Source organism: Globicephala melas, chromosome 6, assembly GCF_963455315.2.
Source record: "Globicephala melas chromosome 6, mGloMel1.2, whole genome shotgun sequence".
Taxonomy (NCBI): Eukaryota; Metazoa; Chordata; class Mammalia; order Artiodactyla; family Delphinidae; genus Globicephala; species Globicephala melas.
The window spans coordinates 23,066,140-23,338,054 of record NC_083319.1 but is presented as its reverse complement, the minus strand read 5'-3'; the positions used below and the strand labels follow the sequence as shown (position 1 = coordinate 23,338,054).

Genomic DNA, 271,915 nt, shown 5'->3' with positions numbered 1-271,915 from the left:
TTCCTCAGACCTTCCTCAGAGCAACACCACCAGCCATCACCACAAAGTAAGAAACTGCAGAATTCTACAATAAAACAAAACCAGCAAAATCATTCTTTCGGTTTTTTCCACTCCTCCATTCAGGTCTCTCAGGAACGAATTATCTGCCTTTCTTTTTAGTGTGTGTTAGATGAAGAGCTATGAATATTTCTTGTACAGCCTCGGCCAAGTTGTTTTTTGTTGCTTCCCAGCACCCATTTCTTCCACTTTCTACCAAAAATACACGGATTTTTCTGTGGGTGAATTTATCCCTCCTCCATTTTACAGCAGCTATGCGGTTTGTATGGGATTCATCTAAGTCCAGGGCTCCACCCTGATGATCTTAATCCAACCAACAATCCTATCTTTAGGCCAAGGGTTAAGCACGAGAGAACGAGAAAGCAAGAGAAAGCAATTCCTAGCCCTTGTGACAGTTACTGAAATTTCCTCTTTCTTCATCTGAATGTAAACAAGATGCTGGCTGGCAGCTGTTATAAAACACACAGGAACCCAGTCTTTAAGACCAATGTTTCAGAAAGCAGTGAGGCGACAGAGAGGAAACCTGGGTTTTTGGTTTGGTCCACTGGATGAAATGTTGCTGGAAGTGCTATCTAAGCCTGACATTTGTTTCCACAGACAGCAAATTCCTTTACAGCTGAAACTGAATTAAGCTGGAATTTCTAATACTTACCTGGTAAACACTCAGATACAGTATTACAGAAATTTCTCCACTTGGGTCAAACCGCAAGAACTATGACTCAACATGGTCACTGGTGTTTAAAAATCTCTCAAACAAGGCACACAATAGTAGAGCAAAATCTAACTTCAGGATTGAGGAATCTAATTTCTGGCCTGCAATGTGTCCAGACTCAAAATACTCATTAATGCTCTGAAATAACTATTTACCAACTGGCATTCCAGTCATCTAAGTTCCTTTCTGAGCCTCCCTAACTGCTTAATATTTATCAAGGGAGAAGGTGGAAGGAAAATGAGCTTTAGACTCAGACAAATGTTATTATGCCACTTTACGGTATATGAGAGGCACTAAACTTGGATAAAACAACTTGGTGTCAAACCTGAGTGCTGCTACTGTGAGCTCTTGAGCAAATTACTGCTTATCTAATCTTCTATTTCCTCATCTGTGAAATGGAGACAGCGCTCACCTCTTAGGGATATGATGATAATTAACAGATATAAAGAAGTCTAGTGAAGTGTGTACAGCTCCTAGCTGAAGCCAGTAAAGGCATGCACCATTCTGGCTTCCCAAGTTTCTACTTCTGAAAGGGTTTTCTTACCTCTTAGCGAACAGAAAGCAAACCGCAACCCAATGTGCTCCCTTCTGAGCTGACAGAGCTCTAAAAAGGAGAAGCAACATAGGTTGTAACCTAATGTCCACAAGCCTCTGATGGCCCACTATGTTGATCGTACCATAGGGTTGGCCAACATTGGTAAAATGGAATATTTTAGGAATCAACAGAGCCTCTTACTTATCTTGCAAAGAGTCCTAAGATTTGGCAATGCTGGGCCTTTCATTTTGTGTCACATGATGACTGTCAGGTGGAGAGCAGTGGCTGCCCCTCTGCAGGGGGCATTGCCCTTTCCAGCTGAGTCCCGTCCCCATCATCTTCCATTGCTTCAAGAACCCAAGGTGGAGTGGCAAGAAGCCATTTTTCTTGTGGGTGTGCAGCTATTTGTCTTCTACCACGATAATAGATATTTGAAGCATTTCTATTGTCTTGCCACTGTCTGTTGTATTCTTTTTTCTTTGTCCCTGGGGTGCTTTGCTTATTAATATTACTTGCCCGGCTTCTACTGGCATTTGAGTTTGAGCCTGCTGATTTTGATGCTTCTACCATCACAGCCAGGAATTTTATTCATGGTTATCCACTGAAGATCCTATCATTGCCTCTCCTTCTTCTTTTCTGTCTTTTTCATTCAAGAAGGAAAGGCAGATGTTGATGCATATTGAACATCTTCCAAGCCCTAGGTTGAGAACCAGTTTTGAAGTGTGGGCTCCATTCTTGGCATCAATGTCATTTATGTTATTTTGCAAATACCCTGTTAGTTAAGGTGATTGTGTTCACTCTACAGATGAGATAATCGAGGTGCAGCCAGCTTAGATAACTTATCCTAGCCGGAATCAATTTAGAATTCAAGTCTGGGTCACCTGTCAGATAAGGAGGAACACAGGGTCAGCTGGAATCTGCAGGTCCCTTAGAAAGCTACTTAGTACTGGATGAACTGAATGCAGTGCATTCCTTTTTTTCCTCTGCATCAGAAGCTATCCATCATCTCTACTATTCTTTTCCTTATGGAATATAGATCTTCTTGAACGTCTCTCCACTGCATTTGGAAAGGAGATGGTACAGAATTAACTCTCAGGCACAGCTACTTAACCAACAAACTCCTGCCATGTCCCTGGGTTCCCAGAAGTGGAGCAAGCCTGGGCCAGGATTTCTGCCTTCCGGCACTAGGGCTTGTAGACTTTTCCACAGAATTAGCTGCTAAGCAGCTTGCCCAGCCCATGGGCAGGGAGGGTACAAGCCGATGGATCACAGAAGTCTGTTTATATCCAACTGGAATCAAGTGCTATTGAAGTCCAGGAAAAGCGTTATTAAAGTCCAGGAAATGACCAAGTTCATAAAAACAGACATCTTTTTTATGTTTTGCAGAGAAAGTGCTTAGTTGGTAAGCAGGGCAATTTCTAGTCCTGGATAAAAGCTCCTAGTCAAGTATTTTCTAGAAAAGCGCACTCGAGCCTTTCCTTTTACACTTGACTGCTTTCTTTGTTTCCCCGACACGCACTCACACGTAATTTTCCTAGACTCATTTCTGATCTCATTGTTGGAATCATGAAGCTCCAAAACAGTCTGGGTGGAGTCTCTTTTTGAGAAGTCAGGGTTGCATTAAAAAAAAAATTATTCAGGGGTGGAATCCGGAGAGTGGGTTGGGAATTTGAAATCTTGAAGACACTGGCAAGAAAAAAACAGAGAGTGGGAAGAAAAGTAAAGAGAGAAAGGGAGAAAACAAAGCGGGAGAGAGGACGAGCAAAAGAGGCCAAGTGAAAACCATTTTTAAAAGAATAACTAAAAAATAAGAATAAAGAGATAAATCATTCACACACATGACTTGTAATCCACCTCAGAACTTACAGAGACACGCCAAAATGTGAAGGACCATGGAAGCAGCTAGAGAACGATTTAGTACAAAACGCAGATCATTATTAGTCTTATCCTAAAGAAAAAAAGCCAGTTTATTCTCTCTTACCAAAGACTCCGGTGGGTGATATCTTCCTCTTCCTGTCAGTTTAGGCTTTAGTTGAGCGGTGAGAGGGGGAAGTTCGAGGATTCGTATGAGAGGAGGAAGGGGCTGTTCTGAAGTGCTCTGCCACCGAGGTCTAGAATTACAGCCACTACGAGGTGTTGCTACTTAGTAAGCTCACAGATAACAGTATCAGCATCACCTGCGAATTCGTTAAAAGAAAAAAATGAAAGAAGCTACAGGAACTACAACAGCAGCAAAGAATAAGAAATGAAAGAAGGAGGTCAAGAAGGGAACTGTATACAGAGAGAATAAAGGATTTATAAGGAAGACTTTCATTATGTGGATGAGAAGCATGAATTCCCTTTAGAAGACCTTGTTATTCAAGGTCATAGATAGTGGAATCACCTGGGGGCTTGAGAGAAAAGCAGAATTTCAGGCTTTATCCCAGAATTTCAGGCTCTATCCCAGATGCACTGAGTAAGAATCTGTATTATAAGATTCCCCAGGTGATTCTTACGCATACGGGTGTTTGAGAAGTGCTGCTCTAGAGATCGTTTCTATCAGGAGCTGCCTGTGGAACAGAGGACTGGGAGCTTCAGCTTCAGCCTCGCCTGGGAATTGTGAGAAACGCAAATTCTCAGGCCCCATCCTGGACCTCCTGAATCAGAATCTCTGAGGGCGGGGCCCAGAGGTGCGCGTTTAAACTAGCCCTCCAGGTGATTCTGCTGGGCGTTCACGTTAGAGAACCGCAAGGCAAGAAGTTTTTTTGCTAACAACCGGATTGATTTATGTCGGATTGATTTATGTCAGTCTGGTGTATCACGCCTTCAACACCATAATGATGCAGGAGCATCGATCAAAATAGCTCCCACACTGGGAATTCCCTGGCGGTCCAGTAGTTAGGACTCTGCGCTTTCACTGCTGAGGGCCCTGGTTCAATCCCTGGTCGGGGAACTAACATCCCACAAGCCGTGTGGTGTGGCCAAAAACAAAAAACCAAAAAACCCAAAACCAACTCACACCCTGAGTGACGTGGGCACTGATCGGTCCAAATGGACAGCAGCTGTGCATCAGCTCAGCTGGGTGCCTGGCCCGGTATTAACCCTTCCAGTTGCTAGATTGGGGGAGATCCAGGGTGTCCAAGGGGAAGGACTGGGACAGCCTCAATGAGGTGGGACATGAGGGCAGAGGCTACGTATCAGCCATTATACATTCCCCTAATTTAACAGCTGGTTCAACTGGCCACACCTGCACGTATCGGCTGAAGATCAGCCTTGTGATATTGATGAAAAATGCAAAAACTGCTCTTCCCAGACATCAAGGGCAACTGCAACATTCAGAAGTGAGTCATTTACCAGGAAAAATGCTTATTCAAAATAAACAAGCACATCTGCTTGGCATTTCAGCATTGAGATGGAAATATAACCTTCAGTGATCCCTTTACTAGTAGGAAGCAAAATTCTGCTAGGTCCCTGGGTCGACGGCTAGTCTATGGGACAGAGCAGGAAGGAGCTCTACTATTTGAAAGGCACTTGGCACTGGCTCAAGGTTATGGGGGAGGAGTCACAACGGCGTGTAGTATGAATAGTACACAGCTCAGATAGTGGGGAGAAAAAGAAAGGCAAGAGGCCAAGGACTCACAGAAAGACCAAAAGAGAAAAGGGCCATCCTCAAGCATCACCCAATCCCTACAACACGCCTTCAGGGAAGTGAATGAAACTGTATGTATCAAAATCTGTGCCAAGGGCAAAGTGTTTACAAAAGGTAAATTATCTAGTATTATGGCAATTATAGCCATCATGGGGCAATTTCTGCCAGCCTGGGGCAAACTCACGCCTCTGGCTTTTGTGGGCTGTGGCTGCAGTGAGATACGTATGCACTGTGGTAATAGTAAGGAAAAGTACGTACATCGTTACCCCAAACTTCTTAGATCCGGATCCTAAAAGTCCTTGGATTTTCCTTCAGGCATGGAAAGAGCTGGAACACAGACTGAGGTCAGGGAAATGCCTGTCACTTGGAGTGAGGGAGATGTTACATGTGAGTCAGTTTAGAAAACGATCTGCTTGAATCAGCAAACATTCTGTAAACACAGAAAAAGGACCTCAGCGCGCCCTCTGATAAACTGAGGCTCAGGGAAGCACCAAGGAGAATTGACTAAATTCCTACTGAAAGGTCCCTTTGTTTTCTTTATATTAGAAGACACTTGAGTCTTCATTTACTTCTCTCATGGCCACAGGTGGCTTACAGTCCCCCCCAAGCCTCCAAGGCTTCTTGTAAAAAATCTATAGTTAATTGTGTCTTCCTGATTGCTTTTATTATAAAAACATTTCAAAATACTGAGAACAGGAACGTAGAAAAATAATTAACTGAGATACTATTTCCAAGACTGTATTATCACCACTGTTTATATTTTGATGTTATACACACACAGATGTAATTTAGTTTAAGCAAATCACCATTTTATTACTACATGATTTTGCATTTTGCTCCCTCCCTTAATGTTATGCCAGGGGCATTTTCCCATTATCTAATGAACTCAGACCCACGTGATTTGTAATTGTTGCATACCATTCTATCATTTGGGTGCATTGTGTTTTAACTGGCTTTTTTCTCATGCTCTTTACAAACGTAGTCACAAAACAACATCACAGAAAACTGATGCGCGCGTCTCTCCAATAAGTAATTGTGGAAACTCTTATTTTCTGAGAGTAACTTCCTAGGAATTTACTCTTTTTAGTGATCTTGATGCAAACTTCCTTCTTGAGTGCTTGTGCCAACTTACAGACACCAGCACATCCTTGAACTTGCTCACCTTCCCATACCATCACCAGCGTTAGCACTGATTTTTATGACTTTAATTATTCTTTGTTAAATTGATAGGAAAGCTGTTATATTATTATAGTTTTAATTTGTATTTCCTTGATTACTAATATGGTTGAACATATTTGTATTTTTTATAAAATTACTTAGTATTTAATTTTTTATTAGGAGGTCTTAGTATTTAATTTTTTATTAGGATTTTCTTTTTTTGCGATAAGCGGGCCTCTCACTGCTGTGGTCTCTCCCGTCGCGGAGCACAGGCTCCGGTCGCGCAGGCCCAGCAGTCATGGCCCACGGGCCCAGCTGCTACGCGGCATGTGGGATCCTCCCGGACCGGGGCACGAACCTGCGTCCCCTGCATTGTCAGGCGGACTCTCAACCACTGCGCCACCAGGGAAGCCCAGGAGGTCTGATTTTCAATTTGTGAGAGTCTCTTTATATTTTAAGTTTTTTGGTAATTAATAGTTTTTTAGGCACAGAAATTAATTTTTTAGTCAAATCTGTTGATCATGTCTTTTGTCATTTTTCCATTGATTGCATACTTGAAAAGATCCTCTCCTTTTATGGTTATTAGTGTATAGTCATATGTTTCCTAATAACAAAAAGTAACTTTACTTTTTAAACCTTTTCTGTAATGATCAAAACACATTATAAAAACCTAGGACAATCAAAATACAGAAAGGATAAAGGATGTACGCCCCCCAACAAATAAAATATTATATATATTCCTCCCCCATTGTATCCATGAACATTTTACTCTTTAATATTTTCACTATTTATTTTATTGTTGAGGGAAGAGATGAGGGTATACGTACATTTTCCTCGATTCAGTTTATGGGACATCAATCTATCTCTGTTGCTTTGTGATGTTTCCTATACAACCTGTTGAGATAATATCTGACATGGCAATGTTTAAGCATTTCTGTTTTTCACCCAGTGATTTGTGTTTTTATTCTTGCACCAGACCCACTTTTGTTTATTACACATTTAATTAAAATATAAAAGCTAATATTACTTGTCCACTGGAAACTTTTCTTAGGTATGAAAAAAAGGGGGGGCAGGGATAGATTAGGAATTTGGGATTAACAGATACATACTACTATATATGAAATAGATAAAGGACTTACTGTATAGAACAGGGAACTATATTCAATATCTTATAATAACCTATAATGGAAAAGAATCTGAAAAAGAATATATATACATACATATATACACATATATATCAATGAATCACTTTGCTGTTCACTTGAAACTAACACAACATTGTAAATCAACTATACTTCAATAAGAAAAAGAAAAAAAAGTCTGGAAAAAATCAATGCTGTTAAGTTATATAAAAAACAGCTCCTTAAAAAACTAAAAATAGAGCTACCATATGACCCAGCAATCCCACTCCTGGGCATATATCCAAAGAAAACCATAATTTGAAAGGATACATCCATCCCAATATTCACTGCAGCACTATTTACCACAGCCAAGACATGGAAGCAACCTAAATGTCCATCAACAGATGAATGGATAAAGAAGATGTGGTACATATATATATGATGGAATATTACTCAGCCATAAAAAGAATGAAATAATGCCATCTGTAGCAACATGGATGGATCTAGAGATTATCATACTCATTTTTTTAAGACTTTTAAAAAATAAATTTATAAATTTATTTTTGGCTGCATTGAGTCTTCGTTGCTGCGTGCGGGCTTTCTCTAGTTGCAGTGAGTGGGTGCTACTCTTTGTTATGGTGTGCAGGCTTCTCATTCGGTGGCTTCTCTTGCTGCAGAGCATGGGCTCTAGGCACGTGGTCTTCAGTAGTTGTGGCACGCGGGCTCAGTACTTGTGGCTCATGGGCTCTAGAGTGCAGGCTCAGTAGTTGTGGTGCACGGGCTTTGTTGCTCCGTGGCATGTGGGATCTTTCCAGACCAGGGGTTGAACCTGTGTCCCCTGCACTGGCAGGCGGATTCTTAACCACTGTGCCCCCAGGGAAGTCCAAGATTATCATACTTAGTGAAGTTACCCAGACAGAGAAAGAGAAATATCATATTGTTATGGAGTACTAGCTCACTCAGCTTGCTGCACGACAGGCCAATAAATTGGAGACGAAGTGTCAAGCAAGGAATACGACTGCATTTGGAAAGCCAGCAGACTGAGAAGAAGGCACACTAAAGTCTCAAAATAACCATCTTATCGGGGTTTGGATGCCAGTTTCTTTTATAGCACAGAGATGGGGAGGAGATGAGGAAGTGAAGTAAATAGGCCATAAGTTTGGCAAATATCACCTGGAATGGCCAGCCTCGGGGAGGGGATGGGTTAATTTCTTCTTTCTTGTAGCCATCCACAGGTGGACAGTGTCTGGATGTTTCCCTGAACAAAGGCACTCTGGTTTAACATTCAGGCAGAGGGGCAGGGTTCCCCAAGGTAGGCCATTATGTATAGACAGTAGTATCCTCTGAGTGAACAAAAGCAGTGGAAAGCAAACATTAAAGTAAAAGAAACAGGTCCAACATGTAGTCAGATTTGGCTCTTCCCTGTTACAATATGATATCACTTATATGTGAACTCTAAACCAAAAATGATACAAATGAACTCATATACGAAAGAAAAATAGACCCACAAACATAACAAATTTTGGTTACCAAAGGGGAAAGGGGTGGGGAAGAGATAAATTAGGAGTTCGGGATTAACATAAACACACTACTATATATAAAATAGGTAACAGAGAACCTCAGACCCCAGGGAATATTAATCAGAGTGAGGCTTCCTGGAGGTCCTAATCTCAGCATCAAGACCCGGCTCTATCCAACTGCTTGCAAACTCCAGTGCTGGATGTCAAAGGCCAACAACCAGTAAGACAGGAATACAGCCCAACCCATCAAAAAAAAAAAAAAAAAATGAAACGACAAAAAAATGTTATAGACGAAGAAGCAAGGTACAAACCTAACAGACCAAAATAAATGGAGACGAAATAGGCAACCTACCTGAAAAAGAATTCAGAGTAATGAGAGTAAAGATGACCCAAAATCTCGAAAAAAGAATGGAGAAAACCCAAGAAACATTTAACAAGGATCTAGAAGAACTAAAGAGCAAACAAACAGTGATGAACAACACAGTAACTGAAATTAAAAATACTATAGAAGGAATCAATAACAGAATAACTGAGGCAGAAGAATGAAGTGAGCTGGAAGATAAAATGGTGGAAATAACTGCTAGGGAGCAGAATAAAGAAAAAAGAATGAAAAGAATTGAGGACAGTCTCAGAGACCTCTGGGACAACATTAAATGCACCAACATTTGAATTATAGGGGTCCCAGAAGAAGAAGAGAAAAAGAAAGGGATTGAGAAAATATTTGAAGAGATTATAGTTGAAAACTTCCCTAATATGGGAAAGGAAATAGTTAATCAAGTCCAGGAAGCACAGAGTCACATACAGGATAAATCCAGGGAGAAGCACGCCAAGACACATATTAATCAAACTATCAAAAATTAACTACAAAGAAAAAATATCAAAAGCAGCAAGGGAAAAACAACAAATAACATACAAGGGAATCCCCATAAGGTTAACAGCTGATCTTTCAGCAGAAACTCTGCAAGCCAGAAGGGAGTGGCAGGACATATTTAAAGTGATGAAGGAGAAAAACCTACAACCAAGATTACTCTACACAGCAAGGATCTCATTCAGATTTGGCGGAGAAATTAACACCTTTACAGACAAGCAAAAGCTAAGAGAATTCAGTACCACCAAACCAGCTTTACAACAAATGCTAAAGGAACTTCTCTAGGCAGGAAACAGAAGAGCAGGAAAAGACCTACAATAACGACATAAATCACAGCAGGATCCTTTTAGACCCACCTCCTAGAGAAATGGAAATAAAAGCAAAAATAAACAAATGGGACCTAATGAAACTTCAAAGCTTTTGCACAGCAAAGGAAACCATAAACAAGACCAAAAGACAACCCTCAGATTGGGAGAAAATATTTGCAAATGAAGCAACTGACAAAGGATTAATCTCCAAAATTTACAAGCAGCTCATGCAGCTCAATAACAAAAAAACAAACAACCCAATCCAAAAATGGGTGGAAGACCTTAACAGACATTTCTCCAAAGAAGATATACAGATTGCCAACAAACACATGAAAGAATGCTCAACATCAATAATCATTAGAGAAATGCAAACCAAAACTACCATGAGGTATCACCTCACACCGGTCAAAATGGCCATCATCAAAATATCTACAAACGATAAATGCTGGAGCGGGTGTGGACAAAAGGGAACACTCTTGCACTGTTGGCGAGAGTGTAAACTGATAGAGCCACTATGGAGAACAGTATGGAGGTTTCTTAAAAACCAAAAATAGAACCACCATATGACGCAGCAATCCCACTACTGGGCATATACCCTGAGAAAACTATAATTCAAAAAGAATCATGTACCACAATGTTCATTGCAGCACTATTTACAATAGCCAGGTCATGGAAACAACCTAAGTGTCCATCGACCGATGAATGGATAAAGAAGATGTGGCACATATATACAATGGAATATTACTCAGCCATAAAAAGAAATGAAATTGAGTTATTTGTAGTGAGGTGGATGGACCTAGAGTCTGTCATACAGAGTGAAATAAGTCAGAAAGAGAAAAACAAATACCCTATGCTAACACATATATATGGAATCTAAAAAAAAAAAAAAGTTTCTGATGAACCTAGGGCCAGGACAGGAATAAAGATGCAGACATAGAGAATGGACTTGAGGACACAGGGAGGGGGAAGAGTAAGCTGGGATGAAGTGAGAGAGTGGCATGGACATATATACACTACCAAATGTAAAATAGCTAGTGGGAAGCAGCCGCATAGCACAGCGAGATCAGCTCGGTGCTTTGTGACCACCTAGAGGGTGGGATAGGGAGGGTGGGAGGGAGATGCAAGAGGGAGGGGATATGGGATATATGTATACGTATAGCTGATTCACTTTGTTATACAGCAGAAACTAACAGAACATTGTAAAGCAATTATACTCCAATAAAGATGTCAAAAAAAATGAAAGAGTAAATGGAAACAAAAAAAGATAACCAACAAGTGTATAGCACAGGGAACTATACTCAATATCTTATAATAACTTATAATGGAAAAGAATGTGAAAAAAATATAACTGAATCACTTTGTTGTATACCTGAAAGTAACACAATATTGTAAATCAATTTTACTTCAATTAAAAAAAAAAGCAAAAAAAATAGCCTTTGCACATGGAGGACAATAGAGTGTTAATATATGACATGTGGAAATGTGAGTTGTATGAAAGTTGAATGTTGAACATTGAATCCCCCCTATGTAGAGCAGGTTGGAGACGAGGTGTAAGAAAACTAAGATTGGATAAGTAGACTGTGGTCAGATTATGGAGGGACTTTAAAGAGAGGAGTTTGAGGTCAATAAGCAACTTAGAAGAAACATTAAGGGCTCTTGAGCAGGGACAGTGATGGGGGAAAGACATGCTTTAGGATGGATTGGCAACAAACGCTGTACAGGCTAGTGGCAGACACTGATTCAGAGAAGCATGTTGGGAATTGCAGAAAATCATCCATGATAGAATGAGGAGTTTTACAAGAGTGGCAACAGAGCAGAAGGCAACAGTTTCTCCATATGTAAAATCGACAAGACGGCACTGGCTCAATAGATATTTGTCATTTCTATATACTCTAGGTCTATAAGGGACAAGAAAGAGTAAGAGAATGCTACCATTGTGAGCCTTATACCAAAAGAAATAGTAATACCACTGATCAAAATGGGAACATTTTCTCGTACTGTATGGACTGCAGGATAACCTTTTTCCACTCAACTCACCGTGACTAACCCCCAAGAGACTCCGTCCTCATCATTTTTCTCTATGATAATTCCCAAGGGGAATCCAAGCATTGTTGTTGTTGTTGTTTTCAGTCCATCAATCCTTGGATGGGGAGTCCAGTTGTGACTATCGTTCACGCGCTCTGACTTACAGGTGGTCTTAGCTTCCTTCCACTCTCCCCGAGTTCCGTGCAGGACAAACTCTAATAGGGGCTCTTCACATGGGAGGTCCCTAAGATCAGTTTATGTAAAAGGAGGAAAAGGGTCAAACCTCCCTTTCCCTTCATCTAGGTCTCAGAGAAGAGCCCTCCAGCGTGATTCAGCCCATCTCATCAGAGCATAAGGTGACTTTGGCTAATTTTGGTTCTCTGTTTGAACATCACGAAACCAACAGGAACCCATGTTTTCATGCCTGTAACTCTGAACCTCTTGCATTGCTTAGCTTAGGTTCCTCATCTTTCTCCTTGAATTTATCCCTAAAAAGCCTTCAGATCACCTTAGTAGAAAAGTCCTTGCTTTTGCCTTCCAGAACCATTCTGCTTCCCCTCACCCCCGCACCTACTCCACCAACAGCCCACATGGCTTCTGCCTGGCCTGTAGTCGGACATTGCTGCCCAGAATCTACAATTAGTTACTACATAATTTAAAATGTCAGTAGCTCACATGATTCCTCAGAGGGCACCATGACCTCTGATTGCTCCAAACCTACACAAGTTTGAGAACTGCCGATCTATAAAATGAGGCTAAGACAACTTGGTCTGCCTGCCTTACTGAGTTGTTGTGAGGATCCAATGAGATTATATGTGGAATCTGGCTTTGAAAGCTATGAATTGCTCCACAAATCCATGAGATTGTAATTGCCATTCATTTAACACTGAGCAAACATTACTGGGCACCTATACTGGGGCAAAAAGCATGTTTGTTTTGGCTTTCAAACCATGCTTTTGTACAGGGAGTAGAAGGAGTATGTGGGAGGCCTAGAAGAGGTAGATTTCAGTGTACGTGAGTCCATTTTTCTAGAAGCTATTGGATGATCAGGTATATAGTTCAATCACCTGGGACTCCTTAGACCTTTCCCACTGTCATTCTTCTCGTTGATGCTTATTCGACATATGCCCATGATCTAATTTGAGAACTCTACCACAAGGTGCTACACAGTCTACAGGATTTAGGAAAGGCACATGGTCTGCAATTTCTAGCTTGCCCAAGATGAACAATTCTGGGACAAAAATACCTTGTAAGAGGCTTCCATCGCTACTAAATTTAGTCAGTCACCCAGCCTTGTCACTTGAAAACAGTTTAGTGCTTGATCCACACCGATTGCCCTATCCCTGGATGCCTTCCTTTCTTCCCTCCATCCTCCTCCCCTAAGAGATAAAGACAAGACACAGAGAAAAGCCAATGCAGCCAGGCGTAGGAGATTATAGTACCAGTTTCAAAAATTTGAAACTAGATAAATTGAAGGTTTCAAAATAGAACACAAGGCTTTATGTAATTGGGCTAATTGGAGGAAGGCTTGGGAGCAGGTTAGGAGTAACTGGGAGTAGAGAGACAGGAGGATTTGGGGGGCAGAGTCTCAGAGAATGGTCCTCTGACCTACCCTGGGGAATTTCATCACAAAAGAACGGGATTTCACACAGAATTTTCATAAGTTGTTGGCAATGTGAGCAGTGCTATCTGGCAATCATCATGTTAGATTATTGCAACAATGGGTGTGTGGGAAAAGGAATTTTTCCTCTTTAGTAGAGTATTATGAGCCAGTGTGATGGGCGCAGGTCAACCTTGGGGGCCATGGATACCTGGTGATGGGAAGGAAAAAGGCAGCAACTTTCCAAAGGAATTTCACAATGTACATTCCAGAGATGTCTCATTTTAAGGAATCAGAGCCCAAGAGAAAAAGAATGACAGATGTTACTAATTTGGAAAAACTGTACAGTAGTTTCAGGACCCCCAGAAATGGTTGAGAACACATTAGGGAGGGGTGAGCTAGAGGTTTTACAACAGCAATAGATGCTCAGTAGAAAAAACATCTACAATATACAAGTAGAGTGTTTTCATGAGCTTCCAAAAAACAAAAGCTGGACCCAGCACACCCTCAGAGGAGGCTTTCTTGCTGAATGCCACCAGGTTAAATTAGTTCTTTTATGTTGGCTGGATAGAGTGAGATCAGATTTATCACCTTTTCTCCAAGTCAGTGCTTGGAGAAATTAGGCTTTTAGTCAAGATGTCCTCCTTCCCTACTTGAAAACTGCTCCTACTGCTGTATCCAGCACTTTCAAAAGATGAAGGAGAAAACAGCTTAGCTGGCGATTGTGAATGTTCACAGTACACATGAAGAGTCTTAGGACTTTACACCTTCTGGAGAAGGGACAGTGTCTGGCAATGGGGACAGAGAGGTGGGACTTCTGGAGGAAAAAAATGATAAAAGGAGAGAAGGGAAGGTTTAGATTGGGCCTCTCTCCACCATGTGAGGGAACATCTAAGAGGGGAGCTCATGAAGGTCTGGGCGGGGAGGCCTTACACTTCTCTAGATAAGGGGACCAGATAGTTAGACTAAGAGACACAAATACCTGATTCTTTTTACCCCTATCTCCTATCACTAGGTCTGTTAAGTTTTGATTTTATCACCTGTATTTGAGACAAAAGTACTGAATCTTCTTGGATGGCGCACGTGCACGCGCGCGTGTGTGTGTGTTCTTGCGTATTTTTGCTCAGGAAGGAATGTAGCCAAGATCTTCAACAGCACGGGGAGGAGAATACATTCCCAAGTTCATGTTATATAATTTGACTGTAATGAAAGAATGTTGATGAACGAATCCAGCCAGGGAAGATCCTCAAATGGCAAAGGCATTTAAGGGGCCAAAGATTAGGGACCTACTGCCTGGTTGAGGTAAGGGTGCCGAGGTGATAGTGTGGGACTTGCTTTAACCCTTTCCACACACCCTCCACTCTTTGATGTGGACAATCGATTCGTTCTTGATCTAACATAAAGTCAAATGCGAGCCAAGCTCCATTTTCCAACCACATTGCTGCATCTATTAAGTCACCACAGTCTGGGTGGTAATAGTGATGTCCACTGCATTCTCACACCCTTTTACCGTAATCCAGGAAGATTATGAAGCGGATGATAGCTCTCCCGTTCTGCAATCTACCTGCTCTTCTTAAGACTGCAGTTGGAGCCTCATAGCTCCGGCTAATATTTTTATCTTCAATCTCTGTTTATTTAACAGGTTAAACAAATACTCACCTTGTTGTTTTAATTAACTTTAGTACGGCTAATTTGTTAATTGGCCAGTTGTATTTACTCTTCAGTGAATTTCTCACGGCGTTCACTAGAGTTTTAGGGTTTTCTTATTGATTAGTGTGAACATTTTTATATATCAAGTGCATGAATCCTTTACCATATTACTATAAATATTTTTCTAATTTCACACACACATACACAAAAAGACTGCAGTTGGAGAGGGAATTCCCTGGCTGTCCAGTGGTTAGGACTCTGTGTTTTCACTGCTGAGGGCCAGGGTTCAATCCCAGGGTTGGGGAAGTAAGATCCCTCAAGCTGCATGGCACAGCCAAAAAAACTTCAAAAAAATTAAAAAAAAAAAAAAAAAAAAGACTGCAGTTGTAGAGAATTTAAACAGGGCAGAAGTACATACTCCCTAGTGGCAGTGGCCAAGATTCTATTCTTCACTCTATTGCCAATGATGACGTCACTCTGGGTAAGTCCCTCAGTCCTGAGCTTCCTCTTTTTTTTTTTTTTTGTGGTACGCGGGCCTCTCACCACTGTGGCCTCTCCCGTTGCGGAGCACAGGCTCCGGACGCGCAGGCTCAGCGGCCATGGCTCACGGGCCCAGCCGCTCCGCGGCACGTGGGATCTTCCCGGACCGGGGCACGAACCCGTGTCCCCTGCAGCGACAGGCGGACTCCCAACCACTGTGCCACCAGGGAAGCCCTGAGCTTCATTTTTAAAATCTAAAGATAAAGAGATCCCCTAAGGACCTTAAGAACTTCACTAAGGTCCTTATCCCTTCCAGTGACAACAACCTTGTGGGGAGTTGTGCTGTTAAGAGGACAGATTGGTTGTGATTGTTACTGCAGAAGCTGATTTAAGGAAAGGCACTTTTTCTGGGAAAGAGGAATATGAAGTCGAAGGTCAGCACACCAAGAGAAAAGGGGAAAATGATCGTATCAGCAATAGGAAGACCAAGCGTTCCTATTCAGGGTAGAGGGGTGTAGTCCAGGTACTGCTGCCTAACAGACAAGCCCTCCAGTGCATGCTTATGTGAATCACCCAGGAACTTGGTGACAAGGCTGATACTGGGCGGAGAAGGTACTCCAAGTATGTGAAAGGGAATGACTTTGTAAGTGGCATCTTAGGGGGAAAGATGGTGGATTTAGCCAACTAGTTTTCCCCATAGACTCCACTCAGCTGTTAGGAAAACCGACAGAAATTGTTGGGGGAGGGTGCCAGGGCGGGGAGCAGTCAGGACCTAGAGAGACCTTCCACGATGACTCATACAAACAATGGTGCTTAGGAAAGAGCCTCTCTCAAATCAAAGTTCAGGGTTTCAAAGAGCTCACATGTGTTCCTTCTATCCTGATGTTTATTTTTTGTTAGAAATACCAGGGTTTAGAGAACACAGAGACTCAATAAGAAATTTCATAGACTCAGAAAATACCTCTAGAGCTTCAGGCAGTAATTCACCTAAGCCTGTAAGTTTCCATATGTCAAACGTTATATTGATACAATGCCAGGAGCTGAAGATTTCATTTGATCATGAATCTAAGATACGATGATGGCAAGGTATACTACTAAACTGCCAACTGTATCATGCAATGCCATTGTTAAGAGGCATTCCTATTTTGGAGATATTAAAAAATATATATTTTGAATGAATGAAGCATGTTTAATATCCTAGCTGTTGAATACTGTGGTTTCTATGTAAGTCTAACTTTAACTGCTACCCAAACACTGTTATCCTATCCGGGGATGTGGTAAGGCAACTCTGGCCAAGAGTTTATTAATTCTCAGGGCCTTGTTATGATACCTGGCTCAGAATCCTGAACACCAAGCTGGTAGAATTAAGTGGGGAGGGTCACTGGTGGTATGTTGGTAGCAGGGGTGCCGGGTGGTAATAGGAAAACTGATTCTCTTGGCAAATTGATTGCATAGCACAAGAGACCAAGGATAACAGTGCTTTTTTTTTTTAAGTTTTAAATTTTATTTTATTTATAAGCTTTTCAACTCCACTTCCAAGTGCTGACAGTGCCCTTATCTTAGTATTGTCCCTTCTTTTTTTAAAAAAAAATTATTTCACTGAAGTATAGTTGATTTACGTTGTATTAATTTCTGCTGTACAGCAAAGTGATTCAGTTACACACGCACATACACACACACATATATATATACACACATCTACATATATATACGTCCTAATATTGTCCTTTCTTTAGTGGGAGAGATTTGGGGCCATCCAGGCATCAAATCCATAAGGTCCACAGCATGCCTCATGCACCTGTCTAAAGCATCAGCAATGTGGCGTTGGGGTTAACGTTGCCTGCACTTTCCTCTGAAGGGCCCGGCTTTCAGTATTGTTGTGAGGTTTCCTCTAGTCTAGCCCAGTTGCCTGGAGAGAATATGGGATGAGGAGATAAAAGAGCCTGGATTACAGTCTCACGGACTGTAAGCGTAGTAATGAAACTCACAAGGAAATGGACTTGATTGAGAAAAATGGACTCAGTAAATTGTGTGAGTACCTACTTGTTTGTGAGACTCAGTCTTCACAACAACTGGAGTAGGTCTTATCCTTTTCATCATGCAGATGAGGACAGGAGGCACCTTGTCCAACTCACGTGGCTCATAAGGGAAGGGACGAGCATTTGAACGTGGGCAGTTGAATTCCAGAGCTTGTGCTTTTCATCACTGCACCCATAAATAAGAACTAAATCTTGCCATTAAGGAGAGTCAGACATAAATTAGCCATGATAGAAAGATAAAAGTGCTTTAATAGACATGTTTACAAAGTGCTACACAGCCCAGAGGATGAAGCAATTGAGTTCATGCATCTTACATATTAATAAGGAAACTGAGCCTGAGAATTAGTCAGCTACATTTTTTTTTTTTTTTTTTTTTTTTCTTTTTTTTAAATTATTTTTATTTTATATTGGAGTCGAGTTGATTCACAATGTTGTATTAGTTTCAGGTGTACAGCAAAGTGATTCAGTTATACATACACATATAGCTATTCTCTTCCAAATTCTCTTCCCACTTAGGTTATTACAGAATACTGAGCAGAGTTCCCTGTGCTATACAGTAGGTCCTTGTTGGTTATCTATTTTATTTTTTATTTTTATTTTTTTGGCCACACCATGCAGCACGGGGGATCTTAGTTCCCCAACCAGGGATCGAACCTGCATCCCCTGCATTGGAAGTGCGGAGTCTTAACCACTGGACCGCCAGCTTCCCTAATTATCTATTTTTTTTTTTTTTTTTTTTTTTTTTTTTTTTATTTATTTTTTTTTTTTTTTAACATCTTTATTGGGGTATAATTGCTTTACAATGGTGTGTTAGTTTCTGCTTTATAACAAAGTGAATCAGTCATACATAAACCTATGTTCCCATATGTCTTCCCTGTTGCGTCTCCCTCCCTCCCACCCTCCCCATCCCACCCCTCCAGGCTGTCACAAAGCACCGAGCCAATATCCCTGTGCCATGCGGCTGCTTCCCACTAGCTATCTACCTTACTGCGTTTGTTAGTGTGTATATGCCCATGACTCTCTCTCGCCCTGTCACAGCTCACCCTTCCCCCTCCCCATAACCTCAAGTCCGTTCTCTAAGAGGTCTGCGTCTTTATTCCTGCTTTACCCCTAGGTTCTTCATGACATTTTTTTCTTAAATTCCATATATATGTGTTAGCATACGGTATTTGTCTTTTTCTTTCTGACTTACTTCACTCTGTATGACAGACTCTAGGTCTATCCACCTCATTACAAATAGCTCAATTTCGTTTCTTTTTATGGCTGAGTAATATTCCATTGTATATATGTGCCACATCTTCTTTATCCATTCATCCGATGACGGGCACTTAGGTTGTTTCCATCTCCGGGCTATTGTAAATAGAGCTGCAATGAACATTTTGGTACATGACTCAGCTACATTTTTTTTTAAAGAAGGGACACATCTTACTCTATAATTTCAGATCATGGATATCTAAAATACCATGCATTTGTTTGTTTGTGGATCGAACAGCAATGCATTTACTACAAGACTCCTGAATATCAAACACAAGATTCGTCAGAGAATAGCCAATAAATGTGATATAAACACATTTTTTGACTGTGGAAAATTTTAAACACACACAAAAGTAGAGACGAGAGTATAATGAGTATAAAGAACTCCCAAGTACCCCTAACTCAGCTTCAGCTATTAGCAACATTCTGCTGTTCTTGCCTTAGCTATACCTACCTCTCCTCCCCCTCCCCACTTTTTTTTTTTTCTGGAGTACTTGAAAGCAAATCCAAGCATGCATATAATTTATTGGTAAATACTTTGGTGGGGCTATATAAACTACCAAGCCTTAAAAAATAATTAAAATGTCATTATGCCAACCAATGAAATTAATAATTCCAAATATTCACCTAATACCTAGTTTATGTCTAATTTTTCCTGCTTAATAAACATGCTTTTAATGGAAGAACTTTTGTCACTATCAAATGTCTTCCGAAACCTCATCAGGACACCAACTGTTCAGGATGCTGGGCCCCTCTCGGCATGCTCTGAATCAGTCCAGCATTCAAGGTAACTATCATCATTTTCACCTTTTAGATTTCTTTTGTCTTTGACTTTGGAAAGGCAGATTATGAAAACAGGATTGAGAAATTTGGTTGTTTGCCTCTGAGGAAAAATTATATATGTGTGTGTGTGTGTATATATGTAGATATATATGTATTATATATATATATATATACACACACAGACACATACACACACATTATCTAAAATATTATATCCCCCTAAATACTTTTTTTGTTTCTTCCCCACGAGTACTTACTATTGCATTCTTTCCTTAGTATTTACTGAGCACCTACTATATGGCAAATATCACCAAGGATATATTGATAAATAAGATATAACTTCTGTCTTCACAGAGGGAGGGAGGCAGACAAATGATAACTAAGCGCTACGAGCTAACCTCAGAACCACAGTGGGGGGCAACTATTGGTCATGGGAAAAGTAAGAAGGGGAATCTACTCCACAGGAGGGAGAAAAAGCGTCAAGTTTAGCAGTATACAGAAAAGGAGCTGAGTTAGTAGATTAAAGTGTGCTCTAGATCAGAGGTGAAATGAGGAGAGAACACACAAGGACTGGTTCTGTTTCTTAGGGACCAGGATGATTGTGACTGTGAGCTGGCTAGATTTGTTTTCCTTCAGTTTACTGTAAAACTAGCCAAATATTCATATAATGATGTACATGAGAGCAAGAATACAGATGAGTGGGTGGGCCTTCCAGTTGCCCCCCTCAATCCACTTGTTGCGGTTATCAGAGTTTGATCATCTCGGCAGCCTGTGCAGTGAGGAATCAACAGGAGCTCAGTGCCTGTTCTATTTTTAGTTTGATAGGAGACACCTTAGCAGGCAAGAGTCTACACTGTTAAAGTGTATGCACGTTCCTGTGACACCATGCTTACAGGCTTCTGGGGTCCATTTCTGAATTTTGGGGTCTACTCAAGGTTCAAGTGTAGCAAGCTGGGCAGTGACTTAAGACCAAGATCATGAACTATTTTGGTAGGGATAAAAAGGTCTGTGGGGTGTGTGTATGTGTGCGTGTAATACAGCTTCCAGATATATCTCACCTGTTGCTTCTCCTTCTGAATCGTAACACTTCTTTCACACCCACACCCACAAACACCCTGTCTGTTCTACTCACTGGCATTGCTGACTAGAAGGAATCTTGGAATGAGAAAGGGCAGAGCTCGTTCTCCTCATGTCCTATATAAGTTGACCTTGGGGCGGAGGCAGAGGGGTTTAGAACAAAGTCAACAGCATCTGAGGGCTCAGAACAAGTGGTGATGATGATGGTGGGGTGAGGGGAGAACAAGGAGTAGAGGAAAGTGACTCAGATAAAGGAAATGGCTTGTGCAAAGGCTTCACGATGAGCCCATGGATATTCAGAGAGCTGAAAGCCATTCATCATGAGGTCCTCTCAATGTTGCAATTATGACTTATGGAACACAAACACTGCCTGGAGTTACTTGATGGGACACTTCCAAAAACAAAGGCTGCTTTGTAATTAGGAACATTTCCTTTTGCAAACCTCAGAAACATAGGCTGTAATAATAAAGGACCATAGTCAATAAAGCTTACTGAGGGTTGAGAATGCCAGCCATATTCTAGCTAAGGTTTGTTTTCTAGAAAGTGTGCTGTGGTTGGTTACTCTGAACCTTAGCCTTGGACTTAGGTGTTAGGCAGTAATTTCTAGATCTTGTAGGCATTGCTTCCCTACCTCAGTTTTCTTAAGTGTAAAGAGGGAGCTTTGCAGAATCAGCTGAGATGGGCTGCGGAGGGGCTGAGAAGAGGAGGGACCTGATATTTATCCAGCCATTGCTAAATACTAGGCACCCACATGACTTTCAATTCTCACAACTTTATGAGACAATGTAGGAGAAAATACATTTTAAATGACAAAGCACAATACAAACTATAAGGTGTGCAAAAACAGTTTGGAAATATTTCCCCTTTGACTGTATATTTCATAGATTCTCAGTAAAGGATTCAGCTTCTTTTGAAGAATGTGATGTAACTGAGAAATGCATATGGGTGGTTTTTGCTACTTTTTTTGTGGTCCTCACTTTGCTCTGTTCTTTCAGGTTTTTCTAGTTGGTCAGTTAGTCTTTATTACCCTTGCTGACTGAATACACTTTGACTTAGAGAAGTATAAACAATCTTGAACACTGCTGGGAAAGTAAAAGATTCAGTGGACATAATGAAAGGAAGAATCTTAATGATTTAGGAGGGCGAGGATCAGGTGTGTAATTAGACGGGTCAGGAATCATGCGGGTGGAGCGAATACACTAGAAAGTGGTTTCTATGTGGAGTGGGTGTGATCAGCATTTCCTCTGAAGAGAAGGGGACAGCAGTCTGTACCTCAACGCTTACAGACATCCCAACGGCCTTGGTCTATGTGTGTGTCTTTTTTTTTTTTTTTGCGGTACGCGGGCCTCTCACCGCCGCGGCCCCTCCCGTTGCAGAGCACAGGCTCCGGACGCGCAGGCTCAGCGGCCATGGCTCACGGGCCCAGCCGCTCCACGGCATGCGGGATCCTCCCGGACTGGGGCACCAACCCGTGTCCCCTGCATCAGGAGGCGGACTCTCAACCACTGCGCCACCAGGGAAGCCCTATGTGTGTCTCTTTAAAGCAGCTTGGCTGCGTGCACAAAATTTAACAGCCCAGAAGTATTCCACCAAGGATCATATATTTTAAGTGATTTTGCCTGCTGATTACTGTGGCTGGAATATGTAGCTGTAGACCAGCTGAAGACATGTGGACCTTACAATATGTTTGTGGCTTTTTTATTATTTTCAAAACAGTGCGTTTCTTTCAGGCTCCATCCAACGCGACACTTTGAGCCCAGGTGACCTTTAATGGCTGGTTGGTAAGATAATTAGGGGAAAAAGGTCTGAAGTTACTGTCACTGCTTTTAGGTCAGCGTTAGGAGAGAATCATGAGTAATTAGGTATAATCCCTTCAAACAAAAAATACTGCTGCTGCTAGGTTGGTTGTTAAGGAAGCATAACAAAGTAATTCTGATGTAACCTGGCTGGTAAATTTCAGGTATTCTAAGCGTCCGGCTCTTATGTTCACTGGAGCATAAAGCACAAGGATATACTGTATAAATACACTGAGAGTTTCAATAATTAATTTCGGTTCCTTAATTTGATCATCAGCAAATATTTTCCTTTGGTGTATACAAGTAGCTCATGATTCATATCTCCTCTTGGTAACAGTTTCCACTTTTATGTTAAACTATTAATCATCTTGATCTGAACTCTTCTCTAAAGACTCCTGAAGGAGTGTTTAAACAAAATTATGTGGAGGCACAATCTTTAAACTTATACATGCCAATGCATATGCCAGATTAATTAGGGTAAACGGAAAGATGATATACTCATTCACGTGGGGCTTTCACTTCAACTCATTTTTACAAATTTAAGATTATTTTGTATGAATATGAAAGTATATTTATGAATGTAAAACTAATATATTTTCATTGAAAATTGTCAGAAATAAAGGGAAAATTTGGATGAGATAAAAATCACCCATAGTTCCATGTCTTAGGGAAAATCATTATTAACAAAGTTAGGTAAATCTCTTTCTATGCATACTGCGTATGCATTTCTAGGCAATTAAGAGCACATTATAAATACATTTTATATACTGTTTTCCACTGAACATTATGCCATGATTTTTTCTGTTATTAAAACTCTGTAAATGTAACATTTAATGGCTTCGTAATATTTAACCCTATGAATTCCATAACCAATACCATGAATTCCATAACGAATTCCAGGATTTTTCATCATATAATTTGTTGCTGATTTTTAATATTAAAAATGCTGTGATGGGCTTCCCTGGTGGTGCAGTGGTTGGGAGTCCGCCTGCCGATGCAGGGGACACGGGTTCGTGCCCGGATCCGGGAGGATCCCACATGCCGCGCAGCGGCTGGGCCCGTGGGCCATGGCCGCTGGGCCTGCGCGTCCGGAGCCTGTTGCTCCGCGACGGGAGAGGCCGCAACAGTGAGAGGCCCGCGTACCACAAAAAACCAAAACCAAAAACAAAAAATGCTGTGATAATTATCTTTGTGCATAAATATTTGTCCCTAGGTTAGATTTTTTTTTTTTTTTTTTAATGAGATTGTGTTTCGGGCAAGGAATCACTGAAGTAAAAGGCATGCGTTCACATTAAAAAATTTTTCGATTCAGGTTGCCAGTTGTTTGGAAGAAAGGTTGTACTAGTTTGTACTCCCTACAAATGTTCAAGAAAATGATTTTATCTAGTAGCCAGCTGCATATAGTCATTAAAACAAACACTACCATCACTGCTACCACCACTACCAAAACCCCTGCCAAGTGGGTAGGTGAAAAATTTTCATCATTTCTTTTATCATTAGTGAAACTGCTCATTTTCTACCCATATATCTTCTCTAGTGAGTTGCCTGTTCGTATCTCTGCCCAAAACAAAATGTTTTCTTATGGCTATCTGTTAAATCATGATATTTTAGAATATTACTATTTTGTCATGCATGTTTCTGCTTGGTTTTACAATGCAGTTTGTGTTAAATTTTTTTTAAAATAAATTTATTTATTTATGGGTCTTTGTTGCTGCCCGCGGGCTTTCTCTAGTTGCTGCGAGTGGGGGCTACTCTTCGTTGCGGTGCGCGGGCTTCTCATTGGGTGGCTTTTCTTGTTGTGGAGCACGGGCTCTAGGTGCGCAGGCTTCAGTAGTTGTGGCTTGCAGGCTCTGGGGCATAGGCTCAGTATTTGTGGCGCACGGGCTTAGTTGCTCTGCGGTATGTGGGATCTTCCTGGACCAGCGCTCGAATCCGTGTCCCCTGCATTGGCAGGCAGATCCTTAACACTGTGCCACCACGGAAGCCCCGTGTTAAATTTCAACTTGTGAGAGAAGCTTCCACATTTTTGTAGTTAAATATATTTCTTTTGTGGGTCCTTTAAAATTTTATTTAAAAAATTTAAAGTGTATACGTCAGTGGTTTTTAGCATACTATTTATAAAGTTGTGCAACTATCACCACTAACAAATTGTAGAATACTTCATCAGTCCTGTACCTATTAGCAATTACTCTTCATTCTCTCCTCCCTCATCTTCTGTCTCTATAGATTTGCCTATTCTGGGCATTTCATATAGATGGAAGCATATAATACATGGCTTTTTGTGTCTGGCTTCTTTCACTGAGCATAATGTTTTCAAGGTTCCCAAGCTTCATGTCAGTCTTTGTTTTTTTTGTCTCCTTTTGACCCTGTTTGGTTTTGCTACATCCTTTGTCTTTTTTGAGGAACCACAGGAACTTAAAATCTATTTGGCCATAGTACACCTTAACCCACTGGCTTTAGTTAATTTGCCATTCAGCTTCTACTGCTTCTTACATCAGAGCATTAAGCATGATGGGTATTTGTTTGAAAAGGAAAAGCTTTACGACAGTAGAGAAGTATCCTTCTAGTCTGAGTTTTAGAGATTTTATTAAGAATAGATATTAAATTTTTCTGAAAGCTTTTCCTACATCTACTGAAATGATCAAATGGCTTCTAGTACTTGACATTCCTATGATATACAGTAGGAGTAACTTTACTACAGTTGGACAATTTTTTGATTCTTGTGGTAAAAAAACATGGATTGTCATGGATTGTTGAATTTGTTTGTATCTGTTATCATTAACTATTTTATGTTTGCCACGTGGATATTCCAAAGTTGAGAATAAGTGTTTGAATACAGTGAAAACACAGATATTTGGGGCCAGCATATCTGAGTTTTTTTTTTTTTTTTTTTTTTGCGGTACACGGGCCTCTCACTGTTGTGGCCTCTCCCGTTGCGGAGCACAGGCTCCGGACGCGCAGGCTCAACGGCCATGGCTCACGGGCCCAGCCGCTCCGCGGCATGTGGGATCCTCCCGGACCGGGGCACGAACCCGTGTCCCCTGCATCGGCAGGCGGACTCTCAACCACTGCGCCACCAGGGAAGCCCCCTGAGTTTGAATTTAAGTTCCAATACTCATAATCCTGTGACCTTGGGCATTTTCCTTCTCATCCTCACTTTGTATAATTTTTGTAGATTTTCAATCATATGAGTATGGAAAATTTTATATCCTGCTTTTTTCCTCACTTAACTTTACACCACATACATTTTCCATGTTACTGCATTATCTTTCTGAAGGCTGGTGTAATATATGATTTAGAAATGTGCTTGAGGTAGCATAGTTTAGAGTTCTTTATTGTTGGGCCTTTCATCCATGTCCACATTTGCAGCAATAATAACGTTTTGATGAAATTTATTATGTCTAAAACTTGTGTATATTAGCTCAAAGCATATAAAAATACTTTTAGGGATATAGATCATCATAGTGCTTTCTAAATTATACCAATTTACACTCTCACTGACGATATATAAAATTTCCTATTTTACTGCACACTTGCCAGCATTATTTATTAACATTAAAAAAAGTCACTGCTAATCTGGTAAACAAAATGTTTTCTCCATATTTGTGAGGTTGTACTTTTTCTCACACAAATATGAATATATGGCATTTCTTTGGTGAGTTGTCTGTGTTCTGGAGTTCTGTAAGTCTTTTTTTCAATTTATATAATAAAGACATTATAATAAAATGTTCGTACTTGGTCTGTCATAAAAAATTTTCTTTCCATTTTGTTTATCTTTTTTTTTTTTTTGGCTGCATGACTTGTGGGATCTTAGCTCCTCATTGATCAAACCCACACTCTTGGCAGTGAAAGTGCAGAGTCCTAACCACTGGACCACCAGGGAATTCCATCTTTCCATTTTGATTATCATCCTCTGAATGACAGCCCAAACTTTCTATTTATGCTATCAAATCTGTTTATTATTCCTACTGTAATTTTTCTGTAACTTCTAGGTTTCAAAGGTTCTTTTTTTAATTTTTTGATACATTTATTTATTTATTTATTTATGGTTGCATTGGGGTCTTTGTTGCTGCGTGTGGGCTTTCCCTAGTTGCGGCGAGCATGTGCTACTCTTCGTTGAGGTGCGCGGGCCTCTCTTGTTGTGGAGCATGGGCTCTAGGCGGGCGGGCTTCAGCAGTTGTGGCACGTGGGCTCAGCAGTTGTGGCTCACGGGCTCTAGAGTGCAGGCTCAGTAGTTGTGGTGCACAGGCTTAGTTGTTCTGTGGCATGTGGGATCCTCCCAGACCAGGGCTCAAACCTGTGTCCCCTGCATTGGCAGGCAGATTCCCAACCACTGCACCACCAGGGAAGTCCTTAGAAGGTTCTTTTAAGCCTTTAAATTTTTGAGAAAAATTAATTGTAAAAACTATCTTATGGTTTTAATATCAATATTTAACTCCCCAATCCACCTTGAATTTATTTTTATGTGGTGAGAATACAAATTAAAAGATTTTCAAATTTTTACCAATTGTCTAATGCCAGTCACTCTCTTACTTTCTAATATTTTACAACAAAAATTCCACTGGTTGTTGATGTTTTCTTCATGACTTCTGAGTTTTTAAATAGAATATTTAAATTAGTAGGTACAGATTTTCATATTGATGCTTTCCTGTTTCTTGATCCAGCATGCACTATTTTAATTACTGCAGCTTTTTATTATGCTTTGATTTTTAGTAAAGATGGTCCTTTTCATTATTTTTCTTTAAAATATTTTAATTTTCCATTTTTTTTCTTCTTAATGAACATTAGAGTAAATAATTTGGTCATGTTCCCCCCCCCCCAAATCCAATATATTAAGCGTGATTGGAATTACATTACGACTATAATTTTATTTGGGAAAAATCAACATCTTTAAGACATGTTGTTCTCTCATCCAGGAGATGGCATGCTTCTCATTATTTTAGCATTTATAAATGTTTATAGATACAATTTTATAATATTCTTCCTTGAGGTCACATAGATTTCTTACTTATATATGTATATATATTGTGAATAGGATCTTTATCACTGTACTTTCTATTTATAAATGACAAGCAGGAAAACTATTTTTCTATCTTGTAACCATCCAGTTTACGGGACTGAGTGTTTCTAATAGATTTTCATGCCTTTGGTTTTTATCTTAGAAGGTATATCTTCGTGTTTTCTGCCAAAACGAAAATTGTGACTCTTAATTTTCTCATTTTTATACCCTTTATTTATAAATTTATGTATTATTACTTTGGCTAGAACTCACAGAATAATGTTCAAGATCAGTGGGGATAGCCTTTCTGCTTTGTTTCTGGTTTAAAGGGAAGCATTTAATGGTTCACTACAGAACTGGTTATAGTTGGTTTGAAACAGATATGCTTTAAGTAATGCTGGACAAACACCCTTATTTCTTCTTTAAGAAATTTAAGAATTCACTATGAATATATTTAGTACTGGAGATTTAAAAAATAATAGTGTTCTGTAAATTAGTACAGCCACTATGGAAAACAGTACGGAGGTTCCTCAAAAAACTAAAAACAGAGTTGCTGTCTGATCCAGCAATCCCATTCCTGGGCATATATCTGGAAAAAACTACAATTCGAAAAGATACATGCACCTCTATGCTCATAGCAGCCTATTTACAATAGCCAAGACCTGGGAACAACCTAAGTGTCCATCGACAGATGAATGGATAAAGAAGATGTGGTATATGTACAATGGAATACTACTCAGCCATAAAAATGAAATAATGCCCTTGCTGCAACATGGATGAACCTAGAGATTATCATACTTATCATACTAATTGAAGTCAGACAAAGAAAGACAAATATCACATATCACTTATATGCAAAATCTAAAATATGACACAAATGAACAGAAACAGACTCACTGACATAGCGAACAGACTTGTGGTTGCCAAAGGGGAGGGGGTGTGGGGGAGGGATGGATTGGGAGTTTGGGGTAACAGATGCAAACTATTATACATAGAATGGATAAACGACAAGGTCCTACTGTATAGCACAGGGAACTATATTCAATATCCTGTAATAACCCATAATGGAAAAGAATATGAAAAAGAATATATACATATATATGTATATATATATAAAACTGAATCACTTTGCTGTGCAGCAGAAATTTGCACAAGATTGTAAATCAACTATACTTCAATAAAATTAAAAAAAATTCTTCAACTACTTTTAGTATTATTTCCCTGTGAATCACATTTCTAGATATGTAGAACCTCATATCATTTGCAAACCTCACTCGTGTGGTGCTTTACTTCCTTATTCTGTCTGCATAATGCAACTAATTTGACTTACTGTGCAGTATAGATCTTTTAATCTATTCAGAGTAACCCAATACAAATTCTACATAGTAGGTACACTTTCAGAACTGTGTTTTGTTTTCAACTGCAGTAGCTTTTCCTAGCTAAAAATTTCTGGTACCATCTTTCTTTTTATTATGTAGATTTTGAGCTTTATTTTATAGTTTTATGATTATAAATGACAAAAATCAATATAATTTGGAAGTTGATGGGGTATAAATTAAATAAAAGGAATACTCATAAGCATGGAAGATTGGTCAAAAGAGTGAATGCCAGAAGAAAGAAGGAAGCGGACTCAATGGCTGAGGGAAGTGAAGGCGGTGAAGAGAACCACTCGGACAATCAAGATCTTTTTCATTGTTCCTGTGTTTCTTCAGAGTGCTACAGTGTGCCCCCGTGCCCTATGTGGAAGCAGTTCTCCCAGAGGATGGAGGTGAGTTGATTGGGATTTTCCTACTTGAAACAAAATCTAGTGTTCTGGCTTTTTTTCCCCCCAGAAGCCTGAGGAGGTCTTTATCCTGGTAGAAGGATAGTGATGGAGTTAGGGGAAGCAGCGGAGTCTGAGAAGCAGCTCAGCTCTGCCTTGGGCAGACTCAATTCTTTCTTTGCAGGTGGAGCCAGGAGCACAGGTCTGGGAATTTTCCTCATTTGCCTTTTTCCTTCCCTTTCCCTGTTCTTTTATTCCAATCTCCTTTCTCCCAAAGCAGTGATCTTCCAGTACTTGCATTTCTTATTCCAGCTGTGAGAAGGAAGGGGAGCACTTTATCTTGTGAACCATGGTCATTATGCTTTTTTCCCCCATCCACTAAGTTGACGCCTATAGCTTTCCAAATGTTGGTGAAGGAATTAGCCAGGCTGCCCTCAGCACCAGGACAGCGTTTTGTGTGGAGGGTAGTAGGTCCAATAGTTACTTTCTGATTAAATAAAAGGAAACCTTTACTGTTACACATATGGTAGAGAAGATGGAAATAGCACGAAGGGGTCTCCTTTATTGTAATTTCTCAGTACACTGCGTGGAATCCCATAATATGCTAGTGGCATAGATCATGAATCCTCTTCATTATTCCCGGGCCACCTCACAAAATGGCACTATCCAGCAAAACAGTATTTAGTAGCAAAATATATTTTAATTGAAAAATCATTTTAAGTAACTGAATAAAAATGTGTATCAGGAACTTTCCCCATAGGCAGGAGAATATGTACATTTTGTGAGAGTGGAGCAGCATCTATTTAATATATTTTTATATAGAAAATACAGGCATATTTAAAAAAAGAAAGTATGTCACAAGAAATAACAAAATATAACACAAAATAAAAAGGTAAACCAAAAGTAACAAGTTGATTAAAACAAGACAAGACCCAGCACCGTGTTGGAATGTCTTTGTGTAAGTTCTGGGATGTCCAGGACTGCCAGGAAGAGATGATCCTGCATTTTAGGAGAGATGGTTGGTTGTGCAGTGGTTAAAAGCCAGTCCTCCTTTTCCTGGAACAACAACAAAAAAAAGAGATTCAACAGAAAAGACTGAATTGAAGGGGGAACAGCTATTTGGGGGCTGATTAAAACGCAAATGAAAGTCTCAGATACCTGGGCATCATCTGCGATGTTGTTTGGATGGATGGGGGCCATTCCTTGAGAAAACAAAGGGACACGGAGGAAAAGCGCTAACATATGAAAAGATGTGAGAATCAGCACACTGGAGTTTTAGTCCTGGCTCTGTCACTAGTTTCCTGTTTGATAATCTGCTCATCTGTACAATGAGGGGTTTGGACTTGGTGAATCTGAAGGTCTCTTACAGCGTGAACCGTCTGTGGGTGTTATTTATTTATTTTTTAATAAAATTTTAAATTTATTTTTGGTTGCGTTGGGTCTTCATTGCTGTGCGTGGGCTTTCTCTAGTTGTGGCGAGCGGGGTCTACTCTTTGTTGTGGTGCGCGGGCTTCTCATTGTGGTGGCTTCTCTTGTTGCAGAACATGGGCTCTAGGTGTGCGGGCTTCAGTTGTTGTGGTGTGCGGGCTTCAGTAGTTGTGGCACGCGGGCTCACTAGTTGTGGCTCGTGGGCTCTAGAGTGCAGGCTCAGTAGTTGCGGCACACGGGCTTAGTTGCTCCGCGGCATGTGGGATCTTCCCGGACCAGGGCTCGAACCCGTGTCCCCTGAATTGGCAGGTGGATTCTTAACCACTGTGCGACCAGGGAAGCCCCCGTCTTTGGTTTTTATTTATGGCATCTGTTTAGGATTCATTTTCTGCATACAGAGATCAGAGGAAACAGTCTCTTCCTTAAGGATTGAGCTATCTAGGAAGAATACTGGGTCAGTCTTATTCATCATCAGAGAAGGATGCAGGTTGAGGGATTTAATGAATGCCACAGGGTGTTTCTCCACCAGCTGTCACAGATGCCCAGAAACTGCTCTGTCAACCAGCACTGATTGAGCATCAATTTTTGTTCCTATACTAAGTATGAGGGAGACAATCTTTAAGGCACTCAATCTCGTGGGAGAGAAGGAAATAAATATTATTTGTAAACATTTATTATTTTGATTTCTCAGAAAAGCTTTCTCCCCGTCCCATTTCAGGGAATTATACTCCACTTTTCTTTCTTCAGTGACTTGCCAGTCTCTTCTGCCCTTTACCCAAAGGTATGGTAAAAGTTTTAGCAAAATGACTTTTCCCGTTAGTATAACATGACCTAACCTAGGATCACCATTGACTGATCGATCTATGGTGGGCCCTTGAATCAATCTGGACTCATGAGTTCTTCTCCTGGATTTTTAAACTGGGTCAGCACACTATTTCTGTAGATGCTGGAGTGTGACAGGTAAAATGTGGGCTCTATAAGCAGTTCTGTCCTTCCATGCGAACTGAACAGCAGAGGAAAGCACTCTGCAGCAAGAGAGTCATGGAGAAGATGCTGGAGAGAGGAGGTGAGACGGGAGGTGAGAGACTTCAGATGGCTTTCAAGAACTCAGTCTGGTCGTCCTGATGCTGAGCGAACCCACGTCTTTGGGTTCCATACACGATCCCATTATTGTGATAACAGATTCCTTTCTTTGCTTACGCCAGTTAGAGTTGCAGTAAGAGAGTCCTAGCTAATTCAGGTCTCCTAGAAAAACCCATCACAGCATAAGGAGGGGCAGGGGGGCTACTGAGGCCTCTGGGTTGACCTTTCCTTGAATGTGGGAAATGCCTCTGAGGTGAATTTGCCATCATTTTTTTGGATTCCTTTATCAACCTTTTGCGTAAAAAAATCTAGAAGATTGTGTTATCTTTATTAATAGACAGCATTTTAACATAAGCTGATAACTACCCTTCCCCTGGTCAAGAAAAAGCTCCTTTGACCCTTGAACCATGTTGGGGTTAGGGGCGCTGACCCTGTCAGCAGTCAAAAATTGCTGTACAACTTTACGTTTGGTCAGTCCTCTGCTGTTGTGGCTCTGTATCCACAGAGTCAACCAGATCGTGTGCACTGTACTGTGGATTTATTGCAAAAAGTCTGCATTCAGGTAAACAAATCCATGTTGTTTAAGGGTCAACTGTATTTTGATATTAGGGAATCATGCAAACTCTGAGTTTCCTTTTCTTATCTGTAAAATGAAGTAGTTGAAACATAAAGTCTAAAATTATAAGAATGTTACAAATACTTCCTGTTCCTTCTTGAGTCACTGTCATTCTTACTCCTTTTATTTTCTCTCTCTCTCTCCTATTCTTTTTTTTTTTTAAAAAATTTTATTTATTTATTTTTATTTTTGTCTGTCATGGGTCTTCGTTTCTGTGCGAGGGCTTTCTCTCGTTGCGGCGAGCGGGGGCCACTCTTCATCGCGGTGCGCGGGTCTTTCACTGTCGCGGCCTCTCTCGTTGTGGGGCACAGGCTACAGACACACAGGCTCAGTAGTTGTGGCTCACGGGCCCAGTTGCTCTGCGGCATGTGGGATCTTCCCAGACCAGGGTTCGAACCCTTGTCCCCTGCATTGGCAGGCAGATTCTCAACCACTGCGCCACCAGGGAAGCCCTCTCTTCTATTCTTTGCTCTCTTTTTTCCCAGCAATTCTCTCCAGTTTGACTTCAAGCTCTTTCGACTCTGCTCTCAGGTAAAATGATCATCTTTATCTTGGAAACTTCTAAATATACTTGTTCAATCTAAATTTGTCCTTTTGGGTTCAGTTTTTTTTTTTTCTCTGCAGAGATGGCATATGTTTGAGGTGATATGAAGAAATTCATGGGCATGAGACAGATTTTTTTGTTAATTAAGTTTGTATTTAGATAGATTTTTGTCTTTGCAAGTTGACTTTGATATTCCAATCGAAATGAAATAAAAGGACATGGAAAAATAAAAGCTCTTTTCAGTTAACTTTTAAAAATCAATATGGAAATACCCATTTGTTTTTAGTGATTCCTATAAGATGGAAGTAAATATACAAAATACAAATCTAAGTGATGTAATACAATGAGGTACATTAAAAGTTTTAAAATAGAGTTGGTGATGTTCCAACATTGCAATATTTGTGAGGACAATGTTTTAATACTGAAAATATTTTTTCAATGGTATGATGCAATATATAATCAGAATGGTACGTTACTGGCATAAAAACAGATGCATAGATCAATGAAACAGAATAGAGAACCCAGAAATAAATCCACACGTATATGGTCAGTTAACTTACAACAAAATAGCCAAGAATACACAACGGGGAAAGGACAGTCTCTTCGATAAATGGTACTGGGAAAACTGGACAGCCACGTGCAAAAGGATGAAAGTAGACCATTATCTTACACCATACACAAAAGTCAACTCAAAATGAATTAAAGATTTGAATGTAAGACTTGAAACCTTAAAACTCCTAGAAGAAAACACAGGTGGTAGGCTCCTTGACGTCAGCCTTGGCATGATTTTTTTTGGATTTGACACCAAAAACAAAGGCAACAGAAGCAAAAATAAACAAGTGGGACTACATCCAACTAAAAAGATTTTGCACAGCACAGAAAAGCATCAGCAAAATGAAAATTCAGTCTACTGAACGGGAGAAAATATTTGCCAACCATATGTCTTGTAAGGAGTTAACATCCAAAAAATATAAAGAAGTCATACAACTCAAGAGCAAAAAAATCTCCATCTGATTAAAGAATGGGCAGAGGACCCAAACAGACATTTTTCCATAGAAGACACACAGAAGGCCAACAGGTAGGTACATGAAAAGACGCTCAACATCCCCAATCATCAGGAAACACAAATTAAAACTACAATTAGACATCATCTCACACCTATTAGAATGGCTATTATCAAAAAGACAAGAAATAACAAGCATTGTTGAGGATGTAGAGAAAAGGAAACCCTTGTGCACTACTGGTGGGAATGTAAATTGGTACAGACACTGTAGAAAACAGTATGGAGGGTCCTCAAAAAATTTAAAATAAAACTACCATATGATCCTGCAATTCCACTTCTGGGTATTTAACTGAAGAAAACAAAAACACTAACTCTAAAAGATATCTGCACCCCCGTGTTCATTTCAGCATTATTTACAATAGCCAAGACATGGAAACAACCTAAGTGTCCATCAATGGATACATGGATAAAGAAAATATGTGTGTGTGTACACACACACACACCTACACACCACAATGGAATATTATTAAGCCATAAAAAGAATGAAATCTTGGCAACTCTGACAACATGGATGGACCTCGAGGGCATTATGCTAAGTGAAATGAGTCAAAGTAAGACAAATACCGTATCATCTCGCTTGTATGTAGAATTTAAAACCAAAACCCAAACCAAACTTACAGATACACAGAACAGGTGGGTGGTCGCCAGAGGTAGCGGTGGGGGTAGCGGGTGAGCAAAATGGGTGAAAGGAGTCAAAAGGTACAAACTTCCAGTTATAAAATAAATGTCATGGGGATGTAATGTATAACATGGCAATTATAATTAATAATGCTGTATAGCACATTTGATGTTGCTAAGACAGTAGATCTTAAAGGTTCTCATCACAAGAAAAAAATTTTATAACTATGTACATGGACTTATATAGTTAACTAGACTTATTGCGGTGATCACTGTGCAATATATACATACAAATATTGAATCACTATGTTGTACTAATATACTAAACTAATATAATGTTGTATGTCCATTATACCTTAATAAAAAAGTTTAAATTATTATTTTTAAAAAATTATTTCAAACTATTTCTCCTTTGATTTATTTTTGTGATAATCTTTTCTCAACTATATTTATCTGGTTAGAAATGAGAAACCAATTGCTAGAACATATTTTTACATAAATTTTCTTGTAATCCATTAAATACTGACTATATATACCATAAAAAATATGAAACAAAAATTTTGACTTTAAAAATAAACATTCCTTATCATCAATTTCAATTCTATTTTTTATTATAAACAGGAATAGAAATGAACATCAATAAAACATATTGAGTTTGTTATTTATTTGCATCCTTGCATATAAAGGGTGAAATCTTCTGTTAAAGAAGGCAGTTAATTTATTTGTTTAATTAACGCTTTTTCCTTTTTTGGGGGGGGGAAATATGAAACACTTCACAAATTTGCAAGTCCTCCTTATGCAGGGGCTATGCTAATCTTCTCTGTGTTGTTCCAATTTTAGTATATGTGCTGTAACACATATGTGTTTTTGAGAAATCATTGTTTTATTTGTCAATCCTTAACTAATACTTCTTCGTTTGGTTTTAGTTCAAATTTAGGGAATATCTCAAAATGGATAGTTTTGGATACAAAATGCTTACATTCAAACTAGAGGTACCTTCTGGCTCTTGAGACAACTTAACTAACTTGAATTTCAGTCTCCTTAATTAAGTTACAGATAAATAGTAGTTTTTGGTTGTCTTACCTGGAACAGTCATGTCCTGTCCAAGCCGAGAGACAATGGCATCTGTTTGGTCTTACGCATTTTCCACCATTTAAGCAGGGAGACTGGCAAACAGCTGGGATGAGAAATTCATGTATTTATTTAATGAATACTGAGCAATTCTGAAGATGCCCATGAAGGCAGGCAGAATAAGATTTGACTCTTTTTGCTCCAGCCGCCACCATTCCTCATGGACTGCATCCTGCTACTTTGCTCAACCTCATGTCATTATGTGGTACCACCTCCCTTTTTCCTTCCAACCGAGTCCATTTTCATATTTAAGCCCCAGGTTAAGTTCTACCTACATACTGAAACCTTTGCTGATAACTCAGTCGACTGATTTTTCTCTTTAATCTTTTTATTTGTTCAACCAATTTGACACATACTGTTTTGAACTGTAAATTATTCAAATACTTGATGAGACTGTAAGTCTCTGGAGGGAGCCAGCACTGAACTCTATGACCGATGAAGTCATTACATCAGACATCAACTCTTACGACAACAGATCAGTCACGCAGATTGTCTAACATGACAGATGATTCAAAAGCCCTTTGTGTTTGCTAGGAAACGTATTTCATGGCTTTTACCATTGGAATTACAGAACCTGGGGTAGAGTTAAAAATTAGCCACAGGTGAAACCCTGAGTGAACACCCAGAGATTTACTACGCAGACAACTTTCTCACAAGTCCTTAGTCTCAGAGTCAAACACTTCATCTGCATGATGAATCTATCTGTTAAAAAACCTAAGGACACTAAAAACCGATGAAGACCAGGCAGTTTAACTTATCAAAGAAAAAAAAAAAGTCTGTTGGGAGGAAGCTGGAAACGAGACACATTTAAGTCTCATGATTTCAGCCTCATTACAGCTTGGAAAGGGCAGGTTTCCCCAGAGGAAAAACTCATCTTCGGTGAGAGATAAAGAAATGTCACTTCTCTAATCACTCATTCATAAAATATGGGGAAAACGTCAGCAATCTAGGCACTGGATAAGCACAGAGAGAGGACAAGAGGGAAAACATCAATCTTTGCCCTTAGCTTTCTTGACGAGCAAGCTAACAGAATGAGCGTATTTGCAATATAACAAAAAGGAAATTATGAAATAAAGCAGGATTAAAAATAGCAAAAATAAAACCCAATCATCCACAACTAATTCTCCATATCTGCTTGCTAATGTATATTAAAAAATTACTCTTTTTCAAAAGCATGATGATTTAGTGGTACCTGACTGTACTAACAAATTTTTTTTATTATTTTCACTTCTCTGTCTAAAAGCCTAACACTTTCCTCCTTCCCTATAACATGGGTGCCCCCAACGTTCTATTCTGGGCCACCTTCTCACGCTACGTGTCTTCTGCAAAGACTTATTTTTTCTCCCCCATAAATGTTTTCCAATGATGACTGACATATTTCTATCTTCAATGTAGATGAGTCTTCTGGGAACCTAAACCATCATCCAATTGCCTGTCAGACCTCTCCCTTTTATGTTCCACTGGCCTCTCAAACTCAGCATGTCCTTACTTACTTAACTCCTTTTCTGTACCTTCAAACCTGTTCCTCTTGGGTTCTCTATCTCAAGGGTAGAAGTGGCACCGCCTTCCACTCAGGGGCCCAAACTGGAAATATCAGTCTTGACTCCCTTCAGACCTTTCCTCCTACAATACATCTATAACCAAGTAGTGTTGACTCATCTCCCTAACTTCTCTCCAATCCATCCTTTTTGGTCGTCCTCATTTCTCTAGACTTCATAACCTCTTGCCAATTCTGCTTTGATAACTCCCTAACAAGTCTCCCTAATTTAAGTCTTGCTTTCTGCCCTTCTCCATACTGCTGCCAAAATCATTTTTCAAAAAGAAAATCTGATCACATGATTTTCCTGCTTAAGACCCTTTAGTGGCTTCTGTGGCTCAAAAGACATAATCCAGCATCTTGAACTTGGCATGCGACGCGCTTCCTAATCTGGCTCTGCCCATCTTTACAGCTTCATTTCCAGCCACACCCCTCCACTGCCTCGGTGGCTTCAGCTCTATTTTGCTGATCACATTTGTGCTGCACTTCTACGCCTTTGGCTAGAACGAGCTCCTCCTGGTGACTCCTCTTCCTTTGATTCTGTGCTTGGAAAGCCTTTTCTGAATGTCTGCACTTGGGTAGTTTACCCATCTTCGCTGTTGTCCTTTTAGAGAATTCAGTTAGCCTCTAGTCACCTACTTATAGGCCACTCTGTATCCCTTCTTATTTTCTACATTGGATTCTGGAGGGCAGGAGCTCCTGTTTTATATACTTTTGTATATTTAATATCAATACTTAGTGGGTATAAGTGGGATATGGGCTGAGGTAGCTGCAGCAAGATTGAAAAAAAAGACTATACAGCTCATGTCATTAAGGTGCTTAATGTCAGTTAGGGAGCTAAGGAGCTAAAAGAAATACAAATAAATCAGATCAACTGAGCTTTAAATGGCATGGTTCTAGCTAATTGTGTAATATCTATAGACATGGGATGTTAGAAGATAGATTGTCGTGGTAGAGAGCAAGTTTAGGGACAAGAGGAAACTTAGGCAGGGCTTTGGAGGTTGGGTCAAGTTCCAATAGGTAGAGGAAGCCACACCTGCAGGGGACAGGATGTGACTGGCAGGATGGGAAGTAAGGTGTATCAGGTGTGCTGACGCCAGTCTGAGAGTCAGAAGAATTTGGGCTGGATGTGAAGACAACAGGCAACCATCTTAGGTTCTTAAAAAGGGCAATTCATGCCCAAGGTAGTGTGTAATGGTGTTGTTTTGGAAGAGGAGATGGGAAGGTCAAGTAGCAGACTCTGGCGGTGATCCAAAGGAGAGGTCTTTTACTAGCTGGTGATAGTGGGGATAGAGTAAGATGCAAGAGATACTGTGCAGGAAGGAACAGAAGGAGTGCTGACACTGGTAATCTCAGATGAAGGGGAGGGAGAGTGGAGGATGTCTCCATCTGGAAGCATGACGCCACCACCTGCAGAGAGAAGATGCCTGGGAAAGGGCAAGGCTGGTTTGCAGGTAGGTTCAATTTTGTATGCATGAGAAATACAGATAAATACCAAGGGTGATTTGTAATAAAGAAATACCAAATAGATCGCTGTAAGAGTTTCAAATAAAAGCTTCAAATTTTGCCTCCGGTATCACATTCTTCCTTTTCTACACTCATGGATGCCTCACTTTTGGCTTTATGTGGGGTGGACGCACATCTGATTTTGCCTTTCACTACCATTTCCCTGGCTTACTTATTAATAGTGCCCCTTTCATTCTCAAAAACGTCCCAGTCTGGAGGCTAAATTATATGGTCACCCCAGCCTCAGAGCTCATGACAAGCTCTGGTGTCAGCTAGCCTCTTCTACTTCACAATTAACCTCACTAGGAGGTGGTATACATATTATTTACAGGAGGAATAGTGGAGTGTTAAATAAATATAGCAAGTTCTTTGCTTTTAATAGTTGCCTGAAAATTAGGACATTAAAAAGGTAAAAGAATCTATCATTTTAAACTGATTGATTTATTAGACAATTACTGAAAATCCTATCATATGCAGGCACTATGCTAGGTACTGAAGATACAAAGATCACAAAGGAATACCCCTGCCCTCAGGTGGCATACAATCTAGTGAGGGCAGGGAAAGATCAATAAGCGAGCAATTAAACAGATATCAAAGTACAGTGGGATAAATGCCCGTATTTGAGATAGACAAGGGTTACTAAGGGGACATGTTTGTCACCAACAAATCAACAACAGTTTGTTACTGTCTTCCATGATAAGGAACCATCTCTTGTTGAGTTTTTTCACTTTAACTTAAATTGTATTTATTTAGAGCGTAGTTCTTTCTAGATAGGTACTGCGAATTTAGTGATTTAGCTTCATAGAGATTAAAATAAATATTCTTCCAAACTTCCGCATTATGTTTCCTCTACATTCTGCAAAATAGAGCAAATGACATGAAGAAGGCCGACAAGTGAGTCGACTCAGATGCTCTTTTTTGTCACACGACCCCGAGAGGTGTCTCTGAGGCAGCCATAGGTTCAGCATTGAGACCGCCATTCAAGGGACCACCTTGAGGAATGAGATATATATATATATATATATATATATATTTTTTTTTTTTTTGGATCTTTTCAACCAAGATCCCATGCAGCATGCGGGATCTTAGTTCCCCGACCAGGGATTGAACCCATGACCCCTACATTGGAAGCATGGAATCTTAACCACTGGACCGCCACGGAAGTCCCTTGAGGAATTCTTGAGAAATTCTGATACGCGTTTGTTTCACTGCCACCTCTGAATCTAAGTCACACTCATCAGTGTCCTCTAGGGCTTCATGGAGTCAAGTCACCAAGAAAACAAACCATGAGAGGAGGCCTACCTGTGTGACAGCGGGACCCTGTCCAGCCAGATGGACAGTCGCACTGATAAGGTGCCACACAGCGACCGCCGTTCAGACAGGGAAGAATGCAGATTGCTAGAAAGGAGATCAAAAAGGATTTGATCAAAACACACACACTCGGATATGTTCAAGTGTTCAAAAAACATTTTCCAGGAGGAGTAAAACCTTGGATGACCCACTAGATAATCTTCCGTATGTGCTCTGTTTATTAATCAGTATCACTGGGAAGACACAATCCAGAAAGTCAGTCTGGACCCTCTACCTGATGTAATGACTCTAGTGCCAAATGCACTCTTTCCGAGAGGACACACCGTAATCGATGCCTGCTAAGTGCTTTGCTTTCTCTTCACAAACTAAGCAGAATGTTCTCCATTTGTTATCGTTTCAAATTTCCATTACAAATTACATAAAATGCTCTAAGAGGGTTTGGCTACCTCGAGATTCTCTTCTTGCCTTTAATTAAATGTGAGAATGGGAGTCAGATAAGCTCTTCCGTGGGCTGGTGTTGGCAACACGTTAGTAGTGATGGGACAGCTCAGCCTTTATTTTCTTGGAGCTGAGGCCCGATGGTGATTGAATGAGGCCTCCCCTACACCCTCCACGGCAATCACTTCTCCTACTAGAAATTACTGAGCTCTGTAAAGAGGTGTAGTCTGTTTCAAAGGCGTGAGACTGTCTACTGGCTTGGTACTCAAAGCACGGTTCTCAAACCCAAAACGTTGGTATTATGTAGGACTTGGCTAGAAATGCAGAATCTCAGGTCCCAACCCAGATCTACCAAATCAGAATCTGCATTGAACTTCTCCCAGGTGTTTTGTATGCACAGTAAAGCTTGGGAAGGCCTGCTCTAAGGCATTACCAGCGCATGCTCAGTGAACTAAGCCCAGCCTGTTGTTACCCCAGGGTAGATGCTTCCGAGTCTCTGGATCCTTGGCGTTATAGCAGGCCATGTGTGGGAGCCCTAAGTGGGAAGGCAGGATTGGAGAGAAGGAGAAGGAAAGATGCAATTCTCTTCTTTCTGAATCACTGTGAGAACACTTGCTTTGGTGAGCTGTTAGCAGCCTAAATTGATTTCCATCCTATAGTTTCCTTTCTAGATGAGTTGAAATAGTTACACTTTAGAATCTCTTATAAAATGTCTGGCCTTAAAAAGAACTGATATAGACCAATGGCCATCATGTCAGTGACTCAATGTGATTCACACATTCCCAGTGAAACATGAAATCATTTTATCCATACATATATATTTTTTAAGAGATTGAAACAAAGTGTAGTTTAGACATTAAAAGAAATTAAAACTATTCATTTACATGCTTTTGGAAATTCAAATTTAAATGCATTTCCATGAGGATCGAAATTCTATGTTAATTTACCAAGCACTGCATAGATATGAGAGTACCAACTTTCCTTACTTTCTTAATTGGGAAGAGCTACACTTAATTAATGGTGGGCTCCAAATCTTACCTGAAAAGTACAATGTTATGCAATGCCATGAATTTATACCAGCTGTAGCAATGAGTGGCACAGAACATAAACAGAAGTGAGATAAAGGAAGACCAAGGTTGTGGAACCCTCTATTATAAGCTCCTTCCCAAGAAGATTCTTGGAAATCTGTGCCAGGAGGCAGATGAAGACAGCTTTGGATGGATCTTGATAACTGTATTTTCCAAGATCACTGATATTCTAGATGTTCTGCAACTAAATGACATATGTAAGTCAGCTCTTGGCCCTCTGTCTGGTCTGCTATGGGATTTAAGCCCGTGAATTTCTGCCACTAGTAAAGCCAGCTCCTGGTAACTCCCCTGAGTTGGCAACTTCTAGACTAACCACTGGGACTCAAAGTAAGATTTGAGGGCAGACTCACGCTCTTCACAGAGACGCCCCATCCAGCCGTCTGGACAGGAACAAGCATTTGGGCGTTGGCAGATACCTCCATTCTGACATGGGAACCGACATACAGCTGGAAAACAAGCAGAATGAGTCATAAGTCTAGGGAATTATGGAAGGGTGGTTGTCAGAAAATAGGACCGATTATTTACATTTCATGGTATTTCCTTGAATCGAGTTTTAAGGAAGAGAAACAAAACCCAATCTCAAGATTCGGTTGGGGATGAGCATGAGGGGCTCAGGAGGGGCATAAACAAGCTTGGGTAGTTCTGAGACTGTAACTATCAACGTTTTCATAATTTGAGGATTCAGGGCAGGAGGGAACAAGGCGGTTTATATAAAAAGATAGTCTCTTTTGATCTGGACCAGGGGAAGTGCCCTTCTAGAAGATGCGAAAATTCTCTTCCAAAGGAGGCCTTTGATGGCCGGTAGCTCTTTGGTGATACCACTGTCCCACACTATCTTAAACAAGTGAAGAAACAAACAAACAAGTAAACAAACACACAACTTTCATTTGACTTCTGACTTTAAGTGACACCTGGGCTATTCCTTGAGGATACCACCTCCTCAGCCTCCCTCTGAAGAGGAGTTTGCACACACTCTTACAACCCATGTGTTGGTGATCTCATTTCTCACTGCTGCTTCCAGACAATTAATCTCCTTTCTCTTGCAATAACCCTTGCCTCTTTTGAGGCTCATGCCTTTCACTCACTGATTTCCTCAATTCTCCCTGCCCCCAAAGTCACTGAAGACTTTGGCATTTTTGACTTAAGACATGACACCATAAAACTCCTAGAAGAGAACATTAGCAAAACATTCTCTGACATAAATTGTAGCACTATTTTCTCAGGTCAGTTTCCCAAGGCAAAAGAAATAAAAGCAAAACTAAACAAATGGTACCTAATCAAACCTATAAGCTTTTGCATAGCAAAGGAAACCATAAGCAAAATGAAAAGACAACCTATGGGCTGGGAGAAAATATTTGCAAATGATGCTACCGACAAGGGCTTAATTTCCAAAATATACAAACAGCCCATACAATTCAATATCAAAAAAACCCAACAAGCTAATTTAAAAATGGGCAGAAGACCTAAATAGACATTTCTCCAAAGAAGACACACAGATGGCCAACAGGCACATGAAAAGATGCTCAACATCACTAGTTATTAGAGAAATGTAAACCAAAACTACAATGAGTTATCACCTCACACTGGTCAGAATGGCCATCATCAAAAAGTCTACAAATAATAAACGCTGGACAGGGTGTGGAGAAAACCCTCCTACACTGTTGGTGGGAATGTAAATTGGTGCAGCCACTAAGGAGAAGAGTATGGAGGTCCCTTAAAAATTTTTAAAAAGTTACCATATTAGTTACCGTATGATCCAGCATTCCTACTCCTGGGCATACATCCAAAAAAGACAAAAACTGTAATACGAAAAGATACACGCACCCCAGTGTTCTTAGCAGACAATGGCCAATAGCTATTAGCAGACAATAGCTGCTAATAGCCAATATCTAATAGCAGACAACAGACAATAGCCAAGAAGCAACCTAAGTGTCCATATATATATGCACACGTGTGCGCGCGCGCACACACACACACACACACACACACACACACACAATGGAATATTACTCAGCCATAAAGAAGAATGAAATATTGCCATTTGCAGCAACATGGATGGACCTAGGATTATCATACTAAGTGAAGTACGTCAGAGAAGACAAATATTATGATATCACTTATATGTGGAAACTAAAAAATAATACAAATGAACTTATTTACAAAACAGAAAAAGACTCACAGATAAAGAAAACAAAATTATGGTTACCAAAGGGGAAAGGAGGAGGAGTATGGGACCAACAGATAAACAATACTATATATAAAATAAATAAAAAGGATTTATTGTATAGCATAGGGAACTATATACAATATCTTTTTTTTTTTTGGCAGGGGGCCGCACCATGCGGGCTTGCGGGATCTTAGTTTGCCAACCAGATATTGAACCCGGGCCCTCGGCAGTGAAAGTGCAGAGTCCTAACCACTGGATCGGCAGGGAATTCCCTCAATATCTTGTAATAACCTCTAATGGAAAAGAATCTGGAAAAGAATATATATCCGAATCACTTTGCTGTACACCTGAAACTAACACAGTATTGTAAATCAACTATAAAATTGAAAAATCAACAATAAAATAATAAAAAAAGACTTTGGCCTTTTTTCACCCCAAATCCAAATCTGACCACTGTCCTCATGGCCATGTGGACAACCCATCTAACAACCTGATTATTCTTTTAGTTCCTTGGTAATGTCTGTCTTGTTCAGTAGCAGAATTCCTCACTTTTAGTATTTGTAGAATGAATGGAATAATTATTATGATTTGTAAAAAAAAGTAGCCTATCTTATTAGAGAAATGTAAGTTTTAGAAGGACATACTAGGATGTCTCATTATCTACCTCATTCCATTTTGCAGAATTTTCAACATAGAAACCTCCCCCCACCGAGAAGATATTATTATTATTTTTTTTTTTTAGTTTTATTTATTTATTTATTTTTGGCTGCGTTGGGTCTTCGTTGCTGCACACAGGCTTTCTCTAGTTGTGGCGAGCGGGGGCTACCCTTCGTTGCAGTGCGCGGGCTTCTCATTGCGGTGGCTTCTCTTGTTGTGGGGCCTGGGGTCTAGGCGCGTGCAGGCTCAGTAGTTGTGGCTTGCGGGCTCAGTAGTTGTGGCTCATGGGCTTAGTTGCTCCACGGCATGTGGGATCTTCCTGGACCAGGGCTCGAACCCGTGTCCCCTGCATCGGCAGGCAGATTCTTAACCACTGCACCACCAGGGAAGTCCCCGAGAAGATATTATTGAATGCACTCACAAAATTCATCCTTAGGTTTGCAAATTCAATCCAGCAAGTAAAGAGACAGCTTGTGTAAACATGGAATGCTCGCCACCAGCCCCTGGCATGTCCACGGAGACCAAGTGGTGGGCTCTGCTTCCTTGGGGCCACCCAGTACCTCTTGTCTCATACTCTGCTCTCTGAGTGGGCTGCCTCATCCCTTATGGGGCTCAGGGGTCTGCTCAGGATGGACGAGTAGAATTGGAATCTGTGTTGAAACACCTGAGTGTCCAGGAGGTGCCCTCATTGCCCAGACATGACACAGCTCCCCTTAGTAGCTGGAGAACACTTCCAAGATTTGGAGAGAAGACTTGCGTAAGGAGCCACGATTGACTCAGAAAGGGGCCATGTGCTGGGCCAGAGGTCTGTGTGCAAGCCTTCAAAAATCAAACTCATAAAGTTAAGGAAAATGACACACATGTTAAAAGAAGACTGAAAGCCAAGGAAAGATAAAATAGCATTTATACTAGTTGTTGGCCATATCAGACTGCCATATACATTTTCCTACAGCTTCAGTAAGAACTAACCATTCAAATATTTCCTTACCTCTGCAGACAGGAGGTGATGTCCAGGTTCCATTCTCTAGGCAAACACTCCTCAGAGAACCCTCCAACACGTATCCACTGTAACACGAGTAGGTGATCATGTCCCCATACTGATAATGTACACCTCGGGCAATTGCATTTTCTACGTGAGTTGGTGGACCACATGAGATTTCTATAGGAAAACCAAAAATATAATTAAGCTTGTGCTACTAACCCAGCCAGTGGTTGGGAGAGGACACAGTCTCACCTCTAAGACTTAAAGAGGAAAGACAAAATACACAAAGGTAACCTTTTCACTTACATAATATCTAAAAGACACCAGAAACTAAAAGCATCACCTGCTGCTCTCTAGAAAAATTAGATGTACAATCAAAGGTTTTGTCTTCTGATTCATATGTTGAAGCTGAGCTATTTTATACTCAAGGCAGTAAGTCTTGCCTTCTTATACCTCGTCGAAGAGGTATAAGAACTTCAATGCAGCATGCTTGTCAAATAAGAAGAGAAGAAGCATGGGGATTATTTATAGTCTATCACTTTAGAGTAAAGATCATGAATTGTAGTACTGCAGATTCCACCATGGCTGTTTTATTAGTGCCTAGAACAGTGCCTGGCGTACAATGGGCTCTCGATACATGTTTGAAAAATGAGTAAATGAATGAATACTGTCTCTAGCCCAAAGATACTCCATTTACACAGCTTGATGAGGTTTATGAAATTCAAGGTTTCACATCAGTTTCCCTCCTTCCAAGACGGTAAAGCAGTGACTCTCTTCTTTTGGAAAGTGTAAGATTGAAGGAGAATCCTCTCTTTTAAAAGCGCATGTACTGAATATTTAAATAAAAATGTCTATAACTAATTTTGCTCTGAGAACTTTACAAGAGAATAAACTAGATAACTAGAGTTTTTCTGTGGTGTCTCACAAGACAAGGACTCGATTGGAGTCAGGACTCTCATTAGTATCCAGTTCGTATAAGGCTAACTTTTAGATGAGTCTTCATGAACTGGCTTCTAAAAGGTCACTTTGTGGTCATAATGCTATTAAAATCTTGCCAGAGGGGATGATCAATTTGTCTGATTCTTCTAAATTTTCTTTTCCTTCTAAGGTAGTTAAAAACATTAATTCAATCAGTCAGATATCCAATATGTATCAATGCATACGGTGTACCAGAAACTGGAAAGAAATAAATGGAGAAAATGCTGCACCTTTGCTCAGACAAATGGGTGAAGATAGACAAAGAAATATTGTGGTACAACTTAAAAAGAGCTATATTAGAGGTCCGGATGCCATACTGTAGAAAAATTGAGGTGAATGTAACTAATTATGCTTACGATTGTCAGGGTACGAATCACAACGACAGTGGCCTTTGGACCAGGCCATAAAGCCTGAGTGGATCAGAGGACTGCTGCTTCCAGGCTGGGGGAACAGCATGTAAAAAGATACCAGTGAGCTTGACGGTTCACAGACGTGGTTGTCAAAGCACGGATTTCAGGCCACCTATGTGGGAATCAGCTTGGGTTCTTATTAAAAATGCAAACTTCTGGGCTTTCTAGCTTTTGAGTCTGCATCTTACATACTCTCCCCAGAGGATTCTCATACACACTAAATTTTAATCACTGATTTGTAGTGATACATAGCAAGATGAGGTGAAAAGAATGAGGAAGGTGGCTGCTTTGGTCCCTCAGGAAGGATATTTGTTCTAAGCCAAAGACTTCCTGTCTAACAGAAAATGCAAAAGAGGGATTGAGGACAACAACTGTGGAAACTGTCTCCTCTCCTAGGCAACCCCGGATCTTCTCAAGAATACTGAGGAATAATTACGCATGCACTGAAGGGACATTTGTAATAAATGCATGTCTCTCCTGGCTCTCGCTTCCAGACCCCTGAGTGGTAAGTCTCCGGGAGCTAAGGCCAACGTGAGGATATGTGGGCAGAATCGGGCCACTTGGCCTGCTTTAGTTCAGGCTGATGGCTTTAAAGGAGCCTAGACAGTCAAGGCTTATACATACTTAGTTCTTCCCACTTCACTAGGGGTAGATTTCATAAGGAGTTGGGACCCAAATCCCAGCTAAAAGTATGATACACACTTTTCTGGAGTAAAATCAAAATTCTAATGCTGCAGTAGGCTGCTAGCTGAAAATTCAAGGATTTGGGGCTATTTTTCAGCTCTTCCTATCAGGACATATCACAAATATATACCAATTCATTTTTCAAAACAAACCTATAAGATAGGAATTATTGGTGCTATTTACAAATGAGAACTCCAAAGTTCAGAGAAGTTAGGGCACTAGCATAAGTTTAGAATTAGAAAGTTTTGAGGACAGAACTCAAACCCAGGTTTTCTCTGATTTCAGAATCCCCATTGCCTTCATATGCACATTTTTTTTTTTTTTTTTTTTTTTTTTGCGGTACGCGGGCCTCTCACTGTTGTGGCCTCTCCCGTTGAGGAGCACAGGCTCCGGACGCGCAGGCTCAGCGGCCATGGCTCACGGGCATAGCTGCTCTGCGGCCTGTGGGATCTTCCCGGACCGGGGCACGAACCCATGTCTCCTGCATCGGCAGGCGGACTCTCAACCACTGCGCCACCAGGGAAGCCCCCATATGCACATTTTTAATCTCATTAATTAAAGTGCAAGTGTTCCGAAGATGAAGACCACTGTAGGCATAACATAGTTTTATACTATGTAGCCCATTACCTCGCATCTGGTTAGACTCAATGAATATTTGTTAGTTGACTGCTGTAGAGGGAGTAGCCTGGACCACAAAGGAGGGCAGGATATTGGGCAGGAAAGATGCTTTATGTGTGTTAAGAAATGTCAAGAGTTCTATAGAAAGGAATGAAATAATGCCGTTTGCAGCACTAGAGATTATCACCCTAAGTGAAGTTAAGTCAGACAGAGAAAGACAAATATCATATGATATCACTTATATGTGGAATCTAAGAAATGATACAAGTGAACTTATTTATAAAACAGAAACAGACCCACAGACATATAAAACAATCTTATGGTTACTAAAGGGAAAGGAGGGGGAGGGATAACTTAGGAATTTGGGATTAACAGATACACACTACTATATATAATGTAGCACAGGGTACTATATTCAATATCTCGTAATAACCTATACTGGAAAAGAATCTGAAAAAGAATATATATGTAGATATTTGTAACTGAATCACTTTGCTGTCCACCCAAAACTAACACAACATTGTATATCTAATATACTTCAATAAAAGAAAAAAATAGCAAATGCTTATGTAAATTAAAATATTTAAAAAAGCAGAATAATGTCAAGAGTTATCACAAGGCAGCAAGAGATGCTGCCAGACTGTGTGTTAGGTATCAGCATGGTGCTAGCCCAGAGGCTTTCCAGTTGTGGTTCCAGCACCAGCAGTACTGCCATCAGCAACACCTGGGAAACTCTTAAAGATGCAAATTCTCAGGCCTCACTCCAGACCTATTGAATCAGACACTCTAGGATGGGCCCGGCAATCTGCTTTTTAAAAAATTTTTTAAATATTTATTTATTTACATACATATGCATGCATGCATGCTGCACCGGGTCTTAGTTGCAGCATGTGGGATCTAGTTCCCTGACCAGGGATTGAACCCGGGCCCCCTGCATTGGAAGCATGGAGTCTTAATCGCTGGACCCCCAGGGAAGTCTCCCAGCAATCTGTTTTTTTTGTTTTTTTGTTTTTTTTTTGCAGTATGCGGGCCCCTCACTGTTGTGGCCTCTCCCGTTGCGGAGCACAGGCTCTGGACGCGCAGACTCAGCGGCCATGGCTCACGGGCCCAGCCGCTCCGCGGCATGTGGGATCTTCCCGGACCGGGGCACGAACCCGTGTCCCCTGCATCGGCAGGCAGACTCTGAACCACTGCGCCACTAGGGAAGCCCCAGCAATCTGTTTTCAACAAGCCCTCTAGGTGGTTCTGATATCTGCTCTAGCTGGAGAACCACGGTGAAATAATTTTTGTATTGCAAATCATGCATAGCCCATTAAAGGAGAGTTTAGGGACTCTGACAGCGTGGAGAAAAAAAGGTATTTTAGATTTAATATCCTGCTCACTCTTAGAAGAGCACGTTTTGAAAACCTGTTCAGTAAATTCTGGTCAGGCAGGTTTTAGTCTAGTTCTGGACCGTGTTTTTATGTTTGGATTTTAAATTAAAAAAAAAATTTTTTTAAGTAGCAAGACAGAAGTTGATGACCATGATAAGATAGAGTTCTAAATATCTACATGTAAGTTGCCTGATTGAAAATAATCTCCCAAAGATGAGAAAACACTTCCCACTAATGAAATTCACTGGATCCCATGTGTTGACTTACTTTCACATCTGGCACTTGTCTGTGTCCACGTCTCGTCAGGGTTGCAGGTGATGATGCTTTGGCCCTGGAGCAGGAATCCTTCCCTACACTTGATAGATACGTTCTGATCGACATAAAACTCCTTTTCAGAAAGCACAGCATTCTCAGGGATCACAAAAGGGACAGGGCATGGATTTGCTGTTAAAAATAAAAGAAAATGTGTACTGGTATTTTCCCTCTTTTCTGAGTTTGTTTCTTTGAAGGCAGAGCATTAGCCCTGCTGGAGCTGGGTTCTCAGTAATGATAATATAAGGCTTAAAAATATAGAACTTCATACCATCACCCTGATACCAAAACCGGACAAAGATGTCACAAAAAAAGAAAACTACAGGCCAATATCACTGATGAACACAGATGCCAAAATCCTCAACAAAATACTAGCAAACAGAATCCAACAGCACATTAAAAGGATCATACACCATGATCAAGTGGGGTTTATCCCAGGAATGCAAGGATTCTTCAATATACGTAAATTAATCAATGTGATACACCACGTTAACAAATTGAAGGAGGAAAACCATGTGATCATCTCAATAGATGCAGAAAAAGCTTTTAACAAAATTCAACACCCATTTACGATAAAAACTCTCCAGAAACTAGGGATACAGGGAACCTACCTCAACATAATAAAGGTCATATATGACACACCCACAGCCAACATCGTTCTCAATGGTGAAAAACTGAAACCATTTCCTCTAATATCAGGAAAAGACAAGGTTGCCCACTCTCACCACTATTATTCAACATAGTTTTGGAAGTTTTAGCCACAGCAATCAGAGAAGAAAAAGAAATAAAAGGAATCCAAATCAGAAAAGAAGTAAAACTGTCACTGTTTGCAGATGACAAGATACTATACATAGAGAATCCTAAAGATGCTACCAGAAAACTACTAGAGCTAATTAATGAATTTGGTAGAGTAGCAGGGTACAAAATTAATGCACAGAAATCTCTTGCATTCCTATACACTAACAACGAAAAATCTGAAAGAGAAATTAAGGAAACACTCCCATTTACCAATGCAACAAAAAGAATAAAATACCTAGGAATAAACCTACCTAAGGAGACAAAAGACCTGTTTGCAGAAAACTACAAGACACTGATGAAAGAAATTAAAGATGATACGAACAGATAGAGAGATATACCATGTTCTTGGATTGGAAGAATCAACATTGTGAAAATGAAAAATGACCCAAAGCAATCTACAGATTCAATGCAATCCCTCTCAAACGACCAAGAGCCATTTTCACAGAACTAGAACAAAAAATTTCACAATTTGTATGGAAACACAAAAGACCCCGAATAGCCAAAGCAATCTTGAGAAAGAAAAACGGAGCTGGAGGAATCAGGCTCCCAGACTTCAGACTATACTACAAAACTACAGTAATCAAGACAGTATGGTACTGGCACAAAAACAGAAGGACAGATCAATGGAACAGGATAGAAAGCCCAGAGATAAACCCACGCACATATGGTCACCTTATCTTGATAAAGGAGGCAAGAGTATACAATGGAGGAAAGACAGGCTCTTCAATAAGTGGTGCTGGGAAAACTGGACAGCTACATGTAAAAGAATGAAATTAGAACACTTTCTAACACCATACACAAAAGTAAACTCAAAATGGATTGAAGACCTAAATGTAAGGCTAGACACTATAAAACTCTTAGAGGAAAACATAGGCAGAACACTCTATGACATAAATCATAGAAAGAGTCTTTTTGATCCACCTCCTAGAGAAATGGAAATAAAAACAAAAACAAACAAATGGGACCTAATGAAACGTAAAAGCTTTTGCACAGCAAAGGAAACCATATACAAGACGAAAATTCAACCCTCAGAATGGGAGAAAATATTTGCAAATGAAGCAGCTGACAAAGGATTAATCTCTAAAATATACAAACAGTTCATGCAGCTCAACATCAAAAATCAAACAACCCAATCCAAATATGGGCAGAAGACCTAAACAGACATTTCTCCAAAGAAGATATACAGATTGCCAACAAACACATGAAAGAATGCTCAACATCACTAATCACTAGAGAAATGCAAATCAAAACAAAAATGAGGTATCACCTCACACCAGTCAGAATGGCCATCGTCAAAAATCTACAAACAATAAATGCTGGCGAGGGTGTGGAGAAAAGGGAACCCTCCTGCACTATTGGTGGGAATGTAAATTGATAAAGCCACTATGGAGAACAGTATGGAGGTTCCTTAAAAAACTAAAAATAGAACTATCATACGACCCAGCAATCCCACTACTGGGCATATACCCTGAGAAAACCATAATTCAAAAAGAGTCATATACCACAATGTTCACTGCAGCACTATTTACAGTAGCCAGGACACGGAAGCAACCTAAGTGTCCATCGACAGATGAATGGATAAAGAAGAAGTGGCACATACATACAATGGAATATTACTCAGCCATAAAAAGAAACAAAATTGAGTTATTTGTATTGAGGTGGATGGACCTAGAGTTGGTCACACAGAATGAAGTAAGTCAGAAAGAGAAAAACAAATACTGTATTCTAACACAAGTACATGGAATCTAAAAAAAAAAAAAAAGGTTCTGATGAACATAGGGGCAGGATAGAAATAAAGACACAGATGTAGAGAATGGACTTGAGGACATGGGGAGGGAGAAGGGTAGGCTGGGACGAAGTGAGAGAGTAATATTGACATATATACACTACCAAATATAAAATAGATAGCTAGTGAGAAGCAGCTGCATAGCACAGGGAGATCAGCTCAGTCTCGACCACCTAGAGGGGTGGGACAGGGAGGGTGGGAGGGAGACACAAGAGGGAGGGGATATGGGGATATATGTATGCATATAGCTGATTCACTTTGTTATACAGCAGAAACTAACACAACATTATAAAGCAATTATATTCCAATAAAGATGTTAAAAAAATACCCCATAATATTTGGTTTGGATATGCACAGATTTCTTTCTCTGGGCCAATCTCACCTATAGGTGAATTTTCCACCATGGTTTAGACATTTGGGAAACTAATTAGGAAACTGAATCTGAGTTAATCCCCTCCTAAGGTCAACACACACGTTTGCAGAGAGGAACTGGGTGGCTCCAAGTCCCATTTTCTGTGCAGGAGGCCTCGGGCGCCCCTTCAAGGCTGTAGCCTCTGTTGCAGGAATACACCACGCTGGGTCCAGCAGTACTGTTTTCAACTTCAGCTTTCCCGTTCAGAAACCCAAGTGGAGCTTCACACTTGGTCTCTAAAAAGAAAAAGAAAAGCTTCATCTTAAGTGATTTTCCCAGTCCTCTTTCCTTCTGCAAAGAACTTTATCACTTATTTAATAATTTAGAAAGAAAAAGAAAAGAAAACCACAGAGTAACACGTTCCATACAGAACATTTTCTTACTATCTTGCATTTCAGAGATAGAAACTATTCAAACCATTATCATTGTAGTTTGAATTAAACCTGCTGCAAAACAGAAACAATCCCCTCACCGACACCATAGCAGTTTCCTATTCCAGACATAGGTGTTTCCTTTTCATTCTCCTCTCCTTTCACCCTGCATGTACATTCACACACTTTTTGATAATGAACAACTGAGATAAAAAAATGCTATTACTGGGAATGCCCAATGATGCCTTTCTGTGACTTGAGATGTTACTCAGTGTTTATGTATGTGTTTATGTACACACACACACGCACACACGGTTCTTTTTTAGAACTAAAAAGTCATATTCCCCATTGAATTTCAGCCATATAATATTGCTTAAAAGACTTAAGATTCCTATTGCATACAAAATCAACTGATTAATCTATACTAGACAGTATGGTTGAAACAACAGTGAACAAAGGTTCAGGTACCCCAAGTCCTAGTGTTAGCTCTGTCACTAACTTCATTTCTGATACTGGGCAGGTCCCATCGCCCCCTCCCAGCCCGTTTTCACTCATTGGTCAACTCAAGGGTCTGGACTATATTATTCAAGAGGCCCCTTCTAGTTTGAAAATTTGATGACTCCTCCAGAATTATTAAGAGAAAAACATTTTTTAGCCTGCCGTTTTGATTGGTTTGTAACTATTGCATTTACATACATTGTCTTTCGGCAGAGGAGTAATATGAGCCATATCCTAGGAACAGAGTCACTGTATTCACCCACATCCTGCTAAATACACTTGACTGTTCTCATACAATGAGTTAATGAAAGTTCCACAGACAGTGTGAATATTCATTTATTGGACAGTGGTACCAACATCATTTTAAGAAGATGTTAGTATTGCCCAGGACTGTTACCAAGGCAACAGCTCTAAGCCTTCTAATTTATTATTATTTTGGGGAAAAACCCATAAAAAGTCAGGTAAACTCAATAATTAACTAGTTTCTAAGCAAAATGTTTGCCATTCCAGGGTCAGCAATCTTGTGCTCTATTGCAGTTTAATCATTAATCTCTACCACAGTGTTTCACCCTTCTATTGCTTTGGTGCCCTTGAGCAAAAGCCCGTAAAAGGTTCTCATGCAGTTCACGGAGTCAATTTTTTTTTTTAATTACAAAAATGACTTATAAAGAAAATGTGGCCACATTGTTATTTTGTGTCCTTAGTATCGTTTTGGGGACCAAGTGTCATTTGACTTACTTTTGCACGTTGCCACCCCTCCACTCCACTGTCCGTTCTCCTGACAGACCCGTTCCCTGTTCCCCTGTGAATCAATGAAAACAGGTCATTGACAAGATGGTACCTCTATAATGAAAAACTAAGGGAATGCAAAGTCACCTCAGATGTGAACTTGAAACTCTTGGCACTGGAATGCTAAATAAATTCATTAAATAAATATAGTTTAAGAGGGAGGTTTAAACTTTCAAAAATGTTTTCATCAAATTACCTCAAAATTCGTATTCTGGCTGATGAGTGTAATTAAGCTGCAGGCTTGGTTTCACTTTTTGTTTAAATGATAACTAATTATAACCAATAGCAAAGACTGATGAAGAATGTGTCTGAAATGTCAGAGAGGAATATTTGCTTAGGACACTTAAAAATATTTTGACTTAAATTTATTTTTTAATACCTGAGAGGTAGAGCAAAGAAGGTGAATTAGTTTATTTATACCCTTGGACATGAAACATGTCAAGATATCTTATTGGTATCAGGATTGACTTTTTGACAATGTAACGTATCCATTAAAGATAAACGTACCCTATTAAGGTCCCGAACAAGTAAAATTTTACATATTTTGAGTAAAAATCTTTCTAAAATTTATTTCCCTGCCTTCAGAAATAGAGTAAAAATAATGTAATTTACTTAAAAAAATATTTATAGTTGTTATTCAATGCACTTTTGGTATATTTTCCAATATCCCATAGCCCTTGGGGGCTATACAGGCTGTCTGCGCCCCCTAGAGTTATTATGGGCTGAGCTAGGCTAAGATTACTGGGGTTTTATTTCTGGATATAATTTTTATGCGACCTTGCTGCCTCTTTCTTTGTTGTTTATCTTTTACTGTAATCATCAGTGTTCCTAATGATAACCTTTTCCCATGTTTTAAATTCCTAATTTACTATGGAATAATAAGATAAATAAAATTCTCTAACATTATATGTTAAAAAAAAAAGATTAGGTTCCAAGTAATGTATTAAGGGGCTTGACCCTAAGTCAAGTATATGAACCTTAGCACATGGATTTTGTCTCATGGCTTTTCAATCCTCAGAGCTCTTTGGATACATATCCTCTTGAAGCTGTGTTCTAAATTAGCAAGATGTCTGAAAAGGAGCAATTGCCTCTACTTTGGTTTTTATCTGATTGACTGATGTCTTTTATCCTTAATCTTCTATTCAAAGGTATTTACTTTGAGCTATCAGTTTAATTACTGACAAATCTTTACGTATAAAAAATCCATTGACTTTGATGGAAGGATACTCTCCTGACTTTCCAAGAAAATAATTGAACCAATAAAATTAAATTTTTAAAAAATATATATTCATTATTTTCTTCTTATTGAAAAAATAATATGTTTTGACTACAGAAAGGTTGGAAAACATGAAAGAAAAGTACAAAGGATTCTAGGATTCTTCATTCAGAGATAAACCCTGTTAACATGTGCTGTACTTTTGTTGTGTTTATATACTTATGTATGCACAGGAAAATATACTATTCTAGTTTGTGAATTATTCTTTATTACTTTTTTTTTTTGCGGTATGCGGGCCTCTCACTGCTGTGGCCTCTCCCGTTGCGGAGCGAAGGCTCCGGACGCAACAGGCTCAGCGGCCATGGCTCACGCACCCAGCTGCTCCGCGGCACGTGGGATCTTCCCGGACCGGGGCACGAACCCGCGTCCCCTGCATCGGCAGGCGGACTCTCAACCACTGCGCCACCAGGGAAGCCCTCTTTATTACTTTTGAGGAAGTATAGGACAAGCCATCAAAGCCAGCTCCCTATTTGGGTACTTCCAGAGTGGACTACACCCAAGTAGCTAATTTTTAGTCAATAGGTTAGCATTTTTCCCACTAAGATATTTTCCTTTTTCTTCCAATAATTCACATAATATTCTGTTTCAATTATGTCAATTTTTGTTCCAATAAAAACTCAACTCTATTTTCTGTAATTATTGCTATATAAAAAAAATCAAACACCATCTGTTGGTTCCCTCCTTAGTAAGTTGCAAATTTTATCATGCTTTTCCTTCTTTCTTTTTCTCTCTCTATCCCTTTACTTATCTTGCTTTTGTTTTGTTTTTTATCTGGAGTTTTAGATCCAGATTAGCATCAAGTTACTATTTTTGACATAATGTATCTTTAATCAACAATTAAGTTAGATAGTTATAGTAAGTTTTAGAATCATAGATACCACTTTATTGCTCACTACCAGCGATTTTAGAACATGACTGTCTCATTTTTGAGTTATTTTGATGTATTCCTCAGTTGCCTGTAGCGATTTTTTTTTTAAGTTTTTTTTTTTTTTTTTTTTTTTTGCAGTACGCGGGCCTCTCACTGTTGCGGCCTCTCCCATTGCGAAGCACAGGCTCCGGACATGCAGGCTCAGCGGCCATGGCTCACGGGCCCAGCCGCTCCGCGGCATGTGGGATCTTCCCGGACCGGGGCACGAACCCGTGTCCCCTGCATCGGCAGGCGGACTCTCAACCACTGCGCCACCAGGGAAGCCCGCCTGTAGTGATTTTTGCTTCGAGAAGACTGCATGTGTAGTAAAATTTTTGAGATTTAGATGACTCAAAGAAGTTGTTTACCTTACATAAAAATGATAATTTATTTACCTATTAGAAAATTTTAACATGATTTACATTAGCTGTATTAATTGCTTTGTCTGATTTTGGTAATAATATGCATACTAGGAGTAATGATAATAACTACCCTCTACTGAACTCAGACAATGCATAAAGGGTGGTGCTTGCCACTTCCTTTTATCTCCAGTCCTTGCAGTAACTTTGCAAAGGTGGTTATGGCATTTCTACTACAGATGGGATGAAACAGAGGCTCAGAGAGGTTCAGTCAGTTCCCCAACATCTTTCATCCAGCAAGAGCAGAGAGCCTGTAACAGAGGTCTGCTGGGACCAAGTCCCTATTCTTAACCCCTTTTCCAGCCATTGACCTTTGGTATCTGGGGCACTTGTTAAAAATGCAAAAATTCAAATTCAACAGTTCTGTTTTTGGTAAGACTTTTCCCTAATGGTGTGTTTTTCCATCCAGAGGCATTATAATGTCTGGGTGCCTCTATTTTTTTTTTCTGACATCAGTAGCCAGGATGATGATAACCTAAATCCATTAATTCATAAAAGTTGCAAATTCTGAGATTTGAATTCTATCATTATTGACTGATTTCATCTACTATTTGGTTACTTAGTCAACCAGTTAGCATTGAAAAGATACTTTTCCTCCTTTCGTTGTGTTTTCAAACTAATGAATTTGCTCATGGGCATCCCCTAAAAGTTACCAGCTAATTTTCTTCTAGTATCATTGTGAGTCTACTGCCATTCATGACGTATTTGATGTGTTTCAGTCCATTAAAGTTATTACCCCTTATTGATGCTAAAACGCTCTCATCTTGGCCTGTGGAAGCCTCATCCAATTGGCTCCTGACTTTTTTTTTTTTTTTTTTTTTTGCGGTATGCGGGCTTCCCACTGTTGTGGCTTCTCCCGTTGCGGAGCACAGGCTCCGGATGCGCAGGCTCAGCGGCTATGGCTCCCGGGCCCAGTCGCTCTGCGGCATGTGGCATCTTCCCGGACCGGGGCACGAACCCGTGTCCCCTGCATCGGCAGGCGGACTCTCAACAACTGCGCCACCAGGGAAGCCCCTGACTTTTTTTTTTTAACATGTCACCTTTGATAGGTTCCTTCCTAACTCATATGATAAGTTTTTCTAGGCTAATCTTTTACATTTCATGTTCCAGACCTGGACTTGGTTATTTCTGTAAGTAACTGGACATTAATATTTAGAAAAACTTTCTCAGGTGATGCAAACATGTAGCTTGGAATAAGAACAACTGTTATAGCATCTCTCTCAATTTTGTGGTTAACACTGGGATATTTCCAAAATTTTTAAGGTAAATTATCTACTTCCTCAAATTTAATGACCCATCAGTTTGCTATATATTTGTTTAGATTTTATACCACTTTCCTTCTTAACAAATTGCAAGATTAGTACTCTCACATGAAGAGCAACTGAGTTTCAAAAACAGAAAAACTCTTCAACTGCAATAACCATTACATTACCATCCTTCTTTCCCCCCCACCTTTTTTTTTTTTTTTGCGGTACGCGGGCCCCTCACTGTTGTGGCCTCTCCCGTTGCGGAGCACAGGCTCCGGACATGCAGGCTCAGCGGCCATGGCTCACGGGCCCAGCCGCTCCGTGGCATGTGGGATCTTCCCGGACCGGGGCACGAACCCGTGTCCCCTGCATCGGCAGGCGGACTCTCAACCACTGTGCCACCAGGGAAGCTCCCCACCCCCACCTTTTTTAAAAAAAAAAATCCTTGGATGAGGAAATAAAACAAGATCCACCTAAGCCTAGTTCCCGCTTTCATGGACCCATCTTATGGAAATTCTCTGGTTCTATGGTCAGTAGAAAAAAAATGGAACATGCTATACACATTTAACAAATCACTGGCAATGCACATTTCTGCAAAACCTACATTTAATACCATTGTAACAGCAAAACAGGAAAGAAGTTTCCCGAAAAACCAAAGGACAACATTATGTAATACAAAACAGGCCTCTTAAAGTTCAAGTTTGATGATGTGATCATGCTTTTAGCAAAACTGACTGCAGCATTCACACCAAAGTAAATAGGTGCTGCTGATGGGATTTTAATATTACAGACCAGGCAAGCGTGGTCTTGAGACCTATCATGGTATTTGGTTAGAACTGCTCTGGGGACTTTTTCAGGCCACACCTGCCTTGTGGGAACCTGGAATCTCAATCAAAAACCTTCCAAGGTATTTGGGCCCATTGCTTGAGGAAACCCTAGCTTTGTATAACTAAATTCTTATGGTTGCCTCCCCACAGTGACGGATGGACTGTGTAGAATACAATTAATAGGAGGCGAAAACACAGGTTTAAATGACCGACTAAAGTCTCGTGGCTGGTATACAAAGTTCCTCTTTTTTTCATGGCTTTGATTCTTTAATTTGAGACTTACTTTGCTTTGTAAAATTGTAAGTCACTTTAAATATTTCTCAGAGAGTGCTAACATATAAGGCAACAAAGTATAGAAAAGCCTTTTAGGACCCAAATCAGTGAAACAAAATGGCATAACACTAAAAATATTCCTAAGTATATTGGAAAAACAAATTAATGCTAGTTAAACAATTTGTTCGCTTACCTCTAATTCATAACCAGTTTCACAGTGATAAATAATCATGCTTTCAAAGCTGTATTCACTGCCAAACACAAACCCATGTTCTGGACTTTCAGGTTTCCCACAAGAAACTGGACTGCAGGATTCATCAGAAAATGGTGGCTCCCAGGTGCCATCAATCTAAATAACAAGTTATAAGTTACATTTAGAAATTAGTACACATGAATGAAGAAGTCTGCAAATATTGGTTGTAAAACAGAATAATCCGCAAATGATAGTCAGAGGACCTAGAACTTGGTCCTACTTCTGCCACTTATTTTCTTTGGCCTTAAAAAACGCACATTAATTATCAGATGGCTTTAACAGTCATCACTAAACAATTTTAGACATTTCTGAAACTCACAAAACAAGCATTTTCTTCCTCATAGAATCCTTTAAAAAATCAAGAACACCAAGAAGTATGTTTTCATTATGGTGCATGAGGACTGGATGGTAGATACAAATATTCCATGACTTATAGTAATACACCCTTATATTTTACATAATTCTGCGTTTTCATCTAAAGTTGATGAGAAACGGCAACTTTCAGGCATACGATCCGAAGTTTAAAAAGATGGCTTCCTTTTCTCCCTTCCCAACATGAATACTTGAAAACACTCTATCATATATTGTGAGCAAGTCACATAGTTAAAGAAAAAAAAAAGACACACATACATTTACTTTATTTCCTCACCACCACCGTTAGAATTAACATTTTCCAGCCTTCTTTTCAGGTATAGTGAGGCGTACCCAGACGTTTCCCTTGAAGACTGTTTTTCTCTTGCTAATGTTGTTTTGTTTTCTTTGAGGAAATAGCATATGAGTTGAATAGCTGTCTAAAACAAGACTTGAGGCTAAGCCCTTTATTCTACAGATGAGCCAGAAATAATTTTATATATATATATACATATATATATATATATATGCCTGCCTCATAATTAACCATTCCCCTAATGTCAGAAATATACATTGTATCTAATTTTTCAATACTGTAAATAATGCTTCAATAAATATATTTTTTGCACAAATGATTCTGGGTATTACTATTAACTTCTAAAAGCTACATAGTATTGTTTTCTTTTGATATATCTGGAGTTTATTTTGGTATATATTAATTTTTTTCCCTAGTGGTTCCTTCATTGTATCAGAATGATTTGTTTATTAATGATTCCTTTCTTCACTGACTTGTGACGATTCCTTTATCAGGATCTACTTTTGACTTATTTCTTCCATTCCATTCATTTCCCCTTCTACCGAATTTTACACTAATACCACACTGATAGGAGTTTGGCAATTCCAAGTAGCTTTATTAAAGTGACACAAGTAGTAAGCAGAGGCAGAATTTGACTCCAATTTTTGTTTCTGCTACCTTTGCTCTTCTACTAAAACTGGAAACGTATTTGGTAACAATTAGGCCTCATTTCTACACATAGAGAGTCTATGTGTAGACCATACACATAGTTCATCTGTCATGAATTTCTTGTTATAGATGTTTAACGTTTTATTTACCTTTGGGACTTGGCACTTTCCTACTTTTAAAACTGGGATCATTGGAAAGAAAGATATATTTTATTATATTTCTACCAAAAAACTTCTCAAATTCTTTGACATGGTTGGAAACGAGACATTTTCTCTTTTCAGAACAGCAAGATACTGCCTGTGTGGATATATGTATATGTATATCTATATCCACACACTTACATATACATATATCTATATACACACACACATATAGTATAATATACACTTACATATATATCCACACACACACACACATAGTATAATATATAAATGAGTTATACCCTACATGTTCTAATTAAGACAGATAATCTTACCTGACATGTTGATATATTAACCCCCTCATAGGTATACCCTTTTGCACATGACACAGAAACTTGCTTATTCACACTGAAATCATCCCCATGAACAAGTATGTGTGTTATGCTTGCTGGCAAAGGACATTTCTTAGGACTGCAAGAGATTCTCTCAGGGAACCAACGACCATCTTTCTGACAGGTGAATGTGTCTATCTCTGTATCCATCATATAACCTTCTATACACCTGCAATGCAAAAGTAAAAATGAGTGCCTTAAAGAGAGTGCAATATAGTTGGTGACTTATTCTTGGATTCAAGAAGCTGTTACAAAGCTTAGTAGACATTTTATGTGATGTATTAAAAATGACTCAAATGTCAGGGGGATGGAACTGCCTTGCAAAAACACCAAGAAAACAATGACAACCAGTTGAATCCTTAGTTATCCACATTAAGGATTAGCCAAATCTAAAGTTGCTTTAAATGTTGTTGACATGATTTACCTTTGTTCTGGATAATATCATTATTAAATTTATTTTTATTATGAAAATATCTAACAGTTCAAGAAACTCTAGACCAAGTCCAAAATAGACTCAGATACTAGTAAGAATATAACACAATTAACATTTTTGGGGAATCTACTTTGTGCCAAATGAAGTCCTCTGCATAGAGTGTGTCTTTTAATGCTGTTTAGTAGGTAGGTATCATGGAACAGTAGTATTGGTGTTCAAACTCAAGTCAAGCTGGCTCTAAAACCCTCTATGATTTTTAAAATTTGCATTTTTTCATTCAGCAAATGTTTACGGAGCATTTGTTAAATTCTGGTCACTGTTCTAATTGCTCTACAAATATGAACCCATTCTCATGTCAACCCTATGAATAGATGTGATTATTTTCTTTATGCCCATTTTTCAGATGATGAAACTGACACCAGAGAGATTAAATAACTTTCCCAGGAAGCGACAGAGCTGAGATTCCTACCTATGGAATCTGGCTCTAGAGAGCGTTTACCACTATACTTTACCACTAGCCTTTACCACTATACTATGCTGCTTTTTTAATTAACTAACATTTATTGGGTGGATATATTTTTTAAATTTCGCAAATTACCAGGCTAGGTAGCAGTCACAGGTTTTGCAAACTTGGAATGATCTGTTTACTAATAAGTGAAGATCTGAAGACAATCAACACACAAGGAAAAACAAACAGGAGAGTCTTGGGAAGCAGGTCTTATTGTGATTTCTCAAGCTATCTGAGACACCAATGTCCAAATAGAAAATTGAAAATGCATGTCAAAAGCGAGGAATAATTTTTGTTTTTCTTCGTGGTGCATAATCCACTATTCTTTAGGTTTCATTACAGTGACAATCCTCCCTTGGGTCTATTTCTTACTGTAATTAAGAGAAAATGAAGGTAGAGCTAAAATGTCTACAACGGACAAGCTTAAGAAGAGTTATTAAATTATTAATAAAATCTAAGAAGCCAATATGTGAAGGCTAATCCACAATTCCTTCAGAGATATCAATAAAATCTAAATTGATTTAGAGGGTTGAGATATATTTACACATTACAGGCATTTATTCCAATAAAAGTCTAATTTATAAATTCATTCCATATTTTCTCATCTTTTTTTAATACATTTTAAATAGAGAACTTTTCAGCAAAAATCACTATCTGTGCATTAAATGCTTAGTTTGCTCAGACAGCATAGGTTGGATGTCCCCTCAAGACTATCTCCCTATTAATGTTGACCAATTAAAGTATGTGATTTTGGGGGCTTCCCTGGTGGTGCAGTGGTTGAGGGTCCACCTGCCGATGCAGGGGACACGGGTTCGTGCCCCGGTCCGGGAGGATCCCACATGCCGCGGAGTGGCTGGGCCTGTGGGCCATGGCTGCTGAGCCTGCGCGTCCGGAGCCACAACAGTGAAAGGCCCATGTACCGCAAAAAAAAAAAAAAAAAGTATGTGACTTTTGACCTGAATTCTTCAGCTTTTGCCTTATTTCTCCAACATCTGCATATATGAATATAATCACTAGGTTATAACAAAGAAATTTATCAGCATAATGTTTAAAAAAGAGCCTGTGATTTAAGAGATATTAAAGCTAGCTAGAGGATCTTGCTGTTCCATGAAGTGCAACAGAATATGATAATTATATTAGGAACTACAGTCTGAAAGTGTAGAAATTTATTCTTACAAGTCAATGGATTTCTGCATAATTGTGGACAGAATAAAGCCAAGTGTTAAAAGCTTCAGCTTTTGGACAGCAGCCCAGAGAGGGTGTTTTCTTCCCAGTTAGCTACATTTTTGACCTATCACTTTTCATTTTACAACCCTCCTGCCTGTGCCCCTTGGAGACTCTAGAGCCAGGTCTTACCTGAGTTTCACTTTACTTCCATAGGTGTGTACCTCTCCAGTTGCCACTGCACTGGAGACAGGTGGTGGGGGTCCACAGGACAGGGGCTCGCAGACAGGATAAGGCTGGCTCCACGTCCCTTTCTCTGTACAAATCAGATCTGAACTGCCTCGGATGACATACCCAGATCTGCAGTTGTAAGTTATCACATTTTCCTCCAAAGAGCCACTCTCACTGGTGAATGCATTTGGTATCGTTGGGGGAGAACCGCAAGAAGTATGTTCACAGCGTGGGAAGCCAGAGCTCCATTGGCCATTGGCTTCGCAGGTGATTTCAGGAAGTCCCAGGAGCTGGAAGCCTTTGAAGCACTGAATCCGAGCTGCCTGCCCGCAACCAAAATCTGTCCTGTTGACTGCTCCATTCTGAATGACTGGTGGGGAACACGTGCAAGGCAGGCAGGAAGGTGGGCTGCCACTCCAGGAACTATTGGAGAGACACTTTCTTGAAGGACTTCCATGGAGCTTATAACCGGGAAAGCACTGATACTGTATATGCCCTCCATGATAAAAGGAGAAGCCATTAGGGAAGCCATGGGCAAGATCTTCAGGAGGGCCACAGCTGACTGGTTTACAGAGAGGAACCTGGGCATCCCAGTTACCATCTGATTGACAGATGAGTTTGGGGGCACCGTGCAACACGTAGCCGTCTTGACAATGGAACACCACTTTCTTCCCGAAGCCATAGTCCAGGCCATCCATCACCCCGTTTGCCACCTGTAGTGGGGGAGAACACCTGACAGGCACACAGATGGGAGTCGTCCCACTCCAACTTCCATCAGCAAGACAAACACGACTGCTGGCCCCCTCCAGCAAGAACCCTTCATCGCAAGTGTACTCAACCTCTTTTTGGAATGTATACTCCTCTCCCTTTACCTGGCCATTTGCTGAGACTGGAGGTGAACCACAGTCCACAGGAATACAAATTGGCTCATTCCTATCCCAATTTTTATTTTCTTGACACGTTCTCCTGTCAGTGCCATTCAACACGTACCCAGGATTACACTCATAGTACAATATGCTCAGGTACGTGTAGTTGCTTCCTTTGATGGAGCCATTCATAACTAGATTCGGTTTGGGGCATGAGATGGCCTCACAGAGTGGGGAAGTACCACTCCATTCTCTATTCTGTAGACAAAGTCTTACGTCGGAGCCCACCAGAGTGTGCCCAGGTTTGCAGCTATACTGTATGGCACTGCCCATGGTAGTCTCTGTAAAATGCAAAAAGCCGTTTTCGGGAGCAACAGGCAGGTCACATTCCACTGAAATGCACGATGGCGCACTGCCATTCCAAGTTCCATCCTCCTGGCAGATCAGCACAGGGTTCCCCAAGAGTTCATATCCTGGATTACAGGTGTACGAAACCAGGGTGTTGTATCGGAATTTTGCTGAATGTGTAGCAGGAGATCCCTTTGTGTTTCCCCAGGTTTTAGCCACTGTTCCCAGATGATGAGGCGGGTGAGGAGTCAGATATGGAACTTCCATCATGTCTTCTTCTTGGTTAAAATATTCCTGACCGTCTCTGACCTTAGTACAGTCTCCAAAATCAATGTGAGGGGGGAGACCGCAGTCTATGAGTACACATGTTGGGATGGAGCTTGACCATCCCGACTCTTCACAGGTCTGCATGGCGTGACCAGCTACCTGGAACCCAGGGAAGCAGCTGTAGATGATCATGGCACCATAGCTGTAATCTGCACCTTCTACGAAACCGTTCTCAATGGGATGTGGGGGATCACAGTGGATGGCACTGCAAGATGGGACATCCACATCCCAATCACCTGTCTCTAAACAAGTCAAGGCTTTGGGACCTTTGAGCCTGAAGCCCCGGTCACAAGAGTAGGTGATGGTCTGTCCATAGTGTAGGTTTGTGTAAGAGAATTTGCCATTCGAAATCTCCTTGGGCTTGGGGCACTCAATGGGCTTACAGGTTGGTTTTCTTCCAAGCCAGTGACCATTTTCCCCACAAAGAGTGGTAGAATTGCCCACCAACTCAAAGCCTGGCTTGCAGGTATAGAGAGCTGTGCTCAGATAGGCAAGACCTTGCACGTCAATGATGCCATTGAGGATTTCCTCAGGTTGGGGGCACTCTACTGGCACACATTCTGGCAGTGGAGAGCTCCAGGTGCCATCAGCCTGGCAGAAGGTGGTAGGATCTCCTCTTAAGAAAAACCCATCCACACAAGAATACTTGACAGCACTTCCAAAATGAAGAGCAGAAGAAGGAGCAGGGACACCGAAGGGAATCAGCGGAGGAGGGAGGCAAAGAACCATCTTACAAACAGGAAAAGAATCATTCCACTGCTGGGATGGCAAGCATTTCAGGACAGAGGGGCCCTGGAGGGCGTTCCCTTCTTTACAGGAAAATGTCACCACTCCCACCTCGGTGGGCAACTCCTTCAAAACCAGTTGGTTCTCCAAGAGGGGTGGCTCTGGGCACTTGGCGGGCACACACTTTTGGTTTGGCTTCTTATTCCATTTGCCGGATTTCAGGCACGTCCAAGAATGATCACCAATAAGCTCGTAACCCTCATTGCAGAAAAACTGAACCTTGGACCCTACTTCAAAATTTTCTCCTTTCCTGTAGCCATTCTGGATCGGGGGAGGTTTTCCACAGTTGAGAGGGATGCACGACAGAGGGGATTCACTGTGCCAGTGGCGATTGGCTTGGCAGACAAAGACAGGACTTCCGACTGACTTATAGCCTGGGTTACACCGGTATCTCACTTCACTCTCAAAGGTCCTGCCAGCTGTATGCTGCATAACAGGGAGAAAACAATGAAGTACAATTTGTATAACACGGAATATAACTGACAAAATACAGCAAATCACAGTAAAGAAGAACTAAACTAAAATGCCTATGTTAAAATGTATCAATTAAGACATAAGCAAATGAGGACTTGTATTTTTCCAATAGGTCCACTCTATTTTTTTTATTTAAATAAACAAAAAGGATGGCAGAAGGTCAAATTAGGTAATCCCTACAGCAGAAATGTTGGCCACAGCGGTCAGCCCATAATAACTAAAGATCAATAGTCTCTAAAACGATTGATGAGTTGATGGAGCAATACCAAAAATTATAAATTACTTGGTAAATTAAAAAAATCTCACCGACCAAAGCAGTGCTAGAGTGTGTTGTTTTACTCACAGAAAAGGAAACACACACAAACGTACATTTGTTTACGCTGTTAGATAATAAGAAAAACAAATGTTTTTATGGATATGGACCTACTGTCAGAGTTTTGTGTTCATCCTTAATATAATTTTAAAAAATTGCTGCCATGACACAAGGGTGGAAAATAAAAAGTAACATTTTACCTTTTAAACAAAAAATTCAATATTCATACTCTCAACATTCAACTATATAAGTGAATAACATAATAAGAGGTCATTTTTAGGCAGTCCAAAGATGAATTACTTATGAAAATTTTAAAAAAGATTGCAATGGTTCTTCTGTTAACGGTACGTCTAGCTTCTGTGGTGCAGTGAACTTCTTGGTATTTGGACATGATTATTTGCTTTGTTTATTTATCTATTCCTTGGGCACCCCACATGCATATAAACACCATGGCATCACAGACCTAATCCGTGTTATTAAATACTAGATCTCCAGTGCTTACCTGGCACCTAGTAGGAGCTCCAGAAATATCTGTTAGATGAATAAATGAAGAAAGCCCCCTTACATATCCTAGACACCTTCTTCCAATGGAAAGCTAATACACCTGAGCAAAAGTCTTAAATAAAAGGCATTCACTGTTGTTTTAGAATATAAAGGAGAAAAGGTACTATGTAGGCGTGGGTTTTAAAGAAGTGTTTAATTAGAATACTGTCTCTTTAAAGTGACCCTTGATTTGGGGGAATAGATTGTTATTCCTGTTTTCTTGATAGATTTAATGAGAAGACACATAGTAACGAGAAAGGAGGATATGCGTGGATCTGACAAAACCCTTTGTCCTGATGAAATTACCTTTAGGTTCCCTAAAAGAAAACTGCAAAAACCACCTTACGGTGAATGGATGGTTTACCCCCATCTTTTGTCTAAAAATAAGAAATGGTAACAGACTTCTCTAGGTTGCATTTAGACCTTGATTTCTATAAAAATAAACAATACATCCATTTTGGAGTAACTTTTTATAAATCAAAATAGTATCTCTTAAAACTATTTTATTCTAACGTCATAGCTGGGCTAAAATATTGCTATAAAGTGTTTCAAGTGCCTATATGCTAGTAGAAGGTAGAAAGCTATAGATTAAAAGGATTCATGACCTCTATCAAATTCTCTCCAATATTTACCACCAATAGATTTAGCAGCTTCTGTTATTCACCTATTAGTCTATTCATGTCCCTGCTTCTGAATAAGCTCCAATGGGCTGGCCCTGTAAACGATGAAAGCCATGGACACTTGTGAATCAGTCTCTTACCTCCAGAAAGCCATTCTCAACCTTTGGTGGTTCATTGCAAGATACAGGGTGGCATGTGGGTATGGGGCTACTCCACTGTCCCGTGGCTTCGCAGGCGCTCTTCTTCTCCCCTTTGATGTAGAAGCCCCTGTTGCAGCTATAAGCCACCACGGCTCCAAAACTGTAGTTTGATCCAATCGCATAGCCGTTCATGATGCGGGGCGGCTCTCCGCAGCGCACGGGGATGCACTGGATGGACATGGGGGAAGGGTTCCACTGCCCACCTCTCAGACATTCAATCTTTGCTGAGGTGTTCAGTACGAAACCCTCCGTGCATTTGAAGCTCACAACTGAGCCTGCGGCAAATTTTGCTTTGCTCACAGATTCCAAGATGCTGTAGGAAACAGCAGGGGGTTTTTCACAAAAATGAGCTATACAACGGGGCACGGCCTGACCTTCTGGGGGAACCCACTTGCCCTGGGCATTGCAGAGGAGCTGGGAGTTGTCTGCCAGGCTGTAACCATCTGAACAATAGTAGAATGCAATGTCTCCAAATAACCGATGGGCAGTCTCTGGAGAGGCATGTTCCACACTGGGGGGCTCATCACAGGAGACAGCCAGACACTGCTGGTCACTTCTGCTCCACTTGCCATTGGCCAGGCACTCAATGGTGTCAGGACCGGCAAGGGTGTAGCTATGAGATTAGGGAGAAAGGAACAGTAACTAAGCACATTATTTGAGAAAAGGTGTTTGCATCTTCTTATTCTGCTTTTATTTTTTAAATCTTTCCACCAATAACTTTACTTTTATCCTTTAAAACAATATTTACTATTTGAATTTGAGCTTATTGATCAAATGACCTTCATTTAAGATATACATCTTGTTATTAATATTAGGGCTTGTTCAGAAAGGGAAGTGGATTTTGCTATTTATACTACCAAATGTAAAATAGACAGCTAGTGGGAAGCAGCCGCATAGCACAGGGAGATCAGCTCGGTGCTTTGTGACCACCTAGAGGGGTGGGATAGGGAGGGTGGGAGGGAGACGCAAGAGGGAGGGGATATGGGGATATATGTATATGTATAGCTGATTCACTTTGTTATAAAGCAGAGACTAACACACCATTGTAAAGCAATTATAATCCAATAAAGATGTTAAAAAAAAACCTCTAAAAATTGTTACACATTTCTTTAAAAATAAAAATGAGGACTAAGCTACGGTCCTGTCTGACTCAATTCAAAGTTGGAACTTCATCTAGCTATAGATGATTTCCGTTGCTTAATTTGATCACTAGTCTTTGAAACAAAAGCTCTGATGAACCACAGGTAGCCTGCATATAACTCCTAGGTATCCACTTGCTTATAATCAATGAACTTTAAAGGAGGGATTATAATTTCAGTCTCCATTGTTTCCTAAACCCTTAACCATGTGGTTAGCATTAAAAGCTGTGTCTGCATATGGCTCTGCTATTCAACCAGCACGAATAAATTTTGCTTTGTTTATGCACAGGTATTTCCCCATATATGATGATAGATCGATGACTTACAAAAATCTTAATTATGCTCAAGTGCTCTCTCAATGAAGCAGAACAAAACATCAGGATACGCAGTATTAGAATAATTACATTTGAGTCATTCTGATTTTCATTCTCACTTTTGTACTGAAGAGAAAGAGCACAGGGAGTTTGAAAGGACTGTCTAACATCCGATCAGTCCGTCGTCTTAATAATGAAGCGTAAGGGGACTAAAATAATTTGGCACCAACTGAACCCTGTTTAGAAATATTAATTTCTTCATTTTGCAGATGAGTGAACGGTTGTTCAGACAGGCTAGGAAATCTGCTGAGAGTCACATGGGTGCAAGCAGCAGAGGTAGGATCGGAATTTGGTTTACTGGATTCCAACCCTTCTATCTTTCCCATGATGTTGCTCTATCTCTCTTCCTTTTTTTTTTTTTTTTTTAGGAGATGACTCTCCCTTTGTACGTATGTATGTATGTATTTATTTATTTTTAACATCTTTATTGGAGTATAATTGCTTTACAATGGTGTGTTAGTTTCTGCTATATGACAAAGTGAATCAGCTATATGTATACATATATCCCCATATCCACTCCCTCTTGCGTCTCCCTCCCACCCTCCCTATCCCACCCATCTAGGTGGTCACAAAGCACCGAGCTGATCTCCCTGTGCCATGCAACTGCTTCCCACTATCTATCTTACATTTGGTAGCGTATACATGTCAATGCTACTCTCACTTCGTCCAAGCTTACTCTTCCCCCTCCCTGTGTCCTCAAGTCCATTCTCTACGTCTGCATCTTTATTCCTGTCCTGCCCCTAGGTTCATCAGAACCATTTTTTTTTTTAGATTCCATATATATGTGTTAGCATACGGTATTTGTTTTTCTCTTTCTGAGTTACTTCACTCTGTATGACAGACTCTAGGTCCATCCACCTCATTACAAATAACTCAATTTTGTTTCTTTTTGTGGCTAAGTAATATTCCATTGTATATATGTGCCACATCTCCTTTATCCATTCATCTATCGATGGACACTTAAGCTGCTTCCATGTTCTGGCTATTGTAAATAGTGCTGCAATGTCCTCTCTCTTTTTAAAAGGAGGTCGGTTAGATTGCAATCGGTGGATGTTCTGTGGAAACTGTATGGCAGTGTCATTAGTACAACTTATCTGACCTGCCCTTCAGCAAAGATTCTTAAGTCATTAACTAGCAAAAATTTCTACTGAGGTCCCTTTTCGTTTTATAAGGAATCGGCTCTTACAGAGAGATTAGAATTCCTTCACCCACTCTGGCAAGATTTAGGAAATCTATAGGAAACAGAAAGATCAAGGAAAAAATGATAGAGCATCATCAGAGATATGTGTTCCTACCCTATCTACAGTCATATATCGTGCTATGGATAGAAGTGGTCTCAAAGCGAATACTCATAGCCTCCCCCAATAGCTAAGCACAGTCTCCAGTTAGGGTCTGCTGCAGTTCATTGTTGTGGAAAAGCTCAGTTCTTTGTATAAGAATATATAATAAATTTTTGGATGGCTTCTGTCTTAAAGGATCCAGGAAGATATACAAAGACAGTATGTTACAAGCATAATTTTATTATTAAAAATAATAATGTATTATTAAAAATACATTGCCCTAGGTCTGAGTGCCTAGACTCTGCTATTCCTGTGTAGAATGTGCTCCATTTATAGAGGCTCTTTTTTTTGGGTCCCCTTCAATTTATTTTATCAATGTTTTGTAGTTTCAGTGTACAGATTTTTCACATCCTTGGTTTAATCTTTTTTTTATACAGCAGGTTTTTATGAGTTATCTATTTTATACATATTAGTGTATATATGTCAATCCCAGTCCCCAATTCATCCCCCCCGCCGCCAGCTTTCTCCCCTTGGTGTCCATACGTTTGTTCTCTACATCTGTGTCTCTATTTCTGCCTTGCAAACCGGTTCATCCGTACCATTTTTCTAGATTGCACATATATGCGTTAATATACGATATTTGTTTTTCCCTTTCTGACTTACTTCACTCTGTATGACAGATTCTAGGTCCACCCACCTCACTGCAAATAACTCAGTTTTGTTCCTTTTTATGGCCGAGTAATATTCCATTGCATATATGTACCACATCTTCTTTATCCATTCGTCTGTCGATGGGCATTTAGGATGCTTCCTATAGAGGCTCTTGATGTTTTATATTTTCATAGCACAGTTTACATCCTTTGCACACTTTGAACCATGCATCATTATTTTCATGGGGTCCTTTGATGTTGCTACTGTATTTCATTGGCTGAAGTTTATAGACATCACCTGAGACATCCCTGATTTATTAGGATCCATTGTGCCATCTATAGAGTGCTTCCTTTAGGTAATGGGACTGACTGCTTTGAGGCAGAAGCCTCTGCCTCCAGAACCTTCCTTATTCCTCAAAGCCTCTTGAGGACCCAGGAACAGAGTTTTGTAATCTGGCAGCACTTCGTTAGGCCTCTGACCCCTGATCTGCTGGACAATCTCCACCAATGACTCTTCCCTAATGGAAAATCACAGCAAAAAGCTCTTCTGTAATATAATGGAAGATTACCACTAAATACATGTATTTTGATTAAATGAATTTAAAGACTGCATTTTCAATACTATCCATACTTTCCTAGAATTGACACCATCCCTTTCTCTGACTTAAGAACTTGACTTTTCTTTATGATTCTCAATCAACATTTAGTTCTTCATTAGGCAATTAGGCCATGCTGTGTGCAAGAATCCCTTCCCTAGTGTACTAAGGCAATGGCAGTGCATGTACTTTGTGTCCCAGATGAAATAGCTTCTGAGGGGAGTCGTGAAAGAAGCAGAAAAGGAAGAAAAGTAACAGGAGCAAAGAAATGGGAGTGTGACATAGCTGGGGGCTTGTGGGGACTTACAAGTAGTTAGGAATGGCCTATGAACATCTGGAAAGGGAAGCAGTGGTCACTAGGATCTTGTGTGTTTTTGACAGTTGTGATGGTTAATGCGTGAAGATGTGGCAGGCACAGATTAACTGGAAACGGTTTTTGACAGTTCCTTTGACAAGGATTCTCATAAGATTTTAGCAGAAGAAATGCTGCTAGAACAGAAAGATATTTAAGTGGTTTATTAACTGGATGACCCAAAGAGTATTATTGGTTAATAGAAGTAAGCTAGTTGGGCGTTTCGTATCTTCTAATGTCACAAAACTCTGTCCTTAGCCCATCAGTTTGTAAGCAACACATAACTGTAGGGTGAAGGATAAGGGTTTTAACAGGGCAGTTCAATGTTTCTAATCTTACTAGGTAATATTTAACAAAGATAAAATGGGAGGTCCTGTATATAGATAATAAAGAAAAACTGCACAAAGGGAAACCTGGCTTAGTGGCAGCCAATGTGAAAGACTTTAGTTTCCTTGAATGAGTCAATGGTGACATCCTTAAAAGGGTTACTGCATCTTTAGAAACTCATTTATCCGGAAAGAGAAGAAGAGAAATGAAATAAATTGTCATGTTCTAAGTACCACGTGTCAGTCCCTAGACTTGGTGTTTTTATCTCTCTTGCAGTTACATTCTAATTTGCACATTCAGCTCTGGGTATCACAATTCAAAAAGGGCTATAGACCTATTGGAATAGGCTCAGAGGACAGTGACTCTGAGAGTGAACAGACTTGGAATCATGTCCATTGATGAGAAAGAGAAAGGCAGATTTGAGGTTGAGCTGGCTGAAACGTCTGTCTAAACGTCTGTCTCCCTACACCTTCACTTCCAAAGCTGCAAGCTTGGCATCTTAACCAGAGTGTAGGATCATTTTTTAGTCATGGAAATGTTATGAAGGGGCTGGGATCCCTTACTGAAACCTCTCAATTAGCTCTAATGATCCATTTGTAGAACCTTGGGGCCAAGCTATGAATACTTGAATGGCTGGCATTTCAGAGGAGCAGAGGAATTTACACTGAGTGGCTTCAAAAATAAATAAATAAAGCCAGTGCTTTAGACTAGACAGCATATTCAGTGAAGATGGGGACAGAGGCTATCAAAAATAACTGTCTCCTGAAACATATATATCAGTTAGTCTTTTAAGATGCTAAAGAAGGATATATTCCCTGAATGGCAAAAAAAAAAGAGGAATTAATTTGTAGTTATTGCCTAGATAGAACTATAACTGGTCTCTGATCAAACAGCCACACCATTTCATTATGTTAGAAATCTAAATGAGTGTTAAGATTTCTGGAAGACATATTCCACCTGCTTATGTAAAAGAATCACTTAAAATGATAAAGTTTTGTACAGATGATAAGATACATCCTATATACGTTGGCTACTAAAACAGGAAAAAGTGGAATTGGTACAAATCTAAAACATTGAAATATTTAATTTTACTCTGTGTGACCTTTTGTATTCTCATTCAAGAGACATTGGGGACACCCTTGCAGTCTGTTATTAAAAATCAGGCCATATGGGGCTTCCCTGGTGGTGCAGTGGTTGGGAGTCTGCCTGCCGATGCAGGGGACACGGGTTCGTGCCCCGGTCCGGGAAGATCCCACATGCCGCGGAGCGGCTAGGCCCGTGAGCCATGGCCGCTGAGCCTGCGCGTCCGGAGCCTGTGCTCCGCAACGGGAGGGGCCACAACAGTGAGAGGCCCGCGTACCGCAAAAAAAAAAAAAAATCAGGCCATATGTATTATAAAACAAGTTGTTTTCCTCCATAATTCCAAGGAAAATTGTCCCATCGATATTACAGTGATGTCATAGAATGACACATTTTAGGATACACTGGCTGTAATACATTATCATACTTCTGGAATGATAACAAAAATCCTTTGGAAATGGGCAGAGTAATCTCCAGGTGCAATTTTCAGTGATTTGATTCATGGAGTGAACGCCTACTAAGAGGCATGGGCCTGGGAAGCTTTGTGAGAAGGCTCCCCAGTGGGTTATTAGCTCTTCTCTTCTGCGAAAAAGAACCTTAAAAGAGTCTTAAAAGAGCAGCATACTAGATATTTAAAGGGCTGCAATTTAATAAGAGAAATAGAAAGTATAAATCTGTATCAGTAATTAGTTCTGTTTTCAATTGAAAAAGATTACAAAAATGTTATCATAGTATATTCACTAATTGCATTTAACAGTCTATATTTGAAAAGACTCAAAAGGGAAACATTCTATCAGGAAGTTCGAATGTCAATGACCCTTCCTTCCTACTGAGTTTCTCACCAAGAGCGTATACATGAGGATGAAAAGGAAAATGGGAAACAAGTGAACATTTTATTAATTGAGGCAAAAAGCTGAAAACCAGTATAATGTTTTGAAAAAAGGTGAATTTGGAAGGCCAATTTCAGGGCAGGAGACAGAAATCAGACTTATTCCTTTTCTTCTCTGGCATTCATCTTACTACTCCGGTCTCCTAAAGTCTCTACTCTTCTATCCTAATCTTGAGAGGGTGTCTTCTTTTCTTAACCCAAGGAAAGGCCCATGCAAAGCACACCACCAATAAGAGAAGACAAAAATACTGAGACCAAAACAAGAATGTGTGTATGTATACCCAATAACCAGGAGTGGGTAGCTTAAATGGTGTGTAGGTCAGTGGTCTGTGTTAGGCAGCCCCAAGGGAGAAGAGGGAATTGAAAGGGCTAGGGAGGGAAATAGGCCCTAACATTCTTATCAGGCCAAAAGCATCTTAGGAAGTGGAAGGAGACAGCAGGATGCCAAAGCCATTACACAAAAGCCATGACATGAACACAGTGATTCCATCCTGGAATAGAACAGACATTAATGCATGTTGACCTATGCTAATCAATCCCTTGGTGGGGAGAGATAGAAAAGGAGTGAAGAGAGAGAGGACAAGCACTGACTTCTAGTTCTGGCTATAATATTGTCTGAACACCCTCCCTATATAACACTTGATGAAATACAACAGAAATTATTTTAAATGCATAGCTTAGCTGACCAGAAAGGAAATCTCCATGTGCCAGAAATGAAGAGGAAATTAAAAACAGAAAAGTAAGCCTGTGAATGAATGCTATGGCTGCCCCTGGATTGGACAGGAAAGGGGAAATAGAGAGTAATAGCTGAGTCTCTGGCAAGAATCTATGTCCTAGAAGGACATACACTGAAAGGATATTCACCAGAAAAATTCCACCTAGAGGCCTAGTGAGATGACAAGTGAGATCTCTGTATTTGCTGGGAATCTGGCTGGAAAAACAAAGTCCTGGCTAAGGTAGCAGAACCCAGGACTGCATGTCATGTGGACTTGAGGGTAGGGTTTATACCACTCATTTTGTATGGAAAGACTTTGAATTGATAAATAAATGTAAAATTAGGTTTTTGGATGGTGATACTCCTGGGGCACCTAGAAGAAAAAATAATCCTTATACTCAGACCATTAAAGAACTGTCACAGATCAAACAAGTCCCAAACACTATAAGGACAGAATCTGAAATTACAAAACACACATGCACGCTTTCCATCATGAATGGGTCAGTAGGCAGAACAAACAGCAAGATGAGGGCACCAATAAATTGAGATGATAGAAAAAGTGGTCTAAAATCTAAAACAAAAAATGAAATAAATATGTTCAAATAATTAAGGACAAAAACTCTTAAAATCCTATTTAAAAAGAAGAGACTGTAAAAAGAAATAGTTGAAAAATAAAGCGAAATTCTAAAAATAAAAATATAGAAAATAAAAATTCAAAAAAAGGGGACACATTTCAAAAGCAGATTACAGATAGTAGAAATGAAAATTAGTGAACTGGAAGATATATGTGAGGAAATTATCCAAATGCAACCCAAGTTTTTAAAGAGATGGAAAATGTGACAGGTTAATAAACATGTAAAGTAGAAATAAAAGCTCCAATATTTATCTAATAAAACTTACAGAAATAGAGAAAAGTGAAAGTTAAGAAGAATATTTAAAGTGAAAATAGCTTATTTTAAAATTGGTGAAAGATACAAATTCTCAGATGTAAGAAGTACAATGAGCCCTGAACAAGATGAATGGCAATTAGTACAACTTTAGTCATACCATAGAGAAACACCAAAACAACGAAGACAAATTAAAAAAATAAATAAAGGGAAGACACATTGCTTATAAAGGAACAACAATTCAACCAGTTTCTCAACCTCAGCACTACTGACATATTGGACCAGACAATTCTTTGTTGTGGGGGTCTGTCCTATGCATAGTAGGATGTTTTAGCAGCACCCCCAGACTCTGTTCCTATAGCACCTTCCCTCAACGGGGACAACCAAAACGTCTCCAGACATTGTCAAATGTTCCTGGAGGGCAATATTGCCCCTGGTTGAGGGCTACTAAATTAGACTGATGGAATCCTCAACAGGAACACTAGAAGTCATAGGGCAATGGAAATATCTTTCAAAAATGTTTATGGAAGCAAACTATTAATGTAGACTTGTATACCCAGCTAAACTATAATTCAAGAGCAAGGGTAAAATACTATTATTTTCAGACAAAGATTGTGTAACATACTGACTCTTGCCAAAAGAAAGATATAAAGGATGTACTTTAGGAAGCAGAAGCATTAAACCCAAAGGAAGGAGTGGGATGGAAAAAGCAATTCATAAAAATGAATGCTTTTTATGAAAGATTCATAAAAATGTTAGTAAATCTAAATAAGCATTGAGTATATCAAAAAAATGACTAATTTGGAAAGTAAAATAAGAGGGCAGTAAAATGTAGATAGTGATAAGACATTTAAGATGAGAGGGGTGACAGAAACAAATATTTTCTAAGATCTTTGAGTTGTTCAGCAGAAAGGCAAAGAAACTGAGTATGATCTCAGAGTAGGAAAAACTTCTTAAATTTGACACATACAAAAAACAAACTCTAAAGGAAACAATTGATAAATATTAAGGACTATCTAGTATAAAGTTAAAAATATGCATGCCTCATGACCCAACAACTCTCACTTTTGGTGTCTAGGCCAGAGGTATTCTTCCTTCTATGGACTGGGAGATGTGCAAGGATGTTTACTTCAGCACTGCTGTATCATCAAATAAAGTGGAAAGCAATTAACCCTCTACCAGCAAGGAAATGGGTAACTTAGAGATTGCTCATTCTGACAAGGAAGCACTATAGAGCAGTTAAAATGAATTCTGTTGATTTACCTTTATCAACAAAGGCAAAAAACACGACGTTAAACGAAAATCAAGCTTCAAAAGGATACTCAGAGTATGAACAACGTACATGAAAATTAAAACATTTAAATCAACAGCATATTTGTTTATGAGTACATATGTAACACAGAAAAAAATGCACATTTACTTTGAGAGGAGTGAGAAAGTGATGAGAATGGCTTCTAGTTATTTTTGTAATATTGTATTTCTTTTATAAAGAGAGATCTACAATAACTATGGCAAAAATTTAACATGTACTTTTATCTCAGCAGTGGATACACAGGTAATTTTAAATAGAGATTAATTTGGTTTTGTGCTCTTTTGTATATTTAAATGTTTCATTAGGTATTTGTCCAGAAAAAAGGAATAAGACAGAGCTCTCCGGTCTGGCCACCCTCCTAACACTCTAAGAGTAAGTGTATGTAAAGGGGCAAAGTGTTCTTCCTCTCACCAAAATTGTTACTTTCAGAAAAATGAAACTATCTTCTAATAGCTATTGATATTTTTCTTTTAGGAAAAAAACATGAGTGGTAGTGATTTGTGACCATGTGTACTTTCCATTAATTTGATTAACTACTTAAGATAGTTTCCCCTATATTATTAAAATGTCATCACTTTACATAACAATAATGATGACACAGAAAATATTAATAAAGCCATATTTATATAGTACCTTCACGCACATGTAAAGCACTTTTATAAAAATGGCCTCATACCCTTTAACAGCTATATGACTGAGATGACAGATTTGGTTTCCATCTTTTCAATGAGAAGAAAGCTCCCAGAGTGTCTATTTGCTTAGAGCAGAAGGGATCTGTATGATAACGTGGCCCAACGCCTTTATGTTTTAACTATAAAGTGGGAATAATATATCTTCTTCAAAATCCCTCTCTTTGTTGAAGGGAGCACATGAGATAATTCACAGGAGTGTCCTTTGAAGAATGTAAAACCCTCTACGAATGCAGGGATTTGTTGTGATTTTCATTATTGTCTTTATTGCTTCTTTTAACAAACCTTTTTTGTATGATACGTAGACTTAGCATTAGGCAGATATAGAACTCTTCTTATGATATAAGTGAATGATTTATAGCGAAAAAAAGAAAAATGGGGATTTTTATAAGAGCATGATCTTTAAAAGTATATGCAAAGACAAAATTCTAGTAGGAGATATAGTAAAGTATCATTTATCTTCGGGCAATTTAAAAAAATATGTTTATTTTCTAGTTTTATATGGTGATAATACATTACTTCTTAATCAGAAAAAAACCCAGAAGTTATCAATATGTAGCTATTATTTGGAACATTTATATCGATAAGGTTTCACAAACATTTAAATGACTAATCTTAAATAGTACTATGTAGTTCGCTAGGAAGCAATTTTTAAATGAGTCAATCCACAGGGGAGAGATGGGGCCATCAAAAGCTAATTCCCACAAATTGATACAACATTGTAAAGCAACTATACTTCAACAAAATAAATTTTAAAAAGCCAATTCTTACACTGACATTTTAATATTCAAGATTTCTTTTCTCACTTAAGAAGGTGTTAAGATCCGGGATTTCTGTCAGTTATTTACGTGAGTATTTGACTCTCAAGAGCTTTTTGCAAGAAAATATGGTTGCCACCTGCTGGTGGCCTGTATTAGTGGAACGGTCTTCTATCTAGGTGAAAACAACTTCAACTTTCACGTTACTTTCATGAAACTGTGTCCTCTCTTCTGTCCTAACATCATAGTAGTGGCACAGCTTGTTGAGTTATTATTTTCTGCCTAGTCCAAGCAGTATATCATTTTACTGCTCACAATATCCATAAGGAGTATCAACCTTTAATGACTCATAGAAGCAGAGAGAGGTTATACCATTTTCCCCGGGCTGCACAGTGAGTGAAAGATAGAGCTGAGACACAAATGCAGAAAATGGCAGCCCCTCTGCTGTCACTCGTTCCAACTGCATGAAAAGCATCTGTGGTAAATCTGGACTGTGAAAGTTATAAACTATTACTGGTGAAAACATTTATTGAGGAAGCACGGAAAAAAATGAGCAATGAAATGCCAGTCAGATGATCTGGGATTTAATCACCCCTCAATTCTTTACTGCCTGCCTAAGACCCTAAGCAGATCACCATCCCAGAGGGAGCCTCTCCTTTCTCTGTGTCTTACACGGTTTTTGTGAGGATAAAATGAGACGAGTATGAAAGCACTTTGTAATCTGTTCCTGTTTTTTTACATTTTATCTCTGAATTAAATGAGATCATTAAAAATTTTAAAATCTGAACTTTTTAATATTTTTTTCATGCAGATGTGGCATCTTTATGTTGTGACCTACGTCTTGCGTTTGATTTGGCAGAGGATAAATACACAAATGCCTATTTAAATATGCTTTTTCCATCTTTAATTAAAGTATAGAGATATTTTCCACTGCATTGCCCAATGTCCGTTATTCAAGGCCTAATTTGATAAATTACTCTAATTCCAGGAAAACATTGTTCCCACAGGGGAATATGCTCCCTTTCTGTTGTAAGAAAAGAACATAAAGCTCTCTTTGGCTTTGGCCGCCAGGAAATTTAATTTAGTATTCAATGGAGCCCATCTGCGGTTGGGCCCATCCTCTCCCAAAATTCCTTTCCTTCATCGGGTTTACTCACCCTTCTTTGCAAGTGTAAGTGACAGTGTTCCCGAAAGTGAAGTTACTCCCGGTGGTGACAGCATCTTTGATGGCCGGTGGCTCTCCACAGGAGACGAGATGGCAGGTAGGTGGCGCTCTATCCCAGCTGCCTGAGGCCGAGCATTCGATGACCAAAGGGCCCTGCAAGCTACAGGAAAGAATGGTGCCACCTCTTTTGTTGGCTATTTACTTACTGCTCTGGAGGTGAACGAGGAAGAACTTAGGAGAGAATAGGGGACACCTGAGGAATTTTAATACATAAAAATAAAGTTTCTTCCCATTTTATTGCTTTATATAAAAACAAGGGAAATCTGGGACTTCCCTGGCAGTCCAGTGGTTAAGATCCTGTGCTTCCACTGCAGGGGGCACAGGTTCAATCCCTGGTTGGGGAACTAAGATCCCACATGGCGTGTGGCAATCAATGTCAATCAATTACTTTTTTTTTTTTAAATGGAAATCTCAGCTGGCTATAGATTCATTTAAAACTATGAGTAGGCTAGAACAACATAACTGGGGTGCAAAATAAAATGGTTCAATGTGCTCATTGGTGGTGCTGTGATTAGCAGATTACTTGGATGAGAAAGGGTAACATGCTGGTTAGGATCCAACGATAAGGAAGACAGACACCCAGGAAGTCAGGGTAACTGAGGTCAGAGGGAACTGCCCTTGCCATTAGCCTGGGCATCTGAACAGTGTTGCTCATCACTCTGACCTCTGGTCTTCCTTTGAATTTAAAAACCTCGCAGGCCTACGGCATGCCTTATCCACCTTCACTTGCCAATCAGCTTTTGATTGTACAACTCACTCCATTTTCTGTTCATTTGATCTGTTTCATGTCAGATCCTGTTGGCCTCGTTTTTGATCACAGCCCGACTCTCTATTGTCCCTTCTTTTTGTTTTGATTTGTTTTTATTTATTTTATTTTTGGCTGTGTTGGGTCTTTGTTGCTGTGTGTGGGCTTTCTCTAGCTGCGGCGAGCGGGGGCTACTCTACGTTGCGGTGTGTGGGCTTCTCATTGCGGTGGCTTCTCTTGTTGCAGAGCACGGGCTCTAGGTGCGTGGGCTTCTGTAGTTGTGGCTCGCAGGCTCAGTAGTTGTGGCGCACAGGCTTAGTTGCCCTGCACCATGTGGGATCTTCCCGGACTAGGGCTTGAACCTGTGTCCCCTGCACTGGTAGGTGGATTCTTCATCACTGCGCCACCAGGGAAGCCCCCCCCCCCTTTTTTAAGATTTTTTTGATGTGGACCATTTTTTAAATCTTTATTGAATTTGTTACAATATTAACAAATTCCTTAGTTCCTTGACCAGGGATTGAACCCGCACCCGCGGCATTGGAAGGTGAAGTCTTAACTACAGGACCACCAGAGATATTGTCCCTTCTTTTTGAACACACACACACACCCCATTAATCAAATTAACCTCTTAACAGTATTAAAGACCCTGGTCCTTATCTTGACATGATTTTTACGACATCCTATGCAATATTTCGTTTGCCAAAATATCCATCACTAAAGCATTTTATTAGGTGTTGTGTTACGCTTCATAAACATTTTTTGCTTTCCTGTTTAATGTCTGAATGTTTATAACATTGAATTAGAGGTCCCAGAGACAAAATTAGATGGAATATTTCCCTGGGCATTTACTATAGGCTGAGCCTCAAGAAGTACACACATTTGAGAATATCTTACATTTAAAAACTTGTATTTCAAGCTGGCCAGTCACACGCAAGTGAAACCCACTGAGTAAATAATGAGGAACAGGGCATTGTAGGAAGCTTGGCTGGTGTCTAGGACTGTACCTGTATCCATTGTCACATGAATACGATGCAGTAGAAAGATAGGTAAGCCCACTCAAGATATATTTCCCATTATTTATGTCTTCGGGGCTGGAGCACTTGACCAGTTCACACAAGGGAGGAGAATGACTCCAAGAACTGCTAGCAAGACAGGATGATTCTTTTTCACCCTCCAGAGTATATCCTTTATTACACCTGATGAAGATAAAAGAAAATGACAGAACAGAATGCCTTATTTTGCATAAGTTTATCTGTGCCAAAACTTCCAAAAAGATCAAGAATTTACACATATTGTTAGAGCACTTTTTCTTCCTACTGAAATAATGCTTTGAAAAAATTTTTTCAAGGTTGAATACTCTGCATCTTGCTCTCAGGGATCCTGCTGGGTGATAAACAGAAGGACGGATTTAGGGTTTGGCTTGTCTCCAGTTTGTGTCATGGATTAGAAGTTGCAAACAGAAAATTTTTTTTTAGAATTTATTTTATTGTAGTTGATTTACAATGTTGTGTCCATTTCTGCTGTACAGCACAGTGATTTAGTTATACATATGTATATACATACACTTTTTCATATTCTTTTCCATCATGGTTTTATCATAGGATATTGAATATAGATCTCTGTGCTATACAGTAGGACCTTGTTGTTTATCCATTCTCTATATAATAGTTTGCATCTACTATCCCAAACTCCCAATCCATCCCTCCCCCACCTGCCTTCCCCTTGGCAACCACAAGTCTGTTTTCTGTGTCTGTGAGTCTGTTTCTGACAAACAGAAAATTCTCGGTTTGAGAGTGGTGCTGTCTAGAATGAGTCCCTAGGATGCCATGGAAGAAGACCCTGCAAGTTAATGAATATTTTTGGCTATAAGCTGGAGCTCCGGATCCAAACCCAAACATGTCATTCAATTAATTCCATATTAATTTGAAAACATCCTCTGGGATTACTCTTTGTCTTTTCTTCCAGTATTCTATCACTACCAGCATGTCATCAACGAACTCTACAAGGTAGTGTTAATCTTAGACACTCACCTATATATTACTTTACTGCCGTAGGTAAATGCTGATCCGTCAATGCCACCATTCTCTGGGATAGCTGGTGCACCGCAGGAAACGGCTTAAGGGAGGAAAACCAAAAGGCATTGCTTTTCTTAGCCACTGTGTGTAAAAATCTCTAAAAGCTCAAGGGCAGCTCTAGGTTTTTGCTCACGTTTAAAGAAAAGCCCAATACTGGGCTTTAAATACAAAGAATACTGCGACAACATAACACTTGGCATTTCTCCACCTTGACTTTCTAGAGTGGCCAAACGCCATAAACATGGGGGAATTTACTCAACATACGTTCACAATATGGTATTAGATGACTCCATTCTCCAGACTCCAAACACGTTATCTTGGCCACTCCCATCAGCTGGTGCCCTTCATCACACGAAAATGTAACTTCAGAACCCACAGTATAAATCTCCCCGGAAGAGCGGCCATTTTCTGGATTTCCTGGAGCCTTGCATTTTATAGGTTCTTGAAAGAGAGAAACGGTTTTTGTGGGTCAATAGGTGGCTTTCACACAACCATGCAAGGTCTCATAGCAAAAGAATTCCACTACAGTTAAGGTACCAGTTAAATCCTGAGGAGAAAAAAAAGCTTTTGAAGGGAAACGCATGAAGTCCAGGGACACACTAGCTGATCAGACCAGAACATACATTTAATAGGCATTTTAAAAACGGTATTTTGAAACAGCAATGTATAAGAAAAAGAAACGAAATTTATCAGCCCCAAAAGGAAGCTGTTTATCGAGGAAGTAGTGGTGGTGCCTGGGCATGGCTCATAAGGGCTTCAGCTCTTCTTCCTTCTCCCAACGTCATACCCACTTTTTAAGAGCAATGGACCTTCTCTCAAGCTGATGTGAAGGCTGTCCCAAAGCACATTTAGGAGAAGTTCCCAGCCGCCCCTTCCAAACAGCCTACAGATCCTAAGCCTCCTATGTGTAGATCTGGGGTGAGTCACTACTTCTAGGAAAGGAAAAAAGTTAAAGGGAGATTTAGGGCTGAACAATAGGAGTGAATAAATACTTAAATTCTCAAAAAGGGAAGATATACTGATTTAATCTTTCTGAAGATCCTTTTGGCTTATAAGCCAAGGACCTTAACTGAAACCCTTGCAAAAAGTAAAAGCAATTATAAGATTGATTTTGAGAATTCCTCTTTAATTTCTGTCTAATTGTTTTCTGGTAGTTGCTTTCTCGTAACTCATGTAGAAAGATATATATGGGTTATCACAAAACATAGAGATGTGTGAGGCAGGATTGTCTGTGTTTTTTCAATGATACAATTCTGTGTGCCTGAGGCAGAGGAAAGATACTGAAGGTGAAGAGGTGGTGAAGCATCCTATTTGCTCTGACTGAGGCAGTAGAGGTCACTGCTTATATGTCTAAATCCACTCTATTATTCTTCTATCATGTAGGTATTTCTTCAACAGTCTGGTGATAAAGTTGGCTCTCAGTTTTGTTTTTCAGAAATTGGGAAGTTAGCAAAAGCACAATGCTAGTTTAAAGCACCTTTAACTGTTGCTCATGTATCATTAAAAAATTTTTTTATTGAAGTATAGTTGATTTACAATGCTGTGTTAGTTTTAGACGTACAGCAAAGTGATTCACTTATACATATATATATATATATCCATTCTTTTTCAGATTTTTTTCCATTATAGGTTATTACAAGATATTGAATATAGTTCCCTGTGCTGTACAGTAGGTCCTTGTTACTTATCTATTTTATATACAGCAGTGTGTATCTGTGAATCCCAAACTCCCAATTTATCCCTCCCCCTGTTTTCCCCTTTGGTAACCATAACTTTGTTTTCTATATCTGTGAGTCTATTTCTGTTTTGTAAATAAGTTCATTTGTAACATTTTTTTGGATTACACATATAAGTAATGTCACATAATATTTGTCTTTCTCTGCTTATGCATCCTTTTAAAGGTAGTTTTACTTTTCCATCTCCCCTTTGAAGTTAAAAATTTGTCTTACTGTACATTTACAATATATACTCGAATTAAAAAATTGAAGTAGACTTCCCAATTACACATAGCCTAGTTACCTGCACAGTGTTTACCATCTCCTGTGTAGGGTGGGATACACGAGCAGACGTAGGATCCATTTGTATTCAGGCAGGAAGCGTGCTCACTACAATCTGACCCAACTGCACATTCATCAACATCTAAAATGAAGACAGTTTACAGATAGTACAGTTGATGGCTCTGTCTTATGTAGCAAACATCTGTTTTTCCTTTTAAATGATTACATATCATTTAACGCATCACACTATATATTGATATATATTGTTATGAAATTTAGATATGATAGTCATAATCACACTGCAGATCTACAATAAAAGCTATTATTTCAGAAGAACAGAAATAAATATTCTTAATATTGAGCCTGGTAAAAATTTAAAACACGTTTGGCATGTCTATGGATAGCTGCTTTGTCACTATGGCTTGCCCAGAGCTCACTAGGAGGAGATGAAATTAACAAAGGCATGCCATAAAAGCCTCAGGAATTTGGGATAATTGTCTCCCACAGAGCTAGAGTAAATGCACACAGTAATTAAATGCATGCAGTAATTAAATGCACACAGTAATTGCCAAGATTCATCTCACCAAGACACGATGGTGAAATGCCATTCCAGCTCCCATTATCCGTACAGAACATCCTTGAATCACCCAACAAATAGTAGCCATTGTTGCACTGGTAGGTCACTGTGCTGCCAGCATGGAAGTCCTCGGCTGAATAAAAGCCATTCTCCAAAGGGGGTGGCACCCCACAGCTAATGCCTGTAATGCGACAACTACGTTAGGAGCAACATACTCAATGAACATTTTACTTATATTTATTTTTTTATAAATGTATTTATTTATTTTATTTTTGGCTGCACTGGGTCTTCATTGCTGCGTGCGGGCTTTCTCTAGTTGAGGCGAGCGGGGGTTACTCTTCGTTGTGGTACGCGGGCTTCTCGTTGAGGTGGCTTCTCTTGTTGCGGAGCACGGGCTCTAGGCACGCGGGCTCAGTAGTTGTGGCATGTGGTCTCAGTAGTTGTGGCTCGTGGGCTCTAGAGCGCAGGCTCAGTAGTTGTGGCGCAAGGGCTTAGTTGCTCTGCGGCATGTGGGATCTTCCCGGACCAGGGCTCAAACCCGTGTCCCCTGCACTGGCAGGCGGATTCTTAACCACTGCACCCCAAGGGAAGTCCCATTTTACTTATATTAAACTTGTAGTTGAATTAAGCATGCACTTTTCATTGCACACGAACATTAGACTGAGAACGCTTAGGAGTGGTGACAGGCTACAGCCATACCTGTGCCCAGAGCGTCTGGCTCACAGTAGCCATGCAATTCATTCATTTAAAAATATATTTATGGAGAGCCTGCTACCTGCTACACACTGTCCTGATGCTGAGGTTGCAGTAATGAACCAAACAGACAAAATCCCTGCCTTATAAAGTGTACTATCTAGTCAGAGAAGAGACACAAGAAACAGATAAATATATGATATATCAGGTAGAAGAAGATGCACTGGAGGAACTTCTCTGAACACCCTATCTACTACAGCAGTCCTGCTTCCACTCAACCCTGTCACTTTATATCTCCCTACCCTGCTTTAGTTTTCTTCAGAGCCTTTACTTTTGGCCCTTGCTGTTCTTATTTACTATAAATAAATAATATTATATTTACTTGTTACTTTCTGTCTCTCCTACTACAACGTAAACTCCAAAAGAAGAGAGACTTTTTTCTCCAACTGCTGCATCTCCAGAACTTAGCTCAGTGTCCAGCACACACTCACACCAGGTACTTTCAAAATTGTTGAATAAATGAATAACTGGGTGTAGCCAACTTAAGAGATCTATTCCCGTTTTCCCACCCAGCAGTGACCCATCTCCCTTTGGGCTCCAGCCCTCACACCTGTCTTTCCCTCCATCCAGTTCCTTGGGTCACCCGGGTGCCTTCACAAGTGGTGGGCTCTTTGGATCCTCATCTCCCACCTCCCTCATGGTGCCCAGCACACTTCATTATACAAGGGAAGTATTCAATGAATATCTGCTATATTGGCTACTATGCATATGCAGTATTTCACTTTTATCTAGCATTCCTGAAAAGTGTTCTTAGGGTTCCAGCATTTTTCAAGAGCTACTGAAACGCCTTCAATGAAGGCAGCTCACGTTCACAGAGAGGCAGTGGCTGTGTCCACTGTCCTTGATTCAGGCAATACTGCACGGCGTTTCCGACCATCTGGAAGCCCGGATCACAGAACAGACTGACTCTGGAGCCTGGCTTTACGTCTCCTGATGCAGTTCGCAGATGAGGCACGGATCCTTCTAAAGGTGGGCAATCTGAGGGCAGAGAATGCAGGTTCAGAGCTTGTCAGTAACACAGTGGCAGCATCACCAGGTTAAGGGTTTCAAATCATATGTTGTACCAGCGTTCGAGCGCCACTCTATTGACATTAAAACAAGATAACATGTAACCAGATCACTGGTAGGCAAAATTTCTGGAAAAAAAACTATTGGAGTCAACAACTTTCCCTCTTCCAGCAGAAGTCTGCTGAATATTTTTTAAGGAAAAAATAGTATTTTAGAGTTAATAAAATGTTCTTATGAGTTATCCAAAAACATGAATTCTAGGATACCTTCAGAAACTTGTTTAAACACACGGAATTTTAGGAGGCATTTTTGATCATTCAGAGTTTGACTATTCAGTATGTGGATCCTAACATCCATTTCTTTTCTCTCTGTGCCACCTGCCCCTAGATGACAGCTAGGAAGTACAGAGCCGAGAGAGTACCCCATCTCAAACAGGAGGATGGGACTTCGGGCGGGGGGGGCATTTAAAAAATTAACTATATCCCTCCTCTCATCCTATTTTCCTTATCTTATTTTACCTTTGTTTAAGTTTCCTGCACAATTATTTTGTACCCTGTTACTCAGAATGTATTTAACTATTAAAAAATAATAGATCCTTCGGATGAAGGTAGGGTAAAATGAATTACTAGGTAAACAATAAACTGGCAGACATATACTACTTGACCAATAGAGAATCAAATGTCTTCTTTTGCTAGAAAATCCCGGAGTAGTCAAGAGACAGCAGAGTCTATGGAAGAAGGAAACTAACCAGAACAGAATAAGCTCTTGGAATCGATCTTCACTCTCCCCACAATTCCTGACAGGAAATCAGGCCAGGCGAGCACATTTCCTTTCCTGAGTTCCTCTGGGCATGAGGAAGCCAGCGATTTCACCTGAAAGTTTAAAAACACACCTTTAGGTAAACCTCACTTTTTTTCAGGAAGACAGAGTTATTATATCTCCTACTGAAAACCTTCACAGAAGTGTGGAGGGCAGTGGTGGGAAGCAGACTTCTGGATGTAGAGTGTGATTTCAGGGGCAAAGGAAAATTCTCTTCCTTCCCTCTCTCTCCTCCACCCCCATCATTCCTTTTCCCAAATACTTCATTGTAACTGGAATTCTCAAATTCCACCTATAGAATTTCTTGTCTAAAACTTTGCAGTGTATTCAGGTGTTATAGGGGCTCTCCCTTTCCAGTCTCCTGTCTTCTATCTCTCATCTGGAGTTGAGAAAGCTGAGGTTTAGGCAAGTTCTGCCACTATAATGATAAGAGCAGACATGTGCCAAACAGTGTCTCAATCTTACATGCAGGATTTTGTTCCATCCTGCCAAAACTCCACAGGCAGTTCTATTTATCCTTCATAGATTAGAAAACTGAAGCTCACAGAGATGGGGTAACACGTTCAAAATCATCAGAGTGAGTTCGTGGTAAAACTCGTATTTGAACCCAGGCCATTGGACTGCAGACTGGTTTCAACCACTAGCCCAGCTGTTACTCTCTGTGTGTAATCTTGTGCCAGCCCTAAATTTCTGCTTCTTTAGTCAGAGGGATTGGAAGTAGTCTTCTCTATGATTCTTTCTAGCTCTGAAACCACAAGATTTTATGAAACAATCATGTCCAATAAAATTGTAAAACATCACCAAGAGATTGAAAAGGAGATTCACTGAAAGTTACTGTAGATAATCTCTGCCTGGCTTAGTCTACGACCATAACATCAAATGATATCGGTGGTAAGTTCCGGAAACTCAGAGGTGTCAATAAGATATGGCATCGTTAGGCTGTGCACATTTGTACTAGGTTTGTACCTTTGCATCTCATTACTGTCATACACTGAAAATGGAATTGACCTGCTGTGGAGACAGGACATAGTCCCAGAGGTTGAGCTGGCTTATGGAACCCACAAAAGACTCAGCTGGGTTGAATCCCTCTCCTTTTTTGTCTTGTTCTTGCCCAAGAACTAATGCACCACCACCTAAAGAGAAAGGAGAGAAAAAAGGAGGAAAACTGGCCTGATCGTTATTTCTAAAATGCTAACTTAATGAAGGCACAGCCTATATAAATGTATCAGGGAAAGTTATTGACAAGCTAAATGATCTACATTTGCTGCATGATTTATCAGTAAGATGAATTCAATATTTTATATACCAACTTAAGAAATGGTCAAAGAGAATTTCGAGTATTATATTGGCTCTATATATATTTAACTATAAAACTAGATATATACATATATAAGCATATAATATTTTATGTCAACAAAATAGCTAAGTCCTATTTCGCCTCCTTTGTTCTAGGAAATTAGCCTCCATGACAGATTACCAGGAGCTGCTCTTCATCTTTTTATTCTTCAGCTTACAATGATTAAAGTTCTATCATCAATTCCAAGGAACATTCCAGTGGCCACCTAATTGCAAAATCCAATGGAAACTCTTCAATATTCACCTATTAACCATTTCATTCTATTAAACTGCCCTTCCTGGCATACTTGATGGTCTGTGTTTGCCCCTCCAGAACTACCCTTCCCCCTTCTCCACTCTGCTTTGTGTCCCCAAGGTTGACACCTATGGACTACACCAACTGGTTTCCTCGGCCCTCTGGCTTCCGTTTGGCCAATGGAAAGACCAATTAGAGGTAAGAAAGTGGGATGAGAGAGAAGTTTAACTCCCTGGATACCTTTCTCCCAGGCAGCAGATGGTAGGGGTTGCTTTCGTCGCTCTCACATCATCGCTCCCGCTGGGTGATTTCTCCCCATCACTGCAGGTTTGCCTGCTTTCTGGCGACAACTCCCCATCCTTGTCAATTCATGTCCAGCTCTTGTGATTTTCCATTGTTGCTAGTCATGGTGTGTTTTACTACCACATCTTGGTTCTCAAGCATGCCCACAACTTTGAAAACAATCTCTTCATGAAACTCTTCAGTTACCCTCCTTGTGTGTTTCCTGCCAGGAGCCCGACTGATTCTACTTGGTTTCCATGACAGCAGCCTCTCCTGGTTCTCCTTGAACCTTTCTGCTCATTCCCAGTCTCCCTTCCCTGCCTGCCTCTTAGACTCTGATGCACCCAGCATTCCACCCTAGCCTCCTTTCTTCTTCCTTCAGCTATTCCCCCTATCTGACCTCACTCCTGCCAATCCATGTCTATAGAGCCCTCATTCATGATTTCCCAACCTACGCCTCTTTCTTACAAAATTGATCATTAAAATTAATACATGCACATAGAAGGAAATTTGAAAAAAAAAGTATAAAGAATTCCTTCTACCCTTCTACAATCATTTAACATTTTGTGTATTTCTTTCTAGGTTCTATATTCTTTTAATTATTTTTTTTAGTATGTGTGTGTGAGAGAGATTTTGAAACACACAACACAGGAGCCTACTACATATGACGTTGGAAGCTTGCTTTTCTTCTTGAACATGTTCTCATTTCATGAGTTTTAATAGCTATTTTATCATGTGAATGCACAACGATCCATAATTTTCTTCATTAACTAACTTAACAACCACTCCTTATTGGATATCGGGGTTGTTTCCAGGTTTGGTACTAAGATAACACTGAGATAGATAAATTGATACGTAGATATTTTGTCCAGATCATTGATTCTTTCTTTTCGATTGATTCCTGGTAGTGAATTGTTGGTTGCGTGCAAAGGGTTTCTCTAAGGCTGTTGATGAAAGTTTCTGAATTGTTTCCCAGAAAGTCGGGATCAGTTTTCACACCCTCCGGGGCTCTGTAAGAACATTCACCATGCTGAATCCTTGCCAAGCATATCTTACCACTAAAAAGCAACTCTCAATTTGATATAAAGTGGTATCAACCTATGTCTGTAGCTGCACGTATTCCTGGGATTAAATTCAAACTCAATATGCCTAAAACCAAATACAGAATCTTCCCCCACCCCTGATTCCTGCTCCGATAACTGTCCTTTCCCGAGAGAATTCCTATCTCAGCTAACAGACCCTCCAATAAATCTGGTCACCCAAACTGCAGTCAGTCATTCACTAGGGTCTGTCAGTTGGAGCTCTGCAATATTTATGGACAGTAATTCATTCTTATTGCTATGGTCAGACAACAATCTCCTTGGGTGGCTACTATTATAGTTCCCTTGTTTTATTTTCCTATGCCTTTAACTTACTTTCACTCTTCTATTAGGATGTAATTTTCTTTTGAGATAGAAATATTCCTTTTTTTTTGAGATAGAAATATTCTTTTTTTTTTACCATCAGTGAAATAAATGCTCATTATGAAAATATCAGAAAAGAATAAGGAAGAAAAATAAAAGCCACCTGCAATCCCACCACCCAGAGAAGGGAGGGTTAGAAACAAGAATACTCTAAATTAAACACACCACCCCACTTCCCAGGACGATGCCACTTCCTGCAGAAACGCTTTTAATGTTTCCTTATTTACTACAGAGAACCTCCAGCCATTCCTCCTCATATGACATGTGTCACGGAAGGACCTAGATAGTGCAGGCTTATTGCCAGGTACAATGCTGAGAACACTGGAACATTGAATACTTTTGCATTCCTTCAAACAAAACTCTCTAAATATTTGTTTAAAAGTATTTTTAGAAGAGAGTTTGAGTTCTATCAGAGAAAGGGCCTAAAAGATGGATAGCTATTAGCAGTGCCCCAGCTTGAATTCTGGATCTACGTGTATACTGATCACGAACCAAACCTAAAATAAAAACAACAAACAAAACCAACCAACAAAAAACACCAGCAATTAATCTTCTCCTTGGAAGACAGTTTAGTAACCACCCACTGTTACTACAGCACGCATCTTGGTAGTCTTAATATACACCCCGAAGGCATTTCTTACAGAGTCACACAGCTCACCTAGGAAACGCTTCTAATAATTCACAGTCAGGATAATCAGGGGGTGGTACATGGGAGAGAGAACTTAGCAAACTTGATGTTCATCAAAGCACCACCGCCTCTAGCATCAGATGGAATTATATTCCTTTTGCTAAGACATACCAGGGATGGGCGAACCAACAGAGAGGCCCACACCACCGTCAGATAATTTCCCATCGATATAGACTTTCCAGGCTCCATCAGCACTCGTCCAAGTGATTGCAATATGATGCCAACTGCCGTCATTCACCGAGGGACAGTCTGTTATTTTTTCCTTGCCATTCACATAAAGAACCCAGCTGCAGAAAGATTCCAGGGGATACAGTCATCAGTCATATGTCGTAATCCCATCTGTGGGGCATGTTACTATCTTTCCTTTTCTGTGGGTAAAGCACTTCGGGTAAAACCGCTACTTCTTTTTCGCCATTTCAGCCATGTTTCATAGAAGCAGATTTGATTACTAATTACTCTTTATTGTAGCTCACGGAAAACTGGTTTGTGTTTCTGAAACACTGAGGGGTAGGAAAAAGTCTCAGGATGAGCTGAAAGAAGTCAGTCCAACTTGAGATAATTCACCAACTGTCTATCCTGGAGAGACTGAGTCAAGAACAGAAGGAATGAGAGCTATGTAAATGTCAGTCTGGCTTCCTTCCTCTAGGATGTACGTTCCTACACCTCAGAACAGACTTCAGAGATCTCATAGGAAGTCAATCCTACCTCTCTGTTGCCAAAACAGTCACATGGCAGACGAAGTGTATCGATCCAAAGAAAAGAATAATTGGAACTAAACAGAGGTGACCAAACACAAGAGGGTTCCAACAACCATGTCGCTTAGAGGAATGCCAAAGTTAACCAGCAGTTAAAAGTAAAATATTTTCAAAAGCACATGGAGAAAAAGAAGAGACTAGGGAAAACTGATAAAGAAGGTAAGAATTCATTGACTGACTCTGCCAGCCTCTTCTGAGCCCCTATTCAAAGATGTGTATGAAAAAATATTTTTATTGATAAAACGTGAATTGTCTCCCCTCTGTGTTTTCCCATTTTCCTCCCCCAATTCAAGCAGGCGACAGGTTTTCTCTTTCTACACATTCTGCCTCAGGGGAGGATTTTGCAAATTTCTTGGGATTTTGTTTCTGAACGTTCAAGTCCATTAAGAAGAATGGGGTTTGAGGATGGGAAGATTCCCACCAGAATAGTGAGAATCTCACGGATTGACGAGAGGAAAGAGAGCTCAGTGGGTCCCTGAAGCCTGCAACCTGCTCACTAGCAAAAGGCCACACATTTGGGAGGATGTGGGAGGAAAAGGCCACGTGGTGCATCACAGAATCTCTCTAGACCGAAGGCGTAAACTCTCAGCCATGACAAGGACTCCACGTGCGGCGAAGAGCAGTAGTTCTGAAAGGACCACAGAGGCTGAGGCAGTGGATGGCTCACTGATCAGCAGGGTCAACAGATGACCAATGACGGGAGCCCTGCCTGAGTCTGTGACTCCTTAGCAAAACTCTGTGGGTTTTAGATGATCTGTGAGCATCTAAGACAGGAGAAGCAGTCAGCAGAAAGAAATCAGAGAAACAACCGGGGCTGACTTGCCCAGAGGGATGGGGTTCTGCATTTGGAATGAACTGATCCAAAAAGACACAGAGGAACGTCATCTTGCACACCTGAGATTACAGACGGATTCGTATTCAATACAAGTGTCTCCCAGGGGTCAACAGTGCCACTGAAATCTCTTGACTCTTGGCCGCTCTGATATGTAAATAAAGGAGCACTGGTCTGAAAACTCAGTTTGACACTTAACTCTGCCACTCCCAGGGTGTGAGATCTGGGGGCAAAGCGTTTAGTTTCTCTGAAACTTCATTTTACCTTTTAAGGGGCATCAGTTCCTCAAGTCATTGTGAAGCTCAAATGAAATAATACATACGAAAACACTTAGCAAATAGCAAAAGACAATACACGTATAAGGCGTTACCACTGAAACTCTGCCTCCTTATAGGACTTGTCCAGATGCTCTGATTACTGTCACCCTGCTGTTCTGCCGGCACAGCTGACCCCGCACCCCCCCCACCACTCCAACCCCCTTGTCAGTTCTAACTTGGTGCCAGGATAAGTCCTAGCACAGCCCTCCTGACACCTCTGCTTACCCATTATAATCGGTTAGAAGGAAGGTATTGTCACTGCCATTCTCGAGTGCATAGGAGATTGGCGTCCCATAGTTGGTGGTGTCAGAGGATTTCATCCAGAACGTGCAGGTTACAGCACGGAGGGATGGAAGCACACCATCCAGCATGACGTAACCATAGATGCCGGAAACTTCAAAATCCAGGTTAAAACCTGCAGACTGTTCTGCAACAAATAAGAAAGTATGAGCACACATACAGATGGTCAACAGACACGTGAAAGGATATTCAACATCGCTGACTATTAGAGAAATGTTAATCAAAACTACCATGTGGTATCACCTCACACCAGTTAGAAGAGCCATCATTAAAAAGTCTACAAATAATAAATGTTGGAGAGGGTGTGGAGAAAAGGGAACCCTCCTGTACTGTTGGGAATGTAAATTGGTGCAGTTACTATGGAAAACAGTATGGAGGTTCCTCAAAAAAGTAAAAATAGAGTTACCATATGATCCAGCAATCTCACTCCTGGGCATATATCTGGAGAAAACTCTAATTCTAAAAGATAGATGCACCCCGATGTTCACAGCAGCACTATTTACAACAGCCAAGACATGGAAGCAGCCTCAATATGCATCAGCAGATGAATGGATGAAGATGTGGCATGTATACATATATATGGACCACTTTAAAATGTGGACCATTTTTAAAGTCTCTATTGAATCTGTTACAATATTGTTTCTGTTTTCTGTTTTGTTTTGGCCACCAGGCATGTGGGATCTTAGCTCCCCAACCAGGGGTCGAACCCACACCCCCTGCGTTGGAGGACGAAGTCTTAACCACTGGACGGCCAGTCCCTAACAAATTCTTTTAAATAAAATCATCCATGAGTATCTAAGACAGGAAATGCACTCAGCAGTGAAAGGAAGCTGAGAAACAGGGAATAGTTGGAAGGACAGGTGGGGTTGGGGAGTCATTAAAGATGAGAGACTCTAAGCACATGTGTGGAGCGATTGATACTGCAGGAGAGAAGGATGGGGTCGCTGCAAGGGCAACTCTCCAGCCCTGTTCAGGGCTCGGGCTCCTCTCCATTTTATGAGCCCCAATCCTGCATATCCCACTCAACAGAACAAAAGTCCTACAGCTAAAAGACTCCAGTGCTCTGAGAAAGCAGTTTAGCATTGACTCTCAAACATATCCGTGGATTCTGACCTTCTACATCAAGTGACCTTTCAAAGCATCCCTTCTAAACACGCAGAATGTGAAGAGTTCTGCTAAATTAGATTTCCTCCATTTCTCCCTTACATCTCTAAGCTTCGCCTCCTGTGCTACTGGAGATAACATGAACCAGTCTAGTGGGTGGCTGTGAAGAATGAGTACAAAATGCTTCGCATAGTTTTTGGTATACAGGTCGTGCTCAGTGCAGGTAAAAATTGACACTGTTATTATATCATTATGGTTAGTATCGTTATTAATAACATTAAGTTCATATATACCTGTTTCACACCTGCTGCCTGAAAATCCTGGCTGACATTTACAACTGTATGAGTTTAATTCATCCACACAGGTGGCCTGATTTCTACAGGGGTTAGACTGACATTCGTTGATGTTCAAATCACAGTGTGGCCCTGTGAAGCCCACTGCACACTGGCACCTGAAAGAAAACAAACTATTGTAACAGAATAGTTGCAGAAAGGGCACTAGAAGCAGTCCCCAATGACAACATTGTCACAAAAGACTCTGAAAAGCTGAAGTGCTATTATGATCTCTCTTATATGTGGAATCTAAATATATGTACACACACACACACACACACACACACACACACACACACACACACACACACCCCAAGCTTATAGAACATAAGCCAGAGACAGGGAGTGGGAGGTGGGAAAAATAGGTGAATCCTTTTTTCTTTTTTTTCAATTTAACTAAATTGAATTAAAAAAAAAAAAACGCTGAAATGCTGAAACATATTTTCCCCATTAAAACAGTGCTTTAACTGTTATTTTTTTAATTCATTCAAAGAAACCTATTTAAGACAACGTATATTTGAGATACTGTAGTAGCAAAAATAGAGTATAAAGCAGTTCTGGTCAAGGTGAAGTATTATTCATACATTGGGAATTTCTCTCCCGACAGAAGTGCTAGAAAAAACAAAAATTCACATATGTTAATCCAATCTCTGTAACAATGAGGTACTTTACAGATGAGTAAACCGTGGCTCAGAGGTTAATTTGCCTGAGTCCTCTTTTTACTAAGTGCTGGAGGAGGACTTTGATCTCAGTCTAGTGGCTTATTCTTAATCAGTATGCCATAGAGTCTCTGTGGTATGCAACAAACGCTTTAAACCCCTCAGAATGGAGAACACATCTAATGATGTCAAATGTTGACAAAGGTGTCATGAAATGGGAAATCTCAGTGAGTACAACTACCACTGGGCAATGTCAAGGGAAGTGGAGAGTTTGTACTCCCAGAGCCCTGTATGTCCATTTCTAGTATGAACTCTAGGAGATTACTGCCCAGGTGCACAAGGACGCATATAACAAGTGTTCACAACAGCATCATTCTACACGTTCATGGAGAAGTGAATGGGAAAATAAACCAAGGTATAACCATTCAGTGGAATACTAATCAGCAGTTGAAATGAGCAGACTAGAGCCAAATGTATCAGTCTTGAAAATACATAGTATTGAGTGAAAAAACAAAACCCAAAATACAAAGGGATATATATATATATACATATAACATGATACCACTTAATGTAACATGTCAAACTATACTATATGCTGTTTATGAAGTAAAACATAAAGTCTGAATGAGAAAGATATAAACCAACTTCAGGACAGTGATCACTATTGGGAAAGAAGAGAAATACGTGTGGCTGATGTGCATGTGTGCGTGTATGTGCGCATGTTTGGAGGGACTCCAAATCTATCTTTAGAATTTGCTTTCTTAAACACGAAAGATATAAATCAAATAAGGCAAAAGGCTAAGGTTTGATAATTACTGTGATGAGTGTATGACTTTTGTTATTCTTTGTAATTTTCTGTATGTCTGAAATATTTTTTTTTTTTTTTTTTTTTTTGGTACGCGGTCCTCTCACTGCTGTGGCCTCTCCCGTTGCAGCTCTGGACGCGCAGGCTCAGCGGCCATGGCTCACAGGCCCAGCTGCTTCGCGGCATGTGGGATCTTCCCGGACTGGGGCACGAACCCGTGTCCTCTGCATCGGCAGGCGGACTCTCAATCACTGCACCACCAGGGAAGCCCTGTCTGAAATATTTTTAATTAAAAAGGAACTGCCCAATAAATGTAGTGAATATTGTTAACCAGCATGTTTATATGGGAACCTCTTTGATATTGGCAATAATATGAATAAATGGTATTTGGGGGTTTAAAAGAAAATCTCAGCTGGAATTGGCGTGCATCTTTATGGAGTTCTGTGTAGTTGAGGGTAAATCTATTTTGGCTAGAATTTCACTCATCTTTATATGTACATGTGTGATATCATTATGGCAGTTCAATATCTTTGTCTATGAAACAGATTCACTTTGGTGGCAACTAACATTCCTTTTGAATTAGGAGGGTTTACCTTCACTTTTCCTCTAGTTAGGATTCAGACAAATTTGGTATTCATCAATTGTTTTGGACCCTGGGGAGAGTTTGGAACTCTTGCTGTTCATTTGGAAATTCTCATTGCCTATGGTTAGGGGCTGTATGCCAGAAGATATAAAAAAGCCCACGAAAAGATGATGCTACCCTGCTAAGACCTCACTTCCATATTAAGAGTGAAAGTCTCACTGGCAGAACTGGCTTCCTATTTCTTCCAGAGAGTATCCTAGCTCTGTTAGGGGACGGTAATGGAAGGGGGCTGAACCGGAAAAGTACTGGGAAATGTTGCAACTGGGGTAGAATTCTTTTTTTTTTTTTGCTTTTAACTTTTGAAAACTTACAGAACCAGTTGCTTGTTGAGGGCAATAAAGTTTCCTAAAATTTTGCAAGCAAGACCAGTCTGTCTTTTGCACTGCAGAAGCCACAGATCCTGCAAGAGGAAGGGGATGGAATAGGGCAGACTTGATAGTAATAAAAAAAAAAAAGTGTTGGTTTTCAAACTGCTTGCTACTGGCACCCTAAGAGCTGCCTCAGGAAGACAGAGTCTTTCTCCCCACAAACACTACTATTTTCAACCCCAAAAGCTTAGCTTTTATTGTTTTATTTGTTTACACTCAGATTTCTCCTGAAACAAGGGTTACTAAACTAAAAAAAAAAGTTTGAAAACCATGGTTACAGAATGTAGAATGGCGCTGTGACAGCAGAATTGCACAATTCCTATTTTAGCTAGTGGGAAAACTCCAGCTAAAATATAAAACATTTAAAACTGGGTTTTGTACAGTGCCTCTGCATTTGCTTCCGAATAAATGTGCTTCCTTTCATCTTTTATGACTTCCCAAGTATAGAACAGTGGTTTCCAAGTCTGGCTGTGCATCAGACTCACTGGGGAACTTAAAACATACAGGTTGTCTATTTTAAAATTATAGACTTTACCCAAGACTTAGGAAATCAGAACATCAGGTGGTAGGCTGATTCTACCATAGCTTATCCTTGGGCTAGGATTTGGGAAGGGCTGACTTGGAATTCAAAGTAATACTCTGGAAAGACTGCAGGATGACTGAACAGTTAAGATAATAAAAATAGTGAAAGGAGCCAGACTTAGTCTTTTACCTGAAGCTATTGGCACCATCCTTGCAGGTAGCTCCATTTTTGCACGGTTGGCTGAAACACTCATCCATGTTGATTTCACACCGGTTGCCCAAAAATCCAGGTGGGCACTTGCACAAGAAGCCCCCAAGCTGATCTTCACAGACTGCATTATTTAAGCATGGGCTTGACTGGCATTCATTGACTTCCGTTTCACAGTGTAGGCCTGGGGATGGATGAGGACGAGAAGGAGCCCGCATGTTAACCCCTTGGGAAAACTGGGGTCAAGGTGCTGACTCCTTAGGGCATGCTGCTTCTAAAGGACAGGAATGGAGGCTGCAGAGCCACTGGCCTACCAAACTGGTTTCACAGCCATTCTTCAACAAGCTCTGGCTTTTCTACATCATTTTAGGACTGCGTTTTTGAAAATCTGCTCTTTCAATCTTACCTCTTTCTGAAACGAACATTAGCAATGAATATCTAATTGAGATAATGTTAAAAAATGGAACTAGCAAATTTAGTTCAAAATGTTCCTCTGTTTCTTTGACCTTGCCTCTTTCCTTCACTGATCATTTTCTGTTTTGGACTTCTTCTTTATCAGTTAAGTGTAGATAGATAGATATTTTAACTCTATTATTTAGCATCCATTCACAATATGATTTTATATAATTTAACTCCAGTTCCTTCTTGAGTGCTTGTCTTAGCATATAAACTCACGTCTTCTTTCTCTCTTTCTGTCTCTATATACACATATATATATACACACATGTACAGGAACATATTATTTTTCTGAACTGTTTGAGAGTAAATTGTAGAAATGATGCCCTTTTACCCCTAAATACTTCAGTGTGAATTTCCTCAAAAATAAGGACTCTCTCTTATGAAATCACAGCACAGTTGTAAAATCAGAAAATTAATATTAACTTACATAATATTACATATATATATATATATATGGAATGTTCGTAAATGTAATGATTTCTGGGGCTTTACAGAACTCTGTGACAACTAGGAAGAATGGAAACATCTTACCCGTGTATCCTTTCACACACGTGCAGCGATAACCAGCTAAGCCATCAACGCAAGTTCCTTTATTTGAACAAGGACTGGAGCTACACTCATTTATGTTTTCTTCACAGAGTTGACCTGCAAAGAATCATAGAATATCTGAGCTGGAGAAAACTGAAAGGAATTTAAGACTAATCGGTTTTCAAGCAAGTTGTTCAGGCGTAAGAGCAAAACGATTGGAAACCATGGCTAACATGTTTGTGAAAAATTTTGCTCTTTGCCAAATACAATTATTTGCTGAATAATATTCCAATATATGTTATATATATGATATCTATCTATCTATCTATGTATCTATATGTATGTATGTATGTATCTACCTACCTACCTACCTATCACACATTTTCTTTATCCATTCATCCCTTGATTTATACTTAGCTTGTTTCCATATCTTGGCCATTGGCTACTGTGAATACTGTTGCCATGAACGTGAAAATACAGATATCTCTTTGAGATAGTGATTTCATTTCCTTTGGATGCATACCCAGATGGGGGATTGCTGGATTGTATGGTAATTCTACTTTTAATTTTTTGAGGAACCTCCATGCTGTTTTCCATAATGGCTGCACCAATTTACATTCCCACCAACAGTTCACAATGGTCCCCTTTTCTCCATGTCCTTGCCAGCACTGTTATCTCTCATCTCTCTTAATTTTTAATTAATTTTTATTGGAGTATAGTCGATTTACAATGTTGTGTGAGTTTCTACTGTACAGCAAAGTGAATCAGTTACACATATATCCACTCTTTTTAGATTCTATTCCCATATAGATCATTACAGAGTATTGAGTAGAGTTCCCTGTGCTATACAGTAGGTCCTTATTAGTTATCTATTTTAAATATAGTAGTGTTTATATGTCAATCCCAATCTCCCAATTTATCCCTCCCCCTCCTTTTCCCTTTGGTAACCGTTTGCTTTCTACATCTGTGATTCTATTTCTGTTTTGTAAATAGGTTCATTTGTACCGTATTTTTTAGATCCCACATATAAGCAATATCCTATGATATCTGTCTTTCTCTTTCTGACTTACTTCACTTAGTACAATAATCTCTAGGTCTATCCATGTCGCTGCAAATAACATTACTTCATTCTTTTTCATGGCTGAGTAATATTCCATTGTGTGTGTGTGTGTGTGTGTGTGTGTGTGTGTGTGTGTGTACACACCCACACACACACACATCTTCTTTATCCATTCCTCCATCGATGGACATTTATCTTTTGATAATAGTCATTCTAACAGGTGTGAGGTGGTAACTCATTATTTTAAGGATTCCAAGGGTTAATATTCTAAGAACGAGAAACTTTCCCCTTACCTGTGTAACCAGATGGGCATTCACAAATGAACTCCCCAACTTGGTCTTTACAAATTCCATTGTTGTAGCATGGCAGTGAGCTGCATTCATCAATGTCTGTTTCACATTTTAAGCCTAAAATGCAAACCAGACACTGAAGGTCAATCAAAGAGCGGATTAACAGAAACAGAACCATGATCATTTAAAGATAATTATCCCGATAATCTGAATTTATACGGAGTGGTGGTGGTGAAGGAAAGGGCAATATTTGTTAAGAGCTACCATCTAGTTAAGTATTTAATGAAGGTATTACCTCTCTCTAAACAGCTTTAAGATATCCTTATAAGGATACATAAAAGATAGCAAAAGATCCTAAGTTAGAAGTAGAGGGGGAAAAAGGGAAATCTGGAAGCATAAAATAGAGCCAGGAATTAGTTTAATTCCAAAGTGAAAAATACAGAGTCATATATACTTGCTACCAAGGCCACTTGGCGGAGGAGGGGTGGCGGGACTAAATCCTGCCAGACCTCAGCTCATATGTCAGGTATCCTAGAATGGGGTGCATCTTCCCATAGGGTGCACACAGGCTTTCTATGGGCTAGCTCTGCCGAAACCCAGGTTCTTCTGCACCAGGGGGTCTCAAAGTGTGGTCCCTGGACCAACAATATCAGTAATCCCCTGGGAATGTGACAGAAATGCAAATTCTCACAACTTCCCTAGACCTACTGAATCAGAAATTCTGGGATTGGGCTCCAGCAATCTGTGTTTTAAGAAGTCCTCCAGATGGTTCTGATGCACGTCAAAATTTGAGAATCATTGTCCTACATTATGCTTTTCTCAACCACCTCTCACTTATAAAATTCTAGGACAAGTTCATTATTTCTTGTGGAATGTTGGGACAGAAATTTTTATAAGAATTGAAACCCACACACATGCACATGTGCACATGGTGAAATAAGTGGAATGACAACATTCTGTATTTTGTTTTCCAACTTCTCTTTTGCTTATCTTGCGGTGAATTATTTAAATACCACTTTCTCATTAAAAACACTTCATGTTGGCGGCATAAAACTCGAAAAAAAATGTAAAAACTGCATTTCTGGAAGAAAACAGGAAATTATTTTAAATAAACTGCAATTTTTAAGATATAGTTCATTTCGCCTCAAAAATTATATTTCTGGACTGAGCTGGAATTTGAACCAAACTGCAAGAAAACATAATTCTTACATAATTCCTATGTAATCAAGTTCAAAGCCACGCTGTGTTTCTAAGCACAGCTTCCAGAAAGAAAGCAAGCAACAAATCATGGCCATTCATGAGAACTTCCATTCATGTGAAGCAAATGAGAGAAACTGGAGTTTGTTTAAAAATGTTTATGCTGGACAATCTGTTCTATGTTGAGTGTCATGCATTTAATTTGTGTTAGAATGCAACCTTGGACACGGCCTCTGGAACCGTATCCCAATTTAAATCGTGAGTTATGATGTGACTTTTCATAGAGAAGATGATTCTTTATTCTTCCCCCAAAACGTGCAAAGAAAACTGTCATTCGTAAGATATGTATGCTTTTTTCACTTATTGGTTTGTCTTGTTCAACCAAACTTCTGTGCAATTATACAGTCTAATGTATCTTATGGCGTTTATTTTTAATGTTTCAAAGTTTGATACTGCGAGTCACAATGATACTGTATGAAAAACACATGAAAATTTGCATTCCTCTGTGTTACCTGTATATCCAGTTGGACAGAGACACACATAACCACGCCCAAGTTGTTGGCAGGTTCCACCATTGTGGCAGGGGTTTAAGAAACATTCATGGAAAACCTACCAGTGGCAGAAAAGAAATTTATCAGAGACAAAACACTATTTGTTTCAAAGCAATTCTGAGTAGGGAGTTAGAAGGTTTACATCAGGTTTTGGTTTCCAGGTGAGTCCAGCTGAACGGCTGCCTGCATAACGCTGGTACCTGCCATATATGGGCACATATGCTATATATTATTCTTGAGAGATGTTCTGATAAACCCAGGCAGTGTTGCTAAATGCTGGCTCCATTTAAGGCATTTTAAAAAGTATACTAAGGACAGGCCCCAACCCAGACCAGCTAAATCAGGAATCTGTGGAAGTGGTATCTGTGCATCGTTTTTAAAAGTAAGCCAGTGGATTCTAATGTGTCTGTGTCCATTACGTGCAGTTTCAAATATGACTTATGAAGCCGTTATAAGTGAGTATGTTTGGATGTAGGAAGTTAAAATAAGAAATATAACTTCATTATCCTCCTTAAAAATACTTAAAGCCAAGGAATTTATTATGACATTGGGCAAGGTGCATTCAGAGTAATGGCTGAATCACCCAAAATAATTATTCTTAACTAGTCTTCAAAAAAATAAATGGAAAAGTTTTATGAGTTATGTTTCTTATTTTTTAAAAAACCCACAACTTACTCCAATAAATGATTTTTATTTTTGCTGGCAAAAAATTTACATAACTTTCATGAAAGTTGAGTAACTCTTCCTGCTAATCGGAAAAGGCCTTTGGTTAATCCAAACGCCCTTACTCAAATGATGGGTTATGCTCACGGTACATGGTACATGTAAATTATTAGCAAATCGAAAGACTCCCCACATCTACAATTCTCTGTGCCAGACATTGCTGGGAAAAATTCCCATTTCTGGTACTTAGAACTTCTAATGCTGCATTTTTGGAAAGTTCATTTTATAAGTCATAAGCAAATGTAATTATTCATTGATAATATTCATGAGTCTTGATTACTTGAAGTTTCAACTCTGGTAGTTTTTCCTCTGTGGGACACGTATAATGACAAGTTGTTTTCCAAGAATTCCATTAGAGAAAATTTTATAAATATAAAATGGACTTGCCTGACTGCTGACTTCATACTTCTTTTTGATATGTCCAGGAGAAGCAACGGGCACTACACTTTCCTCTGCTGCTGAGAAAGTTGAACTAAAACCTAATAAAATTATGGGAAAACAACTGAAAAACATATTTGTGTGTAGTAGATATTACCAATAAATAGACTCTATTTTTTTTTCTTTTTTAAAAATTGAAGTATAGTTGTTTTACTGCTAATTTCTGCTGTACAGCAAAGTGATTCAGTTATACAAATGCATACATTCTTTTTAAAAATTCTTTTCCATTATGGTTTATCATAGGATATTGAATACAGTTCCCTGTGCTATACAGTAGGGCCTTGTTTATCCATTCTATATATAACAGCTTACATCTGTTAATCCCAGCCTCCCACTCCACCCCTCCTCCAAAAGCCCCTCCCCCTTGGCAACCACAAGTCTGTTCTCTAGGAGCAGACTCTATTTAAATCCCATAGTCAAGATTCTGATTCTCAGAGTGGGCAAAGCCACATATATTTTGTTTCAGTAATATAAAGAGAGCACAGAGATGGATGGAATTATGTCATTAAATTCTAGACTTTCAGAAATTTGGAATTTATCAAGTTCGACATTCCCAAAATAAGAATCTCTGAGTCACTGTCATCAAAAAGACCTTCAGAAGGATAGTTTAACACATCCGGACACCCAAAGGCACTGAAAATAGTAATATTCAGAATTGAAGCTACCGCAGAGATAAACAAAAGTCTCCAACACAGGGTTACATGAGAAATGAAGGATATCATCTTACTGGAACAATCTGTGATGGATCTGGCACCAGTGATGGTTGTAGTTCCATAAAAGGGACAAGATAAGCAGAAGGACTTCCCTGGATTGGGCTGGTAGTAGTCTCGAGGACATGGATAACAGGGCATTAACCCAGAACGAGAGAACTCTCCTACTGGACAAGGCACTGTAAAAGTAAGAACAAATCATTTGTGCTTCCTAGTAGTATACCCTACCTCTAAAAGAAGCTTTGGTTATAAGAAAGCTATCGCATTGCTAATATTTTCCCTTGCACGTACTTAATACCCAGACCATTTTATCACCTAGATAAATGTATTGTTGTTTCCTTCCCATCTTTAACGACACACAGCAACTCAGGAAAAATCAGAATTGGCCGTATAATATTGTGTTATGATTTTTCCACTTAACTTTATATCATAAGCAAATCATTCCCCAAATCATTAAGTAACATGGTGTTTAACAAATGAAAAATGTTACATCTCATTGGCAGACCATAACTGATCTCACGTTTCCTCTCCTGTTGAACACTTAGCTCGTTTCTACTAGTTTGCTATTATAAATAATGCTGACATGAAATTTTCTCTATAAATTTTTTAATATAGCTCTGATTATTTCCTTGGGATAACACTTGACTTTGAGTAGTTGAGTAGTTAGAGCTAAAGATATGACAATTTAAAGCCATAAATGTGTCATGCCCAAATGTTTAAATAATGTAATTTACAGTCCCATTGGCAGCGTATGAAATTGCCCTTCTCACTGCATGCTCAGCCTTCAAAATGATTATTTACTTTTTTCCTACTTGAAGGTAAAAATGGAATCACGCTGTTATTTTAATTTGCATTTTGATGATAAATGAAGTTGCATTTTTTACGTTTCCCAGAAATTTTTATTTCCCCTCTAGAGTTGTCTATTATTTACTGGGGGTCTTTTATTTTTAAAACTTTTAATGTCATTTTGGGTTAGACATGCTTTTCGTAAACAACATGCAGTTGAATATTATCTTTTAACCAAATTGGAAATTCTCTTGCCGAGATTTGGTGGAATATAAGAAAACAGCCCCAAACATAAATTTTGGTTACATCTGGTAGAGGGAGAGTGGGGTAGAGCACCCATGATTAAATCCTTGGGTTGGGGTTTTAGACTGTGACCCATAGACAAATTCAGGTGGAGTGTGTGAACTGGAGTCATTTGGGTGAGCCCTGAAACCATTATAAACTGAGAAAACTACTAAAACTATTAAGACTTGTCTGCATAAAATTAAGTATAGAAGACAGGACACAGGGAAACAGCTACTCAGGATATCAGCATACTTATCATTTAGGTTTTGGATTCTTGATAATAAAAATTAGTATAGCAGAAATAATTACCAATATGGTTGAAAAATTTAGAGATACACTTGAGGCTCAAGGGAGCATGATACTCCAAGTGATGGCATCTCTTTTTTATTGGTATGACAATAAACATGAAGTAAATGACAACACATCTGTCGTAATCTCAAGACGCTTTGATCAAATTTCTTAAGCAAAAAGAGCCAGGCGAATCTCTTGTAAAAGAGTTCTTTTACGTACCCAACTGACAAAAAGTAGAGAGTTGAATCAAGAGATGGCAGAAGATAACATAGATATTAATGCATATTTAGAAAAAAAAATTTCTGGTGGCTACATTTGCTATATTCAAGAAGAGTTTTAAACTACAAGTATCTTTGTTTCACCAAGAATAAAATAATCTACTCTGTTACTAGATGTAGACAGGGCTTTGCACAAACATATTATAAACCTATAGGAGTTTAAAATGGGTTTTCTGATTCCCAAGTTTCCAAAAATGATTGTCTGTTTGGAAAAGGTACCTTCCAAATAGCTAATTAGTTAATTGGAAGCATAGATCTTCCACTGATAAAAGTATAAATTTTCTGTTTGAGAGGATATCTATGAGTGTGCATCATATGCTAGAAATATAAATGCTGCCACTTAAACCCAAGATGCTATAATGAATGAAACTGTTTTTTTCCATATAACTTTTTTCAGTACAATCTTAAAAAGAAGAAAAAGAAATCTTAAAAAGAAAAAAAGACTGTGCCCCTAAAAACTGACAGAATTATACTGTCAGTTGTAGCACATAATTATACTATAATTGTCAAAAATTATACTAAGACATAATAATAATAAAATCTTAAGATTAAAAATAAGCCAATTAGCATCTCAAAATAGCAAACATGGTGTTGTGATGTCTGTACTTTGCTTTTTGACCTAGAAAGTGTAAAATAAACTTTCATGTGGAAATTAGTTTAAATTACATTCCAAGGGCAGACAGTTGTCATCACAAATATACTTTCCAAGAGTGAATAATCAGCATTTAATATATAATTTATATATGCAGTACCTATATATATACACACACACACACACATATACATACACACATATAATATATGAATGTATAAACATATACATAATAATAGCACTATCTAGTACACAGTACAGTATTAAATACACATGCATACACACATGACACAGTTCCTAATGGACTAACGTCATAAGAAAAGATGTGAGAAAGTTTCATTTTGAACCTTGGCCACAGAAACTGTGGTTTCTAAATCAAGACAAATGGAACAAAACTCTTCTCACCTCTTCTACTGTAGAGAAAGAGAAAAAAAGTATTCAAATATGCCAAAAGTGATATCAAAATAGAATTAAAAATAAAGCACTGAAATGACCAGGGAAAAATGTAACCTCACATGTCTGTCCCCTGATAGTGTAAAGGAATAAATACAGCCTTGGAGCCATTGGTTTCCTATGACAAAGCCAAAAGTCAAAGCCTCTTATTCTGAGCCTCCTTTTAACTTCATCCTACAGGGCTGGGCTAAGAAGTGTTATCCTCCTGTGCCACAAATAACCTTTCCTTCTATTGGGACCATATGTAAACAACACCATCACCAAAAACTCATTTGTGGGATTATTTTGATAAAAATCATTTTTAAAAAATGGAAAATTTCAGGCTCTTTTGTAACCAAGGACTCAAGACTATCTAATATCCTAATAAGTGACAATCGGTGAAATGTATAAAGAATGTTACATTATGCTAACATAGCAATATACTTAAAGATAACTGCTATATTTATTAATGATATTTTCAGTTCAACAGGCCAAAGGAGGCAAAAAGTGATATGTCAGCAAAAAATAAGATAAACTGTACAACATGCCCATAAAACATAAATCAGTACAGAAAGAGAAAAGAGGAGAAGGAGAGAAAGAAAGAAGCGGAGGGGGAGAGAGGGACAGAAAAGGGAAAACTAAGGAAAATATATAAGGGACTGTTTTAGAACTCACACACATTTAAATTTAAAGTAAAAGTAAAATGGTGTTTACCCAGCACCGTAGGGGAAAGTGTCATTACCAAATATTACCAGTTCCTACTCAGGACAAGTAGACTGTGGTTAAACATATGCTAGAAATATTAGGAGAAATGGAACAGTTACCAGGAATTTAGAGATTTCCTGGGAATTATAATTACTTAATTGCAGTAATTTGCTATTAGAAAACCTCAAGGATTATTTGGAAAGTTAAAGGATAAAAATTTGTCAACTATGAACTTGTTTCACTGTAAGAATCCTAGTTGCTTTTGTGGTTGGAAGGAAGGAAGGAAGGAGAGAGGGAGGGAGGGAGAGAGGGAGACAGAGAGAGAGAGAGGATTTTTTCCTGCAGACTTTCTTCCATAGTTAGCTTGTATACTGACAAAATAATAGAGTCTTTGGCAGATCTCTTTCAACCATAATGTGAGGTTTTGTTTGACTTTTAATTAAAAAAAAATCCACAGCTGGTATTACACAACACACGTGGTTTCTGAGTTTCAAATAGGTCCTAGTTAAATTCTCTTCTCATCAGTGAAACATTAGGTCGATGAACACTGCTCTCCCAATTCCTCTGGTCTAAGAGGCTTTCATCTACTTTGAAATTCTGAGAGTCAACCCGATGGAGCATATAAAACCTATAACTCACAGTATGTATTACCTGTAGCACTTAAGTTATGAGGACTACGACTCCCAGGAAGCAATGCTGGACACGCTCCATCCCCTCCCTACCACCACACTCAAACATCCTAAGCATCTGTTTTCTAGGACTCTCAGCCTCTAAGTGGATGCAGATGTATATATGATTGGGGTGCAATGAGGATGGGATGTGTGTGTAGCTTGAGGGAATGGGGAACCAGCAGACTGGCTTCTTAAAAACATCACTCAGTAAGGGAAGAGTTTAAACTTTCAGATTGCCATAGACCTTAGGTTTTTCAGTAAGGGTATAAAGAATGGGGAGGACTCACAATTTTTTAAAAAGTCATCTTTTAGCCAGGCATGCTTGTTCTGTTCCCAGTGATGTAGCAGAGAGAGGCCAACAAATTTTTATTTTTTGCAAAGTTCCACTGAAATTGCAAAGTCATTGCAGTTTATGGGAGTTTCTGGCAATAGGCTGACCTTGACTGTCAGACCTAGTTTCACTGTCATTCTAAGTTTTCATCTTTTGCTTTTGTTTATGGCTTCCAGTTTTTTCACTGCTGGAAAACTGTACTTGGTAGAGATGTTAGAACTATTTGAAAAACAGAACTCTAATCTTTATATTTCTATTTAAACCAGTGGTTCTCAATGTGTGGTCCCTGGACCAAGCAGAATCAGTATCACTTGAGAACTAGTTAGAAATGCAAATTCTCAGGCCCCACACCTGACCTGCTGAATTAAAAACTCCGGGGCTGGGGCCCAGCAATCTATGTTTTAACAAACCCTCCATGGTGACATTTGAGAACCAAAATTAGTCATACTTTAGAATCACCTGGGGGAACTTCAGAAGAAAACCAGAAAACTTAAATCAGAATATCCGGGGGGGCAGAGACTGGGTTTCAGTATTCTAAAAATACTGATGTAAACGTGCAATGATTCTAGTGTGCAGCCAGATAATCACTCATGAAGATCTTCAAACTGTAGGGAATGAACGTTACAATTCAGAGGTTGTATTTTTAGAGTTTCAAGGAACGTTAGATAAGACCTCATTTTAACCCGAGGAATCTAAGTTCCTAGTTGAGATGTATTTCTATCATATCATGTGGCCACATGGTTACAAATGTTGAGGGCTGGGACCAAGCCTTGTGCTTCTTGTGTGTTCCTAACGGTACCAGCACGGTGTTTATATTATGGGTGTTTACACTTAAGTATTGACTGGCCGAATAGAAGGAAACTCTCTATAAAGAGACAGTTATTTACATTCTTTGCATGCAGTAGACATATGGTTTTGCTAAAAAGATTCCACTCCTCCATGCGTAGAACCTAGGAGGCTTGGGAAAAAAAGCGATGTCTAAGACTTAACCTCCACAAGCAGAAATGTCCACGGCTCCTCTCTTCACTGTTGAAGTATTTTCTGGACATACGAGGCAACCCCGGGAACCAAACGCTGGCTGATAGCTGCCCAGTGGACAAGATTCGCAGATCTCAAGCCCATTTGATGAGTAGGTGCCTTGCTTACACTGAGCTAAAACGAAAAATGTAACATGGTTAATAACGATGACGTCAGCTATACAAAATTAGCACTGTGTACAACAGGATTTTCCACATTTTAATTTACTTAGGATAGAATGAGGGTCACGAAGAACTCCAAGCATACACGTCATATTTTAGACTCCCCGTACTTCCGTATACTAAGTCTTAGGCTCATTTCCAGTTACTTGTATTATGACCTAGCACGGTGTTTGACACATAGAAAATGTCGACAAAGAGTTTTTGGGTGAAGTTAGAAACCTGCACCTCAGAAAGGCACACTCATAAGATCAAGCTGTCACGGGGAAGCTTGTTTCTGTACAAGTTCTCAGCTTGTGCACTGTTCCCTTGAGTGACTGAAACAAAACCCCCGAATGAGCTAGAGTCTCATGACTATACCGGCACCTTTTTTCACTCTAAATAAGAACAGGCCCTCTTACCTCCTCCTGCCTGCAGACACCATTTCATTTGAGGTTTGGCAGAGAGGAAGTAAAAGTAGTCTTAGCATCAGGCCCAGAGAGGTTAATTAAGCAACTTTCACAAACTCATAGCAATGGTTTTGTAGTAGAGCGGGCTTAGGGCCAGATTCCCCAATTCCCAGTGCACTGTCCTTTCCTCCTGCCCTTCTCCTCCGGATGACTCTCATTTTCAGCGCTGCTAACATTTTTAGTGCATTTGCAATCACCTAGCACTGCTCTCAAGTTTACGTGTCATGAGGTACCCACACCTGCATTGGCAACAATAGGCAAGGAGGAACAATTCTGCAACTCCTTCTTTTAGGTGTGTCTTACTGTAACTTTAAATGTGAAAGAAAATGTTTCCATCAGGTATGTTCATTGAGAATAACAGTAACAATATTTTGAAAGGACTGGATATTTTAGTAGCAAGAATAGGTGCATATGGGCCTGTAGTTATTCATTTCCAAGTAAATGGAGAGTGAATCTCATCACATCAAATATTATTCTAACAAAAAGCAGCCTAATGCTTGCTAAGAGCCATGAAAGTCCTTTCCACCAATTAAAGTGAGATTCACTAAAACACCAGGTTCATTGATGAATGTGGATTAGAGTTCTTGACAGTGGAGTTTGACTTAGAGCAATGGACTGTTGCAAAAGGAAAGATAAATGGACTTCTCTAAAGTGAGGGAAACATTCAGGTAACAGTTTGCAATTAAAAGAAAGAAAAAAAATCAATTAATGAAATTGCTTTTGGTAATGCTCATATTTCATCCTATTTGCCACTGAGATTTTATAACTGGAAACAAAATTTAGGCTTCTGGTCAAAATGAGCACTAAGCCCCTACCTTTACATTCCGAGCTACTTCTTGAATGGAGATATTCAGTGTAAGTTCCAGTTGGACAGGGTTTGCACTCAAGCTGTCCTTCTTCATCTTGATAGGAGCCCATCAAGCAGCTTTCACAGACAGAATTCTCCAGAGAATAGTAGGTTCCCAAAGGGCAATTGACTGAAGAGAAAACAAGCAGGAAACACTGAATATAGTATGGAATGTGCTTTTTCCCTAAGGCATGAGAGTAATAAAGCCTGCTTCCAGATACTATTGTTTATGGGTTAAATTTTACTGCTAGAGGCTTACTCACATGATAAACCTTCCAGCAATGTATTCCTCTAAACCAACAGTAGATTCTTTTTTTTTTTTTTTGAGAAAATGCAAATTCTTGTTGACCAAGCTTAGTGTTTATATGATGGCGGCTTTGAAGTGTGGGTTAAAGTTCTAATAAACCAGATTATTCTGGAAACACACAGTTCGTGGAAGAAGAGGATAAAACAATGAATGTTTAGGTTAATTTGGGGCTTCGAGATATGAAAAATGATTTCATAGCTGTTCTTCTGAATGGTTTCCCTTATGAAATTGAGTGTCCATTATAGCATTATTTGTAGAAATAAAAACGGGCAAAGGTGGTGAGCCTAAAAAAAGGGAGTTAAGTCGACCCTTGTCTCTGATTGCAGGAATTACTGTCCACTGAAGGCAAGTCTGAGGCATCCTCAGACCCAAAGTCTCTGAGGAAACAGGCCAATTTTAGAACCTTCCTTCCTTGAAGATTTGCTCTACTATTTGGACGCCTAGAGTGCAGAATATCTGAGACCAAAGTGGGATGTTAAATTCACTGAAAGGCTGCTATCAAAGTTAGTATTTTTATAGAGAGGACACTTGAAAGAATCACTTGGGTGATTCTGAGGTGGTAAGGTATGTAAGAATTACCTGGCAACTTATTACATTTCAGATTCCAATGCCCTAACCCCAAGGGGTCAGATGCATCCGTTTTGGGATGGGGCCTTAATCGAGCTGCATTTTGAAAGCACTTCAGGGTATGCTGACACAGGTAGCCTGAAGACCACACGGAGAAATGCAAAACGCTGGCCAAGGCAATTCCTGATTTTCACTCACAGGTTGAGAAAGAAACAAGAGGAGGCTCGGAAAGACGACGTTAATGTGCTTTGGATGGACTGTGTTTATCACACTGTGAAAAACTCAGCTGAGCTCTGGGAATAGCAATAAGAACTGTTGAGGAAGGTTTTCCGACCAGGACACAAGAGCCCCAACCTACAGAGGGGTTAACAGAAGACTCTCGTCAGTTGGTTCCACTGAGTGTACAGAGTTTAGTCAGAGGAGATCCCGCCATCTATAAATGATGACTTGTTAGGGAAAGAGACTGGAACTGATCCAGATGGTGACAGTCTAAATTAGGGGTAAAAGCTAAGGGACTCGGGGGAGGGAGAATGGGGAAGGGAAGTTTAATGGGTCTGGGGTCTCCTTTGGGGGTGATGAAAATGTTCTGGAATTGTGATAGAGGTGACGGTTGAATGACATTGCGGTTGTACTAAATACCACTGAATTGTATACTTTTTAAAATAAATTTATTTATTTTATTTATTTATTTTTGGCTGTGCTGGGTCTTCGTTGCTGTGCACGGGTCTAGTTGCGGCGAGCGGGGGCTACTCTTCTTTGCGGTGCGCGGGCTTCTCAAGGCGGTGGCTTCTCTTGTTGCGGAGCACAGGCTTTAGGCGCGCAGGCTTCAGTAGTTGTGGCACGTGGGTTCAGTAGCGGTGGCTTGCGGGGTCTAGAGCACAGGCTCAGTAGTTGTGGCACATGGGCTTAGTTGATCCGCGGCATGTGGGATCTTCCCAGGCCAGGGATCGAACCCGTGTCCCCTGCATTGGCAGGCGGATTCTTAACCACTGCGCCACCAGGGAAGTCCCTGAATTGTATACTTTAAAATGGTTCACTTTATGCTATGTGAATTTCATGTTGGCTGCCTGGGTGGGAATCTCAGCTACACCACTTACTGTCTTAAATGGTAAGACTTACTGGGTAAGTTCTTAGCCTCCCTGGCTTCAGTTTTCTCATGTATAAAATGTACTTAATAAGAATGGTACCGCATACAGTAGCTAAACAGGATTAAACACATGAGACGGGCTCAGCCAGCACACGAGTGGTCAGAAAGTATGAGTTTCTGTTATTGGAGTTGCTGCTGAAAGCTGTGAGGTCTAAAGATCTATAAATAAAACGAAGATTTGAGTCGCTCACCTAAAATAATTTTCTTGTTGTGACCAATAGTGGTTATCTAGATTTTTGAGACACTAAGCATGTAACAATAAGAAAATGTAGCTTTCATCACAATATCCCTTTAGAGTTGTAAAACGACTCTATCCGTGTCATTTGACCCAATAGGCACCAAATATTTTTGATTACAGGGAGAAGTCTTACCACACATACGCCCTCTCAGCATGGAGCCTGGTCTGCAGAAGAGGAAAGCCTTTTCGGTTTCTAAGGAATTGCTGTCAGCTACAAGCATTTCAGATGCAAGATGAAAGGAATACATGGGCTCCTTAGTAAGGGTCCTTTTCAGTCGATTTGTGATAGTTTCCAATGTCTTAATGAGTCGTTGCTGATTTTCCAATTCAAGGGTATCATTTCTTTCATCAGGTAAGGGCACACTAGCTGAGATAAAAACGAAACAAGAGAAAACATAACACACACACACGGTGTTGCAGGAAGCCATTTGTACTGAGTTTTTACCAAAGAGAAATAGCATATTAAAAATCTTCCAGGAAAAATAAACTGAAACTTAAACACCACTTACTGAGCAACTAGTACCTGGAGAATATTAAAAACAACACGATTTGTTTTAACCTTTCTCTCCTATGCTGGATCTACATCACCCTTTTGTGGAGTTCTTCATGATTACATATTAAATTCCTGCAAACTCTCGCTTTTTAAAAACACACCGTAGTTCATCATGTCAAGATGAGCACAAAGCAGGGGGCTTATTGCTATGGCAACTATAAAGTACATCTGTGATGGTAAGAAAAAAATGACAAAACTTGGTTGATTGCGTTTGCCCTAATTTTCAGTTCCAGGGTCATTTCCTAATAATGGTAACAAACAGAAAATTTGAAAAACAGGTCTCCAATCAAGAATTTCTCTCTATATTAACCTTTTCAAATAGATAGTCTATCCTTACCTGTGATGTTAAAAATTAACTTAATTTTGTGGTCAGATAACGGGGCACTTCTTTTAATCCGTGAAGATCTGGCTTTGCCAGCGCCCGTGGGTGTTTCTCGCACGGTGTCCAGGAAGTCATCATAAGAGTAATCCAGCCTGTTAGCTGCACCCCAGCCGACAGGTCCTGGACAATTGGGGCAGAGAGACAAAAGATGTTACAGTTGCACCTTTATCAGCGTTTAGGTTCTAATGTGAGTCCACAAATCAAACTGTCCTTGATCATCGCTTAAACTGCCCATAATAATACACCATATACAAGGTTTCGTCTGTAGTATCATACTGTAGCTGTAGGCGCTTCATATGAAGTTTAGCTTACCAATGAATTCCATTAAAAGTATAAAGCAAAGTCTCTGTAGAGCTACACAGGCATTTAAAACATTCTATCCTTGACCTAATAATAAATTACCTTAACTTTAGAGGAAATGGGAGGAGGTACAGATTTTAATCAATTCCTATTTCCCTTCAGGGTTTGCTCCATTCTTGCTTTTTTGTATCAGCGTTATAAACTTAACGCATGGAAACAGATTTCCTTTTGTGAAGATTGTTCAAGTGTCTGCATAGCTGCATTATATTTCAAAGGTGGGGGTAGTTTCTGAGGGCAGCATGTAAGTTACATGATTACCTAGTTAGGAAACTATGCTGGAGGCAGCACGGCTGCACGTGATTCTTTGGATGCCCTCCATATCACTGTGATCAAGGATTCAGACTGTGGCTTCTCATATATGGTGTACGGCTGCACAGTCTTAGTCAGGCTCCTTTCATCTCTCTGAATCTCAGTTTCTTTGTGTCTAAACTGAGATAACTGTGCTTACCTCATAGGTTTGTCTGTGGAATAATTGAGCTAATTTATGACAACTGGCTCATATCTGACTCATTCTAAAACCTCAGTGATAGTAAATGATATTAATATTGGTCTAGCCATACTGCTGTTGTTGCTTAGTTAGGTGCGTTAAACATCAAATTCTATTTATACAGACTTGTCCACTTAAGTAAGTTGGTTTTTGAGGTTTTTTTTTTTTTTTAGCTTAATTCATGTTTTGGGCCATTAAAAAGAACTGGGATCAATATTTTTGTTTTTCACTTAAACATTTGTCCCACAAGTGTCATGTAGCCATTATGTTGATAGAAAAAAAAAACAGATTAGCAAAGAGAAAAATATAAAAGATTTACTTATAATTCCATCACATGGAAGTAACGACCATAACATTTTAGGCAAGAATTTTTTCTATGAATATATAAATACACACATACACATTTATGCACAGATACATATATATATAGCTAGAATAAAAATAAACATACTGCACTTTTAACAAAATGAGATCATACTATATGTATATTATTTGGTAATAGCTTTTCAAATTTTTTCAAAAATATAATATTTCTGTGTCAAATGGTTTCATAATATTCTCTTCTACAGCTATACTACAAACTAAGCAGGTTTCTATCTTCAAACTTTTAGGTTATTTCAAAATTTTAGAACATCCTTGTACATACACTATTTCATAAAGTATAAGACACCATCAATGAGAAGACACATCCCAATTTCAGAGATGCCCAAATGAAAAGTGTACATCTTAGAATTTATAAGAAGTGGTACATGTTTGCACATTAGCATGACTTTTATCTTGAGAAATATCCTTAGAAGTGGAATTTCTGGGTCTGAGCATTTTTAATCCTTTAGATACATATCGTCAAATGCCCTTCAATGTCTCCTCTACACACAATATATGAATATGATTTTTTTCCCCTGACACCCTTGCCAACTCTGGGTGTTATGATTCTTATTCAAATTTGTTAATCTGACAGGTCAAAAATGGCATCTCATTTTAGTTTTCATTTGAATTACATGATTATTATAAGATCAAACAATTTTAATATATTTATTGGCCCTTTATTTTCCATACATTATGACTTGCCAAGGTGTTATAACCATTACGCTGATCTTGTGACTCTGTTGTGAGGACACTCAAGAAGGAAGGGTTGTCTCTTAGGATCACTTGTACCACATGCCATCTGGATCCTTCTAGAATGACAAACATCACCCACCTCAAAGCCTCATGACGACAACTGACTCCCTCTGTGTGTATCCCTGCACCCCTGCAACCTACCTCAACAATCTGGGGCTTGAGGGAAACCTGGGTCATGTGTGACAGAAGAGGCATTGTTATTCTAGATGTGCCACTGCCAGCTCCCCTGCCAATGCCACCTTGTGTTTTTCTATCTAAAACTTTAACGTCAAATATGTTCACTGAGAAGTTGTACATAATAGTTAAAATTGGAAAACAACTTAAACCTACCAATAGGAAATTGTTTATATAAATTATGGCAAACTGACTCATAAAATAATATGCAGATATTAAAATTGTATTGAAGTATAATATTTATGACATAAAAATGTCCTGAATAAAATCTTACCTAAAAACTCACGTTTACAAAATAGTATGGGTCAGCGTACATATGCATGTACAGTTACATATTCATTAATATATTAACAGAATTATTTCTGGGATTGCAGGTTATCTCAATATCGTTCCTTAGCATTTTTCAAATTTTTGCAATAAACATATATGCACAAATAATATTTTTAAATTTAAAAATCTAAAGCAACATTCAACATCACTCAGTGCTGAATCACTAAAAACACTAGTGTCAGAAACAAAAAGGATGTCTGCTGTCATGTGAATTAATACTGTCTCAAATAACCTTCTAAGCACTTTATTTATACTTGTACTTCCTCCTTTAATCCTTACAATGGCTCTATGAGTTCAGTACTCTTATATACCCAATTTATAGGTGAGAAAATGGAAGCACAGAGTGGTTTGAGAACTTGGGCTCAAGACCACACACCTAGTTGGTGGGGAAGCCAGGATTCAGACCTTACTAGTTGCTTGTAGGGTTCATGTGCTTTAAACACGACACTATTTTGTTATCACTATTATATTTTAAAACATTACTCTGCAAGTTCTGGACAGTTTTATAAGAATGAAATAAAAATAATTACTGGAAAGGACAATTTTGCTAATTGAGGGACACAACTGAAATCTAGAAATCTAGTAAGCTAAATGGTCAGTTGGACCAGCCAAAAAAATCACATAGCACACTTTGGAGTAGCTTTAATAAAAGTTATATGTCAATTATATCTCAAAAAAAAAAAAAACAAGAAAAAAGTGTTCAGACTCTACATGAAGAAAACATCAGAATTCCACTTGAAGGTGTATTAGACTTGAATAAATGGCTTACTTGCAATTTAAGTTAAATGCCATATAAAAATTGTTGTTAGTACTTTATAGTTATTACTATTCTCTTCTAAGATCTCATATGAATATTTGAATTTTACAATCATAATGTGACTTAGTTTTCTTAGTTTTTATCATCGTGAGGCATTTTGGCTAATATTTTGAAAGAATTTATTTGATACCCCAAATGTAATATATTTATAAAGATCATTAAGCACAGTATCAAGTTATCCAGTCATCTTAAAATACTTGATGAATAAATAAATGAAAGATCATTTTTCCAGTTTGCCCCACTCTTCTGGAATGATTTTCTTAGTCTGCAGATCAGTTTTGCCAACTACCCACACTAAATAATTTCATTACCAATTGCAAAGCCATTTTCATACTCATAATTATATTCGAGGCAGTATTTTTTGGTCAGGTCCTCCAGTCTGCAGTCAATGTCATCAGCGTCACTACAAAATGATGGGACCTGCAAATAAAAAATGAAGAGGACAAAATGTACTTCACATCTGGGTGTGCCTTGGATAAGCCCTTTGCTCCTCTGGCCTTCACCTCTCCATCAGCAGGAGGGGAGGGAGGGCCCTAGAGCTCTGTCTGCCCTTAAAAAGGCTCCTGACCCTCCTCCATGCCCTGCCCTACCTCCTCTAAGTGCCTGTGGACCACCAGGATTAGCCTCATGCCTTTTCTTTCGGTTTGTATCACTTACCACAAGAAAACCAGGACTCTTGGGATATCTCTTGTCTCTTAACTTTCACCCCATTTGGCTTTTTAAAAATTGAAGTGCAGTTGATTTACAACATTTTATTAATGGCTCTTTAGCTCCCTTTTCTCTGACCCTATCTCCCACCCTTCTCCAAGTCCTCAAAATCTTCCTCGATGCCCTCTGAAACACACAGTCAGTAATCAGCCAATCTCCTATTATTATTATTATTATTTTTAACCTCCTCTCTTTATGTTCTCTTCATTTTTGCTCTCAATGAAACCTGACTTCCTAGTTTTCTTAGGTGGTGGGCATGGAGGAAGTGTCCTCCTCACTCTTTATTGCTGTTTCCAGATCATGCTCCCATGAACCTCCTTGAAGCCTCACAGTTTTGAAGCCCCTGCAATCAACTATACCACACACTGACCCTCCTTGTGGCCATCACCTACAGCCCTCCCCCACTCTGAGTCACCCTCTCATTCCGAGAGCGCTTGGTAACCGTCCTTGTTACAGCCCTCGGTGATTTCTGCATCCACCCAGCTGATCCTTCTATCACCTTGGAGTCTCACTTCCTCTTCCTCTTCTGTCTTCCAGCTCTACTTTTTTTTTTTTTTTAAAGAAGATGTTGGGGGTAGGAGTTTATTAATTAATTTATTTATTTTTGCTGTGTTGGGTCTTCGTTTCTGTGCGAGGGCTATCTCTAGTTGTGGCAAGCGGGGGCCACTCTTCATCGCGGTGCGCGGGCCTCTCACTATTGCGGCCTCTCTTGTTGCGGAGCGCAGGCTCAGTAGTTGTGGCTCACGGGCCTAGTTGTTCCACGGCATGTGGGATCCTCCCAGACCAGGGCTCAAACCTGTGTCCCCTGCATTAGCAGGCAGATTCTCAACCACTGCACCACCAGAGAAGCCCCCAGCTCTACTTTGTCACTTGACATACATGAGACATACACTTGAGGGTATGTCTCATGATCATACCCTCAGACCTCGTTGTTACCAGTAACTGCACCTTCTCCTACTCCCAAGAATCCAACAATTCTTTGACTTCATCAGAATCTATAATCCACTGATGCTACCCACCTCCTCACTGTCTCTCAGCTCCTGATGTCTTCACTTCCTTATTTGCCCATCTTGGATCCCATGGTCTACCACCATGAATTACTCCTGTGCATGCACCCTCCTCCATATGTTTGCCTGGAGGACCTTTAACCCTGGTTAAATTCATTGCTCTGCTTTCTCCACATTTGCGCCCACATGCTCAACCGTAGCTTAGGAGAAAACACAATGCTGCTTACTGCCAAGCCTACTACATTGCCCTAGAATATTCATTTATGCTCTCCTAGAAAATTATTTTATACATGTTCTGTTTTCTCAAACCTCCAGCAACTCCTCCCCATCCACACTCCAGGCTGATCATTCCGCATCTTTTTTTCACAGATCAAATAGTCACAAAAGATCCTTCCTTCACACACTTACATCACCATGTGGACTCACTCCTGTACCCATGCTCCTGTACACTCCGCCTCCTTGATGCCTTGCTTTCTCTCACACTCTGTATCAAATCTACTACTACTACTACATCTACTTTCAGAATCTATCCAAAATCTAAGCCACTCAACTCTGTTACGGATACAAATATATATATATATATATATATGTCATAATTTCCTGCCTTCAAGACATTCAATACAGTTAAATACATCGTTTTGCTTTCTTGGAATCACTGAAAGAGTCCTAAACGAAAACACATGAAAAAGAAAATCCTTTAAATGTTCAATGATCTCCTCATCATAAAAGAAATACAGTCTACAATGGCATTTTTGTCATACTTTAAATAACAAAGCAGACATGCTCAAACCACATGGACCCTAAGCTTCCCTTTCTGACTTGGAGTGTTTTAAAAAATTCAAAGTGCTTTAACACAGATTTACATATAATTCACTCCAGAAGTCCAAAATCCTATGAATAATTCTAAATACGAGGAGCAAGTTTGGGTCACAAAGAAGAAGGGAATCATCGGGACAAAGAATTTTTGTTGCAGGTGACCCAGAGAGGTTACAAAAAACTCAACAGCGAGCGTCCTTTCAAATATGGCAAACAACACAGGAATGCTACTGACATACCATTTTCCCCAAGGTGGTCTCAAATGCTTCAGAAAACTTCTTCAACAGATCCGTGTCATCACAACGAGTTGCTTTGTACAGCATCTCAAAGGACTTGAACCCATGATTTGCAAAACGTTTTACTGGAAAATGTTGGAAAAAACAGCTCCAGTTGGTTAGTGTTTTCAAAACAACGATTTAATTTTCTGTGGAATAACTGTAACTTGGTATTTTAATCCTGACATGATTTTGGGGATTGTTATAAAAACAAAAGATGACAGTTAAGGAACGTTTCCAGGCATTAATTGGTCATAATAAACCATGAGCCAAGCAGCTCTGTACCCAGTTACCTGGTGATAAGTTTGCTTTGATATATTATTCTTTGCCTTCCAATCATATTAAAAAATGAGTATTTAAGAGAAAAAGAGATATAAAAATTCTCCTAATTATATTCCTGGGAATCTTTGAAAAATACTAGCTGCATCAAAGATATTATAATTTATATTTATGTAAACTTATAACTTATATGTTTATATTATATTTGCAACCAATAGACATTGAAAAATTTCTGAATATTATGTGAAATTCTATTTTTTGAAAGTGTAATTTCACAAAGATAAATTTTTCCTTGGATCAGAAGCTTAGAATTTAGACTCAGCAAGATGTCTCAGAATATTCAGAGACGATGTCTCCTAATAGCATCAGCATTAAAATCCTATTGTCTAGGGTTTCCCTGGTGGCGCAGTGGTTGAGAGTCCGCCTGCCAGTGCAGGGGACACGGGTTCGTGCCCAGGTCCGGGAAGATCCCACATGCCGCGGAGCGCCTGGGCCCGTGAGCCATGGCCTCTGAGCCTGGGCGTCCGGAGCCTGTGCTCCGCAACGGGAGAAGTCACAACAGTGAGAGGCCTGCATACAGCAAAAAAAAAAAAAAAAAAAAATCCTACTGTCTAAATCTTTGATAGAGGTGAGTGATATCACTTTTATTTGCTTCCCAAATTTGGGGAAAAAAATAGCTCAAGTAAGTGGGCTTTACTCTTTTTCTAAGACACTGGCATTTAAACTTCATCTACAGTACTAGATCAAAGATTCACTCCAGAAAATATTATTTACACTAGACAAAGATATTGGGTTATTTTTATAATAATATATAAGATTACAGAATAGCTCTAAATCTGAATCACTTCTAAAGAGAATGCGACTGATCTCTCACTGCATCACGTATATCGGCTCTTACTTTAAACATAAGCTCTTCTAAAGACTGTAAGACTATACTTTATAAGTTGAAGTTTACAAGTCAAGAATGCCATGCTGACAAGTCTCTTCGGATAATTCTGGTAAATGAAAATGAGAGCGCCAAGATGGTTTTGCCATAAACTGAATCTTATCCTATAGCAATCCGATAAATAGCAAAACTCTGGGGGGCTAATATCTTAAGTCAAGGGACAAGCATTTCTCTTAGCTGCAAACACTTCAAATTCACGGCACCGTTTTCCACTCACCAAACCTAATCCCTATATTAAAGCAATTTTTCCCTTTAATGTTTAGAAATTTATACACATAGGCAGACAAATACATACTCACACATATGAAAGGAGTCCAGAAAAGAATTAGAACTTACTAGCACAGTCTGGCCATTCAGTGGAATATGGTGGCTTCCAGATGCCATCTTCATAAGCACAATAATACTTGTCAGTAGACCCTTCTGTGAAATCATAGCCCTCTAAGCAACTTAATGTGCAGTTAACTCCAGCACTATCTTGAGTACATAGAAAATCCCCATTTACAGGTGTAAATGGAACTTCACAGGGGGAACCTGTGTAAAAAAAATTGTATTCCTCATATACAGTGGTATAAGAAATACAAATTAAAATCCAGGAGTCTAAGCTGAATTTTGAAAAGGATTCCTCCTGTCCACCACTACTCCTAGAAAAACTCTCACAGTAAATCCTTAGTGTGGGATTGTTGCAAAGTCTGCTTTTTGATTCCTAGGTGGGTACAGTTAAAAAACTGTACCTATGTGTAATTATGGGTAATTAATTACCTATGTGTAACTGTGCATATTTTATGAAAAGATAAAGTACTTCTGATTTGCAAGTTACTTTTGGCATTCCTTTAAGAAAAATGAAAACCAGATAACATTACATAGGAAATACATTTTCTGAATCTGTCTCCTCAAGCATTCAAAATAGGATCATGACAACAATACTTTACAACTTTGGAGAAAATGTTAATAAGTCGTTAATTAAAGACTACCCCAGAAGAAAATATTTCTATTTACCATGAAGTGAAGGAATAATGATCAGAAATCTCAGTAAAATCTGTCAGTATTCTAACTTTAAACATCTACTGCTCATGGACTATTTTCTTTCACAAAATAGAGTGCAACAGCGATTACATATATCAAGTTCAACTAGATTTTTGGAGGCTTATACAGAGTATACCTTTTATGATAATGTGGATGTCACATGTTCTGTTATTGCCTGAGGGGTCAGTGGCTGTGTACCGCACTACCGTCTCCCCGTGAGGGAAAAGGTCTCCTGGTGTATGACTTCTGGTGATGGCCAACACAGCCCCTAGAAAGGAAAGAAGCGGAAAGAAGGAATCCAATTTGAGGGTTATTGTGTGCAGTCGCTTTATTTGATTTGAATTTTCATTTTCTGTTTATACAAACCAGCTGGGCATTCTATTTGTACTGATTTGGCCGCTAGTAGAAAATAAAAGATATAATTTTACGCTATAACACAGAAATTGTTGACTCAAAAACCTATTAAATTAAGGCATTCTTACTAAATAAAGTATTTTCCTTGAATAGGTCAGTCACTGTGAATACTGGAAATTTAATTAAGAAATCTATTTAACTTGCATTCTTATTGCTTTTGGGGTTTTGGTCAAAGCTTTAAAGTGAATTTCAGCTATATTAGCCCATTTTTTTCTGTTTTCCCATGAATTTTTATAACTTTTATGACAAATGTTTAAGAACTGAGTATGAAAACATAGAACTGCGTTAGATTTACCAATAGGATGCATAGTTTATGTCTTTAGGACAATGGAAGCTTGGAGACTCAATGAATTTATTAGAACACTTTCAAATAAAACACCTTGTACACGTTTAATAATGTCCGCTGAACACTGAATGAAAGGAAATGCCATGAATAGGTAAGATTAATAATGTTAAATTATATATACTTATCCTAGCATTAAAACGTATTACCTTATATAATTATTCATTCTATTTAGATGTAATTTGCTTTTCATTTCTCTTTTTCCTTTTTAAAAGCTTTTTAAAATAAAGTATCATTTGGTGGTAACATACTGACCACATGATCTCTGCGTTCTCACCTGAGTTGTCCGAGAACTGAGGCTCATCCCAGGTGGCGGCGTGCTCCTTCTCGGAGACCTGGACTGGAGGTGGGGATCTGCACCAGTCTATGCTAGGCGGTTCTACATCTAAAGAACATGAAATCAGAGAATGAAGTCACAACTGATGTTCAAAACTGATGAGGAAGGTTGCAAGAGAGAACCAAAGTCTACTTGTGCTGGCAGAGAACCCTGACCTTGTTAGACATAAGGCTGGCCCTGGGGTCCCTTTGATGATGAGGTATGTTTCATCCCTGAACTCAACATCAAAAGGAAAAGCTGATTCTTGCTATACGTCCCTCTGCCTGTTGAAGAAGGAATACCAGATTGCTAAAATCACCATGAGCATAGCAGTATGAAAGGCAAATTCAGGATACGGTGAGCATTTAATTTGTGAGTTTCGCCACTGGTAGTTGAGCTGACCCACCTAGAAGTGTAGAAAACTTCCCAGATAATTGGAAGGCGTGAAATGACCAAAGCAGTCATTTCACTGGGATCATTCCCACGATTCTCCTCTTAACGGAAGGGCTGATAGATGCTAAATGGAAGGACCAATGGGCAGAGATCCGAGTCATGCTGTAGAACACGTAAGATGTAAGTGAGGATGTTGTATTGTTGGAAGGCCAGGAGGTTATGTCCATAGATGGGACACTGGAGTCTAAGATTCCTAAGGCTGATAAATTCCAGGTAAAGACAAAGAACAAGGTGTGGACATGGGAATGGGGGGCTACAGTGGAGAGGGGGTGAAAGCCATGGTAGAAATGAAAGAACTGTGAGTCTGTTGCTGGGCACTGTAATCTACACTGAAGGAGGGGTTTGAGGTGGCGGCACGGATAAGCCAGGCTTCAAAGCTCTGACGGAATGTGGTGGAATTTTTAGGATGTCAGTAAAGGACAACAAAGAAGGTGTAAAGGAGGAAATTTTAACATAACTATTAATGTTTACACTTTTGAAATGTCCTTCTATTTGTAACAACATGCCTTTGAGGGACGAATACTACTTTTCTAATTATATAGGTAAGGAATCTGAAACCAGGCAAATTTAAGAGACTTGCCTTAGGTCATTAAGCTGGTAAATTGTAGTCATAGACCTCAAGACTAGGATGATATACTATCAATGACATACGGAAACATATAATTCTGAAATTAAACGAGCTCTACCTCTGGAGAATATATAGATTTTTGTTTTAAGCTAAGTCTTATGAATAAATGTTCAGTTTTTCTCTTTTCCTTATGTTTGTCATTTCCTTAGTACAGGATCTTTGGTTTACTACTTTCCTAGGCTGTAAACTCTGTCAACCAGCAGTGGAGCCTCCTTTGCTCACAGTTAGGTCTCCATGGCCTAGCAGGGCACCTGGCCCATAACAGATGCTCAGAAAAAGTTGCTGAATAAAGAAAAGAATGAAGGAATGCTCGTAGGAGGTCAGTGCACTTTGAGAATGCGGAATCAAGCCAATTCACAGTTAAATTTACAAACCCGACAGTATTTACTATTTTCCCAAAAGAAACTGCAGATGAAATAGTTCCAAGATTTTCTAAATTTATCTGATTTTAGCCAAACAGTTTAAAGTTGAAGTTCAGGGACAGGAGAGCAGTAAGACGAGGCCAATGACTGTCAAAGAATTGGAGGGACCAGCCAGATGCATTGTCTCCACAAGGGAGAGAAAGTCCATTCAAAGCAAGTGAGGCAGCACTCTGTGGAATGTTAAGCAAAAGCGTTCCTATTTCCTCTCATTTATCATCAAGACACCAACACCCCCCCTCATCTGAGGAAAACAAGAAAATGTAGGCTTTGGAATATTTTCTGTGTCTCTCTCTCCCCCTCCCGTTCTCTCCCACTCTCTCTTTCCCCCTCCTTCTCCTGTCCCCTCCTCCCTCCCATTTCCTCTCTTTCATAATTTGAAAATTCAGCTAGTGTCTAGCTAGACACTCGAGTACACTTTTGACATTTCATCATGCTGACTCTTCATTGTGAAAAACGAAAACTTGGCAAACTCTTGAATCACATTTTCACTTTTAAAATCACAGCGCCATAAAAACACACCCAACATATTTTTCATGTGACTGATAAAGTTCACGCTTAAAACAACCTTGAAAAAGCAATTAAAAACAACTAAGCACTATGACATGAACTAGACTGACTTTCATATGAGTCTTTTTATCTACTTTCACCAAAACCTATCACTTCTAGGGTAAGAAGCCAGTTTGATACACATTGGTTATTTCAAGAGGTTATGTAAAAGTCTTAAAATGAAATGAATTTAATGAACTGAATTTTAAAATAAACATTAAAAATACATCTGAGACCAAAATACAAAAATGTTAGTATATTTACACAGAGCTTAATGTGTCAGGCACTACCTTGAGCAGTTTGTATATCTTAACTAATCAAAAATCTCACAATAACCCTATAAGGTAATATATTTACTAATTCTATTTCTGGATGAAGAAACTGAGGCACAGAGAGGTGACTGGTTACGCTGCCTTAAGTGGGAGAGTTGGCTGTGGAGTCAAGCAGTTTGGGTTCAGAGTCTGTGCTCTTGAGTGCTACAGACCACTTCATATATTCTCCACGTATTAAGTCTTGCTGGTGGGTATCTGGTATCTACTGAATTGATTGAAAGCACAAACACCAATTGGGAGATGATGGAGTAAACCAAACCTAAACAATAAAGTAAAATTAAAAAGAAGGAGTGATGTATAGCAGTGGGATGTGAGGATGGAGAGACTGGGACAGATTTCAGAGATACTAAGGAGATGAAACCAGTAGAACCTGATGAGGTATTAGATGTTGGTGATGGAGGGAGAGGAATCAAGAATGACTTCCAGATTTCTGCATGGTAGCTAGGTCTTCACTCCATTTTCTGAGCTAAGAAATATTTTAGGTTTGGGTGAGTTTGAAGTACCTGTGGGGCATCCACGTGGGAAAGTCGGTAGGCAGTATTATACACTGCTCTGAATTTCAGAAGAGAAATCTGAGCTGGAGATAGAAATCTGGGAGCTGTCAGTTAACAAAATTACCAGGAAAACCAGAGAGAGAGAAAGAGAAGAAGGTCAAGGCCGGAATCCTGGGGACGATCCACATTTGAGAGTTGGTCTGAGGAAGAGAAGCCTAAAAAAGCAATCAAGGAGGAAAAATGAGAATAATGGGGGGAAAAACCCCAGAAAGACTGGTGTCAGAGAAGCTATGGAAGGAGGCAGTTTTGATAAAGAGAGCACGGTTAATAATGTAAAATCTACGGAAACATGTCAAATAAGGACTAAAAAGTGTGCAGTAGGATTAGCTCTAGAGATCACCGTAACCTTGATGAAAGTAGTTTCTGTGAGTGAAGGAGACAGAAGCCAGACTTGAGTGACTTTGAGAATAAACGGCAGTTAAGCCAAAAGAGATGGCAACCATTGGGAACTTTTCAAAAGGCTCATATAGGAAGGGGTCAAAGAGACAGAGTGATAATTAAAGGGTACGTAGGTTTCAAAGAGGAAGTGGCTTCAATGACAGAAGGAAGAATCAGTGAGAAAGGACTTGTTGAAGATAAAGGAGAAGGAAAGTCTTTGGGGGCACTGGATTATTTTCACAAACCTCCCCAAGTAATTTGAAGACTTACCAATAACCTTGATATGGAAAGTGCAGCTGGCTTGGTTGCTGGATAGGTCAGTTGCTGTGTACGTGATAGCAACATCTCCAATTGGGAAAAGATAAGGTGGGGTAAAAGCTGGATGAACGTGGATTGACACCTATTGGAGAGAAATATCAGGAAAGTTAAAGTTAAGATTAATAGTACTTTTATTATTTTTTGGTTTATATATTATTAGCAAAGAAGTAAAAAAGACACAATATTTTATGTATAGCAAAAAGGAAAAAAAAATCAGACATAGCCTTTGGTATACTTCTTTCTAGACTATTTATCTATATAGTTTATAGAGCTGGGATACATATGAAATGTTGAATTTTAATGTTGTAAGCAGCACTACGATAACAGTTTTGTACAGATAATTTTAAAATATTTTTATTATGTCCTTATAATAAATTTCCAGAAACAGAATTATTAACCTCAAAGTCATTAGCATTTTATTGATAGATAATACAAAATTTATTTCCCAGATCACGGTAAAAATCTGCATTCCCATTGTTAGTATTTGCATTCCCATTGTTAGTATTCCCATTGTTAGTATTCCCATTGTTAGTATTAGTTAGTATTTGCATTCCAATTGATAGTATCATTGTCAAAGTTCCCATTCAAAGTTCTCTGATCTATATTAAATATCATTACCTTTTGGTAAATCAAAAATATGGCATGAGGTCATTGTTTTAATTTGCAGTTTCTTAATGTCTTATGGTAAGATTAAATTCTCATATGATTGCATGATATAGATATATTCTTCCCTTTTTGAACCATATGTTTGCCTTCTTAGTCCGTTTGAAAATTATAATGTGATAAAGATAAATTTATATTAATATGTGATGTAATAAACATTCTAACATTTGACATATTTGAAGCATTTTTCTCTAGTTTGCTAGAGAACTATTAAAAATACAAATTGAGGCACTTCCCTGGTGGCGCAGTAGTTAAGAATCCACCTGCCAATGCAGGGGATATGGGTTCGATCCCTGGTGTGGGAAGATCCCACATGCCGCGGATCAGCTAAGCCCATGTGCCACAACTATTGAGGCTGCACTCTAGAGCCCACGAGCCACAACGACTGAGCCCAGGCACCACAACTACTGAAGCCCGTGCACCTAGAACCCATGCTCCGCAACAAGAGGAGCCACCATAAGGAGAAGCCCGCCAGCAACGGAGAGTAGCCCCCCACTCGCCGCAACTAGAGAAAGCCCACGCACAGCAACGAAGACCCAACGCAGCCAAAAATAAATAATTAAAAAAATAAGTTTATTTAAAAAAATTGAGAAATACTTTTGAGGTCAGGTCCATTGGTTTTTTCCACTGTATTCTGAAAAAGTATTTCAACACACAGGTGCTACATTTTGTCTAAATTCTCATGGATCCTGAAGTATGTCCCTGCACTCTTCTTAGTATTTGATGACAATGACCAGGATGATGATGACAGTGCATGTTTTCACGGGCCTCTTAATAGAATGTGGAAACTACACACGAGGGAGCACTCAACGCACACATCACCGACAGTATAGTAAGTACTATAATTTACATTTACACTTTTAAAATCAGATTTAAAAGTTACCTTGTCTTTGGTTACCTAAAGATAAATACCATATGATCTCGCTAATAAGTGGCAGGAAAAAAAAAAAAGATCACAGATACGGAGAACAGTTTGGTGGTTGCCAGAAGAGGGGTATGGGGGTGCTCAAAAGGGGTGAAGGTGGACAAAAGGTACAAACTTCCACTTATAAGATAAATAAATCCTGGAGATGTAATATACAGAGTGATGACTATATTTAATAATACACTTTAAAAAAGTTATCTTGATTTTTTAAAGTATATTGTGTTTATTCAACACAATTATCAGAACATATTGTGTGTGTGTCCTTGAATGGCACATGTCCTGAATGACACAACTTACATATTTACATGCAAGTGTAAAAACTATATACTATTTAAGGGCATCTTCACGTATGTGAACAGTAAAAGTATAGATTTAAGAGGGTGTTAAATTCCTAATTCCTTTCCTAGCATCTGATGGATAATTACCTCAAGCTACTGTATATACTAGACTAAAATACTGTGTTCTGAATAATGCTGGTTTTAAAAAAGCTGAGTAAGAAACACTGATGTTATCTTCTTCAGACTGGCCAATATGCAATCATTTCAGGATCATATTTTAAAACATATGCTTAAAAATAGAAACTAAGATTGATTCCCCATCTTTCTTTTTCTTAAAAGATCTTCAGAGCCTAGGAAGGGGCAAAGAATTCTCAGCCAACGAATCCGCAGAATGAAGGGTTTCCGTTTTGAGATTTTCATCTGAAATTTCTAATGAAAAATTCAAGGCTGATCATTCTTCTATCAGATGGGGCATTAACATTTATGAGTACAGCTAGAGAGGACACTATCATTAATTAGTAAGTTTTCAATAGCACACATATTTGCAGTGTATTTAGAATTCATCTGACAAAGGATGCAAATATTTGCTCAAACCTTACCTTTTCCCCAGAGTTGTCTTTAGCTGTTGGGATTTGCCAAGTGATATTAGCAGAGTCTTGCTGTTCCTGAGTCTCAGCCTCTATGTCCGCAGGACAGTTGATTTGAGGAGCTTCCACATCTGATTCAGAAAATACACAAATCAGTTAACATATCAATGTGTAATTCTAAGTCGTTTAAGAGAGAGGTAAAAAGACATTAATACTCCGTGACTCGCTTTTTACATCCCAATTCCTGACTGATTTGGAATTTATAACTGCCTTCAGGATAATGTATCTCAGGATGACTTATGAAGCCCTTCCTGAACTGGCACCTGCTCCCCTAAGAGGGGACAAATCCCCTCCTCTCTGACAAATCCCCTACCAGAACTCAGTCTCCACATCGAATACTCTCAGTCCCACGAGAGCACCATGGTTCTTCTTATACCTGGGTCTTTGCCCACGTCCTTTTATTTGCCTGAATCAATGCTCTCTTCCCCCTTTACCCAGGAAACCCCTACTTGTCCTTTAATTCTCAGCTTAGACACAAGATCCTCAGGAAGCTTCTCTGACCCCACTGGTCCATTTTAGGTGCTCACTCCACAAGTTCCCATGGCCCTCTGTCCTTCCTAACCATAACTCGTTTTGCCATTTTGAAATTAAATTTTCTCCTCCCAAAGAATTTAAGTTCTTTGAATGCCAGGATATCTCTTGTCCCATTGTATTATATAGTTCCTGGCATATAACAGGAGTTTGATAAATATTTTTGGAATGAAATAAAGAGACAGAAAAAATGAATGTTGACTGGCAGGAAGGAACTGCACTGGGAATGCTGTCAAATGGAATTAATTAGTGTGCTAAAATGTACTGGCAAAACAAACAACAAATTAAAGCCAATGATATTTTTTGCAGTGTGAAACTTTGCAGTACAGATACTGAATTAGATGTGGTAACATTCCACATAGCCACATCAGTCACTGTACAGCTAAGTTCTCATTACATGGTATAATAAATCCTCTTAAGTTACGTTAAATTAGGTCTTCTGTAACTTGCAGCTGAATATATCCGAATTGATCTAATTTGTGTCTCACATTCTTGTTCCTTTAAAATTTTATTCAATTTATATTTTCCTTTTCTCAGAGGGGCTAACACTTAGACAATTTTCCCCCACAAAGATGCATTAGCATATTAACTCTTAAAATCTAAAGCAGTATTTTATTTTTCCTTTACACTTGAATATTAGCTTGAATAGATTTGGAATTTAAAGTTTATATCTATTTTCCCTCTGTATTCTTAGAACACTGCTACATTTCCTTCTGGCATTTAGAGTTATAAATGAGAAGTGTAGTGTGAGTCTGATCCTTATTTCTCTTTTCTCTCTGGAAACTTCAGATTTTCTCCTTAACTTTGGACCTTGGAAATTTCACAGGGAGTAGTGAAAGTATGCCTGCCCAACATTCAGAGGCTATTTTTTTAAAATTAATTTATTTATTTTTGACTGAGTTGGGTCTTTGTTGCTGCGCATGGGCTTTCTCTAGTTGTGGCAAGCGGGGGCTACTCTTCGTTGCGGTGCACGGACCTTTCATTGCGGTGGCCTCTCCTGTTGTGGAGCACAGGCTCTAGGCACGCAGGCTTCAGTATTGCAGTACACGGGCTCCAGAGCACAGGCTCCAGAGCACAGGCTCAGTAGTTGTGGCGCACTGGCCTAGCTGCTCAGCGGCATGTGGGATCTTCCTGGGCCAGAGCTTGAACCCGTGTGCCCTGCATTGGCAGGTGGACTCCCAACACCTGAGCCACCAGGGAAGCCCCTATTTTTTTTTGGAGTCACATTACCCACTGTTTTCTTGAACATGGATCAATAAACTCTACTTCTCTGGCAATGGTACTTTATTTTTTATTGAAGTATAGTTGATTTACAATGTTGTGTTAGTTTCAGGTGTACAGCAAAGTGATTCAGTTATACATACATATATACACACATATATATACACATATATATGTATATATATTTTTTCAGATTCTTTTCCATTATAGGTTATTACAAGATATTGAATATAGTTCCCTGAGCTACTTGGTAGGACCTTGTTGTTGGGGAGAAGGGACAAATTAAGAGCTTGGGGTTAACAGATATATACTACTTTATATAAAAGAGATAAACAAGGTCTGAGGCTATTTGGATCAAAAAAATTCAAGGCTTTCTGAAGCTCAGGGGGACTTTCTTCTACTGGGAGGAAATTCTTCTCCTCCATCCCTTATCCTCTCTCTGCTTCTGGAACTCTTTATTGGGGTTTCTCGATTTATCACAGGTATCTCTTAACTTCCATCTTTTGGGCTTGATCCATTGGGATATTCAAGTTCCCTGTTTATCAGTTCTCCATTCTGAAGGAATTCTCAGTTTGCTTTGTCAAATCACTAATATTGTTTTCAACAACACCCACTCCACTTTTCGACCCTTCTCTTAGAGACATTTATATTTTTACTTCTAAGAACTCTTTCTTGCTCTCAATAGCTCCTTTTCACTGCAGTCGGCTCTTGTTGCTAGGAAGATGGCAACGTTCTCTTGTGAAAGTACTGAGATGCAGGTTTCATAGGGCTGATGACTTGCTTTTTTTTTAAAAATTAACTTAATCTCACCTGCTTTATAGGAGCCAGAAATTCCCCAAAGATCTTCAACTCCCAATGGAAAACTTAACCTGATTTCCAGCTCTAATATCATCCTTAGTTTTCTATTTCTTCTATTGTTGCCTGGTACATTGTAATTGGATTTTGTGAGTCCATGATTTTGTAACAGACATCTTCATAGCATTTTCTGGGGTTACATCTATCCTTTTACCATAGATTTGCAGCAAAAGTAGCAAAGAGGGACAGTCCCACACTGCACCAATGTGTCATTATATAGAATTTGGTTTTTAACTTGATCATTGTACGGACCTACCTTCACAAGCAGCTGTCTGAACTTTGGCACTCCATTTTCCGGAGGTGGTGCACCTCACTTCTTCTCTGCCTCCTGATAAAATGAATCCTTGGTGGCAACTTAGCTGACAAATCGTCCCAGGTTTGGCTGGATGCTTGCCACAGGTGGGGGGTGACACGATGACACCTCTGGGCTTCTGAAAGGTGGAGCAGTGGCGCTCTATTGTAGGAGAGCAAGAAAATGTTATTTGCGTTCCCACAGATTGCAAATGTCACAGATTCGCTTTACTCGAGAAAAATACAATTGGTCTGCTGTGGGACTGACATAAGTCACTAAATGAGGTCTGTATGTGACACTAAACAAATGCTGTATTGTAAATAATGCTCAACCATCTCTCTTTAGTTACCTCATGCTATGTTGCCGGTGCATCAAAATCTTGAAAGATTTCTAACTAGCACTTAAATCAATGCCGACTGTGACTTTTATCATTTGCTTAGAGCACCTTCATTCAGTTTGCAGAATGTTACGTTATGGCTACAAAGTATAAAATAGTGAATTAGGTTCTATCTTTTATACTCTCCCTAGAATCACTATGTCATAATTAGGGCCTTGACTCTTAATGATGTTATTTTCAGCACAGATGAAGAACAGCAGATGAATTAGGTAGAATTAGGTAGACTGGAGATAGAATGGAAAATCAGACTAGGACTTAATGCAGGGCATGTGTCTCTGTGTGTGTCACACACACACACACACACACACACACACGACCCCATACACACATTTGTCTGTCGTTGTAGTAGTGATTCTACTGGGAGCACTGCTGGCGTCTTTAGTCTGTATTTCCCATGTGATATGCCAGGCATTATCTAAGGGCTTTACAAGGATAGACCCATTTAAACATATGCAGTAAGGGCTGTTGTTATTATTCCCACTTACAAACAAGAGTGCTGGAACATAATAGTAACTCTCATAGTTAACTTTCCTGAGGCTACCCAATTGGTAAGTAGCAGAACCTGTGTGCTCCTAAAATATTCCACAACCATGCCTCCTCCCTGAAATGACTGCTTTCAAACCTCTCAGTCAGCAAAAGCAAATTTTCCCGAGAAATTGATATGTTTCTTTGTTTTTGCACAGTATGTACCACGTGGTTGCCCAGACTTCCTATTTTGCTTTGACCAAGAGGAAAATCAGGGCCAAATCTGTGGTTCAAATATAACAACTATATGGGACTTTAAATCATTTATTCAGGTATGTTATTTATAAATTAAGAAAATTATTCTTTTAGCTGTCATAATTGTTGAAGATTTTATTCCCTGTTAATATTCTCTTTCTTACTATTTACGACCTTTTGAATGATGTCTTTAGTTTTTATATAGTCTAATCTAATCTTTTCTAATCTAATGGTAAATCTTTTCCCATTGCTTTTATGCCTAATACATGGGTTAATAGTACGCGGGCCTCTCACCGCCTCAGCCCCTCCCACCGCGGAGCACAGGCTCCGGACGCGCAGGCCCAGCGGCCACGGCTCACGTGCCCAGCCGCTCCGCGGCACGCAGGATCCTCCCGGACCGGGGCACGAACCCGCGTCCCCGCATCGGCAGGTGGACTCCGAACCACCGCGCCACCAGGGAAGCCCTAATTTATATTTTTAAAACTATGAAGAATTTATGTGTCTGGTGTGTATTAAAAACATATGAAAATTTCATTTTGTTTTTCCCAAGGAGCTAGCCAATTTTCCTTTATTATCAGTTGAATAAATCTTATCTTCTCAACTGAGCTATGATGCTTCCCTAATGATACGTGAAACTCGTAAGTTTTGGAATCTATTCAGTCCCATTGATCTGATGCAATTCTTGCATACTCCTCATTTTTGCAGTTTTAGTATATATTTTAAAACCCAGTAGAGCTACTTTCTTTTTACTACTCTTTATTACTCTTCCCTTTCAATCTTATTTCAGTGAGTTTTGCCTACACATTCTTCCAGATGAATCCTGGAGTCAATCCCCAATTCCAAAAAGGGGGCAAAAAAGAAAAACCCTTTTGGGCTATTGGATGATATTGCATTTTACATATACATATATTTGGAGAGAACTTACATTTTGATAAAATTTTATAAAAACATTAAGGTGTTCTTTTTGTCTTTCAGTAATATTTTGTAGTTTGTGTAACACAGGTTCCACACATTTCTCTTTAAGGTTATTCTTCCATATTTTATATTTTCTATAGATCTTTTGAATGTGATTTTTCTCTATATATTCTGTTTATCATTTATATAGAAGAGTTGTTTATTTGATATTCTTATGACTTTAATGAACTCTCAGTCTTTAAGTAGGTTCATTCTTTTTTGGAGGTGGACACGTAGTTTACAAATGATGATTCTGAATCCTCTAAGCTCTAACCTTATGATTTATTACAAGAGCTAAAGCTTAGAGAACAATGCTAAATAATACGGATGAATCTGGAATCCTTTTCTTTTTCCAGATTTAATAAGACTGTCTACATTGTTTCCATAACTGGATGCAGATTTAAGATGGACTTTTTTATTATGTCAGTAATCAATATGAGTTTCTTAGAGTTCTATTAAAAATGTGTTTTAAATGATAATAATACATTTTTATCTTATACTGAGCAACCATATGAATTTTTCCTATTTTTTATAATGAAGTAATTTATTATGTTGATAGAGTACCTAATTTTAAACCCTCCTTACATTCCTAGGATAAACCTCTACTCGTTTTGGCAGACCATTCTTTTGAATGTGGATTGCTAGTGTATTTTCTATATATATGTATTTCTTTCTTGGTAAAAGTTGTCAGGTTGGCAATAGAATAATAATAGTTTGATAGTATGAACTGATTAACTTTCCACTAACTGGGCCAAATTACATGGTATGAGAATTACTGCTTTTTAAAAGTTTGAAAGAGTTTCACTGATCCCTCAGTCATTTTGGGAGTAGTAATTAAACTCTGATAACATTTCCATTTTTTTGTAAATTACCCATAGGTAACTATATACTTGCTTTTCTACTTTTTTTCTTGATTCATTTAATAATTTTCATTTTCTTAGAAAATCATGCATAATAAATGTATTGTACGGTATTTTATTATTCTTTTAAAAACCTCAGACCTCTGGGACTTCCCTGGTGACGCAGTGGTTAAGAATCCGCCTGCCAATGCAGGGGACACGGGTTCGATCCCTGGTCCAGGAAGACCCCACATGCTGTGGAGCAGCTAAGCCCATGCACCACAATTATTGAGCCTGTGCTCTAGAGCCTGTGAGCCACAACTACTGAGCCCACGTGCCACAGCTACTGAAACACGCGCGCCTAGAGCCCGTGCTCCGCAACGAGAGAAGCCACAGCAATGAGAAGCCCGTGCACCGCAATGAAGAGTAGCCCCCTAAGCTGTGACAAAGTGAGAGAGTGGCATGGACATATATACACTACCAAACGTAAAACAGATAGCTAGTGGGAAGCAGCCGCATGGCACAGGGAGATCAGCTAGGTGGTTTGTGATCACCTAGAGGGGTGGGATAGGGAGGGTGGGAGGGAGGGAGACGCAAGAGGGAAGAGATATGGGAACATATGTATATGTATAACTGATTCACTTTGTTATAAAGCAGAAACTTACACACCATTGTAAAGCAACTATACTCCAATAAAGATGTTAAAAATAAAAATTTAAAAAAAATAGAGTAGCCCCCGCTCACCAAAACTAGAGAAAGCCCATGCGCACCAACGAAGACCCAATGCAGCCAAAAATAATAAATATATTTTAAAAAAATAAAATAAAAACCTCAGACCTCATGTATTCCTTTGTGATAGCTTCCTGGAAAAATTCTAGTTTTGCATTTTTCTTTCTTTTTAAAATTTATTTTATTACTTTATTCAAAGATTTTCCTCTTATCCACTCTACTGCATTCCATCTCCTTTTATAATTCATCTTCATTATTATTATGTACTTCTTTCAACTTCTCTTGCAATCATTATTTTCGTAGCTTTTGAATTTAATGTTATTTTCATTCTTCCTGTTTAATAATGAAAATATTTATATCTAAGAAATTTTATCAGTGTATAATTTAACCCATATCTCATAACTTTGGTTCTAGAATTTTCTCAATTTGTTTATTTTTTAATTGTATTTTTAAAACGTCTCCTTTGTTCATTTAATTCATTTCCTTTATCTCTTTTTGTATTGGAGTCTTCACATTTTTGTGTTTTGGTCTAGTTTCATACGTCAGAAAATGTTAAGGACATTGACTTTTTTTTTATGTGTTTCAAATAACTTTTTCTTGTTTGCATTTTAATAATGCAGAGAGTTCATTTGAAGTACAGAAATTTACATCTTTATGTATTCAAATCTAGTGTCCTTTTTATTTATATGAAGTTCTTCTCCATTAAAATCCGTATTTTCTCCATATTATTTCTTATACTTCACTCCTTAATTTGCCTCATTTAATTAATTAGTTAAATTAACTTAGTGATTTTTAAAAATGAGGTGAGTCAAAACTGACTAATTTTTAGATAAGCTTCTTTCCCCCATGGATATCTAAAATTTCCCTTACTGAATATTATATTCTTCTACAAAAAATAATGTTTGTTTCTGAGCCATGTTTGCTTCCATTGTTCTGTGCATCTTTGTACCATTAATGTACTATTTTAATCACTGTGGGTTCATAATCTGTCTTATGATGGTGAGAATAAGTTCTCCCTCATTGTACCTCATGTTCAAAATTTTCCAGTTTTGCAACTATCTATTCTTCAATACGCTTTCTATTCATGTCTATCAATTTTTTAAGTGGAAAATTTCATAGTAATTATCGTTATTGTCAGAATTTGGGGGCTACGGTGAGTTGTTCCCCAATAAATTGTAAATAAGGATATAATTTCCTTTTGATGGTTAGACTTCAAATCTACCAAGATTGACATACACTTTAAATCATTACAGGGATGTACGCAATAATTTTAAAGAGAATTCTTAAAGTTTAAAGAATTTTAAAATTTTAAGTTAAACTTAATAATTAAATTTAAATTCTTTAAAGAATAACTCCAGAGTAACCTTATTAAATGTATTACATTTTTAATAAAAGACTGGGTCCCTCACAAGAAAAGCTACTCATCCATGGAGCCAGTGAAATAGATGATTCTCAGGAGTAAACATTAATATCTAGATACAAATTCTAATCTTGGGAGACAACGTTCCAACTAAAGGGATTTATTGAGATTTTTTGTTCCATTGCCAAAGCAGCCTTTTTATGGTGGATAGATCCATCATCTTCATTTAATTCTGTGAACTATCTGGAGAAGCTAACTCCCTTTGTCTTGGTTTTATGCCAACTAAGTCTGTTTGTGGTTTGGGAATCCTTGTAGCTTCTGCCTCCAGGGAAATATTATGCCTGTCAGGCCTATGTCTTTCAGTAGTCATGACAAGTATCTCATTGTTAATAAACTTTACTTGTTATTTTTATTATTAAATTATTATTTAAATATATAATACCCCCGTATAAGTTTTCTGAGCCTGCACCATGAGGGTCAACTCTAGGACTGTTACTGAACCCCTCAGTAAAGCCCAATATCCTTTCTGGTGACACCTTCCCTTATTATCAGCCCTGGATCCAATACTAGATTATACTAGAATAAACCTGTAAATCAATTTATAAAGAATAGAGATAGTTATAGTACCTAGTTTTCCCATCTAGGGTCCTGGAATACCTCAATTTATTCCCTACATATAGTTCTTCTTCCTATTTTGGAAGTTGGTTATTTAATGACTTACCTGTTAGCACTCCCAGGTATACTGTATCTGACACATCGTAAGGGTTCACTAATGGTAGTTATTATCATTTCATCATCATCATTACCATCGTTAACGTTTCAACAGTGTATAAGATGCAGCAAACTGGAAGAGCTACTGAGTTTATTCATTCTGGACCCAATTTCAGGTATGAGATGTCACAACTCTTAGTGAAGGACAAGGCAGAAAATCTTCTGATGAAAGAGAATTTTACGGCCCATCTTAACATTCACTGGTTCATAATTTTGTCCTTTCATCAACAAGGTAAAGGTAAATTGTGTTTTAAAAATTGAGGGAATTACACAGCATTTGCTGTTTAAAAATCCATCCAAATTTGCCCCAATTAAAACAAAAATCATTACCATTTGAAGCTGTAAACTTTAGGGATTCGGAAAACTGGATTGTGGTGAGAAGTCTTTTTACCAGTGGAGGGGAATAAAACTACGTATTTGTTCATGTGTCTACAGCGCCACATACCTATACATATGGATGTGTATTTATACCCATAATGAGTCAGTTTTTAGTTCTAGGTCTTCACAGAAAAGAGGAGAAACCAGAGAGCAAGAGAAATGACCCATCCAAGGCACCATGCCTTCTAAGAACTTACCCACACACCGAGGTTCTAGACCATCCCACTGGGCGTTTACTTGGCAGGTAAGCCTAGCACTTCCTTCTAGTCTGTACCCTTCATCACAGGTGACCAAACACACTGTCCTATAGGACAGTTCTCCGGTAGAACAGCTGAGGCGGCCATGTTTGGGTTGGCGGAGACGAGGGCATGTTCTCGCTATGTGAAATGAAAACAATTAGATCATATTCTACTCAATGAGGACAAAGATAATAATTATAAATTTAATAAGGCCTACACATTACAAACAGTAAATAACACACCATTATATTTTCAGTTAGTATGGGATAATTAAAAGCCTATGTTTTATCAAATGCATGGCCTAAACAACATCACTGTGTTCCACCTCTGTCTACAGGTGGGAAACTTAAGCTGTTTAAGGAGTCTGGCCCTAAATGGACAATGATGGCTGGAGACTGGGGATGGTTTACAAAGGGAGGTCCCTGCAGCCCTCAGCTGGGCCTTTGCTGTGATTCTCCAGGCTACGTTCTAACAAAAGGAAGGGGTCTTTCCCAGGACAGAGATCAGGTTCACTTCCGTTTTCAGACCTCATGGGCATATCCTGGGATTTTTAATGATCCCAGACTCTTGACAGCTGCTCAGCCTCTGCAATCTTGAACTCCAGCATTCTACTCTAGCCACAATTCTGGTCCTTTTAGCTTTTTCACTCCTTTCTTCCCAGACGCTTCCTGCAAATCCCAGCTCATGATGATAATATTGACTTATGCATTACCATTGTTTTGTTTGTTTTTGCTGCTGCAGCAGAGACTGCTAGTTGCCCACCCAATAACCACTCCTCCCAGTTTTATTCAGCATAGTAACAGGCACAGCTAGAAGATAACAATTCTCCACCTCCATCGCAACAAATGAGAGCCAGTGACATATACGCTAAGGTTGTATGGGACTTCTGGAAAAGCTTTTGAGTGGGGACTGTCTCAGTTGAGAGAGTACCTTTTTTGCCTTCCCCTCTTCCTCCTTTTGTCCTGAAATACAAACATGAAGGATAGGGCCCCAGCATATTACAGGGTAAGTCTCATGCACTAAGATGGTACAGCAAAAAAATAAAAGAAGCCTGGGTCTCTGATGACAATGAGCTATCATAGCAGTTTTGGATTACCTACTTCTGTCCTTTCAGGTGAGAGAAAAACAAACCCTTAATTGTATTATGACCTAGTTATTTGGGTCACTGATACCAGTAGGTATATGCAAACCCTAATTCCCTCTGCCCAGCATCCATTCATTTTCCCTTTGTTAATTTTCCAAGGGAAGCTCTTTCGCCTCTTTCAGCTCATGGGATTTGTATGTGTTCCAACCTTGCTCAGGGGTAGAGCCTGTGAGCCCAGATCATGTTCCCCTGGTCTGAGAAGTGACCAGGTTGCAACTGGTGATACACTTGCTTTCTCTATTGACTTTGAAACCACCATGAAAAAGGAGTTAGAAGAGTATTTACTAAGCTCTGGAGGCTGGAGAAGGCCCTGTGCCTCTGCACCACCAGCAGCAGAAGTACCATGGGTTGTCCAGAGAACTGTACGTTTCACCAGCGTTGCCACTCCTGCCTCAACGCTGCATCAGAAAAGCTACAAGAAGGTACTCGGACTGCTCCTGCAGGTTCCCAAGTGACATCTGTGCTCTGAGTTCCGGCAAGAGTCTACCACCGCCTAGCCCACCCAAATCCCATAGAGCGCCTTAGAGCACATCTCAGTCAATGTCAGCAGGCCCTATATTCTTGTTCAGGACAATCGCTTCATCTACCAGGGTCATCCCCACACAGCTCTGATCCAACTCTAACTCACAAACTCATGCACCTGCCCTCTGGAATACATCATCAGTCCTCAGTAAATCCCGTCCTATCCTAAACTTCTCTTATGAACTTTTCCTTACTTTCTCATCCTAGTAAAAAATCTTATTGTCTCTTATAGACAGTACCTGCTCTTTAATGCCTTCCCAGATCATTCTCTTCCTTCTTCCTAAACACCTCCAGCTCCCTGGAGGGAGGAAAAACATCCCTTCCCCCCCACCCCCACCCCCGCTCCCCAGTTGCCTGCTGACCTTTTGGCCACTTCTCATTCTTTCATGATTTTATATTTCTCTCTCTCTCTCTCTCTCTCTCTCTCTGGCACACACGTGCACACACACACACACACAAGCTGGTGATTTCATGATCTATGTAGATGATCATTCCAATACCCCAGAGTCATATTCTTTACCTCTTCTTCACCAATAACCACATCCTTCACCTTATTTCAGCCTCCCCTCCACTGCCTTATCCTCTAGACCTTGCCAGCACCAATCCACGCACCCTCCTCTGACAACGACCTCCTATCTTCCTAGATTATTCCCTCAAGAGCTTCAACTCCATCAAATTCTATACCCTACTGGAGCCTCCAATCTATGATGTGTTCTTCTTTAGGTAAAATTATCTCTAAAGAGTTTATGCTCTTTCTACACTTCTTTCCCCCCAGTTCTAGCTTAGACCCACTCAAATCAGGATTCCAAATCAGGAGAAGGAGGAAGGAGGAAGGACAGTAAAGGAGGAAAGAAAGGGGGAGAATAAGGAGAGGGGAGAAGAAAGGGAAGAGAAGGGGAGGAGAAAGGCAGGTGACAGAGAGGAAGAGGAGGGGAGGGGGAGACATGGAAGAGGATGGGGAAAGGAGAGTGCAGGGAAGGGAGAGGGAGAGGTGGGGGGCTGCAGAGACCCACGGCCGTGCACCCTTTCAGTCAGATGGCATGTACATCCTGGTGATAAACAGAGATACGGAGAGCACAAGACAGTGGATTCTTGTTGAATATGCCAACAGATGGGCGCGGATACTCATTTTAATAGCTTACAGATATAATCCAATAAGCATCAGGCATTGTACGAAAAGCAAAAACCCCTGCAAAGAACAAATCTCACTTTTCTCTCAGATAACACTCCTGCAACACTAAAGGCCACAAGACAACAGAGAGATCTCTAAATATTTTTGAACAAAATCACTTGGGACTCAAGAACTTTGTTGAGACTCTGGGTAAGATGTCTTTTTCCTTCTTTTATGCATTTGCCAATTTTTCATATGAAGCATGCAGTTACTTATGATGAAAGCTTAACTTTAAAATAATAGGAAAGGAAGTTGGGGTAAAATATTCAGTGCATATTCAACTGAAGTCGCGGTTTCACAGAATCTACTCTGAAGGAACCCATTCAAATTATATTAGTTGGCAGAACATAAATATTGGGTGCATGAAATATTCATTTAGGATTGATTACTCCTTAGAGAAAATTCAAGAATTAGATTAGAAGTTAAACCATAAGCCCTCGCCTTTCAATCACTGGGATGGTTTGGACCAAAGTCAACTATTAATGACAAATGAGCAGAATTATTTTGCCTTCCACGTTTCGATTTTTATTGAGTGTGTCCACCATGTAAGTAGAATCTTTACTGAGTGTATCCATCAAGGGTGTAGAAATATTTTGCCGCCCATATTTTGACTTTTCTTGAGGGCACTCATCAGGCGTAGCACAATACCAAGAGCCAGGTAGGATTAAAAGTGAATGAGACAAATTACTATGATCAAGATATAGAAAATCTAGAAAACCATATTAAACAACTGCTTTTGATCCAATAAACTGCTGAAATGACTCCAGCTTTCCAACTTGAGAGGAAATGAACTTGCAACATCTCTCAAGAGAACTGATAGTAAATTAGAGCTGGTGTTTCATACATATGCAAATTACATTGCTTCTCAAGTGTTGGTTTAATAAACTTGCACTGCTCCTCAGGGAAAACAAAGCATATGTAATAATTCCTATTTAGTTCTTAAACATTTTATACTCCTTTTCAACCAAGAATGACCATTTTTATCATTTTCGATAGGAACATGCTTATTTATGAGTTTCAACTTCAAAAATATTTTTATTTCCATAAGCTGAAAACTTCTGCAATAAACGTTTGACTGACATTCATGTTAAAGCAATCCTTAAGTATTTATTTAGTCTTTTTAGAAAACAGCAATTTAGTCTTTCAAGAGAATGGTCTACTAGGTAGCAGACAATGTGAGAACTTGATCTGGTTCTCAGTGGAAAGACTCGTTAGATTTTTTCCTCAGATTTCCACTTCCTGTCACTCTCCCAATTTTGACAGCTTCTATACTGAAAATAAAATAAATCTGATGTGAAATGCAGGGTTCTCACTGTTGCCTGAACGTTTTTCTCAGGAAAAATACTATCACAAAATTGACTTTACTTTCATGTTGTGGTTTAGCTAGTTATCACTGAGAAACCACAAAGGAATCCTTACTAGTTTAGAAAGGAATGTGTAATTCAGATAAAATTCAGAGCGTAAGTGTTTTAATGAAGAATGTATAGGAGGAATAAGAATCAAGACTATTAGTTATTATTTAACCCTACAAAACATTTAGGATGTAACATGAAATTTGTAAAAGGTTTTTTATTTTACACTGGTCTTTCATTTCTGCCTCGCTTTTAGAAAGATTTTCAAGAAAAAAAATAAACTTATCCTCTGTCTTTATAATTAGATTTAAATTAGACCTGTAAAATGCTTCTTTCTCCACACTACCCCTCCTGAAACAGAAGTGAATTCCCACATAACTGCCATATTTCACCGAATCCCAGACGCCCCAATTGTAAGGCACAACATTATTTTATAAGCTGCTAATAAATAAACAGTAATGTCTGTGAAAGGATTTAACGCCACGGTTGTTGAGGTACATTTCAGTTTTAGGATGTTAAGATGTGGGGGGAAAAGTGTTTTTGAATTAATGAATTATGGTATATGTTTCACAGAACAATACCTCAGGTACAGGCAGACCTCAGAGATATTGCAGGCTCAGTTCCAGACCACCAAATACAGTGACTATTGCAGTAAAGCAAGTCCCATGATTTTTTTGGTTTCCCAGTGCATATAAAAGTTATGTTTAGGGCTTCCCTGGTGGCGCACTGGTTGAGAGTCTGCCTGCTGATGCAGGGGACACGGGTTCGTGCCCCGGTCCGGGAAGATCCCACATGCCGCGGAGCGGCTGGGCCCGTGAGCCATGGCCGCTGGGCCTGCGCATCCAGAGTCTGTGCTCCGCAACGGGAGAGGCCACAACAGTGAGAGGCCCGCGTACCGCCAAAAAAAAAAAAAGTTATGTTTACACTATACTGTAGTCTATTAAGTGTGCAAATTAGCATTATTCTAAAAACCAATATACGCCCATTACTTAAAAACAGTTTATTGCTAAAAAATGCTAACCATCATCTGACAACGTGGGGTTGTTATCAGTACAAACCTTCAATTTGTAAAAACTGCAACATCAGCAAAGCAAAATAAAGCAAAGCTCAGTAAAACGAAGTATGTCTATAACTAAATCCTTTAATGAGGAGCCAGAGGAAGAGCCTGACTTAGTACCTTCATTCAGGACAACTTCGTTCACTGGTAAGTTAGGGAGTAGTTTTTTGGAGGTGAAATTAAAGGGAGCTCAGAAAAGTTCACATCCTGGAGCATCGCTCTTATTTTGATTAAAGTTATTTTACTTATACGGGGACATCAATGCAAATTGCATAAAAGACAACAAGCCTGCTTTTTAAAAATGGGACTGCACAATGGGAAGTGACACAAGCAGACTGTCAGCGTATCTATTTGTCAATGTACTTATCCATATCATTTACCAGAAGTATAACCAAGGATTAGCTGGGGTGGGGGAAGATACGTTCTGTGCTCATAATGAGCTCACAGACCAGCAGAGGCGATCAATGAGTTAATTAATTAAAGTAAGTAGGGTGGTTTGTATTGTAACAAGTTGGTTAAGCTGGGAAACACTGTCAGAATCCCCTTACTGTGGGCCAGTTTAGGGTTGATCTAAAGAAGAATCTGCACTTGATCTTGGAAGGCGGAAGAGAGGCAGTGATCACTGCAGGCAGAATCAGTGATGGACAAATGCACACATGCACAGTAGGTTCCAGCTTGTCTTTGGTCACCTCCACTCCACATCCCAATTGCTGACCCTGTTGACCCAAGGTGGCCCCAAGCTCACTGCTGGGTTCTTGGATGTAGAGCATCAGGGCATGGTTACAGAGAGATAAAGCTTCTCTTAGACTTCCCAACGCACTTCTCCCTTGTGGTTCCACTTCAGCAGCTGGGTGGGCTTGGATTCTCAGACTGAACTGGTAGTGACTCCTCTGATCCTCCAATTCCTCTTCTGGCCCTTCCACTTCCCAGCTCCTTCCAAAATCGTGTAAGGTCTGATTCTTAAAATAAGTTCCTTATCCCATAGCACAGATGGTGTATTTCCTGGGCTTCCCTGACTGACCCTCACACACAAAGCGCAAGGGCTAGAATGCGGGTAGGACAGGTTTGTGGATGCACATACAGAGGTTAGGGGTCATCCCATCCCAGATGAGAAGGTCAGCGACAGGGAGGGCTTATATACAGGGACCAAAGGAATGACTGGACAATCAAGGCTGTTGAAACAACTTGCAAACGGATGGCTTCCTGAGAGGGCACGGCCATTTCTTAAGGCTTTAGTGTAGGATTCGAGGCTCAGGATGGAGACTGTAGAGGGTTAAAGAGGCAAGGGCCAGACCTTATCCTAAAGGGGATGTCTGCCTGATTTTCTCACTCTTCTTTGGAAGGTCAGTAAGTGGAAAGTTAAAATGTCATGTTTTCTACCTTCTGCCATGAGGTATTTGGAAGAAGGGGTAGAGGTTTTACAAAGAACTTAATAACTATGTAACTTTACAGGAATATTTCTAAGAGGTTCCTATGATCAACCTTTTCAGTAACAGGCTTTTTACCCTTTGAGACTGTATGACTAAGAATGTCTTTGCTTTGCTTTCCCACATAAACAATAGCTTGTCGGAGTTTAGAAATCTAGGGTCTAATTCTTTTCTTTCAGAATTCAGGAAACATACTCTTATCTTCTAACATTTAGAATGGCTAATAACGGGCTCAAGGCAAGTCTGATTCCCTTTCCTTTATAGGTAATATTATTTCTAACTGTGAAACAGGCCCAATTTTCTAATTTTTCCAGGGCTTTCAGAAGTTTCAATAAGATTATTTCCAGACATGGATCTGTTTTCTATAATTTGTTTCCTGGCACCCAGTAAGTGATTTTAAGTTGACTATCAAAGATTTCAGTCATGTGTATTTTCAAGATTTCAGCTTGCAGTTATATTCTTTGATCTTCTATTAGTGCTTCTCCTCCACTCCATTCTCTCTCTGGATTCCTAATCTGTGAAGAGTCTATTTCCTGTGACTATTCCTGTGTCATTTTATTCTTTCATCTTTTTTCTAATCTTTCAAATGTTGCTCTACTTTCAGAAGGATTTCTTGCGTTGATTTTCTAACTTATTAATTTGGCTTTTGACTATGTCTGTTTATTGTGCCAGCAACCTTTTTCTTCTCCCTAAGATACCTTCCTCCTCTCAGATTTCTCCCATTTCTTGGAATCCTAATCTTATTTTACCAATGTAATTGCCTTTGAATCTCTGTGATTCCATTTTTCTCCCCTCTTCTTTCAGGTCTCCCTTGTTCAATTTGCTGACTCCTTCTCTTTTTGTTAAGTAGAGATAAGGGTCTGGACTGGGACCTGATTTAAGCAAATTCATATTCATAGATGAGTTCAGTATTGGTAGCCGATTAATACAAACAGTGAATGTCTCCTGGGGTTCACAAATGACCGTGAAGTTGTGAGTAGGTTGGCTTCCCTTATGGGTGTGGGAGCTAAGAGAAGACTAGAAGACAGAACTTCTTACCCTACTCCAGTGAGCTGGGTGATACAGGGTCTTGGAACAGTCAAAGCCTCAGCAAACTATATTGCCAAAGGATGCCTAGGGGATGTGTTGGGGGTCATGTTGCCAGATTTAGCATAAAAACAAACAAATGAGGATATCCAGTTAAATTTGAATTTCAGAAAAGCAACAAATAATTCTTTGTATAAGAAGGTCTCCAGTCTTGTATGGGACTTACTTATACTAAAAAGTTATTTGTTGTTTATCTAAAATTTGAATCTAAACGGGTGTCCTGTATTTCACCTGGCAACCCGAGGTGACGGGGGGAGTACTGTATTCAGAAGCTTCACGGGCAGGGATTCTCAAGTCCTTTGGCTTGTCCCCCTCTCTTCTTAGAGAGCCTTCTCTTTCAACCCAATTTGTGAAACCCTAGGAAGCTGGCCATGCAGTGGTCGTAAGAAGTAGGAAAGTAGGTCTTGGAGACGGCAAGAGTGGAAGCGAATTAAGGTACTCTCAATTTTGCTTGTTGTTCCTCTGTATCTGATGTGGGAGCCTCAGGTTCTATCTATGGTACTGCCCCCTTTTCTGTTGGCCCGATGAGGCTCTTTGGGATGTCACTTTAGCAAACTCCCACTTTCTGTGGCATGCTGTCTATTCAAAGTGAAGGCTGGGGATGTATACATTGGCTAACTACTCTTGTCACAGGATACTGGTGTGGTCCTTGGAGGCCTACAATCAAAGTAGACATCAAAGCCGCACACTGACCATCCCCAAACTCTCCCTGGACCCTGTCTTGGCTGCTTGAAATCTGAGGTTTAAGGTAACCTGTCCATTTCTTTCCCAGGCAGGCCTTTCCTTTGCTTGTTCATAAAAGAAACACAAAGGGCATAGTTTAGGATGATGTGGTCAACTGAACTTAGTAGTTCTGACTTCAAACCTCCTGTAATTTTTTCTCTTTCTGTGGTCTATGGTCTATGAAATCAAAAGAAACAAAGAATCTAGTAGTCCATTAGAGTTTAAGTTGAGGACGTCGAGCAAGACAATCAATAAACAATGTGAATTGGCAGTCTGCATACCTCTACAGGAGCTCTCAGAGCCGGACCACAAACCATCGGGCAGACACAAGAAGATGCTGCTTCCCACGAGGTCGAACCCGGGGTGACATCGGACCCCACAGGCTGCATTGAAGTGGCTGTTGCAAGTGTTCTGGATAAAGTAACCATTTTCAGGAGGCTTCAGGGCAGGGCAGCGGACAACTAACATTTACAGGGAGAAGAGTAAAAAGCAAAGTGAGTCTCTGTCTATAAAGCATCCTCCCCCCACCCCCGCTTTTTCTTTTCCGGTCAAGAGGACATTGTATACACAGAGCTAAATTATCAACAGCATTCCCATCTACTGCATATGAATTCCTAAGTGCACATTTGGAAGAAGAACACTTATAGCTCATGCTTACTAGGTATTTGCTTCCAGTTAAGTTTAAAAACAGACTAAATATTATGGTTTAAGCTTAGAAATTTTAAAATCTTCATATCTATGTGGATACGAAATTTTCTAGTTCTTGACCCTCATACGTCATTAGCTATTTTCCTTCTCAGTTAGAGTGGCATAAAGTAAAGAACAAATAAGTCCAGCAAAGCATGTCTGCCACAAATCCCAAGAGCCACAGCTTTGACTAATTAAATACTTTTAATTTTTGATATGAATAATATCAAAGTACTTTACTTATAAAAATATTTTCTTTAAATGGATGTAACCATCACCAGAGCCCAAACTAGCTCATTTGTTATTCAAATTTGCTGTTAAATTTGTGACTTCTCTCTCTTAGATTCATTTTAGATCTTTTCCGATACTAAATCTGTTTTCATAGTCACATTACTTGTGGAGTCTCAGATCTCCTTTCTCTGGAGCAAGATGTGGATATGTTCAGTGATAAGGAATGCTAGATGATAAAAACAAAGAATTCCCCCCAAATAAGATTAGAGGAAGGAATATTAAAGACCATGCCCAATTAATTGGATGAAAACACCGGCATTACTTCCCTAAAAGAGATCAGCTTTTATATTTCCTATCTGCCAGTGGTGGGATCCATACCTTTGCAGGTCTGGCCAGATGCCCGGTAACCCTCCTTGCAGACACAGTCTTCAGGGGAAGTACTTCCAGGTGGAGAAGTGTGATTTTCATCAGGACATGGAAGGCACGTGCTAATTCCTCCTGGTGAACCTTCTGGTTTGTATGTCCCGGATGGGCAAGCTGTGGGTAAGCCAGGGAAACCCATTTTATGTGGGGTACATCAATGGACAGTTAACAACATTTTGGAAACTGATTAGGGGGGTAAAGTCCCAAATAGCTTTTCATAGAAATAATCGTATAATTCAAGCAAGGAGAGAAACCAAGATTTTTTTAGAAGACTGATATAGTTGGCTATTTGCAGGTAACGAAGTGGCCTCTTTGATGTCCCACAATTAGTTACAATCACAACACATCATGGCATGCTATGGCTGGGCTTATTTGTGGGAAAATTCAAAACAGCACTGTACGTAAATGGACTAAAAGGCATCAATGATACTCAACGCGTAAAAACATCGTGCTAAAGACAGTATACCCCATATTCCATCAACCCCCCCAACCTGTGCAGCTGCACCTCCCCCATTGTGTCCCCCAACACTCACTCCCAGCAGAACAGAATAGTTGTAGATATGCAAAAAGCACCGGGCCCCTTGTTTCGGTTCAAAGCACTGGACAAAGGGTGAGGAGAAAGTAAAGGGCTTGAGGGAAATGATCCTACTGATGGGAAATAAGCCTTTTGAAGAAAAAAGAATCACAGACCCTGCTTTCCCCAGGCTCAAGGAAAAAAAAAAAAAAAAAAGATGAAAAGCAGGATCTGATTGACCTTGCTTCATATCTTCCCTCTGCACTGACAATGCGGCTTTGAATCTGTACTTACTCTCCCTGGAGTTACACATCTGTAAAGTAACTCACAATTAAGAATTCAACAACAGAGAAACTGTGGAATAAAGAGACTTGCAATACTTAATAAAGCCAAACAAATGTAGTGTAGTCAAGTATGCATTAGATTATTTAAAAAAATAGTAGCAACCAAGGAATGTGCACTTATGTGGTGATACTTGATATAAATTATCTCCTTTAATCCTCACAGTATTAATAAGTAGTAGTAATAATTACTAATATTTTTATTAATAAGTACATTACTTTTATTAGGATTGTGTCTATTTTAAAGAGAGAATGGAGGCTTAGAGTAATTTGATGATTTGACTAAAGTTACTCAGTTAACAGGTGATAGCGCTAGGAGATTTTTTTAGCATTTAACATTGGTTTATTACATTTTTATGCTGAAATTCAAAATCACATTTATCTTGTTTGTAATTAGTAAGTCAAATATTTTTCAATGGTAGTACACTCCTTTCTTCTTCCTACTGTCATTTGTTTAAGGCCTGTTTCCAGGTAGACAAGCTCTGGCTTGTTTATCTTTTTCAAAGACTTTTTTTTAGGTTTACAACAAAATTGAGATAAAGATTAGAGCTAGAATTTTAAAGCAGATATTTACATAGCATTCACTATGTCCCAGGGACTGTTCTATATATTTTATAAATATTATCTGTTTATCCATTTAAGAACCTATGAAGTAATAAATATTATTAACCTCATTTTACAGATGAGAAAACTAAGGCACTAAGAGGTGTTCTAACTTGCCAAAGTTACACAGTAAGTGACAAAGCTGGGGTTTAAACCAAGAGAATTGGGATCCAGAGGCCATGTTCTTTACTACTACATGTTCTATGTCTCAAACCCAGGTCTCCTGGATGCAAAAGTCCTTGTCTTAACAACTAAAATATGCTAAAAACAGAATAAATCATTATTGAGAGAGAAGACTCGTAATATAATGTAATTTTTAGAAAAAAATCATGCTTCTAACATTCTTGATTATATTTAAAAACAGAAGAGAACATTTTCCCATGTATATAGTAGAAAATTCCAGAATTGATAAAGCTGTAGCTATTTAAGAATGAGAGAAACATTTGTAGGAAAGTTATAATGATGTGTGACTTACGAAAAATACTTCAGCAGAAAAAAAGGGAACATTACTTCAAAGCATCATAGCATTAAATACTGAATTATTATTGAATTATTCATATTTCTGAATAGTCCTTTTTATAAAAAGTTCAGTAAATATTGGCACAGATCTTCAAGAAGATGCAGGACAACACTGTATCCTTTGAACAGAAGGCAGCAGCTATAGGAGAAAATGATTAAGATAAACATACAAATGGAAAAGAAAACATAAACTGTAACAGCAAGATTAAAACTGTTGTTGGAGGCAGTAAAAAGAAGCCAAAAAATTCCAGAACAACACAAGTAAAAGCTGTGATATTAATGCAAGAAAATATTCCTTACTTGAAGTTTCAGGGCAATAAAAACTCATCAAGTTCCCAGCAAAATTAATAAAAAGTGATTAACACCCAAAACAAAGGGAAAGTATGACAAGTGTTTAGGAAAGAAAAACAAAATAAATGGGAAAATCAAACTGACATTTCATTTTTCCTGTGCAAAAACAAATGCCATGAAAAAAGAATGAAATAAGATATACAGCTATGTGGAAAAAATATTATGAACCCAAAACTCTATATCTGGGCAAGCTACTGGTAAATATGAGGGAAGAGAAAGACATTTGAGAATGTGCATGACTTCTGGAAATCAAGATGTATTTCACTGATTGAAAAGAAATCAACATAAAGAACTCAAGTATGAGAAAAAAATGGTATTCAATAAATCACTTGAGATTAAGAAAGTAGTGGGACATACCATATATTGCTAAATATCTTGCTAAAATAATTGTAAAAATTATGAAATAGCAAATAAAGCCCCTTAAAGAGAAAGACATACGATCTAAGGGAAAAAAATAATAATCTTTACATATTATAAAGAAAAAATGTTTAAAGTCTGAGGGAAACGGGGGATGGTTGGGAAGAGGAAAAGATAAAGTTCTCATTTCCTTTTATATATATCAATATGAAAAAACTGAAAGAAAAACACAGGTTCAATTTGTACACAAAAAATTCACATAACTATGAACAGAAAAAGAATGCATAACCTCCAAATCAGTGGAAGAGAAAAAAACCCAAATAACAAAGGTAGAAAAACATAGCTACTAAACAACCAATGGATTCCTGAAGAAATCCAAGAGGAAATCAAAATATACCTAGAGACAAATGAAAACAAAATCACAATGATCCAAAACCTATGGGATGCAGCAAAAGCAGTTCAAAGAGGCAAGTCCATAGCAATACAATCTTACCTCGGGAAACAAGAAAAATCACAAATAAAACAACCTAACCTTACACCTAAAGCAACTAGAGAAAGAAGAGCAAACAAAACCCAAAGTTAGCAGACGGAAAGAAATTATAAAGATCAGAGCAGAAATAAATGGATTAGAGAACAAGAAAATAGTAGAAATGATCAATGAAACTAAAAGCTGGTTCTTTGAAAGGATAAACAAAATGGATAAACCTTTAGCAAGACTCATCAAGAAAAAAAAAGGAGAGGGCTCAAATCAATAAAATTAGGAATGAAAAAGGAGAAGTTACAATGGACAACACAGAAAGACAAAGGATCATAAAAGACTACTACAAGCAACTGTATGCCAATAAAATGGACAACTTAGAAGAAATGGACAAATTCTTAGAAACGTACAATCTCCCAAGACTGAACCAGGAAGCAACAGAAAATATGAACAGACCAACCACAAGTACTGAAATTGAAACCGTGATTAAAAAACTCTCAACAAGCAAAAGTCTAGGACCAGATGGCTTCACAGGCGAATTCTATCAAACATTTAGAGAAGAGTTAACACCTCTCCTTCTGAAACTATTCCAAAAAATTGCAGAGGAAGGAACACTCCTGAACTCATTCTATGAGGCCACCATCACCCTGATACCAAAACTAGACAAAGATACCACAAAAAAAGAAAATTATAGGCCAATATCACTGATGAACATAGATGCCAAAATCCTCAACAAAATACCAGCAATCCAAATCCAACAATACATTAAAAGGATCATACACCATGAGCGAGTGGGATTTATCCCAGGGAAGCAAGGATTTTTCGATATCCGCAAGTCAAACAATGTGCTATACCACATCAACAAATTGAAGAATAAAAACCATATGATCATCTCAACAGATGCAGAAAAAGCTTTTAACAAAATTCAACAGCAATTTGTGATAAAAACTCTCCAGAAAATGGGCACAGAGGGAACATACCTCAACATAATAAAGGCCATATATGACAAACCTACAGCTAACATCATACTCAGTGGTGAAAAGCTGAAAGCATTTCCTGTAAGATCAGGAACAAGACAAGGATGTCCACTCTCACCACTTTTATGCAACATAGTTTTGGAAGTCCTAGCCACGGCAATCAGAGAAGAAAAAGAAATAAAAGGAATCCAAATTGGAAGAGAAGACATAAAACTGTCACTGTTTGCAGACGACATGATACTATACATAGAAAATCCTAAAAATGCTACCAGAAAATTACTAGAGCTCATCAATGAATTTGGTAAAGCTGCACGATACAAAATTAATATACAGAAATCTGTTGCATTTCTACACACTAACAACAAAAGATCAGAAAGAGAAATTTTTTAAAAAATCCTATTTACCATTGCATCAAAAAGAATAAAATACCTAGATAAACCTACCTAAGGAGACAAAAGACCTGTACTCTGAAAGCTATATGATGCTGATGAAAGAAACTGTAGACGACACAAACAGATGGAAACATATACCATGTTCTTGGATTGGAAGAATCAATATTGTTAAAATGACTATACTACCCAAGGCAATCTACAGATTCAATGCAATCCCTATCAAATTACCAATGGCATTTTTCACAGAACTAGATCAAAAAATCTTAAAATTTGTATAGAGACACAAAAGACCCCAAATAGCCAAAGCAATCTTGACAAAGAAAAACAGAGCTGGAGGAATCAGGCTCCCTGACTTCAGATTATACTACAAAGCCACAGTCATCAAAACAGCATGGTACTGGCACAAAAACAGAAATATAGACCAATGGAACAGGACAGAAAGCCAGAAATAAACCCACACACCCATGGTCATTTAATCTATGACAAAGGAGGCAAGAGTACAATGGAGAAAAGACTCTTCAATAAACGGTGCTGGGAAAACTGAACAACTACATGTAAAAAAACAAAACTAGAACATTCTTTAACACTATACATAAAAATAAACTCAAAAGCCCTAAATGTAAGACCAGATAGTATAAAACTCTTAGAGAAAAACATAGGCAGAACATTATTTGACATAAATCACAGCAATATCTTTTTTGATCTGTCTCCCAGAGTAATGGAAGTAAAAACAAAAATAAACAAATGGGACCAAATTAAACTTGAAAGCTTTTGCACAGCAAAGGAAACCACAACAAAATAAAAAGACAACCCACAGAATGGGAGAAAATATTCGCAAATGATGTGACTGACAAGGGATTAGTCTCCAAAATTTACAAACAGCTCAAGTGGCTCAATATCCAAAAAACAAACAACCCAATCAAAAAATGGGCAGAAGACCTAAATAGACATTTCTCCTAAGAAGACATATAGATGGCCAAGAGGGACAAGAAAAGATGTTCAACATCACTAATTATTAGAGAAATGCAAATCAAAACTACAATGAGATTACCTCACACCAGTCAGAATGGCCATCATCAAATGGACAGTAAATGCTGGAGAGGGTGTGGAGAAAAGGGAACTGTCCTACACTGTTGGTGGGAATATAAATTGGTACAGCCGCTATGGAGAACAGTATGGCGGTTTCTTAAAAAACTAAAAATAGAGTTACCATATGATCCAGCAATCCCACTCCTGGCATTTATCTGGAGAAAAACATGGTTCGGGGCTTCCCTGGTGGTGCAGTGGTTGAGAGTCCGCCTGCCGATGTAGGGAACACGGGTTTGTGCCCCGGTCCGGGAAGATCCCACATGCCACGGAGTGGCTGGGCCCGTGAGCCATGGCCGCTGAGCCTGCGCATCCGGAGCCTGTGCTCCGCAATGGGAGAAGCCACAATGGTGAGAGGCCCACGTACCGCAAAAAAAAAAAAAGAAAGAAAAAAATATGGTTCGAAAGGATACATGCACCCCAGTGTTCATTGCAGCACTGTTTACAATAGCCAAGACATGGATGCAACCTCAATGTCCATCGACAGATGAATGGATAAAGAAGACGTGGTACATATGTACAAAGGAATATTACTCAGCCATTTAAAAGAATGAAATAATGCCATTTATAGCAACATGGATGGACCTGGAGATTACCATACTAAGTGAAATAAGTCAGACAGAGAAAGACAAATATCGTATGATATCGTTTATATGCAGAATCTAAAAAAATGATACAAATGAACTTATTTACATAACAGACTCACAGACTTAGAGAATAAACTTATGGTTACCAGGGGGGAAAGGTACGGGGAAGGGATAGACTGGGAGTTTGGGACTGTCATGTACACACTGCTGTATTTAAAACAGATAACCAACAAGGACCTACCGTAAAAAAAAAAAAAGTTAAAAAATTTTTAAAAATTAAAAAAAAGAAAAACAGAACAAGAAGATAAATAGCAGAAAGAATTTATAACAAAATGTCATTAACTAAGGTAATGGAAGTAAAACCAAATATATCAGTTATCATCAATAATAGTAATGGGTTAATTTAACCCTGCTGATAAGATATAAACTTAAAAACAGGCCAGAGATACAGGTTAAAAATAGTTGGATGTTAAAATATACGTTAAATATTTCAAAAAATTTTCAGGAAGCAAACAAATTAGTACCTTAAGGAGAAATAAAAGCTTAACACATAAAGAGCTTTTTCTAATATATGAAAAAGATAGGAATACTTCAATAGAAAAGTTGACAAAGAACAAAAGCTGGAAATTTACTAAAGAAGAAATGAAAATGACCTATAATAGTAGGATACACTGTCTAACCTCACTTATAATGAAAAATGCAAATTGATGACTATTTTTTAATTTGGAAAAATTTTTAATGGATGTTAGTACCCACTGCTGGCAGGCATGTGGGCAAACAGGCTCTCTCCAACTCTGCAGGGCAACCTGAGGGTAGACACCAAAAGCCTCAAGTGGAGCTTTCCCTTTGATATAGCATTTCATTTCTAATAATTTGTCCAAGTGAAAGTAAACATTTTTTACCTACACATATAAGTATGTATAAGTATTGTCTGTCATTACACAGCACTGGAAACCAAGACAAATGTCAAGAGATGGGGGGTTTGTTAAATTCTTAGGACAAATCCATCAAATGGTATATTAGCCATAAAAACAGAATTCTTGACATGGAAGGTCAATCAAATTGTGTAGCTGAGTGTAAAAAAACGCATGTTTCAAACACCATATGTATTGTATGATCTTCTGGCTAATGAATGTATAAAATTCTATAATGTTATGAATACATGACATATATTCATGGTAGAATTATGAGCCTTCCCAGTTTGTTTATTTTTGCTGATTTACATTTTCTTGTTTTGTTATACTGAATAGGTATTGTGCAAAAACATTAAAAGTAAATAAAAATTATGCATAAAAGAAAGTCGTTGTCTCAAATGCTGTATTTCATTTCACAGTTATTGTTTCTCTGACCTCAGAGATCACTTTGATTCCTACTTCTCCCTCCATCTCCTTCAATATCCAAATTGAAATCATGTTGTTTGGGTTTTACTCCTTAAAAACCCTCAGCATTTCGCCTATCCCTCCATCTGCATCGCTCCTATCTTAGACAGGAACTCCTTACCTCTCTTCCAGGTTTTTACAAAGTCCTTTCACTGGTTCCCTCAACCTTCATCTCTACTCTTTAATCCATCTTAGATGTTGCTGCCTGAACATCTTTCTAAAATATAAATGTGATCAAAGCATTTTCTAGCAAAAACTGCACCAACAGGATGAGGCCCTCTCTCTTTACTCTGATCTATTGGGTTGGCCAAAAAGTTCTTTTGGGTTTTTCTGTAATTCTTCGATCCATCTATAACTTTCCCCTGTCTGCTACAATGAACCAGTGAACTCCATATCCTGATCAGAAGCTGCTTCAGAATCAACCAGAGACTAGTTTTGCAGCACACCTCCCCGACCTCAGTTTACTGGACTTGGGAGTTTGACCAATTTACTTAATTTTTCTGAGACTTTGTTTCTTCGCGTGTAATATTAGTAGTACTTGCCTTATAAATCTGTTGTTAGGATTAATTGAAATAATGTGAGTAAAGCAACAATGCCGGGCATGTAGTTGGCATTCAGTGAATGTTAGAATAATGTCCCCAACTCTTAATTTTCTCAACTATAAAAGAGACAGTTATACTTTTTTTATGGCTTGCTGTGCCCAGTAGATGCTCTGGTGCTTGGTAAATATTATCTCCCTCTCTTTCCCTTTCCTATCTTCCACTTAGCTTCTGCCTTGGCATATGCTTTCCTTTCTCTAAATGAACCTCCAGTATCCTTCAAGACTAACTTGTTCTTCAAAGCTTCTCTAACTTTTTCAGACAGATATTGTTACCTTCATTTCTGTGCCTCAGAGCACATTACCCCCACCTCTGTTCTGGCACATATCACACTGTGGGTAACATACGCACTTGTCTCTTTCTCTCCATGGGGAACACACTCTTGTAAGTTCAGGGAGTCTTCCAGTCATCTGACCCAGCCATTGCCCATCCCATTGCACGAACCAGCAGTCACTCAGTCAAAGGAGGGCAGGAGAAAACAAGCTCTATTGGAAGTGGAGGATGGGTTAGTGTGGAGGAAGGACCAAAGTCAGAGGGAGTAACAACAGGGCGGAGTGAAAGGACGTTAGACTAGGAGTCAAGACAACTGAGTTGCTATCCTGGCTGCTCCACTAACAAGCTACGGGGTCACTGGCAAGTGATTTTTTAAAAAGTTTTCCTACAAAATACAGAGGTTACATTTAATGATGGCTATGACCTTTCCAATGCTAACCTTTGATGATTCTATAAATAGAATAATACTAAAAAGTTAAATAAACTTTTCATATGAACAGTCAGATTTTACCTACAGATTTTATAATTTATTTAAAAAATAATATTACATAAAAAGGAGCTAATTTTACACCATTACTCTCCAAAACCTTTTGAGTAATCAAGAATTTACAACACTGGAGAACAGTGCTTTGGATAAAAATATCCAAAAATACATTTGGAAACGTATTGTGAAATTCATAATGGTAATGGAAAACAGATTTTAGGAGAACTATTTAAAGGCATTGCACAACTCTAGTGGGAGAGGTGTAATCAACTTCTTTGATTCCCAACGGGGGAAATTCCTCATCTAAAACCGAGCAAAAGTTGAAAAGATGAAATTAACTGTGGTTTGAAAAAGTTCCACAAGTGATGGTAAAGGGCTAGGGTACAATTTTTTTCTTTATCATATGAAATGATTCCCTTCCTGGAAATGTACCAAATAATGTTTCTTAATTGCTCTTCTTGTTGTTGTTAAAATAAGCACTTTCTCTTTTCAGAAACATCTTAGCAGTTATCAGCTACTATTATTGGAACTGTGATTCTTGAAATTATCATGTGCTAACATTAGATTTTTCTTCAACTGTCAACATAATTTTTTGACTCAAGTAAATAAAAATATCAACCAGTTTGGAATTTGTAGAATATAAAGAACTCTCTGTTCTCTAAATATCAATCCTTTAGATGACTATTTTAGTTAATAATATTTATTATACAGTAACTTATACTTTACAAAATTCCTTCTTATACATAATCTAAGATTAATGTTTTAAAAATCTCTATAAATACTAAGAGCCTCTGTTCTTTGCACAATTCACCTTTAAAGGTTAATGAAACTCTTTAAAGAATATAGTTTTAGGGAAGTTGCATCAGCTGCATTCAGGCTGTGAAGTACACAACTCCAAGTGTGCCCATTCATGTAGATGATAATGGGACCCAGGAGTTGTGCAAATCAAAAGCCCTCGTTGCTGCTGTATCTAGGTAGGACATCAAGCAAGTTATCTGGGCCCCCCCCCCAAAAAAGGCTCTTCATTATTACAATATCATGCTTCTTCTCAACTTTATGGATTCATTCTGAATAAGGAATCTGTTCCTACAAACAGTTGTGTTAGGATTTTGAGCACAGGGGTCCACTGCACTAGAAAAGAACCAGCTTTCCCCAAGGCTAAGTCAATCCTTGTCACAAGTACAGGACAAAGACCTAGGTATACATATGAGGGACTTTCTTTTTAGTAGACAGCCAAGATCCTTTCTATTTTCAAGGAATTAGAAGAGGACACTTTTTTAACTGACCTGGATTCTGCACATCTGAATCTGTGTAAAATGAATTAGCATCCTGCCAACCTCCCTGTGATTGGTTAGCTCATCTGGCTAGAATACTATTTGGGCAAAATTGTGAATGTAGGCAACTGTGTGGTGGAGAGCAGCAAATGGCACCCAAGCTGCAGGACACCATGTTGCAAATGTAAACATCTGCTCCAACTAGAAAGGAAATTACTGATGGATTAGGACGAGTCTAACAAAAAAGAAAAGACAAAACTCTCAAAAGACTGTGTCCAAAAGCGAAGTAAGCGTCATGTGTTAAGAATATATGTGTACACACATACGTACACATAGAGACATAAATACATATATCACACATAAACACATATATTACACACAAATATAACCTGGCTGAGTATAGAACACTTAGGCAAAGTCTTTGTAGTTGAAAACTCTGTGTTCTCTCTTTTTTTTTCTTTTGGCTGTGCCACGCGGCTTGTGGGATCTTAGTTCCCCGACCAGGGATCAAACCCGGGTCCCTGGACCACCAGGGAATTCCCTGAAAACTCTTAATTGTCTCAAGGTGTTTACTGTCTGGGTGAGAAATGTGAGATCATCCTGAGTTTTACAATTAAAACTTCACGGGCAAGCACTTTTAGGAAAGGCCTCTGGAGAGTTTAGAATTATCTTCAACTTATTTATTCCTTCTAAAATAGCTGATAGCTAAGAATTGTATAAAGAAGAAAATAAAATTTACCATAAGCTTGACTACTCTGGTTTAACTATTCATTTAATGTTTAATATTTAGGTTGATTCCAATGTTTTACAATTAAAAACAACATTCCTATAATCATCTTTTTCCCTTATATCATTCACCCATTAACATTTTTTTTCCTTAGGCAAAATAATATTAACTTTTCATTAGTCTACTGTCAAGTTATTGTATATTCCCATTATCAGGAAAAAAAGTACATATCTTACTGTACTCTCATGAGTTTTTTAAATTACCAATTAATCATTATTTAAATGTGAAGTCCCATGAATTCCAATGCAGCAGGTTTTCAACTTGAATCTAGGGTGAATCTATGTCTGAGATTCAGACACGTGTAGGCCCAACAGAAGTCTATTTTCTTACGGAACTTGAGAAGCTTCTGGGAGAAAACTCTATCCCTGGTAGGGGTAATATTTAAAATGTTACCAGAGGGACTTCCCTGGTGGTCCAGTGGTAAAGAATCAGCGTTATAATGCAGGGGTCACGGGTTCGATCCCTGGTCAGGGAACTAAGATCCCACATGCCGCGGGGCAACTAAGCCTGTGTGCCGCAACTACTGAGCTCGCGTGCCTCAACTAGAGAGCCTGCATGCCACAAACTACAGAGCCCTGGAGCCTGCGCGCCACAACTAGAGAGAGAAAACCCACACGCCACGACTAGAGAGAAGCCTGCACGCTGCAGCAAAAGATCCTGCCTGCCTCAATGAAGATCCCGCGTGTCGCAACTAAGACCCGACACAGCCAAAGGTAAATAAAAATAAATAAATAAAGAGTATTAAAAATAAGTAAATAAATAAAATGTTGCCATAATGGCATGATCACTGATCCATAAGAGCAGACATGAGCTGTAGCATCAAGCAGAGTTCTGCATGCCCACTAATCTGCCAGGTGTTACCTCTGTAGGTGCTGGATTGTGGGATAGACCAGTGAGGCTGGAGAGAGGGTGAGATCAGTAAGGGGACACTTCGGGACTTGGGGGCAGCAGCTGTTTACCAACCAATACATTTGTATTTCAAAATTTTAACAACTTTTACAACTGTACTGATGCATATCTGATGAATTAGCCTGGCCTAAGGAACAAGAGAAATGGCGCACGCTGGATCTGGTAACACTTGACTTTAGCAGTCAGAAAGGAGAAAGATTCTGAGTATAGTTTGGTGTTTGTTGTCAAATTTGTTTCCCTTTGGGTCATATAAAGAGTGGTAAGTTTTGAGTAAGGTCTCAGGCCACGGTTGCCTTTGATATTTTTCTTTCCTCATCTCTTCTACCTCAGTTCAATAAGACTTTAAGGTCTTTGAGGGCTTAGAAATATGGATAATATCAGTTTCTATGCCCATTGGTTGCTGTGCTAATTGAGGACCTTATTATTTTATGACTTGATCGATCTGTAACCTCTATACATACATCTCTTGTTCTAGGTTACTTCAGATTCCGTGATTTCTGCCACAGATGCCGAATTCATATTCCTGTAACATGCCTTTCATCATGCCACTTTCCTGCTCAAAAATCTTCAATGGCTTACCGTTGCCAATTGACCAAAGGCCATCTCCAGAGCCTGGAATTCAAGTCCCAGTACAATCTAGTACACTGCTCCTTACCATTCTTTCCATGAATCCCACTTTTCCCCATAGATTTAGGCTACTTACCCACCCATACAAGCTAACTTCAGTCCCCATCACAAGCCTGTACTTTTCGTTGTCCACAACAGTACCCCTATTTCTAACTGTCCTCATTCTAACTTTCAAACCCATTTCAAATCCCATCATCTCCATAACTAACAGTAAATATTTTTTGAACAGCCATAGCATTTTGCATATGACATATGTCACATCATTTTTATTTTTATTCAATCTCAGTTGCTTAGAACTGGATTAACCGTAATTCTTGGTTCATGGCACACATTCTGACTTGTTTGCAGTAATTATGGCTCTACTTCATATTAAGCTACTTCAAGGCAAGTACTGTGCAAGAATCATATCTTCTGAAGTACCTAAAAGATAATTCGATAAATATTTAAAGGAGTCAATGGACAGATTTAAATGATTTCCTTCTGTAGTTTCCATAAAACCCGATTCAGAGTGACCCATTCTGCCTGGCATTCATTCATTCTGATGATCTGTGTGGTCTCCTCTACTGCACCTTGAAATACTCCACTCATCTAGTCAATTTTCCCCTTCCATATTCCCATATTCAAATGTTTGGATTATTTTCTGAATAATCTGTGTGTAAATAAAATTGCAAGTATTTTACTTTGGCAATTACAATGCTTTCAACACGTGAAATTTCACCACCTCACCACCTTTCTCCCAGCTCATCCCTTAAAGGAGGGTGTGGTGCAAAGCATCAAGGGAGAATCCTCAGATGAGAATTCTACTAATTACTACGGGCTGTGACACTGTCTGACCTTCTCTACTTGATGTAACCAATTGGAGAACTGTTGTTTCCATCACAATGCATGGGTGATCAAGTTTATAGCCAAGTAGCTGTGAAACTAAAATGTCATCACCCTCTGTAGGGATGAAAAGGATATGACAGGTGATGGGATACTTGGGATAGACAGAAGGATAAGACAGAACTTTGCCTGTGGTCTTCAACAGAGGATTAAAAAGGGGCAAAGTACCATGCTACGTGACAACACGTGACAGAGATGTTATCCAGACTTGAGGCACGGGTGGGGTGGTCAGGAAAGCTCTGTTGGTCAAAGTGATTTCAGAGGTGGGACCAAGACCAAGCATAGAAGTGAGGAGAGGGGTGTAGAACCAGGGTGATAGCATTCCGGACAGAGGGAATAAGATGTGCAGACCCAGAGGCAAGAGAGGGCAATCCTGAAAATATAAGAGTTCACACTGGCTGGAGGACAGAGGGGTGAGGCTTAGAAAGGTGAGTGCCAGACCCATTGGGGCTGGATAGGTCACTTTCAAAAGCTAGGAGTTTATTCTTAAGACAATGAGAACAATGACAACATGTTAAGTTAGGGTGTGTGAAAAGATCACTTTGGATGCCTTTTGGAGAAGGATTTTGAATGTGAATAACACTTCATACTCAAACACATGGAAAGATTCACTCACCCCCATCTACCTCTATACATAAGGATGATTTAAGAACTTTGAGCTATAGTTAATTAATGCTTTTTTTTTTTTGCTTAATTGCTTTAATGTCTTTTTCTCCATAATTCTTGCTAAAATTGTTATCCTTTATTGATTGGCCATTAACCATTTTTTTCCATTGTCTTTTTGGTTTTCCAGAAATAAAAGTCATCATCAGGCATAAGATATGAGAAAAACTGACATCACCACTTCTACGAAGAGTGACCCTAAAGACATAACACATAAAGAACAATATCACTGTTGGACTGATACAACCATCATGGAAAAACCTGTCAACAGAGAAGAAATGATGCACACAAAAAGCAGAGGAACATTTTTCTGGGAAGATGGAGTAGATGTATTTTTCCTTAGTCCTTCTGCTAAAGTACAACTAAAACCCCCAGACGTTATATATAAAATAAACAAGAAATGACACTGACAAGAAGGCAGACCAACTAGGGACCTTGAGATTCAAAGAACAACATGGTAGTCAGTTCCTTGGGCTTCCTTTTTCCTCACGTATCCTAGACATAGAGCTGAAGAAGCTGGCATCCCCCAAAACACCAATGGGGATGGACAAAACCCCCCAAAACAACAAACTACAGTTCTCTCAGCCGAAGGATGAAGAAAAGGGCAGCCTAGCAAGATGGAACACTTGTGGACAGTAAACAACTGACTCCTCTCTTCTAGCCAAAGTCCACAGAAAAAGACCTGTGACCCAAGCCCAGCCATACCAGGCAGAGGCCAAGTGGAGAGCCTAGACTTCCACTCCTGCAAAGCTCTAGAAAAGCACTCCCACACCTCTGCCAGACTTGGTATGGGAGAAGGAAGGCCAAGCAGAGAGATGGGTCTTTCATGCCAATGAAGAACACAGAGGTGAGGATGGTGTCTCTCTTCCATACTCACCCAGAAGTACCAAGAGGTCCCTCCCCACCCCACTGGAGTGGTGTGTCAGGGTAGGTTCAGTGGAGAGTGAGGACTTGCACCACCACCAAGCAGTAAAGAGGTTCCTTCCTTGCAGTGTCAGTGGAGGCCACATGGGGAGCAATCATCAGGCATCCCTACCCCTTCCACCCAGGGTGGTGTCAGTGAAGGCTTAACAAAGGGCATGGACTTCCACCCACATGCAGCAGTAATGAGGATCCCCTCACCACACACATACTTATCAGTGTCAATCAACAGAGCAAAATGAGGAACCTGGGTTTCTATGTTCACCTGGCCGTGCCCCTCAACCCTCTTCCTCTGCTGGAGGAATGTTTACCTAACACTCGTGAAATGACAACATTGGAGAAATGGAGGACAGATTAGAGGTTTCAAGAGGTTAAAGTAGGGGCAGCCAAGGGTAGGAGGGAAGTGGTTGTTGTTCTAAAAAAGCATGTTATAGAATCTCCTGGTGGTAGAGCTGTTCTATATCTTGTCTGTATCAATGTCAATATCCTGATTGTGATATTATACTATAGTTTTGCAAAATGATACCACTGAGAAAAACTAGGAAAATGACATAGGGGATCTCTCTGTATTAGTTCTTAAAACTGCACGTGACAATATTATCTCAAAAGAAAACATGCAATAAAAATTAAAAAAGCAAAAGGCAGAGAAGCAAAATTTCAAGGTGTATCCAGAAACATGCAATGTAGAGAAACTGTATCTTGGAGCCTGGGGTATCCACGTCACTACTGAGGTGCAGTTGGTTGGAGGTCAGGGATATTTCTTCATACCTAACCATTGCTTTATACGTGGAACAGAATATGATGAAGAGTATGTGTGAGTATTGGCAAGACTGGAGAGGGTATTCCTCCTGCAGAAATTCACAAATTGACCCTCTTATTCATACATCAGTTTCTTTGAAATTTTACGGTTCCTAATGAGGGTCACACATTTCTCTTTCAAATTAATCTTAGGAAACACATTGTTTCCTTATTATTGTAAATGGGATTTCATCACATTTTTAAAACTTAACGTTTCATTGATTTGAAGTCTTTATCTTGCTACCTTACAAGTCTATTAATTCTACTCATTTTCCATGGATTTCTTTGGATTTTCTAGGTTAACAATAACATCATATGAAAATAGTAAAACGGCTCTTTTTTTTGTTTAACATATTAAATATTGATGGTGAAAAAGTGTAACCTTGCTCTATTAATCTTTATGGTTATATCTTTACATATTTCACGTTTCACATATAATGTGTATTTGATTACTTTTTTCTCATAACTTATTCTATAGTTCATGACTTATTTTAATACAACTGCTTCCATATTTTGACAAAATCTATACATTTCAAGGTTTTATGAAAAATTTCCCAACCACTAACACTATGCTGCATATAGTGATAACGGTTTGTTTTATATTTGTTAAATGATTGTTTAAATGATAAAAACCCACAATATCCTGGAATGCTGTCTTGACTGTGATATGAATTAAAACACTGCCCCAAACCATCAATCATCAATACATGTAAATAGCTTTACACATACAGACAAACACATACATACATACACACACACAAAATACCATGGTTTTAGAACAAAATTTGGAAACTAATCTCAGTAACTAGATAACATGAAAGAGATAAATGTGTGATTAGCCACTTCCTACTGTTGATCTCGGCCTTCCAGATGGCTGACTTTGATTCTAAGCCAGTGCTTCTAAGGGTCAGTAGACTTGTTCACCTTCATTTCTCTAAAAAAGGAATGGAAAATTCTCAGGAAGTTGGGAACCAAGCAGAGTTTCCATATGCTGTATTCTAACATCTAAACATGGAATTTGCTTTATTTATTTACTCGTTCATTCATTCACTCAAAGTTTATTAATGCTTACTCCAAGTTCATGGCCATGTAGCAGAGGCGATGAAAAAAGAGAAAGGGAGAGAGAGAGAGACATAGACATAATCCTGCCCTAAAGGGATTCATAGGATACCAGAGGAGGACAAAACCTAACAAAAATGATGATGCTGTGTGGTAAATGTTAACAGAAAAAAAAGATATTTATGAGAACCAAAAAATCTAGATCTATCTGTGCCAGGGCAAGAAGGAATGAAAGGGAAAGTTTCATAAGAGAAGTGAGTTTGTTATGAATCCTGATGGATAGGTAAGAACTGAACAGACAGACAAAATGTGGAATATTCTAAGCAAAGGAAGACAAAAATGCCAAGTGTGGAGCCGTGAAAGAGCCTGCAGTGTCTGAGCGGCCACCAGCACCCTGGGGTGGCCGGAGCATAAGATGCTGCAATGTTCATACCCAAGAGATCATTTAAGTCTAGCAGGATCTCACGGCTTTGATGTTTATTCTCAAACTTTAAAAAGAGACACAGTAATGTTTTCTGAATCTTACGTTAAAGGATTAATTCAGTTTGTCAATATAGAGCAGGTGTCTCAACCTCAGTAGAGGGTGACATTTGGAACTTGTCACAGTTGTTTGGTGTACCGTAGGCTATTTAGCAGCATCCCTGGCCTTGAGCCACTAGATGACAATAGCTCCTTCCACTGTGACAACCAATAACATCTTCAGACATTGCTAAATGTCCCCAAGGGAGCAAAATCTCTCCTTGTTAAGAACCACCACTGCTAGAGCGTAACAATTTAAATTCATCAAGGACTTAACTATATGCCAAGCACCACAGCAAGCTTTTCACACGTATTATCTCACTGCCTTTTTATAACAATCCTACTGGTATTAACCCCATTTCATAGACTAAGAAACTAAGGCCCACAGAGGTCAAAGAACTTGCCCAGAAAAACACAGTGAGGAAGTGACAGAACTAGGATTCGTCACTAGCATTCATGCCACTAACTGTTAATCCATAACTATTTATTTATAGATTTATTTATGGATTTACAAGGTTGTATAAGGATTGAATCATGTATCTCGGCATTACCAGCAGTTAGCACACTCACAGCGCCCATCATTTTACTGAGCCTGATTTTTTTCTAGCTTGGGCTATCATTTTCAAATTGCTAACCTTGGCTACCATCCAAACTTGGCCAATCATCTCATATTTAGTAAGCACCATCTCCATGCAGAGCCCATGGAGCCAAACACTTGAGATGCTAAGCTACAGCTGAGAAGCAACTGTTTATTTTAAATGTAGTCCGGAAAGAGCAGCAAAATATTTCTGGATCATTTCCTTGATGGATAAGGACGGTGCGATGAGTGCCATGGAATCACTGTAGGCAATAAAATGGCACAGAGACAGCGTGGATTCTGGGCTCCGAGAGAGCTGGGTCTGCTCACTAACTTCTTTAGAGATGAATGCCATTAGGAAAACTTAAAATTCTTTCACACTGTTTCCTCTTCTGCCAAAGAGGCACATAAGCGGGCAAAGACTTTGCAAGAGGCATGTGGATGTGGCATGAATCATTTTAGAAAGCCAATTTCCAGGACCTCGACATTCCTTTGTCCTCTTAGCTAAAGTGATGTGCCAGAGAAAGCATCTACGGCACCTTTACACAACTGCCCTTTGTTCATTTTTCAAAAGAAATGTGTACTTTTCATCCCTTCTAAATCTTGATGCATTGCCCCAAGGCAATAAATCTCCGGTATCTGGAGACCCTTCAGATCAAGGCACAATAAGCAGGTCCTCTAAGAAACTCTTCTAGTCTTTCACATATTTCAGTTAAGTATCTTTCAATATTTCTTGACATTGGAAATGGAGTATTTTGGCTCATTTCTGCGATGTTTTGAATTCAGATACATGGTTGCGTGGGGACGGGGGAGGGAAGGCATCGTTCATTTACCCCCTTTCCTTTTCAACCCCCTGACTACCGTCGAAGCACACGCCACTTCTTTAGAAGAGTCGCATGAGGGCAAAGCAAGGAAGAAAATGTCCATAAGAAATACCGAAGGTGGCAGCAGCTTATTTCGCCCAGATGACAAGTTCAGGGCAGGCTCTCTGCCTCGTTTATCAACTGTAGAATTCTAAAGTAATATGATTGCCACTGGAATGTGCACTGGCTTATTTAGGGCTTTTTCTCTCAGAAAATAAATCTGATTTGGAGGATAGGTTTGACTGTGAGAAACATTTTCACAGATAGGTGATATGGTAGATGTTTGTCCAGAAACTAAATAAGCTAAATCTATGGCTCCAAGATTTTGACAAGAAGATATTAACGCACAGTTTAGGGTAAAATAATTTTATCAAAGACTATTGAATTGTTAAAAGTTTAGTAAAATTCAGGGACTTGCCTGGTGGTGCAGTGGTTAAGAATCCGCCTGCCAATGCAGGGGACACAGGTTTGAGCCCTGGTCCGGGAAGATCCCACATACCGCGGAGCAACTAAGCCTGTGCGCCACAACTACTGAGCCTGCGCTCTACAGCCCACGAGCCACAACTACTGAGCTTGTGTGCCACAACTACTGAAGACTGCATGCCTAGAGCCTGCGCTCCGCAACAAGAGAAGCCACCGTAATGAGAAGCCCGAACACTGCAACGAAGAGTAGCCCCCGCAAACCGCAACTAGAGAAAGCCCGCGTGCAGCAACAAAGGCCCAATGCAGCCAAAAATATATAAATTAAAAAAATAAATTTATTTTTTTAAAAAGTTTATTAAAATTCATACTATTTTGTTTTTCCCAAGATCAACGTTAAACAAAATGCTTCCAAATGAAATAGTAACAGGTAGTCTTTTAATAAGTCCTGGTAAAGTTCTAGTCTTTGGGGGGGGCTTCCCAGAAATTTGAGAAAATGAATGATTGGAATGATGGGTTTTTAACCCCTTTTGCTGGTGAAAAGTTTTCCAGTTCCTTAGTTTCAATAAAATTGAAAGAGGACCTAAGGGAATTGTCAGCTGAGAGATCATTTACAATCCTTTTTTGACAATAGATAACTCATGTTATTTTTGGCATGTAACTCAGGAGGAACTCCAAGAACTGAGTGACATCAATTTAACACAACTCTTTCAAATGCCATCTACATATTTGTATGAAGAAGGTTTTCAGCACTAAAACCTATAAAAATGAAAAACAGCATTGAAATGAATGCTGTATGCTCTTATTCTAATAGTGAACAACAGAAATCCATGGGTCCATGAATTAATGAACAACCCGTCTGATTAAGAGATGAATCTCCAATAGTATCTTATTTTTTATATGTAACAAGTATCAAAATGTGTAATAATGTTTGACAAATTATATACAAGTAACAACTGCAATAATAACTCAATCTGTTAGCAATTTTGGTCACAGAAAATGTAAAAATTTCAATAGATATCAACAATTTTTGTAGCAGAGAAGTAGAATTCTGCAATCAATAAAAGCCTTTAGGACATAAAAATATGTTGCATTAGAAGAGAATTATGTGGGGACTTCCCCCTGGTGGTACAGTGGTTAAGACTCCACTCTCCCAATGCAGGGGGCCTGGGTTCGATCCCTGGTCAAGGAACTAGATCCCACATGCATGCCGCAACTAAAAGTTTGCATGCCACAACTAAGGAGCCGGCGAGCCACAACTAGGGAGACTGCCTGCTGCAACTAAGACCCAGTGCAACCAAATAAATAAAAAAATATTTTTTATAAAAGAACTATAAAAAAAAGAATAGAATTATGTGGTAGAAGTGGAGTAAAGAGATCTAAGAAAACATGCAAAGTTTCGGCATTAAAAAAAATTGCTTGCAGACACAGAAAACAAACTTATGTTTACCAAAGTGGAAAGGGGGGGAGGAGGGATAAATTAGGAGTTTGGGATTAACATATGCACATTACTATATATAAAATAGATAACCAACAAGGACCTACTCTATAGCACAGGGAACTACACTCAATATTTTGTGATAACCTATAAGGGAAACAAAATCTGAAAAAGAAAAAAATGTATATATATATATAAACCGAATCACTTTGCTGTACACCTGAAACTAACAAAACACTGTATCAACTATACTTCAATAAAACATTTTTTAAAAAGGTGCTTGTTCATCAATGCATACCACTAGAAGGAATCAAATTTGCTGTAGTACTTAGATTTCGGTGGGTACATTTAATAGTGCTGCAACAGTTTTATTTTAAAACATCAATACAGTACTATAGAAATGCCATCTTTACAAACCCCATTGAAAAGTTTAGGGGGCCTCTTAAAAATCAATGAGGGGCACGTGGGTTTTCAGTCTTTCTTTAGGGGTTACGTGAGCAAACACATTTGAAGATTACTGATTTCACAGATGTTAATTGTTTTCCCTTTGTCTCCTTTTCATTGTTATTGGAAAGAGTTACTTATAATGGGGCTGGGGAAAAGAAGAAGGGAGAGAGGAAGATTTTACAGTGAGAAGCAGAAATTGGTCATAATCCTTCTTTTGACTATTTTCAAATATTGGGTATATTTATGAGTAGCTCTAAAGGAAACAACATTCTGACTTTGAGAGGTTCTGTTCAAGATGGTGACGGAGGATCCTGGGCTCACCACCTCCCCCGACACACTGAATCTGCAGCTACATATGGGACAACTTCCTCTGAAAAAAAACTAAAAGCTCTCTGAGCGACCCCTACACATTGGGCAAATGACAGAAGGCCCACATCAAAACAGGCAGGAGGGGCTGGGACACAACCTAGCCATAAACCCCATAACAGCGTGGCCACCCACAATCCAGAGAAAACTCAAAGCCCGAAGCTGCTCCTTGAGGCAGGAGGAGTTTGAATGCCACGTGAGTACCCAACTTGTAAGACCTGCATCTGAGAGAAGAGACCCCAAAACCTCTAGCTTTGAAAATCAACAGGGCTCGAGTCCACGAGACCCATAGACCATAAGGAACTGAGAAACGCCTCTTAATGGGCTCTTTCATGACTCACCTGCCCCAGGGTTCAGCGCAGAGGCAGTGGGTCCAGGGGCATCCGGACTTGCTGTGATTGAAGCCATTTGCTCATCTTAAAGCATCTGAGATTAGCACACACCTAGGGGCCTGCTGACTGGCGGACACCATCTTCACCCCCTTCCTCTTCTTCACTCTAGCCAGTGGGTAGCATCTTTTTTTCTTCTTCTTTTTCCAGCAGATGCCATCTATACTCTCTCCCTCCGCTGTGCTCTAGAGCCACAGTATCTCCCGAAGGGGAGCTTTCACACATGGCTGGTGCCCTGGCTTTTGCGGCTGCTGAGTAGGGGATACCCCTTGATTGCCTGACTCTGGAGGCCGGCAGGGCTTATGCTCGTGGGTCCCACAGGACTGTAACCAATGGAGAAAGAGCTCTTAAACAGCTTCCGCCCCCAAGAGACAGGAAGAGGCAACAGACACAGGAGCTCAGACTTTCTGTGAAAGTGGCCTATTAGCAAATCATCACAGCTGCAGCCCGAGGTGGGGCAGGTTTCTAATTAAACACACACGTAAGTGCTAACCGTGATCCTTTCCAGAGATCTCCAAGAGGAGGTGCTATCTTCACGCTCTCCCTGGCCGTGCTCCAAAATGCCAATATCTCCCAGAGGGGGGCTTTCACACATGTCTGGTGCCCTGGTTTTTGCGACTGCTTCCCAGGAGATGTCCCTGGATTTCCTGTCTCTGGAGGCCGGGGCTGGGGGGCGGCCAGTGTTCTTGGGTCCCCTGGAACGATCGGAGAGACAGTTCCAGGCAGGCTACTCCCCACCAGGGCACTGCACAGACAATAGACTGAAACCAACCACGGCCCCTCTGCTTCTGTGAAAGAGGCCTATCTTCTTCTTCTGGAGGCTTCTGGAGGGGCGGCTTCAGCTTTGCCAAGCAAACAGAGGCCTACAGAGGTGCCCTCAGGGAACCCAGGCAGTGGCATGCATGCTCTGCCACGCCACACCTTCCTGATACCTCCTGGAAAGTTTATACACGCATCTGGAGCCCCAGTTCTTGTGACTGCCACCCAGGGGACACCTCCAGATGACCCGGCTCTGGCGGCCAACAGGTCTTTTACACTTGGGGTCCCAGAGGACTGCATATATCGCATACTTTAAATATCTGCATACTTTAGAAGCTGCTGCCCGAAGGTGTGAATTCCAAACAGCCTGAATCTAGGTGCTGACTGAGATCCTCCCCTTTGGGACACTGACAGGTCCTGGCACAGCCTCAACTAAAATAAATTAGAAGTAAAATAGGCTGCGTGGACAGTCACAAAGGTTCAAGAGACAACCAAGAGCTAGGAGAGGGGTGGACGGTAAGGGCCATCTCCTACACGGGGCCGCTCGTTCAAGACTGAGAGAGGTGTCTGTGTTATCTGATGCACAGAAAGCAACGCAGAGAGTCAAGGAAAATGAAGAAACGGCTGTTCCAAACAAAAGAACAAGACAAAACCTCAGGAAAAAACCTTAATTAAATAGAGATAAGTAATTCACCTGATAAAGAGTTCAAAGTCCTGGTCATAAAGACGCTCACCAAACTTGGGAGAAGACTGAATACAGTGAGAACTTCAACAAAGAAACAGAAAATATAGTCAAGTGACCAAACAGAAGGTATAGAGCTGAAGAATACAATAACTTAACTGAAATACAATATTCTGACTTTGGAGTTTGGTGATGTTTCACACCTATGGTCTAATGATATGCATTTTCCTGTTATAAAAATTATGATAGGGCTTCCCTGGTGGCGCAGTGGTTGAGAGTCTGCCTGCCGATGCAGGGGACACGGGTTCGTGCCCCGGTCTGGGAAGATCCCACATGCTGCGGAGCGGCTGGGCCCGTGAGCCATGGCCGCTGAGCCTGCGCGTCCGGAGCCTGTTGCTCCGCAACGGGAGAGGCCACAACAGTGAGAGGCCTCCGTACCGGAAAAAAAAAAAAAAAATTATGATAGACTGGAAAATGCACCATCAGGACTGAATACCTACCACATTCAGTGGCAAACTGAACAAACTAGCCCAGTGCAGGCAGCAGTGACCCATCCTCCTCAAGCTGATGGGAACCACTGTCAACATGCCAGCAATATTCCCTCATAAAAAAGCAAATAGGGATACATTGTACAAATTCCTTACACCTTACAAATCCATTATTAGGCACCACTGGGGAGGTTTTTTGGAGAAAAAAACCCAGCTACGCTCTGCTCAGAGAACAAGATTTCCAAATGTTCTGGTTTCTATTCAAGAATTTCTAGAGCTCTCTGTCCTTTCTCTTTCCAAAGAAATGTTAGGAAAATGTGTGTGTGTGTGTATGTGTGTGTGTGTGTGTGTGTATGCAGGGGTGTGCCGGGTGGGGGTGGGGAATTGTGTGTATATATTTACATGTGTAATAAGATATTCCCACATAAATATTCCATTGTTACCATTTCTACTGTGTAGCCTCCTTTTATGAAAAATAATATAACCGGGGCTCTGGCTCATTATCTGGTCCTCAGCCTTGACCCCCATCCAGCTATAATTTTCAATCTGCTAATCATTCCAAACTCACTGAAATGGAGTCGATGCCTGCAAAGCAGTGTCTCAAGATGTCTATGGTCTCTGCGTCTCTCAAATCCCTTCTGGTGAAGTTCAGAACAGCTGCAGCTGCCTGGATTTACAACAGGAGTTCACTAGCTATTCACAACTGATTATGATGATCGAGCCATGTAAAAGTGACTCATCTAGTGAATTAACCATACTCTGTATTTGATTTATTGCTGACAAAATTTAACCAAATGTAAATATTGTGCATTCAAACAAATTCAGTACATTCTTAAAAATGTCTTAGCACATGCCTTTGTGCTAAGGACCCTGTGGTGCCCAAGGCAGAGGTGGAAACCAGGCAATTGCTTAAGACTTCAATAATGAGTTCTTGTCCATTTAAGATTCCGGTATTAAACCTGGCCTCTTACCTACATCCATTTTCTTTTCCTTTTTTTTAAAATAAATTTATTTGTTTGTTTGTTTGTTTATTGCTGCGTTGGGTCTTCGTTGCTGCTTTCTCAAGTTGCGGCGAGGGCGTCTACTCTTCGTTGTGGTGCGTGGGCTTCTCACTGTGGTGGCTTCTCTTGTTGCGGAGCACGGGCTCTAGATGTGCGGGCTTCAGTAGTTGTGGCTTGAGGGCTCCAGAGGGCAGGCTCAGTCGTTGTGGCGCACGGGCTTAGTTGCTCCGTGGCATGTGGGATCTTCCCGGACCAGGGCTCGAACCCGTGTCCCCTGCATTGGCAGGCGGATTCTCAATCACTGCGCCACCAGGGAAGCCCAACATCCTTTTCCTTGATGGGCTCTGAAGGCAGGCAGTGAGGATACAGAACGAACTAGAAAATCACTGCCCATTAAATCACTAGTCTGATGAAGCAGGAACAAAGCAAATGGTTGGACCAAATGTTAAATAGAGAGCTAGTGGGAAGCAGCCGCATAGCACAGGGAGATCAGCTCTGTGCTTTGTGTCCACCTGGAGGGGTGGGATAGGGAGGGTGGGAGGGAGGGAGACGCAAGAGGGAAGAGGTATGGGGACATATGTATATGTATAGTTGATTCACTTTGTTATAGAGCAGAAACTAACACATCATTGTAAAGCAATTATACTCCAATAAAAATGTTTTTTAAAAAAAGCGAATAGTTGGGTGTGGTGGGAAAGGGAACCTGCAGAAGCAGGAAGAAATGTCTGAGAAATGAAATAGAGTGGTATTTGGGGGAAACTATAACTAGCTCCAGCTTTTAGGTCAAAGGGTAAAGAGGTCAAATAATACAACCTTAATGCTCTGCTGAAGAGCTTGAAGTTTATTGAACAAATGAGTCATAATTAAAAAACAGTAAGCAGGTGTGTGGCATGATTGGGTTTGTCTTTATATAACTCATTCTCTTCTCTTCCTGCCTAATATCACGTTGAGCTGCATGAAGCTGCTACCTTGTGGGTTGAAAGTGATCCAATATTGATGATCTCATAAGGATCAAACTGATACTTAACAGAATTTGAAATTATATTTTCAATTGTGTTTATTTGTTGAATGTCTATCTCTATGGCTAGATGGTAGACTCCAGAGCCAGACAACTTGGGTTCATAAATCAGCTCTATTAGCTGTGTGACCCTGGACCAGTTACTTTACCTCTCAGACTTTGTTTCCTTGTCTCACAATACTCCAGAGAGTTACTGTGACCATTACATGAGTTTATATACATCGAGGATTGAAATGGTGTCTGGGATGTAGTAAGTGCTACTCAAATATTAGCTTTCATTATTATTATCACCATCATCAGTCATTTACTGCTGTCATCAGTAGCATCCCCACTTCCAAATGTCTATGTTAAATGTGAAGAATGAGGAAAGTAATCCTAGAGCTAGAAATTGGAAGCGACTCCCTTTCATTAGGTTCGACAGTTTTTTAGTCCTCTTCCCTTACGTTCAATAACTAATCCTAGAAGGATGTTTTCTCAGCCCTTGAAACCTGCTCGTGTAGTATTAAAGTCCCATACCTGGATTTCTGAATTATACAAAATATCTGCAGTAAATGAAAGCGAGTTATGTAGGTTTTTTTAAAAAACAAAAACAAAATATCAACAGCCTTTCATAAAGCATTGATTTACAACCAAAAAAAAAAAAACCAACTTCCTATATGGGATGCAGTTTCGTCATCTCCCAAGTGAACTGTGAGAAAAACCCTTACAGCTAGCTCTAGTATTCTACTTTTCTACGAAACTAACAAATACAATTTGCCTCAGCATATAACTCTTCCCTAATCAAGCAAACAACCTCTACTTCAAAATCCAATGGCACATTATCCCACTGCCCTTTCTCACACAGGATTCTTGATTTTCACTGGATACTCGTCATGTCAATATGGTCATCTTTAGTAGCAGCAAAGCTTCCCGATGCTTCACCTGCATGCAGGAACCTTCCTTATCCTCCCCATAGCACAATTCCTCAGGTTAGGGCCACTAGTCTAGCCCAGAAGAGCGGAATTTACAAAATAGATGGGATCCCCTGTCTTCAATATCTCATTCTTGAGATAATTATTTTAATGTTCATTCATTAGCTTTCTCATAACATTTATATTATCTCACAATGATTAACAATAAAAGCTACCATTGATCAAGAATTGATGTGCCAGATACTGTCCTAAGCATTCTAAGTATATTCTCTCAATTACCCAACCATCTATCCACACATATACACAAGACTGTATACACACACACATATCTATAGGTATACTTCTATATATATATATGTATGTGTATATATATACATAAAACTATACCAAAAATATATATATATACATAAAACTATACATACATATATACACATAAAACTATACCATTATTAAGCCCACTGTACAGAAGAAACTGAGAATCAGAAAGAATCACCCAAAGCCACATAGTTTATGTCAGAGGCTGAACTGGAGCTTGATCCTTCTGCATTTTTAACCACTTTCAGTAACCACTTTCAGTTCAGTGTTTATGGTCTCCAAAAAGCAATGTACCCAAGAAGCTTTTTTCAAAAGTGCAAAATAAGCAGTTTGATAACTTGAAAACAGGATTTAGAGAAGAGTGTCCCGGGTCCCTTCCCGGTCCTGCTGATTGATGGCGGGATATGCCATCTTGAGCAAAATACTCGTCTTTCCCTGAGACCTCAATTTCCTCTTGTAGAATGAAGGGTTTAGAGCAGATACTCCCTAAGGTTTCTTTTGGCTCTAAAGAGAAATGATTTGCTTCGGAAAGGCATTGTTTCCACAATGAGGATAAATACCCAGAATGCCAACTCTTCTTAATGAAAGGTAACATCCTCTCCTGAAGGAATAAAGTAACTATCTTCTAGTCATCCTGCAGATCTCGGTTTAGAGAGTACAATATGAGTCTAAACTTCTCGGCAGTCCCTTCTTCATACTGCACTTCACAGTTTGTGATTACAAATTGATTTGTGTAGTCAGATTGTAAGTTCTAAGAAGGTAGGCACCATGTCTGTCTGTTCACCACTGAACACCTACCTGCACATTGAACTACTGAACCACTGGCACAGAGAAAGTGCTCAGGAACATTTGTCAGCTAAATAGATTTGAAAAGGGGCTCACAGCTGCTGGGTTTTCAGTATTGGATGATTTAGAGCAAATATTTCTTTCTGCCATTCCAAAAGATACGAGTCTAGTAATGAGTCTTTCATGTCATCAGAAGGCTATAATTTATTTATTTTCTCTTAGCTGGTACCATGAAGGAGAAGCCAGTGATGAACACTGCCTCCCGAAAGTGTGAAAATCACAGCTCAGAGTTCCAACACCACTTTCTCTAACCCCTGAGAAACAAATATTGAAGATGACGATATCAACATTTATATCAGGGACTTTCTGGCAGTCCAGTGGTTAAGACTCTGTGCTTCCACTGCAGGGAGTGCAGGTTGGATCCCTGCTCGGGGAACTAAGATCCCACAAGCTGCGTGGCACAGCCAAAAAAAAAAAAAAAAACAAACCAAAAAACAGTTATATAAATGAACTGGACCTAACTGCAATCCTGCACGTAAGGAAGGCTTACTAATTTAAGAGAAGGGATGGAAAAACGATTCCTTTTGTGCTTGGTGTTCTTGCCTAGAACCAGCAGCCAAAGTGCTGTTGTCCCCTCTACTGCAGCTCCACTGACAGGCCCACCCAACTGTGTACATTTTACAGATGGATGGCTGTGCCTCTCTGCCTGCAATGCACGACTGGTAGCAGCCACAGCGACTTGGGTAACTGGGGGCAGTGGGTTTGCGAACTGCCCCCCTCTCTTCCTGCAGCTTATCCCCGGGGATGCAAGATTACAGTGCCCGGGAGCGGCAGAGGCCGGGTACAGCATGGCTGAGCTGTTGGGCAGCCACACGGCAGTGGCTTGTTGGCAGCGAGCTCAGTCTAGGACCACACGGAAAGCAGACATGCTGACTACAGCATGCAGCAAAGAAAACGAGAGCTTCTGCCTGTGTTCGGTGGGCTTGGACGGGAGAGGGAAGGAGGGGGCGTCGGGGAGAGTGCCAAGCTGGGCTGTTCATGAAAGTGTGGGAAGATTCAAGGGGAGGCATCTTGCCAACTCAGAGGCAGTTGGGCAGATCCCACCCTCCCTTTTTTCTGCTTAAATGAGAAATCCTGCTTGATGGAGTGGGAGCAGGGCCAAGAAAGGAATGATTCTGCTGGGCGAGCATGGACGCTCGGACCCGGGAAGGATGTCCGCCAGCTGGGATCAGGGCCAGTGGTGGGGGGAGGAGAAATCGAGGGAAGGGAGATGAGGGAGCAACACGAATGAAAGCAAGTGTCAGAGGCTGGGACTAGCAGACGCCAACGATTATATACAGCATGGACCAACAAGGTCCTACCGTAGAGCACAGGAAACTATAGTCAATATCCTGGGATAAACCACAGTGGAAAAGAACATAAAAAAAAGAATGTATATATATTATAACTGAATCACTCTGCTGTACAGCAGAAACGAACTCAACACCATAAATCAACTATACTTCAATTTAAAAAACAAAGTAAAAGTGAGTAAAAGAAGAAACTGAGAAGAAATGTCCCACGAGGAGAAGAAAAGAGAGAAAGCAGGTCAGGTCAAAGACCTGGAAGGTTCGCCCCTGGGAGAACCACGTTTCTGTGTTATAGAGCAGACCCACCTACCTTCCCAACAGCAGAATGAAATAATGTTCACGTGAAACGAGCAGTGAAAGACCACACCGGCCAGTATAAAGTAAACCTACTGCCCCCAAATTCTCCTGGTGGGTATTAATTTCCATGGGAATACATTTTTCCCAAACAGCAAACCATGGAAGAGTTGTTAGTTCTAAAAACCGTGTTACCTTTTAAGTAAAACAGAGCAAACCAAATGCTATCACAGCAAAACCATACAGTACTTCTGTATATCTGATATTTCCTGAAACATAATTTATTTTTGTATCACAGCTAAAATATAATTTAGAACCCAAGAATCCTAAGTTGTTCTTCTTGTCTTTCTAATACAGTATTAAAAACATGAAGATCCTGTGGTAAGAAAACCTAGAGGAGATAAAATTATAAGTGTCGAAGAAGTGAATTCCATTTTGAAGTGATGTCACTTTTAGAGCTTTCTAATGTCCCTTCGTGGAGACTTATGAAGAGCTAAAAGACCATCAGTTACATTTTTTGGTGACAATCCTACAAGTTACATGTGGCCTGAGGACCAGAATCCCACGGGCTGCAATCTCTCACAGAGGCTGAGGTATATTTTGGCGATTTGGCTATTGACGGATTACAAATAAAAGTTCCCAAATCTTCTCCCTTTCCGGATCTGAACCTAGGCTTCAAGAGGCCATTCTTCCTCTTGGAGCTCTGCCCCTACCATGTAAACAAGCCTGGGTTTACTTCATGGGGTCTGAGAGGCCATATAAAGGACAGCCTAGTAGTCTTAGACAAGCCCTTTTAGACCAGCCTCCAGCTAGCTGATCCCCAAACAGGTGAGAGAACTCAAGTAAGATCAGCGGGGCAGCCAACCCTACTCACAGCCAACGACAAATGCTTGAGCCAACACAGCTGAGACCAAAAGTGCTGCCCAACCGATCCACAGACTCATGAGCAGTACCAAACACTTAGTGTTTACCCATGTAGTATGTGGACAGATTCCTACACAGGAAAAGACAACCGACACAGTTACACACAGACTGGGCACTCACCTGTGCATTCGTACTGTAGACCCTTCCCGTAATACCCCTTCTCACAGATGCACTCAAAATGACCCGTGTGTGTCCCACACTTGCAGCTTGCCATCTGGTCACAGCAGTCTTTGCCGGCTTCACACAGATACGAGCAATGGGACATATCCTCTTGAATAAAACTCCCAGAAGGCAGATCTACCAAGCACATATGACAGGGCGGTCATAAAAAAAAAATGAATGAGCAGTTGAATGTTACATTCTCTCGTTACCACAACTGAAGCTCAAGACAGAGAAAATATCTTTTCATTTCCATCAAATTCCCAACTGCTCCCCCACTCCCATCCAAATATGAAGGTGTGTGATTTGCAGGACCACAGACTGGGAATTTGATTCAGCTGGTTAAGCTATTTCAGTCTTGGACCTCATCCTAAGTTCTCAAGGCCACGCAGGGTCAGGCAGAAATTAAGTAGTTTCAGCGAGGAACCTCCAGATGCAGCAGGAAGTAATGCAGTCGGTTCTCCAGGTCAGTCCCCGGGCTTCCACACCAGCATGAGGTCAGGCAGCAGTAACCAGATTTCCAGAATCCTTGTTCAGATAAATAAATAAAGCTGCAATCCTGACTGCTGTCAAAGGGTGCTGATGGTGATTACTGATTTAAGAATAAATACCATTACTTCTATAATTAGTCGATTAAAAACTGAAACAATGGTACCACACAAGTTGAAGAATAGAACCAGGATCTGGTTTCTCTCTCAATTTTAAATAAATGTTCACTTGTTGTGTAAAAGGAGACCATACGGATTATTTGAGCCATGCTCTGAAGTGAGCCATGCTGGGAATTCAACAACACAGGCAGAGCTGTCCTGTTCTGAAAGTGACTTAACGGGGCAGGGTAAGGTTGACTATGACTTATCAGGAACGGATGGCCTACAATCAGGCACACAGTAAGTTCCATTTACCTGCTGAGAAAGTACCAAAGCCTTAGCCTAAATTCCAGCACTAGGTCCACAGTGCTAGGCCCAGATACAGTGATAGGTCCACGGTAGAAACTCAAATGAGTGAGTTTCAGCAAGACACATGAACTGCCATTGAATACCCAGAAAGGAGATTGGTGATGGCCTCAGTTATGGAACATCTGTCTCTATGCATTAAGACCCTGAACAATAGACAGGGACAACGTAAAGGGAAGACCCCTGCCCTAAGAGAAAGAGACTTGTACAACCAAGTACCCTAAAGCCCCATCTAATAGACTATGGTGTGGGTACAAGGTCTGCAACATGGGCATCTTGGACTTAGCTCTGAGACACAGGTTTATTTGGCAGTTGAGGGAGCAAGAAAAACGTAGCTTTAAGACTGGTGCACTGGCATTTAGGTCGGGGAGAGAGATAAGTGAACAAGCTGCATATGTGGAAAGCTATTATTCTGGAATCTACATCTATTGAGACTGGCCACAAACATGGACAGCCTTGAGACCAAAAGTGGATCCATCCAAATTGAAAGTAGTTTCAGCAGACCACAGATAGAGAGAACAAACTAGTGGTTACTAGTGAGGGGAGGGGCAGTGTGGGGGTGGGGGAGTGGAAGGTACAAACTCTTGGGTATAAGATGGGCTCAAGGATGTATTGTACAACACAGGGAACATAGGCAATATTTTGTAATAACTGTAAATTGGAAGTAACTTTAAAAATTGTATAAAAATTAAAAAACTATATATATAAAAAAGAAAGTTGCTTCAGAGAACATGGAGGCAGGAGAAATGAGGTTCACTTCCTTTGCCCCCATCGTTTCTTTTCAGTAAAAACAGAATTTTTTCTTACGGAACCTGGAAACTTGATTAGAGTATTACACATTTTAGATTTTAGTATTTTGTAATAAAAGTGATGCCTTTCAAAACTCTGTTGTGATAGGGTAACCAAAATCCTTTCCTTGAAGACTCTGTCCCATCCAGTTTCTGACTCAACTTGCATTGGGCAGAAGGCCCCCATCCTACAAAACAGAAGGTTGGTAGGACTGGAAATGAGTCCTCTATGACACAGCTAATAACACCCACAATTTCATAATCCCATCTAGTGCAACAGCCACTCTGTCTTCCTACTCAGCATATATATCACTTTTCCCAGAGAAAAGGAGAAACAAAAAAAGCCCCAGTTACTGAACTTCTGTCATATGCCAAACACTGTGCTGGTGAAATTTAAATATTTTATTTAATCCTCCTGACAAAGCTATTTGGTACATGTTATAATATCTCTATTTTAAAAGTAGAGGAAACTGAAGCTCATAGATGTTAGATAAATTGGCTAAGGTAATAGCCAATGGACAGTTATTGAGAGCTTAGTATAATAAGCCCTCAGTGACTTTTCTAATCACTTTATATGTATTAATCCATTTAATCCTTGGAATAAGCCTATGAAGTAGGTACTATTCTTGTACCCTACTCTATTAACAAGAAATCTAGGGAGTGCAAAAGTTAAATAATTTTCCCAAAGCCACCCAGTTAGTAGGTGACCAATTGGGAATTTTTGCTGTATCCATAGGCAGCCTGAGATGCTGCTCTAAACTCTTCTGTTGGAACTACAGTAAGGCTGACCCACTTATTTTGAACATCACTAATTGTGAGGAAACCTCATGTTGCCATGATTTGCCCATCAAACTGAATCTTTCATGTGGACACCTGCAAAGATCAAGCCTAATTTGCTCCATGGCGTTGGTCTGAGGCTAGATCCCCATCTCCTCCTCCCAATCTGCACTTCCTCTCCTGGATCACTGCAAGATACATGCCCATACTACACTTGGAAGTTCATCTGACTTAAGTCACCCAACTAAACATCCTTATAAATGGTGTACAAAGAACTCTAATGAATGGATTTACTGATGCTACTCCCTGTCACTGTCACTGCTCTTCAATTTATCCATAAGCATATCTATATTCAAACTGTCGGGTCAAGAAGTATGTGTTGAGTATTTATTGTCCCTAGAATCTTCATGTATATTTCTGGAAACACTCTGGTTAGATTCACTAAGCACGTCTCTGAATGTTTACTTCATCCTTCCAGATAACTGAAGATGAGATGTAAGTCAAGCCTTCCGACTCCGTGTGTGGCCTCAAAACACACCTCGTTCATTCCACTGATTCTAATGGTTCCAGGTGGGAGCATATGGATATTTTAGTGAAAATGTATCACAGTTATTAAAAAACAAAACAAAACAAATACTTCTGTTGCAAGGCCAGAATGTCATCTCTACTCATGAAGTTCAACGCAGCTCATAATACACGAAGAACACATGGGCATCACGCTCAGCGAAGACCTCATAGGGCTTGGTATTATCCCCACAGTGGGTTTCAAGAAATAAGCAGGAAGCAAACCCTGTTTAAAGGCACTGCGTGATGCCAGTAGGTTTCCATTACCTTCATGCAACGCTCGGCGGGCTAAAGCCTCAAATTCTTCAAAACTGTGGAGCAGGTAGCAGTGCTCCTCCTTTGGGGTGGAAGCCATGTCATTCAGTTCTCGAATGTTTCCTTGCCATATGCCAAAAGTGAAGATTTCCACTCCAAAATCTCGCAGTGATGCTGCAATGGGTCTTGGATCTCCCCCGTTGGAATATCCATCCGTAATGAGAAATATAACTTTTGTTGAGTTTTCTCTAGAATGACGAAGAATTTGCTGTAATGAAATAGGGCAAGTTAGTATGAGTACGTATTGTGTTGGCCTACTCTGAGCCTCCCTTATTAGGTAAGGGAGTGCTGGTGAAGATCATTAACATTTCACAAGAGCGAGGAATGGAACACTGATCAGTGAAGGGAAAACACAAACGGGCACAGATGAGAGCCTACAATGGTCTTCTCAAAGAACCACAATAAACCTCAAAAGCGTTTAAAATGTATCATCATCATCATTGCCATAGAGCTTGCTAACTGAGAGGAACAAATGTTTATGGGGACTTCCCTGGCGGTCTAGTGTAAAGAATCCACCTTCCAATGCAGGGGATGCAGGTTCAATCCCTGGTCAGGGAACGAAGATCCCACATGCTGCGAGGCAACTAAGCCCGCACACCACAACTAGAGAAGCCTGCGCACCGCAGTGAAGAGCCCACGTGCCGCAACGAAGACCCAGCACAGCCGCACACACAAAAAAGTTTATGGAATGAATTTGTATTAATATTATCAATTATTGTTAAACTATTTCTATTGATTTTCAGGCTCAAAATATGGACCAAATCTGAGTCTTATGTACCTACTTCCTATCATATTTACCTAGCTACCCACTTACCTACCTAGCTGAACCACTTCATGATCATACACTAAAAGCTGGACGAGAAGAAAATTTAACAGAACGTGTCTTTTCCAGAGTTAATAATGACTCACTTGCCTCCTCTATTTGTTTTTCCACTGCTCCTCCAAAATTGGAGAATTGATTCAACACTTCATCTTTTTTGGACCACCCAGTATTAGCACCAAATCAGCTGTTTTTTTGGTGGTATCCTATCTTCATGAGAAAATACTGATTCATTCAATGTGACAACTGGGCTTTACTGTTTTAGGACAAGTGAGTTATCCTTTACAATGTTATATGCTGTTCCTTCTCTACAGATAAAAGGAAAAAGGTGAAACCTTTTTTTTTTTTAAAGTGTATATTCATTGCCACTGATGCTTTGTAACGTCATACTGTAAAGGCACAAGAGATCCAATGGTGAGTCTGGCTTATAAATAAATTTGCCGTTGTTGCTTTTCATTAGAAATGGTTAGGAAAGGTAAAGAGGCACCAGGGTATATTTTCTGGCAAGTTCTTAGCAGGAATCCAATGTTTCTTAAGCAATGATTCAAGAAATACTACATTCAGAAGAAGAGCAACATTATAACCTACATTCTGTTAAAGTTAAAAGGAGATATTATGATTTTAAAAATAACTTTGCCTCAATTCATGTTAGGGGACAGCCTCAGCTATAAGACCCAGATTCTCTCATAAGATTCATGTCTGTAGAAAGCATATTTCATTAGTATATAATTAATAGGTATTTATTCTAATTCAATAATTCCTGCCAATTAGTTTCAGAGTTTGTGAGCTAAAGATAAAGCTGTTAAATCCGAATTTAAAGACAATTAAATTAAACTAAAATTTACTCTGGAAAACATCTGGAAAGCCAGCAATTTGAGAAAAGGTATTCAAACACTTCATTCCACTTCTTCTCGAAAACCAAGTGAAATAAAGGAAAACAAACAGTGTGGAAGGACCGTACTGAAGACAGGAAGAGGGCAGGTGTATGTGGCAGAATAACGTGAGATACTAATGGCTCTTAAAGCTTAAAAAGCCGCCCTCTTGATGAATGACAAGAAGATCTGGGGTGAATATTTGGTACGTGTAAGATATTTCCTCACTCCAGACAAGAAAAGAACCTCTGAATGGCTATCGTCAAAAAGAACAGAAGTAACTAATGCTGGTGATGATGTGGAGAAAAGGGAACCGTTTGTACACTGTTGGTGGGAATATAAATTGGTGCGGCCACTGTGAAGAACAGTATGGAGGTTGCTCAAAAATCTAAAAATAGCATTACCAGTATGACCCAGCAATCCCACTCCTGGGTATATATCTGAAGAAAACAAGAACACTAATTTGAAAAGATACCTGAACCCCAACGTTCACAGCAGCATTATTTACAAATGCCAAGATATGGAAGCAACCTAAGTGTCCATCAAAAGATGAATGGATAAAGAGGATGTGGTATATATACACAATGGAATACTACTCATCCATAAAAAAGAACGAAATTTTGCCATTTGTGGTAACATGGGTGGATTTGGAGGGCATTATGCTAAGTGAAATAAGTCAGACAGAGAAAGACAAATACTGTACGGTATCACTTATTATGCGGAATCTAAAACGTACAACAAATTAGTGAATATAACAAAAAACAAGCAGACTCATAAATACAGAGAACAAACCAGTGTTTACCAGTGGGGAGAGAGAGGGGAGGGACAATATACGGGTGAGGGAGTGGGAAGTACAAACTACTGGGTATAAGAATAGGCTACAAGGATGTATTGTACAACATGAGGAATGTAGCCAATATTTTATAATAACTGTAGATGGAGTGTAACCTTTAAAAATTGTATAAAATATAATTTAAAAAAAGAACCTCTGAGGAGAGGGAGAGAAAGAGGAGTTAGGGGAGGAGATTTAGATGTTGCTGTGAGGCGCTGTGCTCTATACCAATCCCTCCACACACCCCAACTCAGTCACCGTAGGAGCGATGACTGACATTCCTTTATAGGGATGGGTATAGGGATCCATGAGTCCTCTTTCCATGTGGATATTTGGGATAATGGTAAGTCCCACAGAAGTGCCGCTGGTCACAGTGACATGGGGCAATAGAATATAACTATGTGGGATGTTGAAGGGGAGAAGACCTGATGAGTCTTGTGTATTCCTGGAGAGGCTTAGGAGAGAGAGCTGGTGCAATATCAAGACTCCTAGGGAGTTTTGCAATATTAAGGATGTGGGAGTGGCTGACAGCATGGACCATGAGAGCTACGTCTCTCTCAGGCAATAGCAACATGAAGAAATCCTGGAATCCCCAGGAGATTACTGCACCAAGGGTGGCAAAGCTGACAGACCCATATGCAGATGACCAAGGATGATCATCATGACCACTGATGAGAGAACTGAGACAATTCCAGATGATGGGCATGCAGGGAGTGTCAGAGCTGAGAGGTGGACATCCACTCCTTTGCTGCAGCTTTGCAGAAGCTCCAAAGTTTAGACTCAACTAGAGGGAGAAACGGAAGAGGGAAACATTCCTGAATGTGGCTCCGTTTTCAAAAGTGAAGCACTTGAGAAATTTCTGATTTTGAATTTGCTTGGAAGTACCTGGGTGGAGTTTTCTCTCATCAGGTGGATTGGAGTCTCAAAATAGAAATGACAACTAGAAAAATATATTAGAAACATAAAGAATTTAAAAAAAATCTTAATCGGCAGAGAGTGAAATATGTTCTTTTTTACAAACACAGCTTCTCTTACTGATGGAACCTTGTGATATCTTGGAAAACAGGTAGAATAAAGTCTTTTGGAACTCCGACAACCCCACCTTATTTAGAGGGAGAGGCAAAGGCTAGAGATGAAGGGCGGGGGGAGAGAGAAGGAGGTCACTTGATTCAACCTCTTTGCAGCACAGCTCAAAGATATTCCGAGGTGACAAAGGCAAGGACAACTTCAGACAAAAACCTAGTCTCCTCCCCACATGTAACTTCCTTGAAGGCAGATATTTTTGTCTAGTTCTTCAATTCTTAATTCTCAAAGTTTAGCACAGCACTTGGGAAATAGTACACACTCAATAAATATTAGTCAATAAACAGCAGCCCATAATGCAGCCAGTGCTCAGGCCAAAAACCTTGGAGTCACCCTTATCTCTCTCTCCTCATATACTGCTTTAGAAAGCTTCCCCTCCCCAAGTCTATTAAAATATTCTCATAGTCTTTTCTCTAACACTTCTGTTTTTTAAAAATTATTAAATCCATACATTTTTCTTTGATGTGAAATAGATACTCCCTTTACTTTTATCCAACTTCATAAGCAATTTTCTTCCCTGGTTAAAGTCTCTTCATTGTGTTTTATTGACTTACTTGCTGATTCATGGCCAATGCCACATAGTTTGGTTACTATACTGTCATAGTATTTTTTTTTTTCATATCTGGTAGGGAAACTCTAACATCCTTTTATTTTCTCTTTTAAAATGTTTGTAGTTAACCTTGAACATTCTCCTTTCCAATTGAGCTTGAGAGTCAGCTTATCAAATTCTTCATTAATTTTTTTTCTATCCAACCATTTGATCCAGCAATTCTACATCTAGAAATCTAAAGTGGATAAACTCTAGGATACACTGGAGAGAGTTGCTTGAGTACATTGGTCTTAAGTGAGCAGTGGGAATATACAGAATGTGTGTGTGTGCTGTATGTTGTAGAGTTTTGCACAAAAAGAGATAAAGTTTTCTTTTTGTGCCTTTATTGTCCTTTAGACATAAACAAATACCATCTTGGAATATTAATCTTCACTCCTGTCAATAACATTCCTTGACATCCAGGTTAGGATTTGCAGAGATTTCTGGTTGTACTACTCATTAGGTACAAAACACTTTAAGCTATGATTCTATTTTTCTTCTCTTCTTGCAGAGAACTACTGAGTATTTACAGGAACCATTATATCTGTTGGCAAGACAATATATTAAACTTAAAATAGTAAGAAGAATAGCAGGACTAGTAGTCCAAGCAAAGAATTACACAAGATCTGGGTTTGGAATGCACTTTAAGGATAGAGCGGGGAATGGATGATTTACTGAAAATAACCTACCCCCCTCCCCCAATCTCTGTGCTTCATCATACTTGAATAAGAACATAATTCAATAAAAACAATTTTTTCATCCCACAGATCTAAGAAGTAAATAGAGCTGTGGTAATGTTGGTGGAATGTGGTAGAGGACCAACTCTTGATTCTCCTCTTACAGTTCCTGAAATAGTTTACATCATCTGCAATCCTTTGAAAGGTATTTAAGAAATAGAATTTTTTGGTCCAGAATACTGAATGAGGCAAACCCTTTGTGGCCAACAAAAAACTTGACGTGAACTTTGTATAGCAAGAGGTTATCACCATCTGTATTGTATCAAGCCTCTGATTAGCTTGTATAAATATCTGGCAGAGAAGTAAGCTCCCCTTGTCCAGTAAGAGTCATTAGAATGATAAAAATGCAGGGTTGTGTAACATTGTTCTAACACCCGAGATCCATCACCATTACACAAGACTGCAATCCCCCTCCCCACACCCTCCAAGTCAGGCCACAAGGGAACTGTTTTGAAAAACGATCTTGAAAGAAAAACAGAGGTTACAAGAAAGCTGACATGGGGACAATATTTGCCCTTGGGCTCCATTAATTAAACTACATGTAGATATAATACCAACCTCAGCACAACCTTAGCTGCAATTACCCACTGTGGTCAACTTTGACTGAGGATAGTAACTAGAGAAACTCATAAGTCATCTTTAAAAAAATATGATTTTGTGAACTGATACCTATTGTGGCTCTATCAGAGCCACTTTCCTCCAGGAGGCAGAAAACTAGTGAATTATGCCAGTGTTTCAACTTGTTTTCCACATATGTTTTTTTCCATGTTAGGGAACATTAAGTACAAAGAATACACCACAGGGAATGTAAGTTGGTACAGCCACTATGGAAAACAGTATGGATATTCCTCAAAAAACTAAAAATAGAGTTGCCATATGATTAAGCAATCCCACTCCTGGGCATATTTCCAGACAAAACTATAATTCAAAAAGATACATGCGTCTGTATCTTCATAGCCGCACTATCTACAACAGCCAAGACATGGAAACAATCTAAATGTCCATCGATAGATGAATGGACAAAGAAGATGTGGTGTGTATATATACACACACACATACAATGGAATACTACTCAGCCATAAAAAAGAATTAAATAATGCCATTTGTAGCAACATGGATGGACCTAGAGATTATCATACTAAGCAAAGTAAGTCAGAAAGAGAAAGACAAATACCACAGGATATCACGTATATGTGGAATCTAAAATACAACACAAGTGAACTTATCTATGAAACAGAAACAGACTCACAGACATAGAGAACAGACTTGTGGTCGCCAAGGGGAATGAGGGGTGGGGGACGGATGGATTGGAAGTTTGGGGTTAGCAGATGCAAGCCTTTATATACAGAATGGATAAACAAAAGGTCCTACTGAATAGCACAGGGAAGTATATTCAAATATATGTATGTATAACTGAATAACTTTGCTGCACAGCAGAAATTAACACAACATTGTAAATCAACTATACTTCAATTTAAAAAAAGACACCATAAGCTACTTGTAATATTTTCCTCATTCTTCAAATTCCAAAATTTCATCAAGCTTCATCTGCTATTTAGTTAATACTTTTAATTTGAATACTCAAATATTCTTCAGTTCAAGGAATGTTTATTGCTTTATATCTGTGAATAGTATATCTGGGAAAAGGATATATTCATATTCTTATATATTCATATTCATCTGTTGGTTCATCATTTTCTGGACATATTCTATTCTTTTTTCATTTTTATCTCATTCTACTTCCTTCCGAATTGGGTGGAAATGTCTCAAGCTTTTCTTCCATATCACTGGTTTTACACAGTGTTTCTCTTCCCTTCTACTTTCAATTAAGAATTAATCCTGGGGGCTTCCCTGGTGGCGCAGTGGTTGAGAGTCCGCCTGCCGTTGCAGGGGATGCAGGTTCATGCCCCGGTCCAGGAGGATGTCATATGCCGCAGAGCAGCTGGGCCCGTGAGCCATGGCCGCTGAGCCTGTGCTCTGCAACGGGAGAGGCCACAACAGTGAGAGGCCCACATACCGCAAAAAAAAAAAAAAAAAAAAAGAATTAATCCTGGACCTAGAGATTATGATACTAAGTGAAGTAAGGAGACAGAGAAAGACAAATACCATATGATATCAGTTATATGTGGAATCTAAAAACATGATACAAATATATTTATTTACAAAACAGAAACAGACTCATAGACATAGAAAACAAACTTATGGTTACCAAAGGGGAGGGGGGAAGGGATAAATTAGGAGTTTGGGATTAAAATATACACACTACTATATATAAAACAGACAAACAACAAGGACCTACTGTATAGCACAGGGAACTATATTCAACAACTTGTAATGACCTATAATGGAAGAGAATCTGAAAAAGAATAGATATATATATACCAGAATCACTTTGTTGTATACCAGAAACTAACACAACATTGTAAATCGACTATACTTCCTATTTTAAAGAAGTACCTTAAAAATCGCCTAAAAATTTTCACCTTAAGAAAAAAAAGAATTAATCCTGGCATTGCATTTATTTTTCTTTTTACAATACTTCTTTGTCTCACACAGTTTTCTCTTTATTCCCTTTAGCTTCTCAGCCAGTTTTGTTTTCCTTTCAGTCCTTTGTTTACTTCATTTCTCATCACCATTTCAGTGTTTTATTTACCTATGGTAAGTGCACATAATAAATGCTTTCTAGGATTTAGTTCTGTTCTTCACAGTGAATTCCTAAACTTTATCTGTACCTTACATTCTATCTTTATTTAGCAAAAAAATTTCAAAGAAGCCAGATAGGAGTTTTGTGTCCTCCTTCTTCCTCAACCATGAATGAAATGGTATATCCAGTGAAAGTGTTTGCAGCACACAATCAACAAGTGCGTAAAATCAGTGTTGGAATACATGGCTATAACATCTGCTATTATTATTATTGATAAAACAAATCGAAAACCTACCCAAGTGATCAGTGAAGAGGGTTAAAAATAAGCCACACACTGCATCTGGAAACAGAGGGTCTAAATAAGCACTGTCCAACAGAACTTTCTGTGATAATTGACATGTTATTTGCTCTGTTCAATAGAGTAGCCTCTAGGCACATGTGGCTACTGACCACCTGAAAGGAAGCTACTGCAACTAAGGAAGTGAATTCATAACTGTGTATAATTTTAATTAATTTAAATTTAAATAGCCACATCTAGCTAGTGTCTACCATACTGGACCATGCAGGTCAAACTAGATATAGCCTTGTCCCTGGAGGGAAAAACACAGAAAGTCTAAGCAGGCCCATAAAAATATTCTGTCAACTCAAGAACTGCAAAATCAACTTGAAGATTTGGAAGAATACATAATTTAATACTGAAATAAGAAGAAAGCAATGCAATAGAATGGTACTTGCATCACTAGGATTTAGAAAGCCATAGCGTCTATGAAAACAGGAACTGAAAGCCACAGAAAGAGAGCAGGCTAAGAAGAAAACAGAGATGTGCAGGAGGCGAGGGACTGGAAAAGAAAAGAAAATGCCGGGAAACCAAAAAGGCAACGAAAGACAGAAATACACCTTGGTGGTAAAACATAAATGCACAATTCCAAATAAACACTCCCAAACTGAATTCAAATGATATTCAAAACAGAGAAAGACAAATATCATACGATATCACTTATATATGAAATCTAAAAAAATGATACAAATGAACTTATTTACAAAACAGAAATAGACTCACAGACATAGAAAACAAACTTATGGTTACCAAAGTGGAAAGGGGAGAAGAATAAATTACGAGTTTGGGACTAGCAGATACAAACGACTATATACAAAATCGGTGAACAACAAGGTCCTACTGTATAGCACAGGGAACTATATTCAATATCGTGTAATAAACTATAATGGAAAAGAATCTGAAAAAGAATATATATATAACTGAATCACTTTGCTGTACACCTGAAACATTGTAAATCAACCATATTTCAATAAAAAATAAAAATAAAGTGAATCTAAATAAAAAAATAAGATTCAAAAGATCTTTCTCCTTTATTCAATAAGGTTCATTTCTCAAATGCAAAAGTAGATTAAAATTGTCTTTTGCTATAACACAACATAATCGTGCCAATTAAAAGAAAATAATAATACAAGATACTAAAAAGGCATTCAATAAAATTAAGATTTTTATGAATGAAAATTAGAAATAAAAAGATACTCAGTAATATGACAGAGTATCTATCTCAAAGCAACACTGTAAAATTATGCTTAACTGTGAAGACTCAGCATATTTCCCAATCAGATAAGGAGCAAATCAGCAATTCTAAGTATTTTCACTCTTACTTAAAATCCTTTTGCAACTTCTAGCCAAGGCAGTAAGACAAAACCATAATTAGTACTGCATTCCTTAAAGTTTCTGCTCTGTCTCAAAAAATCAAAATTAGAAAGCAAGGGATAAACTGGAAAATATATTCATCATGCTTGTCAAATAGAGTATTAAGGTCCTTAAAATATAAAGAACTTTTATATATCTCTAAAGGAAAAGAATGAGAAAAATAACAGAAACATAGATGTTTGAACAAAACAAAGAAAAAAAAGGAATTCTATTTGTCAGAAAATATGAAAAACATTTAACTTCACTAACAACCAAAATAATGAAAGTTCAATAATAGAAATACTATGTTTTCACTTCTCAAATGGTCAAAGTTTTTTTTTTTTTTTAAGGTAAAAGTTGTAAAATATGTGGGGAAACAGTTACTTCTACTGGAAACGCCACCTAGACTGTTAATATTTGTGAGTACAGTGAGACAAAGTGATCATAGCCCCCAAAATTTCATGTGATTTGAACTACAATTCTACATCTAAGAATATCTTAAGGAAATAACCATGGATACACATAAAAAGTGATCAAAAGGATGAATATCCTAGAATAATTTGCAAAATAGAAAATGGAAACCATATAAAATTGCAACAATAGGTTACTGGTTAAATAAATAACAGGGCAATCATGAAATATCCTTATAATAATAATACTGAATAATATTAAATGTAAAAAGCAGGTAACCAAAAACAATGATTTTTTTTACATTAGTGTGCATGTGTGTGTAAATGTATTCAATACTACATGTATGTGCAGGTATGTATGAGTATGACTAACAGCATGTACCTCAAAATGTTGACTATCTCTTGGTAGTACATTTACAGGGTTTTATTTACCTCTATTTTGTCCTTTTATATCATTTCCGAATTTTCTCTTTCTCCTTCCTCTATTCTTGCCCTACGAAACGTCACGTGAACTCAGAACTTTGAGTCTCACCTATAGACTAATGACTGCTCAATGTATGCCATATAAACTCAAACTCCCAGTATGAAGTTCCAGCAGTCCAGTGGACACCTCTGCCTGAATGTGCCACATGCCCCTCAAACTCCATTTATCCTCACGATGCACAAATAAGGTTTCCTTCCTTCTGTTCTTAAAATAGGTCAACGACGGCACCATAATCTATCCCACTTTATAAATCTGCAATCTCGGAGTAATTTATGATGCCTCCTTTCTAATCTATCACCTTCAGTAACCGATCCAGACCTATACATTTCACCTCTGAACTATCTAGGAGTCTCACGATTGTATTGCCCCAGCCTCGGTTTAGGTACAGGATATTGGTTCTGTCTGGATTATTGAAAAACACCAGTTGTTTTAAGCATCTCTAGCTGAAGTTGCTCTTCTTTCAAATCCATTGTCTGACCTGCCATCCAACTTACCTTTCTGAAATACTGATCTAATCATGTTTAAAATTTCCACGATTTTCCCTCCATCTACAAAATAAAGCATAAATTTCTTTACAAGCCCTTTTATCACCTAGTCCTAAGTAACGCTTCCAGTCACATCCCTTATCCCATCCCTATCTCCTACTTCCCCAACCTACTTCTTACACCATATGCTCCCTACACCATTCTATTCAGAGGTTTTGAAACACACCATGCTTTCCTTCTGTTTGCTCCACCTGGAAATTAACAACTCTTTCTTATCTCCCACTATGTCTACCTCCACTTTTACCAGTTCTTCAAAATCCAGATCAAAGTTCATCTCCTCATTGAAATTTTCCCAAGTATGAAATCCACCTCAATGCCCCCCACTACACACCAACCCCAACAGAGTTGACACTTATATATCTGGCCATATCCCAGGCTAGCAAGATACTCAATGGCAAGGTTGACTCATATTTTTATTCCATTGAAGATCAAAAAATAACTATGAAATAAGTGGATGAAAGAATAAACAAGTAAATGCCTTAATTTTCATTAGATATGTGTCCAACATGCAGAATAAACTAATAAATTCTAGGCCAAAACTTTTGTGGCAGTAGTCTCGTTATGCAATCGTGAAATGAAAAAAATCTTATAAATGCTATATTTAAACTTATTTCACCAAACCTATACCGAGCTTCTGTTATATACCAAGCATTGTGCTAGGAATTTTTAATCGTACTACTTGATGATACAACAGAAACATTCACTAAAAACAAACAAGCAAAAAGTAAAACAATGACAAAAGTACAGCTGGAAAGAGTATTCTGCAGTAACTGAGCTTTCCTATTTATATTGTGATATCAAATCAATTACATTTAATATGTCTTATTTAAGCATTTACTCAGGCTTTCTAGACTGAAATTCTAGAATGAAAAAACAATGTTGGCTTGAGTAACATTTGGGCTATTTTTTACAGTCTAGCCAAATCAGAAAAGAACCAGAGGGTCAGAAAAGAACTTAATCTCAGATTTACGGTCACAGAATTTCTCCACCCACGTACATGCTTTAGTTATTAAACACAGACACAAAACATTCTGAAGTGGACCCACTGGAACAGTACATCAAATTGGGAAATGGTGTGCACGGGAGTTGATGAGTAGCAGACTTAATCCAGACTGTAAAAAAAACAACAGAATAAACATGCAAAAGACCAAACAGTCTTCCAATAATGCCAAAATCCACCATCCATTCTAGAAACATGCCAGGAATAAAGAAAATCTGGAGAGCAAAAAGTGAAGTCATGGGAATCCAAATGACAATGAAAGAGGGCTAAATGACATGTCACTCAAACTGCTAATTGACAACAAAATAAAAATTCAAATTTATGATTAATATTGTTATCAATCAATTTATAAAATGATTTCAGCTAACTTGTTAAATGTCTATACAGTATGACCGAGTAGCAGCCCATAAAGTCAAAGGTATTAGGGAGTCTGTTCATGTGCTTCACATCAAGTGGTCAAAGGAGAAAGTAACCTCAAATGATACTTGGGTATCAGTTTATGGTTTTACAAATGACTTAGGCAAAGAATACAGGGGCACTTACTTAATATGACAGAAAGAGCTACTGTAAACCAATGGGCAAAAACATGCTTGAAACAGTCTCATTAAATTTAATAACAAAGCTAGACTGTCCCATCACTTCTATGTGGAAAGTCTAGCTAATATGATGAGGCAAGGAATGGAAATGAATAATCCAAAAATTTCAGATGAAACAGAATTAAATAAAAAGGAAATATTGAGAGATGTTGAGAAAGAGGTGTGCACGAGGGTAAATGTTTTAATTGCAAAGTTCTGTAGCGACAACTGACTGGTAATATTTAAAAGTTCAATTGGATAAACTTGAAGGGTAATTTCAGAATTTTATTGTATGGGGAAATTCTCAATATGAAGCTTTAAAAATAAAACTTAAAAACATACTTTTACTACATATTTATACATAATTATATATGTACTCACACATAGAAAAAAAGAGTACAAAACAAAAACTAAAATAGTTATATTTTTCTGTTTCACCTAAAACTATGAATTGGTCTCTTATTTACATAACAAGGAAAAGAAGCAAAAATTATTTTTAGAGAAACGCATGCAAATCCCTCCTCACACTGATGGGATTCCTCTGGTTACCTGTGTATAGTCCTACCTCTATTCTCTACACACTGGGAAAAAAATTCTCCTCTCTCAGAGCTCTTTGTGCCTGAGTCCAAATTTCCAGGAGACAGAATATAAATGATCCATCTCAACTACTGGATCACCACCCTCAGTCCATCCAGAATGGGACAACCTCTATAGGTGGGCAAAGGATTGAGGAGGACGATGGGTATGGTTCTTGGGGAAAATGGTTGTTGATTGACATGGACCACAGAAGAAATGAGCTACAATAGAAAGGAAGAATTTAATGCTATGCCTAGACTTATCCAGCAGAAAAACTGCTTTGGACACTTAACAGGTCAAACTGTTCTTCCAAAAAAGCACCAAATGTTAGGAAACATGGTGTATAGACTAGAAGAATTCAAGTGTAAAAATATAACTGAGAAAGTAGAAACACATTATTTTTTTTCCTTTGTATTTATTATTATTATTTTTTAACATCTTTATTGGAGTATAATTGCTTTACAATGGTGTGTTAGTTTCTGCTTTATAACAAAGTGAATCAGTTATACATACACATATGTTCCCATATCTCTTCCCTCTTGCGTCTCCCTCCCTTCCACCCTCCCTATCCCGCCCCTCTAGGCGGTCACAAAGCACCGAGCTGATCTCCCTGTGCTATGCGGCTGCTTCCCACTAGCTATCTGTTTGACATTTGGTAGAGAAACACATTATTGATGATTCAAAGCTGTCAGGAAAGAAACTATGTCTTCTTACCAGGTATTTCAATAGTAACTATGAAGGAAAAGTTTAGCTGGAGTTTAGAATATACAAGACACAGAGAATCTAACCATTATATTGTAAATATTTGGGATTCAGGAACAACACAATTTTTCAAAAAGCCAGATGTATTTCAAATCAAGTGTACTGATACATGGGAGATTCAAAGAGGGTGGAGGTTGAGTGGAGGTTCTCAGTTCATGAACTTATTGCGTATGTTATAATTATCCTAAATTTATCAAAAACCACAATTAATTGTGACATTTATTAGCATTCCAAATGAATGACATTTGGAAGTTCATTTTGTTTTCCTTTTGTTTCCTTTGTTTTGTTTTGTATTTTAGTTTCTATGAATGACTATATTAATTCCATTATAGGGCAACAGATTCTGTGTATCATGTTTTTTAAAAAAACTGAAATTAGACCCCAAACAATTTAGGGTTGAGTTTGCATAGATTAGAAGACTTATTATATGTATATACTTAAATTATCAATGACTGTAGTAATATTTACATCCATCATCATTCAAACATGCTGATTTTTAAAATTACTATAATACAGTCTCTAGTGAATTAAACAATTCTTATCATTTAAATACATGCTTACACCTAGAACAGTGACAGTGTTCCCTAAATATGCACTGGATATATAAATGAATCTAGTTCATTACCTAAGGTACTTGAAGAAAGATGTTTCTAAGCATTGGGGATCACGGAGCCGATTGCTAAAGTGAGATTTTCTTATCTGAAGAAAATACTAAAATAGTCATAATGGAGATATTTTTCTTTTGTGAAATGGAATGGCATATAAAAAAATGGGAATGTTATGATGCAGGGGAATACTGAGTATCCCAGATCAGGATAAACTGAATTTAGTTGGAAGACCAAGTTTTATACTGAGGTTTGGCATGTACGTTTATAAACTTAAGTTTACACTGTATGACATTTTGAGACATGGACAAGAAGTACCTGGGACTAAAAAATAGTAACTTTGCTTGAGTCACATTTTCATTTCAACAAAAGATGTGAGGCTGAGTGCTGACCTTGGATTAGAGGAACTGAAAAGCTCAGAAAAGTAGATAAATAAAGAGGACAGAGGCAGATGTGTTGCAAACAGGAGATACAATCTCCCACTGCTTCAGTGGCTTGGTCTCTGCAAGGATTGGTGGAGACATCTGTTAAGATACACGAGGTGGGAGACGCTGGCCAGTGTAATTAAATTGTATAAAAATGGTATAAACAACAAGGTCCTACTGTATAGCACAGGGAACTGTATTCCATGTCCTGTAATAAACCATAATGGAAAAGAATATGAAAAGAAGGTACAGATATCTATAACTGAATCACTTCGCTGTACAGCAGAAATTAATACAACATTGTAAATCAACTACACTTCAATAAAATAAATTTTTAAAAAATGGCATCTGAGAGGCAATTCCCTGTACTGAGTGGGGGTGAAGGGGATGGGGGCTAAAGATCATCACTTGGGATTATCAGATGCTTCAGAGAGTGTCCACTCAAATGACATTCCGCAAATGTTCGCTCCTCTTAGCCCTGTGCCTGTTCTGCTTGGTCTTCTGCGTGGGCATCCACATACTCAAGTCCTCCTCACAGCTGCCCTCTCTGCCTCAAGTCTCTGCAATGAACTTCATTGCTGAGTATGTATCAGTGGGTCTTGCCCTTACTGGATCCTCTAACAGAGGCAGTATTACACAGTGGTTAAAAGTTTAGACTTTGGCCCAGACTGCCTGGATCTGAAATCCAGTACACCTTGACCTATCAGCAGTGCCACTCTGGTCAAGTTACTTACGTTCTCTGTGCCTCAGTTTCCTCATCTGTACTCGGGAAATAATAACAACCTGAGGACACTTTTCTGTTGCAAGGGTTTAATGAATTCATATAGGGGGAGTGCTTAGTGTGGGACCTGACAAGTAGCAATTACTCACTACCATTAGTCGTAAAAGAAACTTTTAACGTGTTGCTAGGATACATCCATCAAGTAGGTAAACCAATGACAGTGAAACCCATATTTCATTTGAAGCGGTGAATGAAAATAAGTCATCATATTTGTGAAGCCTGACAAGCTACATCAGGGGATTAGGGAAAATTATGACTCTATAACCAAAACCTGTACAACTCCACCTGAGCCGAGAAGGGGGTGATGATGCCCCAGGTAGAGGGGAAAAAAAAGAACCACTTGAACCTGTCCTGTTATGAGGATGCCACTACAGAAGTGGTTAAAGGGCAGTGCTGACAGTGATATGGAGAGAAGACATGAATTTAAAACCTCAGATGCCTGCACGTTCTCTTTTGAACTCATTGGATGGTCTCTTCTAGAGGTGCTGTGGGGTTTGCCTCCTGGACCAGATTTAGGGAAAAAAGGTAAGAATTCACGCCTAAGATGCTACTCAGCACTTTCTATTTCTCCCCTGGGAAAGTGGTCTAAAGGGTGAATTTGCTAAAATTATTATAACCTATCATTTAAGAAACCAAGCATTCACTGGATATTCCTTTAAGAAGACGTCATAGCCATCCTTGTTTTAGTTAGAAATCATAGAAGCACAATACTATCTCTGATATACTAAAGTTTAAAATACTGAATACTAAGGTTATAATAAATATCATTTTCGAGGTCCTTCAGGAGATATAAAGTCAAATAAGATGTGGTGTCTGTCCTTAACAAGCAGAGGGTAGACAGACATCACCCAGACAACAAGTGCTACAAAAGAGTATGTACCATGTTTCCCTGTAATTTCCCAATCTAATTAGATAACTCCCTCCAGCATTTCCCCACATTTGGGAAAATATCAAATAGGTGAACACAGATGACTCTGCAAAATTTCTGAACAGAACTGTACTGCTGGGACTTCAGCTACCTCTGCCTCCTAGGTTCCGATACTGGGCCTCATACCTTGAAACCACAGGAGAAACAGGAAATTTCAAAAGAGGAAAAAGTGAAAGGTGATAGAGAAAAAGTCATTGGTACTTCCTGTGTTTGTGGACTAACGACCTCTGGCCCATGTTCAGATCCCACTTCCAGTAGTACACCCAGTAACTTCTCCCTATGCCAGTTGTCTGCTTAGCAGGCAATAAAGTGACGCAAGCCCAGTTATTTTCCTTGTTCTCCTTCCCCTATGGAAAAGTCACGCACCCTTGCTTTGCCAAACGTTGGCAGGGCAGGCTGTTCCTCTGAGGCCTCTTTCTGCCCGCAACACCCGACCCTGTCAATAACGCCCCGTCCCATATCCCAGCATCTGTATCTCTTTGTCTGAGGGCTTCCTTTGGAGACCACTCTATTCACCGGCAGGGGAGGTGAGAGCGGCAGAGAATTAATGCTCTCCAGAGAGAGGCCCTCAACAGTGACTGATGAGAGTAGGTCTATAAATGCCCCCAGATCCCTCTCTGCTGTGTTCACTCAAAGGCTTGAATTCCACCCCGGCTCCTACTGGGATTAAGCACAAATTACCTTGCCTGTAACTGCTGGTTCCCTTCCTGGCTCACATCCTGACTCTCCTAGCAATGTTTACTAGGTTTGTTTACCTCCCAAACAAGCTACCTGCACTCGAATCCTCATCTCAGTTCCGCTTCAGGCAGAACCCAAACGGAGACACTGGCTCTGTCTCTGGCCTGCATTGTCTCCATTCAGTCGGCACAGGAGCAAATCAAGGCTTCTGCCCAAGTAAATTTCCAACCAGTACAGAGAATGCTGGTCTCCCCTTCACTTAGCTGCTGGAAGGGGAAAGTCCTCTAGGAGGGCCAGGAGAGATCAGCCTTCCAGTAGGAACTCTGCTCTCCCCAAAGGCAAAGATCCCCAATGCCTGCTCTGTTTCTGGGTCTCAGTTTTTCCCTCGCTTCTCCGCCCTCTGACGGGATAAACGAGACCAGGGTGCTAGGCGGAGGCTGAGGGAAATGGCTGATCGTGTAGGGCCTGCTCTGCGCAGCATCCAACCATTTCCTCTGAGGGAACGCATCAAAGTTGTTGGTGGCGCTCTTTAAAATGTGGAATATTCAGCGCTCATTAGTTTAAGCCACAGGTCCCAGTGCCAAATCTGAGACCACAGTGAAAGTCCTACATCACGCCCTGCTGCCGATGAGTACTTAAAATGCAGATTTTTACTACCGATTAGCTACAAATAGCCCAAACTTTGGTATCTTTATTGCTAGAAACTTCCAACAATAACTGCCTGAAATCACCACTTTGGGAGCAACATTTAAAAGCCAAGCATGCATATTTTGAAGGAAATTGTGACTAAAAAGAGAGAAGTCTTGGCTAGAAACAGTACTGTGAAAAACACAAACAAGCAAATAAAAATTGCTTAACTTCTTTCTAAGTCCACTGCAGATTCATCTGGAAAGGTAACGCCTATAAAATAGGATCAAGACAATGAGGCCTTATTTGCAGATACAACTTGATTGGTGTAGGTCAAAATGAGTGAGCCAAGTTGACAGAGGTACCATTATCAAAATACACTATCAAACAACACAGCTGACTGTGCCTGAACCCTCTCCACCAACAACAGCAGGCAAATAGGCTGCCTGTTTCCGCCCAGGGCAAAAACCACACACACAAAACAAAGTGAACCCTGAGAGCTAGAGAAGAATGGATTGTGGAAAATGGGTCCTTTGAGGCAATTTTTTCATTTACATGTGATGATATTAATGGGTTAGAGAATACCTTTCTGCTATGAGAATGTCTTTGATCAGTGAGAGTAAGAGGGACTGACAGGGCAGTGGGTCAGCATCCCTCCTCCAGGTGCGACAAGCCAAAGGAAGGCCACGTTCCCTAGCCTCTCAGCAAGGTGATGGAGTCAGTTGTTTCCACCATCTGCAGCCTCAACGCTCTACTCTGTGTCACACTGTGGCCAGCCATCAGGGCTCCTCTCCTGAGTGAATACCCACAGGGAGCTTGCCAAGTGGTGAGACAACCACTGTCATCTGCGCGCAGATTTTTATGTGAGTTTGGATCCTGAAGACGCAAGGTGACACTAGGAGGGAGGAAAGGGACAGCTGGAGGGCATAACAGGATCTGTAGGTCGGTGCTTTCAACCCAGGACAATTCTCCAGTCCTGATGGACTCCGTACAACAGCATTTGGCATTCGGGAAAAAAAAAAAAAAAGATTGGAATTGTTTCACTTCGATTTCCTGATGATCAGCTAAAGCATTATTTTATTTCTTAAAGCAGAGCTGTTTCGTGGGATAGTATACAAAGTTCGCATGACAATTTAGATAAAAGCTGAGATTCAAAAGGATTTTATACTTGAGACCGACCGCTTCAGGCTATGCCTCCAGATGCCCCAAAGGCATGTCTTCAATCATCTGTACCCAGGTGAGCAATGATATTTCACTTCCTAGTAAGTAATACATGTTCGTTATAAATAGTTTTTCAAAAGCAGAAGAAATGGATTTATTTAAACAGGTAAATATACTGCCTATAGACAACTACTGTTAATATTTTGACATTTTTCTTCTCAGTTGTTTTCCTGAGTGCATAATTTTATGAAATTGGACTTTTATATATACAGTTTTATACAGTGATGGTAAACACACAAGAGAGTTTTGGCTCATTTCATATGATATTTGGCCAATCTACGATGTCATTAAATAATCTTTAAAGACATGATTTTACTGAATATATTCACTGTGGATGTGTTTTTATTCTGTTAACCTTGGAAGTTGGTTGTTGCTGCCTCTAGTTTCTGGGTGGAGTGTCAGCCATCAGAGTTACCCTCTGGTCCCCTGACACCCCCATTCTCACCCTGCCCCTGGGGAGGAAGGCTTCCTCATCTCCTCCCTCTCCCCTTTTCTTTGGCCTTGGGCTGCCAGTCTGCAGTTTACAGAGGTAGGCTCCATGTGCCCAGCACTGCCTGTTCCAGGGGATGCAAGTCAATCTAATTTAGAGATTCAGTATTAGGTTGCTGTGCACCTAAGCCTGCATTAAAGCAGGAGATGCGGGCATGCTTGATTCTCCACCTGACTTCTCTGTTGTATTATAATTCAACTGATTTAGAACTCGGGAGAGGTGAAGAAAGGTGTCATTTATTAAGCCCTCCCAAACCATAGCCAATTGTTTCTAAAGTCCTATTCCAAGGAATGCTGGGATGAACATCCTTTTACAGGAATCTTTGTGTGTTTCTTGAATTATTTCTTATGAGAAGCTCCTTGGTGGGTAATTTAGTTTTACGATTTATACTTTTAAGACTGCAAACATACTGACAATTTACCACATTGCTCTGGAAACATGCTACCGATTTTAAATACACAGATGTATTGTGAATGCTCTTCATTACGAGAAAGGAGGCTATTAAGAGGAAGACCTTGAAGATAGAAGAAAGAAGGAGAAATATTCAGTAGAAGGTATTCCTGGGCTGAGGGAAGAGCCCATTACTCTAATAAAGGTGAGGAAGTATGGTTAAATAGAGATGCATACAAGTTTAGAGGTGGAACTAGTGGAAATTTGAGAGAGTTCATATCTGAGAAAATTAGAAGTGTATGTATTTTAACCATATACACATATATACATTTTAAATATCACCTTTGAAATTTTATAAAACTCTACTTTACATTAGCAACCAGTATATCCTATAACTAGGTGCAGTAGGATGGGCATTAAACGACGACGGCTACCAGGAGCGTTTCAGAGGGAATTACGAAAAGAGTGCATCAAACTCACGTACCTCAAAATATATTTTATACACTCTAGCGATAACTTACAACTGGAAAAATATCCAACTTGGACTCTACTTAGTAAATGACTAAGTAAATTTACTAAGTAAACGAATTTTACTCTGTAAATGATTCAATCTTGTAATAAGCCCTGCTAAGAACTTAAAAATGTTTTTCTCTATTACTCTTGTAGGAAGTTTTGTCCTTAATTTTGAATGACATCTATTCACACAAAACAAGGTAGCCATCACGATTTCAACATATGTAGCAACTAGACTCAGCTCCTCAAGTTTATAGTTTTCGGGTTCACTGCAACTAGGAAAGAAAGAATGCTCTGAATTTGAAACATTGTTATTGCCTGACACTTTACACAAATAAAACGCAACTGGTTGAATGACCTAATGACAAAGGCAGACAGCAAAGAAGATGAATATTTAAAAAATCTTTTCATCAAGATTGATAAGAAAATGCACCGACTAATGCACTGCGTATTTCAGTTCCTTCTCACTATCATTCATTTCAAATGAAGTGCTGTAACAACATTCATGGGCTACAACATCTCCCAGAATGTTTCCTATCCACAATTGGCCTCCAAACCAAAGCAGGTTACTGCATGTAAGCAGATTCTATGCCAGAAATACATTCTTCATGTGGCCGAGGGAGATGCAGAGAATAGTGTTAAAAACCTACGGGAAAGGCAGAGATAATACAGAACAGGAAATTCCTTTTAATGTAGAAGTCTCTTAACCTGACAGCTTCCTCTGAAAAGCCAAAGAAGAACTATGTTTTCCTGAGAAAGGTTCATTTGGATTTACTAACTGACAACAAAATATTGATTATATTTTGCGGGATGCATTTTTCCCCCCATCTCTCTCAGTATAATCTTTTATTTGGGAGTGAATGCCATATTATTTAGAAGCTTCTAGGAAACTAACATAGGAAGTTTCTGTTGCCAAAATTTAAATAGATTGCTCAGGAACTTTGAGAGTTTTTCTAAAACAAAAAGCATGATCTAACACAAGGACAAAGGTATTTTTTAGTTAGGCAAGGCCTGACCCTTCCATCTTGAGCTGGGCCATTTGAGGAAGAAACGAAATGGGATTTCCAGATATTTCTCTGGTTAGACATACACTCTTCTTGACACACTGGTTTGGTAAAGGCCACTCATCACTTCCTCAGTATCCACACTCTCCTTCCTCTTCAGTAACAAAACTCTGGAAAGCTAAGGACGGGATTGAGACCAAGTCCCCCTCGGTGAGATCTACGTGGAAGTATTGTGTGAATTGCTACAGAGTCTTCTTAAGTAGCAATATGACTGTCTTTATCCTTTCTTGTCTCCTGGAATGAGCCCCTGATGGTAGGAGCTCCAACAGCTATCTTGGACCATGAGGTGACCTGAAGATGATAGAACAGAGGTCTGAAAGAGAGGACTCTGGGTCCCTGAAGACATCAGACAGCTGCCATATTAGCTCTGACTTTTCTACTCAAGACTTAATTTGAGAGAGACAAAACTGTTTATCATGTTTAAGCTAGTGGTACTTTAGATTTTGCTACTACATCCAGCTAAATTTAATCTCAGCTAATATTGGGTTAAAAAGGAAGCTCAGAGGACAAACCAGAAGGGATTATACCATCTCAGGCTCTGCCAGTGATTGGTCCCTGTTAGAGTGTGGAACACAATCAAGGATCACAAAATGGAATTCTAAGTGCCAGGTGGGGATGCTGAGGAGAGAAATCACACCCAGAATTGTTACACACCCCAATCTGTCAAGAGTAAGCCCCACATGGACATATACACACTACCAAATGGTAAAATAGATAGCCAGTGGGAAGCAGCCACAAAGCACAGAGAGATCAGCTTGGTCTCTCTAGACCACCTAGAGGGGTGGGATAGGGAGGGTGGGAGGAAGATGCAAGAGGGAGGAGATATGGGGATATATGTATATGTATGGCTGATTCACTTTGTTGTAGGGTAGAAACTGGCACACCACTGTAAAGCAATTACACTCCAATAAAGATGTTAAAAAAAAAAAAAGAGTAAGCCCCAAATTCAGATTTTTAAAAAATGCTATCTCCTGATTTTAAAATGCTTGCCAAAATTAAAACATACATTAAATATACATGTGTATTTTAAAATATACAAATACATACACACACACACACACACACATATATATATATATATATATGCACCTGCACACACACACATAGGCCATATATATATCACACACATTAAGGGCCAACTGAAAAGCACCCACAGAATGACTATGGCCTTAAAGCCATGGTTTTTGTCTTCTGGGTTAAATTGGCATTATATCTTATGTAACACTTTAGAAGCTCTGGAGACGGGATTTCCTTCTTCTCCCTGGCTTTTGATACAACTCAACAAATGGAGGTAATACGTAAGATGTGGGTGGGGTGAGGGGTGGTGGGGAGGAGAAAGACCAGATGACAAAATGGACACTGGATTGACTCTACCTTCGGCATTTATTCAGCCCCGTCAGTACCATTTAGTTACCTAACCTCTCCTAGTATCCAGGCCTTTTCTGTAAAACTGATTCTGTAAAATCATAACATGAAAGCGCTTCATAAATTACAGATCACTTTACAAATGAAAGGTGTATCTGGTCAAGAATGAATACATTTAATAATTCTACTTCATGGTCACTGTTAAGAGAAATCCTCTCTAGCACATTGTACCAAGAGGACACTGGGGAAGGCTTTCCTATCCTCTGACCACAGAAGTGAAGTAGGACAGAGCAGTCTGCCCTTCCTCTGTGTTTCAGCATTCAGTCTTTGACCAAGTACCCTCATGATGCATTCCAACCAAACACCATATAATACTGGCAGCCAACAGTGATAAGTGTCTTTAACAGTAGCATACTGCACCCTCTTAATACATATCACAGTGTCCTGTATGCTGGGCATAACAAAACTAATAAATAAAATACACAGATACCAGACTAAGAAGAAATTAGAATTCAATATCTGACAATTATTTGCTCTCTCTCCAAATAAATTTCAGTACCATCTTTGCCTGGGAAATATACAAGAGGTCTGGATCTATTTTATGCACTGAGGATTCATTCATTCCTTCATTCCTCATTCACACTTCTAAAGTACAGATGGGATTACCAAAGAAGTTCCTACAGAAGACCAAGGCAACAGGAGAATTGTTTTAAAGTTTAAGAAGCACAAAAGAGAGAACACTTCCAGAGCTGTATTTAGCAAGATCATCTTTCCAGCATCAAAAAAGAACTTAGCTCCTTCAACGGTGAGTAATTCTTGACATCTAAATCATGCTCTGAGTTTGGAACAGCTGAATCCACTGCAGATTGTATGACTCCCCTCTACCTCTTCCAATAGGGAAGGAGAACCCAAACTTTGCTTATTCCTTCAGCATCTGGGCCATCAGAAAGACTGCTTCATACGCTATTATTGGTTCATCGTATAGAAATAAAATAGCCTTAATTTTATTCATCAGGGTTTTAATCTGGTGGCATCTCACACAACTCCAGGTTTTATCAGAACACTTAAAAGGTAAAGGTGTGAACGTGTAGCAGCGTGGACACATAATGACGATGCCCTTCCCTGGAAGCTAGGAAGAGTCTCCGCCTGTCTATTCCCAGTCTTCGGGCCACACCTAAAGCTCAGATTTTTGGCAAGGCAGCACGTTCCCCACCATCAGATCATATTTCTGGAACTCTGGAACAATAAAGAAAGCAGCAGTTTTTTCCAACGGAAGCTCCATGCTATGTTTGTGTAAGAGCTATTTAGCAAAAGTGAAGTGGGATGAGGGGCTCTGATTTTATTATGATGTGAAATGCTTAGGAGTTGAAGAGTTTTGCATTCATAGAGGGGCCAGTCCAAAATATGCACTTTAGGAAAGGCAATTTATAACTACATGTCAGGGAGAAAAACCAAAAGAAAGGTCACTGTGAAACAGTCATCTCTTGGAAAGGAAAAGCTGAAGAGCTTTTCGTTTGTTTTGTCAAAGGCTTTCATGTAATTAAGTTCAAGGTGCTAAATCTTTCCCCCAATCTATCGATTGTGTCTCTGGAGGGAACTGTACTAACTACAGATTTCACTGCTTTTGCCCTATACTCTTTGATGACGTCGGGGATGGTGCCCCAAAAGAAAACATCTACATTGAAGTTCATCCATTCAAATAAAGTGTGTCTGTGCATACACTCCCCCCATCAAGTGGTACAATTCTGACACCCTATAAAAAATGAAGCAATACTGTTACCCTTTTTGTTTAGTCGATCATATGTGCTGAGTAGATAACAGCAAATTTCATGTTGGTAAAGGAAATTCTCTATCTTGAAATTTTACATAAGAGGAGAAGATGTCTGAATTGGGAGGGGTAGCCATGTACTTGCAAGTGTGTATCTATGTGTTTGCATATTTGTCTGCCTGTGTTTGTGGCTGCAGACAGCTGTGCGGTCATTCAGTGTCAAATGGAAAAGGTTTGAAAAACTCATTTTTCTGGGGAAAATAATGAATAACCTCAAAAATGTCCCCATGATTTTCAATTTCACGTAAAGGCCAGATCACAATCAGTTCCAATATTACCATTCTATGCACACATGGGAATCTGATGAACTGTTTCATCTCCCTGAAGAAATGTCTAAATTTCCAAACAGAACCACACAGTTTATCATTTTCAAACTAATCTGTGATAAAACAGGCTTGCTTGATCTCTTTGCCAAAATTCACATTCAAACTTCTACTAATACCATTTCCAAACACCAGTCATCTTCTACCAATTTTCTCCATAAATATCATATTCTAATTATACCTAAGCATACTCATCAGAGGCTTGGCAATGTTACAATAAAGACATGTAGGTTTCCAGGTTAGACAGGAACTGAGTCCAGCTGACCCTCTGCTGTACCTTCTCGTAACCCAACCAAAATGAGAAAAGGAAAATAAAGTCAAGGGAAAGTTCAGTTAAAACAAACTTTTGAGAAATTTCTGCTTGTTAGATTACAAACGGATCCAGACTGAAGAAAGGCACTGGGACCCCTATTGGCAATTCCACTTTCCAAGACAGGATGTAGTATTTGGAAGGAGAAAGCTGAAGACAGAGCAGGTCTTGAGGAAAGCAGTTCATACTCAACTCATTACCCATTGAACTGATTTGGATCAACAGTACTGAGAGGCCCTGGGCAGACCTGGCCAAGCCAAACAGAGGAGCTGGTCTATGGCAAGTTTTTCCCTGATGCAGAGGGGTTCTTCCCTGATGGAGTGGGCAGTGACATGAGGAATAAGGCCAGCCTTTGGGACCTCATGAGAACTCGGAGTGGAGGCCAACAGAGGACTGAGTCTACAAAGCTGAACCCTGCCTGGCGTAACTACTTCAATCAAGAGAGGACATCTTTAGGGAGTTCTTCTGTGTCTTAAAGGCAAAAGCCTTTCAAACTTCATAGGAAAGGGGAAAAAAAGCACAAATTAAAAGTAGATTCAACAGATTGATAAAATGGTAGATGCTAGCATCATAAACAAAATTCAAAGGCAAGTGAAACACAGAGAAAAAATACTTGCCACAGACTTGGCAGCAGGAGGGTTAATATCATTAAGATTTAAACTGCATTTACAAATCACTAAGAAAAAGAAGCACCCTCAAATGAAAGATGGATAATAATCCCCAAATATTTTAAGAGGTATTCAAAAAAAGAGCTATATATGGCCAACAGTACATGAAAAAAGTGTTCAGCCTCACTAATGAGGAAAAACAATATAAAATGGGATTCTAGGGACTTCCCTGGTGGCACAGTGGTTAAGAATCCTCCTGCCAATGCAGGGGACACAGGTTCGCTCCTGGTCTAGGAAGATCCCACATGCTGCAGAGCAACTAAGCCCCTGCGCCACAACTACTGAGCCTGCACTCTAGAGCCCACGAGCCACAACTACTGAGTCCGTGTGACACAATTACTGAAGCCCGCGTGCCTAGAGCCCGTGCTCTGCAACAAGAGAAGCCACTGCAACAAGAAGCCCGCGCACAGCAATGAAGAGTAGCCCCTGCTCACCGCAACTACAGAAAAGCTCACACGCAGCAACGAAGACCCAACGCAGCAAAAAAAAAAAAAAAAAAGGGATTCTCCTTTTCACATATAAATTAGGGGTGTCATGTTCAAATGATACTAACCTGTGTTGGCTGTGTCCTATATACGGACCCAGGCACTACATGTAGGAGTGCAATTTGGTACCCATTTTCTACAGAGCCACTTGGCACACGTATCAAAGGCCTTAAAAAACAGGCATCCTCTTTGAAGGAATAATACCTACCACTTCAGAAATTTGTATTAGGGAAATTATTAGAAATATGATAGTATTGTTTGTAACAGCCTAAATATACAATAATAGGTAATTACATGATAAAAATAAAAGCACATCCTGTAATGGAATACTGTGTGACCATGAAAAATGACAAAGTAGAAGTGTGTTTCTTATTACGAAAAGAAGACTGCAAAATATGATGGAAAAGTCAAGTTAAAAAAGAGAACATACAATACAATCCTTTTTTGAGTAAACATTATTTATGCATGATATATGTACACATATGAAAACACACCTACTACCTTGACAACTGCAAAAAGAAGGATATGTACCAAAATATTACAGTGTATTTACAGAAATTTTTTCTGAGTATTTTATCTTCTACAATAAACACTATCAGTAAAATAAAATGTATTCTTAAAAAACGAATCAAAGAGACTTGGACAAGAATTCAGATACAGAAGTCATGTTTAAAAAAACCAACGTTTCTCTACATCAAGAATAATTGTCTAACAGCTCATACTACTCAATAACAAAAACACAAACAACCCAATCGAAAAATGGGAATAAGACCTAAATACATGGACTATTACTCAGCCATAAAAAAGAATGAAATAATGCCATTTGCAGCAACATGGATGGACCTAGAGATTATCATGCTAAGCGAAGTAAGTCACAAAGAGAAAGACAAATACCGTGTGACATCACTTACATGTGGAATCTAAAATACAACACAAATGAACATATCTATGAAACAGAAACAGTCTCACAGACATAGAGAACAGACTGCGGTTGCCAAGGGGGAGGGGGAGTGGGGAAGGGAAGGATTGGGAGTTTGCAATTAGCAAATGCAAACTAGTATATACAGGATGGATAAACAACAAGGTCCTACTGTATAGCACAGGGAACTATATTCAATATCTTGTGATAAACCATAATGCAAAAAATATGAAAAAGGATATATATGTATAACTAAGTCACTTTGCTGTACAGCAGAAATTAACACAACACTGTAAATTGACTATACTTCAATAAAATTTTTTAAATTTTTAAAAAGTAAAAGAGGAATAATTGTTTGAAATTTAATTTGAAAAGATGCTATTCATGATAGCAGTATTGAATAGAATACATTTAGGTCTAAATTTGAAAAATATATGCAGGACTTAATTACTAGAAATCTATGACTTTACTGAAGGATACAAAAAGAACTGGTTATAAATGGACATACCATATTTTTGACTTGGAAGGACTATTATTATAAAATGTAAATAATCCCCAATTTAATTCTATATTTTCTATATTGAAATCAAAATCCTGGCTGGTTTCATTTCGAATATGTGAAAGTGAATTAAAAATTCATATTAAGTAATAAATATATAAAAACTGATTTAAAGAGAAAAGGTAAGAAAAAGGAGAATTTGCACTACCAGATATTTAAATATATTGTAAGGTTATAATAATTAAATCACTTTTTGAAAGCTTAAAAATAATAGATAGATAATAGGATAGACTATCCTATCATCCAGGATAATAAAAAATTCATAGAAAGCCAGGAGGAGATCAAATACCCATAAGCTTTTAGTGTATGATAAAAGTGGCATTCAATTAAATTGGAAAAGGATGAATGGCTAGTAAACAAATGATGCTGGGACGATTGGTTAACTATTTATTAAAAAATAAAGTTAGACATCTTTGTCATACCATACACTAAAACAAGCTCCTGACAGATTAAACTGTTAGATGGGAAAATAGTTCTCTGATTTGGGAAATGAGAAAGCCATTCTAAGAACATAAGCAAATGTAGGATCTTAAAGACAAAGTTTGATGGATTTGGCTATATACAAATTTAAATCATCCATCTAACAACACTGTGATAAAGAAAAGTAAAAGGCAGTGAACTGGAGAAACATTTGCAGCATGTATAAAAAAGAGTTACCAGTCTTACTATGTAAAGAGCTTTTACAAATCATTAAAATAAACTAACAAACACGTACCATAATTGCAAAATGGGCAAAAATTATGACCCGGTAATTATCAAAGGAAAAATACAAATGCCCAGTAAATGTATCAGAAAATGTTCATTCCCCAGTAAAACTAAAACAATTGAATTTGCTAAAATGATACCTCTATTCACCTACCAAATTGGCAAAGACATTAAAAATATGAGCACATGTTATTGGTGACCATGTGGCAAACTTACTGCTGTGATAACTCTGCTGGTGGGAATGTTAATCTATACAAGCCTCCAAGGGAGAACTGGAAATATGTATCAAGTAGTTTACAAATGTCCGTATCTTTAATTCAGCAACTTTACAGAAATTCTTCCTACAGAAGTAATCAAAGGGGTCCATAAATATTTGTGTTTACCATGACAATAAAAACCTAAGTGTCCAACAACTGGTGACAGGTAAAATAGATCATAGTTATATGCACCCATTAGACTAGTATGCAACTTAGGTAGGTATATAATAACTATATTATATTACATATATAATGATGTAGATCATTTCATGATATAACAAATGAAAAATGTAGACTACAAAAGAGCAAGACACCAGTTTGGTTTAAAGTATGTGCAGATGTGCATACTGGGCAAATGTTCAACAACATGTAAACAGTGGCTTTATAAGGGTGATGGGATCAGAGGCTTCGTTCCCCCACCCCCTTTTCCTCCTCTGATTTCATTCATTTCACAAAAATTGGCTTGCTATCATGTGTCTGACATTTCTGTATGCTCCAAATTTTCTTCAACTGAACATGTGTCACGTTGTAATTAGAAAAAGTTAAATTTTGGAAAAGTAAAAGTCCAGCATCTTAAACTGACTTCCTCTACCAGGTGCTAAAAATCTTGTAAAAGACTCAGAGCAACGAAATTCATATTGAAAGCATAAAGTCACGTACCAGAGAATTGGCGAAATGCTCAGGTCACTTCACCTCTTACCTTTAGAGACACTTCATAAAACATACTCACCTGTTCCAGTTTGGCCACGGTTTGTCCCTACGAGCGTGAATTGTGAAGGGCATCTCAAGGACCTCTTCCTAAGAGGGTCCTCAAAGACCACTTAATAAGGAGCCTGACATCTTCCTAAGCCTTTAAAATCCATCATCCCAAGGGACCCCACCCACCAACAATAGAAGGGTAGGTATGATTCTGACTTTGGGGATGGGGACGCTTGACTCAGGGTGCTGTGGCTTGCCCTAGGCTGAGCCGGGCTTCGAGCCGGAGAGGCAGCGGTGGGTGGGTGGGCAGGGCCGGGGCGCGGGCTGGGGCCGGGGCCGGGAGGGGCGGGCACCTTACCGCGGCTTGCTGGAAGGCACCCTTGGTGTAGGTGCCGCCACCGCGGTAGGTGATGGCCGGGATCTCGCGGCTGAGCAGCGCGCACTTGTGCTGGTGCGCGCGGCGGGAGGAGATGTAATCGACGCGCGGCACCACGTTGTTCTTGGACGAGAAGGTCACGATGGCCACGCGCGTGGCCGTGGGCACCACGGGGAAGTCGGACAGCAGCTTACGGACGAACTTGAGCTCGCTGAGGAAGTTGGCTTGGCCCACGCTGGACGACTCGTCCACCAGGAAGACGAGCTCCAGGCGCTCGCTGAGCTCCCGCAGCCGCCGCACGCGTCGCCGGAAAGCCTGGCCCAGCCGCTCCACTTTGCTCTCCTCCGCCGCCGCGTCCTCGCCGGGCGCGGGCGGAGCGGGCAGCCGCCCCGGGGTCTCGGGCGCGGCCTCGGGGAAGAGGCGGAAGCTGAAATTGCGCGACGGGGACAGCTGCTGAAAGGTCGCCCAGCCCGAAACGAGCGCCAGACCCCAGCAACAAAAGGCCAGGCGCGCCCACATTGCGCTGGAGACGGAGCGGCCGCCCGGGGCGCAGGCGTCGGCCCGGCGCGGAGAGATGCTCAGCCGCCCGGCTCGCTGAGGGGCGTGCGCGGCGCGGAGCTCGGGGCACGGGACGGCGGCCGCGAGCCTCAGCGCCCTCTCATCTGACACTGGGGACACAGTCCAACCTCCTCCGGCCGCCCGGGGACAAGGGATGGAACGGCGCGCGCTCGCTACCCCTCTCGCTCTCGTCTTTTCTCTCCCCTCTCTCCTCCTCCTCGCTCCCCCTGAAGCCTATAAAATGTTTGAAGGAAAGGGGGCAGTCAAGAAAAATCTCCCGCTTCCCTCCTTCTCTCCCTCCTATCTCTGTCTCTCCCTCTCCCCTCTCCTTCCTCTATCTCTGCCTCTATCTCTCTCCTCCCCCTTCTCATTCTCCTCCCGAGTTCAAGCCAAAGACTCTCGGAGATTCCATGACACCAGAACCCCACGTCTGTCAGCCTGTCAACATTCCCGCAGCAAGCGCACTAGCGCCGAAGCCCTGATTGATCCCATATGTCTGGCAGGAGCTGCAGAGGAATTCACTGGAGATGGATCCAGATACCGAGAGTGCCACAGTAATTGGAAACACTTCGTAGAGGAAACACACACGGACTGGCCAGGGAGTTGAAAGCATCCTTTGAAAATTGCTTGCTCACCTTTTGTGTCTCTTTTTCCCTCTCCGGTTCCTCAAAGCCCTCACCAAGTGGATGTTTACTTGACTTTCCTGGTGGGGCTTTCTGGTTGTGTGAGTGTGTCCTCTTGAGGGTCGCCTCAGATCACACCATATAAGGGTTGCATCTACCCCTATGCAGCCCATAGGGATGATTCGTCATGGTGCTGCATTCATGCATTTATTTATTCATCCATTTGGTCACTCCTTCATTCAGTCAACAAATAGTTTTGAGCACCTATTGTGTGCCAGGACACCTGGAATATAAGGAGGAACACAAATTGATATAGATCTTGTCCCCGAGGAACTTATAGGCTAACAAGTGACGTGACCATTAACCAGATATTTCACAAATAATGTATATAATTACAGCTGACCATGCTAAGGCTACGAAGGAGAGCTTAGGCAGATAGATTTGACCTTAGAAGACCAGGGAAGCATTTGCGGAGGACATAAAGCTTGAGCTGAAATCTGATGATGAGCAAGGGTCCCTTTTCCCCAGTCCTCTTTCATGTGCCCGGTGGTCTGTTTCAACAGGTGAGACCCATAGAGGGCTATTTCCTTGGCTTTGAATGGTACCTGGCACATAGCTACTTTGAAACACAAGTTGCCACCTGGGGGTAGTTTTTCCAAAACAAAAGCCCGAAAGGGATGGTGCAAGTGCAAAGAAGGAGTAAACTTTGCATAAGAGGTGGAGTAAACTTTGTAAAAATGATTCTAGCTAGGAGTCAGGAGCCCGGTGTAGATATGCCTCTGCAATTATATAAATCCTCTGAACCAAGACACTTCCAACGCTTGGCTTCAATTTCCACATCTGTTTCATGATGGAATTCAATGATCTCAGAGTTTCCTTTGTCTCTAATATTAGATGATTTAATTCCATCTATATTTAGTGAAATACCTTCACAGTATATTGGTTGAAATGTTAGGGCTCTTGGAGTCTGTTTGCCCAGAATGAAGTCTTGGCTCTGCCATTCAGTAGTGGTATGACCTTGACATTAGTTTGCTCATCTGTAAAATGGAGTAATAATAATAGCATATTAAAGGTTATTGTGAGGATATAATCATAAAAGCAAAGTTCTTAGGCTAGTGCTTAGACTATAGCATGTACTCTACAAATGCTGGTTGCTATTATTGCCACATTTAACCATAAATACTCTTCAAATCCTCATTTTTCTAGGATTTTTCTATTTGACCATCTACCATGCTAGAATATTAGATACTGAGGATTTAAAGCTGAATAAGACTCAGTTCCAGTCTTCCAGAAGTTCAAAGGATATCAGAAGAGAACACAGACTTGCAAACAATTACAGAGCAGTAGGATGATTGCAAGGATGGAGAGAGCAAGAAGAGAAAGTTCTCGATCTTCCCCGGGAACAAGCAAGACCTCATTTGAGCTGAGACTTTAAAAAAAGAGACAGTCTGTCCAAATTTCATCTACTCGGTGTTATTTCGAACACATCATTAAGAGCTAACATTTTAGGACCTTTATGTGCCAGGCACTGTGGCAGCCACTATGTGTATTTGCTCATATGCTCCCAAAGAAACCCAGGGATGTAGACGATTGCTTTAGGACTTTCTGGTTGCAAGCAATAGGCACCCAACTTCTCCTTGCTGTAAACAAGAAGGGATTGCTTTGCTCAGTAACTAAACTGGACAAAAGGTAGTGGTGGACTGGTCTCAAAAAGCCTTGGAAAAGGAAATCAAGAACTACGTAAGTCTTCCATTTTTCTCTCTCTTCTGCTTCTCTTTGCATGTTGGATTAAGTTTCTGTCTTTGGATTTATGACCTGAGAAGGAAAGACTCTTCCCCCTAAGCTCAAGTTAAAAAAAAAAATCAAGAAAAACCACCACCCCCATGACCCTAAAGAAAGACTCCACTGAAGCAAGCATGGGGTATATGCCCATTCCTTAGCCCAGCACTGTGATGAAGGGGATGGGCCATTATAATTGTCCTAACTTAGGTCATATGCTCACTGTGGCAGAGACTCCTAGTCACCTACCTACCATATCTGGTCTCCCCTTCTTGAATAGCTATAGAGCTCTTGAGTTTTAGCTGGGCACAAAGGTACCCAAAATAAAGATTACATATCCCAGCCTCCCTTACAGATGAATACGGCCGTGATGCTAGAATCTGGGTAATGACATATAAATCCTGGTTCTGTGTGGCAGCTTCGAGAAAACCTCTTTAAAAGACAGCTGCTTCTTTTGTTGGTTGTCTCCTTTCTTCCCTTATTCCATTTTCTGCCTGGAACATGAATATGGTGTCAGACCTCTAGCAGCCATCTTGGATCATGAGAATAATGGTCACATTATAGCAACAGCTGAGTAGTAATCTAGAACGAGCCTGGGTTCCTGCAGACTTCACAGAGGAAAACCACCACAGTCATCTCAGATTGCCTATCTACCCCTTTTAATTGAGTTTTCCTGTTACATTCAGCTGAACTTGATCCTGCATAATAAACTCAAACCTGTAGCCATGGAAGCTATCCTCTCAATATATGCTTTCATAAATGCTACGGCAGAGAAAAGAGGACATACATAGTGAGTTACTCACTACCCCCAAAAGTGACACACATCACTTCTGCTTCATTTCATTGTCCAAAAAAAGATGCACGGCCATGTCCAATTCCAAAGGTTGGGAAGTACAATCCTACCATAGTCCTAGAAAGCAGAAAGTAGAAATATTTAGTGAACAGAGCAAATAATGACCATATTGAGTCACCTGAATTGGGAAGACAGTTGAGTTCAAAAAGCAAAGTGGAGACAAAACCCTGGGAAGCTTAGTCTGCCCTAAAATTGAGGAGGTTCCTATAGGAAAGTTATAAATCAATTTCTGCAAGGACTTTCTGATCTTTAGTTTGGGATAGTAAATTCACCTGATGCCTGCTGTATTACATATAACCGTGATGAATTACGTAGCAGTGGTTGACTCTAGCAGGAGTTTGTAATTGAGAAGCTATGGACATTTGATTAAATTCTTCTTTTCTACATTTTTCATCCCATGAAAAATGTTCCAGAAGCAACCTAAAGGTACTGAAATGACAACATGGAGCCAGACTGAGAGAAAACTACCTGGGATTCATCTCATGACATAAAGACTTACGTGGAAAACAAAACAAAACAAAACGTGTGTTGGTGGTGTAAGGGATGGGGCATGCCTTATATTTTTCTCACCACCTGCACCCTGATCAACAAGAAAGTGAACCTCAATCCCTGTCTATCCAATGGGACTTGTGTAAAGGACACCCACCTTCACCCCACCCTTCACTGCAACCACCTTCCTACATTAAAGCAGGTGCTGTAAAAAGACAGGACAGATTGTAGGGGGGGAGAGACAGAAGGGGAAGTGAGGAAGAAAGAAGAGAGTGGTGCCGGCAAAGGTCCTTCTGAGATGTCAAGAATCAAGTCCCGTAAATGGAAGCAGAGGCAGGAGAAGTTTCAGTTTCCATGCATGTGGGGCACAGTATCTTGTTTTGTTTTAAAATCTATCACACAGTGTTAGTGAATCACAGCGACAGGCAGTAGGGACAGTAGGAAGATGCCACCTTGTGACTGTATTTTATAAGACTATCAGTTGTGAATTTAACAAAGACATTCTCCCCTGCACAGATTGTTTCTTTAAGTAGAAGTACCTGAAGATGGAGTTCACGATGGAAAAGTCTTAGCAGTGGACACTGTAAACAATTAAAAAGCAGTAAACATAAGAAAATGTTCTAACGCTAGATACAGATAAAGGTTTTAAATACATATCATTTTATGTGTCTCATTTAATCCTGCCATAAATCCTGAAATATAGTGGGTACTCCATTTTTATGGGTGAAGAAATAAAGCTATATGAGGTAGCCATAAAGTCTGGAAATAAAAATGGTTTATTGCTATTACATTTCAATGCATGGTGTGTTTAACGTGTTGTCCCTTGCTAGCAGCGCAAGCTTGCAGTGAAGGTGGCAATTAACACATCATGTGTGTCCGTCCCTGCATTTGTATGTACAGTGCACTGCCTCAGGTAATTTTGGTCTCTGATTTCTGTGGACAAAACCTGAGCCTTTAACAAGCCCCAGAGGAAGGAATCAAGGGAGTTCAGAGCTGACAGCTTCCTTCACACAACCATGTCAGCCAAACCAGTTTTGGAAATTATCCAACCAGTCCCTCACCTTCTGGCTTAATGGGTGGTGAGTGTGCCAGCCTGTTGGAACCACTCCTGGTACCCTTCCCCTAGCCTGTCATATGCTGGCATTAACTGGTTACATGATAAAATACATCTTTTCAGACACGTTACTTCAAAGAAAAATGGTCCCAAGACACGTGCTTTCCACAGGTCACACCACACCATCACCTTTGCCCTGTGTTTGGGTGGCTGAAGTTCAGTGTGGCTTGTCTTGATGACCTGTGGACCCAGCATTGCCTCTACTGTTTGCCTCCCCTTTTACATAAGAAGTAGCTTGGTCTCAGTCTTTGGCATTCTTATCCAGGAGATCTGAGCTCCTTGGGCACATTTCCAAACAACAACTGGGATTATCCTCAGCTAAAGTTTGTAGGATTTAACATCTTGAACTGGTGAAAGGCACGTGGACTGAGAATTTTTCATGTGGTACTGAGAAGTACTCCCAGTTTCTAGAACGCTCTTTGAGCTGCCTATTATGTCCGCAGTGACCATTTCCTTTACCTCTTCAGAAACAGTCATCCACAAAACAGTGTGCCCAAAACATTGCCTGTGTTCTTGAATTTATGAACCAGCCTTCCAAAGGTGCTCTCTTCCAGGACACGCATTGAAGGACTCTTAGATTCACTGACAGGACCAGCCCTCATGTCCACTTAGAAGTACAGCATAGTGTGTTCATCTTTCATCATCTTCAACCTGTAAAAAATAAAATAGCATCATTTATGTTTCTAGATATTATATCCAAGGTCAAGGCTTGAACCAAACTCCATTTGTGATTTTCACCGTAATTCTTGAGGTTGCTCTGCTAAAAACAAATAATAATAATGATAAAAGTTTTTAAAAGGCATATTCTTTTTATCTTTTCTTTCTCCCACCAGTGTGTGGAATACAAAGAGATCAGTAAAGATAATTTCCTGTTGACAAATTATGACACCACCACTCCCATCTGGAGGCAGCTATAACTATAGTTACTTTATAAAGTTTATTTTTAAATTATCATGCAGTAAAATTAACTTTTTGTGGGTGTACAGCTCCATGAATTCAAACACATATACAGATTCATGTAACCACACCCACAATCAGGCAGCAGAACAGTTCCATCACTCCAAAAAACTCCCTTTGCAGTTACACCCTGCCCTCACTCCTAATCCCTGGCAACCCACTGATCTGTTCTTCATCACTATAGTTTTGTCTTTTCAAGAATCATATAAATGGAATCATACAGTATGTAATTTTCTGAGACTAGCTTTTTTCACTCAGCAAAAGAACTTTGAAATTCATCTAAGTTTGTGTACAGGTGTTTATATGAAGTTAAATTTTTACTGACTTAGAATAAATACCCAGGGATAGGATTACTATATCATATGGTAAAGTATGTTTAATGTTTTAAGAAACTGCACAAATGTTTTTCAGAGTGGTGCATGTACCATTGCTCATTCACAATAGAAATGTATCAGTTCTAGTGGTTCTGCATCCCATCCAGCACCCGGTACTGCGTGTGTGTGTGTGTGTGTGTGTGTGTGTGTGTGTGTGTGTACACATATAATTGTATGGGTACATATATATAATATATATATAATTCTAGATTGATAGTCCTCTTTCTCTGTCATCTTGAGTCCACTATTGAGCCCATTCAGCAAATTTTAAATTTCAGTTATTATATTTTTCAGTTCTACAATTTTAATTTGATTCTTCTTTATATCTTCTATTTGTTGGAAGAACATTTCTATTTTTCCATTTGTTCAAGGGAGTTTATAATTGCTTGTTGAAGCATTTGTATGATAGCTGCTTTGTGATATAATTCCAATATCTGTCAGCTGGCATTGTCTTTTCCCATAAAAGCTGTGATTTCTTTTTTTTTTTTGGATGGCAAATTGAATTGTTTCCAGAGTATTTTGAATATCATGTTATGAAATTCTGAGTCTTATTTAAGTCCTATAGAAAGAATTGATTTTTTTTTTTTTTTTTTTTTGAGCTGGCAGTTCTGTGGGATCTGGCTCCAGTGTTAGTTCAGATTTCAAAGTTTTTGCAATGCTATTAAGATTTTTCCTGTGTGTGAGGCCCCAGCGGTCAATCTGGGATCTGGGGGGTGTTCTCTTTTATAGTTCAGCGGCTAACTGAGCTCAGATGCCTGCATGGGCAGCTCAGAAACTCCAAAGCCATCTGTTCCTCCTGATCTCCCCCATGACACGCCACTTTTCTGGGGGTTCCCCTTTTCAGTCCTTTGCCCCGAAAAACTGAGACTTTAGTTGCCTCACTCTCCTGCTTACTTCTGTGACTATGTTTTGCATTTGGGCCAAATGGTAGGAGGACAGTGAGGTTCTGCCCCATCCTCCTGAGTTTACAAATCCACTGATAAGAGAGGAAGCTTCTTCCTCCAAGTTTTGGGTCCTGATGTTGCTTTGCAGCCTCTGCCATCACTGCTGCTGCCAAGACATTGCCTGAGATTTGGGAAATATTGTACAAAAACAGGGAGAGGAAAAACAAACACATACACTCTCTCTTTCCCACTCTTCTGCACCTATGCCTACCTATGGGCTTCAGACTCTTGCACGGAGTCCCAGAGGATCCTAGAAGGGGAAGAAAATGGTAAACTCACTGCTGGTTCAGTGGTACTTTAAATTCTGGTCTTCTTCCCCAAGCTACCTGCTACTGTTAACTTTCTGAGTCCTCAAATAGTGGCTCCACGCACCCTATAGATTTTATAGTTGTCATTAGACAGGGTGGAATGTATTTACACCTTCTTACTTAGAACTAGTACCATCACTTTATATTTGAATAGCGATTTTATTTTCCTTCATTACTCTTCCAAGGTTATCTGTTCATTTAAATTTTTATACTTCTTAAGAAAGTCTTAGTAATTTAAATTCTGTTAGGAAATTGTCCTTAATTTAAATGTAGACTTAAAATTTATCAACGTAAAGGTTTAAGTAGCATACATTGTCAATTATTATATTCTCCTCCATATGTATGGTATTAGTTTCTTTCCAATGTTATATATTGGTAATTTGACTTTTTTTTCTCTTGATTACTCTCACAAACATTTAATCTATTTTGTGGTGCCTTTTACAGAACACTTGGACTCTTTGCTTTTTGATACATTAATTTATGCTTTTATCTTGAATAATTTTTTTTGTAGTTCCAAAACTTGAGTCCTTTCTTTGTTTTCATTTATTGTTTTTTTGTTTGTTTGTTTGTTTTTTGCGGTACACGGGCCTCTCACTGTTGTGGCCTCTCCCGTTGCGGACCACAGGCTCCGGACGCGCAGGCTCAGCGGCCATGGCTCACGGGCCCAGCCGCTCCGCGGCATGTGGGATCCTCCCAGACCGGGGCACGAACCCGTGTCCCCCGCATCGGCAGGCGGACTCAACCACTGCGCCACCAGGGAAGCCCTATTCTGTTTTTTAAATAGAGTTCTTGCAGATATCATTTCCACTGAGCATAACTTTAGCTCAATCTCATGTGTAGTGTCATTATTGTTCTCTAAACAACATGTAATTAGACTTTTATTGCCTCTTTGGCCCATAAATTATTGAAGTGGGGAATTTATTTTATTTTAATGTTATTATTTTAACTCAGTGTTTCTACGTTTTGTTAAATTATTTTTAAGTTAATTTTCAGGTTTCTTTCATTGAGGTCTGAGAACAGGACTGCACATTTTTGTTCTTATTGAAATTTCTTAGGATACAGTAAAACATACCATTAGATTTTGGGGAAAAAAATAAGCATTTTTGGTTGTAAGATATAAATTCATCTATCTTATAAATCAACTTTATTGTATACATTACTCAAATACTCCATATCCGCATTCACTTTAATCTGTTCCATCTGTTCAAGACTGTAAGCACGTTAAAATCTGGTACAGTCATTTTTTGACACTTTTTACTTATGTTTTGGGGGTTTGCTTTATATTTTTGTGATATATTAAATTTTATGCATAAATGTTTGTAATCGTTATATTCTGTGAATAACATCATTAACAAGCTAACTTCATAACTTCAACAACATAAAATCAGCTTTATTCATTTAATATATTTACCTTGAATTTTACTATGTCTGGATGGCACCTCAGCTTTGCTACAACTATATTATCATGATCATTATCGATATCACTGTTTTCAATTCGCTTGATATTTCCTTACTCAGTCTTTTTTATCTCCTTCTCTGTCTCTCTTTGAAATGTCTTAGGAGGAGGATATTAGATTTCTGATGGATTAAAGAGACAAATATGAATTAAATCATAAAGAAGCCAGAAGAATACACAGATGAACATTTATAAGATTGTAGCGTGTGGAAGGTTTTAATCATGTAAACAAAGGAAGAAATCACAAAGCGAAACATTAATTTGACCACGTAGCAATGAACACTCTTATCATCATAAAATATCATAAACAAATTAAAAGGACAATGACAAACTGGAAAATGGCAGAAAAAATTTTATCATCCTTATGTATAAAAAGCATTCTTTTTAAGTCTACGTTAGCAAGACAACTGAAAATATAGACAAAGGGTAATGGAAAGGCGATTCTGAGAAGAATAAATTCAGATGGACACCAAGTGTATGAATAACTACTGAACCACATTTTTAATTATGGAAATATGCATTATAACAGAAACAAGAAACTTTTTTTTTCTGCATTTCATGTTGGCAAAAATTAATGAATATATATTCAACCCTGGAAGTGGCTAAGCCTGGGTTGGCAGAAACAAAGCACGTGTGCTTTCATTCTCCAATCCCTCGTTGAGGTTAAACACCACTAATTTATCTCAGCATTCTCTGCTGCTGGACCCAGATGTGGTCTTGCAGTCCTTCCCATCAAGGAGTACCAAGTCACCACTACTAACTAACTGATGCTAGTACTCCAATGGAATGTATTTGCCATTCCTAAAGTTTAATGAAAGTGGAGCTATTCTACATGGCTAGCCCTTGGCAGCCTAATTCAATAATATGATTTTTTTTAAAGGTATGATAATGATCATATCCTTTAGCTAGGAATCCTTTCTAAGGAGAAAATCAGAGCCGAGTACACACCTTTATGTACAAGGCTGGAATTTACGGTACTAATTATAAAAGTAAAATGCTAGGAACATTGGAAATAATCTTAACGTATAATAATAAGAGAATGGGGACTTCCCTGCTGGCGCAATGGTTAAGAATCCACCTGCCAATGCAGGGAACAAGGGTTCGAGCCCTGGTCCGGGAAGATCCCACATGCTGCAGAGCAACTAAGCCCCTGCGCCACAACTACTGAGCCTGTGCTCTAGAGCCCACGAGCCACAACTACTGAGCCTGCATGCCACAACTACTGAAGCCCACGCACCTAGAGCCCATGCTTTGCAACAAGAGAAGCCACCGCAATGAGAAGCCCGCAACGAAGAGTAGCCTCTGCTCACCGCAACTAGAGAAAGCCTGCCTGCAGCAATGAAGACCCAACGCGGCCAAAAATAAATTAATTAATTAAAAAAAATAAGAGAATGGTTAGATGAAGCATATTAAATACATAAAAAGAAAATTTAGTCATTATACTTATAGTTTCAAAAAAATTTAATGCTATAAAAATACTCAGTACATCCTGTTAAATTGGGATGGGGGAGGCAAAAAACCCACTGGTGTCATGTGAATTGTTTTAAAAAATATGCACATAGAAAACCCTGATAAAAGGAAACATACAAATATGTAATAATGTTTATCTTAGGTAGAACAATAACTATCAATTCTTATTTCATTCATTATATGTTGAGAGGGTAGAGAAACAGACTCTACCTCTTGATAGGGGAGTAGCGAGATCACGTGGCAGAAGATCATGTGGAAGAAAAATATTATTGTGGACCTCTTTGGAAAATACATTCTACCACTCAATATTAGAAGCAAATCTGTCGCTTTTGGGAATCTCCTACCTGCTCTTCAACTTGCCAGTCTCATACTTGAGAATTCTAACTCTTCAGAGAGCTTTAATATATTCAGTGGGTCTTCAGCTGATGTAGGTCTAAAAAATAGGAACTTCTCTCTTATTTCACTACTTTATAAAGAAACAATTTGCAGTGGCATAATTTATCCCTTGTGGAATGTGATTTGATCTCAGACTTACAATGTTTGCAAACTGATACAGTTTAAAATGAAGCAACATACTCCACTAATTTCTGTTTATCCTGTTAATTTGTGCATTGTTTTCCTCCAGCCAGATGTTTCTTATACTTAATTTGCCTAACAATATTCAGACTAGAAAACCATTCTAGCATTAAAAGGATGCACCAAACATACCCACATTCATTTTCCATATCCTTGGCTCTTTCTAGATCTGCCTTGCATTTTTCAACATCCTTAATTTCTATTGAACTCAGATGGAATCTATGTTTGCCAGGAAAGAAAGAAAACAAAACATGTGACAGCACTTTATATTTTTCCATGCCATATGGAAAAAGCTCAAAGACATAATATAGTCTTAAAAATCATGCTGGTGTGCATGATTTTTAAGAGTATATTGTATCTTCAGACTTGAAACCATAATACTCCTAGAAGAAAACATAGGAAGTACACTCAGTGACGTAGGTCTTAGAAACATATTTTTGGGTATGTCTCCTTAGGGAAGAGAAACAAAAGCAAAAATAAGCAAATGGGACCTCCGCAAACTTAAAAACTTTTGCACAGTGAAGGAAACCATCAATAAAACAAAAAGGCAACCTACTGAATAAGAGAAGACATTTGCAAACGACATATCTGATAAGGGGTTAATATCCAAAATGTATAAAGAACTCATACAACTCCATATAAAAAAACTAACAACCCAATTAAAAAATGGGCAGAAGAGCTGAATAGGCATTTTCCCAAAGACATATACAGATGGCCAACAGGCATATGAAAAGATGCCCAACATCACTAATCATCAGGGAGATGCAAATTAAAACTACAATGAGATATCATCTCACACCTGTCAGAATGGCTATCATCAAAAAGTCCAGAAATAACAAGTGGTGGTTATGATGTGGGGAAAAGGCAGGGAACCCTCATACACTGTTGGTGGGAATGTAAACTGTTACAGCAACTATGGAAAACAGTATGGAGGTTCCTCAAAATGTTAAAGATAGAACTACCAGATGACCCAGAAATTCCACACCTAGGTATGTATCTGAAGAAAATGAAAACACTAATACAGAAAGATATATGTGCCCCAATGTTCACAGCAACATTATTTACAATAGACAAGATATGGAAGCAACCTAAGTATCTATCAACAGATGAATGGATGTAATACACACACACACACACACACACACACACACACACACACACAATGGAATACTACTCAGCCATACAAAAGAATGAATTTCTGCCACTTGCAATAACATGGATGGACCTGGAGGGTATTATGCTTCGTGAAATAAGTCAGACAGAAAAAGACAAATACTGTATGTTTTCACTTACATGCAGAATCTAAAAAATAAAATGAATGAATATAATAAAACAGATTCACAGATATAGAAAACAAACTAGAGGGGAGAGGGGTCGGGGAGAAGCAAGATAGGTGAAGGGGATTAAGAGATATAGACAAATAGATATAAAATAAATAAGTTATAAGGATATAATATACACATGGGAATATAGCCAATATTTTATAATAACTTTACATGGAGTATAATCTATAAAAATATTAGTCACTATGCTATACACCTGAAACTAATGGTGTAAGTCAATTTTACTGCAATTTAAAAATATCATGCACACCAGGCATTTAAGAAAGTGTGGTAGACAACCTTTGAAATGGCCTCTAATGACACCTGCCTCCTGATATGCGTGTCTTTGTAATTCTTTCCCCTTGAATGTGGGTTGTCCTTAATGACCGACTTCCAACAATAAAATACGGCAAAAGTGTTGGGATGTCACCTTCAAGATTAAGTTACAAAAGACTCTGTTTTCCATTTTGCTCACTCTCCCCCTCTCTTCCTCTGAGGAAAGCCAGTTGCCATGTCGTGAGATGCCTGATGGAGAGGCCCACAGGGCAGGGAACTGATGTCTCTGGCCAAGAGCCAACAAGGGCCTGCAGTCTGTCAACAGCCAGGTAGTAAGCTTCGAAGTGGGGCTTCTGAAACCTTTCAACAGCCGTATGAGTGAGCGTGGAAGCAGAGCCGCCACTGTCAAGCCCTAAGATGACCGTAGCCCTGGGCAACATCCTGGCTGTAGTTTTTTGCAAGACACTTTGAGCCAGATAACCCAGCTTAGCAACACCTGGAAATGTCAGATATGAAATGTCAGATACGAAATGTCAGATATGAATAAAAAATGTCAGATATGAAATGTTTGTTGTGTTAAGCCACTGCATTTTAGGGTAATTTACCATGGCAGCAGCAATGTGGGCACCTAAAGCCCATAAAGAAAACTCATGTCTCTGACTAGAGGAACAAATAAAAGGGCCCCTGTGGTTCAAAGGGTTTGGAGGGAATCACCATTATTTTCCCTCCATGTTTTCTCTTGCTACTTCATCCTGATGGCCTTCTCAGTAGCATGGACTGTACAACTTGAAAGAAACTCTGGTTTTCTGGTCCAAAAACCAGGGAAAGGAACCATAAGGGACAGAGTATGTAGGGGAAATTCTAGGGAGAAGAGATCTGGAGAAAGAGATCCTCCAATTCTGTGTATGAACTGAGACAAGTCCTCAGTCATGAGCTGCAAATTCAGGGACAGACACAAAGAACCATAGCTTTGAGAACTAGACTACAATATAAACCTGTATCCATTATTCTAGACTCACCCATATGAGGTGTGTGTGTGGAGCAGACCTAAACAGCACAGAAAGGGCTTTGAAAATTGAACTTACCTTAGACTTGCTACAGAAGGAGAGACAGAATGTGTGGTCTAAACCTAACTGGGTTTATTCACTGTTAAAACAAAACAGAAGACAAGAAATTGGTGTCCTGTTAAAATCCTCTGGATTTTAGAGGACCTAGAATCTCACAATATAATATTCAAAATGTCCAGGATACATCTCAAAATTACTTCAAAAAACAAAAAAGGAAAAAAGAAGAATCTGATCACTTTTTATCAGGAAGAGACAATCAACAAATGCAAACCCCCAGACTGTTTAGATATTTGAATTATCAAAGATATTAAAACAGCTATTATAAACATGTCCCATAAGGTAAAGGTGAACACTCTAAAAATGTATAAAAAAAAAGTTTTGAGCAGAGAAACTAAAAATGAACCAAATAGAAATTTAAAAACTGAAAAATGCAATATCTGAAATTTTTTTAAAAATTACTAGATGGGCTCAATGGCAGAAGGGGATGACGATGACAAAGGAAATATTCAGTGAACTTGAAAATAGATAAATAGAAATTAGCCAATCTGAAGAACAAAGAGTCAAAAAAGATTAGGGGGGAAAAAAGAACAAAATCTCTGATACCTGTGGGACAGTATCAAAGTTCTAACTTTGTGTCATTAGAGTCCCAGAAGAGAGAAAAAACAGATTGGTACAAATATATATATATATTTTTTTTTAAGAAATAACAGGTGAACACTCCTTAAATATAGTGAAAGACATAAATGTACAGATTCAAGAAGTTCTGAGACCCATCACAGGACAAACTAAAAAAAAAAAATGCCTAGACACATCATAATCAAACTATCAAAAACCAAAGATTAAATTATATGTATTTTTAAATCTATATCTATCTATCTCTATATATACACACATATATAAATTATACATATAGTAGTCAGAGACAAATGACATATTACATACAAGGAAACAACAGTTTGAGTAACTAAGGATTTCTCATCAAAAATCATGCAGGCCAAAGTAGTTAAATAACATTCAAGCACTGAAGGAAAGGAATTGTCAACCTCAAATTCAATAGCCAACGAAATGTCCTTCAGGAATAATAGCAAAATAAAGACATTTTCAGCTGATGGAAAATTAGAAGAATTAGAAACCACCAGACCTGCTCTAAAAAACTGCTGAAGGAAGCTCTTAAAAGATGGAGAAAAATGATACATGGGGTAAAATGTAACTACAGAAATAAAGGAAGCGCAACAGAAATGGTGAATATCAAGGTAAATAGACTATTTTTCTCCTTTTACACATTCTCTTCAAATCAGTATAACTATCAAATGCAAAATTTACAACACTGTCTGATGGTATTTTTAATGTGAGTATATGAATATGTATTACAACTATAACATAAAGAAAGTGATGTAAGGAACCTATGTGGATGTAAGGCTTCTAAATTTCCACATGTTTCAATAAGAAGACAGAGACTTTTAGGTTAGATTTTCAAAAGGACTCAATTATATGTTAACCCATTTTAAATGTAAATATAGTAGATTGATAAAAGTGAAAGGAAGGTAAGAGATACACTGTGAAATCAATCACCAATCAAAAGGATACCTCAGTGGCTATATTATCACAGTCAGAGTAGACTTTAGAACAGGGAAATATTATCAGGGACAGCAAAGGACATTAAATACTGACAAAGGGGTGAATTCTAGAAGAAGCTATAATAATCCTAAATGTGTATGCTCCTAACAACAGACATCAAACTACATGAAGCAAAAACTGACGGAACTGAAAGAAGAAAGAGAAATTAACAAATATAGTGGGAGATCTCTCTAGTCAGTAATTAATAGAAGAACTTGATAGAAAATCAGCAAGGACACAGAAGACTTCAGCAACAGTAATTGCCATTAATAGAAAACTTTGTACAATTATAGCAGAATATATCTTCTTTTCAAGTGTTCATAGAACACTCACCAAGATAGATGCTATCCTGAGCCATAAAATGAGCCTTAATCAATTTACAAGAATTGAAACCATATGAAGTATGTGCTCACTATAATGGAATTAAACTAGAAATCAGAAATTAAACAGAGAAACATCTGGAAAAACCCCAAACATTTGGAAATGAAACAACCCATGGACCAAAGAAAAAAGTCTCAAGGGAAATTAGAAAATATTCTTAACTGAATGAAAATGAAAATACACCATATCATAAATTTATGGAATGCGGTTAAAGCAGTATTTAGAGAGAAATTTATAGCATCAAATGCTTGTATTTTAAAAGAAGGATGGTCTCAAGTTGATTTTCTAACCTCATTTTAAGAAACTAGTAAAGAACAAATTAAACCCAAAACAAGTAGAAGGAAGGAAATAATGAACGCATTATTAGGGGAGTATACTCCCTAAATAAAGGAACAGAAATAAATGAAGTGGAAAACAGAAAAACAGTAGGGAAAATCAATGAAACCAAGGAATGGTTCTCTGATTAAAACTAGCCAGACAGACCATGGGGGAAAAAAGATGCAAATTACCAATATCAGGACTAAAAGGGGAGATATCACTACAAACCGCACACACATTACAAGGACAACAAAGGAATACTACAAACAACTCTATCACACAAATTCAACAACTTTTATGAGATGGACCAATTCCTTGAAAACTACAAACTACCAAAAGTCACCCAAACTAAATTTGGGGGGAATAGAGGGTATCTATTTCAGGAGGCTCTCCGGGCTTTATTCAGGACCACTGCCTGCTCCCAGTATGCTGTTTCTCCAGCCTCAGGCTGAGTTCTCATCTCCATAACTCCAGCTACCATCAAAGCTTAGTCCTGAATCTTGATCATTGTTTCATTAGTCCATCCTTTTTGCTATAAACCTCTAATTCCATCCCTCTCCCCTTCCCAGAATATCTATATTGAGAGGAGAATTAATACAATCTTTAGGAACCTTGGATAGCTTAGGTTTTGCAGAAAAATTTGAAGAATCTGATTAGCCTCTCTTAGGAGCCCCTGTCCCCACTGCCCTCTGCCAAAACTTTCTCAGCAGCATGTGTGTACTCTGTATTAGTGCACATTCAGGAAGGTTCAAAGCACTTGCCTGCTACTCTCTACATGGCCAAGCCCTCTGTCAAGGGGCTGTCTTCATCCAGCAACACTCCTCAAATCAACTAGTTTTCAGTAGTATGTGGCTTTTCTCATGAGCTTTATTTCTTTTAAGGACCAACAGGGTCCTCAGAGGAACTAACTGTTATTTGTTCCAATAACTGTTGCAAGGTTAGGACCCTAAAAGTACATCTGCTCCAGCTCTTCACTGTAATTTAAGGGAGAACTCAATGTGTTTCTGTATAGCTTATGTCTGTAGATTTATGGTTTAGGAATTAACATCTAGGGCCCTTCCTCTCTTGTCAGCTTTCCAGTTAGTTTTTGTTCGTTTATAAAATGGAAAACACACACATCCAAAGCATAGTTCTCAACTCTGTCTGAAAGTGATGAAGTCGTTTTTACCCATTTCTTACAGTTTTGGAGCTGGTGTTCCCAAACTAACATTGCCTGTGAGGGACAAATATATACTTCCAGGCAGCGTCTGCCAGCATCTTGACAGGCGTGACAAGGTGCATTCCTGGCAACATTTTGAGAGAATACAAAAGCAATGGAGTGTGCAATAGATTCAACAGTTAAGCCCAAAAGTTATAATGTTTGAACTTCCCAAGAGCCACCCCCCATAATTAATATGGATTTCTTTAAACCACCAGAGCTGGGCCTCGTTCCTCTCACACACTCCCTGGGAACGTTAACTCTCATCCAAGACCTTCCCTTAAGACCAGCAGGTCATGGTGTTTATGGTCTCAACAAAACTGGACTTTTCCTCCTAGTTACATGTTGACCAATTTCTCATTGAAGTGATTCCCCACCTTTGCAGAAACACCCGAATGCTGCCACCAACGCCTCTCTGAGCTGAGCCCTTGCCCCATCTTTGTTTCTGTTTGTTTTTCAGAACCAGAATCGGCAAGGACTCATCTTGCTTTCTAAGCAAATATGTAACTCCTACTCACCTCTTCTCTTTTGGCAGTAGCAGGTCCTGCTTACCATCCCCTCTTTCACATAATTACCTCTTTCTTTATGCTCTGCCCCTTCTCTAAACAGGCAGTTTTCTTTTTGTTCACTTGTTTCCCTTAAGTAGCTAGGAATATAAAAGCTAGGACTTGATTTTCACTTTGAAATGTTTCCCACACTTGTAGCGTGACTGTCACTAGAGGATTTATATTAGATTAAGTGAAGAAAAAAAATGGAGTGTGAGAGGAATGAAGAATGAAAAAAACTCTCCTGTGACAGATCAATTATTTTCAGATAAAACGTAATGTCATCCCATAGCTTAAAGTAACTCTGAGAACTGCAGCCAGTTGGGAGTAACCAATAACACGAATGTGCTTAGTTCTTCTCCTTTGGAACACCGATTTTCAAATTTGAGCACCCATTGGAATCACCTGAGAAATTTTTTTAAACTACTGATACACAGATCCCATCCACAAAGACTCTGATTTAACTTGTATGAGTTGCAGCCTGGGCATCAAGATTTCTAAAATTTCCCCAGGTGACTGTACTGTGCACCAAACGGACTCTATCGTGTAGGAAATTTCCACAGGATCAGAATCACCAGGAGAGTTTGATAAAATATCCATGGCTAGAGTTTCTGATTCAGTTGGATTGGATGCGGGCCTGAGAATTTCCATGTCTAATGAATTCCCAGCTGAAGCTGATGCTGTGGTCCTGGAGGCCTTACTTTGAGAACCGCTGCTTCAGAGCACTTTCCTTTGCATCAGAGTCACTTTTCTGTGCCTGGGATTCTGTGAAAAGGCAGGCCTGCTTTAGTAGGTGTGGGATTGGACCTAAGATTCTGCATTTCTAATATGCTCTCAGATGATACCAATGTTGCTGATCCCTGGACCATACTTTTACAGCAAAAGATTAGAGTACAGGAAGTCAACTATTAAGAGTATTCATTAAATAAATATGATTCTGTGAAAAGAGGAAAAAATTTAGTACCAAAGCACCGATTTGAAGGAAGTTTTCAATAGTAATTTCAATATCATTATACAGATACATGATAAAAATTTCATGATCTTTGAGAAATTACCCCCGAAATGGATAATGTCATATAATGAGAAATTCAAAATTACCCTGAGTATTTTTAAGGCAAAAGTGTCTAATGTTCAAGAATGCCCCCTCCAGAAAAAACAGTATTGAATGAATATTTGTTTCTAACAGCTTTACTGAGATATAATTTACTCACCATAATGCTCATCTATTTAAAGTGTACAATTCAATGGTTTTTAGTATATTTACAGAGTTGTGCAACCATCATCCTAATCTAATTTTAGTACATTTTCATCATTCCAAATACAAACCCCATACCCATGGCTAGTCTCTCCCCATCTCCCTTACTCTCCCAGCTCTAAGCAATCGCTCATTGACTTTCTATCTCTATAACTTGCCTACTCTGAACATTTCAGACAAACGGGATCACGCAATACGTGGTCTTTTGTGCTTGGCTTCTTTCATTTAGCATCATGTCTGTCCTCTATTATAGAATCCTATCAGCATTATATCAATACATACATAGTTATTTTTCTGGTGATATTTAAAAATTAATGTTCAGCTTTTACGTCTTTTTTTTTTTTTTGCAAGTGCAAACGATCAGTCCTAACCAAGAATGGAAAAGTAAACTAGTAACTCACATTTCTGCTTTTAAGTATATAATAAACAGTCTCAGATTTGACTCTGTTCTGAAAAGTAAGAAGAACACATAAAGATTCTGGGCTTCCCTGGTGGCGCAGTGGTTGAGAGTCCGCCTGCCGATGCAGGGGACATGGGTTCGTGCCCCGGTCCGGGAAGATCCCACATGCCGTGGAGCGGCTGGGACCGTGAGCCATGGCTGCTGAGCCTGCGCGTCCAGAGCCTATGCTCCGCAAAGGGAGAGGCCACAACAGTGAGAGGTCCGCGTACCGCAAAAAAAAAAAAAAAAAAGATTGTTTGTGATGGAACTAGTTTGCTACCATACTGGTGGAGCTTCCCAATTTTCTTACCTGGGGTGACAGGGTTACGTGACTGTAAGTGCCTTTTGTTGAACTCAAAAATGTACAACTAGCCCCTCTAAAATACAATGCGATCTCTATTAAGGCCTGACGGTTTTCTGATGATCCACTATTAAGTGAGGTCATTTGGAAGGGAAAACCAAATGCCAAGAATCTTGAAATAATAATATAACTTTTATGGCAGTTTGTAAAAAAAAAAAAAAAAAAAAATCAGTGTCTGAAAATTGCCTGTTGGAGTAAGAACTGGAAACACCAGGGTCATGAATAATTGTTTTGGGGGTAAATTCCACAAAAGAGTTCTAATATAACAATTTTGTGTCTGCTCACCACCTTATATTTTTTAACTTCTAGGCTTAAACTTAGGGTTAATAATTTTTATACTCTTTTTACTCTGCAAGTGCTTATCCGTTTTTACACAAATGACAAATCAGTTTCTGAAGTTTGTTTAGTACTTTCTTTCTATGCCTTGGGTGATGAGGGTCTTACGATAAGGTGGAGAGAGAACATTTGGTTCCCATCAAGTACTCATACACACATTAAAGCAATGGCTTCAGTTTCAGGAACTCCTGAATTTTTTGAAACATCAGAATGTGACATTTCCAAATTCTAAGACAACATGCAAATACCCAAACAAAATGGCATTGTAGTGTGAGAGCTAAATCCTAGATTTAAGATGCTAGGTTTTAAAGGAAGTGACAGATATGAAAAGTGACAAGAGAGAGGAAATATCAGAAAATATTAAAGAATTTGATAAGGTCATCTTTCAAAATTACGAATAAGCTATTTAGCAGATTTTAGTAAAAAATAATAAAATCAGTAATATGTACATTTGGTTCTTCCAAATTAGAATTATTCTCGCCAATCTGAGAGCTCATATCTGAAGGCATAAGAAGCTATGGGTGGTGACTAACACAAGTGAACATGGCATGATGTGGTGACAGCCCATTTGGGCTCTTTAAAACGAGAAGTTTTTACTAGACTGTTTCTTAGTCTGTTTGGGGTGAGGGGGGAGCACAAAATGCTTTGAGAAGCTTATGAAAGCTATGGATCCTCTCTCCAGAAAAATTCAGAATTTTGCATACAATTTCCATAGATTCCAGATCCTTGAGGATGACTAATGGGTAAGGATCCCTAGAGCCCACAGAGTACTTGGCATGTCATAAGTTATAAATGATGGTGATGATGATAATAGCTTTGTGTCATGAGTTGAAGAATGAGGAAAAAAAGACACTTTAAAAATGGAGTTTCAGGGCTTCCCTGGCGGCACAGTGGTTAAGATTCCGCCTGCCAATGCACGGGACACAGGTTCGAGCCCTGGTCCGGGAAGATCCCACATGCTGCGGAACAACTAAGCCCGTGCGCCACAACTACTGAGCCTGCGCTCTAGAGCTCGCAAGCCACAACTACTGAGCCCACGCGCCGCATCTACTGAAGCCCATGCACTCTAGAGCCCGTGCTCTGCAACAAGAGAAGCCACAGCAAAGAGAAGCCCACACACCGCAAACGAAGAGTAGCCCCCCCTCGCCGCAACCAGAGAAAGCCCGCGTGCAGCAACGACGACCCAACACAGCCAAAAATCATAAACAAAAATACATAAATGTTTAAAAAACTGGACTTTCATTCAGGTTAGTGACTAGTGAAAATTCCTCCCAGATTCTGGCAACAGGCTGTCTGTCAATATTCATCATCAGTTTTTGTTATCTGGAATGTTCATTCTTTTTTGTTTTAATCAGTATTTTTTGCCAACTTGGGAGAGGAGCCATTCTGGAACTACTATTTATGAATTGTTTTGTACCAAGCACTCTGATAAGCAATTAGTCTGCATTAGCTCATTTCATCCTAACAAATCCCAATAAAAAGATTTTACTAATGAAGAAGCTGAGACTTCAGGTAGCTCCCAAGAGCCCCAAAGGCTGTTCCCAGCAAGGAACAGATTTGTTTCATGCAGTGAAGAACATGTAGAACACAAACCATTTTTTAAAAACAAATTTACCTTCATTGGCCCAATAATTACTAGAAATTTCTTCCAGATTCTAGCAACATTCTGTTAATATTAATTTTTACTGTTTGTTATTTTGGATTGTCACTATTGTCTGGATTTTGTCAATATTTTAATGGGAACTCTGGACAGGGTAAACTAGGGGCGGCTAGCCAGAGGCCACGTTAGCCTTCTACCAGCCATTCTGACCAGAACTGTCATCTCCCTGACATAGCTCCAACATTGCCATTTGGCTTCCTTCTTATCTTTGGGTTTTGCCAAGAACCTGCTACGTGGCTTACAAACTGAACCTTATTTTATGTTCTAGACCTGTGTACTTTGTTTTCTTTTCCATTCATCCTGGTTTCATGCTGAATACGAAACTAGCTAGAAAATTACCACTTCAAAATGTTCATTGCAAGGTTGTGAAGAAAAGGACACCATTTTGGTAAAGACCGACACGTCCAAACTTATTTGGTAAATGTTTGTCATGAATGTCAATGGGTAACGAAAAATTAATGTCAATAGGTCGTGGAAACTGCTCACACTGTGATCATCTGCTTTCTCTTTTTAGTTTTCTAGGCTTCTGCCTTCTCCTTCCATCATTTTTTAAAAGCTTCTTTTATGCATATTCCTGGTTTTGGCCACATACTGTCATCTCTACACATTCTCCTTGGTGACCTCACCCACTCTCAAGTATTCATGCCATGCGAATCTCCATTTCCAGTCCAGACCTCCCTCCAAACTCAACTTGTTCAGTCACGTACAACCTGGATCCATCCATCCAGGTTTCCATGGGCATTTCAAACTCAACATGTCCAAATGAAGTTATCATCCTCGACAATCCTTTGATCTCTCATCCTATCCATTTCTCTCCCATCATTCACCTCCCCAAAACATTACCTTCCGATGTTTCTCACCACCCCATAATAATCACTGGTATTAATTTATCCATGTGAAATTCAGAAGCGCCTACATTCTTTGATCCATGTGGTCTTTTTACTCATTAATCACCATCTTCTGCATATATGAGTAGGAAGAATAACATCTACTTATCTCAGCAGTGGTTTTATAATTACTTTAAGGCCTTTTCAAATATATTTTTGTGAATTTAAAATGATGGACTATTTTTTAATGTATTTACATATACCATGCAAAATGTTTCACCTTTGTAAGTTTGTAACTTTTGGCTTAGAAAGCATTAATATTTTTACTCAAGCCATCTGGGTCTTGGAGATGTCGTGTGTTTTTGATAATTATATGTGGAAACTGATTTTGATCTTTAAAAATTACTTTAGGAATGCTATTTGCTAAATTTCTTTTCCTTTCTGTTTTTCTGAGTGTATTACAACTAATTTGCAATTCAAGAGAAAAATTTGGAAAGGCTTATATTTAAGCAATTTCAAGTGAACATCACAGATATCAAATGATCAAACTAAAACATTAATAGCTGTAGATGACTCAAATGTTTCTTTGACTTAACTGTCTTGTTTTATGTAATTTTTCCTCCACGTTAAAAAAAAAATCCTTTAGCGCCGTCTGCTTCTATAATACTTTGTCATGCTTTTAAAATTTCATTCCCAGACTCTGCAGTCTTGAAATACCTCCATGAAAGTTTCGTAAAGGAAATAAATCGGAAAAAGAATTTCCATTCCTCCTAGCTTGTTTCTTAACAAACAGCAGACAAATTACTCAAGAAATATAGAGCTGCATAATTTTTGTCACAATCAGACACTTCCCTTCTGATTTTCCCTCTGACCTTGTGACCATGCTGTGCCTGAGGAAACAGTATTTTATGTGCTATGTACACAACTTGTGCAATAATTTTTCTTTAAAATATGCAGATCTGGTTTTATAATCTGTACCATTAAATATGATGAATTGCTATATAGTCTCATTCATTTTATAGATAAACATTTAACAGATGACTAGATTACCAAAATAAATTCTCCAAGGGCCATTGATGGACTCAAGCAATAATACCAGTAAAAGAAATCCGATAAAGTAAATAGACTCTTCCTCGATGAACTTAAAGTACACGTTTAGATAAAAATCAGACTTTTCCAGTTTGGGACAGCAGTAATGGAAGATTAAGTGGCTCACTTTTGCACTGTGTACAACTCAAGTCTGATATTGATTTAGAAATAGAAATAAGTGGTATTAAAATAGTGATGCTGAAATTGTGGTAGAAGAAATAGCAATAGGCCAACAGTCTCCTCGGAGAAGTCTAAATATGGATGTTCAATTGTTTACAAATATGTTCAACCTTTCAACCATTATTCAATATACATCAAACACCTGCTGTGTCTAGATTCTCTACAAGCTTCTGTAATGAATCAATAATTTTCTAAATAATTTTAAATGAAATTGATTCATCATCTTATAGATAGAACTGGACTCCCTTCCTCCTGTATTTTCTTCTCTGGTCCATTTTCCACATACTAACCAGAATTAACTTTGTGAAGTTAAAATTATATAATAAAGTTCAAACTCCTTAATGGGGTTTACAGAAACCTGATGGTTTCACGCTTGCTACCTCTCTGGCCTTGCGCTCGCCCTTGCCCTCCAGCCACACTGAACGACTAAGCGTTCACAGAAGTCAGGCCTTTGCATGCATTTCCACTGCCCAGATAATTTTCTTCCTCTCCTTTTCTGACTCTTTTTCCTTGCTTTTTAGTTTCTGGCCTAAATATCTCCTTGGCTAAAACTTCTCTAAGGAATAAAGCCTGGTCGGGTGAGCCTCTTATGCAGTCAAATACTCTACACCTGAGCTCTCTCCATCAGGTGTCTCTTATGAACCACGTTTAACATGCCATGCCTTCCACCTCTTCGCACCTAACCCAGCAAGTTATTCACTTGTCTGCCTCTTCTGCTGGACTGGCTACCCCTCAAGGACAATTGTTTGCTCTGGAAATCTCGTTACGTGAAATAGGGCCTTGGTGATAATTGGCTGAATGAGTAAACGGAAAATTGAAATACATTTTTTCCATTTATTTTGGTGAGGCCATTTTACAGTGGCATGTGTGTGAAGTAAGGGAAATTATCCTTGGTCCCACTACTTGACTACGTGGATTGAAATATTTGATGGTAAATGCACACACTTAAGCACACTCTCCTTTTTCACACGTTTTAATTTATTATTAAATGTTTTGTACTGAAATCAGTAATGTTCCCGTCTTTCCTACTGAGAAGATTAAGTGGCTTAGTCTTGCTTTGATGTATTATGATGAGTCAAAATACAAGGCAACTCCAAAATCAACTTAAATTTGTTTTCTTTTCTTTTCTTTTTTTTTTTAAAGCAGGAGTTGCACTAACAATAGTTATTTCTGGTTGACTTTTACTTTCATTTTTTACTCTCCCATGTTGACAATGAGCAGGTCAAAAAAGGAAACCAATAAATATTTTACACACAGGAAAGAACAGGAAAGATAATTACATTGTACCAAAGACAGATTAGTAATATGGGTGACCTGTGACTTTCTTGCTACCTTTAAAATTCTATAATTTTATGGCTTCTCAATTGTACTATGCAAAAACATGTAGATTTTAATACATACTAGATACAGTAGGGATTCAACTAGAAATGTCTGTGAAATGTTCTATCACGATAGAAATAATTAATGAAAAAGTTTACATATGACTTTAGTCATAATAAACGGTAAATGCCTTGCACATAGTGAGCACTCATTAACTGTTAAACGAATAAATCTATGAATTGGTCAATGAATGTTAAATGAAGTTTGTGTATTAAAATCCTGTCTCTGCTGCCCTCCAGTGGCTCAAAGGTTAAACTCTGAAAGACTTCGTTTTCTGCATTTCATTTTCAGATCCTTATTTGAGAGGAACATGAATGTCCAGGTTTGGGGGCTTGGTATTTTTCGTGGACAGTTTTGTATTTGTTCTCTGAAATATTACCTTGGCGGATCCAGACTAAATCCCCAAGATCAAATGCATTATCCATCTCTTCCCATTTGCAGGCTAAACTTCAGCAGTAGTAATAGGTGGTGTCAATAAACACTAACATTTGTATGTTCACAGTTTACAGAGATTCTTCGTGTCATCACATAAAACTTCTTGTAAGAAGTAGTGGTGTCAATGACGACACCAACTGCAACTGTTTTATTAGAAATAGCTCTGGCCTCTTGTTACTATAAAAAGTAGGTGATAGTCTTGCCATGTGCTATTAGGCATGAGGGTTCACATAAATGACATACCCTATGAGCAGCCTGGGACTCTAAATTTACATGTAATCTAAAAGTAGTACGATAGAAAAATGTTAACTTTGCAGCAAATACCATTACAAATATCAGTTCTGCCATCGGGTGAACTACAGAACTGTATTTTTGTATTGCCCTGGTCTGTGAGAGTGATATCCTGAATTCAAGCGGTTACTAGAGTAGATGCAGGAGAAAACTTTTGTTTCCAAAAATATGGAGTTTTTGACATTGGCTAGGAGCTAACTGCCAGATCTCCTGTGCTTCAGGCCTCGTCCTGGGGCTTTAGATAATGATCTCCAACTGATTTATCTCCTAGATGACTTCTCTAAATGTTTACCTTCCCTTGTTATTATAGTTCTTCTGGAATTTCCTTTCAGTCGTACCCAAGGAAGTCTCTAAATTCCTTCCTAGTCTGCCACCATACCTCTAGGTGGTGTGATTGTTTCCATTTTTTGCTCACCTACGATCTATCGTCTTGAATCACAGTCTCTTACTTTATGTGTCTTACTTAAACGTTATTTCTTCCTTTTCTGTAATATGTATGTCCCATTTATCTGTCATAATACTACTTGTGTTTTTCTTATTATCAATTAGATTAGAATTTTGTGTATTTTATTGATGTTTTCATAAGCTCGGGTTTATTTAACAATTGTGTAATTTTTCTACTTTTTACTTCACTGTACTTTTGCAACTTGTTTTCAGTTAATATATTGGGAATATTATAAAAGAAAAATTCTTTTTAGAACTAATCCTAAGAATATTTTCTCACCAAAGCATTTTTATAACAGTGAAGCGTTTAAAAAGAATAAGTAAACTGAAATAAATGTCCATTAAGAGGAGATGTGTTATATAAATTCAGTGACACCATAAAATGCAATAATATTCACTAATTAAAATTATGTTTTCTTTAAATATTTATTTGTTACAAGTCCATAAAATAGCAAGTTAAAATTACAGGACATTTTGTGAGTTAAAATATAAAAAAGTATTTTTTTCCATTTTTAGAAATGGATGTGCATGGATGTATTGTGTGTATGTGTGTTTATGTGTTATATGCACACATGTCTGAAAGAATATACTCTAAGCTACTAACAGTGATTTTATCTGTGGTGTGGTTGTTATCATAAGAATCTATAACCAAAAATGTCCCAACTCTCATTATTCTTCATGAGGCCTTTAACCTAATGTGCCTTAAACTTCAACATATACTTTAATATAATTTTCTAAACACTTCCAAAAATTTTATGGAGATACAGGCACAAAAACAAAAGAAAACAGCCAAACTGGGATGCTTTCCATTCTTGTTCCAAGAAAAGCAAACCAAGAACATAGTGAGAAATTGTTTCAAGACAGGTTTGTGGTACTTTGTTATGGCAGTCCTAGGAAACTAATACAATTTCCTTAGGAAATTATCCATTTTATCAAGGTTTTAAATTTTTATTTGTATAGAAGTCTATAAAGCAGTCTCTTAGGATTTGTAATTGCTTCTGCTTCATTTTGTTTTCACTCAGTTCTTCATTTTTTACTTTCTCTCTTAAGTTAGGGGTACTTTGTCTATTGTTTTATTTCACCTCAATATAAGCACTTTATTTGTGAATTAGATTTATTGTTTTCTATTCTGAACCTCAACAATTCCTGCTTTTACCCTTACGATATCTTTGATTATTTATTTCTTTGGTTTATTTTGTTGTTTACCTTTATTTTTTTCTTTGTTTTTATTTTTGGTTTGTTTTTGCATTTTCGAGCTGGGCATTTAATTCATTTATCTTCATTCTTTCATTTTTATTCATGAAAGTGTTTAAGGCTTTGAGTTTTCCTCTCACCAGTACTTTAAATATCTTCAAAAGATTCTGAAATATAGTGTTTTGTCACTGGTTTTCAATAATTCTGTAATTTGTATTTCCCCTTTCACCCATGAAGCAGAAATTGTTTAATGGAAGGCTTTTAAATTGCCAGTTGGACATACATTTATTTATTGTTAATAATTTTTCATTTTCTGGCCTTGTGATAAATGTATAATATTTCTTATTCATGGTACTTATTGATCTTTTCTTTGTGACATTATATATGATCAATTCTCATGACTTCCATGTGCCCTTAAGTAGGTACACTCTATTATCAGAGTCTGAAGCTTTATATATCTTTAAGATCTGTCTTACTATAAGTCTGATATTTGTGGTCTCAAGTCTATCATATTATTTTATTTTATAATTATTATCGTTATATTTGCTGAGTTTTTTCTACACACTATAGATATGTTTTGCTCTTCTACCTTTTAAACTTTGCTATTTACAAAGTGATTTAACTTTATCCTTATGTATATTTTAACGCCCTTAGTCCCGTTTCCTTATTTAAACTTCTACTCAATACTCTGTTCTTTTATTCTGGTATCATTAATTCTCACCTGTTCACTATATGTATAAAAAAATTAGTAAAATTATTCTACTTTCCTCTTTTGTTCTCCATTCTCCTCTGATATGTTGGTTGTGTTATTTATACTTGTAAAAGATACAACACATAACTGACATTGTGTATAACATTATTTTACCACCATTGTCCTCATTTTTATAGTACTATAGTCTCACTTAGATCTATATACAACTGAATGTATGAAATGTATACCAATAGTCTCTTTTTCTGGTTTCAGCAGTCAGATCTTGGTTAGAAGATGCTCATTCTCTAGTGAATTCCTCAAGAAAGGCTACCTACCGAGTACAGAATGTCCTGATCTCTTGCATATTTAAAGCATTGCTATCAAAGACAACTTGGCTTTATAAAATTCTTGGTTTGCACATCCTTTCCTGAAAGGATATGAAAATTCTGCATCATTGATGCCTTGCTTTACGTATGTTTTTCTAAGAAATTTGATGCTAGTCTAATTTTGTCCTTGTAACTTTTTTTTTAACCTGATGGCCCTGAGAATTTTTTTCTTCATCTTTAAAGTCTAATAGTTTTACTAGAATATGTCACAGCATTGATCATTGTAGGTCAATTTTCCCTGGTACCTGGTAGATCATTTCACTATGTAAATATGGGTTTTGTTTATTTCTAGAAACTTTACTTAGATTATACATTTTAGTATTAGTTCTGTTTAATTTTTCTGCTTCTGAAACTCCAATAATACATAAATTAGTTCTTTTTTGCTTGAATACCATCTAAATCACTTTTCTTTGGTGGTTAAAGAAAAAACTATTTAAAAACTATTTTTTCATTCCCATGGTTGTTGTCTTACTTTTATTCATTGCACTTTATTAATTTTTCACTCGTATCTTTTCTTCCATGATTCCCTCCTCCCCCACTGAATTCAATCAACTCCTATTTCATTTCTTATTATTCTTGACTTTTGAATTGTTTTTTTTTCGGTACGCGGGCCTCTCACTGCTGTGGCCTCTCCCGTTGCGGAGCACAGGCTCCGGACGCGCAGGCTCAGCGGCCTACGGACCCAGCTGCTCCGCGGCATGTGGGATCTTCCCGGACCAGGGCACAAACCCGTGTCTCCTGCATCGGCAGGCGGACTCTCAACCACTGCGCCACCAGGGAAGCCCCAACTTTTGAATTTTTGATGCAAAGTGCTGTTTTAAAAATTCCCAAGGGACTTCCCTGGTGGTCCAGTGGTAAAGAATCTGCCTTACAATGCAGGGGATGTGGGTTCGGTTCCTGGTTGGGGAACTAGGATCCCACATGCTGCGGGGCAACTAAGCCCACGTGCCATAACTTCTGAGCTTGCATGCCTCAACTAGAGAGCCTGCGTGCTGCCAACTACAGAGCTCATGCACCCTGGAGCCTTCATGCCACACCAGAGAGAAGCCTGGGCACCACAATGAAGATCCTGCATGCCTCAACGAAGATCCCACATGCTGCAACTAAGACCTGACGCAGCCAAAAATAAATAAATAAATAGTAAGTAAATTTTTTAAAAAAATAATCCCAAATACTTGTTTGACAATACTTAATTCAGTTTGGAACATTGTGTGCTAGTTTCCTTTTCCTTTGCTTTTCTTCTAAGGGAAAGTTCATTAGAAAACTGTTTTGATTTTCATTTGTTTTATTTTAATAGTAATCTATACAAAGACTAGACAAAGACTGTATCCCTGCTTGGGGTAGATTACCAGATTCTTAGTTCAAAAGTATCTTCTTCAGTCTGTATAGCAAAATATAACTTCTCTCTAGACGGCTTTCATTTTTCTGTAGGGGATAAGGAGAATGATTATGTGCTCTTTGATATTTTAATTTCCTTTTGTTTTCTAGGATCTCAAATTTCCCTCTCTTGCTTCTTTTTCTCATTCACTCTGAATTTTCCAAGTTGTGTTTGCTTCTTTTTCTCATTCACTCTGAATTTTCCAAGTTGTGTCTCTCCCATCTGTTTAACCCCTACATCCCCGCAAACTTACTCTTTTCTAATTGCCTCCTTGCATCCGCTGTACATTTCTCAGTCCCTTCCATGAGATCAGTACTCTTTTTCAATATTTTTACACTTATGTTTGGTTTTCTTTCTCTGGAAGTAATTTCTAGATTAACCTTAGGCCCACTGCCAGTTTCCCTCTTCTTTCATGCAGCTTTTAATAGACTGCTTTTGCTCTCCAAGGACACTTCTGTCAGGAATGTGAGTAGTTCATTGGTATTTTGTTTTTATTTTTCCAGTTTTACAAGTAATTGGAAGTCTGGATGTTCTCTACTACTAGAATTTTGCATACTTTTATTTGTTCTTGTTGTTCTGACTTTTTTTAAGAGGATATGTTGGGAGATTTGAATTTACTGAATGCCTCAACGAAAATCCCGCGTGCCGCAACTAAGACCTGACGCAGACAAAAATAAATAAATAAATCTTAAAAACAAAATTCCCAAATGCTTGTTTGAGAATACTTAATTCAGTTTGGAACACTGTGTGATAGCTTGCTTTGCTTTAGCTTCCCTGCCATTGCTTTAGCTTCCCTAAGTTCCCCCAATTTTATTTTAAGTGGTAGATTTTAATATATTATTGTCAATTAAAAGTAACTTCGAAAATGAGTATTTTTTAAAGCAAAAAAAAAAAAAATCCTACGAAGTTGCATGAGTCGCTTCACAGGAAAGACACATCTAACTCTTCAAGCCTGTGCTCCAAAAAGAATTGCTATTGAGATGCTGGAATCACCACTAATGATCTTTGAGATACCAAAGAGACATAGAACAGTTGCGAGGATATTGCAAATGGGTGAATCCTGTTGAAATTTTCACAATGTGAAAGATGAATTATGTAAGATAACTATAGCAATTTTGACTTTGAGCCCAAATAGTGTTCTAGGATGGTTATTTAAGAGGTCGTTTGGGGTTACTCAGATGAAGCTCAGGTTGAACATGGGTTCCTTGTGAAGAAGTACTATCAGGTTAGCTAGACTCCTTTTTTTTTTGGAAGTATGGGTAGATTTGGGAATTATGTGAATATAATGTATCTGGAATTAAGAAGACATTTGACAAATCTTTTATTATATCCTTTTGGGCAAAATGGAAAATATAAGCTGTATTATAATATCATCTTTTTCTTGCTTCCTCTAAGCTATTAGACCTATCTTTGTGTCAGGTGCTCACTCCACCATATAAAAGAGGTCCAAGAACACATTCGTTTTACTACCATATTGTAAACAATTTTCCCTTGCTTGTTTCATGTTTATTTTACCCCAACTTCTGACCTGATTCATTTTCCCATTTACGACTTTAACTTGAGCCTTGGAACTATTGCTCATTACAAGTTGCTGGCTAGCAGTTATGCTTGGCTGGAATTCATATTCTCTCTTTGATTACTTCTATGAAAAGGGATGACTATAAATTAAAGATGATAAAACTATAAATAAAATGAAGGGATAAAAGAATGAGAAAGTTCATAATTCAGATTCTGAAAACTGTCTTAACGGTACCACATATGTACTACACTAAGGAAATTCCACAAGATTTTTCCTTATGTATCCCTCTTTTTCTTAAAATTTTATAATGTTTAATTTTGATAACTACCGCCTTCCCTAAGTTCTAAACATTTTGCTGGTGGTGTTGTTCTGAAGAAACACTCCCAAGACGATCAGCAGATGGCACTGCTAACTTGAGGAACCAATTCCAGATGAACTAAAATTTGGAGATGTGACTTTTTAAAACTATTAACAGTCACTATTTTTTCATTACACAAGTGTATTGAAGAATAATGAGAAAATAAAGCTAAGCAGATGGAAGAAATTTTAAAATCAGATAAATAACAGGTAAATTCACTATGAATATTTTAATGCATCGCCAGTTTTTATGGTCACATGGAAACAAAAATGGAATATATCCCACAAGAGCTTAGTGACTAGGTTTTTTACATGAATAATGTATTATAAACAAATCGCTATGTCATCTTTCTCAGCACCATGATTTTTTATGCCTATAAAACTATATCATAATTTGGTTAACTAATAACATGTTGTCTGAAATCTAGGCTATTTCCAATTTCTTATTCTCATAAATAACACTGTCGTGAACATCCTTGTGCCTAATTCCTTAATTATAAGCATCACATACTTAATTGTCTCCCAACAGGATAAATTTTTAGAAGTACAACTTCTGTTTCAAAATATATCTATATTTTCAAAGTACTGTTTTCCAATTGGTCACAAGAAAGGCTGTACTAATTTACACACTCCTTTTTGCTTTGATTTACATACACTGAATATTATATTAAAAAGCATTTGCTTCAAAATAGGAACAAAAGTTAACTTTAAAGCAAATGTTGTCTTTTATTAAATATTTTTAACTTTTAATAGGTTTATGATCTGCTTGGTTTTTATGAAATTCGTATTCAGGTCTTTTACCCCTTTTTAAAAATAGAGCAAGTCATAATTTCTCTGCTTATTCTGTAAGCACTCTATACATTAAGGTTATCATTGCCACTAAATAGCCCAATACCATTAACCCCAGAGTTATTTAAGAGAGCATTATTTTATTTTAGAAAGAATATTTCTTCTTTGTAAAGTTTATTAACTTTTTTTGAGTATTATTTTATAATTAATTTTAATAAGTGTCCCCAGGGGTTATGAAAGGGTTAGTCTATATCTGTATGCTCTAGAATTCAAATTTTACAATCCTGTTATATTTCTCTAATTCTCTATGTTATTTATCTTTGACCACTTGATTTCTCATGGAGAAGAGATGCTAAAATTTTCAACAATTATGTTTCTCTTTACTCACATTTGTTTTTTCTTTTTATGTTTTATCATTATATTATTTGATGCATTAAAGCTTATAACTCATATTTTTAGTGTAGATTTTGCATTTTAGCTTAAAGAAAGCCCTCTACCCTATTTCAGTTGTCTCTTTAAAAAAAATCAAATTATACTTGGTATACTCCCTAATTAATATATCAATTGTATATCAGTTAAGAGATGCTTCTAAAGTGGTTGAAAAGTTTGATCTTTTCAGTAGCTTTAAACATTTTACTCATAATGTTTCCTGTTTTTTCAATGGCTTCCTTCAAACTGTCCCACAGGTCTATGTCATTCCATATTAGAAATTAATAGAATTTGAATTCCATAATATAAATGCTATAAAAGAGGATGTGACTGTCTCTTATGCACTTAATGTTTAGGGAGCTGCCTAACTGGAATAGAGTATTTCTCATGTAAATCAATGGATTTTTTAAAATAATGGCATTCACTCTGACAGGGTTTTCAGGATAGGTGTATTTACTCAACAAAACATCTACATGGTGGGCTTCCCTGGTGGTGCAGTGGTTGAGAATCTGCCTACTAATGCAGGCAACATGGGTTCGAGCCCTGGTCTGGGAAGATCCCACATGCCGCGGAGCAACTGGGCCCGTAAGCCACAACTACTGAGCCTGCGCGTCTGGAGCTTGTGCTCCGCAACAAGACAGGCCACGATAGTGAGAGGCCCGCGCACCGTGATGAAGAGTGGCCCCCACTTGCCACAACTAGAGAAAGCCCTCGCACAGAAACGAAACCCAACACAGACATAAATAAATAAATAAATAAATAAATAAAAACATCTACATGAAGTAGATATTATTATTATCATTATTGTATTATTACTGTAACTTTTTAGAAATGAGGAACAGAGAGATTGTTATTTGCCCAAGGTAAGATAACCAGGATCCAAACCCACACAACAAAAACATCTGAGTTTGTGGTTTTATTTCCACAACCAAGCCAGAGAGAGAGAGGCCTGCAAGCAAAACCTGAAAGTGATGATTTTATTTACGACTTTGTAGGATGAGGGTGTACGGCCCAATACTGCTGGTGCCTGGTGGCAGCACCTCGGCAACCACAGTGGAGGTTGTTTCGACAGCTTAAGGAGTATTAGAAGACAGTCCCTTTGGCAGGCCTGGTGACAGTATTATGGTGAGCAATAGAAAGACAGTGATGAAGCGCACTTACAACAGGCTTGACAAGATGCCAATGGAAGGGGCTGGCGCAAAAGAGCAAGACCGAAGCAGAGATGGCGCAGGTCAAGACTCAGTTGTGAATTCAAGTGCACCCCACCCCCACCCCCTGGGGACTTGCAATGAATATGACAGAGTCCAGAAAAGACCTGATTCTACAGGAGGGGACGAAGTTAAAAGCAGAAAATTTTGCTTATTTCTTGACAAATTGCCGTACTTCTACCTGTCTGCTAGTACAGCCTAGGAAATACAGGATCCTTCTATGGGCTGGGGGTGGGAGGGGCAGCAATATTGACAGAGCAAAGGCAGTGTAACCCACTTGGCAGGAATTACATTTGCAAAATCAAAAGATTGGTTTGCACAGCCATGGTTCACACCTGGCCACAATGCTTTGTGATGCCTTAGATCCTACTATCCTGATCCTGAGTCTAGAAGTCTTTTCACTAAAGCATCTGCGTATGATTAAGAGCAGCTAACATAGGATTTAAAAAGAAGCACCCATGGTTTACACATGGTAGTTTTTTATGAATGATTATTAAACAAGTCAGAGTGAACATCTACCATTTCAGCTGCAGAGTTGAAGCCCTAGTTCTGTCAACTGCCCTGAGATTTGTGTGATCTTAGGGAAAGCATACCTCTGAGAGCCTTGGTACATCCACCAAGGATGTACCAAACTTCCCATATTCCAAGTGACACTGACCCTCAAATTAAAACAAGCCTCTCTCTTAGGGGTAAAATTAGTGACCAACGGACCCAAAGGCTTTTGAATTTTGATGATACTTAAATGAAATTCTGTTAGACTAACTAGGCAAAAACAAAATAAAACAAAACAGGTAACTTTTAATGACATAAAAATTAGATTTACCTCAAACTTCTATGTGATATTGGATGTCAGACAACACTGAAGAAAAGTCTACAGTGAAATCCATTGCCTTTTACCAGGAGAGCCTTCAGTAGATATTCTTTGATTATACAAGGCCTCAGCAAACACACCTCCTATGCACCCTTCTCGAAAAGAAGAAAAATATTTTACTCAATCGAAAAATGAATCAAAATTCACAAGATGATTCTGAGACACATAGAACTGATAAGCTCATGAATAATATATAGAATTATCTAAAGAGTGTTGTAAGTATAGCTACAAAAATGGGTACAAATATGAAAATTGTATTTATTTATGAATTTGTCATACATATGTATATTTAAAAGTAATACAGCATTGTAAATAAACTATACTTCAATAAAATAAATTTTAAAAAAAGGTAATACAAAATTATGGTGGGTAATTTAAGGAGTCAAAAAAGTATGGAGAAATAATCATTTGTAATTCTGCCTATGAAAAAGAAAATCTTAGCATTTCAGTGTATTTCCTCCTGCTACATATATGCATGTTGCAAGCCAACTACAAATGGCAAGTTTTATTCTTACATTTTAAAACTTAATAACGGACAAAATCTAATAGCCTGAATTTCTGAAAACATGATTTTTAATATTTTTGCATAATATTATATTCTACAAAAATCCTATAATTTCAAAAGATTTCCTTTTGGGGGCCATTAGATCATTTCTACTTTTGGGGGCTATTGTGTATAACATAGATGTAAATGTCTTTTAATCTCTGCATTGGATAGAGTCCTGAACATGAAATTACTGAGTCAAAATGTATTATCTTTATAAAGCTCTTAATAAAAACTTCCCATTAATTTATACAACCACCATCTGTGTAGGAGAATATTGGTCTATGTCATCAATAGCAACGATCATCCTTCGAAAGTATAACTTCCCAATTTGAAAGGCAAGCAATGACGTATTTTATTCTATTTAGGTCCTAATGTTTTTCACAGACATTCAAATCAGGGTATTTTCCCTGGGTAAATGCGACTGGCCAAGGAGTCAAGGAATCATGTTCTGTCTGATACGTTATCTTAACAAACTGTGTCTATATCCTGACTGCACACACCCCTCAGCCACACCAGCCACACTTACTACCATCCCATCCACCCCTCTCCCACTACACTGTCTGTCCTTCTAGCCCTGAGCTAATGTCCTATCATTGCACCATCCATCCTACAGATGGAAGCAAAGCAAGTTAGGGCTGGAGGTAGGAGCATGGTGTATTACATGCTGCCCATTGACCAACATTCTCCTACAACTTGCTATTTAGAAATGGGGAACCAATTCTTACTGGTGCATTTGATTTAACTCTTTGATAAGATAGACCTTAATAACATCAGGAATTAAATCATTCTTGCAGTCACCAGTGGCTGATTGGTACAAGGCCGTTGCTTGTACTTCATTGTCACGATACCAGTTGCACAGAAGCTCATGGACCCTGCTTTTCTCTCCAAGGTGGAATGACAACTCTAAGAAATCTCACTTACACATGAACGTTTACTATTTGTTATTTCGTTGAATACTGATTAGTTTGAGAATTTTTATGCTGTTAGGTTTTTGTAATCCTGTGACTTGTCCTTTGTTGAATTTTAGGTTGGAATTTTTTTCTTATTAGTTTATATGAGCTCTTTGCCCACTATAGTTAGTAATCAATGCGATTCCTGTAACAAATATTTACCCTTAATTTGTCTTACGTAGAGAATGGTGCTACCTCTTTCCTGATGTCTATGTTTGAATTCTATGTGCATGAGATTCCTGGACATATTCTGACCTTGTTATCACTTCTTTTCGAGGGAGAAGCAGCATCATGACCCAATTGATGAGTTTGGGAGCAAAATCCGTGCATACACAGCTCAGTACCCTTTTCAAGTGTTTTCTAATTTGAGAGCAAACTTCCCCCTAGTGAGACAAAAGGGACAAGTTCTATTCTGTTTTCTCATGTCGTAAGTTCAACAGGCGCAGACCCCTAATGTGAACGCTTGGGTTGCTCCAAGGCTGCCTGTGAGTTGACGGGTACATAAGCCTAACTCAGGGGCTCTATGGTAGCAAACTCACCCGTTTGTCACTGTTCGGCAACATTCTCCAACATGAGCTTCATAATAATAAAGGTGATATTTTGGCCTCTGTCTATTGACTTATCTCTTTTATATTTCAATTGGTTCAGAAGTTGGATGGGGGAGACAGATACTATTTATTGAATCTTTGAATTCCAGTAATTTGTTTCTTAATGATGTGGTTTTTTAAATAATACAAACTAGTTTAATTTTTGTAGTCAAATTTATTGCTGCTTTCCTTTATTCCTTACATTGCTTTTATTCTTAGAAAATCTATCCCCATGCTAATAAGATCATTCAGATTTATCTATATTTTCATCCAGCTTTTATGTACTTTGGCTTTTTGTTATTTAAATCTATTTGAAATTAGCTTATGAACATGATGTAAAGTGAAGATTTCTTTTCCAAATAATTAAGAAAACACCTTGGCACACCTTTTTTGAATAATCCTTATTATGCACAAAATTGTAATAACCTTCTCATTCACTACCAAATGTGTACACGTGGCTTCACCGACAGCACCGTCAGGATCTGGGACCTGCAGGACCAGGGCGTGCTCAGGGCCCTGCCGGGTCACCCTAACGGAACCAAGACCATCATTGTCAAAGACCAGAACATCCAGACCTGACAGTCTGGACTCCTGCCAGCGGTGCTGAGACCCAGGGACAGCCGGGGAGCCCCAGGAATACCAATTCGTGTCTCAGATAATGAGCCTGTACCCCCGCCTCCAAGAGGACTGGGTACTGGTGGGCACAGCCAATAGCCAGCAGTAGCTGCAGCACATCTGTGGGAGCCCGAAGTACACGGTGGGGTGTAAGGATAGCACCATCCTCTGTCTCAAGTCCTCTTCCCTCTGCCAGGGGTGGGTGAGTGTTGGGATGGACCACCTCGTTAGCATCTACTGCATGCCCATGGTGACCAAGGTGTCACAGGCACCCGAGACCTCCTCTATTGTGTGCTGGGATGTGTCCCCCACAGCTGCCTGATGGTTACTGGGGTCCACGGGCTGCTCCTGATGTACCAGATCACGTACTGAGGGGCTTGCCCCTGTTGTCCCGACTCCGGGTCCTTTTCTTTGGTCTTTTTTTTCCCCCAGGGATGGGGGGCAGGTGGTAGTGGTGATGTGTGGTATGGGGATGCTGAGTTTCTTTGGCATTACAAGACTGGACCGGTGATCTTTGTCACATGCAGTAAAGCAACTGAGGGAAACAATAACCCCCCCCACCACATAGAGATATTACATATATATGCATATATACATGTATCTGTGTGTTTACATACATATTACATATATACACAATCATGTCTCTGGACTGTCAATTATATATCACTGATTCTTTTGCCAAAGTTCTATTTTTCAATTACGATAGTTTCTTTTTTTTTAATCAGGTAAGGGAGGTTCTACCTTGCACAGTCCATCGTATGAATACATGTTATAATAAAATACCATTTTTAGCTATCAAGTTTTGCAAGCAAACATTAATTAATTTTCTGCACTAAACTTTTATTATTTTGTAAGTGTGATCTCTACACATTGTTCATGCCTCTGAGTCAGGCACGGACTGGACTGTGGCTTGGGCTCCCAGCTGGCCTGCTGCACGACCGAGAATGGTCTCCACCAGTCACAAATTACATCTGTTTGTGCCTCTATTTGTTAGACAATCTGGCACCAGGAACAGCTGAGAGGAAAGATTTGAAAACATCTTGCTTGACTGATGTGTCTAGAGTTATCTCTAAATCCAAATAAAATGTTAAGTGCTATCAAGAAATCATAAATCAGGCATGTCTCTCTTCGAGCCATGAGAAGATCTTGCTAAAGCTTTTATGACACCCATTTGTGAGAGACTGGCTTGCATTCAAAGACAGAATTTAGATCTGCTTGTTCTACACAATTAATTAGGTCACATTTTTAACCTGATTGAGCTGTGGGGTGTAGCACAGGGCCTAGCATTTAAGTCATGGTGAGGAAAACTACTGGAACTAGGATTTCAGCCAGATAAGAGGAATATAGCACCTACTAAGAATGCAGAAGGTGGTTGATACCAAAGAATACATTGGGAGAGCAGCTATGATCCAGGAGATGTGTTTGTGGGTAGTGAGACATCGATCAGGATGGGCATGAACAATACAGGGTAGCTGAGCAAAAAACCAGTAGGACATCACCTTGGGGGAGATCCCAGTACTGAACTCTGTGGGTTATAACAAGAAGTTTTCAAGGGAACCCTCCTACACTGTTGTCCGGAATATAAACTGGCGCAGTCACTATGGAAAACAGTGAGGTGGTCCCTCAAAAAACTAAAAATAGAGTTGCCATGTGATCCAGCAATCCTACTCCTGGGCAAATATCCAGACAAAACTCTAATTCGAAAAGATATGTGCACCCCTATGTTCATAGCAGCACTACTTACAATAGTTGAGATGTGGAAACAACCTGGATGCCCATCAACTGATGAATGGATAAAGAAGATGGAATACTATGGAATACTACTCAGCCATAGCATACAATGGAATACTACAACGGAATACTACTCAGCCACAAAAAAGAACTGACATAATGCCATTTGCAGTTACATGGTTGAACCTAGAGATTATCATATTAAGTAAAGTAAGTCAGAAAGAGAAAGACAAATACCATGTGATATCACTTATATGTGGAATCTAAAATATGACACAAGTGAACTTATCTACGAAACAAACAGAATCACAGATGTAAAGAACAGACTTGCAGTTGCCAAGGCGGGGGCAAGGAGGGGAGGGATGGATGGGGAGTTTGGGACTAGCAGATGCAAAATATTATATATAGAATGGATAAACAACAAGGTCCTCCTGTATAGCACAAGGAATTATATTCAGTATGCTGTAATAAACCATAATACAAAAGAATATGAAAAAGAATATAAATATATAACTGAATCACCTCACTGTACACCAGAAACTAACACAACATCGTAAATCAACTATACTTCAATAAAAAAAAGAAAGGTTTCACATTTTTATATCTGTGAAAACCCTAAAGGCCACGTGAGGGTGCAAATGGACCTCTTCTTCAGGCAAAGCTTTTTTTAAAAAAAAAAAATTTCCTAACTGTTGTATTAGATGCCATCAGTTAACACCAGCTCAGCCTAATTTAGGCAGAAAAGAAATCACTGGAAGAATATTGTGAAGCTCACAGAATCAATGGAAAGGCTAGTGAATCGAACTTGAGAAATGGGTAAAAACCAAGGAAAGTTAGGCAGGAGGCACTACGTTAAGGCCATGCCCCAGGAGCAGTTGGGCTCTGGTGACGTCTTGGCACCAGCACCTCTACCCGCTACCGTGGCTGCCCTGCGCCATGTCAGTGAATGAATTCTCACATGACTTTGGCTTTTGCTGACTCAAGACTGGAAGTAGTGGTCAGGAACATCTGATTGGCGGATCCTGGTCATGTGCCCACCCGGGTCTGGAGGCAAGCGGGGGAGGATCTGGAAACTTGGGCTTCTTTATGTAAGGCTGGGCCTTGACTCCTTAGCAAGACTGTTGAGAGTGGGAGGGGAGGGAGTCTGGGTGTTGGGTAGTGAAACAAAACAACAACAAAAAAAACCCACAAACACAAATATATCAGCAATGGATTTCTATACCTGAAATTTCAACATTTTGAATATTTGTTACTTACAAAAATCTGTTTCTGTTTTCTGCAATAATTTGTTTTTAAAAGTCTAATGCTTGGGCTTCCCTGGTGGCGCAGTGGTTGAGAGTCCGCCTGCCGATGCAGGGGACATGGGTTCATGCCCCGGTCTGGGAAGATCCTACATGCCGCCGAGCGGCTGGGCCCGTGAGCCATGGCCGCTAAGCCTGCGTGTCCGGTACCGCAAAAAAAAAAAAAAAAAAAAAAAGTCTAATGCTTAAGGTCTGTTTTTCTCCCACTTTTTGTGAAAGGAATATTTCTTCTTTATTCTTTCTTTTGATCAGGTCCTGGTATATCTCCCCAGTAATAGGGTGCTTACAGCGCCCCCTGGATTTCCCTAAACATCACTTGGGTCTTCATAAGGAAGGCTGGTCTCCAGCTCCTTGATCCAGTAGCCCAAACAGAGGGACCTAGGGCACTGGGCAGCCTTGGCAGGTAAGTCTCATTTCTGAAGTAAATCTCATCTCTCTCTCTCAAAACTTACATGCCAGATACCACATCTTTCCTGGCACAGCATAAGCTATGGAAACCTGATGTAACTGTGCCACCTACAGAGGACTGTTCCCTACCTCCACCTACCCTCATTTTAGCACTCTGAACAGTTGGCGGCCTGGGCTTAGGCAAAAGTTTTCCAATATCACTTTTGCCAGCAGCCGGTGGCTTGACAAAGCCATCCAGGGCTCAGACGTCTCAGGTTAACTACTCTCAAATCTGGCTGGATTCCCCCAAGGCACTTATACCAGTGAATCTGGGGACGAGCTGCTGCCCAAGACCCTCGAGGAGGAGGGTTTTCTTATGATCTGATGGTTCATTTCCAACTCAAGCCCTAGACCATATAAACTAATGTATATTTATGGCATTCAGAATTTCTTCTTAATTTTTGAAAGCCTCTAATTTCTAAGGCAAGAGTTTGCAAGTCAATCCTGATTAAGCTTCTTTAAGCAGATCCCATGTGCCCTGTAACTAAAAGAAATTCTAGCATTTGGATGGTACCCTTCCCTGGTTTCCTATATGAATGGAGCTGTTTCTCCATTTCTTGGCTGATTTCACTAGCCACTGGGAAGAGAAATATTAAACACCTGTTGTCAAGTAGCTACCTTCCCACAGATGGCAAAGAGATCTGTGTTTGTTCTTTTTACATTTTATTTCACCTCTTCCTTTGAGTTCCTGTCTCATTGCTTTCTCTTGGCATTCATAAAAAGGTACGAGGCAAAGATGAATTAGGCGAGAAAAGAAGTAGCACATTTCTCTCATACCCCACACATCGTGGACAGGTGGTTTCCCATGAGCTCTACTCCTCTCCCTGCTCTCACATTTTACCTAGTTAACAACTGCTCAGCTCAAATGCTCTCCTCTCTGGCGGTCATCCCAGACCAGCCTCACCATTGCGGGACCCACATCAGCACCCAGAGTGCCCCCCCCCCACCACAGGGCTCTAAACATGCCTCTCTCACACCTATTGTACTCTCCCAGCATTGTCCATGCACTCACAGCATCTCCCTAGCCAGACTGTGAACTCCCAGATAGAGTTAACTGTCACTGGATCCCCAAGGTCAAGTGGAGTTTGTGAAATGAATGAACAGGTTTGGGAAAGAGATAGAAAAGACAAGACGAAAAGTTTTCTTAGAACCTCTAGATTGTTCCTAAATTGGTAGCATCTAAGATCTCTCACACTTTATTCAACCAATTTGGGAGGACAAATGTGAAGAAAGAGCTAGATTATGGGGCTGATAACCATTTCTGTTTATTCTGCTAAAAGCATAGTGCTTGTGTTAGAGGCTAACATTGTAAATAATTACTAACAGCAAATAAAGTATATAAACAAAGCTTTGGATAATAGTTTCTATACAATTCCCACTTCTTTACAATAAATGCCCTATTCTGCATTTATTATTAGAAAAACGAATTGTCCACTGTGGAAGAGCTACCCAGCAGCCTCAAAGCTCCTAAACAATATACAATCTCGTCGTTTATGGCTCTCAGCTGCACGCTGCCTGGAGGATGCTTTAGACGTGAGCCAACTTTTGACGTCTAACAAATGCCCAGTAAAAGACACTTCGAATTCCAGTTGGGCTGAACTTGCCCTTGCTCCAGAGGGCACATAAATGAATAAATACATCGTGCACACACATATGCGCGCACGCAATCCTCAGAGCAGCTGTGTTATATTATAAGTTGGAGGCCTTTTGTTAGTTCAGATGTTTCAGGTCTGTAAAAGCACTCTGGAGAAGAAATAAATATTATGAGTAAGTCTCGTTTCCAGGCTTATAGTGGAGAAACACTTACTAGCACGGTTTACTACAGCTTTATACGCAAACAATCTCGTAAAAGAATACCAGCATTACTCACTCAGCACATGACTGCTAAGACAAGATGGTGTTTGTTTTATTCCCTAAATATTCAAAACATGATTTCATTCAGACCATCTCCCAGATGGATTTTCTTTTCAGTAAAACTAATCAGGATAATCATGGATCATGGACCCACTTTCGTCTGTTTTTTTCTTAAAGCATTCATCTTTCTTTTACTTTACCAAATATTGAATATTAATAAAACTTCACAATGAGAGAGACAAGATGTATACATTTGAATTGTCAAAGGAGAGGCAGGAAGCTGGGCAGGAACTCAACGTGGACTCTAGATCATTCCATTTGAGGTTTTGGGCTTTTGCTGTGAAGGCTCAGGGTCTGAGGCTGACAAATTAGGCAACAAGAGGAGAATGTACTGAAGACTGATATAAATGTGAATGTATTAATTTACAAGGAGAAAGGACTCTCATAATAACCAAAATACTATAAGTCTGCCTATCAGTGCACTCTCTTATCATTAAACTCTACATGAAGCAAAATTATAACAAGATTGTTTAGTGAACATAAAGTCAGAACAAAGGGACAGGGAGAAGTTGATTTTTAATGGCACTGAGAGCCTGATGTGTCCATATCCCTGCAAGGTCTTGTTAAGGGGATTAGAAACACTTTGCCACGCTCTTCCCAAAGCCTGGTACATTCTTCCCCCCTTCTTCACTAACTTTTACTAATCCATCTAATCTTAGCTTAACTATCACTTTCTTAGAGAGACCTTTTCTGGTCTTCTTATCTATGAAATGGTCCCCACTGCACACTCCAGAGCACCCTGTAATTTTTCTTTAGAGCACTTGCCTCGATTTGTACTTATATACTTACTTGTTGCTCCAAGTCCTGTCTACCTGCAGACTGTAAGTTCCAGGAGAGCGGGCATCATGTTTGTTTTGAGTCCCACCAGGTTTTCAGTACCAACCACAGTGCCTGGCACCTCTGCAAGCATTCCGTAGATATTTGTTAAATGAATGTTCATCCAGAAGCTGCCTGGATGAGTGGCTAAGAGCACAGGTGCTGGATTCAGGCTCCCCAGATTGAAATTCTGGCTCTGCCTCTTAGTAACTATGGGAGCCTGAGCAAATTACAGAATAAGATCCCTTATCTTACGATAAGGGAGGACACTGAGAGTGCCTGCCTCATAGCATTCTAATGAGGATTAAATAAGATAATAGGGCTTCCCGGTGGCGCAATGGTTGGGAGTCCGCCTGCCGATGCAGGGGACGCGGGTTCGTGCCCCAGTCCGGGAGGATCCCGCATGCCGCGGAGCAGCTGGGCCCGTGAGCCATGGCCGCTGAGCCTGCGCATCCGGAGCCTGTTGTCCACAACGGGAGAGGCCGCAGCGGTGAGAGGCCCGCATACCACAAAAAATAAAAAAATAAGATAATAGATGTAAAATACTTGAAACACTGACTAGCACAGTAAGCACTCAAGCAGAGTTAGCTCTTAATAGTTTCTTTCAAAGCATAATTCTAAGAAAAATTGAAAGCCTGATTGCTAAAACTCAATTTCCCTGGGAATTATTAGGATGAGTACCATCAATACTAATCTCTGAAGATATTTATTTATGTTCCCATGGTTTAGCAGACCATCTTTTTGATTAAAAAATCCTTTACTATTAAATATGTGGATATATTGAAACAAGTCATCCTCAAGCCCTTCCAGCCTGGAATTCACTTTATCTTATGATGTTTTGTGTCTATGTACTGATCCACTGTGCATGGGCGACAGAGCTTAACTCTAATGGCAGCTGTATCATCCTCATTTCTGAGTTTTTGGGAGGGCCACCTCTGTAACAATGAGTTACGGACAATACTCAAGGCGGATATTTTATAAAATTTAGTAAGGAAAGAAGAACAACATAATAAATACACAAAATTCTGTAAGAACAGAGGTAATCACTATTGTATTCATTTGTTTTTTTGTGTTTGTTTTTGTTTTTTTTGCGGTACACGGGCCTCTCACTGCTGTGGCCTCCCCTGTTGCGGAGCACAGGCTCCAGACGCGCAGGTTCAGCGGCCATGGCTCACGGGCCCAGCCACTCCGCAGCATGTGGGATCTTCCCAGACCGGGGCACGAACCCGTGTTCCCCGCATCAGCAGGCAGACTCTCAACCACTGCGCCACCAGGGAAGCCCAGTATCCATTTGTTTTAAACGCTTTACTGACAAACACTATGGGGCATGCACCATATTTGTAATAAATTAGCATTGCAGTTTTTGCCCCCCTGCCACCCCCCGTGGGTTTCACTTGGGTGCTTATGGGTAAGCACCTGGACACGAGGAGAAAAGTTACATAACCTCAAGCTGTCAATCAACTTGTCAGTCAAATGACACAGGACACAGGGAGGGGCCACCACTCTAAAAAAAAAAAAACCCCAACCCTACCCCACTGCAGGGCTGCTTCTGGTTTCCAAACAGCCCGCTCTCATGCTTTCTCGGGACTGTACTTTTGCTCTGCTTAATAAAACTCTGGCTGCTTAAAAAATGCTCTATGCCTCTCAACTGAATTCTTTCCCTCGAGAGTGCAAGAACTGAGGAAATGGCCGATCCACTGGTGACAGATAAGAAATAAGTCCATATACATATAGTCAACTATAATTTTTGAGAAAGGAGACATGAAAACACAATGAGGGAAGGATAGTTTCTTCAATAAATGGTGTTGGGAAAACTGGATATTCCCATGCAAAAGAATGAAATTAGACATCTGTCTTACAACATACACAAAAATCAACCCAAAGTAGAGTAAGACTTAAATGAATGACCCGAAACGGTAAAACTCTGAGGAAAACATGGGGGGAAATCTCCTTGACATCCATCTTGACAATGATTTTTTAGATTTGACACCAAAAGTAAAGGCAATAAAAGCAAAAATAAATAAGTGGGACTACATCAAACTAAAAAGCTTCTGCACAGCAAAGGAAACCAATAACAAAATGAGAAGGCAACCTACTGAATGGGAGAAAATATTTGCAAATCATATATCTGATAAGGGGTTAATATCCAAAATATATCAAGAACTCATACAACTCAGTAAAAACAAACAAATGGGGCTTCCCTGGTGGCGCAGTGGTTAAGAATCTGCCTGCCAACATAGGGGACACGGGTTCGAGCCCTGGTCTGGGAAGATCCCACATGCCGCAGAGCAACTAAGCCCATGCGCCACAACTACTGAGCCTGCGCTCTAGAGCTCATGCGCCACAACTACTGAGGCCGCATGCCACAACGACTGAAGCCCATGCACCTAGAGCCCATGCTCTGCAACAAGAGAAGCCACCGCAATGAGAAGCCCATGCACCCCAACAAAGAGTAGCCCCCGCTCACCGCAACTAGAGAAAGCCCGTGCGCGGCAACAAAGATCCAACGCAGCCAAAGATAAATAAAATAAATTAAAAAAACAACAACAACAAGTTGAAAAATTGGAGGAGGAACTGAGTAGACACTTTTCCAAAGAAGACATACAAATGGCTAACAGGTACATAAAAATGTGCTCAACATCACTAGTCATCTGGGAAATGCAAATCAAAACCACAATGAGATGCCACCTCACACCTATTAAAATGGCTATCAGCCAAAGCCAAGCAATAGCAAGTTCTGACAAGGACGTGGAGAAAACAGAACCATTTTTCACCGTTGGTAAGAATATAAATTGGTGCAGCCACTGTGGAGGTTCCTCAAAAAATGCAAAATAGAACTACCTTATGATCCAGCAGTTCCACCTCTGGTATTTATCCAAAAGAAATGAAATCATAATCTCAGAGAGATATCTGTACTCCCATGTTCATCACAGCATTATTCAAAATAGTCAACATATGGAAACAATTTAAATATCCATCAACGGGTGAATCGATAAAGAAAATGTGGTATACACATACAATGGAACATTATTCAGCCTTAAAAGAAGAAGGAATCCTTGCCAGCATTTGGTGCTGTCAATGTTCAGGACTTTGGACATTTTAATAGGTGTGTAGTGGCATCTCACTGTTGTTTTAAGTTGCATTTCTCTGAAAACATATTATGTAAAACAGATTTTTCATATGCTTAATTTGCCATCTGTGTATCCTCTTTGCTGAGGTGTCTGTTAGGGTCTTTGGCCCACTTTTGGATTGGGTTGTTTGTTTTCTTGTCATTGAGTTTTAGGAGCTCTTTGTGTATTTTGGGTAGCAGTCCTTCGTCAGATATGTCCTTCGCAAATATTTTCTAACACTTTGTGGCTTGTCTTCTCATTATCTTGACATTGTCTTTTTTTTTTTAGGTAGTGAAATTAGAGGAAGCTTTATTATTTATAGTATTCTTCCATTAATCTATTTTATACCATGCTAATTGTAAAATAATTTGCACTCATTTTTTGAAATATGTGAACATTAATGTTCATCATTTATACATTTCATTATACCTGGAATATAGAATTAGTAAACTAGAAAAGAGAACTGGTACAATGCTTGTTCATCCTATTTGGAGAATAAAGCTGGGGAAAGGAATTAACAATTATGAATGCTAGTTTATTATGAGCTAGATATTGCCCTTGTTCACAAAATACATCATCCCCTTTTAACTTCATCACTCCATGAGAAAGTTTTATTACCATCTTTTTTTTAAGACTGTTTTTTAGAGCAGTTTGTGGTTTACATCAAAATTGAGAAGAAGGTAAAGAGATTTTCCAAATACCTTCTGTACCTACATGTGCATAACTTCCCCCATTATCAACATGACTCACCAGAATGATACATTCTTTAACAAGGATGAATCGATATTGATGAATCACGATCACCCAAAGTCCGCAGTTTACCTTAGGGTTCACTCTTGGTGCTGTGGACCAAGGAATTGGACAAATGTATAATGACATGTATCCATCATTATAATATAATACATAATACTTTCACTGCCCTAAAAAACATTGTCTTTTGCAGAGCAGGCTTTAATTTTAATAAATTCCAGCTTGTCAATTAAAAAAAAAAAAAGAAGGAAATACAGCCATTTTTGACAACCTGGATGAACCTGGAGGACATTCCGGTAAGCAAAGTAAGTGAGACAGAGAAAGACAAACACCGTATTTGTGGGGGTGGAAAAAATGGGGAGAGGTTGGTAAAACAGTACAAACTTTTAGTTATAAGATGAGTAAGTTCTGAGGATCTAATGTACAGCATGATGACCATAGTTAACAATGCTGTACTGCATACTTGAAATGTACTAACAGAATAAATCTTACGCTTTCTCATTGAAAAAAAAAACAGGTAACTATGAGAAGTGATGGATATGTTAATTACCTTGGTAGTGGAAATCATTTCACAATGTATACACATATCAAATCATCACATTATACACTTTAAATATATTACAATGTCAATTATATCTCAATAAAACTGGAAAAAACCTACAATTTTTCCACTTGAATTATCAATTACAAAGAGGTGTGTTAAAATCTTCCACAGTGGTTGAAATGGTTCTATAATAGCTGTGGATTTGCCAATTTCTCATAGTAATTCTATAATTTTTATTATAAATTATAATTATATTTCTATAATTTTATATAAATTATAATTCTATAATTTTTTGCTATATATATTCTTTATATATATATATTAGGTACATGAAGCTACATATATGATAGTGGGTGAAGAATAGATAGACATCAATGAAACACAATGTACAAATATAAAGCATCTTTCCTGTTACCCTCTCACATATGTGCTCATGGGAGTCCTTAGTAATCAATCACGGCACTCCATTCTGATCCTAAAATTGTTCCAGAATATGTTTAACATAGTGCTCCATGCAATCATCTTTGTCACCCTTCAAGGTAATTCCTTTTTGCCTTTCCCTTCCTTACCATCTTATTGTCCTCAAGAATTTAATACACTAAAAAGATGAGATCTCAGGTAAATGGGATAAATAAGAGATTACTTTTTAATAAATGGAGATTATTATTTATTATTTAATCAATTATTAAATTTAATTTAATAAATGGAGATTATTTAATAAATGGATTAGTTAATAAAGAGATTATTTAATAATTGGTACTTTAAAAAATGTCATATTTCTACTTTCCATGATGCTAAGGAAAATTCTGGATTGATTGAAAAATTTAATATAAAGAGAATAAACTCTTAGTTGGTCTAGAAAAGAATGTACGTTGTTATTATCTTTTCTTGGAATCCAGAGAGCTTTTATGAACATAAAAGCAGGGCCTGGGTAGCGGGCACAAGGAAAAAGTCTGATAGATTAAGTTTTATAAAAATTAAAAACATTTTTTTCAGTCATAAAAGGCAAACTGAATAAATGAGGAATAGATCGACAATGCATATAATACTTTAGGTTCTTAATATATACAGATCTTATAAATTAAACAAGAAAAAGACAAACATCTTAGAGGAAAAACAGACTAAGAACAAGCTCACATAATTTACAATAGAAGTATTAACAGCCAATACACATATTGCAAAAGGTTACATTTCACACATAAAACAGCACAAGATACCTATTTTACCCATCAAATTATCATAGACAGAAAGCCAAAGATTATATGATTTCACTTACATGTGGAATCTAAAAAACAAATGAACAAACATAACAAAACGGAAACAGAGTCATAGATACAGAGAACAAACAGATGGTTGCCAGAGGGGAGGGGAGTGCGGGGATGAGAAAAATAGGTGAGGGAGATTAAGAGGTACAAACTTCCAGTTACAAAATACATGAGTCATGGGTATGAAATGTACAGTGTGGGGAATACAGTCAACAATAATGTAATATCTTTGTACGGTGACAGATGCTAACTAGAATTAGCTTCATGATCATCTTGCAATGTATAGAGATAGCGAATCACTTTGCTGTGCACCAGGAACTAATGTAGTGTTGTAGGTCAATTATTCTTCAAAAACAAACAAGCAAACAAAAAAAACTTATAGAAAAGAAGAACAGATTTGTGCTTACCAGAGGCGGGGTGGGGGAGAGGGAATTGGATCAAGGTGGTCAAAAGGTACAAACTTCCAGTTATGACATAAATAAGTACTAGGGATGAAACGTACAGCATGATTAATATAATTAATACTGCTGTACGTTCTATACGCATGTTGTTAAGGCAGTAAATCTTAAGAGTTCTCATCATAAGGAAAAAACAGTTTCCCTTCCTTTTGTATGAGATGATGAATGTTCACTAAACTTACTGTGATAATCATTTCATGGCGTACGTAAGTCAAAGCATTATGCTGTACACCTTAAACTGACACAGTGCTGTAGGTAAACTATATCTCAACAAAAATGGAAGAAAAAAATTATCATAGATAAGTTCAAAATGATGTCATGATAGAGTGAAAATTGGTGACACTGGTAAAAATATCTGGAAGGAAATTTGGAAACATATATCAAGGGCTTCATAAACATTCACATACTTAGACTCAGTAATTCCGTTCCTATATTTATCTGAAGGTCAGAGGATCGCATGAACAAGGATGGATGAGATGCTGACATTTTACTTCTAAGGTTAGGAACTGGAAATAACTAAAATGCGTGAACGATTGCACAGATGGTATTAATAGTATAGCTGTATGTTAGAATAAAATCCGTAATAATCAATGTTGGTAGAAACGTACACAAAACAATGTGCAGTGTTCTTCAAACTTTAACATATAGTCTATGTGTATGGCAATAACATGGCAAACATGGCAATAATGTTGGTTTGCTAAGTCTGGGCACTACTATTAAATGACTGACTACTGTTTTTATTGTTCTTAATGTTTTATGATTGTTTTCTTTTTCTTATTTATTTTTTTTTACTATGAATGGCTAAAGACAGAAAAAGATTTTTAAAAAGAAAAAGTCAGCAAACAAAGAGTGCCTAAAAATCACATCAGACTATTGTAGTCTTCAAATATTTCCTAATCCAGAGAAGTACAACTAACAACGGTTTTATTAGACCACTGACAAAGAAACATCTCAAAAATATTACTTCACTCGCAAAGCTAGAAAATCACAGAAAATGTCTCCTTGAGTATGTACTGTAATCATTTCTAAAGCCCTATGTAAACCGCTACTCAAAATCTCCAGAACTTTCCCTAGTCTGCACAGTTCAGTCTGGCCCTTGCCCTGGGCTAACCAAAAGCAACCTGTCCTCCGGCCCATAGGCCACACACATCCAGGCTTTGCAAAAGGGCCAGAGGTATGGCTGGTCTGGTAACCCTAATCCTAGTGATTACCAGGATGTTACAAAATAAGACTTATCTGTGGATTTATATTTTTATTAAATTAAATCTCCTGAGGCTGTCAGGGTTACGCAAAAACCGCATTTACTAATCCTTGCAACAGCTCAGAGAGACCACTGCAAAATCAGACTGTGAATGCACTGACCACGTCATACTGATTCAGTGTGCAGCGTAATCTCCTGAGCGTTATTTGGTGCTAAGCTGTTGAGGAGCTAAATGAAGCCTTCTCTGTCTCTGAGATGGTATGTCTTTCAAAACTGGAAAATTCTTTCCAGGCCATTTGGACATTAGTACACACTTCCTGAGCCATTATTTATCCAGCACGTCACTATAAGGGTACTGTGCTGTTTATAGAAAATGCTAGAAGATGTATCTAGCGCCTTGTCCAATTTGTTTACAATGACTGAATTCAACCATATAAAGAAGCACTGTCATAGTCTGTGTGTGCATCTAGCAACTATTGCCAGGCAAGGAGAAGGGGGTGCTGACTAGATTCGTTTTCTCATTGTTTAGTCACCTGGCAAAAATGAAAGCTAGCAATTTTGGCAAGCAAATGCCAAAGATACTTTCAATATGGTGTCAACAGTTCAAATATCTTCTGCTTTCGTTTTTGGAAATGAGGATGTCATAAATCAAATTAAATCAAACTGAAATTTAATAAACACAGAGATCTAAGAATTCAGCATGTGAATTGTTGTCTCCGATTTTCTTCCGTGCTCATGTTAGCCCTTAACCGTGCATGTTTGAAATACTCCTGACAAGGTCACCACCAACCACCATGTGGCGAAATCAGATGGACACTTCGCATCCCTAAACTCCCTCACCCCTCAGCAGCATTTGACCGAATTAACCATTTCCTCCTGCTTAGGAGCTTCCTTCTTCCCACAAGAATGCACACACCTGCTTTTCCAACTTGTCTGGCAATTGTGTCTCACTCTCTTCTGCCTTATTAACTTTCTCTTCTCAGTACAGCCTCTAAAAGTTGGTATTCCTAAGAGCTCAGTCCTGGGGTCTCAAATTTGCTCCAGCTACCCTTTTCCATGACAATCTCTGCTGTCTTATGATTAAACAACATCAACATGCTGAAAACTCCCGAATTTACATGGAAGCCCAAACTTTTCTTCTGAGCTTCAAGCCCTAAATCTAACCTGTTTAGCAGACATTTTTATTTGTGTGTCACACAGACTTCTCAAACGTCACATCCAGAACCAAAATCATGGTTAAGAACATCTTCCTTCTTAAGCTGTGTTTTTCCCTTTCTAAAAAAAATCCAGTCTTCAGCGTCTTAGTAAATGACACCCTGTCCATCCAGGTATTCAATCTAAAACCCTGAACATCATTTTTGTTCCTCCTTCTACCTCACCAAGGCCTGTTGTTCTAATATCCCAGATGAAGGAGCAGTCTTTTTATAACCTAATATTGGAGGTGACATACCATTGCTTCTGCTGTGTTTTATTCATTAGAAGTGAGTCATTAAATCCAGACCACACTCAAGGAAAGGGAATTACAAAAGGGCACTCCACATTTGGGGACTATCTAAGAGGCTGTCAAAACACTCCCCCACTGTTCAGGCAGTGCTCCCAGCCCTGCCAAGAGCTTCTCTCCTTACATTGCCACATGGCCTAGTGGAAGCAGTTGTCGATGTTTCTTTTGGATGCCAGTGCCTGGGATGAGGCCTCGTAATGACGTGTTGAACTGAATAGAATTGTACGTCTCTAAGGCATGGTCAGAATATGTAAACAGTGCTGATGGTTGGAACTAAATTGAGAAATAAAGCTTTTAAAATGGGATGTTTCCTTTGGAGATGGTCTAGTTCAGTGTTCTCCAATCTTTTCCACAGTCCCCTGAAAATAGACCTAATGTTTTTGAGGAATATGTGGTAGGAATCTGGAACACACCAGTTATGATGATAAGGAAGAAGGAAGGAGACAGGTGGTGAGAAACAGGGATGACTCTGTCATCCTTGTAAGGGGCTTAAATGATGGTTTATGGTCTTCTCTGTGCCTCTCTGTCTCGGGAAACTCTGGATGAAGTTTAAGATTGAGGAAAGCAGAAGAGATGACAATACAGAGGGGCAGCTTACAGGGCACTCAGGTACTAGTTTTATTATAAGAGGAACTGAAGGAGGACCTTTGCTTACCACTACCCTCAGGTTCCCAAATGATAAGGGCCAGAGAACGCCCAAATCAAATTCACTCTTTTCCTGTACACAGGATATGCCCAGAATTCCTGCCTGCCATCTTTTTCCCTAATGATCTGGGTAAATACAGTAACATAGATTATCTTTCTTCTCTACCAAAAGCATAGACTTCAAGCATACAGCCCTATGACTCCAGTCCTGTTTTCTCTCCAGTGTTGAGTATGCCTTCAAACCATCATTTCTCCAAGCTGCAAAATGCAATTCTGCATGACCTAACACTCCAAATGCTCCTCTGGAGGAAAGGAAAAAAAAATACAGCCTATGAAAGTAAGCCAAGGAAACCCCTTTTAATGCTTCACTCCCGTGTCAAAAGAATCCACCACCAAGGCCTAAAATTGCTAGGGGGAAAGGAGGATATTGTTTCATTGATTCCTCTCTCATCATAAAATAGGTACCAGGGGTACAATACGTCAGGAACTCTGCTAGGCACAGGCATCACAAAGATAAAAGATACAAAAATCAGCCATCGATAAGCTCACATTCAAGAGCAGGTAAGAATCTATTGTACAGTGTGTTGTGATATACAGAGAGTGGGGCGCACAGGGTCGGAGCACTGATGAGAACAGAGAAGAGGGCATCCTACCTGGGTCGAGTCATCAAACGAGACTTCTTAGGGAGGTAAGAACCGGGTGGAATCTTGATGGACAAGCCGTGACTGGCTAGAAAAAAAAGCAGAAGAGTTACATTTCAGCGGAAAGGAAGCCATGTTAAAAGGCAGAGAGGGGGGCTTCCCTGGTGGTGCAGTGGTTGGGAGTCCGCCTGCCGATGCGGGGGACGTGGGTTCGTGCCCCGGTCCGGGAGGCTCCCACGTGCCGCGGAGCGGCTGGGCCCATGAGCCATGGCCGCTGAGCCTGCGCGTCCGGAGCCTGTGCTCCGCAACGGGAAAGGCCACAGCAGTGAGAGGCCCGTGTACCGCAAAAAAAAAAAAAAAAGGCAGAGAGGCCAGAAAGAATGTGGTGATTTCAAGGCACTACAGTTACTCCTCAAAGAGTGTGAGGAAGGGAGGATGAGAGAAGAGGGGGGAGAGGTGAACAGAGGTTTGCCATGCTAGGGAGTGTAGAGTTTACCCCCCAAAACACTGGGAAGCCATAAAACATTCTGGGCAGGAGAACAAAGTGGCCAAATTTGTATACTAGAAGGAACTCTGACATTGGTGGAGAGCAATGATTGGCAGACCCATTAGGGGGCTGCTGTAGTGAACAGACAATCAATTAAAGAGGGCTTAAAGTAAGGCAGTGAGGGCACTGAGAAAGGGACAAACTAGAAAGGCCTTCAGAATGTAAATCTGATAAGATTCACATTCAATTTAAGGTTCAGGGGAAAAAAAGGGTGTCAGGGATGATTCACAGCTTAATAGCTTGAGAAGCTGAGTAGAAGATGGTGATATTGACTGAAACAAGAGATAAAGGAATTCCCACATTTCAGGGAAGATGATGAGTTTAGTATTGGACATACTGATGCTGTAGGGCCTTAGGACCAATTTCCTCTGTTACTAGGATCTTGGATTCATTTAAATGAAGACAGATCTTTTGGTCGGTAGAAATTTAGACTCCAGGTCTTGAGAGCTTTGCGAAAAGGTTTTGTATCAGATTTAATCAGCTCTGAAATCATAACACCTTCCCAAGCTGTCTCCCACAACTCCCCAAAATAACTTCCCACTACCATACAGGGATTGGGGCATATAGGGGACAAACAACCGAGACTGTCTTACTTAAAGATACAGACAGCTGTACAGGACTAGCTCTTGGTCTGTTACTAACTTACTCTAAGGAAACTTTAACATTGAAAATCACGTTTTACACGCAATTTAGAGCCACATCAACTTGAAAAAGTTATTAATTTATGTTCAACTCTTATTTATTAAACACATTCCATACGCCAGTCATTATTCTAAAGTACTTGCTTTCATAGAACTCACCAATAAGAGGAAACACATATCCTCCAACTTTCCCACTGGCACCTTCATTTATGAGTTTGGAACTAGGTCTAGTTTCTGGAGATATGTAGGTTTCCAGAACTATTTTAGCTCAGATGAGAACCGTAGAGAGCCATTATGGAGATATGGTCTGTAAATGACATTTTCGTCTTAAAGAGCCCCTTGCAGTGATGTGGAGAAAAAGCAAAGTTTGAAGGTTTTCTGTCCTCTCTGATCTCACTGTTAATTCTAGTCAAATATTAAATGGTTTTAAGATTTAAAATATTGTATCTCAACTGTCAAGTTTCAGTTGCCGTGGGGCAGCCAGGTAGGTGACCACATATGCAGGTGTCTCCAAAAGAGAGATTTAATTCAAAGATACAGGTGTAGGAGTCATACATGTATAGATGTTGTCTAATACTGTAAAATGGCTAAAGCCACTCTTAGAATATGTGTGCCAAAGAGGAATGCCAAGGACTTAATGTTGGGAAAAAATAATTTTAATTCTACATGGGAAAGAAACGGTTTTATGAGGGTGACCACAAAAAATAACAAGAAAGAGCACATGCAGAAAAGCCAAGTGAAAAAGAACTTCGAGTAAAAACAACTGGCCAATATTGTCATATGCTGAGGAAAATTCAAGTAAGATACATACTGAGGTATCTATTATCTTAGGAAGGTTTTTTTTCCTTTTTGATAGTTGCCTTTTGGCAATACGTTTTCCAAGGTAGATGTGAAAACTTTATGTAGTCAAATGTATTCATCCTTATATGACTTGTAGGTTTTGTATCATATGACTTTTCCCACAAGAATATACACATGTATTTTTTTCATGCGTTCTTCTACTACTTTCAATTGTTTTAGAATTTTACTTTGGTGTAATACATGAGGAACATACATAATTTTTTACTTTGGTGTAATCTATGAGGTATATAGATAATTAATTTTTTAGATGGCTACCCAGTTGATAGAAGTTATCTTTTCCCACTGATTTAAAATGTCATCTATCATTTATTCAATTTCCATCGATCTATTTATAGCCTAGTACTACACTATTTTAATTATTATAGCTTTTACAATGTGTTTCAACATTTGCTAGGCAAATTACCCCCTTGTTAGTCTATTTTTTCAATAACTTTCCTTGGTCATTTTTGCTTATTTAGTTTCCCTATATGCATCCTAAAAATCAGTTCTACTTCCAAAAATACTACTGGAATTTCATTGGGTTTTCCTTAAATGTAGAGGCCACACATTATCTCGGGGGGCAATAGTTCTGCTAAAGCTGTGCCTTGCTCTTTTTCTTCTTCACAAACTGCTGTTAGGAGTAAATGAAACACTATTACAAGTAGTTCTCCTTTAGGGTCTAGATCTCTAGCTCTAAGCAAGATTACCTGAACTAAGGGTACATACATAGGACTGATGTAAAACTGAGGTCCCGGTGGAGGAGGAAATACAGGCTTCTATACACTAAGAAGAAAACAAACCCCCCAAACCTCTCCACCGTTTGTATACTTGCCTGACATCTTAGGTGTTAATATCACCGAACCAGGTTCACTCACCGGGGGTGCAGCAAGCCAGACCCTGAGACGCCGAAGTTTGAAGCAGAGAAAGGGTTTATCCACGAGGCAGCCAAACGAGGAAATGGGTGAACGAATCTCAAATCCGCGTTGGCAAGGTTGAAGGGCTCGGGATATTTATGGGATAAAGCTGGGGCGTGGGGAAAGTGGGGAAAGGTGATTGGAGATAATAAACAGCTGAGGCACTCCTAGTTCTGCACAG

General features: G+C 39.2%; 1 protein-coding gene, 1 long non-coding RNA gene and 1 pseudogene across 3 annotated transcripts; 1 reads left to right on the top strand and 2 right to left on the bottom strand.

Annotated features, from left to right (window-relative positions):
* Positions 1 to 29,090: 29,090 nt before the first annotated feature.
* On the bottom strand, positions 29,091 to 214,765 carry SVEP1 (sushi, von Willebrand factor type A, EGF and pentraxin domain containing 1). 2 transcript variants are annotated; one of them, XM_030859035.2, is made up of 48 exons: positions 214,008 to 214,760; positions 184,143 to 184,398; positions 180,755 to 180,931; positions 150,184 to 150,342; positions 149,169 to 149,348; positions 140,364 to 140,543; positions 133,983 to 134,180; positions 131,072 to 131,190; positions 128,559 to 128,688; positions 124,937 to 125,044; positions 124,039 to 124,170; positions 123,216 to 123,410; positions 121,619 to 121,740; positions 119,160 to 119,268; positions 115,517 to 115,681; positions 114,760 to 114,993; positions 112,336 to 112,497; positions 110,866 to 111,027; positions 105,522 to 105,683; positions 104,744 to 104,835; positions 103,595 to 103,691; positions 101,889 to 102,002; positions 100,539 to 100,652; positions 99,531 to 99,732; positions 96,305 to 96,462; positions 94,833 to 95,034; positions 92,815 to 92,990; positions 89,688 to 89,812; positions 88,609 to 88,732; positions 87,660 to 87,830; positions 86,107 to 86,280; positions 85,545 to 85,664; positions 83,790 to 83,966; positions 83,481 to 83,565; positions 82,455 to 82,646; positions 80,638 to 80,805; positions 68,373 to 69,045; positions 63,917 to 66,708; positions 61,563 to 61,788; positions 59,713 to 59,868; positions 54,520 to 54,583; positions 52,975 to 53,148; positions 49,872 to 50,048; positions 45,548 to 45,718; positions 42,086 to 42,181; positions 40,201 to 40,296; positions 35,808 to 35,901; positions 29,091 to 30,428 (listed from the first exon to the last, which is right to left on the bottom strand). In XM_030859035.2, the coding sequence occupies exons 1-48, from the start codon at positions 214,542 to 214,544 to the stop codon at positions 30,407 to 30,409; spliced, it is 10,719 nt and encodes a 3,572-aa protein (XP_030714895.2). In that variant the 5' UTR covers positions 214,545 to 214,760; the 3' UTR covers positions 29,091 to 30,406. The 2 variants fall into 2 exon arrangements, with proteins under 2 accessions (XP_030714895.2, XP_060156619.1); XM_060300636.1 differs by lacking the exons at positions 29,091 to 30,428; positions 35,808 to 35,901; positions 40,201 to 40,296; positions 42,086 to 42,181; positions 45,548 to 45,718 and having other exon boundaries at positions 49,878 to 50,048; positions 52,973 to 53,148; positions 214,008 to 214,765.
* LOC115854682 (U6 spliceosomal RNA) lies at positions 35,482 to 35,581 on the bottom strand (annotated as a pseudogene).
* On the top strand, positions 213,713 to 219,026 carry LOC132597472 (uncharacterized). Its single transcript, XR_009564266.1, has 3 exons — positions 213,713 to 213,848; positions 216,413 to 216,946; positions 218,252 to 219,026. It is a non-coding gene; the product is annotated as an uncharacterized lncRNA (long non-coding RNA).
* Positions 219,027 to 271,915: the final 52,889 nt, after the last annotated feature.

What these genes read in the sequence shown, in the direction of transcription:
- SVEP1 (XM_030859035.2), bottom strand. Translation starts at nt 214,544, where the DNA reads ATGTGGGCGCGCCTGGCCTTTTGTTGCTGGGGTCTGGCGCTCGTTTCG. An exon ending in CTCTGAGAGCTCCTGTAGAG is followed by an intron (nt 140,544 to 149,168) that starts GTATGCAGACTG and finishes CATTTCACATAG; the next exon opens with CGAGAACATGCCCTCGTCTC. An exon ending in GGACATTTCTGCTTGTGGAG is followed by an intron (nt 105,684 to 110,865) that starts GTTAAGTCTTAG and finishes TTACTTTTACAG; the next exon opens with TGCCTTGTCCAGTAGGAGAG.